Genomic DNA, 288,358 nt, shown 5'->3' with positions numbered 1-288,358 from the left:
TAAAAAAAAATGGTTCTGAAGAACCTAGGGGCAGGACAGGAATAAAGACACAGACGTAGAGAATGGACTTGAGGACACGGGGAGGGGGAAGGGTAAGCTGGGACAAAGAGTAGCATGGACGTATCTACACTACCAAATGTAAAATAGATAGCTAGTGGGAAGCAGCCGCATAGCACAGGGAGATCAGCTCGGTGCTTTGTGAACACCTAGAGGGCTGGGATAGGGAGTTTGGGAGGGAGACACAAGAGGGAGGATATATGGGGATATATGTATATGTATAGCTGATTCACTTTGTTATAAAGCAGAAACTAACACACCATTATAAAGCAATTATACTCCAATAAAGATATTAAAAAACAAACAAACAAAGTAAGGACACAAGTACTTGTACACCAATGTTCATTGCACCATTATTTACAACAGCCAAAAGGTGGAACAAACCCAAATGCCCATCAATGGATGAACGGGTAAACAAAAATGGTATATCCATACAATGGACTCTTATTCAGTTATGAAAAGGAATGAAGTACTGATATATGCTATAACTTGGATGACCTTTGAAGACATTATGCTGACTAAAAGAAGCCAGTCACAAAAGGTCATATATTATTTGATTCCATTTTAATAAAATGCCCAGAACCAGGGAAGTGAGTAGAGACTGAAAGTAAATTTTAATTTTTAATATGTTTTAGTCTTTAAATTTTATTCATTAAACTATAGTTGATTTACTATATTGTATTAGTTTCAGGTGTACAGCTTCAGATTCTTTTCCATTATAGGTTATTATAAGATATTGAATATAGTTCCCTGTGCTATACAGTAAATCCTTGTTGTTTATTTTTTAAATTAATTTATTTACTTTTGGCTGCGTTGGGTCTTCGTTGCTGCATGCAGGCTTTCTCTAGTTGCGGCAAGTGGGGGCTACTCTTTGTTGCAGTGCACGGGCTTCTCGTTGTGGTGGCTTCTCTTGTTGTGGAGCATGGGCTCTAGGCACACAAGCTTCAGTAGTTGTGGCACGTGGGCTCAAAAGTTGTGGCTCGTGGGCTCTAGAGCACAGGCTCAGTAGTTGTGGCTTTCGGGCTTAGTTGCTCCGCAGCATGTGGGATCTTCCCTGGCCAGGGCTCGAACCTGTGTCCTCTGCATTGGCAGGTGGACTCTTAACCACTGCGCCACCAGGGAAGCCCTATCTATGTTATATATAGTGCTGTGTATCTATTTATCCCATACTCCAAATTTTTTTGCGTGTCTGTGACGTCACGCAGCTTGCGGGAGCTTAGTTGCCTGACCAGGGATCGAACCCAGGCCCCAGCGGTGACAGCACCAAGTCCTAACCACTGGACAGCCAGGGAATTCCCACCGCATACTCCTAATTTATCCCTCTGCCCTTTCCCCTTTGGGAAGCATAAGTTTGTTTTGTATGTCTGTGAGTCTGTTTCTTTTTGTAAATAAGTTGATTTGCGGGCATTTTTCTGCTTTTTTGGCTGCGCCAAGCGTGACATGCGGGATTTCTTAGTTCCCCGACCAGGTAGCGAACCCACGCCCCCTGCATTGGAAGCACGGAGTCTCAACCACTAGACTACCAGGGAAGTCTCTGTATTGTTTTAGGTTCCACATATAAGTCATAGCATATGATATTTGTCTCTCTCTTTCCGACTTGGTTCACTTAGCATGATAATCTCTAGGTGTATCGATGTTGGTGTAAATGGCAATATTTCATTCTTTCTTATGGCTGAGTAATATTCTATTGTATATATATACCACATCTTCTTTATCCATTCATCTGTTGATGGACACTTAGGTTGCTTTCGGGTCTTGGTTATTGTACATAGTGCTGCTATGAACATTGGGGTGCATGTATCTTTTTGAATTAGAGTTTTCTCCAGATATAAGTCCAGGAGTGGGATTGTTGGATCATATGGTAGTTCTATTTTTAGTTGGTTTTTTTTTGTTTTATTGGCTGCGTTGGGTCTTCATTGCTGCGTGGGGGATTTCTCTCCAGTTGCGGCGAGCAGGGGCTACTCTTCGTTGCCGTGCGCAATACCTTTAGTTTTTTAAGGAACCTCCATACTGTTCTCCATAGTGGCTGCACCAATTTATGTTCCCACCAACAGTGTAGGAGGGTTCCCTTTTCTCCACACCCGCTCCAGCATGCATTATTTGTAGACTTTTTGATGATGGCCATTCTGACTGGTGTGAGGTGATACCTAATTGTGGTTTTGAGTTGCACTTATCTAATAATTAGCAATGTGGAGCATCTCTTCATGTGCCTGTTGGCCATCTATGAGACTGAAAGTAATTAGTATTTACTAATTAGGACTTGGGGGAGGATGGAGAGTGATAGCTAATAGGTATACGTTTCTTTTGGGGGGGATGTTGGAAATTTCATAAAATTAGATAGTGGTGATGGTGGCACAACTGTGAACATACTAGAAACTACTGAACTGCGTACCTTAAATGGGTAAAATTTATGATATGTGAAATGTATCTCAATAAAGCTGTAAAAAAACCCCAAAAACTCCAGTGGCTGTTTAGGGCCCCCTCGGTGGTACTGGATTGCTTCCAGTCTTTCTCAGGGCCCTCTGGAGAGGCTACATGGTGCTGTGGAAAGAGGGAGGGCGGAATGCAGTTAGAGCATCCACTCTGTCTGTACCTGTGCCAAGAGCTGCCACATTGCTCGTCTCATTTAAGCTGTGCTCTGGCTGTGCCCATTTACACGTGAGGGAATTCACAGCTAGGTAAGTGGTGGCGCCAGGATTTAAACAGAAGGTTTCCATCTCCAGTCTCACACGCGTCCCACTCTACCTGGCTACTCTAGGCGATCAGCATCACAAATAAAGACAGGCCACCTTGGCCAGTATCCCTTGTGCTTTGTGAGTCTAGGTCCCGTGCCATGTGAGCTGAGCAGTTTGAACTATGGCCATGGTTGCAAATTCCAGCGCCCACTGGGGCTCAGCAGACTACGTCAATGCGTGTAGGAGGCCAGGCAAGGGAATGAATGGCTGTGGTGAATTGAAGAATAGGTGACCCATTGAAGGAAGATGTGGGTATTGGCTCCAGCTCACTGTTGTCACGGAGTAACAAGGGGCTGCAGTGGCCCGATCCTGATTTTTCACAAGAAGCCAAAAATATGGATTTTAAATGCTGGCAACTAATTCAGAGTTTTAAAAAAAACATCTATCTGGGGCAAACAAAACATTTGCACGGTGATTCTACCTGAGGGGCCACCAGTTTGCAAATCTGAACTGGGTCATCTCTGATGTTCATCCTGCCTTCATATTCTCTGAATCTCTCTGCCACAGACCTGGTCCTGTCTGCCTCAGTGAGTGCAGGGTTCAAATGCGGGTTTTCTAGATACCCTTGGTGTTATCTCTGGAAAATCAGATTGCAGAGAACAGGCTCTGTAGGCCTTAGCTCTTAGTCTGCAAAGGCAACTTTCAAATATGGAATGGACTTTTCCTTCTTAAAGTGGGCATTGCTTTTCCTCCTGCTCTTCCTGGGCAAATTGGGCGGCTGAGTAAATATGTGGGTGAGCTGCGAACTGCGTGTATGGCAAGTGGTGACTCCAGGTTTTCAAAATAAGAGGCCTTGGTCGAATGCCTTTTACAAAGCCCCAGCCAGTACAGTAAGACAATGGGAAAACTGGACAGATACATGTAAAAGAATGAGGTTAGAACATTTCCTCACACCATATACAAAAATAAACTCAAAATAGATTAAAGACCTAACTGTAAGACCTGAAACCATAAAACTCCTAAAACAGAACATAGGCAGAACAGGGACTTCCCTGGTGGTCTAGTGGTTAAGAATCCATCTTGCAATGCAGGGGACACTGGTTCGATCCCTAGTCAGAGAACTAAGATCCCACAAGCCGGGGGGCAACTAAGCCCGCGTGCCACAACTACAGAGCCCATGTGCTCTGGAGCCTGCACGCCACAACGAAGAGTCCGTGTGACACAATGAAAGCTCCTGCATGCCTCAGTGAAGATCCCACGTGCCACAACTAAGACCCGACACAGCCAAAAAAATTTTCTTTAATTAAAGAACATAGGCAGAACATTCTTTGACATAAATAACAGCAATATATGTTTGGATCTGTCTCCTAAGGCAAAAGAAAGAAAAGCAAAATAAACAAATGGGGTCTAATTAAACTTAAAAGCTTTTCCATAGCAAAAGAAACCACTGACAAAAGGGAAAGACAACTTCAGAATGGGAGAAAATATTTGCAAATGATGTGACTGACAAGGGGTTAATATTCAAAATATATAAACAGCTCATATAACTCAATAACAAAAAAACAAACAACCCGATTAAAAAATGGGCAGAAGACCTGAACAGACACTTCTCTAAAGAAGACATACACATGGCCAACAGAGACATGAAAAGATGCTCCACAACGCTAATTATTAGAGAAATACAAATTAAAACTACAATGAGGTATCACCTCACACCTGTCAGAATGGCTATCATAAAAAGTCTACAAATAACAAATGCTGGAGTATGTGGAGAAAAGGGAACTCTAGTACACTGTCGGTAGGAATGTAAATTGGTACAGCCACTATGGAAAACACTATGGAGGGTTTCCAAAAAACTAAAAATAGAGTCACCATATGATCCAGAAATTCCATTCCTGGGTATATATCCGGAAACACTAATTTGAAAAGATACATGCACCTAAGGATCAAAGCAGCACTATTTACAGTACCCAAGATATGCAAGGAACACAAGTGTTCATCAACAGACAAATGGATAAAGAAGGCGTCTCACACACGCACACACAGAAATATTACTCAGCCATAAAAAGTGAAATTCATTTGCAACAACATGGATAGACCCAGAGAATATTATGCTTAGTGAAATAAGTCAGAGAAAGATAAATACTGTATGATATCACTTACTTATTTGAGGAACCTAAAAAATAAAACAAATGTATACAGCAAAACAGAAACAGACGCACAGATATAGAGAACTAGTGATTACCAGTGGGGAGGGGGAAGGGGGGAGGTGGAAGATAGGTGCATGGCATTGAGATACAAACTACTTACGTATAAAATAAATAAGCAACAAGGATATATTGTACAGCACAGGGAAATATAGCCATTATCTTGTAATAACATTTAACAGAGTATAATCTATGAAAATACTGAATCACTATGCTGTACATTTGAAACTAATATTGTAAATCAACTATACTTCAATTAAAAATTTTTTTTAATTAAAATATGATGGCATTCTGAAAACCCACTCTTCATTTTCTCCAGAGAGTAGGCTAAAGCCAGGTATGTGTAAAAGTAGCTCTTTGGGTTTTGTTTGTTTGTTTGTTAGATTTATTTATTTATTTGCCTGGGCCAGGTCTTAGTTGCCACATGCGGGCTCTTAGTTGCAGCATGCGGGATCCAGTTCCCTGACCAGGGATCGAACCCGGACCCCCTGCATTGGGAGCATGGAGTCTTAACCACTGGACCACCAGGGAAGTCCCTAAAAGTAGCTCTTTGAATTGCTAGGTTTTTGTCTTAGATGGTACCATGAGTGCATGTGATTTCGCCAAGGAATAGGTGCTATCTTGTCCTTCTGGTGCTTTTGAAATGATAATATTTTAAATGTGAAATTAATGTTTGACTTTTAAAAACATACATTCATGGCTACAAGAAGGCTAAAATTAAAGAAAACGTTGTTTTTGCAAACAATTTCTCCAGTGCAGTTACTGAAAGCACTGTAGCCCAAAAATGTAAAATGTTTCCACAGAAGGTTTGATACAGATTCCATCTTCTTTGCTACAAAGAGAGAAATCTTGCAGTAAAAACTAAAGGGTTGGAGTCCAAGAGAGCTCTGAATTTTCATCCCCCGCCTCACTGCAATTGACTGGCCTTGGAGAGGCTGAGTTAGAGACCTGGGCAAGCTTGGGGCCAGGGGCCAGGAGAGCGTTAGAAGGAATGGGTGGTGGGAATACTCACAGGACAGAAAGGAACGTGTGAGCAGGCCTTTCAGTGGCATGAATGGTCAACCCCTCCTGAGGTCAAAGGCAAGACAGAGATGTGGGGCACACCCTTCCATCTATGCAGGGAAGAAGTGGATTCTTGCCTGCCGGCTCTGTACACTCACATAGACGCATCAAGCCTGCTCCTAAGAGGCTGATTCTTCTCAGGGCCCTCCTCTGAGGCCCATGGAAGCATGTACTAGAAACAGGCACCATGCAGCCATGGGCATTTCCTCTTCCCCTGTCCCCCCCCCACCCAGAGCCCCATCCCCAACTCTTTGCAGAATTGTGCAGACCAAACCTGTTGGTCTTCACTCCTGACCTTCTGACCCTCAGAACTCCATTTAGCTCTGGACCCTAACTCCACACCCAGGCTTTGAGAACCTCTTTGGAATATGCTACTATGACAGCACCCGCTCACCCTCTCAGTGCCACCCTTTCTTGCCCTTAGGAGGTATGGTAGGATGAAATATGCCCCCTTGAAAGATATCCATATCCTAATCCCCTGAACCTGTGAATACTACCCTATATGGAAACAGAGTTTTGCAGATATAATTAAACTAAGGGTTTTATAGATCAGCAACAAGGATTTACTGTATAGCCCAGGGAACTATATTCAATATCTTATATTAACCTGTGATGGAAAGGAAACTGAAAAAAAATATATATAACTGAATCGCTTTGCTGTACACCTGAAACTAACACAATATTGTAAATCAACTATACTTCAATTAAAAAAATAATGGGGGCTTCCCTGGTGGCACAGTTGTTAAGAATCCGCCTGCCAGTGCAGGGGACACGGGTTTGATCCCTGGTCCAGGAAGATCCCACATGTCGCGGAGCAACTAAGCCCATGTGCCACAACTACTGAGCCTGTGCTCTAGAGCCCACGAGCCACAACTACTGAGCCCGCAAGCCACAACTACTGAAGCCCGAGTGCCTAGAGCCCATGCTCCACAACAAGAGAAGCCACCACAATGAGAAGCCCGTGCACCACAACGAAGAGTAGCCCCTGCTCTCCGCAACTAGAGAAAGCCCGCGGGCGGCAGCGAAGACCCAACGCAGGCAAAAATAATAAAATAAATAAATTTTAAAAAATAATAATATTTTTAAAAATAAAAATAATAGTGAAGTAAGGGTTCTAAAACAGGAAATTAGGGAATTCCCTGGTGGTCCAATGCCATGGCCTGGGTTCAATCCCTGGTTGGGGAACTAAGATCCCGCAAGTCGCGTGGCATGGCAAAAATTTTTTTTAATTTAAAAATAAAATAGGGAAATTATCTTGGATTATCTGAGTGGACTGTAAATGCAATTACAAGTGTCCTTAAATGAGGGAGGTAAATGAGATTTGACAGACAGAAGAGGAGGCAGTGTGACCTACCACAGAGGAAGATACTGGAGTGATGCAGCCACAAGCCAAGGAATGCTGGCAGCCACCAGAAAAAGGCTAGGAAGGGACACTTCCCTAGAGCCCCTAGAGGTAGTGCAGCCCTGCTGGCCCCTGAGTTTGGACTCCTGGCTTCCAGAACTGCAAAAGGAGAAATTTCTGTGGCTTTCAAGCCACCAAGTTCATGTTAATTTGCTGCAACACACACAGGAAACTAATACAGGAGGGATGCTCCTCAAGTTCAGGCAAGACTCCTTCCTGATTGAGGACTTCACTTGGCCCCTAAGGTAAAGTCTATTCCCTTTGTGTCAAACCAAGGAGGGGAGATCAACAGGGCCAACACAGGCCTCAGTTCCTTAGGGTGAGACTTTGGGGGCCAAGAATCCTGGGGAAGCCCAGGGAAGAAAGTGGATTACTTTATCTCAAGTCACAGAAATTTAGAACTTACAGAGAACACAAGAGTGGTGAAATGCTTTGTGACAGGACTGAGAACTCCAAGCAGACTCATTGGCAAGATCTAACCACAGGGCACTTGGTTCTGATGCTTCCAAAATCTTCCTGGCAGGTGGTTCAGAAAGTGCTAACCTGAAAGTATTTTGCAAAACTTATTTATTGAATACAAACTCTCCCTCTTGGCCTTGGTTTCATCCTGGTGTCGCCTGGGGAACTTTGAAAATTCCCAACACACGAGCCACAACCTAGACCAGTTAGATCAGAATCTCCGGGGATGGGACCCAGGTATCAGTATTATCAAAGCCCTCCAGATGGTACCAATGTGCAGCTAAGGTTGAGGACTGCTGCTTAGGTCATAACCCTCAGGGAACTTCCCTGGTTGCGCAGTGGTTAAGACTCCACGCTCCCAGTGCAGGGGGTCCTGGTTCAATCCCTGGTCAGGGAACTAGATCCCGCATGCATGGCACAACTAAGAGTTCGCATGCCATAACTAAGGAGCCCACGTGCTGCAACTAGGGAGCTGGCGAGCCGCAACTAAGGATCCCACGATCCACAACTAAGGAGCCCACCTGCCGCAAGTAAGGAGCCCACGTGCTCCAACTAAGGAGGTGGTGAGCCACAACTAAGACCCAGCACAACCAAATAAATAATTCTTTTGTTTTAAGTCATAACCCAGACTTCCCTGGTGGTGCAGTGGTTAAGAATCCGCCTGCTAATGCCGGAGACACAGGTTGAAGCCCGGGTCCAGAAAGATCCCACATGCCACGGAGCAGCTAAGCCCGCGAGCCACAACTACTGAGCCCGCGAGCCACAACTACTGAAGCCCGCGTGCCTAGAGCCCATGCTCTGCAACAAGAGAAGCCACCTCAGTGAGAAGCCCGTGCACTGCAACAAAGAGTAGCCCCCGCTCGCTGCAATTAGAGAAAGCCCGTGCACAGCAACGAAGACCCAACGCAGCCAAAAACAAATAAATAAAATTATTTAAAAAAAAAGTCATAACCCTCAGCCTATTCCACCACCTTGTATAATGCAACCCTGGGAGGTCAGGATTGAGGAAGACAAAGGAAAAGGCTCTTTCGAGATCTCACCTCCAATCTAGCCAGAAAGAGGGAAAGGGAGGCAAAAAGTAAGCGGAACCAAAAGCTCTTCTGAGGCTCCTCCGAAGACCTGTACATGAGAAGCCCAGGACTGGAGAGCCTCTCTCTCTGGGGGGCATTCCAGAAGCATCTATTGACAAGCTCATGGTTCCCTTGGATTGCAAGTGAACCTAGGGTCCTGGGACTGGCTTGGTTTAAAATGACACAAAACCTAGACCAGGCAAGGGCATCCCTGGACTCAAGTCATCCTGATAGAAAGCTGGTATGGGGTACTGTCAGAGCCACGACTGACCTCCTCCAGCAGAAAAGACGAAGGACAACAAACTCTCCTTCCTCCTCTGCTTCCAGAGTTTTCTTCTTAGAATAACTATGTTGACTGTATAGAAATCTGAGTAGTCACTGGCATTTCCATGAGCTATCTATCATTTACACTTGCTTATCAGAACCAAGTTTAAAAACTGTCACACGAGTCTGCTTGGGTTGTGAGATTTGATCAACACTAAACTCTGTTTAACAGTCTTCAATCGCTGTTCAGTCTCATAGTTCTGTCATCGGGCCACAATCTTCAAATGTTAGAGAGGGAAAATTTCTTCCTGGCTCTTGGCTTTCTTGAGTAATAGATGTTGTCCATTAAGTAACTGACGTTCAAAGCAGGGTTCCACGTCTGAGAAATTTGTGATGTTGAAAAATACCAGTCAAGCTTCAGAGGTGAGGAAAATGAGCCTTCGAGCAGACCTAGCCGAATAAAACATGATCAAATTTGCACCTTCCTTGCGTGTTTTTATAGCTACCTAGTTCACGGTGCCACTGGTGCTGTTTTATCGTGGAAAATATAAATGCAGTAGGGCAGCCGGGAGCCCGTATAATGAAAAGGTGGATTTGAGTTTTCTGTAGGCAGCCAAGAATAATGGAGCTGAAGCAGTCCTCGGAGAGAAAGGGGGCTCAGCCAGGAATGTGTGGGAAAACGAAACTCCTCTGTGTCTCTCCAACCCGAGTTGAGAGGGGAGAGAGTATCAGGAAAGACGAATTTCAAGACTCTCCCAGGGAGCTCATTGTGAGCCAATGGATCTGCTTGGAAGTCGTCGTTCAGGAGGGAACATCGGGGCTTTAAAGATGGAGAGAATTCATAGGATCTGGCCTGGCTCCATTCAGCTCCTGACTAGATGTGGCAAGGGGAGCCACCTTGGGCCACCGTTGTACCCTGGGAGAGATGGATGGGGAAAGGGATCATGCTTTGGGTTACAACTTACTGGCATTCCCTGCAGCTGAGGTAAGGGGCTTCCTGTTAGAAGCAGATGAACAGCTCCTGGCATGTTTATACAGCTAGTGATTTTGTTGTTGAAGAAAGTTTCTGTTAATCAAATAGAGTATATTTTGTTCAGAGTTTAGATCCTTTTGAAAATAAACATCTGATCTTATTTCACTAGAAATCCACCGTTGCTGTCTATGGGGAATCTCTTGGAGTTTTTCTCTCCTTAAATGCCACATCAAATAGATTTTATTTGGGGTTTTCAATCCTCTTCCCCCAAAAAACATTTCATTAAAAAAAAATCCAAAGTGCAGGCCCAAAACCATCACATGGAATGAAAATAACGGTTCATGTCTGGTGGTAGCTGGTGGGGTTCACTGGAGCTTCAGAGGCACATCATGGTCAATCACCACTATTTCTCCTCCTGAAACTTGAGGTTTGGGGAGCTTGACGTACCACATTTCCCTTGAAATTCAAGGGTGTACACGTTAACAATAAATCTTTCCTCGTGGACATAACCAATTTTAACTGATTTTTTTGTACTCACGAAAGAGAAATCAACTCAAAGTTCCCAGAGCCTAAATAAATAGAAGTTGAGTTGGTACATGCATTTTTTTAATGTTTCAAACATTTCAATAACTATGGAAATAACGATACAGTTCACAGTAACACTGAAGGAGAATATAATCTGAACGTGTTTTTGTGTTTTAACTAACAGAGCCCTAACAGCACCTGAGAATGGAGTAATGAAGTTAATTATTAATGAAGTTTACTAATTAGCAATTAATAAAGCTCTCACAATGTGACACCTGACATTTAGTTCCATGATTTCTTTTTTCTGGTTCCAGATGTTTTTTAATTATAAAAAGAGCACCAGCCCCATAAATGATTCTCCTATGTCTTTTTTTTTTTAATTTATTTTTGTGTGAGTTGGGTCTTCGTTGCTGTGTGTGGGCTTTCTCTAGTTGCGGCGAGCAGGGGCTACTTTCCGTTGCCGTGCGCGGGCTTCTCATTGGGGTGGCTTCTCTTGTTGTGCGTGGGCTTCAGTAGTTGTAGCACATGGGCTCAGTAGTTGTGGCTCGCAGGCCCTAGAGCACAGGCTCAGTAGTCGTGGCCCACGGACTTAGTTGCTCTGTGGCATGTGGGATCTTCCTGGACCAGGGCTCGAACCCGTGTCCCCTGCATTAGCAGGCGGATTCTTAACCACTGTGCCACTAGGGGAGTCCTCCTATGTCTTTTTAACAGTCATTGTTGATCCATGGGCATTTTTCCCACCCTGTGACTCACAGTAAATGTCATTTTTCTAACTCCTTTGATGTTTTCAGATACATTTACATTCAAACAAATCCACAAAATACCAGGGATGGCTACAGGAAGACACACTTCTTTGAAAATATTTTTCAGATGGGGATGTTTTCAAAAACGCTAATATACAAATCGGTCCAGCCTAATGTGGAGTTTCGTTCAGCCTCATCTCCAGTCTTAGACATAAACATCGGGGCAACAAAATGCCTGGCCTGACCGAAGCAATCAGAGCTCCCAAACACAACAAATTAGTTTCACACCAAGGGAAAGGTCATTGCTTTAATCCATGTCTTTGGGGAATGTACACAAATGTCATTCTTCCCAACCTACGTAATTAAACAGTTTAACTGGTGTGGCCATTCACTGTTTATTTTCCCATTGGGTAATGGAAGGAGTTAGCATCAGATGACAAGGAGGGAATACAGACAGTTGCGAATGTGTTGATGATCTCTCTCTCTCTCCCTCATTTTCTCTCTCTGTCTCTCTCTCAATCTCCCTCTCTATTCTCTCTCTGCTGAGTGGCTTTCCTTCTCTCTAAGGGATCCAGGAAACGCTTGCCTCAGGCCCCAGGGCAAGAGTCAAAACCACAGAGCCTCTTTGCCAGTGAGGATTGGCTGCTCCGGCTTTACTAACCCCCTACCGGTGTGGCCACTGGATTTAGTTCTGCGACAACTGTTAAATTCACAAAGGCAGCCTTCTGCCTAGGGTTCTATTCCGAGTTCAGCCGGGACGTACAGCACATATAAGGGTGGAGGAAGAAAACACAGGACTGGAAGCAAAATACACCAGGGTGACAGTCCTGGCTCTAGCATCATGTCATCTTGAACACATTTCCGCACCTTTCTGAAGTTCAATTTCTGCATCTCTAAAATGGGAGTAATACTACCTAATTCATAGGGTTGTTGTAAAGATTAAATGAGATATCACACATGAAGCATGCTTAGTACAGCTCTGGCAGGAGGTAAGTGCTCAATAAATGGGAACTCTGTCTCTATGTACAAGGGAAGATTCCAGTGGTTGCATTTTGGCCAAGGGAGGGGCTGTGATTGGCATGGGGCATGTGGAAGGACTTCTGGGGTGGCTGGCAAAGTTCTGTTTTGTGTCCTAGATGGTGGTGTCAAGGCTACTAATATTGTAGTAACTCACTGAGCCATACATTTGTTTTATGTGATTTTCTATATCTGAGTTTTATTTTGGAATAAAAAGATTTCGCTACCTAGGGCTTCCCTGGTGGCACAGTGGTTAAGAATCCACCTGCCAATGCAGGGGACACAGGTTCAATCCCTGGGTCAGGGAAGATCCCACATGCCGTGGACCAACTAAGCCGGCGCGCCACAACTACTGAACCTGCGCTCTAGAGCCAGTGAGCCACAACTACTGAGCCCGCGTGCCACAACTACTGAAGCCCTCGTGCCTAGAACCCATGCTCCACAATGAGAAGCCACTGCAATGAGAAGCCCACTCGCCGCAACTAGAGAAAGCCTGCGCACAGCAACGAAGACCCAACTCAGCCAAAAATAAATAAATTAATTTAATAAAAAGATTACGATAGATAAAGAGGAACAAATGTTTGTTTTTAGTAAGGAATGGAGAGAGGGAGGCGGGGAGGGAGGAAGGAAGGAAACCAGCATGGGGCAGACCCAAGGAGGGGGAGAAGAGGAGAGAATAGAGGAATGCAAAGGAGTCTCACCACCCCCAGTGTCCTGGGGTGAGGGTGAGGTCAAAGGGATGCACAGAGCCAGGCAGGTAGGCAGTATCAGAGTGGATCAGAGTGGTCCTGCTGGCTGGCTGCAGACACGTCCCACCCCCCGCCCTGCTGCCTGGGAGCCGGCGTCACTCAGAGCCCCCCCGCAAGCCGAGGGCTAGAGGCCAAGATGGCTAGAGCCTCTTCAACTCCCCTTGAATGAGGAGGGGAAGCGGGTTCCCTCGGCTGCCTCCTGCCTACCCTCTGACTCAAGAACACAGATGACTACCTGTGTCATCCCTGGAAAGGTCTCTTGCCACTCATCCGTCTCAGGTGGGTGCCTGCTGACCCTCCCTCCACGTTGCTCCTGTACCAGCCCCTCACACACCAGCGCTTCCCGGGGTATGGACCCAGGCCTCTTACCTCCTCTGCCCGCCTCCCTGGTGAGCTCATCCTGGCCCGCGTCTTCTGTTACCAGCTCTATGCCAGGGCTGCCAGGTCTCTACCTCCAGTTCTGGCGTCTTCCTCAGGCCTTAGACTCTATCGCTAACCGCTCAGTTTGGCCATCACCACTGGGTTGTCCAGAGGCACACAGGCTTAACATGTCCCTGTGCTCAGTCCCCCGCCTCAGGGGCTCCCGGCCTCACCTGACCCTGAACTTTTCAACCTGCGGACTGCACTCAGTCCACACCTAGATCTCCACCACTTCCTGTCCCTGCCCGAATTCCCAAATGGTCCCCACCTTCCTGAGCTCCTGTCTCTTATCCTGACTCAGACCTCACACCCACCCTGTAGAGTTCAAGGCAGATGTTGCTGTTTTGGTACCAGCCCCTGAAGTCCTTTGAGTGAGCCCTGTTCCCTGTTACACCTGATACCTCATTGGTCCCATCCAAACCAGGTTCTAACGCCAACTGATTCGCTTGGTGTTCTTTTTCTATTTGACTAGCCTTCTAGAGAAGGAACGGCACATCCATCCCACAGAGAGGTGATCTTCCAGAGGTCAGAGGCCCTGCTGAGTTGGGCCACCACTGCTGTCCTCCCAGAAAAGGTTACCGGGGGACACTCTTCAACGCCTTGACTACCTCTTAGTGCTGTACATCTGGCCGCCATAGTCATAGACTCTAGTCCAGATTATGTAGAAGGAGGAGAGATGGCTGCTCTGATGAGGACATACTGTCTACAGATACCAGCTGAAAGATGGTCACTCAGGAAGACTAATAGTGTTGGTGTTAAAGAAGACTCTACGTCGATCACTGAGCAACACCATGGCTTACTGGTTGAAACGTGATGAGAAAACCAACAAGTCCTAGATGCAGCCTTCTTTATCTGACCTACCCTGTGCTCTACAAAGAGCCAGAGACTGTTTTTAATGTCTGCGGAATGACCAGAGAACCAAATCTGTATGTGGACCCATGGGACAATGGACTCTGGTCCAAGAGGCCCCAGTGCAGTACCCATCCCAAGGCCCGTACTTCATGACTGTACAGCACCTGCTACATAACCTCACGTCCCTCCTCACCATTTCTGATTCCAACTGTTCCAAAGTAACACCACCCTAATCAGCCCTTCTCCCACTCCTATGCTCACCAGCCAGGCCCCTGCCAGGTTCTCCCTAGCACCTCAGACGAAAGAACTTACACTTATTTCTTTTTTCCTCTCCTTACTGATGTCTTCACTTAGGTCCAACAGGCACCTCAAACTTGACCTTTTGAGCGGATGGATTTATTTCCACTTTCCCCACCATCTGTTCTGCCCCACTAAATGGTATCCCATCCACTTACTCACATAAGCTAACCAAGGCATTATTCTTTTTCTAGTAACAGCTTCACTGAGGTGTAACTCGTATGGTATACAATTAAACCTTTTAAAGTATACAGTTCAGTGGTTTTTAGCGTATTACCCAAGTTGTGCAATAGTCATCATTATCTAATTCCAGAACATTTTCATCAACCCAGAAAGAAAGTATGTGCCTGTTAGTAGTCCCTCTTCATTGGCCCCTGTTTCCGTCACTTGGCAAACAGTAACCTGCTTTCTGTCTACAGATTTGCCTATTCTGGGTATTTCAGGTAAATGGAGTTATTACATGTGGACTTTTTTTTTTTTTTTTTTTTTTTTTTTTGCGGTACGCAGGCCTCCCACTGCTGTGGCCTCTCCCGTTGCGGAGCACAGGCTCCGGACGCGCAGGCTCAGTGGCCATGGCTCACGGGCCCAGCCACTCCGCAGCACGTGGGATCTTCCCAGACTGGGGCACAAACCCGTGTCCCCTGCATCGGCAGGCGGACTCTCAACCACTGCGCCACCAGGGAAGCCCTACATGTGGACTTTTAAGTCTGGCTTCCTTCACATAGCCATAATGTTTTCAAAGTTTATCCACGTGGTAGCATGTATCAGTATTTCATCCCCTTTAATGGCTGAATAATATTCCAAGGTATGGATGTCAATGTTGCTTTATCTATTCATCAGCTGATGGGCATTTCGCTTATTTCTACCTTTTGGCAATTGTGAACCTTCCTGCTATGAACGTTCATTGATGAGTTTTTGTTTGAATACCTGTTTTCAATTTTCTTGGGTGTATACCTAGAGGAGGAATTGCTAGGTCACATGGTAATTCTATGTTTAACTTACCGAGGAGCCACCAAACTGTTTTCCATAATGGCTGCACCATTTTACATCCCAAGCAATGTATGAGGGTTCCAATGTCTCCCCATCTTCACCAACACTTGTTATTTTCCTTTTTAAAAATTATAGCCATCCTAGTGGGTATGAAGTGGTACCTCACTGTGATTTTTGACTTGCATTTTCCTGATAATTAATGACGTTAAGCATCTTTTCATGTGCTTCTTGGCCATTTGTGGATCTTCTTTAGAGTAGACTTGTTTCTCCACGAATCTCCTCTTCCCTTGTTTTCTGTTTTTTCTCCTACCACTCTCTTGCTTCTTACCTTCCCTACTTCTTAGTCTCCCTCATGGGCTCCTTCTGTTCTGTCTGTCCAGCCCTAAATCTGATCTTCCCTAGGGTGCCATCCCAAGCGCTCTTTTTTCCCTCACTCCGCACACTGTGTTTGGGCGATCTCATCTACCCCATGGCTTCGCCTCTGTCTCCAAGTTGGCAACTCCCAGACCTTCGTCTACAGCCGAGATCTCTTTCCTCAGCTCCAGGACCATACTTCCAGCTGCCTCCCAGATGGCTCTCCTTGGGTGTCTCACAGCACCTCACACACTCAGGGTGCCCGGACAGCACTCCCCCGACCCCAGACCTCCAGTCCCTCCACTCAGTCACGCAGGCCCAAGACCCTGGAGTCTTCTCCGCCTCCTCATGCCAAATTTCTAGTCAGTCACAATAGCCTACAGATTCTGCTTTGTAGATGTTCCCAAATAGACCACAAGCCCAACAAAGTCTTAAAACACTGAATTATTTTCTGGCCTAGCACTCTAGGTAATAAAATACTCAAATAGAGCATGTTCAGAAAATATTTCCCCTTCAACTGAGTACTTGACTTGCCTGAAATCTACCCCCTAGATCAGGTATGAAATCTGGGTTCGATTTCACTTCTCTCCATGCTGGCGACCCCTTCCCTGGTCTGTGCCCTCACTGTCTCTCACCTAGACTATGGCGAGTCTCCTAACTGGTCCCCCTGCCTGCAGTCTCCCCTAGTCTTAAAATCTATTCTCTATACTGGCGACAGTGTAAACTTCCAGAAGCACTGCTCCAATTATGTTGCACCCATTTGAAAAACTCTTCAATGGTTCGCCTTCGACTACACATACAGGTTAAAATCTAAACTCATAGGCAAGCACTGAAGATGCGGAGTGATTTGGCCCATCCTGAGTCTTCCAGACTCATTTACTGTCCCTACAGCAGCGCCAAACTACCTGCCACGCCAAGAACACACTCTATGAGGCTCTGACCCTTTGTTCATGTTCTGTTCTGTCTAGGGCCGAGCCAGCCCTCCAGCTTCCCTTCCTGCCCCACTCCCACAACTACTGACAAACTTGGATTCTCCAAGATCCAGTATAAATATGATCTCCTCTGTGAGGCTTTACTGAATTTTCCAGGAGAGTTAGTCACTAAATTCCATTTCGTTCAGCTGACACACACTCAGCGCCCATTACATGTCATGCAGTGTTACGCACAAGGATACAAAAATGAGAAAGTCTACAAGTCCTGCCCTAAAGGAGCTCGGAGTATGGCTGGGGAGGCCAGGTTAAGAAAAACATTACAAGACAGCGCCGTAAATGCTGTGGGTAGGGGTCTGTACCAAGGGCAATGGAAACACCTAGGAGGCAGTCAGCAAACCCGCCCGGAGAGGTCAGCACGGGAGGAAACGTGAGCTGTGTCTCAAAAGAGACTGTGATAGAAGACTGAAGATGCAGAAGGAGTGAGAGAAATTCTGAGTTTGATGTAGGACATGTTGAGTTTGAGGGACCTGTGGGCCATCCAGGAGGAGATATCGAGTGGGCAGCTGGAAACACTAAGGGTCTGGAGCTCAGAGAAGAGATGTGAGGTGGTGATGGGGGTCCAGAAGATGCCAGCACTTAACGGAGGTGGAAGTCATGGGAGCGGGTGGGAGGTAAAGCCGAGAAGGAGGTTGATTGCGTAGATGGCCCCTTTCCCAAGAGCTGTTGCAGTCTAACCTCTCATCCACTTTTTTTGGTGGGGGAGGGGTGACATGCCACACTGCGCGGCTTACAGGATCCTAGTTCCCTGACCAGGGATCGAACCCGGGCCCTGGCAGTGAAAGGGCCGAGTCCTAACCACTGGACCACCAGGGAAGTCCCTCTCACCCCCTCTTTGTGTAGCTCAACTGCAAGGTCGAGTGCAACTCAAGAGCAGATATTGATGCTTGCTCATATCAGCACTGCTCCATCTCTGCCACACCTTATTTACTGGCTGGCATAGAGTAGGTGCCCAATACCTGTTTGTAGAACACTTGAATAATAGTCACTGAAATGAGGGGCAGGTGTCAAGTGACCACAGCCATGAGAGAGGACTAACAAAGGACTAACGAGACAATGACGTTAGTGGTTGTTTTCAGTGATGCTGTCAAGGATCCCAGAGCCTTTGGGTTGGAACACAGAATAGGTTTGAGAGAGAGGGCAGCAGAGAGAAGGCGGCATCAAGAAACAGACATTGAGGGCTTCCCTGGTGGCGCAGTGGTTGAGAGTCCGCCTGCCGATGTGGGGGACACGGGTTCGTGCCCCGGTCCGGGAAGATCCCATATGCCGCGGAGCGGCTGGGCCCATGAGCCATGGCCGCTGAGCCTGCGCGTCCGGAGCCTGTGCTCCGCAACGGGAGAGGCCACAACAGTCAGAGGCCCACGTACCGCAAGAAAAAAAAAAAGAAAAAGACGTTGAAGTTCCCCTCAAAAACTTGCAAACTATTAAGGTTAACACTGTCGCTTTGTCACCAGCCTCGTGTTAGAATCAGTTCTGGCATGATCAGATCAAGGCTAGAGTGGAGCATGTTTCCGGAAAAGGATAACAAAATAGGATTTGGTAAATAGCGTGTGTATTTTACTTGTAGCTATTACTGTGCTGAAGGCAGCCAGGTGGCAGGGAGTGAGCCCAGGGGAGCCAGGCCTCCAGTGCTTCTGTGGTTGGGCCTGAAGACTAAGGCGAAAATGCACCTGACCTTGCCCAAGCGTCTCTCAACTTGTATCTGATGCACTGGACCGCTAGCTTAGACAAACACTGACTCCGGGTAGCAAACAGGTGCTCTGCCAGCTGGGTGAGGGCTGACGAGGACCAAATGTCTTCTCGCTTGGTCTGGGGAACTCATCACTCAGTGCCTGAGTGGAATGTAAACGAGGAGAAGAAAAGGCAGTGCCTCGGATGTAAGCCTTAAACCCACCCAGGTGACAGCTTTGTTTTCAATTAGCGCTTTGCTATATTTGCTTTCTATCACATTTTATCCATTTACCCACCCCTCAATCCATCTTATCTTTTGGATTCATTTCAAAATAATCTGCAGACATGAGTACACTTTACTCCTAACCTCCTAGCATTCATATCATTAACTAAGGTGTGAAACATGTTTATTATTCTTTGAGGTAAAATTTACAGAGGAAATGCACAAATTTTAAACGTACCATTTGATGGGTTTTATTTTGATGAGTACACACCTGTGTATCACAAGCTCCTATCATAACGGAAAACTTGAGTTATTTCTGCTTCCTTTGACAGTCTCCTCTGCTGACTGTATTCTCAGGTCATCTGATTGAGGAGCTAATACATTTTTCGCGGATGCTAAAGTGACATATGTAAATGTAGCAGACACCGGAGTGGAAAGAGCTGGTGAGCTTTATGGAGCACAATGCCATTCTAAACGCTAAAGAGTGCACAGGGGGCTTCCCTGGTGGCGCAGTGGTTGGGAGTCCGCATGCCGATGCAGGGGACGCGGGTTCGTGCCCCGGTCCGCGAAGATCCCACATGCCGTGGAGCGGCTGCGCCCGTGAGCCATGGCCGCTGAGCCTGCGCGTCCGGAGCCTGTGCTCCGCAACGGGAGAGGCCACAGCAGTGAGAGGCCCGCGTACCGCAAAAAAAAAAGAGTGCGCAATTTCTTTTAGGGTAGAAGGAACACGCAGCTGCGGGAAACCTCAGAGGTTGGGGAATGGGAGTAGAGAAGAGGGTCTGGGAATAATCAGCTTGAAGGTGTACAAAGTCAAGCTTCATTCCCACGCCACTAAATCTAGAATTGCAATAGTTTTGATCGGCTGCATGAAGTTTGACCTTTGGATTCTCTAGGGGAAAAGTGGGGATGGGTCAGGAAGAGAATGGCTAGACTGTAGAGGTTCTCCAGAAGGCAGCTTTCCAACCTGGGGACACCCAGGATTTTGTGAAGCCCTTGGTCCCCACCCTCCCACTGCTGCTCACCCAGGATGTGCTCCTTGCTCCAAAGTCTAACCACTGACTTCTGCGATGCTCTTACTAATGAGGAGCTTTTAAAAAATATCTGAAATTTGGATTTTTCACAAAGTCCACGTACCCTTCCCTTCCAGTTTGTGTGATTCAGGAAGGTCTGGGCATTACAGAAGGAGTTCTGTCTTTGAGAAAACTGAAGGCTGAGGTTTGTTTTGTTTTCTTTTTTTTTTGCGGTACGCGGGCCTCTCACTGTCGTGGCCTCTCCCGTTGCAGAGCACAGGCTCCGGACGCGCAGGCTCAGCGGCCGTGGCTCACGGGCCCAGCCGCTCCACGGCATGTGGGATCTTCACGGACTGGGGCATGAACCCGTGTCCCCTGCATCGGAAGGCGGACTCTCAACCACTGCGCCACCAGGGAAGCCCAAGGCTGAGTTGTTTTTAAGATCAATTGTTTATATAGCAAGCAAGGTACTCCTCCTCTTCTCACAGGCTCATCAAGTCCCAGGCTCCACATGAGAGGCCCCCACCCAGGCCAACTCTCTTTAGCAATGCCCTGCTGACAGCTTGAGCTAACCAAGTGGGTCAGCTGCCACAGCCAAGGGCAGGAAACCTCTCTTCCACGGTGGCTACTGACCCACAAAACCAATATCGATTGTAGGTCACACATAATCATCAAAGGCGACTCCTGTTTGCAGTGACTGCTTCTTACGGAAGGCTAGGGTGCTGGGGCTCCGCTTTTACCTTCAAGCAACCCACACCAGGTAATTGAGAGAGTGGACCATAACACTTGATTCAACAATGCATTCTATTTCCCAAATATGCTTCCTTCCTTCTGGTGGCTATTTAAGAAAAAGAGGGAGAGCACGTAAGAGAATGGGAATAGGGGTACAGGAAGAAGACAGTTGGGAGGGATATGCAAGATAGAAGGCGATTTAAAAAAGATCAAAGGAAGAGAGTCAGGTGTTGGCAGCAGCAGGGGAGGGGTGCTGAGAAAAAGAAAAAAAATGGCAGATAGAAAGGTAAGTGGGTGTAGTACAGAAAAGGGATAGAACGATACAAAGAGTGAGAGAAAACGAAACAGAGAAAACCAGAGTACCAGCCAGGCCAGCTCCTTAATTTTACTGAGGGGAAAACTGACACCTAGGGAGGGCAAGTGATTTGGCCAAAGTTTTGCTGCTGGTTGATTCTTGAGCTGAGGCTAGAACCCCGGCCTCTAGACCCCCAGGTCAGGAGCATGGCAGCCTACATACCAGGCTTTCTGGGATAGCCCAGACATGGTTTATTCAGGCAAGAGGTTACATGATCTGAATCTAGGGAGGAAAACAGAAAACCTCAGATCCCACCCAGACCAAGTCCAGGCAACTGAGAGACACAGCCTCATGAGAACCGGAAGTCTCAGGTCCACAAGGTACTGAAGAGTCATGGGTGCCTAGAAGGGGCTTGCCGGAATCACTGGGCTGACTGAGGCAAGTGGATACAGCCCCCTGAAGTCGCCCGTGGATGGATTCCCTTGGCTACAAGGAGGAACCAGACCGCGGGCTGGATGTCTGTTCCTCCTGAGAGCACATCTACACGTCCACTACCAGTTCCAAGCACGGAGGCACAAATCAGAAAACGCCAGAGGTTCCTGGGAAATCAGAGGCAAGACGGGTTAAGTCTCCCCCAGTGCAAATTGACCCTTGGCTCACCCCGGGCCAGGCTTGCCCAATCCACTCTGCCAACTCCAGACTGAGAGAGATCCAGGCCAACTCCGGGTTTATCTTTCTGTTAGGGTCCCTCAAAGCTGATTGCTCCAGAAAGTACAATACTTCATGGTTGCCCCACAGTACTTGGCAATGCACTAGCAAACCCAATCTAACCTGTCCCCCTCCCACAGGTTCACAAACTTTTGTCTGAACTTTGCCAGGGCTGGATATAATTAGGCATGGAACCAGAGGTGCCCGAAGTCTGCCATACGCCTACATATATACCCATATACATGTGTAGAAAATGCTTTTGATCCACAAATCTTATATAGAAAAGCAGCTTATAGTGAAGTTTCTTAAAAACCCTCTTCTACGGAGCATTTATCTTCTTCAGGGATAAATCTGGATTTAATTCCCACTCAACCTCATCAAACCATAAGGCAAGTTTCCTCAGTCTTCTAGTGTTCCGGTCTAAAGACTCTATGGGTGTTCCTTTAGTTCAATCCCGGCACCTGGGCTTACAGCAGGATGATCTGGGGAGGCTGTGGTGAATGTGATAAAGAGGAAATGATGTGAATCAGTACTGAAATGTCTTAGGTGGCAGAAATAGCTGAATATACTGACACATAGTAGATGCTCAATAAATATTGCTGCCAGAGTCACTTGATACCAGCCCAACATCATTTTGCTAAAGCCCAGAGAGATGAAGTGACTTGTCCACGATGATACAGCTGGTCAGTGACAGATCCTCCACTAGGTCGTGGGTGATTCATATGAAAGAGGGATTTTTTTAAATATAGGAAACTTCTAATATATATACAATGGAATATTACTCAGCCATAACAAAGAATGAAAAAATGCCATTTGCAGCAACACGGATGGACCTAGAAGTTATCATACTAAGCAAAGCAAGTCAGAAAGAGAAAGACAAATACCATATGATATAACTTATACGTGGAATCTAAAATATGACACAGATGAACCCACCTACAAGACAGAAACAGACTCACAGACATAGAGAACAGACTTGTGGTTGGCAAGGGGGAATGGGGGTGGGGGAGGGATGGAGTGGGAGTTTGGGATTAGCAGCTGGAAACTATTATATATTGGATGGATAAACAACAAGGTCCTATGTACAGCACAGGGCACTATACTCAATGTCCTGTGATAAACCATAATGGAAAAGAATAGGAAAAAATATATACGTATAACTGAATCACTTTGCTGTAGAGCAGAAATTAAACACAACATTGTAAATCAACTATACTTCAATAAAATTTTAAAAATTTAAGAATTACTTATTCTTACCACTAAAAAAGAAAAGAAATTAGAACATGGGAATTCCCTGGCGGTCCAGTGGTTTGGGATTCCGCACTTTCACTGCCGAGGGCCGGGGTTCAGTCCCTGGTTGGGGAACTAAGATCCCACAAGCCGTGTGGCGCAGCCAAAAAAAACAAACGAAACAAGAAATTAGAAGGTTAAAAATATATATGTAGGAACCTTCTAGAATCACAGTCTCTTAGAATTGCCAGTGTGATCTCCCTGGACCCAGCACCCAATGATAAGCTGAAAGTGCTCAGAATTACCACCCAGTGGTTTTAGTCTCGGTACCACATGAGGCAGCCAAATCCTCCCACTTGATAAGGATTTGATGACAGTCAATGGAGCCTCTCCAAATCCCTGGTTCCTTCAACCATCCTCCATGTGATACCCCTTCCACTCACCATCTTCATAACCCTCCTGTGGATTCACCAAAATCCCTCTGACAGTGATGCCCAAAAGTGGGTGCATCCTCTGAAGGGCACTGGGCCAGGGCAGGGGCATAATGGGTTACTTTGCTCCTTCCTCTGGACGTTATGAGGTCAAGATCATGTTGCATCGTTTAGCAGTCATGTGGCACTGTTTGCCCTTCTTCAATTTGTAGTTAGCTCAAACCCCCAAGATCTTTTTCATATGATCTCATCAAACCGTGTCCCCCTTATCTGGAATTTGTACGACCATATATTTGTTTTTTTGTTAATTATTTATTTTTGGTTGTGTTGGGTCTTCGTTGCTGCGCGCGGGGTTTCTCTAGCTGCATCACGGGGGCTACTCTTCATTGCGGTGCGTGGGCTTCTCTCATTGCAGTGGCTTTTCTTTGTTGTGGAGCACAGGCTCTAGGTGCGCAGGCTTCTGTAGTTGTGGCATACTGGCTTAGCTGCTCCGCAGCATGTGGGATCTTCCCGGACCAGGGCTCAAACCCGTGTCCCCTCCATTGGCAGGTGGATTCTTAAACATTTCACCACCAGGGAAGTCCCTCGACCAGATATTTGTAAACTCTGTATAGCACTTTGTGTGGGTCCCACTTTTCAAGTTCTGATCACTGGAGGAAGATGCCATCAAATTCTTCTATGCCAGAAAACCTAAGTCTAAATACTGAACCTCGAGCGAACTGTTCTTCCACAACCTTAGTGGGTTTTTTTTCTACCTAACGTATTTTGAACTATACCACACTTAAACAGAGATCATTTCTACAAACTGCTGGAGCTTAATGGCTTAAAGATAGCATGTGTGTTGGGGAGAGTAGCTTTTATGCAGTCAGTATTATGCGCCAGGCATCGTTAAGGGCTTTCTATACTTTAGCTCATTCCCTCTGATCGACGTAGGATTGTTATCCTGAGTTTATAGACAAGGAAACTGAAGCTCAAGAGATTCCACTGTTATTAAGGGGAAGAGGCAAGATCTGAATCTAGTTCTGACTAATCCCAAAGGCCATATCCTTTTATTATGCCGGCGGCTCTTAACCTCCGCTGCACGTTAGAATCAGCTGGGGAGCTCTCAAGCCTCCCGACACCCAGACCCCACCCCAGGCCAATTAAAGCAGTTCCTGGAGGTGGGTTTAAAGGCTCCCCAGGTGATTCTAATATAGAGCAGTAAAACTGCTGCTTTATTCCATACTGTTTCCGAGGTATGTTAGGCAGGCATAGATGTGAATGCAACTATCAGTCTCTATATTTTTAGCACTGGTTGCTTCAAAAAGCAAGACTGAAGTTATTTAAGGCACTAACATCAAACGAATAGTGCTAGAGAGACTAACCCCGCAGCTCCCTGTACTGATGGAGGAAGTGAGGGCAGCCACCTAAACTCCCTTCTAACTTTGACCCCTTGAAGCTTCCGCAGCTCATTTTCTGAACCACAGTGCTTTCCCGCTATCTTTAGTTCTGAAAGGCAGGCCTGGCCTATCTACTGGGTGAACAGACTACAGGTGGGTCCTAAACATTCTTAGCTCTGGCAGGACATTTCTGTGTCTCTTTGACTTATCAGGACAAAAGTCTTGGTTTGGTTTGGTTGTGTTTTTTGTTTCTTCTTTCTGAGTAGTTTGTACAAGAGAGAGGTCTGAGAGGTTTGCCTGGGGAATCGAGACTCTGTGTAGGTTCCTTCCTGTATCCCTCTGGCAGCTCCTTATACGATGTTTGCAAAATTAGGAATGGACATGATGCAATGGGGAAAATCATTTGTACGTTGGTGGGAGGTGCAAATCCCCGAAGAGCCCATTGCCAAAATAAGAAAACTCCAAGTCACTGGGAAGTTGTAAAACCTAGCACTGCGAGAACAAAGGGCCCAGGCATATGGAATAGCTTATCAGAGGCAGGGCAATGGAGCCCGCGTAAGAATGGCTCAGGCTCCGGAGAGAGACATCTAGATCTGTTCAAGGAGAGGTCAAGAAGTGTTGGGGATGATGAGAGGGCTGAAAGATGTGATTAAAGTAAATCCTCCAAAGATGGGAAAACTGGGCTAAATGGCTCCTTCCTGTGCTTAATATGCTCTCATTTTCGTGGGGTGGGCGTGGGCACTAGGTGATTTGCTTCTTGCCCGTGGCTCCCTGTCCTGCCTCCAGTGTTGGAAGATTCTTTGTCTGCAAATCCTGGGTGTGTGTTTCCCCTTTTACAAGCAGTCAGGGCTCTGGGAAGAAAATGGCTCTCTCTTCGAAACCATAATATGATCGTAGAGGCAAAGAGGGCCTCTTCTCATAGCTTTCCCAGAGCCTCGACCGTAATAACCACTAAGTAGAAAGGGCTTCACTGGGGCTGTTTCCACACACGCAGGTTGATTGTTGAGGAGAATGAAAGCAGAGACCCAACTTAGGTGACATACACATGTTCCCATGGACTGTGAAGAAAAATGGGACCAAGTGGGTTTTTTTCTCTCTTTATCCCATCTTTTTTCCTTCCCCCCCCCCCCACCCGCCCCCGGCCTTGAAGGAGTCGGGTAATCTAATCTCCACAGACCTCCATTTCTCCTCAGTTTGCCTGGGCAAACACCACCAAAGAGAGTCTTGGAAGGACGTGTCAACACATCCAAAATGTTTCCCTCACGTGGTTCTCATCTCACACTTCTTTCTGGCATTGGAGGCATGCGACACTTCCACGCGAAGTAAGTCTCAAAATAGCAAGTAGTAAACAGAGCCAGGGAGGCTGATGTAGCTCTGCCCTGCGCCAGCCCTCAGCTCTGCTCCCCTCCAGAGGGAAGACAACTCCTTCCCTCCTCAGACAGCTAAGCCAGGCTACAGGGTCAGATAATCAATGGCAGGTGTCATGCACTATAATAAACCTGAAGGAAACAAAGAGAAGCACACAGAACCCTCCAGGCTTGACTGCTCCAGGAGCAGCGTTGGCTGGCATGTTACAAAGAAGCCCCGCGCATGAGACTGGACCCTTCAGTCCCAGATGCCCTTGGGTCAGCTAGGAAGGTGAGAGGCAGAACGGAAGGGGCCCCAGGAACTGCTCGATCGGGGGAGGCTCCAGCCAGCAGGGACTGGGCTGAGACAACAGCAATGTTTATTCAGCTTACAGCTTTCATTTTTTCCTAAGTCATTTCAATGAGTTAAAGGAAAGAAATCATTCTACTGGATTGAGTCCATCACTAAATATTTGGGACACACGCTGAAAGGTTAGAAGCAAACTCCTGCAAAGAAATGATTGCTGGAATGAGGGAGTTGGCTACCAGAGGAGGCCTGGGATGAAGGCCAACAGTGACCGGGGAGGGAATCAAGAGCAGTGAAATGAGCCATGAAGTTTCTTGGCATTTTCAAGCACTCCTGGAAAGAGAGTGGCTCATCAACTTCACTGAAGAATCTCCAAACAAATAGCTCAACTGTCTCCGTGTTTCCCAGCCTCAGAAATAGGCTGGGAAACTTGACTGAACGTTGTGAAATGAGCATTTCGAGTCTGGGGCTTTCTACCGCGGTTCGGGGGTGCTTCCAACAGTTTGCCCTGATCGTCAAGGTTACATGAGTGCCAGGCGGTGTCCCAGGAGTACAGTTTTTCTCAGCCCTACCTGGACCTACATTCTCTCGGCCTCCGTTGCTGTGTCGGAATGGATTTGAGTCAATGATCTCCTTGCCTCGAAAACAACAAAACAAAAAACCAAACCTACCAAACTACTCCAGCTAGGGGGTGACTGACTTTCCCACAGAAAATTCACAGGGAAAAGAGACGAGGGAAAAGAAGGGGAGGGACTAGCATGGTCAGTGACCCACTAGATTGAATCAACCCCAATGTTAGAAAAAGCGTCAAGAGCGAATTTCCTATTTTGGAGAGCTTGGGCCACACTATTTTGCTTCATTACCGGAAACCTAGTGCCAGCAGGAGTAAGAGGTGAGGACAGCCGCGGGAGCTCCCCGCCAGGAATCAGGGACCCAGGTACAGACCCAGAATCCAGTCCTGGGGTCCAAGACGAGGTCGGGTACACAGGGGCTGCTATAAAGAGGGGAACAAAGAAGTGGGCTCGGGAATGAGGACAGATCTGGATGGCCACAAGCCAGAGTAGAGGCCAGGAGGTCTGCGAGAAGCAAAGCTGGAGAGACTGCATAGACACTGCTCCCCCCAGGCACGGCTCTGCTTCCGAGGCCCCTGGCTCTCTGTGGAGAAAGGGTGCCGCGAAGGAAGGATGCACTCCTGGCTAAGACAGTAACGTCGCCAACACGTTATTACATATTGTATATACTCCCGCCCCCAGAAAGAGATCACAGTTTCATTTGAGGGAGCACAACCCCCAAAAGACTGGAAATGGAGGGGCAGGCACAAAGTCCTCTCACCGACATTCCCGAGAGCAAAGCAAAGCATTACCGCAGGGCTATTTTCAAGGCAAGAGGCTCATACATACCTTTAATCCTGAAGGAGCAAGATGAAATGCCCTTCAATCTCTGTTCCAAATCCATGCTTAAATTTTACTTTAAATGTTTTATGATAAGGGATACAAAGTCTTAATTTAGCGCCCTTTCTAAGGATTTCTTCTCCTGAAGCAATTTGTAAATGTCGCAGGGTGTCAGAAGTATAGGCTTTAGCGCAGAAAGGAAATTGGGTCTGAAATCCCAAGGAACACGGGGCTAGCAGGTGGCCCTGGAAACATCTGATGGGAAGAGAATGTTTCTCACTTCCCTCGAGTCTCACCAAGAGCTTATTATTTCAGACTGGGAAAGCTTGAGCAATAGGGCTTTGGGGTTTCATCTCAAAATCCTCTAGGGAGCAGATTGCTCACGTTGGGGTGCCGCTGTGCGTTAACAAGGGGTGGGTTAAAGCGTAAGCAGCTGACTCATGAGGCAGAGTGGGAGTTGGGTGGGTCCCAGCATCCTTAGAGGTAAGCTGAGAGCGCCAGAGCAAAGCTGGAGTTAGCAAACACTTTCTGGGAAGGACCAGCTAGTAGGTAACAGGAACTGTAGACTACATATGGTCCCTAGCATACTCTTCTTTCTTTTCAGTTTTTAAACAGCTTTATTGAGATATAATTTGCATATCATACAACTCATTCACTAAAAGTATATCATTTCGTGGTTTTTCTGTGCGGTGTTGTACAACCATCCCTATAATCAATTTTTAAAAAATGTTTATCACCACAAAATAAAACAAACCTGAACCCATTAGCCGTCATTCCCTTTTCCCCATCATCCCAGCTCTAGGCAACCACTAATCTACTTTCAATCTTGATGTTGGCCTATTCTGTTCATTTCATACAGATGGAATAAAATATGTGTTCTGCAAATGGCTTCTTTCACTTAGCGTAGTGTTTCCAGGTTCATGCACGAGGAGCACGTATCACTACTTCATTCCTTTTTTTGACCAAATAATACTCTATTGTATGGATATTCCATGCTTTGTAATTCTATCATCAATTGACGGTTGGGTTGTTCCCACCTGTGTGTTATTATGAATAATGCTGCTATGAACATTCCTGTACAAGTTTTGTATGGACCTCTGTATTCAATTCTTTGGGGTATATACCTAGGAGTGGAATTGCTAGGCCATATGGTAACCTCATGTTTAATCTTTCGAGGAACTTCCAAACTGTTTTACCAATTGATGGCACCATTTTCCCATCCCACTAGCAACGTATGAGAGTTCTAATTTCTCCATGGTTCTCACCAGCACTTGTTATTGTCTTTTTGATTATAGTCATCCTAGTGAGTGTGAAGTAGGATCTCACTGTGGGTTTTTTTTTTTTTTTTTCTTCAGTACGTGGGCCTCTCACTGCTGTGGCCTCTCCCGTTGCAGAGCACAGGCTCCGGACGCGCAGGCTCAGCGGCCATGGCTCACAGGCCTTGCCGCTCCGTAGCATGTGGGATCCTCCCGGACCGGGGCACGAACCCGTGTCCCCTACATCAGCAGGCGGACTCTCAACCACTGCGCCACCAGGGAAGCCCTCACTGTGGTTTTGATGTATATTTCTCTAATGACCCATGATGTAGAGCATCTTTTATTTACTTGTTTGTTTTTTATTTATTTATGGCTGCGTTGGGTCTTCGTTGCTATGCACGGGCTTTCTCTAGCTGCGGCAAGAAGGGGTTACTCTTCGTTGCGGTGCACGGGCTTCTCATTGCGGTGGCTTGTCTTGCTGCGGAGCACGGGCTCTAGGCACGCAGGCTTCAGTAGTTGTGGCACATGGGCTCAGTAGTTGTGGCTTGTGGGCTCTAGAGTGCAGGCTCAGTAGTTGTGGCATACGGGCTTAGTTGCTCCACGGCATGTGGGATCTTTCCAGACCAGGGCCTGAACCCGTGACCCATGTCCCCTGCATTGACAGGTGGATTCTTAACCACTGTAGCACCAGGGAAGCCCCTAGAGCACCTTTTCATGTGCTTATTGGCCACCTGCATACCTTCTTTGGAGAAATGTCTATTCACATCCTCTGCCCACTTTAAATTGGGTTATTTGTCTTTATTGTTGAACTGTAAGTATTCTTTATATATCCTGGATACAAATCCCTTCTCAGACATATAGTTTACATATAATTTATCCCATTCTTTGGGTTTTTTTAAAAATCCTTTAAAAATTAAAAGGCCTTACAAAAGCAGGCTACTTATAGGATTTGACCCTCAGGCTGTAGTTCAATGAGTCCTAGTCTAGATCGTGAGTTTTGAAAAAGTTTTTCCTGATTGTAGTGAACATCATTCCTAGGAACCCCTTTCTCTGGTAAGAAAATCTGGATTTTCTTTGGGAGAGCTCTTTCTCCCCCATTTCATTCTGTCTTGGGAATGTCAGCGAAGATTTCTTGCCTTCCTCTGGCTAAGGAGCAAACAGATGAACCAAGCTAAGCCAGTCTCTCCAGAGACTATAGATGTCGAGCAAAGTAAAGTAACCAAAGGGAGAAGACCAGTGGAAGCTGATTCATCCCAGTGGAAGCAGCCTGATGAAACTGTTCCTGAGTTCCCACAACTGAGGGCACCAGAGCTGCCCTGTTCCTATTCTTTTACTTCAACTACTCCCATTTCCTTCTAAAAAACTGTATCCCCCATTCCTTTTGTTATCCAGTCTCTCTTGCTTGTACCTAAATGATACTAGCAATCAATCCTTTCTCCAAGCAAGACGATACACTGAGCCCCAATATAAAATGGATAAAAGTTGGGCTGCTTTGGTTGCACCAGGGTGGGAGCCCAACTACCTTCCTGCTATGCCCCTCCCATTGTAGCCCCCGAGGCATCGCGATGTCATTGTGGAACAGTTTGAAAAACTCTGGATAGGTGCCACTAAGGTATTTTCCAACTCTGGTACATTAAGATTTGATGATTCTAAGAAGTGGGGGAGAGATGGTAAATTGTGGGGGGCAAAATAGGTCCTCCGATTAGTCAGGAGTAGTTGTCCCAATGGATCTCATAAGAGAGAATAAAATCAACAATGCAGAAAGAGACAGGCAGGGTTCAGAGGGCTTCCAAACCAAATGAAGCTGAAGGAAGAAACTACGAAGCAGGTAGAGAATTTTAATCCAAAAGTTAACTAGGTTAAGAGTATGAGCTAAAGCATTTCTCTTTAGAGGTGAATAAAGGAAAGGATAAGCAATCCAAAGAAGTAAGTCCTTGTTAATAGAAAAAAAACTACCAAACTATACTTTGAGTTTAGCTCTCTCTCTACTGACTGTCCTATAGCAGCAGCATCTTTGCCCAGAAATAAACCTTCACATCTATAGTCAATGGGTTTTTGATGAAGGTGCCAAGACCATTCAATGGAGAAAGAATAGTGTACTCAACAAATGGTGCTGAGAAAACTGGGTATCTACATGCAAAAGAATGAAGCTGGACCCTTACCTTACATCATATACAAAAAATTAAACAGACCAGATATGACAATTTAAGAGCGAAACTACAAAACTCTTAGAAGAAAACATAGAGAAAATCTGCATAACCTTGGATCTGGCAATGGATTCTTAAAAATGTCACCAAAATCACAGGCAACAAGAGAGAATATAGATAAATTTAACTGCATCAAAATTTAAAATTTTTTTGCGTCAACAGACACTATCAAGAGAGTGAAAAAATAACCCACAGATGGGAGAAAATATTTGTAAATCATATATTTGGTAAGAATTTGATATCCAGAAGAATATAAGAAACTCCTATAACTCAACAAAAAGACAAACATCCCAATTAAAATGGGCAAGGGACTGAAATACATATTTTTCCAAAGAAGATATACAAATGGCTTATGAGTGCATGAAAAGATGCTCATCAATAGTCATCAGGGAGGGGACTTCCCTGGTGGTGCAGTGGTTAAGAATCCGCCTGCCAATGCAGGGGACACAGGTTCGAGCCCTAGTCCGGGAAGATCCCACGTGCGGCAGAGCAACTAAGCCCGTGCACCACAACTACTGACTCTAGAGCCCACGAGCCACAACTGCTAAAGCCCACACGCCTTGAACCAGTGCTCTACAACGGGAGAGGCCACCGCAGTGGGAAGTCCGCACACCATGGCGAGGAGTGGCCCCTGCTCGCCGCAGCTGGAGGGGGCCCGCACGCAGCGGTGAAGACCCAATGCAGCCAGTAAGTAAATAAATAAATAAATTTATTAAAAACCGTCATCAGAGAAATGCAATTCAAAACCACAGAAGATACCACATCGTACCCAGTAGGATGGCTACAGTTTTAAAAATGGAAAATAATAAGTGTTGGCACAGATGTAGAGAAATTGGAACCCTCACACATTGCTGGTGGGAATGTAAAATTATGCAGCGTCTGTGGAAAACAGTTTGGTGGCTCCTGTAATGTTAAACATAGTATTACCATATGATCCAACAATTCTACTGCCAGGTATATACCCCCAGAGAATTGAAAACAGGGACTCAAACAGGTATTTGTACACCCACATTCATAGCAGCATTATTCACAATAGCCCAAAGGTAGAAACAACCCAAGTGTCCATCAATAGGTGAATAAATGAACAAAATCCATACAATGGAACACTGTTCAGCCTTAAAAAGAAATGAAGTTCTAATATCTGCTGCAACTTTGGATGAACTTTGAAAACATTATGATAAATTATATAAGCCAGTCACAAAAACTTATATGATTCCACTTATATGAAATATCTAGAATAGATAAATTCATAGAGACAGATTAGAGGTTACTAGGGACTGGAAGGAGCAGGGGATGGAGATTATTGCTTAATGGGTACAGAGTTTCTGTTTGGGGTGATGAAATATTTTGGAAATGATAGCGGTGATAGTTGTACAACATTGTGAATTTAATGCTACTGAATTGTACACTTAAAATGGCTAAAGTGGCAACAGTCTGTTTTTTTATCACAATAAAAAATAGTAAAAAGAAGTATTATCTTTAACCCATATGTAGTGAATATAATAGTAAAGAGGATTTGGGGGGCTAAGAAGCATGTCCCTGGGTTAATTGGATTAAGAATTTCTGAACAAAAAAAGGAGAGGAAAGTGACCCTAATTATGAGGCGTATTCATCAGGAAAACAAGAATTCCATCTGCAGAAGGAGAGAACAGAAGCCTCATGGTTTGTCTGGCAACCCCGCTAACCATCAGTCTGGAGGAGATACTTTAAGTACACCAAATACAGCAATGGGGTCTCTCAAGTTCACCCATTCCAGTCTCTGGGGACCTTGCCCTCAGTCCTTTTGACAGAGGGGCACTGAGAAACTTAAAAGTTAAAGCTACCATTAAGCGCAAACACAACTTGTGAGGTCAGACGAGTAAAAACTGGCCGAGAGCTACCAGTAATCATCTGGGGGGTGTCCTACCTGATCTCAGGAGCTGCACAAGAAAGCATTGGCAGGAAATACAGCGAGTCAGCAGAGCTTCAGAGGACACCAAATTCCATGACCACCGAAGAGGAATCCGAACCACTCAGGACCATGGGGGTTAGAGATCCAGATCTGAGACTGGGTGGGACTCAGCCATATGCCCGAACCCTGCATTGGGTCTATGTACTGGATGAGACAGCACTGTTGCCAGCGGGTGTTTTGTGAACAAGGTTGGCACCCAGTTACCACTCAGGTCCTGCATTATCCCATGGTCTACAGTGAGCTGGACAAACAAGAGTTCCTGTATTCATTTTCATCTCTATCTCAGATGAAACATGCACCTTTCCATTGGGCTCAAGAGACTAAGTGAATCAGAGTCTGTGTCCACTCTTCTCCCAGACCGCTCAGCTTCACTATCGGTCAGACTCCACCACTTAGCTACTCACACCCACCTCTTTGGGGCTGTCCACATCCTGGAACTGGTTCTTGCGGTACCAGTGAATGTAAAGCACTTTTGCACAAAACTGCTATTTGGTCTACATTCTCTAGGTCATCTTCTTCTTGGCCATGCCACACGGCTTGCAGGATCTTATTTCGCCAACCAGGGATTGAATCCAGGCCCTTGGCAGTGAAAGCGCGGAGTCCTAACCACTGGACTGCCAGGGAAATCCTAGGTCTCCCAATTTGAGTCTTGTGTTTGCTGAGCTGAATGGTTGCCTGGGTTCCTGACCTTCTCTCGTCTTACCTTGTGGTCCCCGTGGAACTACTTTCCATTTCGTTCTCCTTTTCAGTTTCGGGAAGGGTTCCCATATGCCCCCCTGCTCTGTCTCACTGCTTACCCTCAGCACCAGACTTGTGTGGACCCTGACCCGGGCGCTCTGGGCTTTGCCCCACTGCCTTATGTGTACATAATGCCCTGGGCATCTTTACTCTCTAGTCCACCCACCTGCTCCAGAAACCTAGCTCCAATTCAACTGAAAGTCTGATCTCTCCCAACCCATTTAATGATCAGTTGCCTATGGTCCTAGCTCTGATAGAAGGTATCTTCTTACTCTTCATGGCAATGAGACCAAGCTGTAAGCTCAGTCCTTTTAAACAGAAAATAGTTCTCTTAAAGGTTGTTCCAGGAGGCCTAAAATTATAAAGTGATGATGAACATCCCAAGAACATATTTTACCCCCAGTTACTTTTGGAGCTAAACATGGTCACAAAATATTCTCTGGCAACAGCAATGGTTTATCCAATAGACAAATTCAACCCATGCTTGGGACTCCTATGAAGCTAGGCACGCCAAAAACGTAGTTGAAAGCATTTGGGATTTCGTATTTCAGAAATGGAATTATATAATCATTATGGGAAAAACAGAACTTTGTTGGGCTTCCTGACACTTATTTCAGTTTAATATTGTTTTTGGTTGATTTACATATAATATCAGGAAACATCGTAATCTCCTCCGTACCTAGGGTCTCCAGAGGTTTTTATTAAACCCTGGATGGCCACTTTTTTATAGTGTTCAGTGGATTCCCCATATTCCCTTTGGGGGCTACCTAGGCAATGGGAACAAGGGAAAAAATGATTGAGTTCAGAAATGGGTGCGATCCAGTTTGGGACATTTGCTTCGGGCCTTCACTTGGGTGCAGAAGCTGAATAATTGAAATTCAAAGCTAAAGCAAGGCTAAGACTAGCAGACATCCAGATTCAGGTTTCAGCGAGTCACAGAAAGGCAACTTAAGTTCAAAGAACAGGCATTTGGCTCTATTTTTTCTTTTTATAAAGAACTCTCATGAAAAGAAAGTTAATTTCTGTGACTCATAAACAGACCTCCAAAACTCCATAAGGTTTCTATGCAGTTATGTCAGAAGAACTTGATGAGAAAATAAATAATTCCATGCTTCCTGCAAGTGTATCCATATACACAATGTGCAGTCCATAAGAGCAGGGTTAAGGAATAGTGTTAGTTATCAAGGAAAGAAGGGGATTCATTCTCGTTAATAACTAGAGCATCTCCATGTGTGCCAGGGCACCCAAACTTGATTTTGTCTGTGATTGGCTGCTTGGCCACAGGGCAAGGGCATCTGTGATATTGCCACACACCTGGGAAAAGGCAGCTCATTCTCTAACACACACGTACCAAATTGGGCACTGAGCAATTATAGAGGTAAGTCATCTGGAGGTTTCTGGGTGTGGAAAACCCAAGTGACCCTCTGCATCAGGAAGAGATGAGAATAGGTAGTACCCTCCAGGGACCTGACGGCACCAAGATAGAAAATGGAGAATCAGAAAGGAAGACTCAGGCAAATGTCCAAGAAAGACTCCAGTATTTACACACTATTGCACTTGACTTCTACTTGTTGCTACAGCAATCACAGGGGAAAAAATCCCTTCTGCAAACATGAGAAATGCGACCTCAAAGATGTTAATTGTACGTATCGGTTCAAAGAGCATACTAATTGCAGTATTCCTAGCACTTTATCCCTACAAGCTGTTTTTGAAATTGATGCCAATAGCCAGTGACCCTGAGGGAACTCCACGCTGACTGCAACCAACCACCCTCCACCCAGCTTTGGAGTCTAGCCTGTTCCTTCTCCCCCAGGGCTTCCTAAAGGAAAAGGACAGTGAGAGGGGCCTAGAGGTGGGGAACTCTGAGTGGCCAAAGTAGCACAGGGAGCCTAGGAGCTGAGGAAGATATACAGACTAAGACAGGCCAAGGGGACAGCAAAGGGAGGGGGAATCTCAGCTTCATCCACTAAAGATGGATCCTGTACCTGGGTCCAACTCCAGCCCTGAGAACAGCGTAAAGGAGAGGCCCAAGCTGTCTGGGCCGCTACCCTTGGCCAATCAAAGGTCAACTCAGGCCTCTCCCATAAATTTCAAGTGCATATATCCAACTGTCTACTCTACTTTTTCACTTAGATGTCGGAGAAGTTCCTCAAATTTAACGCGCCAAGACCTCAGCTCTTAAACTTTGTCTACCTCCTTCCCCAAACCCACCCACGACCTTCTCGATCTCTTTTAATGCAGCTCTATTCCTCCATTTGCATAGACCAAAGACCTGGGCATCATTTTTTTTTTTTTTTTTTTTTGGTGGTACGCGGGCCTCTCACTGTTGTGGCCTCTCCCGTTGCGGACCACAGGCTCCGGACGCGACGGCTCACGGGCCCAGCCGCTCCACGGCACATGGGATCTTCCCGGACCGGGGCACGAACCCGTGTCCCCTGCATCGGCAGGCGGACTCTCAACCACTGCGCCACCAGGGAAGCCCTGGGCATCATTTTTGATTCCTCCTTTTCCCTTAAACCCCAAATCCAATCCATCAGCAAATGCTATTGGCTCCACCTTCAAACTCTATCCGGAATCTGACCACTTCTCATCTCCTCCACCTCTATCTTCCTGGCCTGAGCCGCCATCACCTCTAGCCAGAAATATGTCAATAGCCCCTTCCATGCTTCTACCTATTTCTCCCACACTCTCGTCTAAACACAGCAGCCAATCATCAAAAAGTCTAAAAAGAATAAATGCTGGAGACGGTGTGGGGAAAAGGGAACCATCGTACACTGTTGGTGGGAATGTAAATTGATACAGCCACTATGGAGAACTGTATGGAGGCTCCTTAAAAAACTAAAAATAGAGCTACTACATGATCTAGCAATCCCACTCCTGGGCATATATCCAGAAAAGACGAAAACTCTAATTCAAAAAGATACCTGCACCCCTATGTTCATTGCAGCACTATTTACAATAGTCAAGACATGGAAGCAAACCAAGTGTCCATCAACAGACGACTGGCTTAAGATGATGTGGTGGATAGATACATGATAGATAGGTAGATAGATAGATAGATGTAGATATAGATATATAGATATATACATTCAATGGAATATTACTCAGCCATAGAAAAGATTGAAAAATTGCCATCTGCAACAACCTGGATGGACCTAGAGATGATCATACTTAGTGAAGTCAGAGAAAGACATACCAAATGATATCACTTATACGTGGAATCTAAAAAAGTGATACAGGGCTTCCCTGGTGGCGCAGTGGTTGAGAGTCTGCCTGCCGGTGCAGGGGACACGGGTTCGTGCCCCGGTCTGGGAGGATCCCACATGCCGCGGAGCGGCTGGGACCGTGAGCCATGGCCGCTGGGCCTGCGCGTCCGGAGCCTGTCCTCCGCAACGGGAGGGGCCACAGCAGTGAGAGGCCCGCGTAACGCATAAAAAAAAAAAAAAAAAAAAAAAAAAAAGTGATACAAATGAACTTATTTACAAAACAAATAGACTCACAGACATAGAAAACAAATTTATGGTTACCAAAGAGGAAGGGGGGATGGGTAAATTAGGGGTATGGGACTAACAGATACATACAACTACGTATAAAATAGATAAACAACAAGGATTTACTGTATAGCACAGGGAACTATACTCAATATCTTGTAATAACCTATAATGGAAAATAATCTGAAAAAGTATATATATATATGTATATAACTGAATCACTTTACTGTACACCTGAAACTAAAACAATATTGTAAATCAACTATACTTTAGGGACTCCCCTGATGGTCCAGTGGTTAAGAATCCATCTTGCAACGCAGGGGATGCCAGTTCCATCCCTGGTCGGGGAACTAAGATCCCACATGCCATGGGCAACTAAGCCCACGCGCCACAACTAGAGAGAAGCCTGCGGACTGCCTCTAAGACCCCGCACACCACAACTAAGACTGACGCAGCCAGTAAATAAATAAACTATAATTTTTTTAAAAAAAGGAAAACTAAAACACAGCAGCCAGACTGATACATTTCAATTCCAGGTCAGACCATGTCACTCCTGCTCAGCACCCTGCCACGGCTCTCCATCTCATTCTGAGTCAAAACCAAAGTCGTAACCATGGCCCACGAGGCCCCATGTGATCTGGCCTCCCATCGTGCCATCATATACTGCTCCCCGCCGCCGACACACATTCCACTCCAGCCATGACAACTTGCTGACTGTTCCTCGAAAATGCCAGGTACAGTTTTACTTTGGAGGCTTCACTCAGATTGTTCCCTCTTTCTGGAATTCTCTCCCCCAGCCCAGATCTACATAGCTAGCCCCCTCTCCTCCTTCAGTTCTCCACTAAAATGGTACCTCATTGAAATTACTCCCTGACTCCCCTCTGTAAATTTAGGGCCCTTCCCCTCCAACACTCCCCTTCTCTTTCTTCTGCTTGATTTTTCCCCCCTAGTGATTATCATTCATCATTTAGTTTAGCTTTTACTTCCCCTAGTGTATTTGGACTTTGAGATGGGAAAAGTTAGGCTTCCTACTCTGCGGAAGGCATTTCTGGCCACAGTAAACACGAAATGGGAGCAGGGAAACTGAGTTTTTCCCCCAGAAAGTCCTCAGTGTCAAGCGTCTCCTGTGCCTTCGTGCAGAGCCAGCCGTGTCAAGGACTTTGGGGTGGGATTGGCCCCGCTATTGAGGGCAAATCAGCACTGGGAAGGAGTGAGCTGAAGGACTTCTGGGCTCCCCTGCGGCGGGTTCGGCAGTTTGGGTAGACCAGCTCTGGTCTCCAACCCTCCGGGGCCAGCCCCAGCCCCAGATCTCCTTTGTCATCTATTACTGTGAGCCTGTAAATTCTGTTGGAGAAGGGTCCCTCTCTTATTCTGTTTGCTGCTGAATCACCAGCACCTAGATCAGGGCTTACGACATAGTAGATGCTCAATAAATATCTGTTAGATAAATGAAAGAATGAAGCAGTGAAATGACCGAGTATACCAGGAGAACTTGCTCCCTGCCTGCCTGCCTAATCGCAACTCTTTCTACACTTTTCTCCCCCATCCTGTTGGTTGTCCCTGGCTTGGCTCCCTCAGTTCCCTTCTGTCAGTCTTCTGCCTCGTGTACCCCAACTTTTCCACATGGCCTCCCTCTTCCCAGTCCCTAACCTAAGTCCTGCCTGGACTTGCAACACAGTCGGCAGAGGTGTTGACAACAGCTCCCATCTCCTGCTTGCTCAACGGCCTACCATGTGCATTATACACACTTCCTTCAATCCATAGGACAACACATGGATAGATCCTTCCAGACAAAGCCAGCTACCATCTACCTGCCCTCAGATCGAGCCTCCTCCCTCAGACCAAGGGAAGGGGTGTTTCTTGCCCTTTGCACGTTGCACGCTGAGCTGGCCCACTGTCCCCCGTCTTGGCCTTGCCTTCCACAGTTCTTCAGGAGAAACTTCCCAGCAACCGACTCACTCCACTCATTGTAAGGCCCCAGTTCTGACTTCCCAGAATGCCTCACACTAAGGACACCTCAGGGACGACCCACAGAAGGAACGGAGGCCTGGATTTCAGCTGCCAGTGGTAGCTAATTTTCCCAGAACCCAAACTCTCATCTTGTCCTCTGACAATCCAGCCCCAGGGATCCACATCACTGTATATAGTGCATTCTCTGTATAGTTGGTCTCTAACCAGAGATTGAAAAATCCTTGCCTGGGAATGGAGTGAAAAGCATTTTTGGAAATATTCAAAACATGCACCTCTGTTCGTCAATGAGAACCAAAGCTGAGGATGTGACGTTTATAGGACATGTCAGTGGAAAACATTACTTTTCTTAAAATACATTTGTTAAATGATAGGTAAAACAGCAAACGGATGGGAACCTACAACTGGGAGACATCACAGGAAGAGGGAAATATGATTTTTATTATAAACATATGCATTTTATTATTTCTCCCAGTGAGGATCACGACTGGGAATCTGCAGCTGTGAAAGGACAAGGAGACGGCAGTATTTTTAGACCTGTCACTTTAAAATATACCTTCTCCTGCTTTGCTACAATGTTTCTCTAAACAAGGCCCTCTCAGAGCCCGCCTGCAGGCGAAGATGAATATACATATGAAACAGATGACTAGAAGGCAGTTCCTGTTGCCCTCACTCAGGACCAGCTTAGTCCCCAGGCTCAGGCATCTGGGCCACTGTCCCCCCGGCCCCCATCTCCCCCAAGTCTCATCCTACCTGGTACCAAATCCTGCTGGTTCTTTCTCAAAAAGCCTCTTGCGATGAGTACAAGCATGAGAAGCCACTGCTTAACGGCCCTTGTGCTAGAAAGACATTTCCTTTCATCTATGCCACTTCCCCATGAGGCAAGCAAGAGGGTTCGTCCCAGTTTACAGAGAAGGGAACTGAGGCTCAGAGAGAGGTGAGGCTTCTTGGTCAAGGCTACACAGCTTGTTAAGTGGTGAATGGGGGGATTGGAACCCAGGTGTGTGGCTCCAGAGCCCCGGCCTGTGCCACAGCTGTGCCGTCTCTCCCTCTTCCCAGCCCCCAGCCTAGGCTAAGCGTTAACCACTGCATGGCTGCACTGCAGCCACGCCCCCTCCCCACAACTCCAGCTCATGCACACAGAGCCACAGGCATCTGCCACAAACGCTTCTCTCCTTAGAAAGCCCCCGTCTCCCTAGGGGCCTCTGTACTGCGAGGGGATCACATTCCAAAGTCCTCATCATGGCATTGAACCCTCCCTGAGCCCAACTCTATCTCCAACTTTTCTCCAACCGTTACCCTCCCCCACTTCATGCTCATCAACCCCGCACTGGCCGTGCTAACTCCTGCCTCAGCATCTTTGCTCATACTGTAGCCCTCCGCCCGGACCACCTTCTACCCTCTTCATCGCCTTCCCAAACCTTCACCGATGACTCCACAGAGATGTGAGCCCTCTCCCACCGTAAAATCCACTGCTCGAGCCTATGCCTGACACTTTCCGTGTTGTGTGTCTCTCTTCTCCCCACAAATGTACTACTTTTTCCCCTGGTGCCTGGCACCGTATTGGGTACAGAATAAGGGGCCAGTAGTTTCTGGCCTGTTTTGACTTGAGTCTGTTAAGTGCCATGCTAATGGGTTTTCCCCCAAAGAGGCAGGCTTATGGGAAGGGATGCTCAGAGAGCTGAAAACACTGGACCGGGCTTTTCAATCAATGATTTGGTCTGTTCATCCCCTTAAGTTAAGCAGTCCCTTCTTGTTTGCTGCCTCCAGTACCAAAGGCCTGACGCAAGTGGGAGTGACAGGCACTTTATCACTGACATGTCATCGCCTACACGGGACTGCTCTGCCAACAAGAAGGTGATTTCTCCAGCCACTTCGCAAATGACTGAATTATGGGTTTACTCAATCTTTCGTGCTGCCAGGCTCAACATTTTCGTTTACTCCTCTCGTTACCCTTGGCATGGTTTCCACACTGGGGAAGGCAGAGCTCTCCCAGGCTTACAGCTCCCTAGGGACTCTTAAAAAATACCGTCTTGGGCTTCCCTGGTGGCGCAGTGGTTAAGAATCCGCCTGCCAATGCAGGGGACATGGATTCGAGCCCTGGTCCAGGAAGATCCCACATGCCACGGAGCAACTAAGCCCGTGCGCCACGACCACTGAGACTGCACTTTAGAGCTCACGTGCCACAACTACTGAGCCTGCGTAGCACAACTACTGAGCCCACGCGCTGCATCTACTGAAGCCCACGCACTCTAGAGCCCGTGCTCGAAAACGAGAAGCCCACGCACCACAACGAAGAGTAGCCCCCGCTCGCCGCAACTAGAGAAAGCCTGTGCACAGCAACGAAGACCCAATACAGCCACAAATAATAAATAAATAAAATTTATTTTTAAAAAATACCCTGTCTTAAACTTAAGATCTTCCTTGGTTCACAGAAATCTCTCTCCCCCCCTGCCCAGGCCACTGCTGGGGTCTCGGGCCTGTGGAGAACACTGGAGACCATGTCCACATCTCGGCCCTTGTTTTCAAACCATTTCCTAGTGAAATATAGTCATTTTGGGAAACAAGTGTGTCAGGAAGTCATTTCAGGCAAAAATCAAATCCACGGCACTCCACACAAATAACAAACAGCCTGCAAAGCCCTTCTGTGGGACTCCAAGAACTGCCATTTGGAAGAGAGGTCAGGAAGTGGACCGTAAACATCTGGCGTTCCAAAGGGCTGGCCTGGGGGCTGCGTGCAGATGTGAGAAGCCATGGGCCCTGTGGCCCGGCCTCTGAGTACCTCCTCTTTTTTTTTTCAGAACCGACTTTTGGCCACCAGGGCACTGAGTCACGCAGACCTCAATTAACACTGGAAATGCTACTCAAACAGATTGACTATTTATCAAGGTGATGGGCCATTTTCACTGACTACTTCGAGTATTTATTTTTTAATTAGCCAAAGTGCTAATTTGCTTAGCATTTCTTGGCGTAATTGGTGCTGAGAGGTCTTTGAATCTTCAGAGGGTCCCTTTTGTCACTCACTTTCCAAGTCGCGGTGGCTCCTTGGGCATTTTGAAGAAATAGATTAACTTGGTCCAGTCCAACACCTTTCTGTCCTGAAACCAGTGTGAAAAGAGGCACTTTGCCTTGTGGAGTGTCTCAAGAAGAAGACGATGTTAACAATAGTAGACTCTTCTCAAACCACCTTTCGTTGAAAGAGTGCATGTTTCACAAATGTTTACTACTTAAATCACCCAACACACCTGCATCCTGAGTAAGAGCCATCCAGATAGCTCTCCCTGGATGAAATTTAGTCCCATCTGAGCCTGTGCTGGAGTTGCAAGCTGATGGACAGTTTTTGGTTAACATCCAACACCTTGCTAACGCTGTAATGGGATCTTCCTTGGCAGTCCCATTGGATCAAGAGCTCCCTTTTCTTCCCCCCATCTAGTTGGAAAGATGATGCTTCTAGGCCTGTGTTTCTCAAGTATAACCTAGGATCTGTAAGTTGCCTTCACTTTTGCACTAGCCGGTTTAAAATCCAAGAACAGGACGTACTGATGGCTGGGTGAGAATTCCAGCCAACACAAAAAGCAAATAGAAGGTGGAGGCAAAGGCTGACTGAATTCATTCTGACTTGATTGCCAAAAAATTCCCCAGGTGTCAACTAAGAAAATTGGGAGTTCTACTACATCACTGTTGCCACCAGCCTGGGCACACAGGGATGCAGCTAGGTCCCAAGACCTAAAGCAAGGTAAGGGAATCCAGCCACAGGTAAAAGAAAGAAGTGACCAGAACGGGGACAGATGAGAAACCTAGCCGAAGGACATCACACCTGACATGGCCTCATTTCCTCTTCCCATCACTCAATAACACATTGAGAATTCCCCCAGTCCACCTTACTCTCCACCTAAAGCCACTTTCCCTGACACGCCTTCAGCAAAATGGCAAGGCCCTGAAGCTCAGCAGGAAGTGGATTCCTAGGGCGTCGGCCCCAGGCGAGTTGCTTGTCTTACCAAGGCTCTCCCTGCATTAGGGAACCTTGACTTACTCGGTAGCCAACCTTGTAAAGCTTTCAAGGCTACTCTGCAATCTTATTGTTGCTGGGAGTCATCTGCACCTCCCATTCACCACAATGACTAATCCATGCCTTACCACTCTTCCCCCAGCCCCAGCTCTGCCGTCCTCGCTCTTAGCAGGATGTCTTGCAGATGTCCTCACCGAGATACATGCCATCAACTATGAACTTTGTATTCCTTCCCCTGTCTTCAAACTTATCTATACGTAGGTGTTTCCAAACCTACCCTTTCTTCATTCCCCCCCAGTATCAGCAAGGGGTGTCCCTCCTTATCTCCAGTATCTTGATGTCAATCCCTCCCCACTTCTGTGTCCTTGCTACCTGGCTCAACATGGCTACTTCCTACGTCTTCAACCTTTCCCTCTCTGCTTGCTTCCTGCCCCTAACCTATAGGTATGCATAAACCTCAATTTGGAGGAGGTCATCTTCTTCCATTTTCCCTTTAAATGTGGGATTCCACAGGGTTCTGTCCTAAGCTTGCTCACAATCTCCCTATTGATCTCATGCACTCCCACTGTTCAGATACTTCCAAAACACCAAATATCCCTCAAATAATATCCTCTGCTCTCTCCCCTCATTTTCTTATGAGCTCCAGGCCCCTGTTTCCAAATGCCTACTGATGAGAGCTCCACCTAGACAGCTCACAGGCCTTTCAAACTCAGCATGTCCAAAGTGAAGACATCTTTCCCACCTCCCACTCTCAAGCTCTTTCTTTACCTGGTTTCCTTCTCTTAATTGCTAACAGCATCCACTCAGACACCTGGATCCAAAACCTGGTAACTTTTCTGATTTTCCACATTACATGGGATGCCTCCTTGTCCATCCTACTTCCTTAATATCATAACACTGTCTGCTAATTCCATTCCCTCTCTCCATATCTTAGTAGTCATTTAGTCATGTCATGTCAATTCTACCGGCTTAACAATTCCAGTGGCTTTGTTTTTTATTCACCTCCCAGGTGTTCTATTTTAATAGTCACCTACTGGGTCTCCTTCCTTCCTCTAGGCCCCTCCAGTCTGTGCCCCAAACTGTGAACAGAGCCAACTACTCCTTCCTGTAGACTGAAAAAGCACATTATCTTCCCTCTACTCTAATACTTACAATAGCACATATTATGTGTTGTAATTATCTGTTTACATGTCAGTGAGTCTCCCACTGGATTTAGAGCTGCTTGAGGGCAGGCTCCCACTTTAACTTGACTCACCTTTAATTCAGAGTAAATGAATGCATGTGACGCTGTTTGGTCATCTCTAACGGAAGGACAGCGAAAGACACAGTCGCCATAACTACCAGAAAGGCTAAAATTTTAAAAGGCAGAAGGGAACTCACCTAGTGCACTGTGGTAACCTAAATGGGAGGGAAGTCCAAAAGGGAGGGGATATCTGTATGTGCATGGCCGATTCATTTTGTTGTGTGGTGGAGGGTAACACAACACTGTAAAGCAACTATACTCCAATAAAAATTAATTAAAGAAAACATTATGGAAAAAAAAAAGGCAGATAAGATAACCAACAAGGACCTACTGTATAGCACAGGGAGCTGTACTCAATATTTTGTAATAACCTGTAAAGGAAAAGAATCTGAAAAAGAATATATGGGGGGGAGAGGGATAAATTGGGAGATTGGGATCGACATATACACACTACTACATATAAAATAGATACCTAATAAGGACCTACTATATAGCACAGGGAACTCTACTCAATACTCTGTAATGACCAAATGGTAAAAGAATCTAAAAAAGAGTGGATAGGGAGTTCCCTGGTGGCCTAATGGTTAGGATTCTAGGCTTTCACTGCCGTGGCCTGGGTTCAGTCCCTGGTCGGGGAACTGAGATCCCACAGGCCACACGGTATGGCTGAAAAATAATAATAAAAAAATAAAAAAGAGTGGCTATTATGTATACCTGATTCATGTTGCTGTACACCTGAAATGGACACAACACTGTAAATCAACTATACTATGATAAAAATTTTAAGAATACATATTTATATATCTATATATAACTGAATCACTGTGCTGTACACCTGAAACTAACACATTGTAAATCAACTATACTTCAATAATAAATATTTTAAAGCATAAAGATAATTAGATATTTCAATTAAAAAAAATTTTTTTTTCAAAAAAAAGGCAGATAATACCAAGTGTTGGAACAACTGGAATCTTCTTACATTGCTAGGCAGAGTGTAAATTGGTACAAACACATTGGATAAGTACTTGGCAGTATCATAAATATAGATAGATATATGTCCTATGAAACAAGCAAAATTCACCCTAAATATATTCCCAACGTAAATGTATAGGGACAGGTACCAAAAAGACATATACAAGAACGTTCATATAGCACTATTTGTAATAGTTTCCAAGTAGAAACAACATAAATATCTATAAGCAATAGAATACTACACAGCATTGAGAAGCAAAGAACTATTTCTATTTAAAAAATGCATGGATAAATCTCACAAAAATAATGTTGTGTGAAAGAAGTCAGACAAGATAATATACCCTATAGAATTCCATTCATATGAAGTTAAAAGACAGATAAAATTAATCTATGGCATTAGTTGTCAGGTTAATGACTAACCTTGGAGGGGACTAAATGACTGGGAGGGGACTTTAAGGGGGCTTCTAGGGTGCTGGTAATACCCCGTTTCTTGATCTGGGTAATAGCTACAGAGGTGTGTTCATATTGTAAAAGTTCATTAAGCTGACACTTATGATTAGTGCACTTTTCATGTGTATACTATACTTCCTTTAAAAGTTTACTTTAAAAAAGTATATCTTGAACAACATTAACCATCTTCTCGACTTCTAAGATTTCTTCTGTGTTTGAAAATGTTTGCATATTCCATTTATGAGTTGCCTCTTGAAATCCTGTCCTCCATTTCGCAATTTGTGTTGTCATCCCTTGCGAGGTCTATTGCTGTTCTCCAAACTGACCTCTCTGCCTCGCATCTGTCTCTTTCCCCCGACACACAGTTCATTCTCTATGCTAAAGCCAGCTCATCACACCCTACCGTCTACTCAGAAGCCTTTGGTGGCTCCGCTTCATGGAATGAAAGTCATTAAGATGCAGCAACTGCTTGGAAGACGGAGGCCTGGGAGAAAGGGAGGACTCAGCAAAGATTCTTTACAACTGGGTTACCTAGGGGTGGTGTCCTGAACAAAACTAGGCAAGGCAAGAAGATGCGTGAGCTCCGGAGGGAAATGAGCTCAGATTAGAGCACAGTGAGTTTCAAGTCGGTGGCTAACAAGTTGAGTGGAGCTCTAATGAAAGATTAAACACAGTGGGAAAGATGGATAAGTAGTGAAGGGTAGTGAATACCTCAGGTCAAACCTATACAAAGGGGGAATGATTGTAAAGAACAAGGAGTAGATTCTCAACAGATAATTTGACTCTGAAGGAAGTTCGCCCCAGCTATAGTTGATAACACCTGAAAACTCAAATCAATGCAGCAAATGTTAGCTCTGCTCCACTAACTCAGAGCCCCACTCCTCCATGCGCAGTTAGTACTGGTCAGGACCTGCAGCTGGAGGGGCCACCCAGGAGCTGCAGTGACTCCCAGTGTCCTGCAGATCTATCTGTGTGGCCTGCCTAATCCAACGCAAACTCCAGGACTGGGACTTCCTCCCATCAGAGTCTCTAATAGCCAGAAGTCAGCAGAAGAAACCACGGCCCAATCCCAAATCCTCAGCTCCTCCCCAGGTATTTAGGACGGAGAAAAGACACTGTTCCCTCTTCTCTATTATGCCAGCAAGGACAGAGTCTTGAGATCCTTCTGTGGACCTCACCCTCAAAGGTACCTCTTAGCATCATGCCCTTTTAGATCAAAGTTCTCATTTTTCAATCTGTCTTCATCAGTAAGCTCGCCAACTCTTTATTCTTAAACCCAGAATACCTCTTTTTCAGTGTTTATTATATATTACTAAATTGGGTTGCAGGGAGAAGCAGGTTATATATAATATATCTACAGTATGTTCCTGTTTCAGTTATAAGAAATGTACATATTTCTATGCTTATATAAGCACATTTGAATATATATACACACATAAAAAAACTGGAAGGAAATATACCAAAATGTTAACAGTAATTATATTTTAGAAATGAGATTATGGGTAGGTTTATTTTCTTGTGTTTTTCTATGTCATGTCATTTTAAAATGTATATATTATTATTATTTTTTTTTTTTACTAGAGGTAAATCCTCCAATGTCCTTTTTTATTTAAAAATTGAAAAGAGTTTCCATTTCCAGTATGGTGGAAATAAGTCATTAACAGAACAACCTCCCTAAAACAGCAACTATAAACTGAGGAAAATGCCAAAAAAAAAAAAAAAAAAAAGAAAGAGAAAAAAAACAAAAACCTAGAGATTCTGGAGAGTGAAAAAAAAAGTAGCATATTTTGGATGGAAGCTGAAACTGTGAAGAAAGGCCTGGGGCATGGGGTGAGTTTCCATTTTTACAGCTTGACCCTGAGCACAGACTACTGTTGCAGCATGGCACAAGACAGCTAAAACTCCAATAGAAAACCTGCCCTCTTTCTGGCCTGAAGAATCAGATGTCAGAGCCCAGGGTAACTATCGACACCTGAAAACGCCAGGGGAATCCTGGAAATGAGAGAAGCAGAACAGGAAAGCCCCTTAGTCCGTGCATAAACTCAGCCAAGGTCTCTGTGGCTGATCCCTGGGCCCTTGAACCATGCATACCTGGGTCAGACTCAAGTCTTATTACAGCTAGGGTTAAAACATTTGAACTGATAACTGAGCTGATGTCCTCGATAGGTGAGACAGAGTTTGCAGTCTGAGGCTAACCAAGTTAATTGCTTACTAAAACAAAAAATCAACACTTTTTGGAGGAATATACTAGAATCCAGCCTCAACAATTACAATGCCTGGTATACAATCTGAAATTACCCTACATACAAAAAGAGAAAACAAACCAAAAAAAAAAACAGGAAAATGTTTTTTGACATTTCTCTTGACAACCCACCCATTGTCAAGAGAAAAGACAGTCAGTTGAGTTCAACACAGAGATGACCCAGATGTTGAAATTATCAGACAAGCATTTTAAAGTAGTTATTATAACTATAGTCAATGAGGTAAAGAAAAATATGCTTGTAATGAGCGAGAAAAAGAAGGAAATCAATGGAAATTCCCCGGCAGTCCAGTGGTTAGGGCTCCACACTTCCACTGCAGGGGGCACGGGTTCAATCCCTGGCTGGGGAACAAGGACCCTGCATGCTGTGTGGCACGGACAAAAAAAAAAAAGAGAGAGAGAGAACAAAGATCAAGAAATAAAATTAGCAGAGCCTCAGGGATCTGTGGGACATTATCAAAAGATCTAACATATAGGTAACTGTCCCAGGAGAGAAAAAACCAATTTTTAATTATAGCCAGAAACTTCCAAAATTTGGTGAGCCCCAAATAAGAGAAATATGAAGGAATATGAAGAAATATGAAGAAACCCATGCCTAATACAGCATGATCAGTTGGATGAAAGCCAAGGATAAAAAGTAAATCTTGTATGTAGCCAGAGAGAAACAAAATATTACACACGGGGGAATGATTATTCAGATGGACACCGTCTTCTTATCAGAAACCATGAAAGCCAGGAGACAGTGGCACAACATCTTTAAAGTGCTAAAAGAAACATTGTCAACCCAGAATTCTACAACCAGTGAACGGACCCTTCAAGAGTGAAGATGAAACAAAGACATCTTCAGAGAAAAGAAAACTAAGAGAACTCACTGGCAGTAGACCTGCACTATAAGAAATAAGTTCTTTAGAGGGGAAATAATGTCAGAGGGAAACTCAGATATTCAGGAAAGAATGAACATCCGCAATAGCACCTAAATAGCACTCACTAGTCAGAACGTGTTCATTTAGTCAGAGAGCTAGATACAAAATACTAACAGTGGTTTAAAGGGCTTAAAGAAGGTGTCAGAAGAATTTATTGAAAATACAGAGCTCACACAATCTCAGTAAGGCCATAAGCAGTTTCCTACTATTAAAGACATGGTTGGTCTCCCTTCTTCCTCACTGTAAATGTGTGGAGGCTTTAACGAGTGAGGGTGGTATCTCAGAGCTGGTCCAGAATGGATCACTTCCTACGTGCCACAGGGAGGTCTTGACTCGTGATGTCTTATCTGTACTGGGATGGTGCCTTCTCTCTTCAGGGCCATTTTTTCCTAAATATTAAATATTGCTTTTGCACTTGTCCATAGGGGATACACATGCACCCCTGGACACCTGTAAACTTCTAGATATAGCTAGATTTTAAAGTGTGAATTACATATAGAACTCAAATGTGTTCGTCAAATTTTATTGAAATGGAATGGACAAAATTAAAACTATGAGATAATATTTTAAAACAATTACAAAAATGATTTTAAAACAATACTGAAAAAAAAATACTGAAACAAAAAACCACAATACTGAGGGAATTGTGGTTAAAATGTTACCTCTATACAATGTTAATGCAAATTGGTTTAACCTTCTTGAGAAGCAACATGTTACCAAGAACTGAAAAAATGTTGATCTCACTCTTGGAAATTTCATTCACTGCAAAAACTAACAGGAAGCCCTGTGTATGAAGGTATTCAATTCAGTGTAATTGTGAACAGTGTGAGGCTGAAAGCAACCATTCCCATTAAGAGGGGAATGATTAGCAAATGACTGTCCATTAATGGAACAGAAAGAATATTAGGAAACTATTAAAGTATATTATGTGAAAAAGAAATAATAACATGTACAAATGTGTACTGTGATGATCAGTAAGAAAAGCAAATCATAAAATTACTTATCATGATGACTATGCACATACGTGTATTAATTCCTTCAAGAAAACTTATTGAACACTTACTATTTACCAGGTGTACTGCTATGTACAGGAAACACAGAGGTGAAAAGACATGATCCCCTGCTTTCAAGGAGGTTTGGTCTAAGTGGAAATTACACAAACAAACCGAAAGGTGTTGTAACTCACAAAATGCTTTTGGGAGGGGGAAGGAAGTTAAAGCCTGCTGGAGAAGTAAGGAAATACTTCACAAAAGGGCTAAGACATATGTAGACAATAACAAAAGAGAATATGAAAAAAAAATCAGTTGTATTAGGGCAGAAAGATTGGGAGTCATTTATCTTTGTACTTCCAAATTTCTTATACTGTGAAATGTTTAAATGTTTTTAGAAACAAAAAAATTGAAGATGTAAAAAATGAAAACTTCTATATTTGGCTGCTGCTGTGGGAAAGGTTTATGTGAAACAAACCACAAATATGTTGTAAAAATAAAGAAACAATCTTTAAAGAAAATAAAAAAGGCTCTCTGGACATTCTCCCCCATTCTCACTTCCCTTAGGGACAGGGCAGGAAGTTCCCCTGAGTGGGCAGCAGCATCTCCTGGCCCCCCAGCATGACACCACACTTAAAATATCCACCCCAGATGGTCGTTGACTTACCTCCTTGCACTGGGATTATTGTTAATAGTCTGGAGTCTTTGTGGGGTAATTTTTTTTTTAACCTGAAGTTAGGAAGTGGCCATGCCAGAACTCTTCAGATTCCCATGGCAGAATTCCACATTAGTGGGTTGAATGGTGGCCCCCCCAAATATATGTCATGTCTTAATATCCAGAAACTGTGGCTGTGACCTTATTTGGAAAAAGGGTCTTTGCAGATGTAATTAGACTAAGGATCTTGAGATGAATTCATCCTAAATTCAACGACAGGTGGCCTTACAAGAGAAAGGCAGAGGGAGATTTGGGACACATGGGGAGAAAGCCATGTGAAGCCACTTGTATATATAGTGTGTGTGATAATCCCAAGCTCCTAATTTATCTCTCCCCACCCATTTCCCTTTTGGTAATCATAAAGTTTGTTTTCAAAATCTGTGAGTCTGTTTTGTAAATAAATTCATTTATATCATTTTTTAAAATTAGATTCCATATGAGTGATAAAATATGTCTTTCTCTGACTTATTTTGCTTAGTATGATAATCTCTAGGTCCATCCATGTTGCTGCAAATGGCATTATTTTGTTCTTTTTATGGCTCAGTAATATTCCATTATATATATATGTACCACAGAAAAGGAATTAATATATGTATAAGTGAATCTCTATGCTGCACACCTGAAACTAACACAACATTGTAAACCAACTGTACTCCAATAAAATTTAAAAGAAAAGAACCTCACAACTTCTACGAAGCTATTTCCTCATCTAAGCAATGAGGATACCTCCTATCTTTCTGGGGTCCTATGAGGAATAGAGATAACACAGGTAAAGTGCCTGGCCCAGAGTAGTAATTATAAATTGTTTTTCTTCTTCTCCCACCACCCCTTCCCTCCTTCTCCTCTAATATGAAAGCTTTGCAGACAATACTTCTTCCAATCCCATCTGGCCTGACATCCCTTGACTCCAACCAAAATGCCCGAGACGGATTTTCGCAGCATGTGCCGTGAGCCCATTCCTGCCTCAGTGCTTTGCACCCCGTTGCCCCACCTATAAGAATCCTCTTCCTCTTCAAAGGCACAGCTCAAGCTCCCCTGCTCCAGGAACTTTTCTGTCAACACCCAGCCCAAGGTCCTCCGTCCTCCAAACTGCTACAACACACACTCTCAGAACAGTTCTTCTCACTCTCAGTGGGCTTCGGTTCCTATCTGTGCAGCCAGTTCCCACACGCGATCAGGCACCGTGGGAATTGGAAAGCATTTCCCATGGAAACAACTTTACGGATAGTAGCCAGACTAGCAAAAAGTGTGCTCAATACTCTATTGGGCTTTGCGCTTCTGGAAAGCAGGCCCCACATGCGTTCCAAATATTATAAGTATGACCCATTACGCATAAGGAGGAACAATATAGACGGCGCCCCGCTGTCCTGGCCACACCATCCCGCGTAGCTGCCTCCTGGGCTCGTATCCATCCATTCCGTCCCAGGAAGGCTGCCTGTTCCCCAGGGCCCTGGTCCGGGACCAGACCACCCAGACAGGTGGCTACAGGTGTCCAGAGAGAGGCCACCAGCCCAGCTGGGCACCTGGCACAGAGATGAACCAGCCTGACAGGCAGGAAGTGCTTGCCAGACCCACCAGGGAGGAGTGGGCCTCCTTGCCCTTGTTTGTGGCTAGTGGTAGTGGCTGCAGGGGGCAGAGGGACTGGAGGAAGGGCGGGCCTGGCCCACACTGAGGCCCCAGTGAGCCCGGGCGTCTTTCCTGGGACAGGGCTGCCTTTTCAGCCCCGCCCAAGCCTGGACAATCAATCACTTGCCTTTCAGCGGGGTGAGGCTCAGAGATGAGCAATCCCTCCGGCTGCAGTTCAGGTCTGGGGGCTCTTCCTCGGGCCCACAGGGAGGTAGAGGGCAGCTCAGCACTTTGCTTGGGGCTGGAAGGACAAAACAGGTTTGTGTCTGGGTTAGCTCTTTTAACTTCTTCGTGCCTTCTACCCAATCCTGAAACTAGCTTGATCAACATCACCTGGGTGCTTATTAGAAATGCAGACTCTCAGCCCCCACACCTACGCATTCAAAATCTGCATTTTAATAAGATCCCCAGGTGATTCGTATGCGCATTAAAGTTTGAAAAGCACTGCCTTAATTGTTCAAGGCGGAATGGAGTGAAACCTGGATTTGCAATTTGACATTGGAGACAGCAATGGTGGATTTCAGCCACTCTTCGAGCAGAAAAACTTCAGCAGCAAGGCTGGTGTGGATAAAAGCCAAATTCCCTACAGCCCAGCCCAGCCTTCCAAAACTCCAGAGGTGGAGAGTTTCCAGCTGAGATACATGAGGGTCTTCTGACTGTGATGAGTGTCCATAAACCGGGGACTGACTGTACTTGTATTTATGTGTGTTTGTTTTATCTTCTCAACTGGACTACAAAGTTTAAAACGTCAGGAATCATACTGTATATGTATCAGTTTATCTATTATAGGAGGAAAATGGTATATATTTAATGAGCACAAGCTCTAAAGTAGGCAGACATGCCTTGTAGGCTCAGAATTTCCAAACTTACAGTGTGGTCTTAGCCATGGCACAAGCTCTTTTGGAAACTTTCAGTGACTCCGTTTCCTCATCTGTAGTACTAGTACTAGCGAAAACCTACCTCCCAGGATTGTTGGAGGATGAAATGAGTAAACATCAGAAGTGTACCCGGTAAATAACCGGCCCTCGAGGAAACAGTCACGCCTTCCCCTTTGAATCTCCCTACTCCCAGTGCCTAGCTCCAGGCCAGCAGGTTTTAAATGCTAAATAAAAATATGATAGCTGATTGATCACCCTGATGGTTCTGAATAAAATACATTCTCAATAAATGACTTGCTGTTTCCTTGCTGCTGTTTTGCCAAATATCAAAGCAAATCACCCTTGTTATGGAAATTTGGGGGAAACACAGGAAGGTCTTAAAGAAAAGTCTAGCTCTTTTCCTACCACCCCCCACTCACCCGGAGGCGGAGGCTCAGGGCGAGTTCAAGATTCAGCTCCACTGGGAACCCAGGGCCATGGCCCAGGAAGGCATTGATGTTGGAGCAGCAGCGGGCTTTACAAGGGGTGCTGAAGACCATCCAGTCCGGGATGACCTAGCAAGTGGAATTCGAGAAGCTGCCAAAGCCTATCTTTGTGAACTTGCATCCAGCTGGGATGAGCCCGTGTATGATGAGTTGGAGGTCCTTTGTGCTGAACACCAAAGCAGCCTAATTAAGGCTGGTGAGGACTGGTAACTAGGGGATTGCATACACCTCTGTGAGATTGACAAGAGGCAACTCAACTGTTGCTTGCAGTTGTGTGGTAGTTAAGGACTATAGCAGAGTCTCAGGCCAAGGATGTCGTCAAGGGGGAGTACTTCAACTGCGAGAAACAAACAAATAAAAAACTTGGCTTTTGTTGCTCAAAAAAAAAATCTGACAATTTTTGCTCTAATACCACCATCCAGCAACAACATAACACGTTGATGCTAACATTTTGGAGTATTTCCTTTCAGATACAAAGATAGAGATAGAATGAATAGGAAGGTCATAATAATTATGTTATTTCTGTTGTTTTACACAAAAGTTTGTTGGTCTCTGAAGACAATGGACCCCTGGATTTCCTTCCTTGCTGAGTGCTGGGTGTGTGGGTTCTGGAAACCCAGGCCTTGGAACCAGCCCAACTAAGACATTTCCCTGGTTCCATGGCTCGCCTCAGTCACTCAGATCACCAAATGATGTGTGTTGCACAACCATACTTTCTCTTTTTGTTCGTTTCATTAAGTAGTACCTGGTTCTCAATGCTAACATATTTATTTATTTAGCATCTTTATCGGGCTATAATTGCTTCACAATGGTGTGTTAGTTTCTGCTTTATAACAAAGTGAGTCAGCTATACATATACATATGTTCCCATATCTCTTCCCTCTTGCATCTCCCTCCCTCCCATCCTCCCTATCCCACCCCTCTAGGTGGTCACAAAGCACCGAGCTGATCTCCCTGTGCTATGCGGCTGCTTCCCACTAGCTATCTATTTTACGTTTGGTAGTGGATATATGTCCATGCCACTCTCTCGCTTTGTCACAGCTTACCCTTCCCCCTCCCTGTGTCCTCAAGTCCATTCTCTACGTCTGTGTCTTTATTCCTGTCCTGCCCCTAGGTTCTTCGTGACCGTTTTCACAACCATACTTTCGAAGACTCTGTGCAGACTAGAAAGTCGTGAAATAAGAACACATTTGTATTGGTGAACATTCAAACCTAATCTATGTTTCCAACCCATTTTTTAGTGAAATCATGAGGGTTGAAATAAGGGGCTAGGGGACGAGTGCCTTGGAAAATTTCACTCTGGCTTTGTCTACCACAGACCCTCTAAGCCAGGCACAGTTTCCACTTTAATTGAGAGAGAGGGGAGGTAGTTGAAATTGAGCAGGAGACATTCTTTCATTAATCTAGGAGAGTGGACAGCCTGTTAGGCAAACAGGAATGCTTGCAATCTCACATTCGCTACTCTGGTCCCAAGAGGAGCTGGCATCCCGAATGAGGCAGTGGCTAGCTCTAAGGTACCTGGCCTTCAAATAGCTGAGGATTTAGAAATCAGAATTCGTGTTAGGCCTTGGTAAATGGCCATCAGGGCCAATCTATCCAGATACAGGCCTGGATTTTGAGGACCCTGAGCCCCTACTCCCCAAAGAATTTGAGGATGTGGGCCTGACCCCCAGGCTTTCATGATCTGGATAAATGCTGTTTCTCTTCCCTCCTTTGTCCGAATCTTATTCATGATCCTGAAGGTATTAAGTTTGAAGTAGAAAGGCATGGTTTCAAGTCCTTATTTCTGTCACTTGTAATATATGTGAGACCTTGGCCGCTGCACTGAACCCCTCAGATCTTCAGTTTCCACATCTGTAAAATGAGGCTGATGGTGTTACTTCTCTCCTTGGTTTAGTGTGAGGAGTCATTGAGATAGCCTCCAGAAAGTTCCCTGGGCTCCGGGAATGCGTTCAATCAATGAGAGTCAGAGTGGGGGATTCCCTCCCCGCTGTACTTGAGAGACTCTGTCATTTCTTTAATCCGAAATTCACTTCTCTTTCATCTCTTCCCAAATCCTTGATGCTGATTTCATGTCTGGAGTCCAGCCTCTTTTGCCTCCTATTGGTCCAGACAGCTGCTAATAAACACGGTACATCTTTCTCACACCTGCTGGCTCCACCGTTTAGCCTGACTCTCCCTGTCCCTTCCTCACCATGGAGAAAGAACTTTCATTCACTTCTTCCACTTTGCCATTTCTCCTTAAACATCATTACTGGGACAACCTCCCAGTTTTTTATTCACTAAGCCGTCTTTCTTCATTCAAATCCCACTCACTTCAAAAGCCTTGCTTAAAAAATAAAACCAGAAAAAAACTAGTAATCAAACTCAAGGTGTGGGGAGGAAAGTGTTCCTTTCACTGACAATCAAAGCATAGTTACCCTGAAAAAAACAATCAACATTTTTTTTTAAAAAGCTGATAGCCTGTGCTGGGAAGGGTGTGATGAAAAAACACTGTCACGTGGTCAGTGTATATTGGTTCAACCGTTTGGAAAGCATTTGGGCAAGATTTATGGAACCATAAACATGTTCATACTCATTAACGCCATATTTCAATTTCTAGAAGATGACTTTAAGGAAATAGTAAGAAATTCGGGTGAAAAGGCATTATACTAATATATATTCATTGTAGTGTTAGTTACAATAAACATTGGAAACCACCTAAAGGGCTAACAACAAGAAAACTAAAATAAGTGACACTGAATCCCCTAGGTGTAGTGCACAGTTATTGAAATAATAACTATGAAGTATCTGCCTAGAAAAGTTTTTAGTGTGAAATGCAAGGTACAACAAAGTGTGTGTGTGTGTATAGAAATAAATAGGGAAAGACTTTAAAATGTTTTTAAAAAACAGCAAAGTACTACCAGCGTCTGTGCTGAGGAGTTGTAATTATGAACAGGGAGGGATTTTCTTTTTCTCTACTTTTCAAAGGTTCTGTCATGTGGTTATATTACTGTTATAAATATATATAAATTATATGTTACTTTTATAAATATATATATCTGAAGCCTCCCTAGAATTAAGGAGTTCAGAACAAGAAGTTCCCTTCCCAAAGAAGGACCACCACAAACAGCCCTCTACCCTTGCCATGTTGGTGAAACCACCAAGAAACCAACCCCCCCAAGGGACCCTATTTTGGGATCCACTAATCCCAAAGCTAAAGCCTGGATGATGAGCCAGGTCTGTGCCCTTCCTCCATGGGAAACACTTGCTAAATCTTGGGCTTGCAGTGAAACACCTGGAGGATCCGGAATGGGAGGCCGAGAGGAGCTCTGCTCTGGGCCTGTCCCTTCCCCGCCCCCCTCCCCATGCCTGGGGGAAGGGAATTCTAAGGGGAATCTGGGAAGAAAAAACTCTGACTCCAGGCTCTTAAGAGACGGTGAATTGGGGCAAATACTTCCCAGGAAGAGAGTTTTAGTGGCCATTTGGAAAACTGAAAGAAGCAATTCAGGTGTGTGTGCTCCCGCAGTGATTGGGAATTAGGGCTTTCTCCAAGGCATGGACTGGATTTCGGAGACAAAGGAACAGGATTGGAGCCAGAGTGTTTTAGGGTTGGAAGGGACTTAAAGAGGAAGCCGGAAAGGAACTCAAGTTTCCTGAGTGCTGGCTACTATGTGCCAGACACTTTAAAAACAGCATCCCTTTAATCCTCAGGATAGCTCAGTCAGGAAGGTATTATGGTCCTTGACTTTCCAGGGGAGGAAACTGAGGCTCAGAGAATATCTGTCCAAGGTTACACACCGGCCAGTGGCCAAGCCAGGAGGCAGACCTCCAGCTGTCTGACTCCAGAGCCGTGCCCTTTCCTCTAGGTCTAGGTCAACCCCTTTCTTTTGAAGATGAGAAACCTCAAAGTCTGGGAGGGGAAGTGATTATACCTTGTTGCAGAGCTCTTCAGAAAGAGGACAGGACTTGAAGCCCAGTCCTGTGATCCTCAGCCCAGCGCTCTTTCCACTTCCCCGCAGGGCTGTCGCCCACCTTTGCCCGGAGGCTTCTGCCCAATCTGTCACAGGAAGGGGACCCCTTCCAGGGCCCAGGAGTGGGCTCTTGTCTAACACTCGGAAATGAATTGTCCGAGGAGACTCACGTGCTGACAAAGCAGGAGCCTTGATTGGGAAGGGGCGTCCGGGGGAGAGCAGCAGGGTGAGGGAACCCAGGAGAACTGCTCTGCCGTGTGGATCGCAGTCTCGGGTGTTATGGTGATGGTATTCGTTTCCGGGTTGTCTCTGGCCAATCATTCTGGCTCAGGGTCCTTTCTGGTGGCGCGTGCAGCCGCTCAGCCAAGATGGATTCCAGCAAGGAGGATTCTGGGAGGTTGGTAGGACATGTGGACTGGCGTCTCCTCTCTCCTTTTGACCTTTCCGGTATTCTTCTGGTTGGTGGCGGCTTGTTAGTTCCCTGTTCCTTACCAGGACCTCCTGTCGTAAAATAACTCATGCAAATTGTTACTGTCCTTGCCTGGCCAGGGCTGTCGGTTTCAGTCAGTGTTTCCCCTAACAACCCTGCTGCTTCTATCAAGTTCCCCTTTCTGGGGCAACTCCTGCTTGAGTGGGAAGCCCAGGTTGATGTCTCTCTGGGTTCTTTGCAATTTGGGGCTTATTGTTATTAACATCACTATTATTTTTATTTCATTTGATCGTTCGCTTCTGTATTTCCTCCTGGGCTGCGAGTATTTGTGGCAAAACATCTGTGAAGTAAGGAACATGTAACTGAATACAGAAAAGCTGTTCACCCTGGGGCTTTATGTTTGAAACCGAAGTCAGCAGGACCATTGAGTGTATTATCTGGATGATATCTAATACCACGGCTTTAGAGTGTGAGAGTGAACTCTTTTCTTAAAAGAAAAAAAATCAGGGCTTCCCTGGTGGCGCAGTGGTTGGGAGTCCGCCTGCCGATGCGGGGGACACGGGTTCGTGCCCCGGTCCGGGAGGATCCCACATGCCGCGGAGCGGCTGGGCCGTACACAGACCCTGCGCGTCCGGAGGCTGTGCTCCGCGGCGGGAGGGGCCACAGCAGTGAGAGGCCTGCGTACGGCAAAAAAAAAAAAAAAAAAAAAAAAAAAAATCAGAAAAGAATATTGACCTTCCTAATGTTTCCCAGCACAAAGAAATCCATCTACTGTAGATTCCAAGACAGACCAGACCAATATGTTGACATGCTGGGCTCAGATTTCATTCCTGAAAATCTGGAACCTTATGCTGTATAAATAACATGATCTTTTCCTTCGTTCGAATCACAGGGGAAAACAACTGCTGGCAGATCTCAGAGTTTGCCCTCCCCGCTAACTGTCCCCACAAATCCTAACTTGCTACCCACAAGTCATGATTCGCATATTTTCAATAGAAGAGTTTTGAAACATTCTGGAAATCGTAGGGGGAAAGAGAATCAAATCCTCCTGAGACATACAGTAAGGGGAAAAAAATTTTTTTAAGACAAAAAAACATAAAAAGAAATGTCTTGCATATATATGTGTATATTGAAATAGTTCATGGGACCTCATAGTACATTTTCTAGCATTGTCTTGTCAGATACAGAAGCACTGTTAGATCTGTCCTCATTTTCCAGAAGAACAAACTGGTGTGCAGAGAAGGCATATGCCCAAAGCCATGTAAGGAACTGGTTAACTTGGACTTCTGGTAACATTCTCACTTCTCTGGGCCGATCAGAAGAGCTAAATACAACATTTTAGTCTTGGTAGAATAACTTTCTGCCTAAACCCCTATCATTTCCTGGTAAAAGCTTTGATATTACCAAAGTGATTATTAGAAGTCGTTATCACTGTAAACATGTTTACATGTCTTAGAGTAGTGTTACGTTTGCTACTGTTTAAATTACAGCCAAACCCTCTGATAGAATTCTACATTATTCAAATAGCAGAAGAGTTGAGGGCAGTGGCCATTCCTTATTCTTCTCTATATTCCCAGAGTGCTTAGCACTGTGCCTTGCACCTTGGGTCATTCATATAAACCAGCTGAATGAATGGAAATTAGCCTATGGCCCATTCCTAGGCTGTTGCCTGTGGTACATTTTCAGAGATGATGGAATGTACTGTACAGATAGAACTTGGTTGGAAGCTGAGTGACCTTGAGCGAGTGATTTCAATAAATATCTTGGGAGTAGAAGCAGGGTCTCTGACACGCTACTGTTTTTTTCCATGCAGACCTACCCCCCTCTAGTCCATTCTCACCAATATGCCTTCCAGTGTGTTCCCATTGTCATCAAGTCCAAACTCCTCATAGGGTCTTCTATGGCCTACCATGCCAACTCCAACACCCAGGTGTCCCCATCTCCTCCCCACCTCTGCCCTGGGCTGGAGCCAAATGCTGTTAGTCTCTGCTCCCCTGCCAGCCAAGGCCAGACTCTTAGATGCCTCAATGCTTCTCCCTTGAACACCCAACTCTCCCCTGTTCTTGGCGAGTGAACTTCTTCTCATCCTTCGTTTAGTTCTCGCATCATCTCCAGGAATCTTCCCCTATTTCTGCATTCAGAGTGCAGCATTCCCTTTCCTGCACTCACACAGCACCCTGTATGTCTGTATGTAGCACATGCAACACTGCGTTGAAACACATTGCTTAGATGTCTGTGTCCCCTGCAAAAGTGTGACTTTTTTGAGGGCGGGGACCGGATCTTGCTCATTTCTGAGTCCATGGTGCCTAGCACAGAGCCTGGTCAGAGTAGCTTGGCCCATTTAATGATGTCTAAACTGCCCTGAGGAGTTTTAGTGAGTGAGACCACAGCAAGAGTGCAGTAAGGGTGTTCTCTCTTAGTTGGGGGAGGAGTCAGAGGGAAAGTCTAGCATTTCTGGGGCCTCCCAATCTCCTTATAAGGAGTTTTACTTCCTGGAGCATTAGGATAATAGTCAAACGTCACTGTTGCCTGCTTCACCCCACTTCCCAGCCCTCCACTCTATTTACACTCTGCCACACAACGCCACTCCCCACTATAAAGTTTGGTTTTCTTTTTTCCTGAACCCAGGCCGTGGCAGTGAAATCCCGGAATCCTAACCACTAGACCACCAGGAAACTCCCTAAGGCCTGGTTTTCTGTGAGTAAGATGCAGGGGCAATCACTAACTTAAAAAAAATCCGATCAGATATTTCAAGATCTACCAGGAGACCTCACCCATCCTGCCAAACAGCAGCCTCTCAGATGGACTGGTTGTCTTATAGAATGATGGGGGAAACTGGGTCTTTCCATGAGTCAAGGTCAGTTAATACCTTAAAAGTGGTAAGATCATGCTTTCAGGAAATAGGGTTTTATTACTTTCCATCATGTAATAACAGTAAGAAAGTGTTGCCCAAAGAGATTGGGTTCACCTCTTTGAATGAATAGAAGGAAATAAAGTGAAACAATCAGGTTACCATGAGCAAAGGATTCCAAGTGGGTGCTCTAAAGACATTTGGTCTCTTTAGTAGGGCTAGTGTATGATTAACACACATTTGATATGATTTTGACTTGCAAATCTCTTTTCATAGGTGTTCCAAAGCAGCAGCATCCAGTAGAACATTCTGAGATGATGGATATATTCTATATTTGCATTGTCCAATGTGATAGTCACTGGCACAAGTGGCTGCTAGGGACTTGAATTGTAGCTAGTGAAACTGAACTGAATTTAAAATTTTTCTTTATATGTATAACTGATTCACTTTGCTGTACAGCAGAAACTAACACAACATTGTAAATCAACTATGCGCCAATAAAAATTTTTTTAATAAAAACTAATTTTCTTAATTCCAATGAATTTCTTTTTAAATAGCTATGGTTATCTAGCGCTTAGCGTTAGCGTATTGGACAGTACAATTCCAAAGTAAATCTAGGCCCAATGAAGGTCCCAATCACCTTGCCACCTATAGATCAAGATCAGTTTGTCTCTGGCAAACTTTCTTTTAACAAAGCAGTTATTCTTATTATTATTTTTGGCCACGCCACACAGCTTATGGGATCTTAGTTCCCTGACCAGGGATTGAACCCGGGCCCCAGCAGTGAAAGCGCTGAGTCCTAACCACAGGACCACCAGGGAATTCCTGCAACAAAGCAATTTTTAGAAAAATTACTATAAACACTTTCCTGAAAAGGGAAAAAAATTCATTATTCCTGACCTTAGGGTTGTTACAACTACTGATACATTTTGGTACATATTTTTCCCACTTTGCCCAGCTTGCTCATTAGGACCTTGGGCCATCTGGCAGTCAGAAGGCCTTTGCAGGGCAGCAATAGCCATGGGCTCTTCAGTGGACCCCAGGGACCCCGGGGTCAGCCATGGCTGGTTATCCATAGCCTCACATGAGTGCTTCCGGAGGGGTGAGCAGAGGGGCCGAGGCTGTTCACTGTGGAAGCAGCAACCATCATGGCATCCCAGTTTTTTGTTTGTTTGTTTGTTTGTTTTGCGGTACGCGGGCCTCTCACTGTCGTGGCCTCTCCCGTTGCGGAGCACAGGCTCCGGACACGCAGGCCCAGCGGCCATGGCTCATAGGCCCAGCCACCCCGCGGCATGTGGGATCTTCCCGGACCGGGGCACGAACCTGCGTCCCCTGCGTCAGCAGGCGGACTCTCAACCGCTGCGCCACCAGGGAAGCCCCGGTATCCCAGTTTTGACTCCCCAGGTGGCAAGGTCTCCTCTGTGTTCCAGACTCATGTTCTGTCCTGCCTTTTAACTTCTAGAAACTCTCCTCCAGAGGTAAATTCTGGAATACTGGAGCTGGAAAGATCCCTAGCAACGAGCTAGTCCAAGCTGCTTAGAATGTAGATGAAGAGAGACACAGGGCCAGAGACTGAAGGAGATTGGATCCCGGACTCTTGACTCTCAGTCTTTTCAGCAGCTTCCCAAGTCCAGTGACCAGGGCTTCTTCCTCCTCCTGGTACTGTCATACCACAGCTGCTGAGAGGGACCGAGGCAGGAGAGGGACCAAATGTGATGCACTTCTCCTCTCCCAGATCTTCTCCTCTGTTTCATTTGCTCAGCAAAGTAGGAGCAAGTGCCCATTACTACATCTGGCCTCTGTCCTTTGGGAAGCCCCAGCCAGATAGCGAGGCCACCATTGCCTCTCCTCCATGCCTGCCACCATTGTGAAATAAGGTCCTGGTCGCCTGTTCCCACCGTCCCCTTCCCTCCGGGCCTTCTCCGAATGGCCTGGTTGAAACCTGAGCCCAGTTCTTTCCCACACAGGAAAGAAAGGTTCCCACAATGGAAGCCACCTCTTTAAAGGCTCCCATGGCACACGGGAGGAAGGACTACATTCCTCTAAGGAGGCAGTCCTGGCCCCAGGTTGGGTAATTTGCCCACATGTTCCTGCCTCTTAGGGGGAAGCCCTCCAGCTAGGGTACACATTCACGACTCACTCTATGCCCTCTTAGTTTCTCTAAGAGCCCTGGCCATCACGGGGTCTCCATAACTTGGAAGTCGGGACCCTATTGCTACTTTCCAAATCCCCTAGCCCCATTTGCTCCCAGGAAATTTAAACAACTGCATGAGTGCGTCTAAACTCCCCTTTGTGCTATAATTAGGCTGGAACAAGGCTCACCCCAGGACAGAAATACAGTATGCAGCGGGTTATAGACTGCTGCTGGTCTCCACAGTAGGGAAGGAGCGACCTTTTGAATAGGAGGATTAACACATTAGCACATAGATTCCTGCTTCCGGGGAGGGTTGAATTCTAGGATAAGAGCTCCAGCTTGTAGAAAGGGGGGAGGGGAAGGGGGAAGCCGGCACACTAAAGACTGTGTGTTCCCGGGGTACCTGGGGAGTCGACACAGGAAGAGGCCCACAGGCACCAATCAGAGGAGCAGAGCCACTCCAGACCTTCCCCGGTTCAGGGTTGTGCCGGGAAACTGCAGAAACCCAGGAAGGAAAAGCCTCTCCTGCCATCGCCTCTTTATTCTTCCCTGTCAGGTAGTGTTGGCGCAGCTGGCAGGCTGCAGCAAAGCCCAGGAAACAGGAGCACTGAAGCCAGCCTCACAGGAGTACCCGGAGAGGCAGCTGCGTGGCCTTGGGCAGGTGCCGGCACTTCTCCGCCGGCCTCTGTTTCTTCATACACACAATAGGGGATATTAACATTCATCTCAGGAGGTTGTTAGGAAGATTACATGAGATAACATAAGAAAGCACCTAGAAATGAATAAGTAACACCTAGCAGGCCCTCAACAAATGATAAGGCCTCACGCTCCAACATCCTCTCTGCCACCCACGTTGGCAAGAATTTCCTCAGCAGATTCCCCACTGATTCTTGTCTTTGACTCTGTCTCCAGCTACGCCCCAAGACAGTTGTCCCATGGCTGTCCCCTCTCCTTGCCCATTTAGTATAGGGGGCAGAGTAGGAGTGATTGTGGCCACCCTCCTACTTCTCCTTCAAAGGGCTCGGCCCTGGAACACGGTGGGCCCAAGTTGGTGATCGGCTCCGCCCTGCTACTCTTCACAGGAACTCATGGAAAAGAAGCTCTTGATCTCCTCAAGGGCCAGAAGGGAGGTGATGGTGGCTGGGAGGGGACCCTTAGGGTCTCTGTACCCACTCATGAAAATGCATTGAAGTGGGCTCCGAGACAGCAACAGAGGAAGTCAACAATCAAGGGGCTAGGTGACAGGTTCATTTAAAAGAGAGCAAGAGAAGTTGGGACGTTACCAGCTTTCGACCCTGCCCCCCACTTAAGAAAGATGAAAAAGAAGAGAAAAAAACTTCAAAAAAAAACAACCTGAAAAACTTTTAAAGACCAAAAGAACCTAACAATAATAAACTCTCAAATCTAACAAAAACAGCCAAGAAACTCAGGGAAATGTCTGGGTTGTTGAGTCCCTAAAATAATGAAAAGCTTTTCCTTTACCTCTAGGGTAAGATTGGAAGGGGGCAGGGAGGGAGAAGCAGGAGGGAAGAGAAATGGGAACATGTGTATATGTATAACTGATTCACTTTGTTATAAAGCAGAAACTAACACACCATTGTAAAGCAATTATACTCCAATAAAGATGTTAAAAAGAAAAAAGATTTGAAGGGGGCAAAAGATGTTTCACACCCCAAACCTGCTGGACAACCACAACTCTGCAGCTTAGATACGAGGCAGGGTGCAAAGCAATATGAAGGATGGCAGCGAAGCACCCCTTGCCCTGCAACAGATTTGCCTTTCCCAGAACAGCACAGGGCCAGTTCATTTTCATGGCTTCTGCTTGCCCTGTTTAGTTGAAGATTGACAGATAAGGCCAGAAGACAACTCACTGAACGTCTATAAGTCTCAGTTTCCTCATCTGTAAACTGCGGGTGGGTGACAATACCTGACCTGCCTTCACCCCAGTGGGACCCTGGCAACTGAGTTTTCATTTGAGATCTTAACATTCATTGAGCGCATATGTCCCTGGGGTGTGCTGAGTCTTTGCTCCTTTGAGTCCAAGAAATGAAATCCTTTGTAAATTATAAATCAATACCCACTCCCCAAATTATTATTATTGAAAGTAGCACTCCAAAATCTTGAATGCTTTCTTTAAAATGAATGTTCATCTAAGGGCTGAATACACTTAAAACTTAGATGGAATTCAAGATACAGGCTCTAGGACTTCCCTGGTGGCGCAATGGTTAAGAATCTGCCTGCCAATTCAGGGGACACCGGTTCGAGCCCTGGTCCGGGAAGATTACACATGCCGCGGACCAACTAAGCCGGTGCGCCACAACTACTGAGCCTGCACTCTAGAGCCCGTGAGCCACAACTACTGAGCCCGCGTGCCACAACTACGGAAGCCCAAGTGCCTAGAGTCCCTGCTCTGCAGCAAGAGAAGCCACCGCAATGAGAAGGCCATGCACCGCAAGGAAGAGTAGCCCCCACTTGCTGCAATTAGAGAAAGCCCAGGCGCAGCAACAAAGACCCAACACAGCCAAAAAATTAATTAGTTAATTTTTAAAAAATAAAAAGAAGGCTACACAGATCCTAAAGGGTGTCTTATGGCCTGATTGTCATCTTGTTCTGTCTAGCAGAGCTAATATTAAAAAAAAAAAAGATATAGGCTCTAAATCTGCCTCTCCAAGTGCACATCTCCAGGTTGAGTCTATCAGGCCTGAATGGCTGAATTCTGCTTTGTGAACAGCCACTCTTTCAGAGAATGATGATTTGTGTAGGGTCAAAGGTCAAGAATGCTAATTTCATGTTTTTACTCTTAGAGTACCTTTAGGGGACTGGCAAACTACTGAAAAATGGTTTGGAGTTTGTAAACGTCTTGTATTTACTTGCCAAGTTTGCTTGGTGGCAGCTCTTCGTTGGAGCAGAAGAATGTACTTGCCTTGGAGAGTGACTAAACAGGTGGGATGCTACAGCCAGAGGGCCTGCCTGGCACCCGGGAAGCCCAATAACAGAAGGAAGGCCCAACACCTGGAGTGCCCAACTCCCTGAGGGTCAAAGCGGGAGCATCTCAACTCACCCCAGGAAGTACTTGGTCTGGAGCCACGTCCCCTCCAGGAGACAGGCTTGGGGGACCCTACTTAGATTTCTAAGGGAAGAAATCCCCATTGTACAAGCTGGCACTGGCACTGGCCCTGGACCTAACAGCCACTGAGGTCAGGATGCCAGGATCTCGTGTTTAGTCATTTTGAATTATGGGCGGTTAGGGCTTTGGTTTTGCAAATTTAGGCAGAGAAGCGGGATTCCTGGTTAGGAGGACTAAATCAGAAACTTAAACACTTACCCACATGGAGAACTCATTACCTTAGCAGGCAACCCATCTAGGTTTTAACAGCTCTAGTGTGTTAGAAATCTCTTCCTTATTTAGCATTGAAATCTTTATCCTTGTAATTTCCACCCTTTGTTCCCAGTTTCTCCCTCAGAAACCACATGGATTAAACCTGCTCTCTTCCCACCAAGAGGCCTTAGGAACATTGTTCCTTGACTCTCAGATTTGGCTGGGCATTGGCTATAGTGATATGCAGTTGGTTAGATAGATGCCTTTCCATCCTTATGATTCTTTGTGGGAAGGAAATTGCTCCTAAAGGGAGACATGACAGTTCCTAAGTCACATAGTATCTCAGTGGTTCCACTAGGAATCCTTCCTGACTCCAGGTATGCTCTCCTTTGCCCCCTCCCCCAAGAACAAAAAGGCTCCCCTGAATTTCTGTTATCAACCAGAATGTTGTGCTTTGGCTAATATGATCAATAACTCCTTAGCCAACAGAAGCAAACATCACACAAAACCCTTTACTGTGGTGGGAGTAGTAGCAACCAGAAATGTTTACAGTATTAAACATACCTTAAAAGGTCAGGCTTGGGGCTTCCCTGGTGGCGCAGTGGTTGAGAGTCCGCCTGCCGATGCAGGGGACGCGGGTTCGTGCCCCGGTCCGGGGAGATCCCACATGCCGCGGAATGGCTGGGCCCGTGAGCCATGGCCGCTGAGCCTGCGCATCCAGAGCCTGTGCTCTGCAACAGGAGAGGCCACAACAGTGAGAGGCCCGCGTACCGCAAAAAAAAACAAGAAACAAACAAACAAAAAGGTCAGGCTTTTCAAAATAGACACCCCCACCTCCCGTTCCCCACTCCCTCTGGCTTCTAGCACTTTTAATAGGCAATTTAGGGGGACTTCCTAGGTAGCCCAGTGGTTAAGAATCCGCCTGCCAATGCAGGGGGCCACGGGTTCGAGCCCTGGTCCGGGAAGATCCCACATGCCGCGGAGCAACTAAGCCTGTGCGCCACAACTACTGAGCCTGCGCTCTAGAGCCTGCGTGCCACAACTACTGAAGCCCGCATGCCTGGAGCCCGTGCTCTGCAACAAGAGAAGCCAGCGCAATGAGAAGCCCGCACATGGCACTGAAGAGTAGCCCCTGCTTACAGCAACTAGCGAAAGCCCGCGCGCAGCAACGAAGACCCAACGCAGCCAAAAATAAATAAATAATTTTTTTTAAAAAATAGGCAATTTGAGGACTTCCCTGGTGGTCCAGTGGTTAAGACTCTGCACTTCCACTGTAGGGGGTGCAGGTTCGACCCCCGGTTGGGGAACTAAGATTCTGCATGACGTGCGGTGCAGCCAAAAATAAATAAAATTTAATTAAAACAAAATAGGCAGTTTGCTGTCAGAGACTCAATTCCACAGAAGGTAATCTGGGCCTACGTTGGAGAGGTAATTATATCCAATCTCCTGAAGGAGATGACTGAGCCACCGCCCTGTGCCACCTTCCCACACCCCCATCTGCTCACAGGCAGGCTTTCTGGACCGAACTGCCCTTGACATGTTTGCATTTTGTGGTTCCTTTTGCACTGTCTGAGCCAGCCAGCCAGCCGGCCGGGGTCACCAGTTAATGCCACTTAACGCTACTTAAGCTGGGCTTCTAACTAGCCTGTTGACCAAGTCCCCAAGGTCAGACAGTCAGCAACTTCTATTGAGCCTCTCTGCCCTTTGCTGAGTACTGTTCTAGTCGCCTAGTGAGGGAGAGGGAAACAAAAGCCAGGGCCCTTGTCTTCGATGGGTTTACAGGCCCAATTAGCAACTCTCTTGAGAAAAGACTTAAGGACACTTACAAAACAACACACATGTGGGTATAATAGGGAGGGGAGTGAGCCAAGGGGAGATTCTAAGTTCCTTGAGGGAAGGGCTCTGCCTTTGTGTCCCCCCAGGAAGGACCTCTCCACTTCCTCATTAACCTTTTGTTTGGAGCAATTAAACAGACCTTGAGGCTGGCCGGCCTCCTCTTTCTCTCTGGTCTCAGGCTCAATGATCAAGTTGACAACTCTGGGGACTTCATTGACTTCAGATGGGGGTATTTCAATATCTTGCTGAGATGGCTGAATAGGCCTTTGATGTCATGTATATCCATTCGGATCTCAGCATTCCATCAAGGGGAGGAATGATAAAGCTTTCCTCTGGAGTGTCTTCCCCTAAGGCCTCCTGCTGTATAATAATAATAGCAGCTGCTGATAACTGAATACCTACCCTATGCCAGACACTTTACATATGTTATTTCATTTAATACAATAGGAAGGATTATTATTAAGTTAAATGAAAACAGTACTATCAGTATTTTATTTGTTCAGAAACATTAATCTGCAAAAAAAAAAAAAAAAAGAAGGCCTGGGTCCAACCTGGAGTTCTTCTGCAGGATGGTGAAAAATAAATCTGAAGAGGACACAGAAGAAAAACACCAAAGGAATAAAAAGTTCTGAACATACAGATGAGATCCAACTATAAAACATGCCATCACAGCCACATCTCCCCACAGCAAAATGCTGGCGAAAACTCTAGGCAGTGTTACATTGATTAAAGTAATATTTAGATCAACAGAAATTGACATAGATCATGTTTTTCGAAATGGATTAAAAAAATCGATATGGCACATTGACGTAAAAAATGAAGGGAGCTAATATTTGTCATCAGTATATTGTGTTCAAGCTTCACAACCACTCTTTGAGGAATGCCGTATTCTTATTCCCATTTTTCAGATGAGGAAACTGAAGACTAGAAAGGTTAAATATCTTTCCTGAGATCACATATGAGCAAAATGGCAGAGCAAGGCTTCAGACACAAGTTTACCTAATTCCAAATCTAGGATTCTTCCTTCTACATCATGTTGCCCTCTATCAATGAATGAGTTAACCCAGACAATGAGACAACAGAGGAAAAAACTCAATTGCATCCATCCAGCCCCAGGCAAAGTGCTGAGCAGCCCTCTACCTCCCTGTGGGCCCGAGGAAGAGCCCCCAGCCCTGAACTGCAGCCAGAGGGATTGCCCATCTCTGAGCCTCACCCCGCTGAAAGGCAAGTGATTGATTGTCCAGGCTTGGGCGGGGCTGAAAAGGCAGCCCTGTCCCAGGAAAGACGCCCGGGCTCACTGGGGCCTCAGTGTGGGCCAGGCCCGCCCTTCCTCCAGTCTCTCTGCCCCCTGCAGCCACCACCACTAGCCACAAACAAGGGCAAGGAGGCCCACTCCTCCCTGGTGGGTATGGCAAACACTTCCTGCCTGTCAGGCTGGTTCATCTCTGTGCCAGGTGCCCAGCTGGGCTGGTGGCCTCTCTCTGGACACCTGTAGCCACCTGTCTGGGTGGTCTGGTCCCGGACCAGGGCCCTGGGGAACAGGCAGCCTTCCTGGGACGGAATGGATGGATACGAGCCCAGGAGGCAGCTACGCAGGATGGTGTGGCCAGGACAGCGGGGCACCGTCTATACTGTTCCTCCTTATGCGTAATGGGTCATAATTATAATACTTGGAACGCATGTGGGGCCTGCTTTTCAGAAGCGCAAAGCCCAATAGAGTACTTCAGTTTCCCAGTCAGTCTCTCACACACAGAGGCACGCACACACACTTTAAAGAGCAGGCCAGAAAGTGTTATAAATAAAATTCTAGAACATGAGTGGGAGGAATAAACAGGAAAATTTCACTGTAAGCGATGAAAATGCACCAGCTCCTTGTAGGATGGCTTTGCTCCAGCAGCCCACAATTGTGCTGTTAATCAGAAAGCAGGCGAGATCTATATTGTTGCTTTGCTCAGGCTTTTTCTCCTTCTCCTTGTCAATACACGTTAGAGACGGTGTAAATACCATTGGTTTTCAGGGCAAAGCTAGCAGTAAGAGAAAGAAGACAGTCCTCATTGGTACAGTGACAGCATAACCTGATGGGTTGCACTGACATTGCAGAGCATCCTTTCCTCCCAGCCACTCCGGGCTCCAGGCTGCCAGCCCCATGGGTTTAGCTCACTTGCCCCACCCTCCCCCCAGGCTCCAACATCCTCCACACTCCTCTCTCTGCTCATCCCCAGAGGTTCCTCATCCTCTAGGCCTTTGTTCAAAGTATTCTGTTCATCTGACACACCCTCCGCCTTCCTCCTACCTCTTTGGAGTCTCTCTGGTGTGGATAACACCCCTTGCCTGGACCCAGCCCCAGAAGGCCCAGCCATCTGACCCCTCCTCTGACCATGAGGACCACCGGCTATCTGGATCTAACACATGCTGCCTGCTTTGTGAGTTAACAGTTCAGTCCCCACTAAAACAGTTCAGGAGCAGCAGCAGCTGAAGATGCTCCCGGAGGCCAGGCTGGGGCTGGGGCTTATGCCCTCTTCATAATATGTACTTGATACGTGACTTTTTTCAAAACTTGAAAAGCAAAGGAGTTGTCCAGGGCATGGTCCCTATTTTGATGGCTTTCATCAAAGTGTAATTACCCAGTGGCTGCGTACATGACTCATAACTCTTGTGACAATTCCTCTATCACTTCATTCTTCTCTTATTTGCACAACCTCTCCTCTCCCCCACCCCGGCCTTTGGCTCAGTGTTTGTGATGGGCCAATAATTCATATTTTTCAGGCCAAGGTAGTATTTTCAAAAATAACACAGGAGCCAACTCCATAGCGCTAGAACTTCTTTCAGTTCTTATATTGTACAAGACCGGGAAATACACATGGAGGTTGCTAGGAAGTGGAGAGATTTTTTTTCTTTGGGCCTCCACAAATTAGAAATAAAAGAACCCATGGGAAAAGACGGGTTCTGGAAGGCTCAGAAGAGCTCTTCGAGAATCTGCTAAATAATATTTTTGTCTGCTGTTTGTAAATGTGACTCACTTTGAAACCATCTGTCATGCAGTCCTTTGGAGAGAGCCGAGAAGTATTTAAATCTGTGAAAATGAGTATATTTTGGTATATACCAAAGCAGTGGTTTGTGGTTTTTTTTTGCGGTACGCGGGCCTCTCAGCATTGTGGCCTCTCCCGTTGCGGAGCACAGGCTCCGGACGCCCAGGCTTAGAGGCCATGGCTCACGGGCCCAGCCGCTCCGCGGCATGTGGGATCCTCCCGGACCGGGACAGGAACCCGCGTCCCCTGCATCGGCAGGTGGACTCTCAACCACTGCGCCACCAGGGAAGCCCCCAAAGCAGTGTTTTAATGGGCCCCTGCTGCACGTTGTCCAGTGCATTCTTTGAAATGTGAATTTATCCAATTGTCAAGTAACATTTAACATGGAGTTGAAAGAAGTGACAGGGCAAGGAATGGCGAGGCCACGGTGCAGTCTGTAGCTGTGTTTCTTCTCGGAGTGGGCAGAGAGGCTGCAATGCAGGTGGGAGAGCCATGTTTCCTCAGGGGTCTGGGGTGGAGTTAGAGATTTTGCTGCTTTTCCTGCCGTTTAGGGAAGCAGCCTTCCCCGGGTTGGGGGAGGACTCTGGCCAGCTGCTCCTCATTTCCTAGTAAAGGGCTAGCTTTGTGCAGGCAGAATTGGGCATGATGACAGCTTAGCACTTCAACCTTTATAACATTTCTGTTTTCACTGCTGTTTAAATTACTGGCAGGAGCAGCAGCAGCTGAAGTAAAAAATTTGAAAATCATCAAAAAGGGCTTCTTCATGTGGAGTGGAGAAGGTAGATGCAGATGTTTCTCCCAACACCCAAAAGACTAATTCCTGGTGTTTCACATGTGCGGTGGTGGGTCACCAGTTGTCTCTGGGGGACATGCCTTGTTTGCCAAGTAAAATTGTCAATTTCTTGAGGGTCAGGATCTTGTCTGGGGCAAAAATCAAGCGTCAGACCTGGAAGGAACTCCAGAGCCCAAATATCAGAGATGAGAAAATTGAAGTCAAGAAAAGTGGGAAGTGGCAAAGTTAGGACTCATCAGAGGCCTCCAGATTCATGGCCCAATGGCTTCTTACTATACCGTTCTCCAAAATCTGCCAAATACAGACGACTCAACTACTGTGCCACAAAGGACAGCAGGCTAGAAACTTCTCTTATAATACCTGGACACAATCCATGATAAAGAAAGTATGTCAATACCCAAAAGAATTGGAAACTGGTACTCAAATACATGTACATGCATGTTCATAGCAGAGGATGAATGGATTAACAAATTGCAGTATATATACACAATGAATATACTTATAACGATTTCTTTATGCATCTCCTTGGTTATTTCCTTAGGATAAATTCCTGGCCATGCAAAAAATGGAAACCACCCAAGTGTCCACTGACAAATGGATAAACAAAATGTGTATACTGTATATAATGGAATATTATTCGGCCATAAAAAGGAATGAAGTACTGATACATGCTATAGTATGCATGAACCTCAAAAAAAATTATGCCAAGTGAAATGAGCCAGACAAAAGGACCAATATTGTATGATACCCCTTATATGAAATGTCCAGAATAGGAAGATTAATAGAGAGAGGAAGGAGGAAAGGAGGAGTTATTACTTAATGGGTATAGAGTTTCTTTTTGGGGTGGTGAAAAGGTTTGGACATAACTAGAGGTGGTCGTTGTACAACCCTGTGAATGCACTAAATGCCATGCAATTGTTCACTTTAAGATGGTTAATTTTATGTTATGTGAATTCCAAGTCAATTAAAAAAAAAAGAAGGAAAAAAAGCATGTCAGCATCTTAGCTCATAGGTCTAGGCCGTATCTGACTGCTGGCTGCCCCAGCATCCCACGTGGTCTCACTGGGACACAAAGAGTGTTATAAGACCAGCCTGGCAGTCAAGAGCAGGGCTTTAGTATTAGAATCAGGCACAGTTCTCAGCTCTGCTACTGGTCATCTGGGTGCCCTCAGGCAAGTGATTTAATCTCCCTGAGCCTCAGTTTCCTCAGTTTCCTGTAAAATGGGGATTCAGACCCTACCTCATGGAGTTGCCACAAAGATTAAATAACATATAGCAGGTGCTCAAAAGGTGGTAAATAATATTTTGAGGGAAGGTGTATAGATGAGAAGAAATCAATAAATAGTAGCTGTTATCAAGGGTAGGGCAGCAACCTCTTCCACCAGCCTGAAAGAAACAACAAAGGAGCCAAATGAGTATTGGACCTTAAAAGTGCAACATCTAACAGTATTCAGCTCAGGGGATGTGACTGTCGCACCCTATTACCTTGAAGCAGTTGGACAGCCAGGACCTCAGGTTCCCCTGACTATTAAAGATAGACTATGCTCCTCGATAGAATTTGTAGCTTGTACTCTTTATTTTATTTTATTTTATTTTGGCTGCGTTGGGCCTTAGTTGCGGCACGCGGGATCTTTCGTTGCGGCTCGCAGGCTTCTATCTAGTTGTGGCGTGAGGGTTTTCTCTTCTCTAGTTGTGACATGCGGGTTTTCTCTTCTCTAGCTGTGGCGCACAGGCTCCAGGGTGCGTGGGCTTCGTAGTTGTCGTGTGTGGGCTCTGAAGTTGTGGTGCGTGGGTTCCAGAGTTAGTCCCTGACTAGGGATCCAACCCGCATCCCCTGCATTGGAATGCGGATTCTTTACCACCGGACCACCAGGGAAGTCTCCCTGTAGCTTGTACTGTTGACTTTCTCCCTAGTTTCCAACCAAGTTCTCACTTATGCAGTTTCTACCTGGTTTTCCACTTTCAGCGCTATAGTTGGTAATGCCACCATTTCAGCCCTGGGATGCTTGTGTCTATAACAGTCACTTATTCTTCATCCTCAGATCTCCCTCCAGGACTTGGTTCATTCATTTTTCCAGCTTGTCAGCTTTTGAGCATCCTGGGCAGGCTTTGCCTAGATAACTCAGCATTGCATTCTAATCATCACCCACACACATGCCCACCTGAGAGCCCTGAGGTGTGAGATTTCCAGAGTAGCTGCTTGGTAAATGCTTGAGAATAATGCAAGAAGAAAGAAGACTTTTGTTTAAGTGAGCCGAGGTATAATGTAACTAACAGACTGGGAGCATTAGAGAGGAAAGAAAAAAGCAAGTAAGGAAAATGAGAGCTTCTCTTCACCAGGACAGTGATGCTCATTTTAAAAATATATGTTTATTCAGGGCTTCCCTGGTGGTGCAGTGGTTGAGAGTCCGCCTGCCGATGCAGGGGACACGGGTTCGTGCCCTGGTCCGGGAAGATCCCATATGCCGCGGAGCGGCTGGGCCCGTGAGCCATGGCCACTGAGCCTGCGCATCTGGAGCCTGTGATCCGCAACGGGAGAGGCCACAACAGCGAGAGGCCTGCGTACCGCAAAAAAAAAAAAAAAAATTTATATATGTTTATTCAAACTTACCAAACAGGAAAGGGGGGGAAGGGATAAATTAGGAGTTTGGGATTAGCAGATACAAGCTACTATATATAAAATAGATAACCAGCAAGGACCTACTGTATAGCACAGGGAACTATATTCAATATCCTGTAATAAACTGTAATGGAAAAGAATCTGATAAAGAATATATATATATATATATATATATATACACACACACACACATATATATATGTATAACTGAATCACTTTGCTGTACACCTGAAACTAACACATTGTGAATTAACTACACTTCAATAAATATATATATGTTTATTGTTTTCGAGACTGTAAAAATCCCACGTTTTTACTGTAAAATACAGAAAAGTTTCCAAATTTTGTGTGTAGACACACACACACCCCTCAACCCTTCTACTGAAAAAAATTATAGTTGTGGTTTCTTGTATCCCCTTCTTTTGTATAGCATACATAAAGTGCATGAATCTGCAACGTATAGACTGATGAATTTTTACATATGTACACACTCATGTAATCACCACGAGGTGGTAACAAGATATAGAACATTCTAACACCCCAGAAGGTTTTCTTGAATTCCTTTTTTCATAAATATTGCCTAACACCAGCAAAATTTAAAAATCATATCATTTGTACATATTTATTAAAGGTGGACAACCTGACACGAATCTATACTTCAAAAGAAATAAAGTTAGGTGTCAGAGACATGAGAGCATTTAAATCGGAAATTTGACTTATGAAAACAAATTTCTCTTGATGCATTTTGTGGCTGCCTCCTTACCTTGCCCCTGAGAAGTCAGGGCAGAGCAGTCAGGGTTCTCTTAGAGGTGGTGGAAGTGGAAGAGTGGGGAAGGCACTCATTTCTGCCAACTCGTGTGCATCCTCCCCCTTCCCCCCAAGCCACGTGCATGCTGTGTACTCGGAAAATTAAGAAAGTGGCAGTTTGAATTCTGGAAAGTCAGTCTGGGTAAGGGAAACTCGTGTATGTCAGCAGAGAGGGACATGGGCAAGGCCAAACCCCTGTGCTGCGTGTGGAGCCTGGATTCCGCGAGAGGCCCGGAATGTGTGTCCAGGTTTAATGGTTTCCTTGCTCATTTGAATGTGTTATTGTTCGAGGGGCAGCAAGAGCAGCCGTTCTGTAGACATTACCCATCACTGGTTAGAAAATGACAATGTCAAACCATGTCTGACCCTGACTCTCTTCAGTTCTTTTTATCTGTGGTATCTCTTTGGAATAAAAAGGCCTGCTCCCTGCTGGGTCTTCTTAAAAATGCACATTGTCTCTTCACATAAAAGCAGGGATGATGGAGCTAGGGAAAAAGAAGAAAAAGAAGAGGAGGAGAAGACGGGGGGGGGGGGGGGGGGGGGGTGGGGGGGGGGGGGTGGGGAATAAATAAATAAAAGAAAAGGCATTCATTCAGACTTCTTAGGTTTGAAGTGCAAGTCCAAAAACCTGTTGGGCTAAATTGGCACTTCATTAAGAACGTCCTTTAAAACATTCTGGTGCTTTCTAAAGGGGGCTTGGTTGTGTGGTAGCTCAGTATCCTGGTGCTCACAGAGGAACTGGGTTCAAAATGTTCAGGGCCAGTGTTGGCGAGGGTGCCCTTCAGCTTCTTGGAGCCCTGCAAGTGTGAAGCTGCCACCAGACGGCTTGTCTGTTTATCTAAACAAAGCAGAGAATAAACATAAAATGCACTAGGCAGTGCCATGTGTCCCTGGGTGTCCTTCGCCACCTTGAGCCACAGTGTGCCCGATACCTAGGAGCCTGTGTTCTCAGGTAAAATCCTGAGTAGAAGCAGCCAGGTTAAACAAACACCATTAATATGGCCACTGTTCTAGTCAGAACCCATGTTTTGCCTCTGACAGTCTTTCCCTGGCTTGAAATTTCAAACAAAAAAGGAAAGGTCAGGTTTCAGGTGGACTGACTAGACAAATGCTAAGGTCCCTTCCAGATCGCACATTCTAGTAGCCTCTACTCAGACCATGCTGGGTTTTCTGCCTCCATGCTACCTTTTTGCCTGTGCGATTTTCTCATCAGCTAGGCGAGATGTGGAAGAGTCACATAAACAATTTTGAGAAATGAATGTTCCAGAAGCGCCTTCACAATCTAAATGCCAAACACTTAGTACTTTTATTTAATCAGAAGGATATGAAGGAATAATTTTCTTTCCATCAATGAACCATTTATGTCCACTGGGTAAATTACAGAAGGAACTCTCTCCCAATTATATTGAAATACACATTTTATATCTAAAGCTGTAGGGCAAATTACAGCCAACAGCTAGAGTTTTGCCATCACATGGAAGTGTACCCACTGAAAAGTGGTTTGTTTTTCCCATTAATTAGAAATAAGAGCTTAGGTGTACAGAAGACCAAGACCAGAGACAAAAGATCTCTTCCCATACCACCTTTGGTTTTTGTTCTACAAGCATGAGACATGAGTCGGAATTTTTACAAACTACATACTTCATGAAACTTTTGCCCCAGTAATAAAGTATGAGAAAATATCAATACCAGTAGATATGTGATTATTGCATAAAAATGTCCACATTACTCTCTGGGCCTCAGTTATCTCATCAGGAAAATGGGGATAATAAGAAACACCTTCCCTGTAGTGACAGAGCCGTACTGTATGAAAGTAACTCAGATCCCTCTCTGCTCTACAACTTGTATAATTCAATGCTAATTATGGACCAATACAGAGGTAATTCATGTATCTCAATACAAAATTATCAGACCAATTTATTATCCCGCTAAATAGCATTCAATGCTGACAGGGCTGGATCTGCACAAACTGTGAAGTAGATGGAATTTATAATAACCATAATAACAATAGTATTGGCTCATACTGATTGAGCCCCAAATTTTAGGCTCCGTGAGAGAAGAGACATTGTTTTATTCATGAATATATTCCCAAAGCCTGAAAGAGTATTGATCTTCTAAATATGTGAATGAAGGAATGAGTGAATGGATAAATAAATGGATACTTTGTACCAGGCTGTATGGTAAGTGCTTTCCGATTATTTCAATGAATAGATATTTTCTCCTCCATGCTTGGTGCTGAGGGCACATAAAGGAATTTGACATGCTCCAGGCCAAGAGGAATGCTTTTCATATGTTTTCTCTTGTAATCTTCACAGGGTAGGCATGACACATGAGAAAAGAGAGGCTCAGGGAGGGTAAGTTACTTATCTAGGGACACACAGACAGGAAGTAGCAGAACCAGGATTCAGTTCTTGGTCTGCCTGACCCTATAGCCTCGCCTCTTTCACTGGGCAACACTACCTTTCTTCTGTCTGTCTTGTATTTATTTTCTTTTTCTTTTTTTTTTTTTTCTGGTACGCGGGCCTCTCACCATTGTGGCCTCTCCCGTTGCGGAGCACAGCCTCCGGACACGCAGGCTCAGCGGCCATGGCTCATGGGCCCAGCCGCTCCGCGGCATGTGGGATCTTCCCGGACTGGGGCACGAACCCGCGTCCCCTGTATCGACAGGCGGACTCTCAACCACTGCGCCACCAGGGAAGCCCATGTCTTGTATTTATTTTCTGCTCTTCATAAAGAATCCCCGGATAAGGAATCGTTGGGACTTTATCACTTGGCTGAGAAGACTGCCATGGCCTAACTTGCCTCTTTTCAGTCCGTCCTATGCCTCCTCACTTCATTCTTTCGAACGCACTACTTGTATCTTTTCACTCTCTGCTTCTAAATCTTCAGTGTTGATAGGATCAAGATGGCACCGTCCTCCCAGGGTAATGTGTCCCCCTTATCTGGCACCGTATTTCATGAGTCACCCGGATGAACCTGTACTTGGTCAAGATGGTGCCTTCACTGGCCTCATAATCCCCAATCCTCACTGCCTAGTGATTCTTCCCCATCCTTCATGGTCCAAAAGGAGACCTACCTTCTCCACTCCTTTACACATCAGCCTTGCACTGTCCTCGAAGTTTTCCTGGGCATATTCTGGGCTTGGAACATAGTGAGAAGTGACTACATCATTGAACTTGGACTCAGAGGACCTCAATTTAAGACTCCGAGCCAGTTTCCTCACCCGTAAGTTATGGAAAATAATACATGCTTCACAGATAATACATGTGGAAGCAATACCTAATCTCTGCCGCACTAAACAAATGTGTTATTATTGTGAGATTGTCTTCCTATGGAATTCTTTTTTCACCAAAGAGTGTGACACTTGGAAATCATGCTATAGGAAGATTGATTCTGTGACAGCCCCTGGGTGGATGGATGGAGGGAGAAGTTGGAGATCTGTTAGGTGTTGGCTCTACAGTCCAGACAAAAGGTAATAGAACTTGGACAAAGGTTGATGGCTGTTGAGTGGAAAGGAAGACTCAGTCCAAGTTTTTAATACAGAGAGAGGGAGTGTGGCACCTATGGCCTGGGGAAAACTGGGGACAACCCTGACACAAACAGGAAAGTATGGTGGCTAGGTACCTGGAGTTGGTGACTAAAGCTGTAAACACAGATGAGCTCTCTGAGAGAGAAGGAAAAGTAAGGCAAGCTTCAGGCACTAGAGAAAGAATACTGAAGGGAGGTCAGGAGTAGGGAGACAGGAACAGACCACACACATCAACTTCTTCAAAGTGGCTGATCCTTCAATTACTGGTACTTCTGTAAATTTCCAGAGGGACCAAGAGGAGAGGGGCCATCATGAAACAAACAGCAAATTGGGATGAGTGTCCCGAGGGACGTGCATTGCCTTCTGCTTTCTTCCCCAGTGTCTTTCTCCATTTAGATATGGATCTTACCTCCCCAGGCAAGATGCCAGCTCCTCAAAGGCCTCTGGTCTTTCAAGTTTCTAGGGCCTTCGCAGAACCAACTTTTGTTCACAGGAAGTGGTCAGAAGACACTACTTGCTTGGTTGCTTGAAAAGGAGAGGTGTGGAGCGAGGGAGGAAAGTTACTTGGTGAGATCTAGGCTGAAGACAGGCTGAGTTTGTCCAGGAAGCTTTTAAGAGTTCTGAAGTAGTAACTAATTTAAAAATCAGGAGATTTCAGGGAGTTCCCTGGTGGTCTAGCGGTTAGGATTTGGTGCTTTCACTGCAGTGGCTCGGGTTCAATCCCTGGTTGGGGAACTGAGATCCCGCAAGCTGTGCTGCTTGGCCAAAAAAAAACCCCCAAAATCAGGAGATTTCAGATACAATTCTAGGTCTTTGTTTTCCCCGGGATACTGCCCATCAGGTGAACCTGTACCCTTGCAGGCAACAGGCATTTACACAAAAAGCCTAAAAAGCCTTTTGGAGGCTGGGGGTCGAGGAATTCTCAGAGAAATCAGGACCTCTGCTAAGGCACAAATGTGGTAGTCATTTTATAAAGACAGTGCTCTGGAGGCCTAGAAGCAGGAGCCATTAGCTCTGCTTGGGGGGATCTATGAAGGTTTTCCAAGAAGAGGTACTATCTCAGCTGAGTTTTGATGGATGAGTATGAAGGACTTGTCCAAAGAATGGAGGGGAATGAAAAGGTATTCCCAGCAGGGGCAGGGTGAGGATGCAGGCATGGTGGAGAATGATACAGGGTTGGGGAGGCCCAGTGAGAAACTTGGTAATGTAGACTATGGCCCAATAGCAAAGATCCAGAGCTGCTGAATGACTTGGCAATTGACCTGGAAAGCAATAGGGTACCATGGGGGAGAGGGGCAGGGTTAAGCAGGGGAGGGACATCGTTCAAGTGATGTCAAAGGCTCACTCTGATGGCTGTGGGAGGGTTGGGTATGATAGGGGGAGAGACTAGAGGCCCACAAGACCTATCCTAAGGGAGGAAGCCACATCCTACTCTTTGTCCGCCTATTTGGCAACCAAAGCAGCTTCCCAGCAGGCCAAGAGAAGGGCCCCCAAAGCTGAGAGAATGGACCTAACTCAACTAATTCTTAAGGACAGCAGCAGTGAGTACATACTTTGTTCCTTCTGCCCACCAGCGAACATACCCCAGTGCTGCATCAGGAGAAATGCCTCACCTGGGAAGACCAACTGTGCCACAAATACAGTAAACCGTGAACTCCCTTCGGCTTGTATATCTCCCCTCTCTCTAGGGCTGGGCAGCATCTGGCACATAGTAGGTGCTCAATAAACATTTATTCATCCGAAATAGGGACACTCATATGGGATTCAGTCAAAGGCCTTACATTTTTTTCAGTCTTGGTTCAGCCACTCAAGAGCTCTGTGGCTGTGGACAAGCCACATAACTTCAGCGAGACTCAGTTTGTTGATTTATTATTATTATTAATTTTTGGCCATGCCGCATGTCATGTGGGATCCTAGTTCCCTGACCAGGGATCGAACCCGCACCCCCTGCATCGGAAACACGGAGTCTTAACCACTGGACCACCAGGGAAGTCCCTGCTGATCTATTTTAAAAATCAGTATGGGAGTGTGCCTGGAAGCGCTTTGCAAACTCTAAAGTACTATATGACCAAAAGTGGTGTGTCCATAAAATGGAATACTATTCAGCCATAAAAAGGAAGTGCTGACACATGCCACCACATGGATAGGTCTTAAAAACATGATGCTAAATGAAGGAAGCGAGATGCAAAAGGCCACATGTGACATGATTCCTTTTATATGAAATGTCCAGAATTGGCAAATCTATAGAGACAGAAAGCAGATTAGTGGTTGCCAGGGGTTGGGGAGAGAAGGGAATGGACTTAATGTGTTTTCTTTTGAGATGCTGCAAATATTCTGGAACTAGATAGCGGTGATGGTTGTACACCATGGTGAATGTACTAAATGCCACCAAATTGTACTTTTTTTTTTTTTTTGACCGCACTGGGCAGCTTGCGAGATCCTATTTCCCTGACCAGGGATCGAACCCAGACCCTGGGAGTGAAAGCGCGAGTGCTAACCACTGGACCACCAGGGAATTCCCTGTTACTGTATTTTATCACAGTTTTTAAAAAGCCCCCCAAAAGGGCTATATGAAGGTTAATCATCCTGAGAAGTTGTTGATTCTTGCACTCTACCTGCAGACCCCAATCCATTTTTTGGCATTCAGAGAACTTACAGAGTAGATACACCTCTACTAAGGAGCACAAGAAAACTGGAATGGGAGTGGGGGGAGGGAAGGAGGAGCTTCGGGCCATCAGAAAAGGGAAGCTGGATGGTATTTGTTTCGTAGATTGCCAGTTGTTCACCCTGTTTGTATTTACATGAAAGGAGGCTTTGAAGTGGGAGCCGCCTCTGAGCAGGGCTTGGGGTTCCTGGCTTGCGTGGTAAAGTTCAGACTTGTCCAGATTCGTTTCTAGCCAGAGGTTAACGTTTCTGGTGGAAAAGGCTTAAGTTTTGGTTAATAATACACGAACAGGAAGAGCCGAGTAAACTGGGGGGCAAGGAATGAGTTCCCCCTGGACTTGGTATGAAAGGAAGCTTTCTCTGATTTGGGCTTCATAGTTTGGGAGTATCTTTTTCTCACTTACAGTGGCTCGGTTTCATTTTATTATTAATGTTGGTTGCATCTCAGATCGTATTCTTTTTGGTAAAGAACATCTTTGAGTAAATGCATCAATCAATGAAAGTTAAAAGTGCTCTGGGCTAAGCCCTAGCAATGCCTTGAGGACCTGACGGTTATCCGTTTAAGGAAAACCTGGACCATTTGAAAGTCCCTCGAAAATGGCAGGAAATTCATCTGTAGCTGAGTTTGCTTATTTAGAAAGACTCCTCTCCTAGTTGCAGAGTTAAATGTTATGCCAACCCACCGAAACTGGAAATTTAAGTTCCACTTATAGATGGGTCACAATCTGTCTGTTTCTGCTGATGATCTCCAAGAGTTAATAAAATGTAGAAGAGTCTGCAGTGGGCTTTCAAAACAACAGCTAGCTACTTTCTACAGCTCCTCACAGCCAACCATGTCAACGAGGTTCGCAAACAACAGTGGAGGAAGTCTCAACAAACCCCATGAGGGTGATAATTGTAATGATGGTTCATATCTTCACCCTATGTAGTTTTATGGGAATTGAGAGTCTAGCCAAATAATAAGTTCCAGCCCCTTTTATCTGCCCAGTTCCCAGCACACTCCCGAGGTGTCTGAGGCGCTTCTCACCCTAACCTCTTACAGCAGATTGTAACAATAACAACCGTAATGACAAGTTCTCAATCTGCACAGTTCCCTTCATTAAAGGAGCCCTAGAAGCTTCAAAAACACTCATTAATGGAATGTGACAAAGCTTAGAAGGTGGGAAGACTCACCCATTTCCAGTTTTCAGGTGGCTAAGTGGAGACAGGGACCCAGAGAGGTGTGAGACTCTGTTAAGAGGCTTAAGGGCAGAGGGGAAGGGGGTTCCTGGGCTACCTTTATTCCATGTGACCTGGGAGTGAAGTCCCGGGTTCTGGACACCCCCCGCTCCCCGCGCCAGCTACATGCTATCAGCAAGTCGCTTCTCTTCTCTGGGCCCCAGTTTCCCTTCGTGAAGAAGGAGGGTTTGGGCCAGAAGGTTTCCAAGGTCAACCCTGAATTTGCTCTGCGGTTGGCAGGGCAGCGGTTCTCCCGCTTCAGGGTTTGATTAGACCTGTAGCAGAACCAGACTGGGGGCTGGGGGGGCTGGGAATGCCTGCCAGGTTTCCGAACAGGTCGGTGCTCCATGAGCACCGTCTGACGGAAAGCAGGTCTGAGGAGGCCAGGTGAGGCTCTAGGGCCAGCTCGGAGTCCCAAGTCCCTCTGGTGCCCGCATCAAACAATGAGATTAATGCCAGCGCTTTCCACTCCTCGCCCAGGAGCTGGGCGGTTACGGGCGTCCTCCAGGCTGCGAGGCTGTAGCAGCGGCGGAGGGGTGCTGGTGGTTAGATATGGAGGCCGGAGGGCTCCGTCCGGCTTTGGCCCGCGGGCAGCGGGTCAGGTGGCCGCGCGCAGACGGCCTAGGACTCGGACGTGGGTTTCAAGTCCCCAGCCTCTCGGTCCCCTGGGACTTGGGCCCTTCACCCCGGAGAAGTCAGCCCGTCCTCCCCGGGTGGGGGGCGGCGGGCAGGCTCCCCGCCTCCCGGGAGGAGGGAAGGAGGGAGGAGTCCCGCGGGGCGTGTCGCGCGAGGGCGTGTCGCGCGAGGGCGCGTTGCGCGCCCGGTGCGGGCCCCCTAGGAAGTGGATTTGGACGCTCCGGATCCAACCCCGTTTCCAGGTTTTCTCCCGTCCCGGCCCTGCTTGCTCCCGCCCGTCTCCGGCCCCCCCGCCGCCCGCCCCCTCCCCCTGAGTGCCGCCCGCTGGGCCAAGTTTGTCGAGCGCCGCCGCGCACGCCGGCCAGTCAATCAGCGGCAGAGCTGAAGAGGGCACAGCCGTGCGGCCGAGGGCAGAGCGAGCCGAGCCGAGCCGAGCTAGCAGGGCGGACCAGCGCCGGGCAGCCCGAGCCGCGCGCCGCGAGCGCCCGCCGCCGCCCCTCAAGCCCTCCTCGGCCCCCGCAGCGCCTGCCACCTTCCCCTCCTTCCCCGCGCCCCTGTCCCGCCTCCGGCCAGCCCGCCCCGATCGCTGCCCCCGCGGAGCCGGGAGGTCACCGGCCCGCGCCTCCGCTCCCCTGGGCCGCGCACCGCCTCCACGCCCTCCTCCTCCTCCTCGCCGGGTTGGGCGCCTGGCACCGGGGACCGTTGCCTGACGCGCGAGGCCCAGCTCCACTTTTCGCCCCGCGTCTCCTCCTCCTGCTCTCCTCCTCCTCCTCCAACTCCTCCAACTCCCCTCGCTCTCAGACTCCGCTCGCGAGCCCCCGACTCCGCGCCCGCCCGCCACTTTCCGTCCCGCCCCGAAGGTGGGAGCGCGTCCGCCTCGGCCGGCACCATGGCACGGTTCGTCTTGCCCGCGCTGCTCTGCACCCTGGCCGCGCTCAGCGCCGCGCTGCTGGCTGCCGAGCTCAAGTCGAAAAGTTGTTCGGAAGTGCGACGTCTCTACGTGTCCAAAGGCTTCGACAAGAACGATGCCCCCACGCACGAGATCAACGGTAGGTGGGAGCCCCCGGGAGGCGAGCGCAGAGACGGGAGAAGGGGCCGCAGAAGCCCCCTCGCCCCGCCGCCCCTCGCGCCGGGCGCAGGTAGCCGAGACGGAGAAATGGGCAGGCGCGCCGGAGCGAGCCCCGACGCAGAGCGTTCGCTGCGGACGCCGGGGCCCCGGGTGCGCAGCAGGCGGAGGGGCGCCCCCGAGTTACCCGGCGGCACTCCCGCGCTCTGCTTCCTTCCCCCACCCCTCCTCCCGCGGTCTCCCTGGTCCCAGGAAGCCCCAGAGGACTCTGGCCCGCAAAGTGCGTGTCACCGGCTCCCTCGCCTTTTCCGGGTTGAACTCCTTACTGGGCTCCCCGCTTTGTTGTGTGGGTGACGAGAGGTCGGGTAGGGTGGAGGTTGCCAGGTTCCGGGGGGCGCAAAACGTGGAACTTGATGTTTCATTGATGTTCTTTAAAAACCCACTCCCCGCCTCTCTTCCACCGCTGACACGGATTAGGAGTTTTAGTAGCTGCAGCGGCTTTAGAAGTGGCCTTTAAAAAGCAAACGACTCTCCACTCCTCCTCCAAACCCTGACTTTTGGGGACTCTCCTGCTTTCCGGGACGTGTTGGACGAGAAGGGTATTTTCCCCCCTTTTATTTCTCACCTCATTTTAAGGGTTAATTGCACTTTAAATTACAAATCTTTGAAAGGACTGATTACTGGAAGCCTGAATCTCAGTTGGGAGATGGTTATGCAAATAGAGACCGCTTAGCCTGTGAAAAAGTTCATCGGGTTTCGGCGCTGGGGGTGCGTGGGGTGTTTGTGAAAGCCCTTCTTGCAGCGCTGGGGAGGCAGCTTTGCGGCGGGTGCCCTTCGCCCCTCCTCGCCAGGCTGGCGGCGGTGGCCGGGCCGATCCCCTCTGGGTGGCACTCATTCGCAGAGGCCAACTGTTGCGCGCAGTCCCGCGGGCCGCGCTGGGGCCAGCGGCCGCGCAGGTAGCCTCTTCGCCCCGAGGGTTCGGAAAGAACCACGAATCTAGCTGGCTGATGGCCAGCTTAACCTAACGGAGAAGTGAGCGATTCGAGCCCCGGGGGCCAAGCCTCCATTCCAAACCTTTCATGGAAGTGAGCAGAGCGCGCCTTTGCCTCGCGGTGTTGGTCACCCGGGTGGGGCGGGCAGGGGGCCGGCAGCCAGCAAAGGAAATACTGTAATTTCAACCAGGCGCTTCCAAAGGCTTAGGAAGACTTGGGGGTCATTTTTTGGGAAGGGCTATTAATAACCTTGGAGATTAAGTGCAGTCATCAATTACATAAAAATTACAAAGGTAGTTGAGGGAAGTTGCTGGGCACTTTTCTTGTGTGACCGGCATCTATCTAGAAATAGAACCTAAGAAATGGTTGGAGCAGCCTAGGACCCCACGCACCTTGGGAGTTATCAAGTAACTCGCACGTTACTGATTAGAGACTGTTTGCCCTTGAGCTGCTTGTTTTTTGGGGAGCTCACGTCTGTCTTCACAGCGGCACGATTTTATTGGTTGTAGAGCCCTAAGAAGCCCTCTTTCTTTCCCCTCTCCCTTCCGCCCCGCTCGAAAAAGTAAAGTTGAGCCAGTAGCCACTGAAGCTTGGGGGCTCCACAGGGCAGACCTGGGGTCTTTGTGCCCTGCACGGTTCGGGCCCGGGGCCCAGTGGAGATGATTGGCGTGAAGGTTACAGTTGTCATTCCCACATTTAGAAGGGATAGATGCAGTGATGCACTTAATGGGAACGTGACAAGTTTTCATCTTCTGCTCATGCAAAACAATATGTGCCTTTGAGGTGGACTGGAGGCGTTCGGGGAGTGGGCTGTGAAATTGTCCTCCCCACTTTCTCCAACTGTGTTCTGTGCAGGCTTGCAAGGGCAGGACATCTTCCCCCGCCAGCAACTCAGGAAAAATGAAGCTTGAAGGGTGCCCAAGGACAGTGCTAGATGTTCCCTTTGACTGTCATGGTCCCCAGAAAACACCTGAGGAATGTTTTTGCATAAATATTTCTCTGGACATATTCCCCCTAAAGATAAGAGCGTTATTAGTGACCAGCAGCAGGAAATGGAAGCTAATGTGCTCACACCCAAAACATTTTATTCTTTTTGTCTTGTCCTTCATCTCCCTCCCAGGGCTGCTGCTTTTATTTCCCCTTTTGAATGACCTACTGGACTGCATTCTCCCGAGGAACAAAGGAAGTGCCTTTTTAGCTGGAATCCTTGGAAGACCACCAAGGACTTTAGCTCATGCAGTGCAATTTCGCACCACTTTCAACAATAACAAAAATGCATGACTGAATGGCTCAAAAATGTGGAGTGTTAGAGGCATTCATTTGAGTCTAGGACACTGTCACAACACAGACAGACCCAAGTAAATACCTTTAGACGGCCAGTATAGAAACGGGGTAATCTTTACCATCACCCTGGCCTCTCCAGCTGCATACATTGTCGTTGTCTCCCCTGGGCTCCACTCAGATAATTTTGGTCATTTGGGAGAGCATAGTCAACGTAGCGACTTGAATGAATTAGTTGCCAGGCACTTTCCTTGGTTGGGGGTGTGTGCGTATGTTTTCTTAAGTGCAAGAAGTCCAGGATTGTTTTCCAGGCAAAGGGTCACAGTGTCTGGGTGCCTAGCCCCAAGTTTAAGGTTTGATTCTTGATGGCCTTGCACTTGCCTTCTAGAGGTTTGAAGAGGTTTTGAGAATACTCCACGATCTTAAGGAACGTTTCAGTCTTTTTAGATTATAATTAAGATAATTTGATGTGCTCACAAGGGTGTCGGGGAGTACAGCATGCTAACAGGGCTCCGACCTAGGTCCTGCATTGCCTATCCACTTGACCCCTGAACTTAACCAAATAATGTGTAGCCTAGATGCCATGATCAAAAGGGATCTTTAACACAAAGGATGGGTTTTTGTTCAGCTTCAATGGGCATATCTTTTGGAGCACCTACTGTGTGCGATATTCTGTGCTTAGCATCATGGGGTCAGCAGGAAGGACGGGAGGGCCTCTGCCACCAGGACCTTCCCAGGTAATAGGGAGATAAGTCTTGCACACACACGATTGGAATACAACATGGTGTGTGATAAGGACCATATGAGTGGTACAGATGAGGAGAAAGGAGTACCTGGGGAGTTCAAGGGAGAAGGGATTTGGGACTAGGATATTAACTTACTAATGGTAGTTCAATAGTAAAAAAAAAAAAATAGTATTTATAACAAGGAATTGTAAAATCTTACCATTCTCATTGCACCTCCCTCCGTAAGGACAGGATATGCAACAATTGGCATTTATTACTAACCTAATCTTTGCTTGTAATTGTCTTGAAGAGTGAGGCAGTTGGTTAAACCTACTTCACCTTGCCAAAGGTCCCTTCCACAGTGACATCGAACGATACCAAGGAGAACTTTGCATCACAGGTGTGATTTGGGAGTTTTTATTTTCCTGTTCCCATTTACGCTCATGACCAGTGCACCTGTGAGTGTGCGTGCATGCTCATATGTGTACCTCTGAGGGAATCACATAAGCTATGTTAGGATTACATGGGAAAACGTGTGCTGGAGAAGTAGGAATACTTTTTTTTTTTTTTTTTTTTGCGGGGCCTCTCACTGCTGTGGCCTCCCTCGTTGCGGAGCACAGGCTCCGGACGCACAGGTTCAGCGGCCATGGCTCACGGGCCCAGCCGCTCCGCGGCATGCGGGATCCTCCCGGACCGGGGCACGAACCCGCGTCCCCTGCATCGGCAGGCGGACTCTCAACCACTGCGCCACCAGGGAAGCCCCAGGAATACTTTCTGATACTGCGTTGACTATCCCATGTAAGACACACAGCATATGTCTTCAAGAATTGTATTCCCTCTTACCTACTTTAAGTAGATGGGTTGGATTTTGCAGAGAACTTGTGATTTTTCTCACCTGTCAGTATAGAAATTGTCCCGAGTAGTACAGGGACTATCTCCTGGACATGCTCAAAAAAGAACTTGGTAAAAGTTCTGGCTTATGCAGCTCAATCTCTAGTTAGAACATACAAATATAAAATGTTTGATTCAGCATAATTACTATTTTCCTTTTTTGTTTGACTCACACTGGGTTGCACGCAATTTCAGGATTAGCTGGAGAGTAGACTGAGGAATGAAAAAGGAAGGTTTTTTGTTGTCTCAACAAGGGAGACATCAGTGTTTATCTAAGTCAGTTGGGAAGGGGTCTGTGGCTCCCCAATAACATCTGTTTTAGCCCTGAGGTGGTTGCCATATATGTTCACCAAAAATGCATTTTGGCTTCAATGAAAAGATGAAAAGAGCTAGTGGCTATTAAGTGCTTTCCCTGGGCCTGGTCCCAAACAAGATTGTCTCATTTAAAGTCCACAGCAACCATATAAAATCAGAATGATGATTATATTCATCATCCCCATTTTACAGACAAACAGATTCAGAGGGATTTAGAAATCTATTCGCAGTCTTACAGCTAGTTAATGTTGGAGGTGGGATTTGAACCCTAGGTCTTATCTGACCCAAAGTATAGTCTATGCTGTGTTGTACAGATAATAAGAAAGTACCTTCCTGACTCCCATAGGGGGCTGGTCTTAGAAACAAGCTATGAGAGGACCAGCAACTAACTGGTAAAAGACCATCATCACAGCGCTATGCTGATGCTCTAGTAGAGAGATCCAGTCACGTCCTTTGCAGGCAAAGTGTTGTACCCGGACAGAGACAATCTAATGTTAACAGTAGAAGGACTGTAAATTGTATTTCCTGGGTCATGGGGAGCCCACGATAGCTTCTGAGGAGGGGAATTTCGTTAGTCAGGCTGTTCCAGGAAGATAACTGGTGGCACTGCAGAGTTCAGGGTTGGTGAGGCAAGGGGAAGGCAGGGAGAGCTGTTGGGAGGCTGTTTTAAATAGTTCTTAACTGCCTCTTGTCTGTTACATCGGATCCATGGTCTTTGCACACAGCTGTCTTGTTTCCTAGTTCATCGTGTGTGCAGGCACATGTGTGTCTTCTTGCCTCAACCGTAAGTAACCTGAGGACAGATGGCAGCTCCTGGCATTTTGTGTGCCCAGTGGTACCAGGTGCGCGAGTGCGGTGCAGTATTTGTTAAACAGGTAGGGGGATGACAGATAATTCTATCGCCTTGTCTGGCAGGACACCGGTGCTATCACGGGATTATACTGCCTTGGTGATAGATCATCATCCCATGGTCTCTTGCTCTCCTGGGAAGCTTTTGGGTCTAAACATTCTGAAGTGAAATAAATTTAGAGTAAGTCTCCTAGAAATGTTGTTATAACTTGGAGAATGTTTTTATTCTTTCGGGAGTGTACTCATCTTCACCACTTCATTAATAACCGAGTGTCATAGGCATTTTTCAGAAGCATTCGGAATTCTGTTTTTCTTTCCGCCTTGAGATACACTTCTTTAAGAAACAAACAGTCGAGACTTGTGATTAGGCAATTTAGAACAAATGGAGAAGAGTAATTTAACACCTTAGATTCAGCATATAGAGCTGTCTGATGCACGTCAATTACCTTTAAAAAAAAATAAAATCTTGGGCTTCCCTGGTGGCGCAGTGGTTGAGAGTCCGCCTGCCGATGCAGGGGACAAGGGTTCGTGCCCCAGTCCGGGAGGATCCCACATGCCGCGGAGCGGCTGGGCCCGTGAGCTGTGGCCGCCGAGCCTGCGCGTCTGGAGCCTGTGCTCCGCAACGGGAGAGGCCACAACAGTGAGATGCCCGCATACCACACACACACAAAAAAAAAATTCTTAAATTTGTTGTCTTTACCAAGGTGAAGTACACAGGCTTAAGGATATCAATATTTTTATATAAGCGGGGAATTCCCTGGCGTTCCAATAGTTAGGGCTCCGCGCTTTCACCTCCTACGCCCTGGTCGGGGAACTAAGAACCCACAAGCCGTGTGGTGTGGCCAAAAAAAAAAAAAAAGCAGACACTAAAATACGAACAGTTAAAAACTAGCATTTTCAATTCCACTTGGCTAAACATCTGTTGCTTACTATAGAGAACATGAAAGTGCAGAAAATTCATGAAGCGATTCCATCTTGGAGGTAATTTGAAATACATTTAAGTTCTGATGCATTTAATTCAGCAATCTGGTGGGAGAGAAAAATCAAAGAGATCCATCAACCAGGTATTCAACCTTTGAAAAAGAAACTCTAACAAATGTTAGAAATTAGGAAAAAAATTGAATGGAAGAGTTAAAAAAAAAAAGGCAATAACCTCCAGGAAGCCTGGAAACTATGTAAAAACATCTTATTGGAAGCCCAGATAAATGTGTGCCAGACATCAAAAAGACCAGCTGCTTGGGGGAAGAAAAAAAGAACCCGGCATGACTAACTGGCAGAGTGAAAGAGGTGCTTCAGGGAAAAAGGCATCTTTCACAAAATGGAAAGTTTAAGCCAGCAGAAGGAAGTCCACGAGGTATGGCAGGGCAGGTACAAACTAGAAATTAAGTGAGCTGAAAGAATCAGAGGTGAGCCTTGCCAGGGATTTGAAAAAGGGCCCATGTGATGATAATGGTGAAAAGGGTGGGCTGAGTCCAGCCTCTTAGAGGAAAAGCAATATGGCTTCTTTAAGGGGCAGCCATGCCTGATTAACCTCCCAGAGATCTTTGAAAGAAGCAAGTGGGTGGATACAGGGAAACAGACCTAGTTTAGATTGTCAAGAATTATGCAATGGGATTCCAAGATGGAGTATATTCAGAAAATGCATTTACTTTGGGATAGGTGAGGACATTGGGTTATTGAAAAGAGGAAATAATGGAGGAAGGGCGGGGCAAGAGGGAAGAAACCCCACTGTCCTAGGTGGAGTAGTTTACATGGAAAGGCCATGGTTTCTTGAAAAGAGCAGTTCTAGCCTAGCTCTGTGACAAATCAGTTGTCTGATACCTTTGGTGAGGTTCTTTCTCCTCGATTTGAAAAATGGGAGTGGGGTTGTTAGAATACTGGATTACATCAGTGATTCCCAACCCTGGCAACGCTTTAAAGCACCTGGAGAGCTTTTTTTTTTTTTTTTTTTTTTAAATTATTTATTTATTTATTTTTGGCTGTGTTGGGTCTTCGTTGCTGTGTGCGGGCTTAGTTGAGATGAGCCGGTGCTATTCTTTTTTTTTTTTTTTTTTTTCCGGTGCTATTCTTCATTGCGGTGCACGGGCTTCTCATTGCGGTGGCTTCTCTTGTTGCGGAGCACGGGCTCTAGGCACATGGGCTTCAGTAGTTGTGGCGCATGGGCTTAGTTGCTCTGCGGCACGTGGGATCTTCCCGGACCAGGGATCAAACCCGTGTCCCCTGCATTGGCAGGTGGATTCTTAACCACTGCGCCACCAGGGAAGCCCTTGGAGAGCTTTTAAAATCCACTAGTGCCTGGGCATCACCCCAGACCAATTAAATCATACTTTCTGGCAGTGGGGCTAGGTCTTGGTAACTTTTTAAAAGCTCCTCAGTGGCTCTAATGAGCGGCCATGGTTGAGAACCAGTGCCCTAGATGATCTGTGAGTTCCCTTCCATCTCTGAGATTCTGTGATTCTGAATTTTCCAATGAAATTCATCACAAAGTGTTATCTCAGAAGAGAGCTTTGATTTAGACCCAGTGCATGCTTGTTTCAATTTTGGCTAACTTGGATTTAAGAGGAACCTCTGGTTTGTTTATTTATTTATTTAAAAATTTATTTGTTTTATTTTTGGCTGTGTTAGGTCTTCGTTGCTGCACGCGGGCTTTCTCTAGTTGCGGCGAGCGGAGACTACTCTTCAGTTGCGGGGCACGGTCTTCTCATTGCAGTGGCTTCTCTTGTTGCGGAGCACGGTCTCTAGGCACGCGGGCTTCGTGGGCTCTAGAGCGCAGGCTCAGTAGTTGTGGCGTGGCGCATGGGCTTAATTGGTCCGCAGCATGTGGTATCTTCCCGGACCAGGGCTCAAACCCGTATCCCCTGCATTGGCAGGAGGATTCTTAACCACTGCGCCACCAGGGAAGTCCAGGAACATCTGTTAAACTTGGGAAAAAATATTTTTTAATCAAGACGCAAGTATATGCCATAACCAGTGATGCTTTGCTGAGGGTGGAGAAATAAGACTAGGACATTGAGAGTACTTTGGAGAGAATTAGACAGGAATCCAGCCTTGCTGTTGTTTATTGATTGTCAGTGTGCTAGGTGATACTTCTTCCCCTCTCTTTATTGGTAAAATAAAAGAAATCTCTTTATCCCTTACTTTAATGTCCTCTTTGCCATGTGTTTATTCTCTTCAAGTACCTTATCAAGAAATAGAAGTACAGTAAATCCCTGGGCTTCTGGCCGGCACAGCCATCCAGAACACAGCTGGGAATGTGGAAGTAAGCAGAAAAGCTAAATGATGGAAACAGCTGTCATAAAGCCCATGCATTCTACTTGGAGAAAAGGCCTTCAGAAATTTGTCATCCGCAATCATTGATTTTTTTTTTTTTTTTTTTTTTTTGGGTATGTGGGCCTCTCACTGTTGCGGTCTCTCCAGTTGCGGAGCACAGGCTCCGGACGCGCAGGCTCAGTGGCCATGGCTTACAGGCCCAGCCGCTCCACGGCATGTGGGATCCTCCCAGACCGGGGCACGAACCCGTGTCCCCTGCATCGGCAGGCGGACCCCCAACCACTGCGCCACCAGGGAAGCCCCGCAATCATTGATTGAATAGCTCTTCTATCAAGAGCAGAATGCTAGGTGCTGGGGATTCAAAGAGTTCCTTTAAAACCAGAATCAAGCTTTTTTGAGGCACTTACATTCAAATTAGGTAGATAGGGTTTAAATGTGGGAAGATAAAAAGTTTAGGTTACCTGGCTTCCCAGCACTACTTGCTACTCCTTACCTGATTAGGAGTAGCAAGTAGTGCTGGTTGTGGACCCATCAGAGGGGTTTGGAGGCAGGCAACCACTGGACCGCCAGGGAAGTCCCTCAGGGCAGTATTAAATAATTGTATATTCTGATTTAAAAGTTCCGAAGGTTTTTTTTTTTTCTTTTTCTGCACCATGTAGCTTGTGGGATCTTAGTTCCCCCACCAGGGATTGAACCTGGGCCCTCAACAGTGAAAGCGCAGAGTCTTAACCACTGGACCGCCAGGGAATTCCCAGAAAGTATATTTTAGAAAGAGTGGACATCTCCTAAATACAAAAAATTGCTCTTGAAAGCACATTACCTTTTTAGAGCACCTAGTTTCCCAACAGTGCTGGGTCAATAAGGAGTAAATTCTGTGTGTCACTTTGTCCTTTTCTGGAAAAAAAAAAGTATATTAATATTAATACCACTGAGTATTACTAATTCAGTGGTTTACTCACTTCAGAGCTTTTGGTTGGTGATTTTGTTCCTCTGCACCTTGTCTTCTAATCCCCATAGAATGTCAGATACTGCTGTTACCACCTGCTGTGCTCAGCTTGGGAAACTGACATGCTGACCTGAAGCCACTAAAGGCAAGAGTTGGTTTTGAGTTAGAGGTGACAGGTTTAAATATGTGAATATTGGTTTCCCTTTTATACATTTACCAAACTAAGTAAATGGATAATCATATTTAAAGAAACACTAGAAGTTAAGGACGGGAGTACAGTATTAAGAATGAGGACACATTTGAGGGTCCTTGTCTCTGATGAGGTGGCTGTTGGAACCTTTAAAGGAAAAGAATCTGTTGCTGCCCGATCACGGCCATGTAGCTCCAGCTTTTATCACACTGCCCGGCACATGGTAGGTGTTAGAGAAATGTTTGTGGTTCACAAAGAAGTTCAAGCATGATTTGTGACTTTTGTATTCATTCTGGGAATGAATATTTCTATTCATCCATCCCTTTTAATTCAATTAACTTGATTTTAGCTATTTATTTTAAAATTTGTAATACGTTTAGTCCTAGATGCCTAAGTGAGAAAGAGAATCTTTTTTTTTTTTCTTAGAATGTAGTGTTATTTCTCAGCTTGCTCAGAGGTGGGAGCTAAGTATTTCATGTGGTTTGTTTTAATCCTGGTAGACAAATGGTTGATGCTTCTTACATTGTCTGTTCCAGACATTAACAGGAACTCCGCTGTACCTGCAGAGGTGCTTCTAGAAAAAATAGCCTTTGCTCCTGTTCCTTGCTTTAGACTCTCAGCCAGGTGTTCGCGTCCCTCCCCTTCCCCAGGCAGTTCAGGTTGGGCCCCAGACAGGGTTGCCCTCTTTGTCTAGTCTAGCTCAAGGTCACCTGGTCCCCACTTCATCCCAGCCATCTTTTCATGCCAGTCCTTTCTCCTCCCAGCTACTTTGTCCGTTGGCTTTCGCAAGCCTCTCTAAGCCTGGCTTCTTTCTTGATGTTGGGCTTCTGTCTACAGGAGCAGACTGGGAAGTGGTTTCTTTTGGACTGCAGAGGTTTCCTTAGTTCTCCAAACCCTTGACGTCGGCATCCCAGCAAGCATCAAGCCGCAGAAAAAAAATTTTCCCTTCAGTTATTGTTTCTGTTCCACCACCCGGGTTTGTCTCCATTGAGTTTTCAGTCTGGTGTTTGGTTAGAGATGAAAACGAAGAACTGTGTCCTTGCAAACTGCAGTGTGAAACATGTGGTTAACAGTTACTACTTGCAATGGTCCAGCCTGAGTGGGAGTATCATTTTTCTTGGCAGTCACTTCACAGAAAGTCCTGCTTCTTTGGTGCCAGAATAAGCAGTCATTGCATTCCTTACAATTTATAGTCAAATTATTATCTACTATTGTTAAAATTGCCTTAATTATGGAATATTTCCCCATGCTAAGATTTTAAAAAGCAACGCAAGACAACTTTTCACTGGTGTACTTCAGAAATAGTCCTTAAAAATCACTCTCTGACTAGGATGTCAGAGGCTATGACGAGGAATAGTTTTTTGTTTTTATGGGGAGAATTTTTTTTTTTAAGGGGAGGAGTGCAGTGGGTTCACTTTAAACCGAATCCTAACTAACTGCCCCCAGCTGGCTGGTTGGTTAATATTCTGCCTTGTTTATCCCCAGTTTGGAAGTAACTTTCTTTTTCCCCTGCCTCTTCGGGTCCTGCAAGCCTGGATTCATTCTGGGAAGAAGGCTTTACTGGTGGGAGGTGGGTTGATCATTAAGCAGTGTGGCGATGGGAGAAGATGGTCTTGTGTCTTTCAGGTTGGAGGGCAAATGAAGAAATCAGAACCTTCCAAGATAAGAGACTGTTTGTTTTCTTAGGATCAGAACAAAGGTTTAGGTGACTGGGTGGGAAATGTTTCTGTTTAGATGCTCTCTCGGAATCTCTGCCTTTGAGCTCTGCTTTCAATATGGATCCAAGAATCTGTCCTCTTCTCTACCACCTCGGTAACTACTGTCCTGGTCTCATCTCCCATCACCTCTTCCCTGGATTATCACAGTTGCCTCTGATGAGTCTCTCTGCTCTGGCTCTTGCTCCAGCCTCTTCCCCACCAGTGTGTTCCCAGCACATTAGCCAGTGTGATCCTATTCTGTTAAACCTCACTCTGACCTTATCACTTGTGCTCAAAGTGCTCCAGTGACTCCCATTGCCACCCAGACCAAAAGCCAGAAGCTTAGGAGGCCTTGCAGGGTCTGCCTCTGGCCCCCTCCCATGCCAGACTGTGCTTTTTATCATTTTCCCCCATACACTGGTCTGTCTTCCTCAGCAGGGCTGGCTCCCTCACAGGGTTCTGGGCTTTGCTTACCTATCCCCTTCATGGAGGCGCCTTTCCTGACCTCTGTGTAAGCTAGAATGCCTCCCACAGACACTTTGTCCCTCTCCCCCACTGCTTTGTTCAGTTCTCACAATCTGACCTAAGGGCAGGGACTTTGCCTCTTTTACTCACTGCCCTACACCTAGTGTCTAGTGCGTTGCTTGGCACTCGGATGTTTCTTGAATGAATGCATGAGTGATTCCTCCTGGCAAGTAGCGTGCTCTTAACCGTCCAAAAGCTTTTTCCTAAGAGCATCCTACTTGTGAGTGTGAGGCTACACATCTGACCCTCCATCTGTAGAAAGAGGGTGCCTAGGCCGAAGGTTCATTCAGCAACTACTTTCGAGTACCTCTGAATTGATGGGCATGGTGCCCCATGGGCACTGAGGGTGAGGCAGCGACCAAAGAGGACACAGGCTTCGCATGCATGGCGTCACAGTCTAAACGGCGAGACACATATTGACTTGGTAATCCTCCAAATCAGTATTTAGTGACGGTTCTGATAACTACTTTGAAGGAGAAGTAGTCTTGAGTGCATACTGCACGTGACCGGAGTGGAGCACAGTGTGTTGGAACTTTAGACCCCCCATTTAGGCCCATGGGGCTTTTCTCACTTCCTAGGAGATGTGCGTTTTACACCATCACAACCACCGCTTCTGCAACTTGAATGGCAGGGTCTGTTACTGCCAGTGGGTCCTGAGGCGAAGGCCGGAGTACTTGGAACAGCACAGGGGAGATGGGCCTAAGTTAGCGAGGCTTACCCGGAGCACTCTTCTCTGGTTTTCTCTCTTGGCCATCATTTTAGAGACAGGGTTACGTGGGCACCAGAAAGTGCACGGTGAACTCTTGTGTCACTTTGCACGGTTGTCTTCTGTTGTCGGGGTGCTCTGCAGAGGAACCACCAGGTACCATGAGTACTGAAGCCGCCAGGTTTCTGTGAAAGGTCAGCGTCCACTCTTAGCCCCACAGAGACCACAGAAATGCTAGTTTTTAGAAAATATTTTATTGAAGTATCGTTGATTTACAATGTTGTGTTTAATTTCTGCCTGGCAGCAGAGTGACTCAGTTATACATATATATCCTTTTTCATATTCTTTTCCATTATGGTTTATCACAGGATACTGAATATAGTGCCCTGTGCTGTACAGTAGGACCTTGTTGTTTATCTATCCTGTATATAATAGTTTGCATCTGCCAATCCCAAACTCCCAATCCTTCCCTCCCCCACCCCTCCCCCTTGGCAACCACAAGTCTGTTCTCTATATCTGTGAGACTGTTTTTGATTCGTAGGTATGTTCATTTGTGTCGTATTTTAGATCCCACATGTAAGTGATATCGTGTGGTATTTGTCTTTCTCTGTCTACTTACTTAGTGTGATAATCTCTAGGTCCACCCATGTTTGCTGCAAATGGCATTATTTCATTCTTTTTAATGGTTGACTAATATTCTGTGTATATACATATGTATATGTATATATACATATGTGTATGTATATATACACATGTGTATGTGTATATATACATATATGTATGTATATACGCCACGTCTTCTTTATCCATTCATTTGTCGAGGGACATTTAGGTTGTTTCCATGTCTTGGCTATTGTAAATGGTGCTGCTATGAACATTTATATAGCGTGTATCTTTTCAAATTATACTTTTGTCTGGGTATATGCCCAGGAGTGGGATTGCAGGATCATATGGTAACTCTGTTTTTAGTTTAAGGAACCTCCATACTGTTTTCCATAGTGGCTGCACTAATTTACATTCCCACCAACAGTGCAAGAGGGTTCCCTTTTCTCCACATCCTCTCCAGCATTTATTATTTGTAGACTTTTAAATGATGGCCATTCTGACTGGTGTGCAGTGGTACCTCATTGTTGTTTTTGATTTGCATTTCTCTAATAATTGAAATGCTAGTTTTTTTGACCAGTGAGTGGCTCAGCATGAAGCCCTCCGGCCCCTCAGTGACTATTCGAGTAGAATTTTGGGTCAGCAGAAATGGGCCAGATGCTCTTGCCAGTTGGTAGCAGGATTCCTTCCCTCTCCAAGCCTTTATGAATGGCAACCAGGTGTGCAGGTCTCCAAGACAGGGGGACCCTGACTGTGCGGATGAGTGCAGAGGCTGGCCAGGGAGATAGGATTGTAAGGAAATGCAGCCCAAGTGATAAGTGTTCTAGCAGTTATCATCGGAACAGGATGGGAAGGAGCATTCCCTGCCGTACATTGAGCCCCTCAGAACAGGGTTGTCCCCATTTCAAGAAGGAGTGTATTTCAGAATTTTATTATATATATATTTTTAAATTGAAATAGGATTGATGGTTTTCAGCATTTTAGATGAGTACTCTGGATAAAAATAGGGCCTTATTTTTGTTAGTATGTTCGGAAATTCCAACCTCTAATGAGGAACCCTGAGGCTGGATTATGTATAGGCACCACCTTGCGTGCTTGACAGTTTTACCTACCAGTGCACAAGGAGTCATGAGATCCCAGTATTCCCAGTGTTTCCCGGTTACAAACCAGTGGTTTTCACCATCTTCTAATCCAGACCCCCTCCTTTTACAGCAAGGACAGTCTGTATTGCAGTGATGAAGGCTGAAGCCCCAAGTTCTTGATTTAACGTAGTGAACTGGCTGTATCTGTAGTAAATGGGTGCGTATGTTTGTATGCAAGGGCCAAGTCTTGCGTAGATATGCAGATTAAGGTGTTCCCTATTTTATATATGGATTTAAATATGAAGATTTTGGCATATGCCCTATTTTAAATACAATAGGCTGGCACTATCAATATATAAGGATAAGTTGCCTGATTAAAAATAGAAATAAGCATTTTGTTTCTTGTCCAATCAAGCAAATGGTCCATATGCTATGAAGTACTCATGGTTTGGACTAAGATGTGTGGGTTCATGCTGGGGCAAACCAGTCCTTGGCTATCTAAACATAGCTTTAAGTTTAGGGAGAAGTGATTAATTGTCTCTGGTTTTATTTTTAAAACAGACACAGCATGGACCATTTTTTCCAATAACCTCTTAGTGTTTCTCTTAGAGCTCAGAGATTTTCTTCGTTGCTCCTAAGCTCAAGAATGAAGTAAAATACAGTGAGATTCTGGGATAATGGAGGCTGAGGCTAAGCTTGTTTATCTCTGCTGGATCTGTAATAAAAGGGTTTCCTAGGCAAATGAATGGTGTAAATAAGATCTTGGGAGATGTTTGACACCTGCATAGGGGAAGTGAGGATCTCCAAACACCTCAGGAACAGCCATTTTAATTGAAACCATTGTGTTAATTACAAGTATCTCTCTGTTTATTGAAGTAGGGTCTCTAAGTTACTTTAAAACTTCGGATGGTGGGAGAGTGGGGAGAAGTCACTTTGGGTTTAAAAGTGATAAATCTGTGTTTCTTTAAAATATTGTATAATTCAACTCATATTCCCTCCAATTAATCAAATTTATAGAAGGCATTTCTGTAATTGACCATAGCAACTAATGGCAGTTCTGCTGTTAGGGCAGGATATGTTTTCCTTCTTGAAGTCCCAGCAGCTGTTGTATCCTCAGAGTTTTCAGAAGGGAAAAACAACCCGAAAAATTGAGATGTGTTTTTCATGCGAGAGGAATGCAAGCTGATCACTAAGAATAAAGGGAAATGACTGCATTGGCGCAGTTATTAATTTCAGAAATGTCTTTGAATCTGTGCTATATGCCGGAGTGTTATGCCAATGCTTTGTGGCTTCCTGGGGTGACACTTAAGAAATGTAAGATTTAGATCCTGTATTTTGCCAAATATGAATTGCCTCAGTATTAAGTGTTTTTCTTAAAAAATTGGTTGTAAAGGAATTTTTCACCATTTTCAAGTTACTTGATGTGTGATCAAACCTTAAATTTTCATAATAGTGTATATTTAGTAGTGTACGCTCTTGTGGAAGAAAGCAGAACCCCAACTGCAGACAGCTTCCAAGGGACCATTAAAATGTCCTTAAAGTATTTCACTTGTATAGTCATTCTTGGAAATGAAGGACAATTTTGATCCTTAATTTAAAAAAGGAAGAATAGGGCTTCCCTGGTGGCGCAGTGGTTGAGAATCCGCTGCTAATGCAGGGGACACGGGTTTGATCCCTGGTCCGGGAAGATCCCACATGCTGCGGAGCAACTAAGCCCATGCACCACAACTACTGAGCCCGCGTGCCACAACTACTGAAGCCTGCGCGCCTAGAGCCTGTGCTTTGCAACAAGCCCGCGCGCCTAGCGCCCGTATGTTGCCACTGCAATGAGTAGCCCCCGCTTACCACAACCAGAGAAAGCCCACACACAGCAACGAAGACCCAATGCAGCCAAAAATGAATGAATGAATGAATTTATGTTAAAAAAAAGGAGTTACTCCCTCTTAATTGGAGGGAATATTAAAAAGAAAAAAAAGGGAAGAATAGGCACTTCCTTGGCCATCCAGTGGTTAGGACTCCAAGCTTCCACTGCAGGGGGCACGGGTTCGATTCCTGGTGGGGGAACAGATCCCACATGCTGTGTGGCACAGCCAAAATAAAAAAACAAAACAAAACCCCAGGAAGAATAGCAGGACATTTTACTCCAGCTAAATGTAAAATGTTGGAGATTTCTTCAAATACCACATCACTTCAGTACGTTTCTTGGTTGTATTGAATTCTGTCCACTGAAGTAGTTGACTTTTGTGCTTTTGTTCTTTTCTAAACAATTTATTGTAACCTTGACCAGGCCTTTCTCATCTCCTTTCTCTTCTCTTCCTTTCCTAATATTTGTTTTGTTTAATCAGTCAATATTGATACATTTTTTCCATTTAAAAAAAAAACAACCAAGAGGGACTTCCCTGGTGGTCCAGTGGCTGGGCCTTCAGCGCTCCCAATGCAGGGGGCCCAGGTCCAATACATGGTCAGGGAACTAGTTCCCGCATGCCATAACCAAAGATCCCGCATGCCGCAACCAAGACTCAGGCGCAGCCATATAAATAAATATTTAAAAAAAAACAACAAGAAGAGGCTAACGTGATTTCATTAGCCCTCTAATTGCGTTATTAATGGAAACCTGTTGGTCCGTTCAAGAGCAAGGGTGCTGGTGACCGGTTCTTCAACCATATGTCTTTAATTTTTAAAGATCTGGCAGGGCCTGAAACTTTGAGAAGTCATGTCATTTTCTTCCAAGGTTTTAAAAATTTAACTGTAATATAAACCCTACCTACTTAAGATTATTTAATCCATATTCAGTAAGATTCCTACAATCATAGTGATCATCATTGTTTTAGTTACAATAGATAGTATGTACTGAGCACTCATTATGGGTCTTTTTAGAAAGCATTATGTAGAGTAACCCATTTTATATAAACAGAAAATAAAAAGACACGATGGAAGGAGAAGGGAATGAGGAATTCTAAAAGCAAGGCTTATGCCAGTGAATGGGCTATGCCAGTAGGCTTTCCAGGTAGCATTTATCTGAGAAAAAGAAACCTGACAGTTCTTCAGGCAGGACACTTTCTTGTTGTTACTAAACCTGGAACGAATTTATTATATAGGTTTTTACGTAAAAGACATCAAACAGTGTAGTAATCAGTGTCATCAATATGATGTCATTTATTGTACTGATCTCCCATAAAAACCCCAAGAAACAACATTTGAGAAATTCAGTCTGGCTTTCAGATCCATGGTATTATCTTCAGTCTAAAGAATTCACCTCTTCTACCTTTCTGGGTAGCTGCTTCCTTTTTGTGTATGAATTCATATCTCTTGGTCTCTGAGTCAGAGCTCTCCTGTAACAACCCCATGATATCAGCAAGTACAGCCACCTGCAATGTCCAGAAAACCAGAAAGAGTTACATACCAGGGGAAGTGAGAGCCTGTGGGCTGAAGCCACTTTAGATCTAGGGATTGAAACCATTTTGGGGAGCTGGACAGCATCTTTGATTCTTCAGCCATTTTTCTTCTCCCTGTCCTGACTCTGCTCTCAGGACTTTGTACCTGGCACTGAGAATTGTCAGAGTGTCATTTGGCCTCCAGAGATTGCTGTTTATGGTAGGTTACATATTTTCCAATTGAAAAGATGATATAACAGTAATAATAATGAGTAACTTTTATATCCTTTGCACATCACAGCCCAGTCCCTATTCACATGTACACGTTTCTGTGTGGCTTAAATTATAGTACTTGGTGTATCTGCTATTTTTCCAGTTTGATTGAGATATTGTTGGCATACAGCATAATGATGTGATTTACATATACCATGAAGTGATTGTCACAAGTTTAGTTGAACATTCATCGTCTTGTATAGATAGAAAATTTAAAAAATAGAAAAAAAATTTTTTCTTGTGATGAGAACTCTTAGGATTTCCTCTCTCAACAGCTTTCATATATAACATACAGCAGTGTTAACTCTATTGATCGTGCTGTACATTACATCCCTAGTACTTATTTATCTTATAACTGGACATTTGTACCTTTTGACCACCTTCATCCAATTTCTCCTTTATCTGCTATTTTTAACATAACATGAAAAATGCTTCTGTAGTTCTATAGAATTCAAATTTTCTAATAACTGTATGGTAGTCCCGGAAGTTGATGTACCAGAATCTGTTTTACGTACCCCATACGGCTGTTTAGTTATTTCTGGTGGTTTGTAGATGTGTGTGTTGGGTTTTACATTGAGCACAACGATGATCATCTTCATCCCTATGTGTTTGGCTTCTGTTGAAGAACTTCCTTAAGTTAAATTTTATGTAAATCTCTGTTGCTTTTTTTTAATTTCAGAAAGCTTAAAAAAAAAAAAGGAAACGTTCCCCTGGTGTCTCAAGCGTGCTGGCGGCACACTCCAGCCTCCTCTGTTCAGGTGTGCAGGGAAGAGAGAGGAGAGGAAATCCGAGGTTTAACCCAGGGACTTGGTCAGCTCTAAGAGTTCAGTTGTTTTTTTCCAGCATTTCCCAGATGCACCCTCTCTCAGCTCTTGCCAGGAACCTACATGTACTTTGGTCCCTAAAAACCTAGTTCAGCAATAATCCCAGAAACAACTCAAATGTTGGTTGGTGGGAGGGGGGATTAAACCTGAAGGCGAGTATGAATGAGCTGCTTGCAGGGCAATGCCTTTTTCTCTGGTTCTTCTGCCCTTTGATTGGAGGAGGGTTTCCCACATGTCTGTGTGTCCCACTTAAAACAAAACAAAGGGGAAAACCCCAAACAAAACCCTTCCTAAAAACATTTGTCATCTAAACAGAACTTCCTAGAAAGCAGTGTCATTTTTTCTCAATGGAGGGGCTTGTAATAACCCTCCTTCTCACTCCTCTCCCAGTTTTTGACAATGAGAAGATTTTATGACTATTAGTGAAATGGCTTAATTCAGCTTCTTATTCTCTATGGAAAATAACTTTGCTATGCCTAGTGTCTGTCTCTGGTCAAAGGGCGTTTCCTCTGTCATTGACTTCCACGGTTTGTCTGCTTTCAGCTTTGTGATCGGGAGGGTACAGTCTCGCCTTTTAAATTGTCCGCTTCATCTTTTATCTTTCAACAGGTCCTGGAAAGAAATCGTCCAACGGCTTCTTTCCAGTGTCAGTTTTTGAAAGATCCGTGGCTTGCTTTATTTTGACAGGTGGCTGGTGAAAGAGGTGCTTACAGGGTGGGGTAAAGGAGGAGGGGCATCTCAGTGCAGAGAGAGGAGAGAGGTTAGCTGCTGCTTCTGGGGCTTTCTGACACAGGGCGAGTGATTATTGTGCTCTTTCTCCTCAACGGGGCCTTGAGAGAGGAGTTTGCCGACAAGGCCTCCAGTTGGAAGACAGCTGTGCCCTTTTTAGGACCGTTTCGGGGTCTTTGCCTTTTACTGGGAGCAGAATTAGAATCTGGAGAGGATGCAACTGTGTAGATTAATTTCCGGTGATGGTGAACAGTAGTGATAAGTCATTCAAAAGCTAGGTGTCTTTATTTGGGGGAGCTGTAGCTTTGGATCAGCCCCAGAGGCCAGGCCAGCATGGTATCTCCGATGGTCTCAGCGACCCTGGTGTTCAGGGATATCTTCCAATAGTCCTGAGTTGCTTTTAGCCATGCTTGCGTTAGTTTATACCACTCCTGGGGATGGCAAATTGACTGTCGACTGCCTGCTGGATAAGTTAGTGCTTCTTTGTTATAACTGAAGCAACTCTCCAGGTCTTTTAACCTTTGGTTATTGGTAGCTTCCTGAGATTGTCACTTCTAGGGTTAATGGGCCTTTATGATGTCCTAAGAGTTAGAATACATATGTATCCCTTTACATCTTCTCTCCGGTACCAGACTGCCCTCTCTCCCCATCCCATTCTACTGCTGACTTTTTTTCATCATTCCAGTTTCTGTCTCCCGAGCCTTCAATTCAGTTTACGGCTTGTTTCATTTGCACAACCCAGCATCATACAAGAATATTCCAGGTGGTTGGAAGAGAGGTAGGAGAGTGTTTTCTGATTCCCATCCCCTCCCTAGGTTCGGGGACAATTTTTTTTGGTGTTGTCGACTACAGTACATTTAACAGATTAAGCCCTGTTAATAATTAAGAATAAGATGTAAGGTTTAAACCGGTCTAAAGAATTAACCAGTAAAACAAGTGAAGCTAAGACAATACATAACTGAAAGGATTGGGGATCCAGGAGGCTCTTTTCCAGACCCTCTTTTCTTGCTCAAGCCCAATCCTGGCTTCCAAGTGGCCTCTTGGGGAGGAAACTGAGTGATCAGTAACGGTGAAAGCAGGGAGCAGAAATCGGTCCACATTGTCTTTTTGTACTAGAACACTGTGGTAACAAAGGCCTCTTGGAAAGAGGGCCATCTGCTGAGGCAGGGAAAGCTTTCTGTCTGCCATGAAGGGGGATGCTTCTTGCATGGGGTTTTAGGAAATTCACTGTAAATTAGAGAGCCTTGATATTAAAGAAAGTGGCTCAGTGTCCTAAGTGAAGGCAGATGCTAGCAGTAACAGCAAATAATAATTAAAGTTTTCTTTAGGGAGGGGTTTCGAGAAACTTGACAATACGCATAGCTCTTAATTCCTTTTGCTGACCTTTTCAGAAGTTCTAAGCTACTTCACTATGCCATTTGATTAGAATATTTACATTCGACTTTAAGCTGATTTGTTTGGTTTGGTTCGGTTTGGTTTTTCTCGTAAGCAGACACAAGCTGTAACATAAGCACGGAAACATATCACTGGCAGGCAGGAGAGAGCCTTCCTTGGATGGCCTGCGAGTCAGGAAGCCTGGGTTCTGCTCCCTGCTCGGCCCCTGACCAGCGGGGGTGATGGGCATTCAGTAAGTCATCATATCAGGGCCTGGTTCCTGGTGTTCATTAAAGGAGGGCGTTGCACTAGATCATCACTAAGATCCTTTCCAGCTCTGATATTCTGTATTTCACCGCAAATGTGTTGAGAGCTGATGAGATGATCTGGAAAGATGAGAGGAATATAAGGAAAGCCCTTTCCTCATTGCATATGTATTCTCGAGTACAATAAAACCTTGAAATGAGCAGTTCTGGGTAACTGAGCTTTCTGAATGGTTTTTGTCTCCTTCCTCGCTGTCAGCTGTCATTCTGTATCGCTGTCAGCATGCCGGCTTTTAGCAACTCCTGTCCCCCCTTCTTGGCTGCTTCCCTTGTGTTCTTAGAAACCGTAGCATTAGGCTCACCAGAACTCTGTGCCAAGTAAGTGGAGAGAAGCTGTTGGGAGGGCCTCGCCTATGACCCCAGCCCGTGGACTTTGGTTGATCAGAGCTTTTTGGGGCTTATTTTTAGGTTCCAGATAGGCCATGTGTCACTCTATCCCTGTTTGTCTCAGGCTAGACATTAGTGTAGTTAATAAGCACATTTCTTCTCTAAGCTAATTAGTCACAGTAGGTGGATGAGAGGAGGTGCGGAGGCACTGAGCCCGGGAAGGGGCCGGGGACTCGGTGTGTATCCCAAGGTGTGTAGCCGGATGGCTAGACATGCATCAGAAGATGCCTCGTTTTGTAAAGGATCAGAAAAGTGGTTGGGAGTGAAGAGCTAGGCTAAGGAGCTGTGGCTTGGATTCTAAAGAGAAACCCGGCCCAGGCGGGCCTCTCTGCTTGAAGTAGGGTGCTGCCCGGGCCAGTGTGTGTATGTTTAGGATTCGCTTGTCTGCCTGGTGCCCGGAATGTTGCACTCGAGCTTCTGAAAAGCTACAGACACGCTGCTTGCTCCCTGTGACTCAGGACGTAGTCCCAGAGTCCCAGAGTGGACGTAGTCAATCAAGCCAACCCTCCAGAAAGTTCATCGGCAAGGCATTAACATCCCGATATGCTGCCTTTTTCTGAATTTTCTTTCAGTGGCTCCTGCATGAGACAGAAGTGAAATGATTCATCATTACGTTCAGAATAGTCTCTCTGGCCATGAGGCCAATAGCAGTACATAACCCACAATCCAGACGGATAAACCTTGCCAAGTAAAAGAAGCCAGACTACTCATTCGCCAAGAACAGCAGGACTGTCAGGTCCCCTCCCCACCAACCGTGGCACACGTGTTCTTCCTTCTGCCTAAACTTGCCCCTACCTACTTCTGCCCATTGAATATTCTGCGTCTCTCACAAACCTTTGCATTCATTTTCTCTGATACCCATGGTTGAACATCTCCCCTTCTTGCCCCTAGCATTTTGCTAGGAAGGAATAGATGGACGAATGAATGGACATTAGAATTAGAATGAACTATTCATTCACTTATTCTGTAAGCATTTATATAACATCTCCTATGTGCCCAACTAAGTGGCAGTTACTAGGGATATAAAAAGACAGATTGTGTCTCAAGGAAACAATCCTCATCTCCTATTAAAATTGGCTATTGGTTTTATTACCTCTCCAGGTTTGGAAGCTCCTCGAAGTCAGGCATCCTGATGTCTTGCTCAGCTCTATAATCCCCCATCACGCCTCGCAACACAGTACAGGAGCTCCATAAGTGTTTATTAGCTTGATTTGAAAAACACCCAGCTTTTGCCCATGAAAAAAAAAAAGGGCATACATTCCCCAAAGCCCTTTCCAAAGTGTCGTCGTTGGCGTGGTGCTTTGATCTAACAACAGCAGGCGTGTTAGTCTTTGAAGCACACACTTCCCTCAACATCAAGTGGACTAAAAACACAGAGGGTTAAGACCAGTCGCTGCCAGCCAGGTACATACAGGAAGGGTCTTCTTTTTACTGTGAAGCCTCCAAAATAAGGACTTCTGCCCATTTGTACTTCTGGATGAGTGCACGTTCCAGCCTGCCACCTATCTTGTTATGCCCAGAGTTGATAGAGTGCTTTAGCTACAAATATGTGCATCTATTGAAAAGATTTGATGCCGTCTACTCAGCTGTAGAAAAGCCTAGCAGAAGAATTGTTTCAGGAAAAATAAGGCTTTTAGACCACACAGTGGTGTTGGAGAAAACAACTTCTAATTATCTAGTTCTTGAGTCTAGTGTGAAAATAATATAGCTAGGGATAATTTATTATGCTGAGTGTAAATGGGTGTTCAGAGTTAGAAACTGAAGAACTTACTGGGGGAATTCAAGTATTTAAGCCCTTTGATTCAACCATCAGCACTGCACTGAGAGGAAAATGAAGGGCTGCAACCTCACAGGTCCTACATATCATGTGATTAATTATCAACAGACCTTTCTGAGTATGATGATAAAATTCAATCCAGCCCTCATTTACAGGAAACCCTGCCTCTAGGACAAATTATAGACTTACTAGGTTTATCTAGCAAGGCCTGTCCTTTAAGTGCTATATAATTATTCCTAAACCTTTCAGGAAAGAATTTGAGAAATAATATTTTAAACCCATAAGCTATAGTTCACTAACAAGTTGGAAATCTCATTTAGTCTTCTGTGCTTGCTTGCTGGCCTATTTATTTATTTAATGTTCAAAAATTAACCTTTACTCCTCAGAAATGCTTCCAATTCTCTGCTGTTTCTACTCTGGCAGACAACTATAAATAACAAGGAATTAATATCACTACAAAATGCTTCGGGACAGTTATTCGCAGCATGTAACTGAAACCCACTGCTGTTTTCATGCCGCGTGACTACAATAACAGAAAATACTGGGAGACCAAAGGAGAGACTCTCAGCTCACCCCAAGGATAACCGGACGCCTTCTCCCATAAAGCCACTTTGCCCTTGTGAACTGAGGCCGGTGTGTTATGGCCAAGTAAGATTTAGTGGACATCTGTGAAAACAGGCTCCTGTCAGGACACAGCTGATCAGCAGTCACAGTGAAGATTTGAACGGCCCATTGGCCCGTAGCACAGGTATCCTTCTTCATGGGCTGCAGATCCCAACATCTGCTACCTCCAATGGGCTGGGTTGCATGATGGACCCCTCAGAGGGAGGGACTGAAGGCTTCTGGCTGCTGTCCCCCTCAAGTCTTCCCACAGAATCTGGTCTCTAATGGCCATAATTAGCTTGGGGTCCAGAAGCGCTGGGTGTGAGTTTTTTTCTAAAATGAAATTCTAAAATCAAATTCTGCATAAAAGGAGCTCTCATCTCAAAAACATAAACTAAACGGACTAGAAACTGGAGGCGGGGGGTGGGGGGGAGTCCTTTGTACTCAGAGAATAGGTACTTTAAGTGTGCCAGAGTGAATTAGGACTATTAATGCTTTCACAACTCTGCTAGTTATTGAGCCGGTCCTTAAAACAAGGGAGGCAAGGGGGGATCTGAATAGACAGATCCCTGACTTAACAGCCACTTCTCAGGTTGTTCTTTAGGCTCTGAGCATGGGCACCTGCCTCTCATTTCCATTCACGTCATTAAGAGCTGCATATCATGTGTAATACAGGACCATCAGCGTTCTTTATTGCTGTTCTTTGAAAGGGAATAAAATCACGTCCCTTTCATTCTCCCTGAAACACGACGTGTTAGAATTAAGGGCCCTGGTACTTTGCCCAATTACTTTTCCAGACAAAGTTTCTTGATTAATGTGCCTAGAAGTAATTTTAATTTAAACAAGCAAATATGTATTCTTTGTTTAAACGTTTTCCAATTCCATCTGTGTCCCTGGTAGAGTCCTCTGAAGGAACTGCTTAGATTTAAAAACAAAACTAAACCAAACCAAACCAAACAAAAAAAAAACCCAAAGAACAAAAATACCTCCCCAAACCAAATAAAATGGACGCCGGTGCCCTTAATGCTATTTCACAGCCACGAGGCCCCTGTATCAAAAAGCTGCTGCATAAAGAACCAGCATCAGTACCCTTGGCAAAGCTGAAACCCCAGTCCTATCCCTCTGCCAAACTACTATTATCAGTAGTTTAGGAATGTCCCTTAATTTCAGCATTAGCTTAACAGCACATACACATAGATAAGCCATCCACAAATCAAACATGAGTTTTGGCTCCCTTGCTTTTTGGGATGTAGGTGGGCACAGCAAAAGGAGCTCAGCAGTTAGATGACCTGTATTGTAACTAGTACAGAGGGCCTATTCTGGGATAAGCTCCTGAAGGGCAGTGCCTCCCAGCAGGGTGTTACAGACTAGAGAGGGCAGGCCTTAGTTTTCAATCTGGGTCCAGATACTCTTCCTGTTCTGTGGGGAGTGGGCGGCAGGTCAGAAAGGGGAATGCTGGCTAGTAAGAGATTTGCTGGGGGGGGGGGGGCGGGGGTCAGGGCTGTATGCATGTGCCTGAGATGTGACATCTGTGCTGGTAGCTTCTTAGGGTTCCTGGTTACTCTGAAGGTCTTTGCTGACACCCTTGGGGAGTGATGTCTGACCTGGGACCTTTCGAGGTTCCTGCTTGTACATGTAGCCCAACGTCTGAAGCCTTCCGGAAACGCTTTACATGTGCCAAAGACAAGGCCCCGAGTCTGCTTTTGGCCTGGGCTCTCCCTCCTACTCAGGTAATTGTGCATCCTTATGTAACCTTTCAAACTGAAGACTGAGACATTTATAGCAACCCTAAAGTTCCTCTCATCTCTTCTCACTTTCCCCTTTCGAAGTTTGAGCTTTGAGGTCCGGGGTGTGTGTGTGTGTGTGGGGGTTTTTAAGAAATGGGTTTAATTCACTGCAGATTTAACAACATGGTATGTATGGCCCTGCTCCCAGCTTCAGCTGAAGGACGTGGCTTTGTTTGACAGAGATCCTTGAGACTTATTAACTTTTAAAAAACAGATAGCACTATTCCTTCCAGGAAAAAAGAAAAAGATTGTATGGCTCCTTTTCATAAAGGAGTCAAAGTTGTCACAATTAGTTAGGGCTTTTTTATTTTGTGCATGGCCATTTGCTCTGGGTAGTGGGTTCCTATGGACACATTAAAGTGCAATTCTTTGTGCATTTTTAGTTCTCTGAAGAAACTTTTCACATTGCATTATCACAATAATAAGCATAAATGGTTTTGAAAGGGCTTTTTAACTCTAAGAGCAACTCTTAATATTTTCTAACGGACTTTATTTTTTAGAGCACTTTTAGGTTCACAGCAAATTTGAGCAGAAAGTACAAAGAGTTCCCATGTACCCTGCACCTCCTCACATGCACAGCCTCCCCTGCTATAAACATCCTGCACCAGAGTGGTGCATCTGTTACAGTCTGAGCCTACAGAGTTACATCAGTGACCCTACGTTATCACCCAGAGTCCACCCTTTACATTAGGATTCTCTCTTAGTGTGACACATTCTGTGGGTTTTTGACAAATGTATAATGACATGGATCCACCATTACAGTGTCACACAGAATAGTGTCACTGCCCGAAAAATCCTCTGTGCTCTGCCTATTCATCCTTCCCTCTCCCCCTGCCCCCAACCCCTGGCCACCACTGATCTTTCTCCTGTTTCCGTAGTTTTGCCTTTTCCAGAATGTCCTATAGTTGGCATCAGACAGTATGTAGTCTTTTCAGATTGGCTTCTTTCAGTTAGTAACATGCATTTAAGTTTCCTTCATGTCTGTTCATGGCTTGATAGCTCATTTCTTTTTAGCACTGAGTAATGTTTCATTGTCTGGATGTATCACAGTTTATTTATCCATTCACCTACTGAAGGATATATTGGCTGCTTCCAGATTTTGGTAATTATGAATAAATCTGTAAACATCTGTGTGCAGGTTTTTGCGTGGATATACTTTTCAGCTCCTTTGAATAAATGAGTATGTTTAGTTTTGTAAGGAACTTCCAAACTGCCTTCCAGAGTGGCTGTACCATTTTGCATTCCCCCCAGCAATGAATGAGAGTTCCTGTTGTTCCACAGCCTCACCAGCATTTGGCGTTGTCAGTGTTTTGGATTTTAGCCATTCTAATAGGTGTGTAGTGGTATCTCATTATTGTTTTAATTTGCAATTCTCTAGTGATGATGTGGAACATTTTTTCAAATGCTTTTTTTGCCCTCTGTGTATCTTTGGTGAGAGGTCTCTCAGGTCTTTGCCTCATGTTTTAAATCAGGTTGTTCATTTTCTTATTAATATTTTTTCATCCTATGACAGATGTTCATTTGTTCTCTTCTAACTGGCAGCTAGACAGTTTAATTTTGGTTACATATCTCACCTAAGATACGTAGGGTTTAAGGCAGATCATGCTTGGTATATGTTCCCCCGGGCTTGCTGAACGATTCACTTTTATTAACATGACTGGTGAAAGGGCAGGTAAAAGTTAGTGATCAATTAAGTGTGCAGCTGCCAATTAACCTATTGAATGTATAAACCATGTCAGAAAATCCAGTTAGTTCTGCTATAACATAACATATTCATTCCTAAAAGTCACTCTGCTATGTAAAATCATGCAGTAAAACCACAGGGCTTATTGGGAATATTGGGGTTAGGGTCCAACAATTTAAAAAAAAAAACGAAAAACTTCACCAGTGGCACATTTTAAAAGCAGGAAACCTAAGAAAAACAATAGCCTACTTTTGCACATGCTAAAATGGTTAAGAAATATATAAAAACTACAATAAATACGACACTTTACCTTAAAGAACACCTGAAGTTTGCTTGTGGTCACGGGGGTGGGGGGTGGTCAGAAGGGTTGCAGACTGTGGGTCCTGGTGAAGTGGTAGAAGGATGTTATCTGAAGTCAGATGGGAAATTAATAAATGTGAACGGGTGTGACTCAACGCAGTGAACTGACAGAGCTGGTGGATGTTTGTGTGTTTATGTGTGGATTCCTACTTGGTTTGTTTCAGCTGGTTGGAGTCCTCTGCTTTTACCTAGTGTTTCTTGAAGATGAAATCACCAGTGAGGGAACCACAAGTGAGCTGTGAAATTCACAATTATGCCCAAATTGCTTCCTAATTTATCAATGGCGTTGGAAGAAATTTACATTTTCAAAATAAGCATTGTAGCGAAGTGGACTATAGTTAATATCCTTTGTTGATTTCTTGAGTGGCGGTGGGTAGTAGCTGCTCACATGTGACCTCCTTTGTATGTGCTGCCCAGAAGTGCTCCTCTTGAGGGTCCACTGACCAGGGCTCTCATTACCAGTCAGTCCCTCCACAAGGGGCCTCTTGTGCTGCCTGGGAGGGCCGGTTAGCATGCGAAGAGTGACTTCTGGTTTTATATTGATGGGAGAATGCCGTGTTAAGACCTCTGGCTTACTCATTATTGCTGGTGTGGATGAGGAATTGGCCAGCAATGAGTAGCAAGAAGGCTTCCCTGGAGCTGGTCTAACTAAGGCTGGCTGTATATTTGAGCCCTCAAATGGACTGTCGTCCTAGAGTAATTAAAAGCATATTAGACTCTGGTCTTCTTTCAAGTCTCTGGCATGGATCGTAAGAGGACTGGATTCAGTTGTGTCTCTTTTCTGTGCACTTTTCCCCTGATGGATTAAAGAAACCATCTTTTACTAGGGAAACTTTCAATCATGTCAAAACCTCGTTTTCAAAGGGAAAACACCACCTTAGAGAGGAGCTTATTTTCAAATATGGACATTCACATTGCATATAAGTATATAGACAAGTGCTCTAACAACAGCAGCAAGGTGCTGCCCTTCTGTTCTGGGGAACAAATACATTATTTTCACTTTGGAGGGAGGGATTCTCCACAAAATACAGATACAGCTCTGCTCTATGTGTATTATTTCCTATAATTCCCCTCACTAAACATGCTTTGGCTCTATTATTCTTGGGAACCTTTGGGTTTTTCTGTAGATTGGCTGAGACAGATAGATCCTTAGCCTGAAAACCTCTTGCTATCTGGGAGCTACATCAAATTTATGGGGCTGCTGTGCTTGATTGGGAATGGGTCCTTGGAATTAGGAGCTGACATTGTAAAAAGGTTAAGGTTTTGTGAAGAAAACTCGGAACTGTCCCATCTCCGGGTCAAAGCCATCTAGTTTTCCTGGAGCCCCATATTTCTCTGTTACTATTTCCTATTTAGGACCACTCTCTTATCTATGGAAACTCCACTGTTTCAGCACTGATTTTCGTGTGTCACCTCCTTTCATTCTTGCAAAACATTGTAAAATTACTCCCCCTCCCCCATTTTCCACTTAAGGGAACTGAGACTTATCTAAGTCTCTTGCAGGGGATCAAGCAGCATGCAATTTGAACCCAAGACTTTCTTTTTTTAACTCTTATTTTTTTTCATTGTGGTAGATTTCACATAGAAAATCTACCATTTTAACCCTTTTCTTTATTTTTTTTTTTGGCTGTTCCGCGTGGCTTGTGGGACCTTAGTTCGCCAAGCTCGGATCAAACCCGTGCCCTCAGCAGTGAAAGTGCGGAGTTCTAACCACTGGACCTCCAGGGAATTCCCTATTTTAACCATTTTAAAGTGTACAGTTCAGTGGCATTTAGTACATTCCATAATATTGTGTAACAGTCAGCACTCTAATTCTAGAATATTTTCATGTCAAAAGTAAAATCCTGTACCTGTTAAGCCACCATTCTTCATCTGCTGCGCCCCCCACACCTCCCCGGCAATCATTAATTTGCTTTCTGTCTGTAAGCATCTTGCCTACTCTGGTATTTCATATAAATGGAATTATACAGTATTGGATCTATTGTGCCTGGCTTCTTTTACTTAGCACGGTTTATCCCCATGGTTGCATCTATTGGCATTTTATTCTTTTTATGGCCGAATAATAGTCCATTGTATGGACATACCACATTTTAGTCCATTCCTCATTTGATGGATGGCCTGTGGGTTGTTTCTACCTTTTGGCTATTTCAGTAGTGCTACTATGAACATTCATGTACACGTTTTTGCCTGCAACACCTGTTTCAGTTTTCTTGAGTATATGCCTAGGAGTGGAGTTGCTGGGACATATGGTAATTCTGTGTTTCTTTTTTTTCCTTTTTCCTTTTTTTTTTTTTTTTTTTTTTGCGGTACGCGGGCCGCTCACTGCTGTGGCCTCTCCCATTGCGGAGCGCAGGCTCAGTGGCCATGGCTCACAGGCCCAGCCGCTCCGCGGCATGTGGGATCTTCCCAGACCAGGGCACGAACCTGTGTCCCCTGCATCGGCAGGCGGACTCTCAACCTCTGCGCCACCAGGGAAGCCCTGTGTTTTATCTTTTGAGGAGGTGCCAAACTGTTTTCCACGGTGGCTGCACTATTTCACACCGCCATCAGCAGGTGTGAGGTGAACGCAGGTCTTTCTGACACCAGAGGCTGTGCTCATTTTCTTAGGCCATACCGTCTCCTAATAACTCCGCAAAGGCTCCAGCAGCCCCCTGCCAAGTCTCTCCTCCAGCCAACAACCGAAGCACGTTTCAGCATGTCTCGTGTTCCGAGGGGAGTTGGTGGTAATATGACTTCGGCTTGGGGGAAAGGACAGGTGTTTGCAATTTGTCAGTGGCCATCTCCTCTTCCTCAGTGTCAGGTAGTGGTGAAGAGGGTAGGTTCTAGAACCAAATACTGTATGATTCCAATTCTAAGAAATATCCAGAATGGGCAAATCCATAGATTGTCGGGTCAGTGACTGCCTAGGACTTAGGCAGTGATAGCTATGGTATGGAGTTTCTTTTTAGGGGTCATGAAAATGTTCTAATATTGGCTGTGGTGATGGTGCACTAAATATACTAAGAACTGTCGTGTGGTATACAGTTCTTTTTTTTTTTTTTCCTTTTGGCCACACCGTGCGGCTTGTAGGATCTTAGTTCCCCAACCAGGGATTGAACCCAGGCCCCTGGCAGTGAGAGTGCAGAGTCCTAACCACTGGACCGCTGGGGAAGTCCCTGTGTGGCGTACTTTAAATGGGTGAATATTGTATGTCACTAAAGCGTTAAAAATCAATGTCGGCTCTAGAGTCTTACTGCCGCTTATTAGCTCTGACCTTGGACAAATTCCTTAGTGACTTCTGCTCCAGGGTTCATATGTGTAAAAGACGGTAAAATAATAGGTTATACCTACCTCATAGAGTTGTGGAGATCAAAGGGGCTAATATAGATAATACAGTGCTTGGCATGGTGTCTGACACATAACCAGTGGTCATTGCATGCTGGTAACTATTAATATTAGCATCATAAAATAGGTTTTGAAGATCCAACTGATAGATGGTGTTCACGATGGGACAGTGAAGACAGGAAGTAGGTGGAATTCCTCTTACAATTTGAATTCTTAGTTCAAGCCTGCTGCCGAGGGCAGTGAGCAATACAGGGCAACATAACGAGGCAATAATTCGGATAGTAATGGGAGATGAGGTCATGTGGCAGGGGGCGTTGGGTAGAGACCTAAGGGCTAGAAAAAGAATATTGGTGCTGATGTGGGAGAGGAAATTGTATTAAAAAGGCTGCTCTGCCCTTCACTGACAACAGATGTTGGGAGGTCTTGGGCTCTGGGCTCCAGGGTCTCTGACCCCCTTGAAATTCTCTCCGGTTTCTTTGGAGGTCATGATCCCACAGTTGGAGGAGTCCTGGTGTAGATTAGCTCCCTTGGATATGTTTTCCTCTCTCTGCCTAATGCCTCCCATACCCAGGAACTTGGAGGTAGGTGCTCATGCCAGCAAAGGAACCAGCAGCTTTTCTAGAGCAACGGAGGAAAAAGCTGGGATGGGATGGAAGGCAGGAGCCTAAAAGACAGGGATCTGTGAGTGAAAAGAAAGCAGAACAAAACGCCGAGCTGCTGCGCTGGTCCAGTTGCTCTCAGGCTGAAGGCCCTCCAGAGGGAGTCAAGCCCTTGTCTGTGTTCCAACTTGCAGGCTCCAGGCATGGGACGATGTCCCACTTGGGGGGCACACAAGAGCAAAGACAGCCTCCCTCCCCCCAGTATTTGAGGAGACAGACTCAAAGCAAACACATAAAGGGACTGAGGATCATGTCCAGAGAACATGCTCTCGAGTCCAATGGGCAGGCTGTAAACCGAGTGTGTAAAGTGCCTAGCGAGGAAATATGGTTAAAGGTTTCAGATCACAGAGTGCTTTCCTGCCGTCTCTGCACCTCCTTTCCATAAGCCGGTGTCCTGCGTGGACTGATCGTGTTTTACGGCCGGGAACACCCTGGGCTATCGACCCACTGAGTGATTTGTCACTGAGAGACTGTTCAGCGCTGGTGTCTGCTTCTGTGAGGGTATCTGTGCTGGATTCCATCATGGGGGTAGGGATGCCTCTGCCAGCCGAAGCCGCACACGCACGCTCTGTGGCCGAGCGCATGCCTGGGCCATCGTGGCAGATATGGGGATATCCTTGCCAGGAGGCTGGCAAGTGTGAAATGCCATCCATTGGCAAGGACCGGGGCCCGGAGCGTGCAGCCCTGTTGCCTGGGGCAGGGGAGGGGGTGGTCGTGGGCAGCAGGAAAGGGCCTGGGCTCTGATGTGCAGCTTCTCCCTGCCTGCTCACCCACCCCTCTCCAGCCTGCTGTCTGCCCATCAGCTGTGGGACTGCCAGCCTGAGCACGTGGGCTGCTCCTTGGCTTCGAGCCAGTGGCGAGCTGGGAACCTGTGACTTTGAGACTTGGCCCTTTTCAGTTCTCTTTGTTCAGAAAAAAGTTTCATCCTGGCTCTCTTCAGTGGCTGCCGAGGATTAGGAGAACCCCGGGGAGACTTGGCTATAGGACAGCTCTCAAAGCTGTGCTGGGAAATTTGAAGAGGGGCCATTTCTCTCTGTCTTATTTCAAGTGACATTCTTCTCTCCTTTCCTAAACGGGTTTTTACTGTTGCAAACCCTACAGCGTAATCCCCTCGTGTACTTTTGTGATTCCGCAGCTATGGAGAGGATTAGACCAGTATCTGGGCCAATAAAATATGGTAAGGACCGTTGAAATGGACAATAAGAAGGAAAGTTCAAATCTAGGCGCTTGTTTTTAATGGTTGGACCAGTTAGAGCCTGTACTTGTTTTCCTGGGTTAGCATTTCTCATTCTTTAAAAAAAAAAAAAAAAAAAAAGTCTGCTTTTCACTGCCTTGGAGGGAAAAAGAAAGAAGGGAGGCTTTGCTCTCCTGAACAGAACTTGAGAACAGGACTGCTAAACGGCCAAAGGCTATGGTATTCCCAAGTACAAGTGGGCCATTTTCCAGAATGTGTAACTGCTTGTACTTTCCCCAGTTTAATATTGTTAAGTAATGGAAATTGCCTCGGTTGTAAAGTGGTTTCATATTAAACTTTCTTTTATTAGTGTCAATGGCTTTTAGCTTTTAAAAAATGCTATTTATTCCATGACTATGAATAAATTGTTTTTTGAGAATCTGATTATTAAAAGAGACAGATTTTTTCCATTTTCTGTACACTGCCCTTTGGTATATAGGATAAGTGCCTCTATCTGTCTTGTTACCATGTTTCTTTTGGTATCTTGGGGAGAACTTAACTGTGAGCTGCTTCCATTAGAATTATTTCCTGGAGGACACATTAACAAATCAAAAATCTGTAGATGACTACATATACACATACGGGGGTGCTTGGTTCGGTTTCTGTAATCCCACAATATACAAATGTTGGCAGAATTTCCATGATTGTATTAATCCTGTGAGCTACTTTGTCATGCATGCTAGCTGATATTTACAAATGGAGGTCTGAAATGGTCTGAAACTTTGAAGTTGCTTTATTATGCAGTATGTGAAGGTGGAAGTGTTTATATTTCTTGTTTTAGACTATACTGGCCAACTGGGCAGCAAAAAAATACACAGTCTCCTAATAGGCTGCAACAATCTCGTAACAAACCTGAAGGTTCCTGGGGAGTTTTCACAGCCTAAACCAACAAGGTTTTGTCAAAGGTTTTGCCAGGGTCTTAAACGCTATGGATGGGTTTTCAATACCTGCTGTGAAATGTTGGTCCATTTCTATGTCATCCACATACCTGCTGAATGACTTTCTTAGTCAGTTTCTGTATTGTGAGCTCAGATGGAATAGGATAGCCCTGCTACAAGGAGCTCCTGGTTCTTTAAGGGCTCTGCTTGATTAATGGGAGAGGATTTGAGCATAATTAGGAATCACATTGCGTTTGAAGACTGGAAGTGGAAGCCCAAGAAGGGTCACTGATTTGTTCTCAAGGTCATAGAGTCAGACCTAGTCAGCCTCGCTTCCTCTCAACCTGTGTAACAGACTGGATATAGGTTGCTTTTGCCCTTTCCCCCACTCTCCCTATTGGATACATTTTAAAGGTTTCTATAATCAAAGAAGGTCTCGGCTCACCCTGGCCATGCTCTTCGTGACTTTGCACATCTCTCTTTTCTTTCCTCCACCCACCTTCCACTGTGTCTGTTTCTCCCACTGGCCTTCTCCCTTCCTGGCCCTTTCATTTTATTGTTATTGTTGCCCTTCTGCGGAAAGTCTCTTGGTAGTGTTCATGTGTTTTAGAATAGCAGACGTTATTCCAGGCACAAGTGAGTTACCCTTTGGTTTGTATAAAGCGTAGGCCTTTGTTTTTCCTTTGGTTGCTGTGGGGGGAGTGCTGGTTTTGGTCTCTCATGGACTGGAGTATTTCCCCCCTCCCCCAGCTCTATAAGGCATGCTATGAAACTGACCGTGTTAAAGTGTACAATTCAGTGGTTTGTAATATAGTCAGAGTTGTGCAACCATCACTTAACAGTCTATTTTAGAACATTTTTGTCTCCCTCCCACAAAGAAACCCCTCTAGCAGTCAGTCTCCCCCTATCCCCCCCCCACCCCGCCTCAGTCCTAGGCAACCACAAATCTCTTTTCTGTGTACAGAGTGACATCCTGAGGGCCCAGTGTATGGTCCCTTCCCTGTGATAAGAGGAGCCGTGTGGCTACTCACTTCCCCACCTTGACAGTGGCCTTCCTGATGTTTGCCCATTTTTCCTCACTAGCTTGACATATCACTAACTTCTTTAGAGTCCAGTAAGCTTGGAGATGAGTGTGCCCTGCACTCCAATTCCTATGCTACAGGTTCCGGGATAGGACCTTGGAGAGCCTCTGTGTTGAACTCCCTTTCTGATGTCTGACTTCCTGCAGCCTCGTTGTTTGTCGGATGCCCCTTGAACCCTGGTGATAGAAAAGCCCAAGACTGGAAGCCTGCTCAAGGCAGGGACTGTGAAACCCCAGCTCTGAGCCCAGTGCCTGCCTGTGGCATAGGAGATGCTCAGTATTCACTGAATGAGTGAGCTTACGCACTGATATTAATGAAGATTAAGTTACCCTAGCATTTTGAGACATACCTGTCACTGTTAACTGAGTTCATTTATGCTGTTGTATACGTGTGTGATTTCTTTAAATAACCCAACTATGGAAGCATTTTAAAAATAGCATGTAAAGCTGTTGTCAGAACAAATTCGGGATGTATCTCATTTTGTGTATTAACGAGACGTATGCTTTCCTCTCAACCTTTTGTTTCTTGTCTTGTGAGTTTGGTCCCTATCGAGGAGAAAACAACATGATGCTCTGTTTATTTTAAGGGGAAAAAAGGAGCCGGTTTAGAGGATGTAGTAGGACTAATGCTATAGACATCAGTACTCCAGGTAGCTGCTTTGGTTCTTTTTAGCGTTTTTCTCATTTATATGAAGATGAGCATCTGGTAAGGAATGCTTTTACTTGCCATTGAGGACATGCCTGTCGTGCAGTCAGAAAACAAGTGGGAGTGAGACATTCTATCTGAGATATCTCTGATTGCCGGAACAGCGGGCTTGGTGTCAAAGTTGAGAAAGTGTCAATAAAATGTTAATGGGGAGACTCCAGGAGTTCAGGGCATTTTGAAGCTCAGCACGTATTCACATCCCTCTGGTATCAGTGAAGATTCCAAAGTGAAACCTGTGGGGTCATTTGGTTTTAATGTTGTCCCACAATAGGATATTAAAAGCCACACACTAAGGAGCGCAATATAGAAAATTGCTTTGAACTTGCAAAGCTTGCTATCTCAACTGTCCCAGCAACTTTCAAAATGTGATAAGCAGGAATGCAGCAGTTCCAAAGACATGTGCTTGCTCTTAAGCAAACGCCTCAAATGCTCTTAATTTGTACCAGAGACCTTATCAAAGGCCTTGGCAAAACTTCCCGTTTGGCAGTTACGAGAATTAGTTGAGCTTAACCTCTGAGGCGTGGGGTAGGGGTTGGGGAATGAGCATTTCATGCCCTTTCTCGTTGTCAAGGCAGGTGGACCATGGACGAGTGGAAAAGGAATTGGGAAGCAAAGGGGAGGGAATTTGAGACGATCCTCTTTTCCGAGCTGCCACAACCTTCCCTCCAAGACCACTGTCCCCACCGGGCACAGTAACCTATTAGTAGCAACGTTAACCCCATCAGTGAAAACTTGGCTTTGTGTTAAGCTTTGGATCGTTGGCGCTCCCACCCTCAGGCCCCATTTAGCCATGATACTGCTAGGAATAAAGCCTTTTTAAAGAGATTGTTTGTTCATTCTTATTAAAGACTTTTGAACAGTCCAGAAGACAAATTCCGCGTTAGGAAAATAAGTGATGCCTATCTGGCTGGCTGTGACCTTGAAGTAATGACTGGCTTTCCTAGAATTAGGATCTGTATTGCTTGAGAAGCTTTTATTATTTTATTTTTAATAGATCTTTATTGGAGTATAATTGCTTTACAATGTTGCGTTAGTTGCTGCTGTATAACAAAGTGAATCAGTTATACATATACATATGTCCCCCCATATGTCCTCCCTCTTGCGTCTCCCTTCCACCCTCCCTATCCCACCCCTCTAGGTGGCCACAGAGCACTGAGCTGATCTCCCTGTGCTATGTGGCTGCTTCCCACTAGCTATCTGTTTTACATTTGGTAGTGTATATATGTCCATGCCACTCTCTCACTTGGTCCTAGCTTACCCTTCCCCCTCCCTGTGTCCTCAAGTCAATTGTGAAGCTTCTAAGTAGATGGTAGAAGAGTGGGTCAGAAAAATATTTTCAGAGATGCAAAGTATCTACAACTTTGTAGATACAATCGTCAGCAACCAGAATTTTGAAATAATTCCATCTTCCTCAGGAAAGATGAAGGGATAGTGTTTATCAGTAAATGGAGACCACAGCTGTTTTTCTCTAACATATGGCAGGGGGATAAAAATCTTTTACCATATATTGGCATTTAGGAAAATGTTATAATTTGGTTTTTTTGGAGTGGGGTGTGTGTGTGTGTGTGTGTGTGTGTGTGTGTGTGTGTGTGTGTGTGACACATTCCGCTTTATGCCATGTGTCTCGATTTTTAATCATTTCCAGAAAATGTAAGAAACGGAAAGAATTCTGAAGGAACTAGTAAGTAGGTGTTCATATTGAACCAGAAACTGCATTTAATGGTGTTTTCTCCGCGAACATCTAAGAGTTGTTGTCAGTAGTCCTGAAGCTCACTGGCTGGGGGGGATCTTTACAAGTAGGGTTAGATGACTCTGGAGAGAGGGGTCCGAGGGTTAAGCTTGGGAGTGGGTCAGGAGATTTCATTCTAGAAAATGAACACCCGCATGTTATGATTACCCTTAATTTATACCCTTGGGGCCTCCTTACAAAACAAAAAAAAATTCTGGAGTTGAAAAGCAAAATTTGGGCTTCATGGAGCCTCCTTCGAGCTGTTGAGCCAGGGTCTGGGTGGAGCGGCTTGGTGTTGGGATAGGGGGCCACACTCATTGCTATGAAATTACCTGCAGCCCTTTGGGCTCAGTTTTAGAATGACTTTTAGAATGTCCTGGAAAGTAAATTACTTACCTTGGCCTCGGTTTCTGTGAATTGCCTCTTTCTGTGAGAAACCTTGTAACTCATATAATGGCCTAAGGTTTGTTAGATTTATATTGATCAGTTTGGAAAAAGAGAAATCAACTCAAGCATGTTTTTTTTTTTCCTGTGAAAGAAATCCTATGTCCATTAAGGACAAGCTTCGTGTATAAAGATAGCTTTATTTATATTTAGAAATGATAGCTGCAGCCTTTTAAAAACATTAATTAATTAATTTGTTTTTATTTTTGACTGTGTTGGGTCTTCGTTGCTGCACGCAGGCTTTCTCTAGTTGTGGAGAGCGGGGGCTACTCTTCGTTTCAGTGCGCGGGCTTCTCATTGTCGTGGCTTCACTTGTTGCGGAACACGGGCTCTAGGCGCGAGGGCTTCAGTAGCTGTGGCTCACGGGCTCTAGAGCGCAGGCTCAGTAGTTGTGGCACACAGGCTTAGTTGTTCCGCGGCACGTGGGATCTTCCTGGACCAGGGCTCGAACCCCTGTCCCCTGCATTGGCAGGCGGATTCTCAACCACTGCACCACCAGGGAAGCCCTAGCTGCAGGCTTTTCTTTGATGAGTTTGTTTAGATTCCAAAACCTGAGCATGTTTCAGCATTGGGGAAGGGAGGCTACTGACACTTCCCCCAAAAGACAAAGTGATTTGAGGAAAGCAAAAGAGTTGGTAGTAATATGTACACACATATTGTGTGTATGTGAGTTTCTAGTCCTGAAACTAAAAGCAATTTAAAATAACAAACACCATGTTTCAACGGACTGTGTGTTTGCCTTAAAAATATCACTATCACTGAGTATGAGTTGCTTCTTAGCGATTTGTAGTTCTGCCCTGTCTTTTTTTTTTTTTTTTTGCCCTGTCTTATTTAGGCCTAGAAGTCAAGAAAAAAGTAGACTTTTAATTAATAGTTTTAAAATTTGCTATAGTTTCCAATTATGTTTATATTTGAACAGGAAGAAGGCTTAGGACTTTAAGAAAAGTGATGCTCATAAAACACACTGAAGGGGAACTTACTTAAAGACTGGTTTCATATATGTGTACACACACACACACACACACACACACACACACACAGCAGTAAATTGGGATGCCACAGCTTGATGAATTTTTCAAATATTTTAGGAAAGGTTTCAGAGCACTCATGAAACAAAAGCATTAAGGACTGCTTGTCATAGCTAATAAAGTTTGCTTGGATCTCACTTGATTTTTCTGCTTCACTTCACAAGGTAATTGAAACTTCCTTTTTACTTCGAGCTCCCCCCACCCCCCCAAGAGCTACAGTCTTAAAAGAACATCTCTTTTGGTTAGCAATTCTATGGAATTTTTCTGAATGTAGGACTAGGTCTTAAATAGTTATAGAGCTAGTGGTCATTCAGTCCTTGGCAGGGAAATTAGTAAAATCTCTAAGTGGCTTCTGGCGGCTGAATAACATCCAAAGAGGAAAAAATGGCTTATTACAACTGGAGCATTTAAAGCATCTCTTGGGTAAGACTGGAAATTTGATCCAGGTCGAAAAGTAGCGATGATGGAACTGTCCCCCTGGAACAACGAAGGTATGAAAATAGGAATCTCCAGTCTCCAAAAAAAACTGAAGAACTTAGGTATAGGAACTATGAATTGATGCAGATGAGTCCAAATGATGAGGTTTCCCAATGATCCACGTCTGCTTGTTTGCCTCTTTATGTCAAGTGGTTCTCTAGAAAAATGCTTTTCTCCATCAAATAAACCAACCTGGAAGTCTTAACCAGCTCTTGCAAAATAGCTTCTTCCTCCCTCCCTTCCACCCATGGTTGGTTTTGGGTTGACAGTAAAAGACAAAACAGATTGTTGACTTTACCAGAAAATTTGGGGGACAGATTTTGCTGCTGTGGCTGCCGCTGAGGTGAACAAAAACCTCAGATTGCATGTCCCGTATTCTCAGGGCAAAAGCACTTATTTTGGGAGCGATGTGGGTGGGTTTTGAGGCGCTCTTCTGTTTTTGTTTTAAAGCGTTTGGTAAGAAGACACTTAACTTTGAAATTTTATTTTCATATGTACTGGCTTGAGAGCCCTGACCTCCCACCTCTGCTCAATCCACCTTGTCAGCTTTCATTTTTAACTAAGTAATCAACTAGTTGACATAACTTGCTTATTTTAAAAGCAATCATATGGGAGTAATTTGGCCTCTTTTTTTTTTATCAAGTCGAGTGTTAATTATTTTGATCTGCCTCTTGAATGGTGGGTTGTTAATAGTAATATTAGTCACAGCTGGGCTGTGAGTGCTTGAGTCCAGATTCCTTGGTTGAATGTTTCATAGGTCACTAAACAATTTTCTGATGAAAATGATTTATTTAAAGCCTAATTCTTGACCTCTGTCTTCCCCCAGTGCCTTAGGATAATTAAATGCTCAGTACTGTACCTCTAACTAGTTACTTGCCATTGAAGAATTCCTCATTTCAATGTTCATATCATATTCAGAAAGAATTATGTGTCCTGGAAGGAAAGCTTTGTAAATACTGGGGTGTTTAATTCAATTTAAATTCATTTTGAAGAGACTAGTACCATGGATTGAGTGACTGCATTATAACTCACTGTGCAAACGAAGGATTTGAAAAATATTTTGACGTTCTTGACTAGGTTTCATGTCATTCTTTATCAAGTGCATCATAATATATTAGGTTTCTTTGCTTAGCTCACATTGTCTGATGTGTACAAGTTTAATATCATTTAAGACAGACTCTGGTTATCTCATATAAGTGACAATGGTTCTGTGAGAACTACAGCTTCACAGAAATAAAAGAAAAACAGGAACTAGGGTCAGAGGCCTGCCAGGGTATGAAAGGATCATAACCTTCCTCAGAGAAGGCAAACTTGACTGATATGCTAGTTTTTATAGAGCACTTTATTACATGAAGGAATGTGGTAACAGGACTGAAAGCAAACATAGCAGTAATAAAGATTAAATCAATTGTATGTCCTGCTTTGGGGGGAGATAAAAGGGTGTGGTTTTATATAAAACTACTTAATTATAAGTAGGATAAAAATGTCCTGGTTTTGCATATCAAAAAGGTACAGCTCTTCCTCAACTTAAAATAAGTCAAAAATGCATTTAATGCACCTAACCTACAGAGCATCATAGCTTAGCCTAGCCTACCTTAAACTTGCTCCGAACACTTACATTAGCTTACAGCTGGGCAAAGTCATCTAACACAAAGCCTATCTTATGATAAAGTGTTAAAAATCTCATGTAATTTATTTATTTATTTTGCGGTATGCGGGCCTCTCACCGTTGCGGCCTCTCCCGCTGCGGAGCACAGGCTCCGGACGCGCAGGCTCAGCGGCCATGGCTCACCGGCCCAGCCGCTCCGCGGCATGTGGGATCTTCCCGGACCGGGGCAGGAACCCGTGTCCCCTGCATCTGCAGGCGGACTCTCAACCACTGCGCCACCAGGGAAGCCCTCGTGTAATTTATTGAATACTGTCCTGAAGGTGGAAAACAGAACGGTCGTTTGGGTACAGAATGATTATAAATTTATCGATGGTTTTTCCTCGTGAATGCGCGGCTGTCGCTGCCCCAGCATCACCAGACTCTCCTACCACATACCCCTAGCCCAGGAAAAGATTGACATTCAAAATTCGAAGTGCAGTTTCTATTGAGTGTGAGTCACTTTCGCACTTTCCTAAAGTCGAAAAATCATAAGTTGAACCTTTGTTAAGTCAGGGACCGTCTGTACTGTATTTTATGACGTGTTGCATGTATACGTTTATGTATAAGTAGGATTTACACTTGGATATATGAACACAATCAAGAAGCCAGGTCAAAGTCTAAAGATGTGTCATCCTTGTATCCCTTTATATTGAAGTAATGTCAGTATTTTCTTAGGTGATAAACTTACCACGCTCTTAAAAATATTGGGCGTGAAGCTCTAAGGGAATCCACAGTCTTTCAGATGGTAAGTCATGAGAGTACAAAAGACGTCGAAAGGTGATTAATTTTATTAACAGAGCTTTTGTGAAATGAAAACATCCCCTTAGACCTTGGTGTGGAGGAGGGAAAGAAGGCGGTGTTTTCAGCTTGGACATTGGGAGTTCTGTAAAATATGCTCCCTCGCCGGCCCCGGGGTGTCTTGTTCAGGGAGGCCTGCACCGTTATCGAAGGGCCTAGATTGGCCGTGCAGATAATTGGGATTAAATTAAGACTTCATACGCTGCCAGGAAAAATAATAGCATATCCATTTCATCTCCAGTACGGTTTCAAGATGATTCACAGTTGGAAGATAGATGGCATGGAGTTGAACCACTATGCATTTTATTTTACCCTTTTATTTGAAAATCTCATCAAATAGATACTTTACTTGAAATATTATAGGTGAGGGAGGGGCTCATTGTTCCAGTTTGCCCAGCACAGTCCAGTTTCTCACCTGTTGTCCCAGCATAATTGTTAATACCGCCTCCTTTCACTCTCAAACGTGTCCTGGGGTGGACTATAATTTACGGTCACCCTAAGGACAGGAATCGGTATATTCACAAAAAGAACTCGATAATTAAATATGACTTAAAAGAGTCTTGCTCCCAAAACTGGGTACGTGAACTTGCAAATATTTGCTAGATGTGAGTTAGCCTAAGTTAGCAGCAGGTTGATGTCCTGGAGGAGCAGGTTCTGTGTATGTTGGAAGAGCACTTTTCAAAGACGCAAGAAAGCCATCTAGACGATGTCTAAAAAGAATCACTTAGAATAGAATTGAGGCCTATTCTGATGGCACTCCAGGGCCCCCATTATGAACAGCACCTTTCCTGACCCTGGCTGCGCACGCAGGCACAGTAAGAGTGGGGGCCCACGACTCACACGCGCTGGGAGGAGTTTTGTGGGCTCTCAAGTATCCGCTTCCCTCCACAGGCTTCTGCCTGAGAGTTGGATGCAGTATATGCAACTGCCTTCCTCCAGGGCCTGCCAGTGTTTTTGTTTTTGAAATCACCGATAAAGACAATCTTTTCTCTTGTGAACCTCTTTCCAGGGAACAACAAAGAGCAGCCAAGAAGCGCGCTTTACTGTTTTATTTGTGCATTTTTTAAAACTGCTTACAGTGCTATAGGGTGAAACTATGAATTATGGTTTTGTGCCTGGTGATCAAATCTCCTCAGCCTAGGGAACACCATAATACCCAAGTTGGATAGAAATGTCCAAATAGTGCAGAAGAGGTGTTTTCGAATCAGATTTATGTGTTTACTATTATGACGTGGTTTAGTGGACTTGGAGCAGGGTGATTGATTCCCAGGCTATATGGGATGACCTTGGATAAGTCACTTAATCCCTCTGTGCTTTAGGTCCCCTTTTCTACTTTTCCAGGCTTAACAAAGCTACGGAAATACTCTTCTGGGGTTAAAGGAGTGAATTGCTTGCTTACAGGAGACACGTTCACTCACTCACCCTTGTGTCTCGCTTGCTAAAACAGGAGAGGTCACGGAGGGCTTTACAAGCGCCTTCAGCTCTAACCCTTGCCCCGAGCAGGATGAGATTCAGAATGCATAGAGTTCCCGGACAGGAATGTGCAACCTAAGTGTAGCAGGAGGTAAGAAGGCCTGGAACTGGCCCGCCCACAGGCCTGCAGGACTATTTTTAGTTCTGGGGCACTAGGGTGGGTCAACTCCTTTTCCAGGGCAGTGTTTTAAACTGGAGCCATGAGTGGCAGGCCCCTCTGGGGAAGCTTTAAATTGGGCCAGGATGGGGTCCCAGTCCATCCCTGGCTGATGATAAGAAAACTGAGTTATTTGGGCAGCAGTGGATAGGGCAGTTACAAGTTACTTACCAGGAGAATATCTCAGTTGAGAAAACTGGATTACCTTGGAGCAGTTGGGAAGTGCTTCTTTTCGCCATCTGGTTCAGAGAGACCATGACAGAGGGAATAGGGCAAAGTAGCAAGGATAGAACACACGGCTCCCCATGTTTTGAAAGTACCTTAGCTCATAAGGCCAGACTCGGACCACCTCCGCCTGCTTTCCGTGGAGCCCTGTGCCCTTGGAGTTCATTGTCAGAGAGCTTCACGTGTGCACCTTTATGGTCATGGGAACAAGTTATGTTAATCTTGCTGACTTTCAGTTTCAGTGGTGATTAGAACACTTATTTCTTAGGATTTTCTTACCTTAATCAACTGCAAGTGATTTTTCCTGGATTCTTTTAAATGAAGAATTAAATAGAGAAAGACCATATAGTACATTAGACTTGGGGCTAGCGTACAGGGGAAACTGAGACCCCCAAAGGTTAAGTACTTTGCTTGGATACAATTTATGAAGTTGGTCCTAGGGACTTACCTCTGTCGTGCTAGGCTGGCACTGGGAGTAGGTTAGGCTGGCAGTGGCCATGGGAAGAATGTTTTGCTTTAGTTTATTACCATTTAATTCATTGCTGCTTTTCAGTCCTTTACCCTTTGATAGAATCAGAATCATATTCTGTTTGTCGGTGGTATAAGTTTAAAATTGGTTTCCAAAGGGTAAGTCTGCAAAGTCCGTTTATTTCTGTAGAAATGTCCCCCCATTAGCCTTGGCAGGCCTCCAGCCTTGCAGACGTAATGGACCGAAAACTCTGCTGGTTGCCAGCTTTTGGCATTCATACACTGGAACGTACCAACTGGACCATCCCACAGAGGTAGACGTAACTGTAGTCTCATACATAACTTATAAAAATACAGCTACTCTATTTGGCCTGCTACTAAATGTAGAATGTAGAAGTTGCCGTTGAACACAGAGAGGCAGGGTTGGGGAAGAGAAGGTACACTGCAGAAGGAATCCGAAATGATCCGATCTTCCTAAGAACCTCTAAGGACCTCCGTTGACTAAGAAATGAGAGGTTTGGTCTGAAGGCCCTTTCCAGCCCTTCTATTCATCCAAGTATTTACTGAGAACAACTCAACCAGGTACTGCAGCTCTGAGGACGCTCAGGTGAATAAAAGAAACCATTGGCTGCTAGAGGAGCACCCAGTCTAGGAGCTCATTCGGGGGCCAGTGCTCCTTAGCTCTGTCCTCCACAGGAGGTCCCTGGGTGCCCCTGAGGAACAGAATCATGGGAGCATGGTAAGATCTTAGAGCTCCTATGAATGTTGGAGCCAGAGCGGGCGTCAGAAGTCATTTAACAGATGAGGTCACTGACACCCAGAGAGGTGTCACATCACCTGTCATACTTGACCCACATCACCCAGCTGCCTTGTGGCACAGTCAGTTTGAGGACCAAGGCTTCTTATCTTCTTCATCATTGCTCTTTTTTAAAATCAATCAACCTATCTATCTATCCATCTATCTATCTATGGCTGCATTGGGTCTTCGTTGCTGCATCCAGCCTTCCTCTAGTTGCAGCGAGCAGGGGCTACTCTTCGTTGCAGTGTGTGGGCTTCTCATTGCGTGGCTTCTCTTGTTGTGGAGCACGGGCTCTAGGTGCGCGGGCTTTAGTAGTTGTGGCACTCAGGCTCAGTAGTTGTGGCTCGCGGGCTCTAGAGCGCAGGTTCAGTAGTTGTGGCGCATGGGCTTAGTTGCTCCGCGGCATGTGGGATCTTCCTGGACCAGGGCTCAAACCCGTGTCCCCTGCATTGGCAGGCGGGTTCTTAACCACTGCGCCACCAGGGAAGTCCTTCATCGTTGCTCTTTAAATGATAACTGTGGTACTCTCTCTCTCTCTCTCTTTGGGCTTAACAGAATATTGGTTTGGTGTCATCCATGGTGACCAGTTTTTGCTGAGTACAGAGTGAGAATGGTTCACCATCGTTTCCTAAATCATTTTGATCATTTGTCTCTGGTGCACCAGCTCACTGGCTGCGTTCTCTGAGGGATGCGCAGTAGTGCTCAGGGTAGGCTGCAGTGGATCCCAACCTTCTGTAGTCTGAGAAAACCATAGTGTGTTCTGTAAGTGGGGCAGTATTCAGTGTGCAGAAAGTACTTGGCAGACCTGTAAATCCATAGATGTTTGGCAATATCGCTAAGACCCACAGGTTGAGAACCACTGAACTGAACCATTGAAAACGTGTGTGTGCCTTAATGTAATGATAACATTTGGAGCTTTGGTCTTGGAACTTGATGTTATGATCTGAAATGCTTTTAAACTTGAGTCATCTCAGTGCATACCTGATCTATGCCTTCATTACATTCTTTTGACCTGAAATGCGTGAAGCTGATCAGGACTTGAGAAGGCCGTTCTGATGGCATGTAAACACTTGGACTGATAAATGTCCTGCTATAGTATTATATCCTTGCTGTCCAGCTCTTGAGGGATTGCTTATTAACATTTTATCAGCCAATCATTTGCCATTTCTGATCTTACTGTCTAAAACATGTACCCTCTAACCTAACATCTAGTACAGGATGTTGCTCCATCTTTCTGCAGAGAAAAGCATGTGAAACAGCTGCAACTATTTAGGAAAGATGAGTAATGCAGAAAATAGTGCATATTTGCAGGTTTTAACAGGGTTGTTTCCTTTTCTAACAAAAAATAACAAAATCACAGCCTGTAGGTTTGGAAGACCTCAGACAATAAAATCATTCTGACTTTCGTTTATTAAGTGGGGCTGGAAATTCTTCAGACTTTCTTGTTCTTGAAGAGATTTCCCTGTCAATGTTGGTATTCAGCGTCAGAATAAAAATTGAATAATTTGAGTATGGTAGAGCAGTAAGTCAGAGGGTCTTCTGGGAACAGATCTCAAATTCAGCAGGCTCTCAAATAGATAGTTTGACATGGAAGCTTGGTAGGGTATTGTCATAACTGGGATGGAATGGAAATGTATAGGGGTGGGTTGGTGGAATAATCCATACTAGACCCCGAGCTCCTTTAGGGCAGAGAGTGTGATCATTTTTTATCCTCATCATCTGGCACAATACTTGAGTGACTAGAGACAGAAAACTGGTGGAGATATAGGTAGAGCAAGCATGGTAGTGGTGAAAGACTAATGAAATTGGGATTAAAAAGCACAAGTTTTAAAAATTAGGTGGAAACCACAGGGTGTGTCTACAGGCAGCCACCAAAACTGTAGTTGAAATAGAATGAAACATTAAAAACAAATTGGGGGAGGTTGTAAAAAATTACGTATTTGGCTTTGGGGCTAAAATTCTGCAGCTGTCATCAGGGAGAATGCTCTGCCCGGCAGCCTGAGTAATGAGTAAAAAGAATTTTCAGAAGAAAAAAAATCAACAAGGTCTGTGACTGTCCAACTGCGGCCTCCCACCATCTTTGACAAGAATGACATTTTATCCACCCAAGCCATTCTCCTAAAATGAATTGATAATGTTTGCATTAGTAGGATCTCTTGTTAGAGAATGAGACTGTCTTAAATTTCTTACTGAGTTTTCAGCTGTGTTAGTTAGAAACAGTGGCTATTCTTAGATTTTCAACAGCATTCATATCTGGATATCTTTGGGATAATTTGTTGTGTTCTGACCTGGAAAGTTGATTATGTTTTCCTTTTACTATTTCTGAAAGATGTAATTCACATGAGAGTTATTAAAGTTATCTGATTCTTATTTACTATTTCATTCCAGTTTTACAGTTGCGTGTGTGTATTTGAAGTTCTGAGTGCCCTGGCTAAATTTTAGGATGAAAACAGGAAGTAGTGACTATATTTAAGTGTTTTTTCTTAGTTGAGGGATTAAAACCCATGTTTTCGAGTTTGTTTTGTTTTGGTCATCACTCCCAATTTAAATGGCATTGTTGTTTTCTGGTGGCCAGAGGAGCTTGTGGAGACCAATAACTTGTGTTAAGCTTGTATGCGAGGTCATTTCAGATGAGATTCTTAACTGTAAAATGTCTGTGGATGGCATTCAACATACTTTTTGGCCTGACTGAGTAATTCCACTCCTAGGTACATACCTAAGAGAATTGAAACCCTTTGGGCAGAAAAAAGAAAAACAAAACTGTAAATTTGGGGATTACTGAGATTTTAGTGCTGTAAAACTGGTTTCCTATTAATGTTTGTATCCAGTATCAAAATACAAATCTGATACTATAATAAATAATGTGAGTATGTTTGTCACAACATTATCCACAGTTGTCACAAGGTGGAAACAACCTAAGTGTCCATCAACAGATGAATGGATAAACAAAGTACAGGCCTACATCGTTTATTGCACTTCACAGATATTGCGTGGTTTTGTTTTGTTTTGTTAAACAAATTGAAGGTTTGTGGCAATCCTGCATGTTCATGTCTCAGTCACATTTTGGTAATTCTCACTATATTTCAGACTTTCATTATATTTGTTATGGTGATCTGTGATCAGTGGTCTTTGGCGTTACTGTCGTAATTGTTTTGGCATTTTTAATAATAAAGTATTTTAAAATTAATGTCCGTACTAAAGAAGGCATGTAAAATTCAGGCATAGTATAGTGTAAACATAACATTTGTATGCATCAGGAAACCAAAAAATTCATGTGACTTGCTTTGTTGTGATATTCACTTCATTGTGGTGGTCTGGAACCAAACCTGCAATATTTCTGAGGTATACCCCTAAGGTATAGCCATACAACGAAATATTATACAGCCACAAAGAAGAATGAAGCACTGATACATGCTACAACACAGATGAACCTTGAAAACTTTATGGTTTGTGAGAAAAGCCAGTACAGAGAGACTATATATTGTATGATTCCTTTTATATGAAATGTCCAGAAGAGACAAATCCATAGAACCAGACAGTAGATTACTGGTTGCCTTGGGCTGATGTATGTGTGCAGTTGGAGGGGAGAGAATGATGGTGACTACTAATATGTATGAAATTTCTTTTGGGGGTGAGGAAAATGTTTTGGAATTAGATAGTGGTGATGGTTGCAAAACTCTAAAACATACGAAAACCCACTGTATTGTACACTTTAAGTGGGCAAAGTGTATGGTACGTGAATGATATTAGGATTTTTAGAAGTTGCAGGGTGGGAGTGGAAAGCAGCATGTTAGCATCGTTTCCGATGTCCAGTTCTCAAATGGCTAATGTCGGCGTTCACCTGACTGATGGGATGGAAGAATTACAAGCTGGACCACAGGAGACCAGGGTTCTAGCCCTAACCAAATAAGTTGATACTGTCCCACCTTGGACAAGTTCATCCACATTTGCAGGGAACTTCATTTCCCATTCTATAGACTGAGGAAATGTGATCTCAAGATCATAAGTCCCTTCCAGTTCTTAGTAGTTGGAAACTTTGATGGCATTTACTTACATGCAACCTTATTTCACTGTTCTCCATCACCAGAGAATGAAGGGTGATGTTGGGAGTTGAGCCGTGGGAAAAATAGCGTATCCTTTTCATAATAAAAGGATTGAGGGTATCTGGGGAAGGGGGGAAGAAAAGGAGCTTGGCTTAGTCACTTTGGGCTGCTATAACAAAAATATCATAGATTGGGTGACTTAACAGAAATTTATTTCTAACAGTTCTGGAGGCTGTGAAGTCCAAGATCAAGGTGCCAGCAGAGTCAGTGTCTGGTGGGAGCCTCTGGGGTATCTTTTGTAAGGTCCCTAATCCCATTCACGAGGGCTCCACCCTCATGACCAAAGGCTCCACTTCCGGATACCATGACAATGGGGATTAGGTTTCAACATATGAGTTTGGGGGGTGGAGGTATACATTCAGTATAACATTCAGTCTATAGCAGAGCTATATGTTTAAAAAACAAATCTGATTTCTCAGACTATTGGGTGAGGGAATGCATGTGGGGTTAATTCCTATTACTGATCCAGGCCGGGCATTGACAATGATTTACCCAGGCACCCTTTGGCCTCTCTGCCATGGAAATCCCAGCTCTCCTCATGCCTCAGCTTTCTGTCAGAACCGAAATCCATCACCACCATTTGTTTTACCAAAAGGAACATCGTCTCTGCCCTGCCCTCCCCTTCTGCCCTTAGCCTGGCTCACCTGACCTGACTTACCTGTTCTTTGTGGTGGGAGACAGCTGTGCAATGGGTGGGAGGTGGAGGGGGTCCAGATCCACAGCAGCACCCATTCATCATCGCTCTGAGAGGAAACAAGGAGTTTACAAGCTTTTACTGAAAAGTCATCGTTGTGTAGGTTTTCCGGAAATAAAGATTGTGTGAGCCATCACAGAGGGCTGTTTTCAGGACATCCCTCACAGAGGATGTTTGTTCGTTCCCCCCAGAAATGCTGGCAGTGTGTAAGCTTTTCATCCCTTCTTTAGCAAGGCATCAGTCTGGTGCTTTTAGTGTCTGATCCTGCTAAAGAAGTAGGAAATGTTAAGAGGGCCTTGTTCTAAAGAAATGATCTCCGAATATCAGTGCTAAGCACCATCTATGACCACACACATGTCCATTTATAAAATGCCCTATGTCACTGGGAGCCATGATGGTTTTATGTCAAAGTTCAGTCTCCAAATCAGGGCCATTTAAAATTGTAAAACCGTTCTGAACTTGTATTGTGTTTATGTTACACATAGGGTACAGATGTGGCAGGTAACATTTGGTACACTGGCACTTTTAGAATGAGAAATAGTGAGCTACTGTTGTCTCCTGCTTCTTCTCTTCTCTGTCTTTTTCCTTCAAGGTTTTTGTTTCCATTATCATATGTAATTTGTTTGGGGGGGGTCTTTTCCTTACTGAGCGTCCTGCCTTGTCACTTGTTCTCTTTTGTGAGAGATGAGCAATTTTTGCATTGGGGTACTCTAAAATGAATGAATGATAGAATTTATGCAATTTGGTGTTCCAGAAACTTTGGTTATTTTGGCCTTTGATATTACCCAGGTTTTCTAACATTTTATTTCCCTGGAGCACTTCAGACAGCTATGGTGTTCTTCTGGTGTGTGCAGTGGCTTATTCTAAGGCATATGGTTTGAGAAATGGCTCTCCTTAAGCATCTTATTTTTGCTTTCTTCTTGGATGTTTCAGATGTGTTTCCTTCACTAAGACCTAGTTGTCTTGAGAGAAATTAAGGATGGTCTGAAGTGCAGACAGCAGTCTCTCTTCCCAAGTAGGAAAGTATGTGTTTGTAGAAATAAACAAGCCCATTCTGAGAAGTAAATTTATTTTCATGTTTACTTAACTTTTTTCTTTTAAATCTTTTAGGATTAACATTTTTGGTAATATGAATCAGCTGTTTGAAGCCCTTTGAAAGAAAAAACAGCATTATGACCTGGGTCAGCTCTCTGGTCAGTTGTGTCTCTGGCAAGGACACCACACTCAGGTGGAAGGACAAAGAATGTTCTTTTTTGGAACAAAATCTAAGGATCTAAATGTATACAAAACAAACCAGTTTTCGTTAATAAATCACTCCATTGATCTCTCTCTGAATACATCTAGAACTTTTGTGAAGCTCTTGAGTTGTAACCTCGGACAACTGTTGACCTTACACTTGTGGCAGTCAAATATTATGTGTTAGTTGTCTTGCTTCATCTGACAAGGAAATATTTGGAGTAAAAGATTTTTCTAGATAACTGTTCTTTTACACATCAAACAAACTTTTAAAGATGTTCTAAACATCTCAGTGAAAATATTTCCGAAATATTTATTCTCCTGCCTAATTAAACAGAACGATGAAAACCATAACTAATTAAAGAAGACCCAGGGTCATCAGGGAAATCATATAATAAATGATACTCTAGTGCAGTAATGTCCTTAGGGGTTTTTGAAGTATGAGGAGCTATTTGCCCCTAAGCTAAGCGGCCCTAGAAGGTTCTGCCTGTGTTGCTTCTGCCTCCGTTTTCAGCTGTCACTTGAGCTGTCCTTGATTTGGGTTCACTCTTTGTCGTTTTTCACCCAGGGCAGAACTGAAGGTCTAGAAATCAGACAACAGAGTTGGTTAAATATGCAACTGGAATATTTGTGTGCAAAATAAAGGCTGCGTCCCGGAGGGTGGCTCCAATATTCTACAGTAAATTTCACAGACTTTGACTGTTTCTGTTTTCCTCTTCTTGCTGTTGTTAAACCTCAGCTTCCCTTGCTCATTGGGTTGTCTCAAAGGTTGAGGCAATGTGTGAGCGATTGCTATGCTTCTAGGGTTGTTTACTGGATGAGTGTAATATATCGGTAGTCCATAAAAAATACTTTTAAAGCCTCTCCATACGTGTAATTAAAAAAAGCAATATTCCCATCTTTCCACACCAAACCGTAATTTATTTTCCTTCGTCTCCTCCAGCTCCCTTAACTTCTTTTTATCTAACTTCGGAATTTTACTTATCTCCTTTGTATCTTTTAAGGTTCAGTGGCAGTACACAGGAGCACAGGTGCATGGTAATGCTTTCTGTTATGTTTTTAGCACCCTCCGTAACTTGTATATTCAGGGTCCCCTTTATTCAAATGCATATTCTCCTTGCCTCACCAACCCCACAAGCTCTAGTTTATTAGGTGAACAGGATTTTTCTCCTTTGCCAAAATATTTGGTGTTCTCTCTCCTCCCAGGCTTTATTTTTGTAAATATGCACTGATTTCACCTTTATTGTAAAGTTGGCCGGCCTACTTGATATGGAAATGAGTCTTACTGGTTTCTACTTCCCAGGGTCCCCTCTGGAACCCTTCTTATGAATAGGAATCGCGTTGACAAGCACCAATCTCTTGGGCACAGTGGCTGTTTGTAATGACGGCCGACACATGTTGGCCAAAACAATTTCACCCTTGAGTGACTTCAGAACTGGCTGGTGGATACCATCTGGTCCCAGTGATTTATCTACTCCTGGTTTGTGATTAGATGCAGAGCATCGTGTTTACCACTATTTGATCTAGTACCTCTGACCTGCTGAGTTCAGTGTTCTTGTTTGGGAATGCGAATCTCTTTCCAAGACAAAGAGTTCATTCAGTCTCTTGAGCATCTCCTTTTTAGCCTGTGACTGTGATTAAGTGGGTCCTCGGATGCTCTAAATGGCTTCCTCTCTTACTCTGTTGGCTTTGCAATCTCTTGCAAGTGGCTCCTGCCTAATTTTTATTTTGTGTCTAACCTTCTATGCCTTTGGGGCTTTTCTCCGTACCCAGTCTGGGACTAGCTTTTTATTTCATCGATGATACCTTTACTTCTTTTTACTCTGGCCTTTTAGCCATGATGAAGGTTCTCTTCTCTCTCTCTCTCCAGCCCTCTCCTCAAAATCTAAGTGCTTGGGAGCACTTACTCTGAAGTAACAATAAGGAAAGGTCCCCCCCCCAACCCTGTATTTTCAAACCAGTCTCCAGGCATCTTGCTTGTTGTTTACTTTTTGAACCCTTTTTTTTCTCTCCCTCAGTAATGCCTGGTTTTGTCATAGCTTCTTACTCTAAAATGGGCCATGTAGTTTTGAACTTTTCTTTACCTCTCCCATGGCGTTGTTGAATTTCATAGTGCTGGGATCCCCACTACACACTGTTTATCCAGCTCCTTGGTGCCTAACTAACTTCTATATACTACTCAGGACCAAGGCCAGGGTATCTCAGGCCCCCGTCCTCCCTTCCCTCCCTGCACACCTCCACCCTATGGAAACATTTGTTCAGGAAGCATTTTTCATCTTTCCAAACCTTGCCTTCACATCCTGGCAGGTGAGTATTATGTTGATGAGTTTTCCTTTTCTCACTCATGTCTGTAAATTATATGCACCATTGTGAAGGGGAAATGCAGGGAAATCTATGGCCCCAGTCTAAAACCTAGTAGAGAAAGGCCTATTTGACAGAAATATTAAAGAAATAAAGAGAGTAAAAGGAGGTGATCAGATGATAAACTGACAGACGCTCCGAGGTCGATATACTCTCATCAGCAACATCAAAAAATCAGCACTTAAATGCATCACAATTGTGCAGGGCAGCTGTCATTTCCATCTTTGTTCTCCCTTTCTTTGATGTGATAGGGAACAAACTCCCTTCATCTGGGGGTCAGTGTTTTTGTTTGTTTTTATTTGATACGCATTTATCCTTAGATACTCTAAATTTTTGAATCATCCACCTTTATTTTATAGAGCAGAGTGTTCTTTCAACAAAGTGATTGGCTATTAAGAACTGATCATTTGTCAGGATAGTGCAGTTAACATAGTATGTACTCCAGGCACATGTATTTTTTTTAAAAAGTAAGATGCATATTTAAGTAAGTAAATAGGAGTGTCTTATTTCAGTCTTTTGTATTCATGAGTGCAGGAGTTCTAGAATGCAAATGATTCATAGTTTATTTGTAGAAATACTTGGATGTTGATGCAAAGTTGATTCCTCAAAATATTAGGCTGGGCTATGTGAAATCGTTGATATTTCACCCTTTTGACCTGAAATAATGGCAACTTCATATGAATCAACCTTTATTATTTTGTTTTTTTATTCATCTCCAACTTTATAACAGAGCCATTTCAAAACTAAAGAAAAGATCCTCTAGTCTGTAATCCCAAAGTGATATTGCTATAGCCTGAAGTTTTACCAAGGGACAGTTTGTCTTTGGGCTAAATAAAGCTAAATTGCTGGTTATTTCTGTAATTTTGAGAAGCAATGCTTCTTAAGACTACTACTAATAGTAGTAATAATCACAACAGGAAAACAACACTCTTCCCTTGATTAAATGTAGCTGAACCCTGAAGCATAGAAAGGACCTCCCTTCTGAGGAATATACAGCCATTCCTCGGGATTGGGGTGGGGGGTTGGTTCCAGGACCCCGGCCCCCCCCCCCCCCCAGGATACCAAAATCCATAGATGCTCAAGTCCCTTATATGACCTAGTACATCGTTCCATATGCTTTAAATCATCTCTAGATTACTTATAATACCTCATACAATGTAAATGTTATGTAAATGGTTGCTGGTACATGACAAATTCAAGTTTTGCCTTTTGGGACTTTTCTGGAATTTTATTTTATTTATTTTTTAAAATACTTACTTACCTAATTTATTTATTTGGCTGTGCTGGGTCTTAGTTGCGGCATGCGGGATCTTTTCTTTAGTTGCGGCATGTGGGATCTAGTTCCCTGACCGGGGATTGAACCCGGGCCCCCTGCATTGGGAGCACAGAGTCTTCACTACTGGACCACCAGGGAAGTCCCTAGAATTAAAAAAAAATACATATTTTCTATTCACGGTTGGTCGAATCCACAGATGTGGAACCTGTGGATACAGAGAGATGACTGTATAGCATCTTTTGATGTCAGTATTTATAATAATAGCTACTATTGAGTGAGGCCCTATATAGTTTAATGCTTATATTGTATATATATTATATATAGTTTGACACTTATATAGTTTAATGCTTTCAACGATAACGCTTTCAACAAATCTATGAAGTAGGTTCTGTTTTTGTCCCTGTTCTACAAAAGAAGTAGTCTAGAAGTAAAGAGATCAACCCAAAGTTGCACAATTAGTAAGCAGCAGAATTCAGTGCAAACTCAGGTCTATGTAACTCCAAAGCCTTGATTCCTTCCGTATAACATGGTGCCTTCCTGCCTCAAAGACTCAGAACAAGTACTGTGTGTAGGAAGCTTTTCAGTTTTCTTTGTTTGAGTTTCCTGCTTGTAGTGACTTTATTCATTTGTTTTGTAATGAACTGGTCTGACTGAGGAACCTTGGTGATGCTGAATAAAATAAGCTGAAGCTCTAGGTTCATTGAGAGCCTGATCCTTCCTGTTCCAAGTTGCTGTTCACTGGTGAGATGAAAAGAAGTTTGAGTTCTGTATGCTATTCCTGGGCTACCACATTTGTCAACACTATTATAAGAGTTTTAGCCAATAAGGCATCATGATTTTTTTTAAACATAGGCTCATTATTTTTTTTCCATAGGCTCATTTTGTAATAATCCCTTAGATAATTTCTGTTTACATTTGTGGCCACAGATCATGGTAGCACAGAGGTTCATCTCACAAGCACAGAGGTTCATCTCACAATAATGGAACAATGCCTTTTTATAAGAGGATACCCACCATTTACCCATACCCACTCAGTCATCAGGCCAAATGGAAACCCAGAAAGTCGGACTTGTGTCACTGAGCACCTCTTGGCGTGTATGTTTATGAAACTTGAGATTGAGCTGTGGTCCTTTTCCAAGCTTACTTAATTATGGTCTCAGAATGATATTCTATGATTGAACTTATCATACCATAGTAGGGTTAAACTTCGATATGATTAGTTGGTCTTTTTGTATTGGGCTGTGTCCATTGTAATATATTCAACATAGAAACGCCCATGGGCAAAAACATAAGTATTTTTTTCAGATCACCCGGTCGAACTCATTCTAACTTAAGCAGTTCATTTGCAAAAACCAGGGCTTATAATGCTGGACATTCAGCTTTTGGAATGGCCTTTCCCTACTACATTGAAACTGATTCCAGAATGTGATTGAAAATCTTTCAGCATGGTAATGCATATGCTCCTGTAACATTGGCTCTTATTTGGGATCATGCCACCTTGGCTCAGAGTTAACACATAAGATTAGGTAGGTGTTTTTTAAAAATGTGACCTTGCACGGTTTATGATCCTATGAAAGGCAAAGAGGACAAAGTAAGCTATTCTCCGTTCTTTCATATTTCTAGTTACCAATGCTCATTTAAGTACAATAAAATGTTTACTAATTCAAACAGGTAAGCACAACACCGCCCAGTGTTATTTTTAAAACAAGACAGACATTTAGTGTCGCTTGTTTGTTCTCATCCTCCAAGACAGTTTAAAAAATTGCCTCTCCTGGGTTGCTGTGGGATCTGGAAAAACTAGGAGCTTGTGCAAAATATAGGTGTGTGTGTCTGCAAGGAGAAAGTTACTTTAGTTTTTACTTTCCTTTGAAGTACCTTTAAGTATATTCTTAAAATACATCCTAAACCACATACCATTATTCATTTTTCACATAGGATAAAACATCTTCAAGGAGAGGAGCCGAAAACAAGTATATTAAAGTGACTTATTCTTTTCTGGCAAAAAGTCCTGGTATGAAATTGGGTCTTTGAATTTTCCAAAGGAGGCTGTATTTACTGCCCTTCTTTTCTAAGAAGGGCCATTTTAATAATTTTTGCTCTCACATCAAAGACTTTTCACAATAATTATAGTCAATAATTGCAGTAGTAATGCTGTGTGCCATCTGCAGGCTCTGTGTAGTGGAAACTGGATAGAGAAACGTGTCCCTCTGCTTGATGGGAGTTACCGTGAACTTGAGGCCCTGGTGCCAGATTGCCACTAGCATCAGCTTTAGGTGGCCCTGCCACTACTTGGCCCTGGGTCTCATACCAGCTTCCTTTTCTTTCCCATTCCCTGGGCCCATTTCCCTTCAGTTCTTTCTCTCTCCCTCCCCTACCCCTGCAGCCTGAACCTCCCCATCCCCCATGGTTGTTGCTCATCCTAAATTAGCTGATGGGTCTTGATGCAGAGTCACATTCCCAGACTGGAGGAGTAATTGGAACTTCTTTGGGATCAGATATTTGACCAAATCAGTTGCTTTACGAGTAGTTGGCCCATGACCCAAAAGATTTATGGAAAGCAATTGGATATTGAAATAATGAAACAGGTACTTACTCTCCCATTGCTCCAGGCCTTTGAAAGCTGTCTGATGTTTGGAATTTGTGAACATGAGGCCTCCAGACTATCTCCTGGCCAGACTCTGATGCTCTGGTACTTCTCTTAGGTCCTGTGACAGACACCATTCTATAGTGATTCCAGTGTCAGCCCTATGGCGGCAACCTTCCTGTCTTCTTCGAGGCTCAAAGCAGAATGGCCTCTCTCCTTTCATCCCCACCCAAAGCAAAACACGGGAACACGCAACCCCTTTATTCTTAGTTTTCTGACAGTTCTGCAGGAAACAGGGCCAGGGTACCTCTGATGCACTAGTTGCTTTCTGGAACATTCATATCTATCTCTGTGGCTCTGGGGTGACTAAGAGGACGCTGATCTGGCCAGCCTATATCTGAGGATGGTCAGGAATTGAATAGGCCAGTGGGGGCTTGAATGCAGAGCGAACGACTGGTTTCTCTCTTTTCCTCGTCAGTTGTTGGCAAGGTCAATCACTTCCATCTTCTTCTGTAACGAAGTAAATTTTTTTGTGTGTCATAAATAAGTAATCACATTAATCTGTTTAGTGCCCAAGATCTGCCCTTATTTTTCCCTTCTCTGTGATACTTAAACCAGAGGAAAATGGTAGATGGCTGGCATGACGGCCCAGCCGAAGAATTTCCTAATTGATACCTTACATTTAACTTTAAGTACCTTTTTTTTTTTTTTTTTTTTTTTTTTTTTTGTGGTACGCGGGCCTCTCACTGTTGTGGCCTCTCCCGTGTCAGAGCACAGGCTCCGGACGCGCAGGCTCAGCGGCCATGGCTCACGGGCCCAGCCGCTCCGTGGCACGTGGGATCCTCCCGGACCGGGGCACGAACCCGTGTCCCCTGCATCGGCAGGCGGACTCTCAACCGCTGCGCCACCAGGGGAGCCCTAAGTACCTTTTTATCAGTTTCAGAGCCCAGAACAAACAGGGATTATTCCTAGCATGGTAGAGAGGAATTATGAAGTCTCTCAATTCCTTTGCTGTTTGGTTTGTCAGTCACTTGAGGGCATAGAAGCTCCTGTCCTCTGACCTCAGCTGCAGGAGTTGGATGGGGTGTCACGCCAGTGATTTATTGACTATTGGAATATAAGGTTCGGGAAGCTCATCATCAAGGGACCAGATTTAGATCTAGAGACGTTTCAAAAATTGAAGCATGAACATCGTCTGAGAGATGGCATTTTTAAATTAATTTGCGTGTTCAGTGACCTGATTTGTCAAGCCAAATAAGTAAAGCATTTGTGTGAAGTTTTTCCTTTGTGGATTTTGCTTTATTGACCAAGAAAGGCAGCGGAACTAGATGCCCAAGGAATTTGCTCATTGCAAGATTTTGCTTTGAGTCCAAGCTAGTACCTTCTGTTAGTTTTGGATGACTCAAAAAATGGCCACAGCATATCTGGCAACGTATAGATTATATTTGAGTAGATGAATCTCTCCCAGTTTGTCCAAAGGCACCTCCTAAGGCACATCTGTTGATGCCCCCAGTGTAAGAAGCATGGGCTGGGTGGATTTGCCTGGGATAGTGTCCCCTCTCCTGTCTTTTGAACTTCAGTTGTTTCTGGATGAGATGAGAAGACCTCAGAGATCTTTGGTCAGGGGAGGGGGGAGGAGTGGCGTGATTCAGAATATACATTAAGAGGGAGAGAGAAGAAGCCTATAGAGCAACAAAAATCCACTTCTGTTCATCTTGTAATTTTCAAGAGGGTGGAGACCAAGCCTTTTGCCTTTTTTGCACCGAGGAATGGCATGTAGCACGTAAGAGGCACTGGGTAAATACCGCATTAAACACCAACAATTTTTTGTGTGTTGTCAAATTGGGCCAAAGGTTAGTTTGGGAGAAGTGAACGAATACTTTGATATAGAGCTGGAGAAAATTTTAGGACAGAGTTCCATTTCCAGATAATCTCTTGAGGTGGAATGGTTGAAGTAGTAAATGTACTCAATTTTTTAATCCTCACGAACAAATCAAATGTAATTAATCAACAGGTCTGATCCTAAAGGAGAGATTCTGAAAGGTGGGATTGGGGAATTGAATGGCGCCAAGGAGACGGTCATTAGAATAAATAGGGAGATGGCCATTAAAATAAATGCCAATCAGACCTGGGATGCCTCACTTATAAAGGCAAGCAGGTAGAATGTATAATAGAGAATGGGAACACTGGAAAGTTAAGCAAACTTAATCTTCTAGGAAGGGCAACATCATTTCTATAAGTGGAATCTGTGCTTGATTAATGACCTTGTGTTTTTCAAGGGACTAAAGCATATGTGGACAGAGGGAAACCAGTGAATGTGATCTATCTGGGCTTTCAAAAAGCTCTTCGTGGGATTGCACAGCAAGCCAAGGAAACTTAAAATAACTGGCATCACCACAGAATTGTGGGGCTGTTCCATCAACTACTATGATTGGCTTTGAGGCAGGAAGCAAAGGGTTAGCGATAAATAAGTCAAGCCTCTGTATAGCCACAGTAACGGTGGCATCCTCTCCAAAATTAGGATGGAGACAAATTTTGCTTGAAACTCTAGTAAATAGCCTAAAAGAGGAAATGTACGTTGAAAACTTTACTTTTGGCAACAAAAATGGGGCTGAATTCTAGGGTGTCTGCCCCAAGGGTGGCAGGCCCAAGTGTTAGGATACTAGATAATGGTGAAGAGGAGCTTTTTTGAGGGTTGAGGAAACTCAGCCTTGCAAAATGAGGTCTCTGCCTTTCCTCCATCTGCCTGCGCTAAGGTTGCATAACACTTTTATCTCATGCTATAAAAATTAACCCCTGTTCAACTGTGGCCCATGTCCATGGGAAGGGAGACTAATTAAATTAAGAGTCCTTAAATGCAAATCTGTATTAGAGTCAGCTGTAACTTACTGTGACCTTTAACAAGAATTTTGTGCAAGTGGGTTTTAATTAAGTACAGACTTTGAAAAAGTAACTTTTCTTTCCCCTTCGCCATTTCATTGATACCTGGCTAGAATTTTAAAGAATGGTTCATGTGGCTTGAAATCTGTTGTTAGAGAATCATTTTTCTTTACGTGAGGCAGTGAACTTTGTTATCACTCATGGTAAAGGCATTCTAAGTAGCCATTTGGAAAAATATCTGTGGGAGAATTCCTAATGAATGACTGTGTTGTTATTTAGGTATATTTTTCCTAGAAAGTAGATTTACTAAAAACCTATTCTCACACTGTATTCTGGAGGGAGGAATTTTAGGTATGTCATGAAAGGGGGAGTAAAGAGAAGTTAAGGAGGGTTTTTATTTCTCTAGTTACCCAAGCTGAAAAAAGGCATAAAAAAAGAGAAAACAATGTTAAAAATGTTCATGACCCACACGACCCGTGACACGCATATAAAACGAAAGGCATTAATTAATGTTTGTATTAGCGCCTCCCCACCCAACTACTGCATTTTCTCCTACACTTGGAATAAACTTGGTACCCAGCTGTTGACCCTTTCCAATCTTGCTGTGAAACCTAAATGGCTGTGGCAGGCTTATCTTAGAATGGGGCTCCTCGGGGTTTCTTTAGAGATGATTAGGAGATAATCAGGAAAATCGCTCCCTGTTGGAAGTCTGGTGTTCGGTCAGACCCCTGGGAGAGGGGGACAGGAGTGTCTCCAGTGTTTTTCTGAGGATGCCTTCCTCCTCCACTTTCTCTGAGGTCTGATGCGGTTGCCCGCAGGAGACTGCTCGCGGGGATCATTGTAAGAGTGTACGCTAGGGGTGCAGAGAAAGGACAAGATGCTGGGGGCCAGCATCCCTCCCATCCCAGGAATCCCCGTGACCCTCTGAGCCTGGTCTCTTCACTGTCTTAGAGATGGCCCTCACGAGGCCTCGCTCTACCAGTAATTAGGACGCTTGGCTTGGGTACATAGGTTCCAGAAAGAAGTACTGTTGGGCACCAAAGAAAAAAAATGTCCTAGCCAGTGGTGTTTCCTCTCTAGGCTACATTTTATTTGTAGCTGAATTTGAAACAGGCATATTTGGACTCGGGCGTTCTGTTAAATGTCGAGCTCAATGGAGATCGTAAACTAGTGTTCGAGAGAAGCTCTCAAATGATGCTACTCCAGGTATGTGCACCTGAATCACTGACAGGAAAGATCTTCATTATTTGTAAAACAAGTAACAGAGCTCCTTCTTTTCCTGCTTGCCCCTGTCGGGGGCCCCCGCCCCCAAGTCACCAACACATTTCCGGGAGCCTTTTATTAGCTTAGGTAGTATTTACTGGATCCTCAGAATCGTTGAAGAGATTTGGGTTGATTGCCAGTACTATTATTCCTGTTGAGTCCTGGACCTGGACTAAGTGGTTGGAAATGTGCAGAATAGATGCAGTTGCTCTACGTGCTCTAAAGTGATGGTAACATAAGGTCAGAGTATGCATTTCAGGTCATTCACTCAGTTTGGTTGATGTGCCTTTCTTCAGTGAACCTTTGGTACAGTTAAAATGGAGCTTGAAGATTGTCAGATAAAAACTTTGGTTCATCATTTGCTTATCAGTATAAAGCAATAAAAAGCCCTGCTTGATTTCTATCTGAGGTGGATTTTAAAGCTGTTGCAAGCTCACTGAAATGAAGTGTGGGGTTTGAAAGTAGCAGCCCTAATTCTTCCAACTACACTTAAACGAAGTATTCTTAGAAAAATATAATAGAACTGACTTTTGAAATGTATGTGTTTCTGATTGGCCTTCTAGCCTACCTTGCAGGATTAGTGGACCTAAAAATAATCGGTAGCAAAGCCCTCCAGAGCTGTATTTCGGAAAGGTTTTGCAAAATGCTAACTGGCTGCATTTCTCCTACTGATTGGTAGGTGATCTCAAATCATACGTCTCCATAATGACTGTAATTTATGTGCTTTATTATTACGGTTTAGGTCAAATGGCTTCAGGCTTTGGATGTGCATAGCACATTACATGCAGTCATTTCCCTGCTGTTTTGCAAGGGAGGAAGGATGGATTAATGTATACATTCCCTCATCCCCCTGGGATTATTAAAAACCTTTAGAGATTTTCTTTCTTTGTTCCCATGAAGCAGAGCATTGTATATTCCTCCTGGGGTTCTTAGATAGCTTGGAGGGGATGGAGTTATACAGCAACCTGCATTTTGGCTCATTTTGTGGCTACATGAATTTAGATCTAGAAAGTGAACAGAAACTATTTTGGTAACTCTTTAGACCAACGGCAAGGAATTGTTTTACCTTCAGAACAAATAAAAATTAGGAAAAGAGTAAAGTAGCAATCGAGGGATTAGGAAAATTACTGCAGCAAGTAATAGTTTGATGTTGCTCCCCAATATTAGAATTACATCAAGTGTTTGATGTAATACTGATGAAAGCCCCCCCCCACGTATTGATCCTTTTTACTTTGAAAACTGAAGCTTGCTTTTTTTTTTTAAAGTTAAAATTTTTAAAAAAAAAAAATTTTTTTTTTTGGCTGCGTTGGTTCTTCGTTGCTGCGTGGGCTTTCTCTAGTTGCGGCCAGCAGGGGCTTCTCGTTGTGGTGGCTTCTCGTTGCAGAGTACGGGCTCTAGGCACTTGGACTCAGAAGTTGTGGCTCGTGGGCTCTAGAGCGCAGGCTCAGTAGTTGTGGCACACGGGCTTAGTTGCTCCGCGGCATGTGGGATCTTCCCGGACCAGGGCTTGAACCCATGTCTCCTGCATTGGCAGGCGGATTCTTAACCACTGCGCCACCAGGGAAATCCAAAGCTTGCTTTTTAAAAAAAAGAAAAAATAAAATTTATCTTAGAAGGGTTAGATTTACAGAATTTGCGAGGATAGCCCAGAGCTTTCCTATACCCCAAACCCTGTTTCCCCTATTATTAACACCTTACATTTCTGTGGTACATTGTCATAATTGATAAACCAATATTGATGCATTATTGTTAACTAAAGTCTATATCTTATTCCGATTTCCTTAGCTTTTTTTTTTTACTAACAGTTTCATTGAGGTATGATTCATATCCCAAACAATTCACCCATTTAAAGTATACAGTGGCTTTTAATATACTCACAAAATTGTGCATTTATCACCAAAATCAATTTTAGAACAGTTTCATTATCCCAGAAAGAAAGCTCATACCTTTTAGCTGTAACCCCTCCCTTACTTCCCATCCCCCTGCCCACCACCCTCCCCTCTCAGCCGCAGGCTACCACTAATCCACCTTCTGTCTCTATAGATTGACCAAGGCTGGACATTTCATGTAAATGGTATCATACAATATGTGGACTTTTGTGAGTGGCTCCTTACTTAACATAGTATTTTCCAGATTTCACCATGTTGGAACACGTTTCAGAAGTTCATTCCTTCTTATGGCTGAATAACATTTCATTATTCAGATACACCTCATTTTGTTTATCCATCCATTGTTGGACATTTGGCTATTTTGCATAATGCTGCTGTGAACATTTGCATGTAAGTTTTTGTGTGATTTCCTTCATTTTCCCCTAATGTCTTTTTCTGTTCCAGGATCCCAGCCAGGGTACCACATTATGTCTCGTCATCATGTCTCCTTAGGCTCCCAAGGCTTTTCTTTTGAAGGCCCTTTAAATAAATGTCTGTACTTACTTGCCATCAGTTCCCCATCACTTATGCATGCCACTGAACTCCTAATTGATAATGCTGTCTTTTCTGGCTATCTCTATTCTCCTAAATTCTGCCTCCAATAAGAAATTTCCCTGAAGTAGCTGGAAGAAAGAAGGTGCTGCTCTCCTGGCCCCTCTGCCTCTCCTAGTACAAGTCATCAGAAAAGTCTCTTTCTGGAGAACTTCATTCAGTAGCTTACCAGTATAATAGATGTTCTTCATCGTTGTCTTGGTTTTGTAACTGCACTGTATTCATAATGCTTCCTTCTTTACAAAGGGCTTCTTCAAGAGCCTACAGTGAATCACGTAGAGCTGGGACTCAAACCCATATTTCTTGCTCCCCAGATCAGTCGTCTTCTCCCCAGACTACCATTAGGCCTACAGAATAAAAGACACAGATAGTATCAAGCATTTGGAAGCTTTTTAAATTCACTTCTTTAAAACCCCTTGTCAAGAGCTAAGTATCCATAAACTTCACCAAGGAGGTAAAAGAACTACAAAACATTAATAAACGCATTGAAGATGATTCGAAGAAATAGAAAGGTATCCCATGCTCTTGGATTGGAAGAATTATATTGTTAAAATGGCCATACTATCCAAAGCAATCTACAGATTTAATGCAATCTCTATCAAATTACCCATGACATTTTCCATAGAACTAGAACAAATAATCCTAAAATTTATATGGAACCATAAAAGACCCAGAATTGCCAAAGCAATCCTGAGGAAAAAGAACAAAGCTGGAGGCATAACCCTACCAGACTTTAAACAATACTACAATGCTACAGTAATCAAAACAGCATGGTGTTGGCACAAAAACAGACATGCAGATCAATGGAACAGAATAGAGAGCCCAGAGATAAACCCACACACCTATGGACAATTAATCTTCGACAAAGGAAGCAAGAATACACAATGGGGAAAAGACATTCTCTTCAGCAAGTGGTGTTGGGAAAGTTGGACAACCACATGCAAATCAAAGCTAGAACACAGCCTCACACCATACACAAAAATAAACTCAAAATGATGAGACACCATAAAACTCCTAGAAGAGAACAGCAAAACATTGTCTGACATAAATCGTACCAATGTTTTCTTAGGTCAGTCTCCCACGGCAACAGAAATAAAAGCAAAAATAAACAAATGGGGCCTAATGACACTTAAAAGCTTTTGCACAGCAAAGGAAACCATAAACAGAATGAAAAGACTGGGAGATAACATTTGCAAATGATGCAACCAACAAAGGCTTAATTTTTAAAATATAAAAACAGGTCCTACAATTTAATAACAAAAAACCAAACAATCCAATTAAAAATAGGCAGAAGACCTAAATAGACATTTTTCCAAAGAAGACATACAGATGGCCAGCAGGCACATGAAAAGCTGCTCATCATATCTAATTATTAGAGAAATGCAAATGAAAACTACAACGAGGTACCACCTCATACCAGTCAGAATGGCCATCATTAAAAAGTCTACAAATCATAAATGCTGGAGATGGTGTGGAGAAAAGGAAACTCTCCTGCACTATTGGTGGGAATGTAAATTGGTGCAGCCACTATGGCAAACAGTATGGAGGTGCCTCAAAGAACTAAAAATAGAGTTTCCATGTGGTCCAGCAATCCCACACCTGGGCATATATCCAGAAAAAGACGAAAACTCTAATTCAAAAAGATACCTGCACCCCAGCGTTCATTGCAGCACTATTTACAATAGACAAGACATGGAAGAAATTCAAGTGTCCATCAACAGACGACTGGCTTAAGAAGATGTGGTGGATATAGATAATGGACTGTTACTCAGCCATTAAAAAGAATGAAATAATGCCATTTGCAGCAAACATGGATGGGCCTAGAGATTATCATACTAAGCGAAGTAAAGTAAGAATGAGAAGGATAAATACCATTTGATATCACTTATGTAGACTCTAAAAGATGACACAAATGAACCTATTTGTGAAACAAAAACAGACTCACAGATGTGGAGAACAAACTTGTGGTTGCCAAGGGGGAAGGAAGGATTGGGCGTTTGGGATTAGCAGATGCAAACTATTATATATATAGAATGGATAAACAACAAGGTCCTACTCTATAGCACAGGGAACTATATATTCAATATCCTGTGATAAACCATAATGGAAAAGAATATGAAAAAATATATATGTGTGTGTGTGTGTGTGTGTGTGTGTGTGTATATATATATATATATATATATATATATAAACTGAGTCACTGCTGTACAGCAGAAACTAAACACAACATTGTAAATCAACTGTACTTCAAGAAAATAAAATTTTCAAAAACACAAAAAAGGAGCTAAGTTTTCTCCAAATCCCTTTCTGCATGAAAGGCCACTGCAAAATCGAATCTCTTACATTGGCAGTTTTCCTAAGCGCTTTCCAGTCCGTTATTCTCAAATGTCCCTCACTGCAGCCCCCACCCTTAGGGTGCAGTTTGTGTGTCTCTTCTTTACCAAAGGCATTTGGTTGCATTTTTGGTAAAATGAGTTGGGCTACGGAGAATGTTTGCTGTCCAAATCGTGCTGGTGCAGGCATGCCTGGGTTTTCTGCATTGTCGCATAAAAATTTCTGGCTGCTGTTTCCTCCATTTAGGACTCTGGAGGAGTAATCCTGAAGACATTTACTTTATCTCCTACAGGTATAGAAAGCTGACATCCTAGTGGTAACTACAAGTATTCCTCTATCATCATCTCCCCAAAAATGTGTGAGAATCTGAGAGACATTTTCTTGGCTTCTACTTGGACTTCAAAATGAAGTTACAGATAAATTGGGAGATTGGGATTGATATATATACACTAATATGTATAAAACGGATAATTAATAAGAACCTGCTGTATAAAAAAACAAAGTACATGTATGCTTTAATAGACGTAAAATGTGGAACTATTACTGAAAAATTAAATTGGGGGTATAGTGGTGTATCAGGAAGCATCACGTTAATAATGTCCCTTTACTCATCTCTTACATGACACTGACAGAAAATGTCCTTTTATGTAAAAAAGACATGAATCTGGATGTTATTTTAAATGCATCTTCAGAAAATATGAAACTAAGCTGAAAAAAAATGAAGTTACAGTTAGAAGTAGTTACGTTGATAGTAAATCGGCTGGGAGCTGGCCTGAGAATGTAACCACCATTTATAACATTTTCTATGGGCCAGGTGGGTTATGAGTAACTGGAAATAAATGGACATTATCTGCACCCCATCTGTACATCACAGCCAGCCTTTGGTGAGAGGAAGAAATGAAATAAAATGAGAAAGCACAGTTCTACAGATTGCCCGCCGCAGAGCCCTGTTAAAGGATGGACTAGATTCCTCATAGTCAATGCCTGCTTCTTTAACTATTGAGTGGAAATGCTTCAAAAAAAAAAAAAAGGAACCAATCCACACACTCAGCAGGATCGAGTAGTAATTTATTGTGATTGTCTTTGTTCAGCTTTGAAAAACGAAGGCATTGATATTAAGACTGAAGGGAAATTACACAGAGCTGGTGTGACTGAAAAAAGTTTGGCTCTTTCGAGTGATTTTTTTGTTTTTAATGCCACAGAGTTAAGCTTTAAAAGCACGCTTCATTGACTCTCATCCAAGCCTCCGAGGACAAGGCTAAGGGACCTTTTTTCTTTTGAGGGCCACTGACCCACAAAGAAAAACCCTAATCGAGGGCCATGTACAAAAAGCAACTTAATTTAGGTGCTTTCTTAGAAATCCATAAAGCCTTCAATTCACCTGCTTTAAAAATTAAGAACAGGGCTTCCCTGGTGGCGCAGTGGTTGGGAGTCCGCCTGCCGATGCAGGGGGCGCGGGTTCGTGCCCCGGTGTGGGGGGATCCCGCATGCCGCGGAGCGGCTGGGCCCGTGGGCCATGGCCGCTGGGCCTGCGCGTCCGGAGCCTGTTGCTCCGCAACGGGAGAGGCCGCAGCGGTGAGAGGCCCGCGTACCGCAAAAAAAAAAAAAAAAAAAAAAAATTAAGAACAGGGAACTCTCAACAAGTATAACAAACAAAAAAGTCCTTCGGTTTCACATTATGTGCAGTTAGAAGAGGTGGAGTGTGGTGAGGGAGAACAGGATGAGCAGAGTGAAAAGAGAGTGGAAAGCAGACAGAAGAGGGCCATGGAGAAGAACACAGAAGGTCCCGGAAGCAGGAGGCTGAGTTAGCGAAATAGAGGAGGCAAATGATGGTTGTAGATCATAACCCACTGTTGACTCAAACCATTGGATGAACTTCGATTCCCGGTTCTTCTGTGGCTCTAATGCTTCAGCCTTTCAAACTAGAATTCTTTAGGAAGGGTATGGATCAGAATCCTCTAGGGCCACCCCGCCCCCCTTTTTTAAATGCATGAGCTCACCGCTTCCCCTGCAGTGGCTGTGATCTTCCTGTCCCACACTGGATCCTGTCGTCCCTGTGCTCAACGCTTTCAGCCTAAAGAACAAATTGTGACATCCTTCTTAAATAAGAAGTATACAGGATAACCAGGTTGAGAGGTGATCTCCAGAGAAAGAAAGCATGTCTCATTCAGACACAGCATTTTAGAAGCAGTCTCCAACAGGCAAAATGGAATGTCTTTCCATTGATACGTATGCCCTGGCTTTTACTCATAGAAATCATTTTTGGTGTTACAGTAGAAATGTTCAGGTTTTAAAAATCAAATGAGTTGCTCCAGTTCTTAGTACAGTGCAGAGCTATAGTTTCATTTTCAGATGCGCCAAGACTTGTCCCCTTTTCCTTCCTAGTAACTTCTCATCAGCGGAAACTGGTTATGGCACTGAATCCCCACTGGCCCATGTGTGGCTTGGGATTTAATTCATAAGTGTGTCTTGGACAGGGCCTTTGGCAAGAATGCCAGATTACATTTTCAAGGAATGCTTTTTAGAAACACAGACAGAATACGTGGTGTATGCAAGGCTCAAACGGGCAAAAGTGGCCTGTTGGTGTGGCTTCTTTGCACTCGGGGGAAGATGACTTTGCCAGCAGAAACATTACCCGGGTATCTACCCCGTTGTCGCCCTTTCCACAAGGCAAGCCTTTACCATTAGACAGAGTCTTCCTGTAAAGATCTTATCTGTAACATGGAAGTGGACTCTTTTTCCTTAGTTTTTGCCAAAACAAATAAATGTGCTTCAGTGTTCAGATATCAGCAGGTCTCCCGAAGGTCCTGCTGAGGGCCCCTGGTGGGTAGGTGGTGGGTGGAGTGCTCGGGCCTTTTGTTTAGCTGCTGGCTAGTTCAGTCGGTCACCAGTAAAACTTTAATTGCTGTGACCCATTTTTGAAGGGTGTTTGTTCAGTGCCCAAAATTTAAGACTCTCAACATCTAGCACCTTCTTATATGTAGAAAAGTATTGTTTCCTTTTGTCTCTTCGAATTTTCTGGCTTTATGTTCTGTGTGTGTGTCTGTGCGTACGTGCATTGGAGGTGCAAAGAAGGGTGCTTTTTCCCTTGGTCATAGATGCCTATTTTGATAAGATCCAATGAATGACCCTTTCATTTATTGTATGTGTGAACCATGTTAAGATTAGGTGAATATAGATTCGCTCCCAGACTCTGAACTGTTTTGCCTTGGAAATTCAGTGCATTACCACAATCGAATCTTTGCAGGGGCTTGAAAACCAGCCTGTGATTAATTTTAGCCTGTGAAGATCTTAAAAAAGTAGCTGCTCTCTTATTATAATTCATGTACCTAGTTCTGTATGTCCTAAGTTCTCATTGTGAGCATTTCAGTTAATTTTCTTCGTGGTGTGTGAGAGTGATATGGATTCTTTAATACAGCTACATCAAGTACTGTACTAGTTGGGGGTCCTTTGTATTACTTTATGTATTAAGATTGTGTTTGGGGAGATCCTCAACCCTGAAACCAGGAGACAACTGGATATCTCTTTGTTAATTAGGTGTCCCAGTACCAAAGGCCTGTTGTGAACTTGTTAATCCAGTCAAGAGGCAGTTTTGGTTTTGGTTGTAACAAGGTGTTTCCAGAAAACTAAGCTTCTTCCACTAATGAGATCTAAGACTGTTCGGCAACCTCACAGCTCTAGACTCCTTCACATTCTTCCCTATGCCTCCCCCCACCCCCGCCGCCTTTGTTAGAATTATCGGTTGACCAAGGGTTTCAAAAATGCCAAATGAAGCATTGAGCAGTTTCTGGATGAGGAAGTTATTTGAAGAATGTTTCCCTTCTCCCCTTCTTTAAAAGTCCTTTAATGCTGCATATCCATTTTTGTCTGGCAATAACACTCTCCCTACTTTTGAATTGCCAGGAAGGAAGAACGATCAGGAATATATCTGATTATGTAATTATTTGCATCTGCGCAGTTGACGGTACTAGTGTCCGTCAAATAAATTGCCAACACCGTGTTATTTGAAATCCACCCCCTCGGCAAAACTACTTTGGTATCTGTCCGAAGTGAAGGCTTATTTCCTCTGAAGCACCCACAGCCAAGAAGCAGCAATGGCCGTCGGCGCCTGGTCCAGTTCATGTCCGTGATTAGTGTTGTTAAAAAGATTTTGCTCTTCATCCCTCCTCCCTTGATTTATTATACACACTTACCATTGTTAGGTTCATATGTCTTCAGTATACGCCTTCCTGAGTTCCTGAGACCTTAGGTCTTTTGAGACCCCTTTTGTCTGTCATGGAACATGAACTGCAATAATAGAAGGAACAGTGAAGGTGAATTGGTATTGTATTGGTGTGACTAACGTGGTAGTACCTGGTGGGGTTAGTTTTGAGTGGCGCCATATCTCTTGGTCATTATGAGGGAGAGGTGTGGTCTGTTCAAAGCACAGTTTTTGGTCTTGGACAGAGGAGGAACAGGGCAGAAGCTCTCCAAACTCTCAGGTCCAAACCACAAACAGAATGCCGTTGGTGTAGGGGAGGCAGATGGTCTGCATGTCTTTGACATTTTCTTGGCCCTTAGGGCTACCTAAAGGCGACATTTACTGGAAGCCATTCATCTGTATTTGGACAAGTGGCTACACCGCACACGATCATAAGAAGATGCTGGACAAGGAAATCTTAAAACCGAGAATCATTTAACGTCCCCCTTTGTGACTTACCATAGACTCAAATCCCAGCGTGGACTCCATTCTTTCCTCTTGGTTGACAGCTCCTTGAAATGCACTTATCCCTTTGCTTTGTTTGCCACATCAATTGCTTATATATTTGCTCAGCTTTTGGTTGTTGTCACATATTTTACAAATCATTCTTCATTAACGGTACCCTCTCTTGCAGTGTAAACTCTCAAAGCTAGAAAAACTATGTCTCATTTGCATGACTTGCACAGTATGTAGCGTAAAATCTCGAAGAATTTATGCGAGCCTTCCGTTCATATTGAATGATACTCTCTTTACTGGCCACACCGATTTTTCCTGTATGATAACAGCCTTCCTGATTGGAAAGTTCTTTCGCCTTTTGGAGATGGCTTCATTATCTTACTTTTCCGAGAAGGAAATCAATATTTTCAGTATAATGAAACTTTTTAGATAACGCATAATGCCTGGGCCTTTGCAGGAACATCACGGAGAGAAATGAAGCCAAGCGTGTGCACCTAAATCGAACTCTTCCGTTTTGGACTTGATGAATGATGATGGAGATTGATTGTCCTACATTTTATCTTCCAGGTGATCATTTGAAGATTTGTCCCCAGGGTTATACCTGCTGCTCCCAAGAGATGGAGGAGAAGTACAGCCTGCAAAGTAAGGATGATTTCAAAAGTGCGGTCAGTGAGCAGTGCAATCATTTGCAAGCTGTCTTTGCGTCCCGTTACAAGAAGTTTGATGGTATGTATTGGAACTTTGGTCTACGTAAGTGTAGATATTTGCTTTGTTCTTGAATTCTTTTTTTTTTCTTTTTGCCGTGCGGCTAGCGGGATCTTAGTTCCCTGACCAGAGATTGAACCTGGGCCACAGCAGTGAAAGCGCTGAGTCCTAACCACTGGACAGCCAGGGAACTCCCTTGAATTCATCTTATACCTTTTAGTCAAGTCAGATCTACGAGCTGCCAGTGAAGTTCGTGCAGTTGCTTTTCCCAAGTGCCTTTCTTCTCTCAGCGTTCAAGTTTTCTCCCAAGAGGCTCTCCTGGCTGGACCCCAGGGGCAAGTTAGCTTTACAGCTTTATTGTAGAATCCTTCCAGATACACTAGAATCTGTACGGTATGGTAGCCATTATGGAAATATGGTCACAAGGAGCCAAAAAAGAGATTAAAGTAGTTTAATTTAAATGCTTTCATTTATTTTCTTGGGTGAACACACAATAGTGTTGTTGACACAAGTCACTAAAGAAAAATCTTCCTAATAAAAAGCAGGCATCTGAAAACTTAGTCAAAATAACCACAGAGATTCTGCAGATGCTGGACTTCAAATTAAATTTCAAAATGGATCCCTCAAAGCCAACTAGAATTCCTAGAAGCCCTGTAGAACACAGGATTAATGCTCATGCAGCAGTGACCACGCGGCAGTGACCCAGAGGTAGCTCCTGGGCTCCAGTCTTCATTAAGTTCAGCACCATCCCTGGCCTCATTTTAGCTGAAGCTTTGGTCAATCCACGTTAGAGCCACAAGAAAACAGTCCCCTGTGCCAAACACAGATTTTCGCATGCACACTTTCTTTTCAGAGTGAGGAAATAGACAATCTGAGCCAGAAGAGAGGCACTTCAATTGTATCTGAAGCAATGTAATAGATAACAGACTTTCAAAATGAAAGTATGGGGCCCAAACACCTCAGGATCCCTTTCTCTGGTGCTGTTCACTCAGTTTGCAGGTCGTTATGAAGTAGATTTAATTTTAATAGGAATGATTTCCTTTGTACCTGTTGTAAAGGCCATTCTAATTACATAGTACCTTTGAAGCACGCTTTTCCTGACATTCTGTGGTGAAGAAGTACAAGGCAAATTTTTGAGACGTGAAATGTCTTTGAGCATTTCTGCAAAGGGCTCATTACCATGGTGAGAAGTGGGATTAAATTAGATTTGATCTAGCTGATAAGGCAGCTCCCAGCTAAAGAACAGGTTGTATTTCAAATGTTGCCTTTGAGATTCTTTATTTAAAACCGATAACTGATTTAATAAGTGTTAGTCGGTTCCCAGGCTAGACGACAAAAGCATATTTTTATATATATGTTTTTTATAAATTTATTTATTTTTATTTTATTTTTGGCTGCGTTGGGTCTTCGTTGCTGCGCGCGGGCTTTTCTCTGCTCGCGGCGAGAGGAGGCTACCTCCTCTTTGTTGCGGTGCTCGGGCTTCTTGCGGTGGCTTCTCTTGTTGTGGAGCACGGGCTCTAGGCTCACAGGCTTCAGTAGTTGTGGCACGTGAGCTCAGTAGTTGTGGCTCGCGGGCTCTAGAGTGCAGGCTCAGTAGTTGTGGCACGCGGGCTTAGTTGCTCCGCGGCATGTGGGATCTTCCCGGACCAGGGATCGAACCCGTGTCCCCTGCATTGGCAGGCGGATTCTTAACCACTGTGCCACCAGGGAACCCCCAACAAAAGCATATTTAATTTGTAATGTAGTTGAACTAAAATTTTCCAGGTAGTGTACCATTTATTGTGCCCATTTCCCCCAATGCTTTGTATGTGGAGTTGTGTTTAGTCTTTGTCTCCTTTCCCTGGATGGATGGAAATAATTTATGTATCCATATATCCTGTTTATTATTCTATAATCCCCAATGCACAGGCTGTTAAGTATGTTAACACCACGTGAAGATGAGTGTTATTGGCAAAAGACATCTTAGACCACCTCTGTCTCTTGGTCACTAAGTTATCAGTATGATTATTGAAAAGAATGGTATTCTCTTGACTATGGCGTTTCTCATTCAAGACAGTAACTGAAGCAGTTCCTTTTCCTTTGAGGAGAAAACTTAGAGAGATAATCAGACAGTCATCTTTGAAAACTTGAGATGCTGATATTTAAAAATTACCACTTGGGGGTTTAATAATGGGACTTAGAAGGGAAAATTCCTGCTCTTTAGAAATGGCTAGCGTGTCAGTAGCAAGATACAGTGGAGATGAGGCAGTTTCCAACTTCTAAGGTCACTGCCTCCAAATCACCCCATTTCTTCTTAGACGTGTCTCCTCCAGGTGTGGACTGCACAGACATTTAGTGATTTCTCTTCCCAGTGGGCCTAGTAGTTTCACTATTCTTTCCCCTTCTCACTCCCCATGGTTTTATAGCATTACTCATGTGATTCCAGTGTGTACTTTTTAAAAAGCCACACAGAGAAATTTTATCAGTAAGTATTAACATATGTTTTTTTAAAAAAGGACAGAAAGGGGCCTCCCTGTTGTTGCAGTGCTTAAGAACCTGCCTGCCAATGCAGGGGACATGGGTTCGAGCCCTGGTCCGGGAAGATCACACATGCTGCGGAGCAACTGAGCCCGTGCGCCGCATCTACTGAAGCCCGTGCGCCTAGAGCCCGTGCTCCGCTGCAAGAGAAGCCACTGCAATGAGAAGCCTGCACACCACAACAAAGAGTAGCCCCCAATCGCCACTAGAGAAAGCCCGCGTGCAGCAAAGAAGACCCAGTGCAGCCAAAAAATAAAATGAAAAAGGAGGGGGGGGCTTCCCTGGTGTCGCAGTGGTTGAGAGTCCGCCTGCCGATGCAGGGGACACGGGTTCGTGCCCCGGTCCAGGAGGATCCCACATGCCGTGGAGCGGCTGGGCCCGTGAGCCATGGCCGCTGAGCCTGCGCATCCGGAGCCTGTGCTCCGCAACGGGAGAGGCCACGACAGTGAGAGGCCCGCGTACCGAGAGAGAGAGGAAAAAAAAAAAAAAAAAAAAAAAAGGACAGAAAAAGTTTCTCTTGCCCTTCCCTACCAGCCTTCACCTCCAATAAATGTGTTTAACGCTGTTTCTTTATCAGTTTCAAAACTGCCCATGAAAAATGATGATGAAACCCCAGTTTGTTTCTTCTGACTTCAAATTAGACTATGGCACAGACAATAAAGGTAGGGAGCATAGATTTAAATTTTTTTGAAGGAGTTGTAGCCTCAGTGTGTTTGGCCTGGAGATCAGAACAGAGCTGGGATACTTTGCATATTTCCTCCAAGCTAGGCTTTCTGAGACAATTAACTGCTTTTTTATGGTGAAATCTCAGTTGATTGGTATCCAACAAACCGTAATCCTCAAGTGGGTGCTGCATTTATTGATTGATTTTTTTTACATCTTTATTGGAGTATAATCGCTTCACAATGGTGTGTTAGTTTCTGCTTTACAACAAAGCGAATCAGTTATACATATACATATGTTCCTGTATCTCTTCCCTCCTGTGTCTCCCTCCCTCCCACCCTCCCTATCCCACCCCTCCGGGCGGTCACAAAGTACCGAGCTGATCTCCCTGTGCTATGCGGCTGCTTCCCACTAGCTATTTACCTTTCGTTTGGTAGTGTATATATGTCCATGCCTCTCTCGCTTTGTCACAGCTTACCCTTCCCCCTCCCCATATCCTCAAGTACATTTTTAAGGTTGGCAATTATGACCTGCCAATACTCCACAAGACCTAAAGATTATGTTGAGTGAAATTGTGTAGGGGCTATGGTGACTCTTAGAAATTCAAGAGTAGAGTGCTTTGGTCAAAGAATTGTCTAAGCTTTTATAAAAGTCAAACCCTGGGTTATTGATGTGAATGGAAGGGAGGAAGTTTGGCAGAGTAACAAGATGGCGACTGGAGAACCAAAATGGGGCAGCAAGGTGGCATAAGGAAGGCTGGGGATAAGTACTGAGGAAATAGCAAAGGACACGTGGGATCATAGGAGGTCAAAGTACTTCAGAGGAGCATCTTTTGCCATCTCCAAGCTTACAGTATAACTTTTTTTTTTTTTTTTTTTTTTTTTTGCGGTACGCGGGCCTCTCACCACTGTGGCCTCTCCCGTTGCGGAGCACAGGCTCCGGACGCGCAGGCTCAGCGGCCATGGCTCACGGGCCCAGCCGCTCCGCGGCACGTGGGATCTTCCCGGACCGGGGCACGAACCCGCGTCCCCTGCATCGGCATCAACCCACTGCGCCACCAGGGAGGCACTACAGTATAACGTTGAAGTGGTGATCCTGAGCTCAGGCAACTTCATCTGTCATCAAAACTTCAGTCATGTTTATGAGATACCACTTCTTTCTAAGGCAGGAACAGGTTTTTTTTTTTTTTTTTAGATAAACTTTCAAATAAAAAATAAGGTTTCGAGGCTTTTAGGGAATTAGCCTTCTTTTACCAGAAAGCATCCCATTATCATTCTGCCTCCATGAGCTCTGGTCAGTCTGAGCGCTAGCGTGGGCATTTTGGAGTCAGTCCACTTATCTCTAAGGTCTTTTTTTGTTCTACACATGTAATTTTCTATTGTTCGTACCTCTAAAGAGACTATGCAGTGTATAAACCAGTTTTTAAGTTGTAAACTGTGCAGGTGTGTGTGTTTTCAGACCTGGCTGAAGTACAGAAGAACTTCCTTAGGCAGCACCTCCCCCCTCCCAGTTCTCAGATTTCCCATATTTTAAACCTGCGCCTCTGAGTTTAAGGACTCACCTCTTTATTTACTCACACGTTAATCTTCTTCATCTAATCTTTGACTTAGAATATTCAATACCAGAAATCGACTATCCTGGGCTAGAGACATAGTCAGAAAACTTTAATGACAGAGCTAGCTGCTCCCCCTGTTGGCCAGTTTTGGGAATTTTTCTTTTTTTTGAAGTAGAACTGCTAATTAACATAGCTGAATCGGTTGTCTCATGAATATGCTAATCAGATACTCCGTTCAGGGGGCTTTGAAAGAATTGCTTGGCAAAAGGAATAGAAATAATAGAAGTGCGGCATAATCCGTGTTTGGGGACCGCAACATAAAAACCCGCCCCCAAATGTCGCATTTTGTGAGAGACTAGTTGTTTTTCAAAGAATCAGAGCGAAATCAAACAACCCAAATAGATTAAGATTAGAGCTGCCATGTTAAATATATTTCAGAATTACATAATAAAAATGATGTTAACAACTACAGAGATAGATTATTGCTTGCAAACTCCCCGAATCAAATTATTTGCTAGGTGTTTTTGCATGGTGTAAAAGAAATTTTAAGAAAATAGTGACGTTGTCTGATGCTAGCCCACTGGGAATACTACTTTCATTTGCCATTGTAGGAGCAAATGTAGCAACTTTGCCCAGGAGGCAGAGCCCTCCCGGTTGTCAGCCTGTTTCTGCTGTGAACCCACTGTGACCTGGGGCAATTAACTGGTCTCAGTTTTCCCATCCATAAAATCAAGGGGTTGAGCTGGATGCTCTCTAAAGACCCTTTCAATTCTACAAATTCTGTGAATCTTCTCAACATGTGACTAGACCAGCTGCTTCAGTGAAAGGTCTTACAAGATGTTAATTAGGCGTCTGCATGGTCCCCTCTATTTTCCTCCTATCATTTCTTAACCCTCCGCTACTTTCACTGGGTCTTTGAAAACCCTCCCATGAGCCTGAAGCTTGTTAACTCGAATAATAGTAGAAATGTTCTGAATTAGCTTAAAACCCACATAAAAGAAATAATTGTCCCATCTATCTGAAGAGTGCTTCATGTCCTGCCTTTGTGAAATGATAGAAAACAAGGGGGCTGGAGAGCTTAGGGGAAAGGGTGGCCACTCTTCATATTGAGCCAAATTTCTGTTTTAATCAGTGACAAAGTTTTCCATGGTTCATCCTGGCCATTACCTCATTAGGCCAGTAGGCTCAGCAGTGTCGGAGATGCAGCAAGTTGAAGGCATTTGAATTCCCATGCCCGTGAAAGACAAATATAGCCAACTAAGCTTCATGGCTTTTGGCTAAGCTGAAGTTTTTGGAATTTTCCTGACCCCTGACTGCAAGTATTTTTCAACTGCACGGTTTTCTTATTGTCCTTTGCACGGCCATACTGACTTCGTACAGACCTCCCGGGTCTTTAGTTTAAGTCTTCGACATCCTCAAGATAAATGTGTCATAGAAATGTGTGACGTACATACAACATACGGTTGTTTTTTAATCCTTACCTCAGATTTCATTCATTAAGATGTCTTTTTAAAATTTGTTGCTTTTTTAAACCTCTGCTACAGTGCGGCAATCAGGATGCGTAGCCACGAAAGTACAGAAAAAGACATGAGGCCTCTGACCTTCCTGCAAATGCAGTGTTCCCTCCAGATCATACTATGGGTGTTTGATTTGGTTGGAAAGCACTGCTACTCTGTGCTTTACAATTCTATTTTCCTTCTTTTTTTTTTCTCTTTCCATGCAAAAGAGACTAAAACACTGGGTAATTTTGCTAATTCTTTGATAATCTCTGTGAAACGCGATGAGAAGGAGCCACTGCCAGCTTACTGGAATCAAATCAAGAGCTCAGATAAAACACACACTTTTCTGTATTGACAAAGGTTTTCTGCCTTTTGAGTTGTTATCTCAGGTGTGGCCAGTTGTGGCTCTAGCATTGGCCGTCTCATTGAAGATGCTTGTGCAGCTTCCAGGGAGCTCTGAGCACACTCTCTTTGGGCCTCTTCTATTAGCTGTGGCTTCTTAAAGAAGGCGTGGTGTCAGCAAGAAGCAGCCGATCTGTTTGGAGGCGAGTAAATAAATACACAGAAGAGCTTCAGCCGAATTGCTTTTATCTATTTTTTGGTTCATTGTACTTTGAGCCTGGGAGTTGAGAGCCTTGTTGATCATCTCTGCTCACCCTTTTTCCATGCGTCTGTCTGTCCCAGCAAAGAAAAGGGCTTATTTGATCTAGCAGTGACTCTGACTGAGAGAATTCCCAAGCCAGTCAGGCCTTTCTTGTTCATTGTCCTGGCCCATCTCTATTGCGCGCAAAGCACGTGGTCTCTCTGTCTCTTTCTCTCCCTCCCCTCCCCCTCCCCCTCCCCCCATTCCCTCAAGAATCTGAAGCTCTTCACAATAGAGAAGACTGGAGCAGGGAATGCTACTTGGGCATACCTTTTCTTGAGGTCAGTTTGGCAGTGTATCAGAGGTTTCAAATAGCTTCATTCATACCCTTTGACTCAGTAACTGTACTTCTAGGTTTTGATCTCAAGGAAAGAAAGATCTGCGTACAGATTTATGTACAAGAATGTTCATCACAGTATTACTTGTAATAATGAAAAATAGGAAATTATCCTAAATGTCCCTTAATGATTACATTATGATCTGTTCGTATGGTGTCATAGTATGCAGTTGTTAACACTGATGTTTCTGAAGGCTTTTTAATCACATCGGAACTGCTAACCATAGTGTTACATGAGAACAGGGTATAAATACAATGTGACAATACATACCTTCATAGAAAAAGCAGGAAAGAAATTCAATAAACCATTGTTGTTCTCTTAATGGTGGGATTACGCGAATTTTTGTTTTCTTCATACCTTGCCATATTTTTCAAATTGCTGCAATTTGAAAGGAATACTTTATAGGAAAAAAGGTATTTTTAAACGAAAAATGTAAACTGCATTGGTGGTGTTTTGCCATGTTTGGTTTTTTTTTTTTTTCCCAGTATTATAGTGCTCACTGTAGACAGTTTGGAAGAAGTAGAAAAAAATGCGTCGAAGCCTCCAGCATTTAAGTCGGATGAATAGAATAAAGGGAAATAAGTCATTTTTGAAAGCATGAGATAGATTACTTTTCCTATTGTGTCGCTGCAAAATTGGGGTGAACTAAATTGAGAAACATTGAAAAAAATCACGCCGATTCCCTAACACCCATCCAACACCACTGTACGCACCTCGTGTTTCTTTGGTCAGGTAGACAACGTATATACATACATACAAATCAGAATCATAGCCGATTGTGCTATTTTGCGTCCTGAGTTTTCTCTTGATATTAGATCATGAGCGGATAGACTGTATTGTGAGGTTTGTGTATGAGGTCATATAATAGGTCCACGTGGAGGTTAGTATATGGAGCACTTGGAACACTGCTTCAGCCTTGGAGCATTGTTTTCTTCTTCTTCTGTTTTTTTGGCTGACAGCACAGCATATGGGATCTTAGTTTCCAGATCAGGGATAGAACCCATGCCCCCTGAGGTGGAAGCGTGGAGTCTGAACCACTGGACCACCAGGAAAGTCCCCTCAGAGCTTTCTTAAACATGCCCTCATGGGCCATTCTCAGTGAGAAGGAATCCGGCTGTGCTAAAGTGACTTGGCTAGCTGGTGCTGGGAGTACCATTGCTAGAAATGGAATGTGGTCCAGGGGAAGGGACCTTACCGTACTGACTGTGTGTCCCTGGCCAAGTTAGCCCGGAGAGAGAATTAGCATTCAAAATGCATTAACTACTAAAAGTAACCTTGGGAAGAAAGGGCTGCTCCTGCAGTGGCAGGGTCCCCCAGCCCCCTTTCATATGCTAACAGCCCCTAATAAGGGCCTCAGCTGGCAATGGCCTTCTCCTGCTAGGAGAAGACCTTTGTTGGGCTACAGCTGTTCATTGTTAGTCAAGTACCCGTGCTTTTAGTACACCGTGTCCTCCCTAGCAGGCACTCCTGAGGAAAGTGCCTGTTAGAAACTTAACACAGACTTGACCAAAAAAGCAAGACAGAGGAGGAGATAGTCTTTGGTTTCAGTCAGTAAAATACTTGCTTAATTTCCTTCTTTTCCCCCCTTCCACTTGTAGGTGCTTATGTTAGCTGTTCTTCATCAAGTACTTGATCTTGGGTGAAAGAATGGATGGCTATAACTCTGAGTTTTCTTAACAGTGTGAGAAGTATGATCTGTAGCATGTACCAGGACACTTCTTTCTTAGGAATTTTGTGGATGTGGTAACTTACTGTTTGCACGCCACACCAGGGCTGTGAAATACAGCCTTTACATTAAAGAGGAAATAAATCCTTATATGTAAAAGGCAGCTTCCTAATGATATAAATACAAGGGGGTAATTTATAGCACCAAGCAAATGGATTGAATAGAAAGGGCTTCCATCCAGTCTCTTCAGATCACAGGTTAATTCTAGAATGCATTCTAGCACATTAATCAATAGCCAGTCGATTGTTTATAAAGTAGTAGCTAATGGCATTTAATAGCAGAACTGAGGGTCTTTTGACCTGTTTCAAGAATTTTGAATGTTTATTTGATGCAAGACAAGTGGCGGGGGGATAGAAGCTCCAGAAGTACATGATGTTCTTCTTTTTGTAAAAGACAGGATATTTACATAGAAAACTTTTATACGGAAAGGTTTTGCCTTTTCTCTCTAGTAGTTTTTCCCATGTTAAATTGGTACTACTGACATTAAGAATAATCAGATGTTAGAGCCGGAAAACACTCCCAATCTCCAAGTCTCCTAGCTCAACCCTTGCATTGAGGTGCTTCTGGTAGGATGCAGATGAAATATACATGGGGAGGGTGGGGCATTGACCTGCCGCTTAATTCTCAGTTTTCCTTTCCCTGATTCTTTGCCTCGATATTTTTGTATATACGCACAGTTGTAATATCATGTAAAATCTCTTCCCTGGATTTCTTCATCCCTTGTTTTTCACTCAGGAGTTGCTCCACCCTCGTAGATGTCTGGGATGTTTCACAGGATTGGAAGCTAGAGCCATTAAGCATTTCCTTTGGCTGAATTGTTCCCAGTTTTATAAGGCCTTGGGTCTTCTTAACCATTCTCCAGCAGCTTTGGCTTAATTTATATTCCCCCCAGATGGCTAATATTTGACTCTGCCAATAAAGATAAAAACCAGCCTTGAAAGGTTTTTTTTTCTTTTTCAATAATTGTAGATATAAAGAAACTCTGAAGGTGACAGTAACATTATTTCACATATTATGAATAGTGTCCACTCACTGAGCAGCTATTGTGTGCTAGCCATTATCCATATGAGGTGAGCAGTAATAGCCCCATTTTATGGAAGAAGAAGCAACAGAGGCTCAGAGCGTTTAGATCTTCTGTCCCGTCAAGGTCACACAGCTCGTAAATGAGAGGGCCCATGCTTTTCCTACTGTGTCATACTGCTTTAGATCCTAGCACATTAAAGTGTTTATTTCCATTCCTATGTTGTGGTCATTCATGAGCCCTAGGCGTAGCAGTTGCTTCATCCTTGGAACATAAATCCTTAAGCCCCCAAACTGAAAATTGAAGGAGAAATAAACCCTGCTCACAGACACCATATTTAAAATGCTTATAAACTGTCTCCTCTCTCACTCTTCTTTTAGACTCTCTGAGCCGCATTTTTCATGAATACAAGCAGTTGCTGCAAGGGAGATCTGAATTCCAGTTAAGTCAGCTTCTGATCCTGGTGGAACTCTGGTTTACACTGGTCCTGGCTGGTTCTCTCTTAGCCCCCAAGTGTCTTATAATTGGCTTCAGGCATAATGTTTACAATGGGATGATGGCTCGTTGTCTCAGACCTGCACAGTTTTTCTTCAGCAGTTAAGATCTGATTCTGAGTTCTAAATAATGGGGGGGGGGAAGTGGAGATGAGCTTTGTAGCGATGAATGAAGTTGCTGTTGGTGGCTGGGGACCAGGTCCTGAATGTCTAATTTGTGTTCTGTCCCCCATTGTAGAAGGAAACGTGGGAAGAAAGGTGGGGAGGTGGGGAGGTTAAGGAATCTACAAGAACATATGAGAGCGGCTAGTTTGATAGGAGAAATGGATGTAAAAGTTTTTTCCCCCCTTTTTTCTTAGAGCGAATTATTATGCTTTGATTGATATTGTACCTAATTGGTATGCATTTTAGAATTTAAATTATGTCTGCCATCCTTAAAAGATCTCTTTGAGGCAAAAAGCATAGGTAGAATAGTCCCATTTACCACGACCAGTAAGAACACGTCTAAGGAGAAATGAGTTTGGGTCTTTTGGTTCGCTTGACTTTTGTTCTGTTGACTTTGCAGGTGAAATAGATGAATATTAAAAAAAAACATGCTGTATGAAATGAAAGATTAAGGATTTTATAGATAGTTGAAAAGTCCCTGGTGCCTCCATAAAACCATGCGTGGAACGTGGCGGGTATAGTAAAGGTGAATTGGATGGAGAAAATTCATCTTTCTAGAAATTTTCATTACAGTCTCTTTGGGCAGGAAGGTTAAGATGCATGGCAAAGCTGTGTGCTTTGATTTGAGCCCATACCAACCACTTAGTACATAGTTGTCAAATTGCATAGCTATTTGAAGAGATCAAATTAGCAGATTTTAACTCCTTATATCAGTTTTGTAGAATTTCTATATATAATCCACTCAGTGGAATTATATCTGCAACTTATACAGCCACACTAAAGAATCTTTTAAAATGTGAAGGAAAGGAAATCAATTTTCTGAATGATTAAATGAATTAGAGTTTAATATGTATACAGCACCAAACTAAACTCTGAAAATATAAGCTAACATCACACACACACACACACACACACACACACACACACACACACACAAAACCTTCCTAGCAGAATTTGAGTCCCAGGAAATAAAGTAATGTCCATTGTGGTATTGGACAGAGGGCATGCTGGGTTAGAATCAGTCCTGTTCTTCGTTGGATCATTGCTCTTGTACTTTGAAGTAGCTGTATTATATATGACTATACTGACCCATAGGCTGTTGACCTGAATGAGGATCTCTAAGAATGTTTTATTTTTTCCATAAAATGTTCAGTGTCTTAGCGTGTCTTTGACCTGGATTAAGCCTAAAAAAATAGTGACATTTCATAGTGTTTTTCAGTTAAAACTGAGCTCGACATGCCACTGTGCCCCAACCCTTAAAACCAGCATTCATTAGAAATGCAAGTGAGTATTCAGAATTACTTATTTAATGAGTCATGAAAGCACAAGTCAAATAATTCTCAACATCCTGTTTCTACACTAAATGATGTGTGCCAATTTTATGAGCAATATAGTAAAAATCCAATCTAAGGAAGGACCTATGGTTGCCTTTGGAATGTGCTCTTTTGGATGGTGAAATATTAGTGGCACTGGATTGACACAAGGCTTCCATACTGATCTCAATAACCAGGCTTTATTTTTCCAGTATGTGAAAGCCAGCACCACTTGGCAAGGACGCTAGTGATTCAAGGACGGTACGGGAAGTGGACCAGATGACATTTAAGGTCTTTTCTCGCCCTAAGATTCCACAACTCTGAAGTCTAGAAAAGTGCTGCCTACATCTCGACTCTTAGTTGAGAGATACTTCCACACAAGAAAATTCATCCCCGAAACCTCTTTAAGAAATGACACCCAAGAATGCAACAAATAATTTTAAACCCAATTTATTGGAAATATATTTTCCTCTAATTAAAACGTTACCCTTACCCTGAATGCTTCACGTTCAGCACAGTTGCCAGGTTGGTGCTGATTGCTAGTGAGAGGCAAAATGGGAGAAGTTTCATTGGCTAGAGTCTTGCTTCTCAAACTTTGGGGTATAGCAGAGTGCCAGATGGCTGGGTCCCACCCTCCAGAGTTTCTGATCCAGTAGGTTTAAGGTGGGGTCCAAGAACTTGTGTCCCAGTGGTGATGGTGTGTGCCCATGGAAGCACAGTCGAGAACCACTTGGGGTTTAGAGAGAATCAGAGGCCTTCCCAGCTACCTGATTTGAGTAACTCTTTTCATTATCATTCCCCTAGCTCCTTATGTACTTTCTGGCCTCCTTCCAGGGAGAGAACTTTGGTAAAAATGCCAGGCTGTGCAGTTGTAATGGGGATTTCCCTTTCTCTCGCTGAAGAAAACCCAGGAAATAAAAGGCAAACGGTAGAGAATGGTTTTGTAGCGCTATTGCATTTTGAGAAGATCACTTAATGTTCTTCTGGCTTTGAAGGAGTTGTCTTATTTTCCTTTCTGTTCCATGTTCACTTGGAGGCAGCTTCTTTCTTGATGTGGTCCTTATATTTTGCTTTGGTATTCATTACATTTCCTGCTTATAAACTTGATACCATGAGGTGTTTATTTTTATACCAGACATAGAGTCTTTAAGAATGATCAATGTTGCAGATAGACTGTTAGCTCCTCTCTTCAGGGAGCTCCCTGAGAAAAGCTTCAGGAGAAATTAATTTGACATTTGTATTTAAGAGATTAAAGTCTTTAACATTTAGGCTGTGTGGGTATGCGGTGCCCAAAAAGTAAATCTGAAAAAAACCCAAAAAACACAGGTATTCTTTTTTTTCCCACTTATTTTTCCATGTTATCTTAATCTCATGGTTTTACTGTATGAATCCTTTAGCAACCCGAGGTCACCTTGGATATCCCAGTTTATACTAATGACACAGGGAACACCTGAGAAGTTCTTTTCCTGCTTATGTGTGGTGTTTCATTCTGTTTCTTGGCCTCAAGCATTTCCCAGGCAGTTTTCTTATATGTCATATAGATGTAAGGAGGAGAAAAGGAAAAAATAATCATGTCTAAGTAAACAGCATGTCTTGAAAACACCTGTCCTGGTGTCATGTTACAATGAGGAGGCATTATCCACTTTGGTTTAGATTCTTTTTTTTTTTTTTTGCGGTACGCGGGCCTCTCACTGTTGCGGCCTCTCCCGCTGTGGAGCACAGGCTCCGGACGCGCAGGCTCAGCGGCCACGGCTCACGGACCCAGCCGCTCCGCGGCATGTGGGATCTTCCCGGACCGGGGCACGAACCCGTGTCCCCTGCATCGGCAGGCGGACTCTCAACCACTGCGCCACCAGGGAAGCCCTGGTTTAGATTCTTATAGTAAAAAGTTCTGGCAAACCTCATGTTTTAGACTTTATGTATCCATTTTTATCCAGTTCTTTATTTACCTTGTGACTAAATAAGAAAAAGGAGGGAGGGAGGGAGTCCTGAGAAGTTGTCCGTTTAAAGTTTCATTTTTTTCCCTCTTAGACATAGACACGTGACTTTGTGACATAGGTTTCCTTTCATTGATAAACGATCAGAGATGCCAGATCCCCCCAAAGAAATCCACCTTATATACAAGCATGATTTCCAATTTAATTTCAGGATTTTTTTTTCCAGTTTTCAGATTTACCTGAAAAGCAAGCACTCTGTTGTTGAATTACTGAGAACTCTTTCTTTTTTCCTTTCTTTTTTGGTTTTGTTTTTAGAATTCTTCAAAGAACTACTTGAAAATGCGGAGAAATCCCTGAATGACATGTTTGTGAAGACATATGGTCACTTGTACATGCAAAATTCCGAGCTATTTAAAGATCTCTTCGAAGAGTTGAAGCGCTACTATGTGGCAGGAAATGTGAACCTGGAAGAAATGCTGAATGACTTCTGGGCCCGCCTCCTGGAGCGGATGTTCCGCCTAGTGAACTCCCAGTACCACTTCACAGACGACTATCTGGAGTGCGTGAGCAAGTACACGGAGCAGCTGAAGCCCTTTGGAGATGTCCCTCGGAAACTGAAGCTCCAGGTCACTCGTGCATTTGTAGCAGCCCGCACTTTTGCTCAGGGCTTAGCAGTTGCAAGAGATGTAGTGAGCAAAGTCTCGGTGGTAAGCGCTGTTTGCATTCTATGTTATTGTTTTCTTTTGTTTCACATTAAAAGAAAGTTTGGGAGATGTGGAAAGATAGGTCAGTAGAATTCCATCGTCTCAATAGCAATCGTCTTTTTCTTCTGTTCTTTTCTCATCTTTCTCTCCCCTCTTCTCTCCTACACTTCCTCCTGATACATGTGCATCATGTGGCTATAAACAATACAGCGATGAACATCTTCACGTATCAACATCATTCTTTCCTGTGGTTTCTTTGGTAACTATTCTTAGAAGCAGGATATGTGTTCACTTTGGAACCTTAATTTTAAAAATGGATTTAGGGACTACCCTGGCCATCCAGTGGTTAAGACTCCATGCTTCCACTGCAGGGGGTAAGGGTTTGATTCCTGGTCCTGGAACTAAGATCCCACATGCTGTGAAGCCAAAAAAACTTTCAAAAAATGGATTTAATACCTCCATATTCTTTTCAGCTCTTATTCTGCTTCTCCTTCAGAGAAAGAAACATATACAGATAGACTCCACATTTGGTTGTTTTGAGTGACTATGTTTGAGCCTGCTAGTTACAGTCTAGAAAAGAATTTCACATCCATTACTATATGTTTCCTTGTTATAAGGTATACTCAGAGCCCTTTAGAAGACAGACCTTTCTATGACAATTAATATGGACCACCTGCTCTTGACTTAATGGCTTTGTTTATAGAATTACCAGAAAATAGAATGGAATTGTACTAGCAGGAAAAAGCAAATGAAATAAGCCACATTTTCCTCATTTGTAAATTAGAGGAATTGGACCAGACCAGTATTTTTCAGACTGTTCTTTGGAGCCAGCTAAGGAGGTACCTCAGGGGCCTCCTTGAGGAGAGATAAGGGAGACACAGGGTTCTTCTAGTGGACGAGACCCTGCCTCTGTGCCTTTATCTCCTGGCTGCACCAGGGAAGCTTTGCTTTCCTCAGTTGTATGTAGTAGGGTTTTGAACATGATTTCAAGGGGGAAAAGATTCTATGGCCCCTTCACTCCCCCCACCCCCCAAAAAAGATGAAATTTGAAAACCTTTTGAAGGCCTTTCCACCTCTACCCTCTGTGACTCAACGCCAGTGAAGAAATAGAATAGTCTGGAGCAGAGTTATCTTTGCAGGACTGATCTTAGTGCTGTTACCTTTAGGCCCTCAAAGGAAAAGCCAAATTTTAGCCCATTTGGTTGTTTTGAGGACTGGAGGACTGGTCAAAATACAAACTAGACAGTGATACTAACAGTAAAATATAAATCCAGTGGCTTCTTAGAGAGTTCATTCAGATTTAGGGTAGCCATATAATTTATTGTCCAAACCAGGAGGTGCTTAAAAACAATTATACCCAGATAACATGGGCAGACCAGGATACATGGTCCTCCTAGCGAGGAATCTTACATTTACCAGAGTGAAGATAAAGAATTGTGTATTTTAAAAATTAGGTGCTTATTGGCTGTCTCATGTTAGCACTGGGAGATGTTAGTATTAGTTTGTTGGTTGCATTCCATTATTACAATTGTGTGTGTGTGTTCCCATTTCCCAGCCATAAGCCATCAGGAAACAATTCATTACAGTACGTTTTTGTTCACTCCTTTTCCTCCTGATATTTTCGTCATAAATTGCAAAAAAATAAAACAAAAAAAATCGTTGGGGCATATGAGGGGTGGGTGGGAGCAAGTAGGGAGATAATGGGTATAATTAAAGGAATAGTCTGAATCCTGAACTGCTGCCCCCACCTCTGCAACCATTATTAATCTTGGAGATGCTCCTGTCAGAGAGTCCCTAAACAATGCACAGTTAATCCAGATCAAAGTTAATTACATTGTAGTTCCCCTAACTCATCTGCCCTCCTTCAGCAATTCCTCGCATTTATCCTAAGCTGAATAGGCAGAAAGGTACTGCTGTGGTTTTCTTTTTCTTTTTTTGTTGGCGGGGGCGGGGGAGCTGCATTGGGTCTTCGCTGCTGCGCGAGGGCTTTCTCTAGTTGCGGCGAGCGGGGTCTACTCTTCGTTGCAGTGCACGGCCTTCTCATTGCGGTGGCTTCTTTGTTGCGGAGCGCATGCTCTAGGTGCACAGGCTTCAGTAGTTGCGGCGCACTGGTTCAGCAGTTGTGGCTCGCAGGCTGTAGAGCGCAGGCTCAGTAGTTGTGGTGCACGGGCTTCGTTGCTCCGCGGCATGTGGGATCTTCCCAGACCGGGGATCGAACCCACGTCCCCTGCATTGGCAGGCGGATTCTTAACTGCTGCGCCACCAGGGGAGTCCATGCGTGCCATGTGCTTTTGAACGTCTATGTGCGTGTGCATGTGTGTGCCAAAGAGAAAAGCAAGGACTAGAACACCCTTTGCAAGTGTCTGAAAGTGGTTTCTTTACATTAACCATCCCCCCTCTGAGTTGATTCCTGGGAAAAAGGACCAGGCTGACACAAGCCTGCCACGGTGTTAGCCTCCCTTAGCCCCGTTGGGGCCCCTTTAGAGAACTGAGATTCCAGAACCCCTAACTTGAGGGGGAAGGTGGTGGTCGAACCAAGGAAGCAGGTTAAAAGATTGAGGGCTAGAAGTCTAGTCCACGTTATGCCACCTCCCAGGGTAGATAAACACTCGAGGCTTCCCAGTATCGCATTCTTCTTGACATGGTTCCCAGAATTAACTGAGAACCAATAAGATTGGTGGGAAATCAACAAGATTGACTGTTCACCCTTACTTACCTGTGCAATAAAGAGTATGTGACCCAGAAGGAAATAATCACAATTTCCAATGTTGCTTTTGGTATGATTTTTTTTTTTTTTTTTTTTTGAGGTACGCGGGCCTCTCACTGTTGTGGCCTCTCCCGTTGCGGAGCACAGGCTCCGGACGTGCAGGCTCAGCGGCCATGGCTCACGGGCCCAGCCGCTCCGCGGCATGTGGGATCTTCCCGGACCCGGGCAGGAACCCGTGTCCCCTGCATCGGCAGGCGGACTCTCAACCACTGCGTCACCAGGGAAGCCCTGGTATGAATTTTTTTAAAGCAAGAAAGAAATTTCTGTGTACCTTAGTTTTTTCAAGTTGTTTGAGAAAGTTAATTTCCAAATATGACCCTAAATTTTTGGAGAATTGATCCCTATTCTATATTCATTGTATTCTCATGTCTGCCTAAGAGTTGTTTGCATTGTTATACGAGAATACAATGAATACAAGCTATAGGGCTCAATTTACTTTCAGTAAAACATTACTTGCCAATTGTTTAGTGGAAAATACTGTTATGACTTAAATCTTTTTTATTATAGCTGATTTACAATGTTGTGTTAGTTTCTCGTGTACAGTTTCTTGTTACACACACCCACACACACTTTTTCATATTCTTTTCCATTATGGTTTATCACAGGATTTGAATATAGTTCCCTGTGCTGTACAGTAGGACCTTGTTATTTATCTATATTACATATAGTAGTGTGTATCTTTTAATCCCAAACCCCTAATTTATCCCTCCCCCACCCCGTTCCCCTTTGGTAACCATAATTTTGTTTTCTATGTCTGTGAGTCTGTTTCTGCTTTGTAAATAAGTTCATTTGTGGCATCTTTTAGATTACATATAAAAGTGCTATCATATGGTATTTGTCTTTCTCTGTCTGACATACTTGACTTAATATGATAATCTCTAGGTCCATCCATGTTGCTCTAAATGGCATTATTTCATTCTCTTTTTATGGCTGAGTAGTATTCCATTGTATATACGTACCACATGTTCTTAAGCCATTTGTGTGTTGATGGACATTTAGGTTGCTTCCATGTCCCAGCTATTATAAATAGTGCTGCTATGAACATTGGGTTGCCTGTATCTTTTTGAATTAGAGTGTTTTTCTGGATATATGCCCAGGAGTGGGATTTTTGGATCATATGGTAACTATTTTTAGGTTTTTTTTTTTTTTTTTTTTTTTTTGACGAACCTCCATACTGTTTTCCATAGTGGCTGCACTAATTTACATTCCCACCGACAGTGTAAGAGGGTTCCCTTTTCTCCACACCCCCTCCAGCATTTTTTATTTGTAGACTTTCTAATGATGGCCATTCTGGCTTGTGTGAGGTGATACCTCATTGTAGTTTTGATTTGCATTCCTCTAATAATTAGTGATGTCGAGCAGCTTTTCATGTGCCTATTGGCCATCTGTATATCTTTTTTTGAGAAATATGACTATTTTAAATGTTGTGTTTGTAATTGATAACTTTAAAAAAATAACGTTTTGCTTTACCACTGAGCATCTTCTTGACTTACGGACTGACTTGAAATCAAACCCTTCCACTAGGTTGAGTTATATCTAAATTACATAATAATAAGACACTCAAGCATCAAATCAGTTTCTAAAGATGCCAAAGCACAAATTATGTAAAAATCTATCATCAGTGTAATGTTTCTTTTTAGAAGGCTGGAAAGGAATACTTGCACATTTGAAAAAATATTCATTACATTCGTTTTTGGAGTATGAGTATCAGCTCAACAGAGGTTTTAATTTAAGGTGTAGTGGTATGGGGAAGACAGTAAATGATCTGGCTATGAAAATCATATTTCAAATTGAACATGTTGAAAATAATCTACATTTGATTGAGAAAAATTAGTAAGCTCTAACAGTGTGGGGACCCAAGCAATGTTTTTTCATGTAGGAACTGTTGTCCAAATGTAGTTGACGGGTGGAACTGGAGCAACCCAAGAAATACATTCCATCTTTTGGTGTCCAGTAGAATTAATTACCTTGGGCCTGAAAAAGACCCTTCAGGGTGGAGAACCTCACCCACTTCATCTACAAAGAAGCCTTTAAAGTCAACTATGAAAACCATTGTGGTCTTGGGACTAGTTATGCATACTTAACTCAGAGATGCTCACACTTTCTTTTCATGAGCAGATGCTCTGCTTCTCCAGTTTACTTTTGCAACAAAAGGGTTGCTGTTATTTGCTGAGCAATGATTTGATTATCACTAAACCTTTTAAAGGCTATTAGCACCAGCAAGCTTAACTGACTTCAGGAGAAACTCGCTTCTTACTTGAAGTATGCTTGCCTTGCTTCAGTTTTTCTGGGCGCAGACATCCAGTGATTTCAGCTTGCTCCATTGAGCTTTGCAATTCAAACTTCAGAAAAGTCCCTTTAATTAGGAACAGATGGTTCACGAATACCCTGGTGCTACACATCTTTGTATTACTTATTCCATCTTTACTTGTCATGGTTCATGATACATTTCTCATTTACCTGCTAGCAGCAGCAGTTTTGCCTGGAAGGGTGAAGTCTGTTGTGGTCTTTCAAAAATGCACAAGTGGTTACATGCACCGTGAAAATTAATAGCTCCTATGCCAAAGAGAGTTGCATTCTCATGGTTTCAATTAACACTGACATAATGGGGCTGTGTCTATACCCCAACCCCAAACTCCGGGGACTGTAATTAGAAATCCTGCCTTGAAAACGATTTCCATTGATCCCCCTTTGTTGTTGTCTATTCGCAATGCCCGGACACCTACAAGAGTACTACACCATTTCCCCAAATCATTATGTCTATTTTTAAAAATGAGCAATACAAAAAGCTTTTAAGTGTAGATATGTATTCAACATTTAATATTTTTCACACACAACCTTAAAGACTAGAATTGCAAAGAGGAAGGTGGGATATATATATATATATATTCTATACACTGTAATACATACAGGGGTGGAGACATGGGGAAGGTAGGGGCGTGGGAAGTGTCAAGGACTGAATACTCTCAAAACAATAATAGAGCCCTCTACAAGGGGGCGGATACAATGATGCTTCAAGTTATCATAACTGAGTCTAATTTAAAACACAAGACTTATTTTCAAGCATTTATGCAGTTTCAGCTACAGTGTGGCTCCAAATATTCCTGAATGAATCCTAGCTTATTTTATATCTTTTGTTATGTGTTTAAAATCCTATTATCAGGGACTTAGGAGAATCTCCACCTTCTTTCTTAGCACGTTTGTGTATTGAAATCAAACTGAATTGGGAAGTTGTTGAATAAACCCTTCACATCTCACAGCGTGTTTGGGTTCCCTATCTTTTTCTTTTTTTTTTCTTTTTAAAATTTTCTTTATTTCTGGCTGTGTTGCGTCTTCATTGCTGTGTGCAGGCTTTCTCTGGTTTCGGTGAGCGGTGGCCTCTCTTGTTGAAGAGCACGGGCTCTAGGCGCATGGGTTTCAGTAGTTGTGGCACACAGGCTCAGTAGTTGTGGCTCACAGGCTCTAGAGCACAGCCTCAGTAGTTGTGGTGCACGGGCTTAGTTGCTCTGCGGCATGTGGGATCTTCCCAGACCAGGGATCGAACCTGTGTCCCCTGAATTGGCAGGCGGATTCTTAACCACTGCACCACCAGGGAAGTCCTCTATCTCTTTCTTTGATAGTCCCCCTATCTCTTTCTTTGACCATAATTTGGGGAACGATTTCCTGTTATTTTTGTTGGGTGCTTATGTTACCAAGAACAGATAAAAATCTAGACCCTTTCTGTTTGTTTGGTACTATTGGCAGTGCAGGGGAAAAATGTTGCAGTGAATGTGTGTTAGGAACTGGAAGAAACTAGAAGGAAATGTGTTTCTAACTTGAGTGCCGCATGTTGACTGCCATCACTGTGTAATGTGGCTGAAGGCTCATTCTGAATTACTGAAATGAGATCCAGGCTGTGTGAAGAGTTCTGTTCCAGGATTTCTCTTTTTTCAGGCGGCTTGCAGTAGTTTTTAATGTGGTGTTTGGAAAATGCAGGTTATTTGGTAGAAAGTCTCAATCTATATTAAGAGAGTCTTTGCAGAGAAAAGGACTTTTCTGCAGAGGCATTTTATAGCAGAAATGGAGTGCAGATGTCACGTTAAATGTATACCCTGAGGAATGCAGGAATGAGTATTTTTAAGAGTCTTAATAAGTTAAAAAGGAAATGAGGACCCCTCCCCCTCCACTGACTTTTACCATGAAACATAGACTAGCTCCTAAGATCTAAATTCTTTGTTACCTTACCATTTAGAAACACCTTAGTCAGTCTTGAAGGATTTTATAAGGCTTGGAAGTTGACTATTAATGTATTGTCATTATGCTCAATAACTCAGATTGATTTTGATTTGAGTTAATAAAGGAATATTGAGTCCAGACGATGTTCCCTTTCTATCATACTGGTCCCCCAAAGTAAACAAATCAAGCCATCTCATTCTTCTGTAATTAATGTCAAAACCTTTTCCTTATATAAATAATATGCCACGTTCTAGTAGAAATTGATCATCTCTGCTACATTTAGCTGCAAGTTTTTCAAACTGTTAAAACTTTGGCAAAATATATAGTTTCCTGTTTTGTTCCAGTAACCTCTTTTCTCTTCGTGTCCAGCAGTGTTTACTTGAGCTTTTGAGTTCTTTGTGTCTACCTCTGGTGAATATTTTTTTTTCTCATCCCTGTAGCATGGGTTTCAGTAGTTGTGGCACACAGGCTCAGTAGTTGTGGCTACTGAGTGCATTGAGTGCATAAGTCATTATTTAAAATTATTATTAAAATTATTTAAAAATCTGTCATCTCATCCATAGTTGTCCAGTCAGATATCGTTCCATGTGGAACAGTTGCATCCTAACTTGCCCATCAACATAAAAACTGATTCATTTGGTCAGTAAATTTGAAACCTGCAAATTCTCACTAGAAAATATCCAACCCCAGAGCTGAGGTATTCACTGTGTGTGGATACCCTATGTTAGATCTGCGAGCTATGCAGGAGGACCAGCCCCATGTGCTGCCCTTAAGGTTCCGATAGTCTGGCACTCAAAAGATATACATCAAGGAAATTGAGTGTACCTGCTCTAGGACAAAACTGCCCCATTTCAAATCTTGGCCATCTACTGGAAGATGTGTTTGTCTCTTAATCTCTTTAGGCTTCTGTTTCCTTATCTGTGAAACAAAATAATAATACTCATCTCCTATGATTATTTTGAAGCTTAAATGGTTTAATACATATAAAGTACTTAGAACAGAGCCTGGCACATAGTAAGTACTCTATATCATATAAAGCAATAAAGTCCAATAAAAGCTATCAGTAGAAAATTAATTGACATCGAACAGAATATTTTTCTCTTCAGTATTAACATCATGACCTTCATGATCATGAAACCATAGAAACTGAATAAGCATTTTCTGTCTGAGACCATCAACCCATTCTTTATGTCAGTGGTTCAAAGGAGGAAGGGAAGTGTGTACAGTTTTCCTTTTCCTGTTTTTTCTAAATATCATTTTGAGAAATAACTTTTGAATTGCTAAGTGAGGTCCGAAAATCTGACTTTTATAAAAGCAACCATAATTAACCCCTACCCGACTCCTCCCCCAGCCCCAAGGATTCTGGAAGTCACATCTGGGCTCAACAGACCCTTCTGAATAAAAGGAAAACATATCAAACATTAGTCAAGACCTGTGACCCAAAGGAATAATCAGATTGATCATTTTAAGTGGCACGGCAGGCCATAGAGAATCAGTACGTAAGTGAGGATTAAAGCAAGATCTTAGAGTTTGGTTACCCATTTTGTTAATCCCCATGTGGCATGATCTACCACTGAGTCTTGGGTCTTCTGGTATAAATTATTTCAGTAACTGAGTTATTTGGGGACTTGAGAGAAGTGGTTGATTTTGAGTGTTACAAGGGAGTAGAATGTGAGTGAAGTTGAATTTATATTCAAAATTATTAAATCCCCAGAACACGGTATGACTTCGTCTACTATTATATCTGCTTTCGGGTGAAAGGTTTGCCCCTGGCATGGTGGAGAGACCGCTGAGAGCTTGTAATGGAGTACCCTTGAGGGCCTGGTATATCATGACATGACAGCGAGAGCCATCACTGGATCAAGGAGATGCTAGATTTTACCAGAAACTCCACAGGAGAATTTAAATTGAAGTACTATATACTATTAGGCTCTTTCTTCCCAGTGCAATAGTATTCCTTTGGCTTGTTGACCAACCTACATTGCTCTTTACCGAGAAGCCACAGACGATTCCAAAAGAGAGACAGCCATTTTGTTTGTCCACTGGGGTAGTCCAGAGTCAGAAAGGAGAGCTGGGCCTTAGTACTCTGTGTTCACCATCCTGAACTTGGTCAGGTCAGTGAGAATGGGGACCCAAGACCTGGGGGGTAGTCTCATCACTTCTTCTGGGGGAGTGAGCATAGCAGGGGACCACTATTTCTTTAGTTCTCATGACTGTTTTAAAAGCCTTTGTCTTCCTACTTTATCCCACACAAGGGGTTTATTTCCCAGGTTCTGAATTCCCTTCATGTAAAAAACACTGCGTGGTAGTCTGATCAGTGGTTGTGAGACGAAAGGCAGATTTTCTCTAACTTTGGTATTTCATATGTCCTTTCTCATCCCAGTTTTCTTATAACTTCCCCAGTTCTGGTATTATTTAGTGTTTCCATAGCATGTTATTGCTGAGTTCCTTGTGATCATTTTTAGTAGTTACACAACAAGTCATGTGCAGAACATGAGCCCGTACTTAGCCAAAGAATGAAATGGAAAAACTCCGCCAAACCCAGCTTCATAATCTTCCTTTAATAAAACTCTACTGTGTCATTTGGTTTGGTCTCTCTTTTAAAACTTGAGGCTCCATCAGCCTATTTTAGGATACTCCTGTAAGGCCTACGGCATAAATGATTTGACTTACAGTTGAACCAAGGATGTAGTGAACCCCATCGTAGAGTTCAAAAAGAGAGAGAAAGGGAAAGGACTTCTTTGGCCAAAAGCGTTTCTCGAGCACAATTGTGGAGTTTAAAATTTTTGCTTATTTCCAAAAGGTCTACACCATTTGGAAATTTCTTTGTGTTTTCTAGGACAGGTCCCGTAGTCTAGAAATTCCTACTTGCCTTGCTACCTAATCACAAATGCATTCCAGAATAATCCCTGGCACATAGTAGGTGCTCAGTAACTGCTTGTTGACATGTTAACTTTTTACATTGTTTTCTCGCACAAGTCCATTGTTTCCTGATAAGCATCATAATAAAAAAATGCCACGCACTAACCTGGTTTTCACAGGCATTTTCATAATAACTCTTTACCTCTCCAGAATCCAGCCATTTTGGCAATCTCACCAATGTGGAACCTAATTTAAGATAAAGCAGAAAACTACCGATGCTTAAGATTCGAGTTTCATATATTCAGTTTAAAGAGGCAGGGACACATGATATATGTGGGAAATCGTTTCAGTGTTTCCTAAGGTGCAGTGCTAGAGTCATATGCGGTGAGGTGGCTGCCCACAAGTCAATTATTCTCTTTGGCTTTGGTTTTCTCATCCCTCAAATGTGAGAGCTGTACTCAGTGATCTCTAGGGCCCCTTCCAACTTCTGTGAATGTCTGGCCACCTCCTCTCTCCAGGCCTGTTTGTTCCTCTGTCCAGTGAGGGGGTGGGAAAGTATCAAAGTCCTAACTCTCTGTGACTTTAAAGGCATGCTCTTGTTGCTGTCCAGGAAACCTAGCTATCCAGATTGGCTATTCCTCCAGGGCATTGTTTAGCCAAGATTTTACTGTACGTTAATACATAGTTAAAAGGGCTAATTTACTGCCTAGGAAAACATTTGGCACTGGTTAAAACTGTGGAAAAGTCCTAATTGTTCGCAGGGAACCCTGACTTCGGTGTATACAACTACCGTCCTGTTGGATGTACCTCCCCCTTTTAGGCTAGAGTTCTGTTTGAGATAAGAGGGTGTGTGTGTGTACATCAGATAGGAGCCTAACAGTGTGAAGTTTTTCTTCTGGTGGTGCTAATCTCCCGTTCCTGTCCCTAAGGCTACTGTTGATAAGTGGTATCCAAAGTTACGCTCCGGAGCAGGTGAAGTGCACTGCTGGACTGCCCTGCATCCCAGCATCTGTTCCCTGCGGTGGTATCTGCTTTCAGAAGTCTCTGTTTGCAGAGCTGGTTGGTACTGATAGAGAGGAATGCACTAATCCTCTGATATTGACTCCAAAAGGGGAGGGTGGCGCAGAGAGAATGACAACACAGGAACTCTTGGGGAGCTGCCAGCTTGTGATCCTGGCCATGATCCTTTCTAAGCATTGATGGAAATGAGTGACAGGATGGGATCGGCTCTTCTATGCCCAAGACAATTGCACCCTATAGAAGTGCAATTGAAAGGCCAAACAATTGAAGAAAGATGAAACCAAGTCTCATTTCTCTACAGAGGACGCCTAGGCCAATCCGTCTTCGGTGCCACCTTCATCCTTGCCTCTTCCTTTGCTCATGAACTTTCAGTAGCTCCCTGTGTCCTCCCATATGGTGTCTTGATTTCTGCCTGGTTTTCAATCCCCTTTACTGTCCAGTCACATACACAGCCCTTCCTGTACTCAGCCAACCTTATTTCCCATAATTCCTCAACCCCGTTCTAAGATTCCTCGGTCTGCTCAGTACCACGTATGCTTTTGTTCATTTCATTCTTCCTAACTGCGATGTTCTCCCTTCATTTGATCATTGAAATCCAACCCCTTCTGATTAGCGGATGCAAACTATTATATGTAGGATGGATAAACAATAGGATCCTACTGTACAGCACAGGGAACTATATTCAATGTCCTGTGATAAATCATAATGGAAAAGAATAGGAAAAATAATATAAATATGAGTCACTTTGCTGTACAGCAGAAATTAAACACAACATTGTAAACCAACTCTACTTCAATAAAAATTTTAAAAATAAATAAATAAATCCAACCCCCTCTTCAGAATTTAACTGAAGTCCCACCTCTTCATCAAGTGTTCCCTGAGCACTCTATGCTATACTGCTCCCAAGCCTTGGACGGCCTTCACAGAACCCCAGGTTCAAATTTATTCACATTCTTCCCTGTAGGATACATTAATTTTGTCTTCTGTGCAGCTATTGGCACAGAAGGGAGTACACACGAGGTACCCTTCTAAACGACTGGGGGCTTACGTGTGAAAGGGCAGTCTTGTAGTCAATGTGTCTGAAGAGAAGATGTGCTTGAGTTCCAGTCTGGCAAGGCAAACACGGTGATGGGAGAGGCCACAGCTGGCCATGGATGGCAGGCAGGTAAAGACCACCTCTACTACTGCATCTTACGGCGATCCTGGAAATTTATTCGTAAAAGGACTTTGAAATCGTTGAGCCGTTTAAAATGAGTGCGAGTAGTTGAGTCTGCGTGTGATATGCAACTTTGTTGTTTAAGGTAATTCAGTGTTCATCCCTACCTCCACCTTCTTCCCAGCATACCCCTTTTCTTTATCTAATTTTGCTCTTCAGGAAGCAAGCCAGGCCTGCTAAGTGTGACCCATCACGACTCATTCTTAAGGGAAGTTCACGGCCAAGCCTTCAAAGTCAACTTGATAGACTTGCAATTGCTATGTCTATCTTTGCCCCACCGTTGTCTTTTTCTTCTCCCAATTAGGTAAATCCCACAGCCCAGTGTACCCATGCCCTGTTGAAGATGATCTACTGCTCCCACTGCCAAGGTCTCGTGACTGTGAAACCCTGTTACAACTACTGCTCCAACATCATGAGAGGTTGTTTGGCCAACCAAGGGGATCTTGATTTCGAGTGGAACAATTTCATAGGTGAGCAGGCGATTAATGTATTTCTGTTGCTATTGATTGCTAAGCTTCTGCCACAAGGAATGTTTTATTTATTTTTTAATTTTAATTTTTTTTTTTTGGCCATGCCACACGGCTTGCGGAATCTTAGTTCCCCGACCAGGGATTGAACTCAGGCCCTGGCAATGAAAGCGCAGAGTCCTAACCACCAGACTGCCAGGGAATTCCCCAAGGAATGTTTTAATTATCAGCGATGAAATTTCTGTTCGTTATGTAGTGTTTGCCAGAGTTCTGACTGTACTGAAAGTTCACACCACTCTACAGGTAAATGTTCCCTTGAACTAATGGTGGCACTTCTGAAGACATTAGACAGACGTTAGACGCAGCGAATACCAAGTTTTAATAACAAGAAAGTGATTTTTTGACATTTTCCCCCTAAAGGTCAGTTTTAGTTCTGCATCATAGGCTGGTATCCATGTAAATGCTGGAGTACAGCCATCACTGAGATGTGAAAGCGGCTTTTCAAATGTTATATCTGTTACATTGCAACCAAATCTTCTGCAAACGGCCAGATACCCATTGGGTATTTGGATCAGGTGCAATCTGATTGTGGAAATGTAAGGGTTATGTTTCTGTAGAGATTTAACAATCACAGACTGCTCTGGTGAGAATGGAAGGACTTTTGTCCTGATAATTTTAGAGGTCAGTGTTCTCGTCTACACCTAAAACTTAGAAAACCATTACTGGGAACCCAGACACCAATGGAAGTAAAGTGGCCTGTTTCTAAGAATGTTAATTATGTGGGAAGGGACAAATTATGGATGATTGAAATATCCAGTCATCGACTCCCTCGATGCTTGCTTAATGCATATGGGAATCCCGGGATGTTAGTCGCAGTTGTTGAAGCTGCTAGTGGTGGTGGGTCTTCACCCACATACTATCAGCACCCCAAAACAAACTCAGGTTTTCCTCCCATACCCAGTCACATTTACATAATTGTAGAATTTGAGTGTCTTTGTAAGCACCTATTTTTCACTTATTTGTCCACATCATGGGAACATGTACGCAATTTGCTGAGGGTTTTTTCGGGGAGGGGAATGCGGGGATCGGAGCCGGGGAATGCTGTTTAGTCTGCATGAGAGCTGATTACCATATTAACTCTGAAAGTGCATCAATAAATTGGCTCCAACAGATTCTTGAGAACACTGACACAAGGGGGGAAAAGAAGATGTGAATACCAAACGCTTCAGCACAATTGTAGCCTAAATAGCTCAAAGCTAGAAGACCTGAAAAAATCTTCCACACACAGAAAAGCAGAATCCCATGAAAGGGAAGGCATAAGACCAGTCAACACACACACGCACAAATGGCCCATCACGCCCAGAAAGAAGCCATGGGAGAAATTGTTGCTGGAAAATATTTCCCATGGAAATAAAAGCCCGTGGCATTTCTAGATCTAAAGTTGAAAGTTTTTTCTTTCTCTCTTTTTTAATCCGACTCTCACCCCCACCCCAAATGTCAAGTTTGCAGCTCACTTTTGCTAAATTCATTTTTAAAAAACAAGATGGTTTGCCTTTTCGCTTTCCCCTGTAACATCTAATGCACTAGTTCTCTGGACAGAGCTGTAGCATTTGCTATACAGTAGCAAAAATGTCTGGTGACAATGATCTAGTTTGGGTAACTTTTCTACAGGCACATCAGGAATGAGGTACACTATTCTGTTCTTCTAATGTGTCTGACAGAAACCATAACTCAGAAACTTGTCTTAAAATACAAATTCTTCTACATATTTTTTCCAAGAGTCTGCAGGTCCATATTAAAACCATACTCTGGCTTGCTTAATTAACGTCTTCAACCAGGTACTCTGAATCAAGGAGGACTTCCTTTGCTGTCACTATTCTCGCTGTGTGTTTTACAAATTACATTTGTTATCTTTGATGAAACAAAAATTCAACCCAAGTGGAAATTGGTAGGATTTCAGAATCAATTTTCTTCGGTTATTTTAAGTGATACTTTCTGGAGGGAGGAGGAATATAATTATATCTAAACTTCATTTTTAATGGGTGTTTTATTATTTATTTCTAATAAGCTGATATAAAAGGTCAGGAGTAATAGACATTGTTAATCTCCAGTGCTTTTTCGTGGATTTTCACAAGGGTTTAATTTGCTCTGTGGTTATAGAATTCAGTCCCAATTTACATACCTTTACCATAAGTTCTTTTTTTTTTTTTCTTTGCAAGGAATTTTCCCCCTCTTAAAATGACTGCAGTTAATGAATGGGCAAGGGCTTTTTTCCCCACTTCTTTAAATCAGATGTTGGGGTTAAGTCGGGAAACTGCCTTTTGTTCATCCAGTCGGGTCGCGAGGCTGAAGATTGGGTTTCTGATTATCGGCGGCACAGTGCAAGAGGAATCGCTTTCCCTAGTGAGAAGGGGCTGCTTTGTTGCCCGGGTGGCGGGGGGAGTGTCCTGAGCACTAAACTCCTGCAGTTGGACTAGACCCTTTGAAGAGACTAAGGATGAGTTTTCCAACTCTGCCTCCTTGCTGCCGAGCCCTCGTGTCCCTCTCTTGAACTGTACCTATTAAACTGCCGTCCAGCTTTATCAAGGTGGATCCGAATAGTCAAAACACCTTGGACTTGGCTTCGTAAGAGGTTGGTTACAGGAAACCTTCTTTTTGAAAAGTACTCCCACCGCCACCACGACCACGAAAGTCAGTTTCTGGGAAATCATAAATTACGGGTAGGTGCAACTTGCTCTCCGTCGCATACTGCCGTCGTGGTAACATTCATTTGGCTCCTAGCCACCCTTATGAACGTCCCATGTCTGCTGCCACTGGGAATTTAGTATGAGGGGGTCGGGATTGCCGGCTGGGACGTCAGCCAGTTCCTGGCAAGAGGCAGGAGCCGGTCAGATACCCCGCAAAGGGAGGCCTGCAGCCTAGATCCATCAGAAGCAACAACACCGGACCAGCCATCGTGGGACTCCTCTTGGGGCTTCTCATCAGGGCCATTCGCTTCTATGGAGGCGCCCAGTGGATAGCCAGGCAGGACTTGCCCTGGGGCTGAGGGGCGGCTTTGGCTCCCGGGTTGCAGCCTCCAGGCGGACCACAGCCTCACTCACATTCTTCAGTCGCGGGACACGCAACGCCATGGCAGCGGCGCGACAAGGGCCCGGCCCCTCTCTCTTCCCAGGGCCTTGTGCACAGCCAGCAGGCCTGGAGTTGACAAAGACACCAAACAGCCAGAAGAATTGGGGTTTATGTTCCCTTTCACAAACACACGAACACGTTCACGATCTGGCCTTTCCTTGCCACTAGGGGAATAAGTAGTGACGAGGTGCGCCGTTTCCTTCCTGTTGAAACCTCTGTGTTTGAGATGTTTATGGTCTGTCCCTTCATAATATTTTTCTCTGGAGCCAGCAACTCCTTCTCGGCTCCGAAGGCATGTGCTCTCTGGACGTGGCAGCCCTGATGCTTCGACAATGATGAACACGTTCAGGTTGTGCTCCACTTGTTTACAAAAGTCCCCTTTTGCTAGCACATCAAACGCATTTTTCCTCTCCTCGAGCACAATGGTATATTCACTCTGGCAGCCTTTCCTTAGAGGTTGGAAGTGTCGGTTTATTGGCGCTTACCACAATGCAACCTGAAACTTCATTTGTTAAGACTTTTAAAAATATTGCATTGCACGGACATCTATTCGTGGTTTGTGACATCGGAACTGTAGTTGAAAGAAATGAGCCCGTGCTTTAAAATGTTGGGTTGCATTTGTTCTCAGGGGAAGGTGAAAGGTCGCTGACCAGATTTGGGTTCACTGATCTGCTGATGCCAGAACTCCTTTCCATCAGCGAGCTTGGGTAGAAGTTCAGCTGTGGCCTGCTCTTTGAGAGAGACACACCATCTTCTAGAAACTCACCCTTCTTTCTGGCAGCTGTCCTTGAACTACCTGAAGGCTGTGGAGAATGTGAGCCTAACTCTCCTTTAAGGGGAAAGAACAAGTTTAAAAGTTCACTGCGTGTCATGAATGAGGCATCCTTTTTCTCATTTGGAGATTACCTTTCCAATTTCTTCCAATTTTACACAATAAGTATCAGGGAAAAATACTAAATCGCATAATCCCAAGAACCATGGATGACAAGAAAACCCATACAGTGCTTTTCATTTAAGAGATTCAATGTGTCCTAAAAAATTCTAGACTCCTCCAAAGTGAAAAAGTGATTTCCAGAGTAATTAGTGAAGACTCATATTGTGAACGCATGGATTTTGTGCCCTGTCTTGGGTTGTCTTTTCATTTGAATAAAAAGAGGTACAGGGCTTCCCTGGTGGCGCAGTGGTTGAGAGTCCACCTGCCGATGCAGGGGACACGGGTTCGTGCCCCGGTCCGGGAGGATCCCACATGCCGCGGAGCGGCTGGGCCCGTGAGCCATGGCCGCTGAGCCTGCGCGTCCGGAGCCTGCGCTCCGCAACGGGAGAGGCCACAACAGTGAGAGGCCTGCGTACCGCAAAAAAAAAAAAAAAAAAAGAGGTACATGTTTTTGCTTTAAAATAACTCAAGGCCCTTGTATTTGAAATGGGAAGTTTATCTTAATAAAAAAATTGCATTTCTCAAAATGTCATTATTTGAAAGGTCATTAGAGTTCCTAGGAGCACTTTCATTTGTATTTTCTAACTGCGCACTCAAGGATCTGAAAGGGTTTCATTTAAAAAATGAAAGAAAAGAATTGGTATGCCAGGATTCGAACTGATTTATGTTTTTGACTCTTGTAAATGGAACATGAAATGAGAAGATCTGTGGAGGTCTCTGGGAGAACTGGAATGTTATTCTGCTTCCAGCCTTAGGTTTGTCAGCTGGGAGCTAGCTCAGAGCCGTACAACGACAGCCACTGACACATGGAGGGATGAATAATCAGTGTGTTAGAAGGTTCCCGATTGGGTTTCCTTGCTGTGGAATAAAGCCTTCATCTGGTCACTTCACACTCTAGAGAGCTAGTGTGGTACATACTGACTGAATGAAGTTCTGTGTCATAGAAATAGATCTAAAAGCATGAATTAATGATGATCATGCCTCCCCCTCCCCCCCAGCACCCCCCCACCCCACCCAAGGGAATCAAAGACAGTAAAGTAATCAGACTGATCACTCAAGGCCAAGCTAATGATTTCCTTTGTATGCTGTATTGTTCTGCCCCGAACCTCATGTTAGATGCTATGCTGATGGTGGCCGAGAGGTTAGAGGGTCCTTTCAACATTGAATCGGTCATGGATCCCATCGATGTGAAGATTTCAGATGCTATTATGAACATGCAGGAGAACAGCGTGCAGGTGTCTCAGAAGGTAAGGATGGCCGGGTCCTGGAAAGGAGAGGACGGGGCCCGCTCCAGCCTGCAATGTCACTTCCATCACGTGACCACACTTATGCCAATACAGGTTTTCCAGGGATGTGGACCCCCTAAGCCTCTCCCAGCTGGTCGGATTTCCCGTTCCATCTCTGAAAGTGCCTTCAGTGCCCGCTTCAGACCCTTTCACCCCGAGGAGCGCCCCACCACAGCAGCTGGCACTAGTTTGGACCGACTGGTGAGCACTTTGGCAGGAATGGCCGTGTTTAATGACAAAGAACTGAAAACATTTGCTCCAAATGCATCTTTATTTGGGACGCTTCCAACTGTTGGGTCTTTTCAAGTGAAAGTTTTCCAGCAACTTTGCATAGGGATGGCAGTGAATCTGCCTCTTTGATTCCCTAGCTCAGAAATTCCATCCGTAGGCTAACAAATGGGGTGTGCTGAGGCATATCTGAACACCTGCCTTTTGTTTCACAGTGTGGGTAACACATAGGTTGGATCCTGAGTTATAAAAGCCCGCGAGAAGAGACTGTGTCGTATCAGTGTATCTCCGGGGTATGAGACCCGGTGGGCCTCAGATGGCGGTTCTAATGGAGAGTGAGAATGGACGGTGGATCTAGGCACTAGGCAACATTGTTTTCACAGAGCTTCTATTTCACCTGTTAATTCTTTGGGTGATTTTATACATTTTACATATCAGTGTGATCTGCATTTTTCTCTTCTGACTACGGAGAGACTCTGGAGATACTTTACAGTGATGAAAAGGGCACATGTGTAGGTGGTTTTGGGGTTTTACAGAGGTCTCTTTTTCTCTCTTTCTTAATGAGGTTACTGATGTCAAGGAGAAACTGAAGCAGGCCAAGAAGTTCTGGTCCTCTCTTCCTAGTAACGTCTGCAACGATGAGAGGATGGCTGCAGGAAACGGCAATGAGGATGACTGCTGGAATGGAAAAGGCAAAAGCAGGTTAGCCTCCATCGAACGGGTGTGCAATCTCTCCCTTCCTAGATGCCCGGAGACCTTTCAGAGAAGGTTTGCTCAGTTGTTTAGTCGAGGCAGCAGGAAGCATTTCACAAGTAGGTGGCAACAACATGGAAGGCTTCTAGACATTCTTAGGAATTGGTTCTGCTGTAGAAGTGTCAGGAAGGCCCCTAGCTACTTGCAAAGAGTTCTGGGTCAAAGGTTTGTGACAGTGGTTATAAGCTGGTGTTACAGCTGCAATGAGGGATTGAGCGGTTTTAATAGTGTCATTATTTTTAATGTTTTATACCTGTGGTCCTGTGCTCGATGGCCTGGCCTCATAAAGTACCAGTTCTCCAAAGGTCTCATTCTCTTACTTGACGATGCTCTGTGTCCCTCCCCTACATACTCAGGAAGTTAGACAAGTACCCACTTCACTCTGACCCACCAACCTCCCCGAAATGGGTAGTTTTCAGAAAGGTCACAGTCAGATTGGAGAAACATAATGTATGCCCAGGAAAAGGAGAGATTCAAGTTATTCGAAAGGCAAGCACTTGCATTTCATTGCACTCCGTGGAAAATGCTAGAACCTAGGTAGGAATCTTTGACTGTCTTCTGTAACTTTTTGTTTTACTGATCATGTGAATGGGGTCATTCCTCATTGCAGGTACCTGTTTGCAGTGACAGGAAACGGATTAGCCAACCAGGGCAATAATCCGGAGGTCCAGGTTGACACCAGCAAACCGGACATACTGATCCTTCGTCAAATCATGGCTCTTCGAGTTATGACCAGTAAAATGAAGAATGCTTATAATGGGAACGATGTGGACTTCTTTGATATCAGTAAGCATTTGTGCTTCTAAAGGACAAATTGTTATATACCTTGTGATGAGAAGCAGCAGAGTGAAATCTCTATTCCATTGTTTTTTTGTTTTTTTTTTTTCAAAAATAGGTGATGAGAGCAGTGGAGAAGGAAGTGGAAGCGGATGTGAGTATCAGCAGTGCCCTTCGGAGTTTGAGTATAACGCAACTGACCACTCTGGGAAGAGCGTCAGCGATAAAGCCAGCAGCGCTGGGGTCCCCGCTGGGGCCCGGCCCTACCTCCTCACTGTCTTCTGCATCTTGTCCCTGGTTATGCAGGGAGAATGGAGATAATTCTCAACCTTAGAGAAGAAGTGTTCATCATCAAAAAGGCACCGGTTATCACTTTTATACCATCCTAGTGACTTTGCTTTTTAAATGAATGGACAACAATGTACAGTTTTTACTATGTGGCCACTGGTTTAAAAGATGCTGACTTTGTTTTTTCATTCAGTTTTGCGGGAAAAGGGGACTTGTACGTAAGGTTGGTCCTGCTTCCTCAGAATCATGTTAAATGTGGCTAACAGTGTAGGTACAGAACTGTAGTTAGTTGTGCATTTGTGATTTTTATCACTCTGTTTGTTTGTTTTTTTTTGTTTTTGTTCTGTTTGTTTGTGGGTTTTTTTTTTTCTTCTTCAATACGGTCTCACCTTGTTTCTTACAAGAAAACCAGGGTCCTTTCTTGGCATGTAACATGTACGTATCTCTGAAATATTAAATAGCTGTACAGAAGCAGGTTTTATTTATCATGTTACCTTATTAAAAGAAAAAGCCCAACAAGCAGTAAAATTGCCATTTATCCCTGTTGTTTTTAGTTGCCTTATCTGGAGAGAAGAGGAGGTCATTTTAAAAATGTTTATTAAGTTAGGACAGAATGTGAAGGCGCAAGGGGGCTTCTGAGTCACTTGTCAGGTTGTATTCAAACATCAATACAAGAAGAAGGTTATACTTCATTTATAGCTGGTGACTGGAAGAGACTGCAGACTACCCATTTTGGTTGAGTTGGATTGTATAAACTAAGATCACAGGTCCATTTCTTGAAGCCGCTTATACTTAAAGTGTAGTCCATCTAGAAGATTCCTGTTGCATTCTCCCTCGAAAGATATAAGGCATGCAGGATATCGTAGTTATCACCTGTTTACACTTAGTTTGGGGGTGGGTTTGGTTTGGTTCTTTTAATCCAGGCAAGTGAGCACGCCCACCGTTTGCTGGTCTTCGTGTCCACACTTGACCCTCCTTGAATTGATATCCCAACAATCTCATTTGGTCCTTCTTGTTGCAGATTTCAACCCCGGTCATACAGAGGGAGCTGTCTGGGGGCTAGCCAGAACTGGGGTACAGCCTGGGCTCAGGGAGTAACTATGAACACTCAAGCAAAGTTTTCGTCCGAGCAGGTGTATTTGTGTTTGTTTTTGGATCCCAGGGTTTTTTTTTTTTTATAAAAGAGATTTAAGGTGTCTTATTTGAGTCTTTTTCTCTCCCAGCCCCGTCTGATCGGAAAGGCAAGGGTCTTGCCATGCATGGTTCACAGCTGTGTGCTACCCTATCAGCCAAGCAGCCCACTTGGGGAGATCTGAGTGTCCAGATTGTTTTTCATGTGTTGTCAGGATTTGGCGGGGGGCGGGGAAAGGAGTCGGAGTAGGTAGAGCTGAGAAGACCACATCTTAGTGATGACCTTTAGCCACTCGGGTGAACGGGCAAAGGCCATTATCTCTTGTCCCAGGCCAAAGAGTAAGTAAGCACTGCCTTGGCCCCTTTGGAGCCCTTTCTTTCCTTGAGTCCTTACCAAATGACAGCCCATAAAACTATGAGAATGTAACAAAACCACGTTAAAAAGAGTTCCCAGAAGTCTTCAGAAAGAATCACGCTCTGCAAGTCTCTTCCTGCTTTAGACAGCCATTAAGATCCCAACCAATTCCACGGAAGCTGAAACCCACAGAGAGGTTGTTTGTGTTATTGTTTAATCTTCAGTTGTAAGAGTAATTCTCTATTTTTATATTGAAACATAATTACTTGATAGCTCAGGGTCTACATTTCCTTCAACTTTTTACACCAAATTCTGTAGAATGGACAAAATGGAATATTGGGGGCTGTTGTCAACAGAGGCTTAATTTTATTAGAAGTAGCCAGTTATTTATTAAAGCATGATGTTAATAAAATAGGCATATTCTGGCTGGTGTGTATAAGTGTTTTGTTCTTTTATTTTTTAAACAAATCGCAGAAGACATAAAATTGAAAAGGCGCTCCATTTATGTATGAGGAAAAATTGATTGTAAATAGCTAAGCTGCCTTGTGAGAACTTGGAAAATGTGCTGATACTTAGTAACTACCTCAGTTGTGAGGAATTTCCTTTTTAGCTTAGACTGCTATTATTTTTACTTGGTAGAAATGAATCTGGTCTCCAAAATGTGGCTCAAAGAGTTATCCCCATAGACTTTGTTAGATTGTTTTTTAATTTAAAACCTTGAACTCTGCCCAGCTGTTTTCTTTCAGTCAAGTTCTCGAAACCAATAACATTTTCCGAATTAAATATTCTTGAAGGTTCTTCTGGAGTCTAACTGATTTGTTTTCTTTCTTTGCATTGTTTTCCCTGTTACTCTGTTATTATTTAAATTGTCTCTTGCTTTTGAACTTGAATATGAAATAAACAAATCCTAGACTTTTCCACTCAGATCTGACTGGATAACTCTTGGCTTCTAACCAGCTGGCAGGCTCACACCCCCACACCCTCCCCAAAACAGGAATAAAGGCAAGTTGAATATTTTAAAACCTAAGAGTTTAGCATATGAGGTAGAAGAAAAGCTTTGTGAGGAGACCTTACTTTTCCAAAGCCTCAGTTAATAGCACGTGAAGGGTTCGTGCTTTACAAAGTCGTTTCTCATCTGTACCTTAAGAAACAACATTTTACGACACTTAGATTTGTACTTTATTTTAAAAAGTCAGTAATTAGCACCTATGATTTTGATAAAAGCATACAAACAATTGACTTAAATCTTTGAACTTTAGTTCCTGAGTGTTAGAAACCTAACAGTTTGCAGGTAATTTTTTACGAAAATTAACAGTTAAATTTTTGAAGTAAAATGTATCATATGTGATGACAGAACCAGAATAAAAATAGGTATAGATGGTGCTACACAAAATTCTGCTTGCCCTTTTGTGTTGGCAGACTATGTCCATTTGCATAGCTAAAAGGTAGTATGTTAGTAACTACTACAGGAAGCCTCTGTGTGTGTGTGCGTGCGCGTGCGTGCGTGCGAGCATGTGTATGTGCGCGTGTGTATGTGTGTGCACTCACTCTCAAGCAAATACCAGACTACCAAATACAACTTTCTTTTTTGAAATAAAAAAGCACTGAGAAGTTTCTTCCAACTTAAAGCTTAGTGGGAAAAATATAATTTGGCATTCCGTGATACATTATACTTTAAAAGTTCAGTTTCCACTTTTAAACTCCTAATTATTTTCTTGTAAAAATCCTTTTTATATGTGTGAAAAATACCTGAAAGATAACCTGGTAATATAGGAGTTTTGAGTCCATCAGTAAAGCAAATGCCATATAATATTTGTCTAATTTAGTTTTTACGTAGGTAATATATAGACAGGGTTTAAAAACCAAAACATGTACTATAAAGGTGCAAAGTGCAAGTTTCTGTCCTGTTCCTGCATCCATCTGCCCAGTTACCTCCCACACGTTAGATAAACTTATTAGTTCTTTAGTATATCTTCTCTCAAAGTTCCTTTATACAAATAGAAGCAAATATGAATAGATTTTTCTTTTTTGCCTCTTTACATGAAAGGTAGCATATTATACCCAATCATCTCATATTTTTTAGATTAACTTTAAAAAGTATTGAGAGGAGGAAGGGGGGGTCCCTAAAGATAATGGATTCCTGTTCTAAAGGCATGGCTTCTCCATGCTACCACAGTTTGGATTTTTACTGCATTTTGGCCCAGATTAATCTAGGTAATTTTTCATGAAACAAACACGGACTTGACGAGGAGCGTTTGGGCGTTGTAGTGCTGTCATCCTGGAGTGCACAATTAGGATGCTGCCTGTGGTTCATTAAGCTTCATTTGGGGCACTTTATTTCCATAGCATCACCAGTGAAGAAGACATTGGCAAAAGCGATTGGGAAGATCCTCTTAGAACACAGCACATTAATACCACTCTTAATGCTTGGAAATGGTTCAGAAATGAAATGTGCTCTGGAATCGACTCATATTTAATAGAATGAAGTACTCTTAATGTTTCCTCACGCCCAAATGCCTGGAAGCACCATCAGCTGCCACACAGGATGGAGGTGAGAGTGTTAGGAAAATGTGTAACTAGATCATCTGGGTTACTGCGTGATTTGTCTGTCCAGCGGTAGAGGAATCATTAGGATATGCAAATGTCCACATTCAGTTTTCATGTAAGATTAAAGTTTTCCTCATCAATGTTTGAAGTGATTTCTAAATTCAGAATTAATCAGTAAAAACTACAGAAATCCATTTCTCAGCATGAGTGTCCATGTGCGGAATTAAATGCCCATTTTACTCTACTTTTGACATTTAAATGTTAGGAATTCTGAGAAAATAATACAGGATCATTGTAAAGAATAAGGTTTTCATGTGTCAATCCTGTCAGGTTAAAGCTGATGAAAGGTGACAGGTGTGGTTAAAGAATTGAAAAAACAGCACATGTGTGTTGACCCAACATGCTTTTGTAAAGGTCTTATGGACTTTGATCAAAGTTCTCTGCACTTGTGTTTCTTAGCAGACAGAGTTGGAAGTCCTGTGTGTTTGTGTGTGTATACACACAATCATATCTACACACAGAGGTGTATTTGTGTATTTTCAAACACTTAATCCCAGTTAGACTCTACCCAGTTAGACTATCCCAGTCACTTATGGGCTGCCCTGCTGGTAGTGGTGTGTGTTTGGGAAATGCACGCTATTTTAATAATAGCCTAAGGGAAACATAATTTGGAAGGTAAGTCTCCTGCCAAGAAAAAAATATATACACACATGCACATATAAAATGCATTCCAGATAGAACTTCTTAGATTTACCACTGCCTGGGATTTGCTTTTCTGCATCACCATCGACAGCCTCAAGCTGCCTGTAACCCACTGTTCTTGGTGGCTCACGGCATGGGCAGTTGGTGCCAGGTTGGCCAGAAAGAAATAATCACGGTCAGTGGGTGATTTTTTTGAACATGCAGTAGGATCTCAATCCTCTTTCACTACATTTGCCTTTCAAGGTCTTTAGTGCCCCTGCTCTCTTGTCTCTCAGGTGTAAGGAAAAATTGTTGTTATTCTGTTGGAGTTCTGAGTACTTTGGAACGAGCCCTGGCAGCAGCAAGGAACGGTTATTTGGGCACGTTTACTGTAAAAGGGAAAGTAGTTCCTTGCCGTTAATTCACCTGTAACCTCTCGACTGAGCAGCGAGGTGGGATGAACCTGTGTGCCTGGCACAAAAGCTGGGCCACGGCAGTGATCTCACACGATCCGGCAGAGTAGAAATCCCTCCATTTTGCAGATGTGTCAAATGACTGGAAGAAGCTGGGTAACTTGTCCAAGGGGCGACAGGTAAGAAACGCAAGAACCAGGTCTGGAACCGAGGTTGGTCTCCCACAAAAGCCTGTTTATCTCAAGTGGTATTTTTCCTCTGATTACCCTTTTCCTCTTATTCCACCTCCCTGAATCATCAGGAAGGGGGACGGGGCTTGTCAGGCTTGCTGCACGTAGAGCTGTCCTGGTCCTGTGGAAGGGCCAGGGTAAGGGTCATGGCAGACGCTGGTTGACTTGGCTGACCCGAGTTCAGGGCAAGGAGTCCAGGACCACCTGGAGACAAATCTTGATGATGCCGAGGTTTTCTAACCGCAGTGGCAGTGGCTCTTTGCTCAGCCCGATTTCAAAACAGAAAGAGCTCGGATGATAGTGCAAGGGACCATGAGGTCTCTACTTGCTGGTTCTTGAAGAAGTGGGATTAAGTCAAGTGAACCTGTCGGTCCTCTGCAGGACAGCCTCACGTGACCCTGTGTGAATGGGCTCTGGGGGTGCCCGGACAGCTGCCTTGATGTGGTTTACGTTGGGAACATTCACACCTGCTTAATCAGCCGGAGCTTTGTGAGGACAGATGGGATAAATGGGGCCCAGTGAATAGTATCTGGGCTTCTTAAAGAGCCCTTGACAAGATTCCACCTTGAAAGTTACACCTGGGTCAGAGATTGGACACAAAGATCCGAGATAACAGGGGCTGCTCTAGCCTGGGGAGTGTAACAATAGGTTCCTCCTGCTGCGCTGGTCTCAGTTCATCTTAGAAAGGACAACATCTGAAGACAAAATGTGTGCTTTAGGGTCAAGAGAGTTTGACTTGCCATTTCCTGCCTCGGACAAGGGGGCGGAGGGGAGAGAACCCTGGAGCTTTTGTTGGTTGTTTCCTGAACATATGTCCTAGCATGCCCATCAGACAGTATGTGCTAGAAAAATTTGCAAGGTCCTTGACTAGAGGTATTCAGACCTCGTTACAAGGTCCAGAGAGACGTAATTTAAGATCGGCAGGGACTGAGGACTCTGCCTCCAAATGAAAGGCAAGTGATGGCCTCACTAGTCTGAGGAGAGACGCTGAGAGGCAATGTGAATCACACCTCTAGAATCGAGAGTTGTGGGAAGGGTGAATTTCTAGAACTAAAGTTTAGCCAACTGCCTTCTTAGAATGTGTAAATGGTCCATTTTGAACAAAGAGGGTTTCTTCCCTTACTCAATGAGTAGTGAGTCATGTAACTGGATAAACCAAAGATGCTGTACGCTGATGATGAAAGAAATCCCTGGATCCAAGAGGTGGATCAGAGTGGTATGGGGGAGGGAGGCAGCGTCCGAGGTGGCTGTGAGAGACTGGTGTTCTGCAATTTGCCCCTTGGGCCACTGGCCTCCACACAAGTCAGGCCTGGCTGGATCCTTTTGTGCCTCACATTGTGTGATTTGTCTGCTAAGTTCCCTTTTGGAGAAATGTACAAGCAAACAAATTTGCACGTCCTTGTCATATTGAAACAGACTCCAAAGATGAACTACCTAGAGAGGCCAGCTATTGGTGAGCAGAGGTCTCTAATGGCTCTGGATATGTGGGCCTCCAACATCACATGGGATTTGGGGCAGTAATCTGATCTATGACACGTCTGGCCTTGGTTTCTGCACGGGAGGACGAGGGATGATGGGAGGACGAGGGAGGATGGGAGGACGAGGGAGGATGGGAGGACGAGGGAGGATGGGAGGACGAGGGAGGATGGAAGTCAGATGGGGTCCTTATCGTCAGGAAGCCACTGGGGAGAAACGGGGATGTGGGACTAACTGGTCTGGGGATGGTAGTGTGATAGGTATGCGTAGTGAGGCGGCAGAAAGGAAATGTGTGTAAAACGCAGAGGCGATGCGTTTGCTAGTATGGGACTAGGGAAGCAGTGGGGTGGGGTGGGGTCAATACAAAGCTCTCAAAAGCCAGGCAAGGCAATTGAAAATTCAAGGGGGGCACAAGCTAACGCAAATAATTGAATAGGATTTGACCCGATGCCCAGGGTGTATAAAGAAGATGAACTAAGTATGGGGTCGTCCTTGGGCTTGACAACGTGCTCAACACTACCCTACAGCCTAAAGCGCTCAGCTCCCTTCATAACCCCGTACACTCTAGCCTCTCCCAGGCGGTCTTGACTTGGAACTTACTGGTGAAGACAACCCAGTTCCACCCAAGGAGTACTTTTTGGACGTCCAGACTCAGAATGCAGTCAGACACATTAAAAGCGCTCCTCCCGGCCTCCCAGCCCATCACACCCTTGCATGCCAGCCATGCACATGCACACATCTTCTCCATTTCTTTGGGCACTGCTTCCAGCTCACCTGCATGCCTCTGCCCACACAGGCCCTCCAGAGCTCCAAGGCATCTTAGGCCACACCATTCTGCTCTGGCCTCCTGGCTCTGCAGAGGAACACAGAGAAGGATCCTTGGAGCCTGGTTCCCCAGACACCGTCCTGCAGGGACCTTGGGATTGCAAGGGAGTGGGGAAACCTGCAAGCATTAGACGGCCAGCTTGAGGGATGAACGGGCCAAATAACCATCAGGTTAAGGAGAATCCCTGCCTGCTTGCCTCCTGCTATCCCAGGTGGCTTTTGTCATTTTGCCCCTTGGGTGATCACAGTTAAAAAACTGCAAAGCTTGACTTCTTGCTGGGCTTTTCTCTTTTAGACTTCAGGAGCTGGGAAACAGGTTGGGGCCTGGACAGGAAGGAGCTGCAGCTGCAGGGACTCTAAGATCGTGGTCCCATCTGCCCTCTTGGCGCCCTCTCTGTGGGCTGGGAACTGTCCACATTTAGAATGGAGCTAGCCTGGACACCGACTATTGCCGAGTGATAGCAGGAAAGCTGCATTTACATCGAAGAGTGAGGTTTTCTAGAAAATGAGCAGATGGGAGTGTGAAACCTGCTTCTTGCTGGCAAGAAAATATTCTAACTCTCTAATGATGACATATTCTGATTTGAGTGTTCAAAACAGGAGAAGCTCCAAAGGGTCCCTTTACCCCTCCACCCTGACCTTTCACTGTTCTCCATCCCTACAATACACCTCTTTCTACTCTTCTCTACCAGAACCCCTAGAGGAGAATTCCACACACTAAGCCTTTTACCCAGGAGGCAGGCAAGCAGGACACTCAGGCGAGCACCTCTTCAGCCTCTTGACCACCCATCCCCACCCCACCTCTCTCCACCATTCTCCCCCATTTCCCGCCAGACTCTGAGTTCCTGGGGAGTTGCCATTTGCTTTGTAAAGAAAGGTTTTTCTCTCCGGGTCACATAAGGAAGCTGTACCAGCTCCTCTGATTCCAGAGTTGACAGGGAGAAAGGAGAAAGCTATGCAGAAGTGTTTCTCAGGATCTAATTCCCATCTGTATCTCCCCAAAGAATGCAAAGTGGTCTTGGAAGACCATTATTGGAGTGAACGGGTGATTCTGAGTAATCCCCTTGTCTTGTCTTTCCTGTAATCTTCTGGCCCAGACCACATGGATTAAAAGAGTGGTTTCACCACATCTCTATAAGACATTGAGAGGACGAGATCCGATCGAAGATTGTGGTATTAGTTAAGACGCTCGTGGCTACAAGTAAGGATAAATCCAACTCAAAATGATTTAAACAACAAGGGATTTATCATCTCACATAACAAGACGCCGCGATGTAGGGAAGCTCCAGGGATGGTTGCGTCTCAACGTCATTATGAAGGATCCAGAGCCTTTCCATCTTTCAACTTTGCCAACTTCAGCATGTTGGATAGCTTTGCTCATGGTTGAAAGATGGTTGTAAAACTTCAATAAAGCTGAAAAAAAAGATGGCTGTCACAGTTGTAGTAATAATACATCTTCACACGCAACTTCCTGCTGGTAGCAATGAGACTCTTTTTTTATTCTCAAGTCTCCTTTGAAGAGCTAATACCCTCGTCCAGCAGACATCCCCTCACCTCTCATTGCCTAGAATCAGCTCACATGCCCTGAGCTGTTGAGTATGAAGGCTAACCGAGATTCATGCCCTGGTCGGAGGCCAGTTTTACCTGAAAGACGTGGCTACAGGGAGGGGGATGAACGCTACCCTGAACAAATTAGGGGATGATCGGCAAGGAAGAAGGGAGGAACATCTATTGGGTAGGTGAACAACTGGGTTGACTACACCTGTGCACTACCAGAGGGCAACACCAGCAGGCCCATAGGGCACTCTTGCTGCATCTGGGGTGGGGAAGCGCATTAGGCATCAGCAACTTTGGCAGGGATAGACAACTTCATTGAGCTTCAGGGATTCCAGAATGTAGAGCTACAAAGAAAGAAATTCATCACCTTCTAGACTTACCAGCTCAACTCAATTCCCACGGTCTCTTCAAGGACATCCAGGTCAATCTTGAATCTTTAGTGATTGGTTGTCCTCTACAGTAGTCCTGCCAAGTGGTTGCCCAAACACTGCTTGAACACCTCCAGTGGCAGGGATCTCACCACTTAACAAGCCATGTTATCTCTAGGGAGCTCTAAATATTAGAAAGCGTTTTCTGCCGACTCCAAAGTGTCCACACATGTACTGTTTGCTCAGTGATTAGGTGGCAGAGCCTTTGAAGTTGCTTGCTGTCAGTGTTTACTGGAAATGGAAGTTTTCAGATGTTTCTAACTAAAATTTCCTTGCAACTTCATATGTGTTGCCAAGAGATACTTAAAAAAATAAACAACCAAATAACTCTGGGAAATTTTTGGCTTGTCTTCATTAAGATCTGTAAATATTTTTCATAATTCAAACCCATTTTGGGTTTGACTGGTTTAAATTTTAACAAGAGATTAGACCATAGCATATCCTAATAACTAACATTTTGGGGGGAAATGTTTTAAGGAAATGCATTGCAGTATTAGCTTTGAAAGTAGCCATTGTATGTGAGTCCCACATTGCTCCTTCCCAGGTTAGATTGGAGAAGCCTAGCTGAACTGGTTGTCCCTGTGGGAAGAGGAGATCATTTCCCTTGGTGCTACCTTCACGTAGTGTAGGATGGTGTATTTGCTGTGTTCACATGAATCCAGATGAATGGGGAATAACAATGGCTCCCGCCTTGGCCATGACTGTTCAAGGGCTTGGTAGCATTGATTGCTGGGCTGCAGTGGGTAGGGGTTGGGGACAATGTCCCAGGGAGAGTCTAGGGTAGAGATTAAGGGACCTTTTTTCCCCCAGTGACTGTTCTTCTCTGACTACATGGATCACCACTGCCTAAGCAGACCAAAAGTAGTTGTCCAGGCTCACCAGAATAATGGGTTCTAGTCAATTGTTCTCAAATCTCAGTATGATGCTATGGAAAGATTTTCTCTATGTCCAGCTGGGAAGACTGCCCATAAATATGCTTGCATTGTCAGAGACATGATATCACATTTTTTTGAACTGAAGTATAGTTGACGTACTGTGTTATAGGTGTACAATATAGTGGTTTGCAATTTTTTAAAGTTATGCTCCATTTATAGTTATTATAAAATATTGGCTATATTCCCCATGTTGTTCAATATATCCTTGTAGCTTGTTTTATACCTAATAGCTTGTACGTCTTTATCCCCTACCTGTTTTTTGCCCCTCCCCCCTTCCTCACCCCACTGGTCACCACTAGTGTGTTCTCTATATCTGTGAGTCTTCTTCTTTTTTTATTATATTCACTAGTTTGTAGTGTTTTTCAGATCTCACATATAAGTGACATCATACAGTATTTGTCTTTCTCTGTCTGACTTATTTCACTTAGCATAATGCCCGCCCAGTCTATCCATGTTGTTGCAAATGGCAAAATTCCATTATTTTTCATGGCTTAGTAGTATTCCACTGTGTGTGTGTGTGTGTGTGTGTGTGTGTGTGTGTGTGTGTGTGTGTGTACCACATCTTTATCCAGTCATCTGTTGATGGACACTTAGGTTGTTTCCATGTCTTGGCTATTGTAAATAATGCTGCTATGAACATTGGGTTGCATGTATCTTTTCAAATTAGAGTTGATTCCATCTATAATGTTACCCCCTCTTTTCACCATCCTCCTGATTCATGTTCCTTCCCTCCACCACCAACTCTGAAGCCACTATCCTTGCAGCAGCCCTACTCCTCCCTTTTGGATTTGGTTTTGGCTTTGTGGAAATATGGTTAAGGCAGATTCATTCTTCTCTAACACTGGCCAAGAGTCTGACATAGCCTGTGGAACCAACCTTCAGAAAATTGTTCCCAATTCCCAATAGTCATACTTGGCCATTCTTCTCCTTTAACAGATGTGCCCTCATTTTTCCAGTGGTGTCTCTTTAGGCTGTTCCCTCAAGAGGTTAGCTACTCACTGCTCCTGTTACTCATTAGGGAGTGTTGTCCCAGCCTGTGGCACACTTGGAGTCCCCCCCACTTTGGGGCACATCTCCTGACTCTGAAGATGGATATAATTTTTTGAATAGACAGAAGTTAGTAAAGGCCAAGTCTGATACACTGGACACAGCGTTCTGTCACTAACCAGATCCTTCTGCATATTATATAGATGCCAAGGAAGCCAGGTTCTCATGGGGTGCCCTCAGTCTCAAGGTAAGTAATTTTGCTCGAAAACGAGATGTGATTATGAAAGAAGGAGAGAGATTTTCTCGCTCGACTCAGAAGTGGGTTCCGAAGGCAGGTCACGTGAACAGTGCTTCACATCTGTACTTGCGAGGAGGAAGCAGCATGCTTGGAACTGCAAGTCCTGCTCTGTCGTTAAAAGTCACCAATTTCATGACTGCATGGACTCATGGTGGGCTGGTGTGAGGCTGCATCAAGAGGTCCTATCAGCTTGGTGGTCTTATCCAGCTTCCTTCAACATTGGCCTTTGTCATCTTGTCACCCATGACCTGCTTCTCCAGCAGTCATCGCTGGCGTGATCAGTGCTCAGACCCATCGGAGCCTCAATCTCTCACAGACAAATTCTGAAACTGGAAAAAAAAACTAAGGAAGGCCAGGTTTGTCCCAGGCCCCGTCAGCCTCCCAGGTAGCAGTCTCTTCCTACCCTAGAGGCTCGGATGGTGTGCTTTCCCTCCTGGAGCATCTGCAGTTTGACAGGGAGCAACGTCTTCAGCCGAAGCAATGACATCATCATTGAGGGATTTGAGGAGAGGGCGGTGCGGAAGGGCAGGGCGTGGGAGGCTGCTTCCAAGTTTCCCAAATCACTCATTAGCTCGGAAAAACACCAGCCACTGGACTGTTTCACATCCTCCAGAGAACGTGCCACCAAGATGGTCTCCAGAACCTTGTCATGACTGGCCAAGAGGAAGATGGTTTCCATTTAGTCTATACTTTCGGCTGCTTCCCCGAGGGAAGGCCGGGCCCATCCTACTCACTGTTTTTATAACAGGCAGGAGCCTGTCTGGCGATGCGGCCAGACTTGTCGGGTGGCTACGTGGATTGCAGATAAGCTGAGTGACGACTCAGGGTGGAAGGCACCATGAGTGGATGCCAGCCAGACCACCATGGCGCAGGCAAGCTGATTATACAGGAGGATCCCTACTCTGGAGAGGGCTGGGCTGTTGGGGAACTGGAGGCTGGTTCAGCAGTCCACCTAATTTGAGACCTAAGTAAAAATGTGTGTTTGGTAATGGAGGCGCTCATATTGAAAACAGGTGGTGTTGGGTTTTTGCCTACTCTCGAAAATGGATTGTCTGAGGCCCACAGTGCTTTTCTGGCTCCAAAGTCTCAGCCCGTTGTGGGTTTGGAGCTCCACTAAGGATGAGGCCTGCTGGAGCCTCTGTTCTGAAGGGGGCTCCTTGAAGGTCAACAAGGATATGGCGTTGTCGTTGAGTTGCAGACCTTGCCTCACAATGAAGAGCAGGGGAAAAAATGAAGGCTGCTGATCCAAGGCATCATGTAAGCACATGGGAGAGAGAAAGCTGCAGCTGACATGCTAGTACAAGGCATAACATACACAGAAAATGACAAAAGTAGAAGGTAACGCAACTGCCAACCAAGCAGTACGGACTAGGGTTTTCCAGACTGTTCTCTCAAAGCTTACTATAGTGCATTGGAGGTATTTCATAAGTAGGGTTGATTCGTTGGTGCATTCCTTGATGCGTTTATTTATTCATTCCATAAACTTCTTCCATGGAGAGAGGGGTCAGTGTGTGTGTGTGTGTGTGTGTGTGTGTGTGCGTGTGTGTGTGTGTGTGTGAGTGAGGGCTCCTGGTTATTATTTAAATAATGCATTTCCTTTCTTTGCTCTCCGCAAATCATACCCTCATCTTCATCCTGTAGTGTGCTTATTTACAAGTGCAGTCAAGAATAAGTCAGAAAGTGATCTGTCCAAGTGTTGCTACCTAGAAACAGAAAGTTGATTCCATCTGTATGCCCAGTCATCCATAATAGCCTCTACTGCATGTCATCTCTCTCTTTTTTTTTTTTTTTTTTTTTTTTTTGCGGTACGCGGGCCTCTCACTGCTGTGGCCTCTCCCGTTGCGGAGCACAGGCTCCGGACGCACAGGCTCAGCGGCCATGGCTCATGAGCCCAGCCTCTCCGCGGCATGTGGGATCCTCCCGGACCGGGGCACGAACCCGTGTCCCCTGCATCGGCAGGCGGACTCTCAACCACTGTGCCGCCAGGGAAGCCCTATCACCAGGGAAGCCCTATCATTTTTATAAAGAGAAACAACACCCACCATTGTATATTGGTTACAACCGGTCAATGTAGGGCTTAATTGGAGTTTTTGTGGGTTGGCGCAGTTGGTGTGCTGGTCCTATGTATGTGGACATAGAGCTCAGACAGGTTGAAGGGGGCCATAGTGGGATGCCCGCCACCACCAACCCACTCTGCAAACTGTCTTTGGATCAGAAGAACCGCTATGTGTAGGTAATGCTTCAGTGTTTGAATGGGACTTATAAAGTTTCGACCTGCTCTACAGGTCAGTGTTTTAAAGACAACCCAATGGATTACATTAGTTCTACACAGTTGGGAAAGGGTAGCCAAGGGCTTGAGCGTGGCCCTTATTGTTAACATCACTTTTGATTGTGGCTTATATTAAAAGACTACGAATACCCCAAAAAAAATGAAAAGAAAAAAAACTACAAATACAATGAATAAATGTACTGTGAGATTTTCAATATGTTGGGCCACATTTGGCCATCTGTGGAATTACTGGGAAAATTACCTGCAAGATTTTACGTAGTTACTGGTCTCAAATACTTACTGGAATGCAACAAATACAGAATCATCGACATATGCAAATCCTGATGAATTTGCAGGTGGGTATCTGCAGGGTGTTCAGCAGCGAGCTAGGTGATTCTCTGAATTCAGTTCCCGAACTAGGAAGTTCAACCTTAGTACTTTGTTTCATGTGAAAATATGGGCAAACTTGGTCTGGCTTTCTGGTTCCCATAGAAATGCCTTGGATAACACTCTTGCACTGTTGGTGGGAATGTAAATTGATACAGCCACTATGGAGAACAGTATGGAGGTTCCTTAAAAAACTACAAACAGAACTACCATACGACCCAGCAATCCCACTACTGGGCATATACCCTGAGAAAACCATAATTCAAAAAGAGTCATTTACCAAAATGTTCATTGCAGCTCTATTTACAATAGCCAGGACATGGAAGCAACCTAAGTGTCCATCAACAGATGAATGGATAAAGAAGATGTGGCACATATATACAATGGAATATTAGCCATAAAAAGACACGAAATTGAGCTATTTGTAGTGAGGTGGATGGACCTAGAGTCTGTCATACAGAGTGAAGTAAGTCAGAAAGAGAAAGGCAAATACCGTATGCTAACACATATGTATGGAATCTAAAAAAAAATGGTTCTGAAGAACCTAGGGTCAGGATAGGAATAAAGACACAGACATAGAGAATGGGCTTGAGGACACGGGAAGGGGGAAGGGTAAGCTGGGACGAAGTGAGAGAGTGGCATGGACATATATACACTACAAAACATAAAATAGATAGCTAGTGGGAAGCAGCCGCATAGCCCAGGGAGATCAGCTGGGTGCTTTGTGACCACCTAGAGGGGTGGGATAGGGAGGGTGGGAGGGAGGGAGACGCAAGAGGGAAGAGATATGGGAACATACGTATATGTATAGCTGACTCACTTTGTTATAAAGCAGAAGCTAACACACCATTGTAAAGCAATTATACTCCAATAAAGATGTTAAAAAATAAAAAAAAGAAAAAAAAAAGAAATGCCCTGGAGCCTTTCCGCCTCTGCAGTCTGTGGGTCTGAGCCTCAAGTTGGACAGCATGGCAGTGTAGCCAAAGGGGATCTGAGATTGGAGGCCATTTGGTTTATGCCCATTTGGGGGTCTTAAACCCTCATGAAACTGAATGGGTCTTTTTAATTTTGTTGCTGAGTTAGTGGGGTAATTGCTTCAAATTCCATTTTGTTCTGGCTGGGGCCTCATGCTCTTGTTTTTGTCTCTTGAGGACTGTACTTGATTTTCTCACTTGAATACTGTAACTGTGCTGTCCGCAGTGTCCCTAGGGGGCGCACTCTTTGGCCATGTTCTCTGATAACTGGTGAACGATGAAGAGGTCCTGCTCGTTTTCAGTGACTAAATGGAACGGGAGTGTAGAGTTTTGATCCCGGTCATGAATCTTTCAGTGAACTCTCCTGTGAAGCACCCCCAGACTGTTCCTGGAGGACACCTCCTTGTTAAGGAGACACCACAGATCTGAAGGTAGTCTGCCCTGGATGTGACCAGAGGGAGGAAAAATGGCGTGGGAGGTGCTTCATATACCCTTTGGGGAGATTTCTCTCTGCATATATGTGTGTGTAAAAATATACATTGTAATTTTGCTTTCTCTAGCATGAACTCACCAAAGTTAACCTAATTAATGAACTTAGAGACCATTCGAAACCTTTTCTGGTTTCTTTATGCTATGCTGAAATCCACATATAATTAGCCATTCATGTTTAAATCCAGGAGAAATTAGTCATATTTGTAGGTGAAAATGTTGAGAAATAAAGAGGGAAGGGAGAGGTAGAAAAAGATCATGTACAGGCACAGTACATGTGTTTCAAATTTTTTTTTCCCTGAGACTCTGAAAAGAGAAATGAAGTTTTCCATTTACCAAGTCTATTAGGTTTTCTGATTTCAGAACATTCCTTCCCAGTTGTAAGCTAGAACTGAAATTCAGGCCAACTTCGTCTTATTGGACTTAGAAAGTATTTTCCAGGCAGAGTATATTAAGGCACAGCTTTTCTCGTAACTGATCAGTATATACAAAAACGTTTGAACAAATGCCTTCTTCATTCCATGGAAAATAAGGTTCTGATAAGATACAGGAATAAAAATATAACCACCTGTTCAATAAAGAGTTCCACTGGGGAGAGAGAGGCAAGGAGAATCTGTGTGTTCCTGTGTCCTCAGCCCAAGGACTTTCCTAGTCCGAATGACCTAAGTTACTAAAAGAAAAGTGGGTGAGTCCCAACCAATATATTCATAAAGTTTGCTGCTTTCTTAGAAGTTGCAACCGAGCGTCGGGCAATGCTCCTTGGGCATTTTTCATGGGCTAGTTTGCGAAAGTCAAGTGAAGGAATTGTTTGAATCTTCTTTGACAAGTGCTGTGTGGGCCAAAGCTTCAAGGAGATTTATCAAAGTCATTGAAGCAGCTCCTACAACAGAGGAGGAATGTAATATCTAAGTTGTGTAAACCTAGGCCATTCGGGCTGGGAGGCAGCTGAAGGTGAGGCTGTTTTAGCTGAGCCAGCATTTCGAATTCACTCTTCCTTTATCCTCCTTGGCCTACCTTCTCAGTAATGGATTTGTCAACGGCAGGATTGACCTAACCAATTTCCTAACAGCAACGCCTTGTTGTCGAGCAAACAATTAGAGTAAGAATGTTGAGATTTGTGCTCAAATTGTATTTTGTTACACTGACTTCCTTCAGACCTCAAGTGAGTATGGTATGGAGAGCTTTAACATGAAATGATCTCTATGAAGAATTTCATTTTCCCAGGATCTTTGAATGAAATGGATACTGATCCGCTATTGTTTTCTCCCAGGGCTTACCTGGAGGGAGAACAGAGGGGCTATAGAAGTGTGTGCTCCTCTCTTTCTTTGGGGGAGAGATCAAGCAGATAAGAGTGAGGGATCTTCAACCAGCAGGGACTCCCCTTCAGAGCAGGAATGTGAACAGGTCAATTCTTCCAGCTCTTGATGGGTTTGGGTTAGGAGTTTGTGTGTATTTACATGTATAGAATTGGACACGCTAGCCCTGTCAGCTTGGGCTCATAAACAAATATGATCAAGGGACTCTCTTTACTTGATCTTTCTTTGACAAAGAATGTACATCCGCACAGGGCTGGAGAGTCCCACTCTTCCCTGCAGCCCGATGCCGCCATCAATCGATTCCCTGCGTAGCGGTAATGTACCAGGTGCAAACCTCCTTAAATGTTATCATCCAGCCCACATTTCACCATTTTGTTGATGAGACTATCACGGAAGACAATACATTTTAGAACACACAGAGGATCAGCAGAGCTTAGAACGTGCAGGTAAGGAAGAATACTTATTGGACCAGAAAGTCTGGAGCAGGGGCTTCACTGTTTTGTAAGTGAGGAAGGAATTAAAAGTCAGCATTAGGTGCTGGCTTCCAATATACTAAAATTGGAACGATATAGAGAAGATTAGCATGGCCCCTGTGCAAGGATGACACCCAAATTCGTGAAGCGTTCCATATTTTTGAATGGACTTGAGGACACGGGGAGGGGGAAGGGTAAGCTGGGACGAAGTGAGAGAGTGGCATGGACATATCTACACTACCAAAGGTAGGGTGGGTAGCTAGTGGGAAGCAGCCGCATGGCACAGGGAGATCAGCTCGGTGCTTTGTGACCAAATAGAAGGGGGGGATAGGGAGGGTGGGAGGGAGACGCAAGAGGGAGGGGATATGGGGATACATGTATACGTATAGCTGATTCACTTTGTTATAAAGCAGAAACTAACACACCATTGTAAAGCAATTATACTCCAATAAAGATGTTAAAAAACCCAAAAAGTCAGCATCAGAAACCCACTCTAAGCTATTCTAGGTTGTTGGTTTTATTTTTGTTTGAGAACACTATTGCAAAATATGACCCATGCTGTAGGTTAAGTCATTCTCAGTACTTTCCACGATCTTCGTGATGTCCTGTATTTAACACCTCCTGCAGGTGTTGTTATAGAAGAAGCACTGTGGCCTTCCTGCTTCCCGTCATCAAACATCGCTCTTTGACTGGAGCTGCTCAGAGGTTTCCCCTTTAACATTTTCAAGCCCAATAGTGTGTGGGTTCCACATTCTTTTCTAAATATGCAAAAGCCACCTGTTTGAAAATGTGGTCCAGAATATTGCTGGGGCTCAGTGTCAGGCTCACTGCTTTGCAGTTTCCGGAATCCACCCATATGTGTGTCTATATTTAGCTGCCACCATCAACATTTTCCATCTCTTACATGTTTAGCCAACTTTTGTGTGGGCTGTTGCTTTGACCTTGCAGCGAAATTCTAAGCGTGTATGGGACCAAAATAAATAATTAAAAGATCATCTGTTCACCGCAGCCAGGCATACTAGAGAGACGAACAGCTCCTCTCAATGGCTTTGGGTGGTTGAGCGTCTTGTACCGGCAACTTGGGTTTTTGCCCCTCGGCAGAGATGCTCCCTCACAGATGCACGGCAGGGCCCCATCCGCTCTGGGAGGGGTGCAGGCGATGTAATGGGGACTGGTCATAGATGCCTGGACCACAGCATTCTAGAAAAAGCCCAACCTTCCACCTGCTTGAGTGGGACAGAGACTGGCAACAGAGGCTATTTCTGGGAGATCCAGAAGGGGAAGGAAATCACATGGCGTAGATTGTTCTTGTTTAATAATTTCCTCCATAAAACTTGCTTCAAATGAACAGCCAGGACAGATTAGCGAGGAGATGTGACAAAAGTTGAGCCTTTGAGGGCAGGGATTATGCTGAGAAGGGACTGAGGAAAACCCCATGACGACGCAATTCTCAGCTCATTTCCTTTGCTCTGCACAGGGATGGTCATATGTCAGCATCCGGAGCAATATCCCCTGTTAAAGGAGCAGAGTGGGAAGGCGTGTCATAGAACAAGCCCTGGATGGTCAACTCCACGAGGGAGGGGCCCAGCTGTCTTGTTCAGGCACTTATTCGAGAACAATGCCTAGAACAATGCCTGGAACAATGCCTGACGTGGAGTAGGAGATCAAGAATTTTTCGTTTAAATCCATGACAATACATAGTATCATAATGTAGTTTAAAGAACGAAACAAGAAAAAAAATTAATGTGTGCTTCCTGATGACCCACACGCCACCATTTATGAAGGAATAGGCCAAAAGAATAGAATCTGAACCTGGTCAAGCTTCTAATTCTAACTTCCAATTGACAGGAAATCTAGGGAACAAAGCAGTATGTTGCCATGAGTAAAATCCAGACTGTGGGAAACTGGAAAAGACAAACGCTAAAGGAAAAAAGGAGAGAAAGAGAGAGAGGAAAGGGGGACCTGAGAGATTTTCAAAGGCTTAAGAAATGTACTGATTAATTGTAATGAATGAACTGATCCTGATTTGAACAAATAAATTGTTTTAAAATGTTTTTAAGGGAATTCCCTGGCAGTTCAGTGGTTAGGACTTGGTGCTTTCACTGCTGAGGGCTTGGGTTCGATCCCTGGTCGGGGAGCTAAGATCCTACAAGCCGGCTAGCACGGCCAGAAAGGAAGAAAGAAAGAAAAAGAAAAGAAAATATAAATCAAATGTTTCTTAAAAGAGAGAAATATTTGTTGATGGATGAACGGTGGCAAGTTGAAGGGGAAGGCTGCAGCTTGACAAGCTCGTCTGTGCTCAGGTACTAGCCCAAGCCACGGGGTAGCGGGACTAATTTTAGTTCCCACCTGCTGGTGGAAACAGGGCTCTGAAGATTCTGCCAGGCTTGATTGGAATTATGCTCCATTTCAAAGCTGTAAAAAGTAGATGCGAAGCTTCGAGCGAGCAGAGACCACATCTACCTTATTCAGTGTCTTCCAAGTGCCTAGGAGCCATGCAAGGCACACAGTAAGTGCTCTGATGTGTTTGCTGAGCTCGGAGGGCTGAATTCACATCCCACCTGTGTCACTAACTTGCTGTGAGATAGCTAGGCAAGTTATTGCTCCTTCTCTGAGCTTCCGTTTCTTCACACCTACAAAGAAGGAACTGGGCCTATTGCTAGCGAAAACCCCTTCCACTTCACATATTCTGTGATTACAGAAGAAGCACTTCATTTCCCAGAAATGTGACTGAGCTTAGCCCTAGATCAATCTGTGGGAATTATTTCAGTGCCACGAACTCCATGACACTTCCTGCATTACAGCAGCAAACGTCCTCCTTGACCACAGGAGAAAGACCACTGCTTTTGTCCAGTGGTTGTGCACTCATGGGACTTGAGTTTTCTTGTGAGTTTTCAGTTTGCTTTATGTTCACGGGAAAGGGGCCATATTGACCCAGAAGGATTTCAGTTTGTCTCCCCACAGGGAGCCAGCTGAGTGAAGGTCAAAGGCCCACCTGCTCGGGTGGTGTGAGCTGTCTAGAGCTCATTAAACCAAAGGGTGGCCCTTCAGAGTTTCCAGAACTGCTGAACAGCTGAGCAGGTTCTTTCTGACCCACGGAGCATGCTCACAAAAGTCTCCTTGTGTGAGCCTGAAGGTTAAGTCCGACTCTGTACCCAGAAGCAGCTCTCTGGGTCTCCAAGCAAAGGAACTCCCAAGGAAGAGTGAGGACCACAAAGGCCTGAATGGAGGGCTGGAAACAACTTCAATTCCTCCCCCACCTCACCCTGCAACCAGGCCCCAGCTCCCAGCTCCTGTTTATTCATGGCTTGAGAGCTGGGGGGAGGGCCAGTGATCTGAGCAGTCTCCTCTAGGGAATAAAGCCACCCTTCAGTGATGGTGGTTTAACTGCAGCCCACGCGGAGGCTTATTCAAGGCCATTTATCAAATCAACCAGATACAAATGTTTGTAACTTCCAAGGGTTCTGTCCCAGGATGTGTTGTGTTGTGGGATCCCTCTGCACCGAGGCTTGCAAAGGCTGCAGACTGGTGAGTGGCTCAGAGCTGGACACTGTTGGAAGTTAGAATTGTTAGTCTAAAAGGGAATATTAAGGTGGAAAAAGGTGTCAACAAGAGGCAGCCAATACTAGACAATGGACTTGAGGATACAGGGACGGGGAAGGGTGAGCTGGGACGAAGTGAGAGAGTGGCATGGACATATATACACTACCAAACGTAAGGTAGATAGCTAGTGGGAAGCAGCCGCATAGCACAGGGAGATCAGCTCTGTGCTTTGTGACCATCTAGAGGGGTGGGATAGGGAGGGTGGGAGGGAGGGAGACGCAAGAGGGAAGCGACATGGGGATATATGTATATGTATAACTGATTCACTTTGTTATAAAGCAGAAACTAACACAGCATTGTAAAGCAACTATACTCCAATAAAGATGTTAAAAGAAAAAAAGAGGCAGCCAAGTTCATTGGAGACCTCATCCAGGGTGAGGAGAGAGAAAATGTGAAATTTGCTCATAAGCGATCCATCCCGACTTACTCCACTGATGGAGGTGTAATTTCGATAAGGGTTACCATCTAGTTTGGTGATGGCGCATCCCATGATTTTCTGAACTGTGCTGGTTCCAGATTGATTTCTTACCTCACTTGCTTATTTATCATTTGGTTTCTACCCCCATCCACTTCCCTTGAAGGATTGGAGGCGGCTTTCTTCCCTAGTGAATTTTCAAAGCAGGACCATTTTGAAAGACCTTTTTACACAGCTAGCTGCGGCAGGCTGCCGGGCTGCAGGGGGCAGGCCGGCCCCCAGTTCTGGTTACTGAACCATTCAATACGCCAAGTATTTATGGGGCACCTGTGTGCATAGTTCTCTGGGGCTACAAAAGAGAAAGAAAGGCTGTTTCTGTCCTTTCTACTTGGCCCAATCCACTCCCAGGGCCTCGGGAACTCTAAGGGGTGGGGAGCAAAGGTGAGAACCTCAGAACAAAAGGGCCATGTGGCAATTAGGAACTCAGGAGCCTCCTATAGAAACCGAAAGATGGCCGGGCCCTTTTAGACATCACCACTCATGCTTCCCAAACTGAGGTCCGCAGACCCCTAGGGCTCCAGGGCAGTGTGCTGTCGATGGCGTGGGACTTGAAACCGCCGGAGAAAACGTATGTCTTCTTACTTAAGATAGCGATTAGAAAGTGGAGGCAGGGAGAGAATTCTTTTTTCCTTTTAGACCTGTTATCTTTATATTCAAACAAGCACATAAGCATTCATAAACTGAAAACACGAGATTTCAAAGAAACCCCCTGCTTATGGCAGCCTGCTTCAGATTATGCTCTGAAGCAGCCTGCCCCCCGCCCCCCGCTTCGGTGGGACTTGAATTGAGTGATATTTCTGTGGGACATTTTAAGGGGCTCTAAGACTTATGACTGTGCAAGCTGGTAGAATATGCGCCACATGGGTAATTTCAAACTTCTAGTAGCCACGTTCAAAAGAAAAAAGGAGCAGGTGAACTTGATTCTGGCAATAGAGTTGCTTTAACCTGATATACCCCAAATATTATCATCTCAACCTGTAATCAATATTTTAAAAATTAGCGAGATAGTTTACATCCTTGTTTTTCATACTAAGTCTCCGAAACCTGGTGTGTGTTTTCCACTAACCACACAACTCAGTAAAGACCAGCCACCTCCCCAGTGTTCAATAGCCACGCGTCACCAGTGGCAACTTTACTGGACTGTGCAGGCCTCACCTGCTCATTTTATAAATGACGAAATAGGGCCAGGCCTGGAAGTTACACTTTCTGGTCTCTGCTTCCTAAACTTCCCGCAAAACTTTGTATTCTTATCCCAGATGTTTACTCTTCTCTTCCTTTAGGGTGTGACTGTCCTCTTACTTGGGGAGGCAGCAGACAGACAGACGGACGCGCACACACACACACACAGACATACACACACACAGACACACACAAAGTATTTGCCCACATGCTTTGCATTTTGCTTTCCACACTGCCTTCCTAGCCCCACACAAACGAAAATGTTCTCTCCTGTGGCCGGCTGCCCCCGGGTCCAGGCTTCCAGACTAGCAAGGGGGATGCTCCACCCCCAGGTCAGAAGTTCATGGGTGCCAATGGGTTCACGTGCGAAACCTCCATCCCCACCCTGGCTCACTCCACACATACTCCCGTATTTTCAAAGAGGCCTTCTGGACATCGGCTCCTTAACCTCACTTTGACTGTGGGAAATTTTACACACTAGGGCTGCAGTCTTTCAGGGTGGAGTGGGTCAACGCTTTTCCAGGAGACTGCATAGTCATTGTTCCAATAAATGAAAAAATCCAGTGACGGTAAAGAGCAGAAGGAAACTCCCCCACGATCCCTCTCCCCAAACATAAGCACTGCTCGTAGTATTTCCTTCCTGCATGGGGCCTTTTGATGGACCTGGGACACTTATTAGGAGGGCCAGCTGGGACTGGGACCACGGTGGCCTTAACCTTCTCTCAGTGTGTTTCCCACAGCTCGGGCCGCTTGCAAGGGCTTCCTAAGGAAGGGGAGCCCTCCCAGCCCCTTCCCACACGCATCCCCTCCTGACAGACAGGAACTAGCAATGAGACTGACCCTCTCCGTCCCCAGCGCAGCCTCAAGCTGTCAGTCGTGCACACAGGAGCCCAAGCAGCCTGTGGAGGTTCCTTGACCCCATTGGCCCCGGGCTGACCTCCTGCCAGAGCGGAGGAGCCCGACTGCCAAGAATGCAGTGGAATCCCGCTGAGGCTGGAGCCGAGGCCCGCGAAAATGCGCGGAATGCCATTTGTTCAGACACACTGGCCTTTGCACAGAAAAGCTCTTTGGGCTTCAACAAAGGTAGGACACATTGTTTCAAGACTAAGGGTCTTATCCAAGTTCACTTCACTCGTCTCAAAAGGAGGACGCCAGCTCATTAAAAACAGAGCAAAGCAGCGGTGCTGCAGAGATGACTTGAACTTGACAAAGTTCCCACCCTGTCTCAATCTTGAGACTGATGTCAGACCTCACGTTAAAAAGAAAAACCAAAAAGAAAAAAAAGGCCCTTGGGCTGTTCACAGAATGGGTATTCTTATAAGGATAATTCCACTGTGATTTACAGTGTAAGGAAAAGATTTAGAAATTACTATTATTTAGAAAATGATTTTTTTTAATTTAAAAATTTTCATTAGGATTAATTTTCATTAACTTGAGGGGATTCCATTTTGGTGGCAGGGCGGGTGTGTGCTGGTGAGAGGCACGTGGTAAAGTAACATCAGAACTAGACGGGGGCTGCCTAACCTTTTCCTAATACTTTCCAGTTGACACACCTTTTTTTAAAAAAAGTCATTTTCCCACATAATTAAATAAAGTGTGACCTTCAAGGTAACCAAACAGGTATGGGCTTTTATCATGGTGAGATGAAGAAACTGAGGCAGGCCACCAGGAGGTGAAGGGACTAGCTCATGCTGAAAGGCTAATCCAGTAAAAATACCGTTAATAATATAATCATCAAATATCATATGATATTGCTTATATGTGAAATCTAAAAAAAGGGGTACAAATGAACTTATTTACAAAACAGAAGTAGAGTCACGGATGTAGAAAGCAAACTTATGGTTACCGGGGGATATGGGGCGGGGAGCGATAAATTGGGAGATTGGGGTTGACATATACACGCTACTATATATAAAATAGGTAACTAATAGGAACCTACTGTATAGCACAGGGAACTCTACTCAGTACTCTGTAATGGCCTATATGGGGAAAGGATCTAAAAGAAAAAGAGTGGATGTATGTATATGTATAACTGATTCACTTTGCTGTACACCTGAAACTAACACAACATTGTAAATCAACTATGCTCCAATAAAATTTTTTTAAAAATACAATCATCATCAATCATCCTGCCAATAACATCTGACATATATACTGCTTCCTTCATGCCAGTTACTGTCGTAAGGGTTTTGAATGTATTTCCTCTTTACACTAAACATAGTCCTATGGAAGAAGGTACATATCATTGTTATTCTTCCCAGTTTATAAATGAGGAAACTGCAGCACAGGGATATTCAGTACCTAGCCTACAGTCACACAGCTAGTATGTGTCACAGCCCATATTTGAACCCAGAACTCTCCAGCCCCTAATCCTGGCTCCTATCACCTTTTCTCCTTCGCAGACTGGAAAGAGCATTTGATAAATACGGAAACTGGTTCATTGCAGCTCTGTCATGTTTGACCCCAATACACACGTCCTTCTTTCAGCAGTTATTGAGTGACCACTATACGTATGGTTCTGTGTGTGTGGTATAGGGGACATGGTTGGGGGGCAGAGGTGAGAGAGAAGAGATCTTCAAGAAATTTACTTATTTACTTATTATAAATTTATTTATTCGTTGTTCCTGTCCTCACTGTGTTTATGCTCCCGGGTGGCAGACAAATGTGTAAACATCTAGTGAGGTGGAATGCAAAGGGGTTCAAGGGGGGTGCTGGTAATCTATAGGGGGACCCAATGCCTCAGCAACAAGGCAGGGACGTGGGACAATGTGACTAGAGCAAGGCCAGGGGAGAGCAGGAATCTCCATGTGACTGGAACCTAGGATGTGGGGAGGCTTGAAACACTGAAAGGTGAGTCCAGAAAGGCAATTTAGGGCCAGATGCTTGAATGGAATGCTGAAGAGTTGAACTTTTATCCCTTGGGTGATGGGGAACCACTGAATGATTTTGAAGAGGAGGATCAGAGAAGGATATGACTTGCTATGCTTTTTGGCCTCACAGCTTGCAGGATCTTACTTCACTGATCAGGGATCAAACCCACACACCCTGCAGTGGAATCACGGAGTCTCAACCACTGGACCTCCAGAGAAGTGGCTGACTTGCTATGCTTTTTGAGGAAGAGTACACGAGAGGCTGGGGGAAAGCACCTTCACTGGGAATGCTGAAAGAAGATCCTGAGTTCCAAGTGGAACGAGAGACATCAGATGATACTTCCTATCAATACAGCATGCACCTCTGTCCACCACCTCTGAGATTCCTGTTTAGAGGAGTAAAATCATGGCAATGATCTATTAACTTACTTCTTAGAAAGAAACGAACAGGACCTGTTGGAGGGCATTCCAGCCTACTCATGAGAGATACCTACTTTATCAATTTCCTAATGTTACTGTTAACAGCTTACCACAAAGGCAGTGGCTTGAAACAACACAGATTTATGATCCTAAGGCTCTGGAGGACAGAATTCCTAAAATCAAGGAATCGGCAAGTCTGTGTTCCTTTGGGAGACTTTACCAGAAAATCGGTTTCCTTCCCTTTTCCAGCTTCTAGAGGCTGCCGGCATGTCTTAGTGGATGATGCCTTCCTCCACCTTCAAAGCCAAAATCCCAGCATTTTCAAATCTCTCTGACCTCTGCTTCCATTGTCATATCTTCTTCTCTGACTCTGAGCCTCCTGCCTCTCTTTCGCAATGTCTTTGTAATGACGATGGGTCTACCTGGATGATCTAGAATCATCTCTCCAACTCAGTTGTGATCCTTAACTTCATTACATCTGCAAAGTCCCTTTTGCCATGTAGGATAACAGGCTCTGGGGGTTAGGCTGTGGGCATCTTTGGAGTGGGCATGATGTAGCCTGCCATGCCTAAACTCCTTTAAATAATCTATTTCTTAAGCACCTTAGAGAAAAATGGATGTGCATCAACTGTACTTATGTTTTCTTCCTGGTACTTGAGGAAACTCTGGTGGAGACACCATATAGGTCAGTAGTGGTACGCTCCATGGCTGTCCCCTACCACTCACAGAGGACCCTGACAACAAGACATGGTCACTGACCTCAGAAATGAGCCACTTGGGCATGGACATATATACACTACCAAATGTAAAACAGATAGCTAGTGGGAAGCAGCTGCATAGCACAGGGAGATCAGCTCGGTGCTTTGTGACCCCCTAGAGGGGTGGGATAGGGAGAGTGGGAGGGAGGGAGATGCAAGAGGGAAGAGATATGGGGATATATGTATATGTATAGCTGATTCACTTTGTTATACAGCAGAAACTAACACACCATTGTAAAGCAATTATACTCCAATAAAGATGTTAAAAATAAATAAATTCAATAAGAAACATAAAAAAAAAATCTCAGGAATTCTGAGCTACCTCTGAAGGCTGAGGAAGAAATTGGTATCAGGGTGGGCAACTAGCTGAGTCTGCCACAGTTTAAAACAAAATGAAGAAAGAGCAGTAGAAGCGTATTATGAGATAGAGAAGCAGACAGATGAAACGGCTAAGGACGTAAAATGGTGGTTTCTGGGAAGTGGGAATTGGGATGGGGAAAAGCAGTTTGGGGTTTTGCTCTCCTGAAAGCCTTGCGTCATTTGACCTTTAAAATTAGGTATATACATCACTTAGATTTTCTTTTAAAGCTGCTTTTGAAACGGATATGGGGGGAAAGGCATGCAAATACTGCAGATGGCAATATAAACTTGTACAAGCTTGCCGAATGGCAGCTGGGTAATACGGATCAAAATTTTTCATGTGTGGAACATTCAGTCCAGCATTTCCACTCCTGGAATTTATTCTAAGGAAGTAATTGGACAGCCACTGCTTTGATTATAAAATAGAAAAATTGGAAACTATCTACATGCCTTGATTTGAACAAGTGATGGCTCATCCACACAGTGCAATTCTATGCCGATGCTTTTAAACGACGGATTTCATTCCTACCAGATGGTCAAAACTTGTGAAAGCCTGAGGGACTCCCTGGTGGCGCAGTGCTTAAGAATCCACCTGCCAATGCAAGGGACACAGGTTCGTGCCTTGGTCTGGGAAGATCCCACATGCCCTGGAGCAACTAAGCTTGTGCACCACAACTCCTGAGCCTGCGCTCTAGAGCCCGCGAGCCACCACTATTGAAGCCCATGCGCCTAGAGCCCCAGCTCTGCAACAAGAGAAGCCACCAGAATGAGAACCGAGAGCCCCAGCTCCGCAACAAGAGAAGCCACCAAAAGTAGAAGACCGCGCACTGCAACGAAGACCCAATGCAGCCGGAAATAAATAAATTTAATTTTTTTAAAAAATTGTAAAAGCCTGAAAACAGCAGGACTTGCTCAGCATGTGAAAAACAACGTAATGTTGATATAGTGCTGGCGCGTGTACCCTGCTACAACCTTTTTGGACGAAAAAGCAAAAATTGGCATTAGAAAAATGAAAAGTGAAATAATACACACTTTGATCAGTTTCTCTCATAGGAAGTCTAAAATGGTATGACTACTTAGGAAGAAAATCACCACTACTTAGTAAAATGGAAGCTAAATCGAAGGCCATGTCCCTCGTAGCACTAGGTGGGACGTGCAAGAACATCTCTCATAGTGTTCAGAGGGCCTGAGGCTGCACTCAAGCTGAACGTCTATCAACAGAAAACGGAAATACAGCAGTCCGTGATGAGGCGAGAGGCCCACCGAACAGCAGCACCCACAGTATCGCGAGAACATCTGCGGGGTCCGCAAACATTACATTCTGCGGAAGACAACAGAAAACCAAAGAACGAATTCACCTATCTACATAACCTTCCACGTGAAGAAAACGACTTTACACGGAGAATCAGACTCGGGAGATTTAAAACCATGAAAACCAGTACTAACACCGCGAAAAGTGCACCTCCCGGAGCCTAGCTGAACCCCGCGGCGCTTCCAGCACAAACGCGTCATTGAAACGCCTGAGTCGCTGACAACTTTTCTTGAGGCTTGTTACTTAATCCCAGGTTCACCGGGTCACGGTTGCGGTTCGCGGAGTGCGTCCGGGTGGCCAACCAGTCTTTTGTTTTGCGGGCAGTAGACCCACGCATAAATACCTCCGTAAAAAAGACAAAGGAAACCAGAATGAACCCCGAGTCTATGCACCGGAAGTAGCAAGACTGACAAGTTGACAGAACAACAAGCTTTCTCGTTAGATCTATTTTTTTTACACACACATTGGCCCTGCTTGTTTCTGCAAAGCCTCCAAACATTAGGAGCTCAGACTTACTCTACTCCTCAACAGACGAATCTTCCGAAAACCACAGAAGACTCACGCATGCTGAGGAGAAGGAACCTATCCTGGACGCTCTCGGAAGACAATACCAGGGAGATTGACCTCCTTGTACAGTGAGGGTGAACATAAGCTCGGGTCAAGAGCTTGCAACACTTCTTTCCAGGGAAGTGACTGAAGTCTCATTCTTTGAAATAATAGCTTTAAAGGAAAACTATAGCTTTCACTTGAACATATATCGCATTTCATTCTGGTTATGCAAATGAAGGCTGAGTCCCCGCCCCCGAGATTCACGCCCAACGTGGGCCGAAGCCCGCTTCCGGTGGCGTTTACCCGGGACCCTGACTGCACGTCTTCTGCTCCTCGAGGCTCTGAGTGTGATTTCTTTGGGGTAAAGGTTTTTCTTGACTGCTTAAGAAAACGTCGGAGCTCTGCATTTGACACGAGAGACGGTTCACAACAGAATGTCAAATGAAAGGTAAAAAACAACTACGAAACTATATTTAATATTAGACTTTTTCTTCCAAAAAGATATGTCTGTGTGTGCGTTGGGCATGTGTATGCACAGAAGAGTGCTTACACCAAAATTACGCTTACACTAAAATATTACTGGCCGTTATGCCTTTTGTTAACTCTTTATTTTTGTCTATGTTTTCAGAAATTTCTGTGCTTGACGTATGGAGAAAAAATAAGGAAATCAACAAAAAGATTTCATAATAAGCAAAGATAAATGAATTACAAGGAAAGAATAATAAGCACAGTAGAAATGAAGACAAAGAATCAAGGAAGCCAAAATGAGTTTTAAACCATTTCTATTGGACTATAGTTGATGTACAATATTGTGTTAGTTTCAGGGGTACAGCAAAGTGAGTCAGTTATACATATATATATATATATATATATATATATATATATATATATCCACTCTTCTTTAGATTCTTTTCCCATATAGGCCATGACAGAGTATGGAGTAGAGGGCCCTGTGCTATACATTAGGTCTTTATTAGTTACCTGTTTTATATATAGAAGTGTGTATATGTCCATCGCAATCTGCCAATTCAGCCCCCGCAAATGATTTATTATTTTTTTTTAAAGATTTCATCAAGGAAAAGAAGAAGGCGCGAATAACACTAGGAATGAGATATGGGATATAAACAAAGATACAAAAGTGCGGCCCGCCAGGCTGGCTCCATATCCAGTATCATTTCTCTCCTTCCTCCCTACTGAGTGTCTGCATTATAAGGGGCAGCAACGTGAGGTCATAGGTCAAAACTTCCTTACAAGTATTGGAAGATACTGTCGAGACCATCTTCTAGAAAATACAGCCAAACAGGAGGTAGAAAGATGGGAGCGAAAAGACAAAAACTAGGGGTTCGTTCCAGGATGTACTACATCTAACTAAAGGAAGTCCAGAAAGCGAAAACAAAATGGAACGGAGAAAATTAAGAAAGAATTAGGGTGCAAAATAGAGAGCTAGTGGGAAGCAGCCGCATAGCCCAGGGAGATCAGCTTGGTGCTTTGTGTCCATCTAGAGGGGTGGGATAGGGAGGGTGGGAGGGAGATGCAAGAGGGAGGGGATATGGGTATATATGTATACATATAGCTGATTCACTTTGTTATACAACAGAAACTAACACACCATTATAAAGCCATTATACTCCAATAAAGATGTTAAAAAAAAAAAAGAAATGAGCCACTTGGGGCCCATGAGCTCAAAATTATGAATGTAAGAATTAAGGGTGGGGACTTCCCTGGCGGTCCAGTGGTTAAGACTCCACACTCCCAATGCAGGGGGCATGGGTTCGATCCCTGGTCGGGGAACTAGGATCCCACATACCGCACAGCACAGCCAAAAAAAAAAAGAAAAGTGAAATCACTTAGAAAAAAAAAAAGAATAAAGGGAACCACAAAAGAGCTTAATTCAAAGACTTTCCCTGAGCTGCTTTTTTTTGGCCAGGAACTGTGCTAGGTGCTCAGGATGTAATCATGAATAAGGCTTGGCCCTGCCCTCCAGATGCTCACACTCTCGTGGGGAAGGCAGACAGTTTAACAATGCAGTATCATGTGACAGATGTCCCCATGGCTGCATGGCCTCCAGAAGGCTGAAGCATCCGTGAAACCCTTGGGGGGGCCTGGAGGTGCTGAGCTGACCCAATAAAAGGAGGAACTAATAAAGAGCTACATACATTGAGACTTTTCAAATTCACCTAAGCACTTTACATATGTGAACTTATTTCATCCTCATCAATATCATTATGCCCATACTACAGATGAGAAAACCGAGGCACAGAGAAGTTAAGTGACTTGTCCAAGCTCACAGACCTGGCAAGTGGCAGAGCTGGAATCCAGCCAGACTGGCATCAAAGAACATGATTTTAACCACAGTGTTATAATGGCTTCCTACGTGAAGATGCTATGCTTGGGTTGGTTCCCAGAAGGCTGGGATTACTGAGGTAAATCTCCAGACCAAAGTAGAGCTGCCCCCTGACCTCAGAGTCCCTGGAAAATTTGTTCTCAAAAACCACATTGCATGGTAGCCTGGGAGATGGTATTCCCCCATCAGCCCTGGAGGTGTCAGAGGCAGCAAGGTGTTCGCAGGGTTCCTGTGAGCAATTCAGCTGCATTGTAGCCCACTGGGAATGTTAGGTCTTGGAACTTGGCTGGCTTTGTCATCTAGCCCCTCGGAAACTCTGGGACTGCAAACTGGTTTTCTTGTTTCTTCTAACAAAGACCAAATAGAAAAGGTAAATGAGATGGTGAACAGAAAAATTCACTGTATCTCTGTTTTTAGCACTCTGTGTGAACACTTCCCCTCTTGTTAGGGGGGTTAATTAAGAGTTGACTAGATACATATCTTGACTATATGCTGGAGTCTCTAATTGAAACCCCATCCATTTGAATTTCACACAATGGTTGAGTTAAAGCTTCTTTTGCCCTGGCTATGAATAAATGGTTTTCTGAGCAAATTCATGGTGTGAACTCGAATGCCTGGATGAATTAAAGAGAATAAATGTCTCAACCCCCCTCAAACACTGCAGGTGTGTACACTGACAAAAAAATAATATGCTGATTAAAAATCATTCTTACTCATTCAGTGGATCCTCCAAGGAGTTCCATGTAATTGTTTTGTTAGGCTGAACCTAATAACTGTTTGAAAATAATGTTGGAACCAGCTTGTGGGGTCTGGCACACCCCATCTCTGCTTTGGATCACTTTGTGTACGCATAGAGTAAGTTATAGGGCTTCAGCATTCCTTGACATTTAATTTAGTTATTTCATCAACTGTTTTCAAAGGGACCTTTAAAAGACTTCTTCCCCCACCCCCACCCATTTCATGGCATTATTTGAGCTAAGTGTGTTTTTTAAAATAAATTTATTTATTTATTATTTTTGGCTGCGTTGGATCTTCGTTGCTGTGCACAGGCTTTTCTCTAGTTGTGGCGAGTGGGGTCTACTCTTCGTTGCGGTGCGTGGGCTTCTCATTGAGGTGGCTTCTCTTTGTTGCTGAGCATGGGCTCTAGGCGCGTGGGCTCAGTAGTTGTGGCGTGCTGGCTCTAGAGTGCAGGCTCGGTAGTTGTGGTGCACGGGCTTAGTTGCTCTGCGGCATGTAGGATCTTACCAGACCAGGGCTCGAACCCATGTCCCCGGCATTGGCAGGAGGATTCTTAACCACTGCGCCACCAGGGAGGTCCAAGTATGTTTTGAATATATTACAGCCAAGCCTCTGGAAATAAAGTGAAAGGTTTTGAATGATGTGGTCTCTGGGGCCTAGACTGGCCTTCCCCCAGACAAATACCTACTGGTGTTTGGAGTCAGCGGCCCAATGGCCACTCCTTCTCTGATTGCCCAGGAGGAATGGGCCGCCGCTCTGCCCCTCCCGTGTGACTTCTCCCACAGCCCCACCGCCCAGCACATGCTTTGTGTACCTCTCTGTCTCCATCAGACTCTTTTTTTTTTTGACATCTTTATTGGAGTATAATTGCTTTACAATGGTGTGTTAGTTTCTGCTTTATAACAAAGTGAATCAGTTATACATATACATATGTTCCCATATCTCTTCCCTCCTGCGTCTCCCTCCCCCCCACCCTCCCTATCCCACCCCTCTAGGTGGTCACAAAGTACCGAGCTGATCTCCCTGTGCTATGCGGCTGCTTCTAACTAGCTATCTATTTTACGTTTGGTAGTGTATATATGTCCATGCCACTCTCTTACTTTGTCACAGCTTACCTTTCCCCCTCCCCATATCCTCAGGTCCATTCTCTAGTAGGTCTGTGTCTTTATTCCTGTCGTACCCCTCGGTTCTTCATGACATTTTTTTTCTTAGATTACATATATATGTGTTAGCATACGGTATTTGTTTTTCTCTTTCTGACTTACTTCACTCTGTATGACAGACTCTAGGTCCATCCACCTCACTACAAATAACTCAATTTCGTTTCTTTTTATGGCTGAGTAATATTCCATGGTATATATGTGCCACATCTTCTTTATCCATTCATTCGATGATGGACACTTAGGTTGCTTCCATCTCCTGGCTATTGTAAACAGAGCTGCAATGAACATTTTGGTACATGACTCTATTTGAATTATGGTTTTCTCAGGGTATATGCCCAGTAGTGGGATTCCTGGGTCATATTGTAGTTCTATGTGTAGTTTTTTAAGGAGCCTCCATACTGTTCTCCATAGTGGCTGTACCAATTCACATTCCCACCAGCAGTGCTAGAGTGTTCCCTTTTCTCCACACCCTCTCCAGCATTTATTGTTTCTAGATTTTTTGGTGATGGCCATTCTGACTGGTGTGAGATGATATCTCATTGTAGTTTTGATTTGCATTTCTCTAATGATTAATGATGTTGAGCATCCTTTCATGTGTTTGTTGGCAGTCTGTATATCTTTGGAGAAATGTCTATGTAGGTCTTCTGCCCATTTTTGGATTGGGTTGTTTGTTTTTTTGATATTGAGCTGCATGAGCTGCTTGCAAATTTTGGAGATTAATCCTTTGTCAGTTGCTTTGCAAATATTTTCTCCCATTCTGAGGGTTGTCTTTTGGTCTTGTTTATGGTTTACTTTGCTGTGCAAAAGCTTTGAAGTTTCATTAGGTCCCATTTGTTTATTTTTGTTTTTATTTCCATTTCCTAGGAGGTGGGTCAAAAAGGGTCTTGCTGTGATTTATGTCATACAGTGTTCTGCCTATGTTATCCTCTAAGAGTTTTATAGTGCCTGGCCTTACATTTAGGTCGTTAATCCATTTTGAGCTTCTTTTTGTGTATGGTGTTTGTGATTTGCGTATATTGAAGAATCCTTGCATTCCTGGAATAAACCCCACTCGATCATGGTGTATGATCCTTTTAATGTGCTGTTGGATTCTGTTTGCTAGTATTTTGTTGAGGATTTTTGCATCTATGTTCATCAGTGATATTGGCCTGTAGTTTTCTTTCTTTATGACATCCTTGTCTGGTTTTTGTATCAGGGTGATGGTAGCCTCGTAGAATGAGTTTGGGAGTGTTCCCCCCACTGCTATATTTTGGAAGAGTTTGGGAAGGATAGGTGTTAGCTCTTCTCTAAATGTTTGATAGAATTCGCCTGTGAAGCCATCTGGTCCTGCGCTTTTGTTTGTTGGAAGTTTTTTTTTTTTTTTTTAAGACAGCATTTAAAAAAATTAATTAATTAATTTATTTTTGGGTGCGTTGGGTCTTCGTTTCTGTGTGAGGGCTTTCTCCAGGTGTTAACCTTATGGGGATTCCCTTGTGTGTTATTTGTTGTTTTTCCCTTGCTGCTTTTAATATGTTTTCTTTGTATTTAATTTTTGATTAGAGATAGTAACCCAAACTGTAAGATAATTTCTGATTACGGTAAATGCTATGAAAGAAATAGAAGGATCATGTGATGACATAGCCTAGAGGTTGGAGGGTTCTTGAATTGGTCATGGAAGGTTTCAAGGAGCCATTCATGTGGTGTGTAAATGTTTGTTGAATGAATAAGTAAATGAAATAATGACAGATGAACAAATAGAAGTAAGTTGGTTTCTGGTATGAATATATGTTTATCATTCCATAGTGTATGTAGCTCTGTATAGCTATAGTTGTCTATAGAGACTTGTCTCCTAAGGGTAGATCATGGGCTGGGTAAGACCAGAAGTCCCCAGGTTAGATGCCACTCTAACTCAAGAAGGAGCCTAGGAGAATCAACTGTGAAGACCAGGATTTTTGCTCTTGGGTGACTTGAAGCTTTGAAGCTCATAGGCTGATGCCCTTTTCCTTAGGGGAGGGTTTGAGAGATGAGGTACCACGAGCTTAGTCTGTATAAAGTCACCTGCCCACCACCACCTGGCACAGGCAATTACAGGATGTGTACCTGCAGGGAAGGTTGAACTGGGAAAGAAGGGTGAGTTGAAGGGTACACGAGCAGCTGGGGTGGCATCAGACCTTCTCAGAACTGGGCCACCACTGGAGATCATGGTCTCACCTCCTTCTCTATCTAAGGCTCACAAAGAGCAAGAAAGCCCCTAGTAAACCTCAATTCCCTCCCTCACTGGGAGGGAGACAGATAGAAACAGCTCTGTCAGGAAGGTGGGGAACTGGGGGAGCCATTGGAGGCAGAGCTGATGTCAGAGCCAGAGACACTGTCCTCAGTGGCACCGTTGCCTTTTTTTTTTAATAACAAAGGATGTTGTCTTTTATTTTTTTTAAAGATTTAATTTTATTTGTTTTGGGCTGTGGCTTCTCTTGTTGCGGAGCACGGGCTCTAGGTGCGTAGGTTTCAGTAGTTGTGGCTCGCGGGCTCAGTAGTTGTGGCTCGCGGGCTCAGTAGTTGTGGCTCGCGGGCTTTAGAGTGCAGGCTCAGTAGTTGTGGCGCACGGGCTTAGTTGCTCCGCAGTATGTGGGATCTTCCTGGACCAGGGCTCGAACCCGTGTCCCCTGCATTGGCAGGCGGATTCTTAACCACTGCGCCACCAGGGAAGTCCCCACCATTGCGTTTTTAGTGCTGTGCTCATAGGAGTGGCTACAGACTTTGGGTGGCCAAGCCAGAGAATATCCTGGGGCTTTACCCCTAGGAAGAGTGACAGTAGGAACTTTTGGCCAGAGATGAGACTCACGTGTTAAGATTTTGTGTAACAGCACTCATGGGGATTTGGCCGGGTTTTCATGAATCGCTAACCTGACAGGGAATTCCTATATTTCTCTTTGGATTCTAAATGGAAGTTCCATGTCCATGGAAATAGATATATATATTCTCTGAAAGTTCATTGCACGAGGATGGCCCTTTACATGTACTTCCCAATAATCAGGCATGGATTCAAACCACTTGAAGGATGATGCCATTAAAAAACCAGGATTGGGAATTACAAGTCCTGGGTCTCAGCCTGTGACATGTCATATGCCTCCCAACCTCCCTGGACAGCAGTTGCGTCATCTAGAAAAGGATTAGATGATTTCAGCTGCTCCTTTCAGCATGGAATTTAATGATGCTATAACTCTTGCAACTGTAGATAGTCCTCTGGGACCCATGGTGATTTTGTGCAAACCACAGAGGTCAAACGGGCCCAGGCCTCTTGGGTTTGGAGAAGGAAATATAGTATGCTGTTTACAAGATTCCCTAGATTCTGAAGTAGTTGAGTTTGTCAAATATGCAATGAAGAAGGAAATTCGAAACACCAGATTAAACACGAAGGGACGAGAAGGAAAGATCAAAGCCTTGGAGCTTTATTCCCCAGTTGCAAAGTGCAGCTGTTGGGGACGTCCCCCCTACCCTCCTCATCCCCCAACTCCCTGTATTCCCGCCCCCTCACCCAGCTGGAGACTGTCCTGAAGGGGGCTGCTGAACATTCAGTGGCACTTCCCTACCCTTTAGAGACTGTGCGAGCATAGTCAGCTGGATCCTTGGGCCCAAACAAGGCTCTCATCTAATTGCCCCCTTTCTTGATTCTGGAGCACCAGGCTTCACTCCAGACTCCCACAGAATAAGTCAGTGACTCTGGTGGTCAAAGTTTGGACTATTTCGAATTTTTCCAGTTTGGACTCATGTGATCCTGATGGTGTGAAAATCTACTTTCAATGAATCTTTCCCCTGAATGTTCTGTAGTAATAAGAGATGGCTACAGAGTTAGATCTGGTTCTCTTCACTCCAGGTGCCTCTATGGTAACATTTAATGAAACCATTTTTTCAACACAATGGAGCAGAAAAACCAGAAGGTTCTCTATCCTCCACCCCTGCCACAGAAGGTAAGCACAGGGAATGGACGTTTCAGAAAGTTTCTCAGAGGTTTTTCATCTTTGCTATATATATATATATATATATATATATATATATATATATATATATATATATTTTTTTTTTTTTTTTGCAGTACGTGGGTGTCTCACTGTTGTGGCCTCTCCCATTGTGGAGCACAGGCTCCAGACGCACAGGCTCAGCGGCCATGGCTCACGGACCCAGCCGCTCCGCGGCATGTGGGATCTTCCTGGACCGGGGCACAAACCCATGTCCCCTGCATCGGCAGGCGGACTCTCAACCACTGCGCCACCAGGGAAGCCCAGCAATATATTTTTTTAAACAGTTGGGAATGTTCTGCTTGTTATTTTGATGTCACTTAGGCTACAGTAGGCAGCCCATGGCAGGGCCCCTCAGCAGGACCCGCACTCCACGTAGGCCACGGCACCTACACTGTGAAATTTCGGAGGGGGAGCCAAAAGCCCTGGGCTGTGGAGCTGCAAACCTTGGCCCTACCCAAGTGGGAGGCCCGAACCCCCCAGACGACAGTGAGACTCAGAAGACTGAGTCCTGCCGCAGCCACCTATACGCAGCAGGTCAAGCTCTCTTCAGGGGAGGCCTTGCTGCCCAGGGCGTGGGGGTCACAGGACAGGTAGGGCCAAGGGAAGGAAGTGTGTCCTGTTTCCAGCAGCAGCTGTGAGGTCAGGGGTCCTGGCACACCTGATCCCGGGGAAATAAGGAAGTGGCTGCTGGAAACTCTGTGGATCAGGAAGTACTGGGGGGAACTGCCAGGTGGGGAAGAAAGAAAGGAAGAGATGCATGGCGTAGGGGGGAGAATGCTAATGAGATGAGAGCGCAGAAAGAAGGGCAGCAAAGAGATTCTCAAGGAGAGAAAGAGAGAGCGTGAGACAGCAGGTGGTGATGATGGAGCTCAAAGAAATTAAAGTAGGAGCAGACTCATTTATCTTTCTTTTTTTTTTTTTTTTTTTTTTTTTTTTCGGTACGCGGGCCTCTCACTGCTGTGGCCTCTCCCATTGCGGAGCAGAGGCTCCGGAAGCACAGGCTCAGCGGCCATGGCTCACGGGCCCAGCCGCCCCACGGCATGTGGGATCTTCCCGGACCGGGGCACGAACCCGTGTCCCCCGCATCGGCAGGCGGACTCTCAACCACTGCGCCACCAGGGAAGCCCTAGCTTTGTTTTTTAATTTTTATTTTATATTGGAGCATAGTTGATTAACAATGTTGTGTTAGTTTCAGGTGTACAGCAAAGTGATTCAGTTATACACATATTGGGTTGGCCAAAATGTTTGTTTGGGTTTTTCTGTAACATCTTAACGGGAAACGCCCAAACGAACTTTTTGGCCAACCCAATACACGTATCTATTCTTTTTCAAATTCTGTTCCCGTTTAGTTTATTACGGATCATTGAGCAGCGTTCCCTGTGCTAAAACAGACTCATTTATCTTTTTCCTTCAATTGGGCTGGAGAGGCTTGGTGGGTGTGGCTTCAAGGCCTGGGAGGCCTGGCCGACACTGGCCTCCTTCCCCACCTTGCCTGCACCCGCCCTGACCCTGAGGCTTTGGTTGGAAGGTTCCCTCAGTGCTGACCTCTTGCTCTGGTGCCCTGTGTGCCCTTCCTCTGAGCCCTTCCACTTCCAGCTATTTCTGCCCTTCCTCCTCTTCTCCTTTCTCCTTCTTTGGCTTTCCCCCCACTTTGCCAGCACTATCTCCCCTCGAGCTGACCTTCGGTCCCCCATTTGCAGGGCCTCGAACCAAACTGAGGCCTCCATGTTATGGTGACAAAGTTCCAGTTAAGGACATGGACGATGTTGCGTGGTCAGCAGGAATGTTGGCCTTTCTTTGCAGAGCTGACAGAACCTCTAGTGCCTGTGGAGTTTGTCACTACCCTCTCATCTCCTGGTGAGATCCTCTGGGTCTCGTGGGGAGACACTTCTGACCGTTGGCTCCCTGGCTCCCAGCAGATGGGTTTGGATAAGGTCATGCTAATGGTATTTTGTTTGTTGCAGTAAGATTTGTAGACTGCCCGGATTGGCAAATGAGGGGGACAAAAACCCCCAAAACAAATTACCATCCACTTCATGTTTACTAGCCCAAAGTGAATGTGCTTTATAGACTCCAAATGTCTAGTTCAACGTTGCCAACTCTTTGTGCCTCTCCAGCTGACTTCCCAGGCCCCGACCCTCTCAGCAACCTGTGGCCCTTCAGACCCTGACAACTGTGAGGAAATTTGCCAAAGGGTGGCAGAAACAGGACCATTTATGAGACCTCAGCCCTAAAGAGAGGGTGAGCATATTTCCAAGCACTCCTCTCAAAAAAAAAAAAAAATCAGGACACACAGTGTGACCAAGGCCAAGTGTGCTTACATCAATGACCAGGCGAAATATCTGAAATAGGAGCTGTTGTATAAAATATAGGACATGTGTTTGCTAGAATTATGACAACCACTACTTTCCGTAAACCCAGACCAGGGCCTCCGCAGGGTTGCCAGGGTCCCTTTGGAAACCTGGTCTGAGTTCCTCTGGCTCTGTTCCTCAACCCCACCCCGTCCCGTCCTCACTCAGCTTCTGGTAGCATTTTGAAGGCCTTGGTAATCACCAAAGGCAAATGATAGAACACAGATTTTCAAAAAGGACAACCTTGTTGTTGCCAGCATCATAGATGTTGTTTGTTAGAGTTTGTTTTTTTGGACGGGGATAGGAAAGGAGGAGGAATTCAATCGAGCCCTTCCAGCTAGAACTCTGTGAGCCACAAGACCTGGATCCTGCTGCTGGGCCAGCAGCTTCCAGAGCTAGAGCAGGCCCTGTCTCAGGCCCTCTCTGCCCACTGTTCCTGGGGCATGCTGCCGCCACACACAGGCAAACACAGGGGTTCGGGACGGCTTTCAGTCCCCTCCTGGCTTTCTTGCCACATAGTTTAGATACTTTAAAAGAAAAAAATAAAGAGCAGAGTTGAAGTCCCAGAGAAGTTCCTGTGAAACACTGCACCGTAGACAAGGGTTTCCTGGTACAGCAGTGGATCAGGTGTAGACGAAAGTTCTAGAAAGTCTTCCACCATGACCATTCTAGGAACCTTTGATGTCAGTGTATCCTATAGAAGCGAAAAGCCGATGTTTTGCTCAGGAAGAAGAGTTTAGTCAGTTGTATCGATGTTTACTTGTGAAATGATGAAGATTATTGCAATCTTTTCATCCACTTTTGATATCACACATAGCATGTCTGCGTATACAGGTGTAACCGAGTGACAACCTGAACTTGAAGTCCTGCACAGGACTGGGGGTATGTCCTAAGAATCTGGTATTTCTTCAGAGAAACACTAGGTGGCATGGAGAACTTAATAAATAGAAAGCACTAATATCACACATTGGAAAATAGAAGACGACCTTCTCCTTCAATTTGCAGTAATTATAAAACCTTCCTGTCAAAGTTCAACAGAAAAACATCAGCAATACAGCTAAAGAGAACTGGGCTGAAGGAATTCCTTCCACAAATCTCCTGTTATAATCTTTTCTTGAGTATCGTTTTATAAACATGATGATAAATTCAAAAATATAATTGTTACCATGACCAGATTTAATAGAAAGCAGTCTATTTCTGTCAGTGTGGACGTGTTTGTTTGTCATTTGAGAAATCCTGACAGATTTTCTCCTTCCTCTTTTCCTTTATGAAATCAGCCAAGGGGATTGCGGGGTAGAGGCAGTGGGGGAAACAAAGCCGACTCTCATCACTTTTCTCCAAACATCCCTTTGGATAAATAGGCAGGATTTTCCCTGCCATTTGGACATTCACAATATGTTTGTTTCCCTGTGTTCAGGGCTAGAAAGAGGAGTATCTTTCCTATGATGCCGAGTATAAAAACATAGGGAACAGGTGTCCTAGTTCAATAACTAGATCACTTCTGACAGTACCACATCCTTTCCTTTGCTTAGCAAATCCTATAAGGAAAAGCAAAGCTCCATCCCACGAAGACATTCTCAGTGCACCAGGTACTGATTATCAGAGCCTGGCCTCTTTAAAAAGGGCATCTTCTGGCCTTCTAGTAGTTGAAAGTCCTAGAACACACACAGTTCCCAGCCGTTTAGCAGTACCATGGTCTTGCCTCTGCCAGACAGGCAACAGGCTAGTAAAGGCAGAGGTCAAGGTTCTTACTACTTAGAGCAATGGAGAGTGGCGCTTTCCAGGATTAATTTAGTACAAGAATAAGAGTCAGGCAGAAAAGTGAATACCCCCAAAGGCTTCAGCTCTGTGAAGGAGAGCTGTCTTGTCATAGCTGGCACCAGTGGTGGAATAGCTGGACGTCTCATGCTTAGTCAGAGGACCCGCAGGAAGTAATCAAGACACCCTGGTCCAGGCTCCATAGAGACAGCGGTCCGGTGCCAGGCGATGTGAGTTTGTGGCTCCACTCTCCCCTTGACTGGCTGTGTGACCTCTCTGACTCTGAGCCTCTACCTCCTCATCTGTGAAATGGGCTGTATGGAGAGGGGCAAATCCAATGGGATGGCCCGTGGGGGGGTCTGTCATACCGCAGTGTCATTATTCCAAGCAGCAGGGGGAGAACCCAGATGGCACTGCTCTTGTCTTCTGAGTTCGTGCAGAAGCAGCAAGAATAAGACAGTTCACTTATACAGATGGATCCCAGCAGAGTGAAGCTACACTCAGAAGGTGTCTCCTCACCTAATTTTTTTGCATTTTTAAGTCTCTCGCTCTTGTCCCCCCAGGAAGGAAATTCTGCTCACAAGATCTCTTTTCAACCCACTTTAATGTGCAGATTTGTATTTTTGTTAAATAAATCATGCTAATTTCCACAGAAGAGCATGTGAGACACACACACGCACACACACACACACACACACACACAGGCGCGTGCGCGCAGAATTTAACAGGCATTTAAAGCAGAAGGGGGACTTCCCTGGCAGTCCAGTGGTTAAGACTCCACGCTTCCACTGCAGGGGGCGCGGGTTCTATCCCTGGTCTGGGAATTAAGATCCCACATGCCGCATGGTGTGGTCAAAAAAGAAGAAAAAAAGAAAGCAGAAGGAATATTTTCTTTCTTGAGGGTTTTTGGGACATTGTATTAAAAACTATTATAACCTCATTGCATTTTCTCCGAAATTTTGGACATCTCTGTATTTCGCATTCCCTCTTTCCCTGGGAATGAAGAGTCTGCTAATACAATCTCACCAAGGGTTACAGCCACTTCGTTATTGTTCTGCACTCCTCAGAAGGGATGGAGCTGTTTAAAAATGAATCAGGTAAACCCTTTTCCATAAAAATTACCATGGCCTAGATGATCAGTTTTGCAAATGTGGATTTTTTTTCCTGAGGAAGATTATCATTCCCCCCCCAGTGGTCTATTATGAAAAATTTGAAACACACAGCAAACTTGAGCTATTTTTACAGTGAACATCCTTATCCCTGTGGCCTAGATTTTACCACCAATGTTTGACTCATTTGTTTTATCACTAAATACGGACCCATCCATCCCCCTACCATCCACTCATCCATCTTATTTTCTTGATGCACAAATGTGGATTTTGGCCTAATCCAAAATTTGAATTTGCTCAAAGTGCTATCCATCTGTTGGGACTCTTGCAAAGCTTGCACTCTTTTCCCACTTAAAAATAAACATCGATGTTGGCCTGAAGATTTCATTTTCCCTGGTGAGCTGGCTCTGCATAGACACATTGTGCCCTTGTGCTGCCTCAATTAAAGCATGCTGCGCAGCTCTGCTGATGGACTGTGAACCACGGCTCACTGAGCTGAAGGTCAAACTTCCCCCATTCTGTGCTGTGCCTACGGCTCAGACTAAATGAAGGGTCTTCCGGGGTCCTAATGGCTTGGATTACCATGAGTGCCTGCGTACCAGCATGTGCATACTTCCTCTGCTTCCACTCCATCCTCTTTGAAGTCAATTAACTTTCAGTCCCGCCATCCTTTCTGTAGGTTAGGCATGGGCAACCCACAGTTTGCCCACCAAAAGTGTCAGGCTTTTATTCTTTTCACCAGCCTGTAAGGATAGCTGACACCTCTCCTGGGTCTCTGAGTTCCCTTCATCCTCCATTTTTATACCTTGATCTTGCTTCCTGGTGGCCCTTCTTTATATTACCCACAGAAAACGTGTGATGCCCCCTCTGACAATCTACTCAGACCTACAGCTTCCCCCAAGCTCTAAAAGTACTCCTCAATAAAATTTTTCATTGTCACATTGTTACAGATCTCAGATAAGAGAATATTACTGAGTACTAACTAAAGACATTTATACTAAGGTGTGAGTGGCTGATGGACTCTTATCCTCCTAGAGATTAACTGCATTTTAAAAGAAAGAGGTACTTACTAGCTCAAATGGATCTTGGAATGGTGGTGTATGTGGGAAATCATCAGGAGGCCCGTCAAAGTGACCCTTGTCTACTTCTGGACCTGTGCTCCCCTGGTTCCCTTCACCCCTGTGTATACAGAACAAGAATTTATGTCTGACTCTTTTCAGAGAAGTTGCCAGCCCTTGCTCTAGACCTTCAGCTCAAAAGGCATACTTTTCCCTTTGAGTTGAGCTTGTGTTCCTGTGCCATTGCCTTGAGGAAATAACACCTTAAAGTATCTTAGGTAGTTTCTGGAAAGTTTAGGAGTTTTCCAAACGTGGAACAGATACACAGAACATCTGGGTGGTAGGCTCTTGGCAATGCTTCAAGGGGCCCATTGTCACTGACAGCTGGGGCCCATCTGCCAGGGTGGGCATTTGGAAGTTCCTAAAGTAAGAAAGTCTCTTTTTTATTGGTTTATCTCAAATGAACTTTTGGGAGCATAGATCCCCATATAGTGTTCAAAGTTTCTGCCCAAATTCCCAGATCTTCACCATGTACCAAATGCTTGTTTTTTAAAGACATATGATTTCTGTATTCGAAATTTTTATTCAGGTTTCACTGACAGCAAAACCGTAACATATCCTACAAAACCAAAGTGATTATAATAAACTCTTGTACTTGTTACGGTATGTGGTTTTTGAGGTACTCATGTATATGATCTTATTTGATACAGCAGTACCTATGGATAGGCAGGGCAGATATATAGATATTCACTTCATAGATGAGAAAATGGAGGCGCAGAAGATTGAAATAACTTGCTCAGAATCACACAGCTAATGAGGGTCAGAACTCGATTTCAGATCTTCTAACTCCTACTAGATTATAGGACCACACCGATTGGATTGACAGGGAAAGCCAACTTTTGAGAGTATTGCTTGTGTGAAATGGAAAGATTTGGGTTGTGGGCTGTTGGTATATGGTCTCTAAGATTGAGCTTTGGATGGTGGCACTTCCATTCTTCCTCAAGAACTGAGCTTAATAATTTTCAAACTCAGTAGAATGCTCTGTGGCTGAGAATTATTACAGAAAGAGAGAGCATGTTGAGCTCCAGGGCCAGCACATTATATGAGATCTGGGTGGAATCTCTGTGTTGTCCCTCCTACAAAACAGGATTAATCATGTTCCAGCCGATGACTCACTACCACACATCTGAAGACAGCAAGGATTAATAGCAGTCCAAGCCACTTGGCCAAAGTAATCCTCAACTTGGGTCACCTTGTGAATCTCAGACCAATCCGTCCACCCTTCTGGGCAGGCCCGAGGGTTCACATTCTTTCTACCTTCTCTGCGAAGAAGTGCCAGCTCTGATTAGTGATGAAAGTTGGATGCTGAGAGCAAACTGGGGAAGTGCCAATTTCCAAAGTCTTGTCTGAAGACCCTGTTGCATCCTGCCTTCCCAAGAGCCTCTCACCTTTATCCAAGCCAAACATTTTGGACAGGGTCTAGAGCAACACTGCCTTTCCTGTGGTTTCAAAGAGAACTTTAAAGCCAAACCCAATCTCTTATAGATGACCTTTGAACCATTCTCTTGTTGGGTCGTTGAAGTGAGCCAAATACAGGAATTATTGCTTATCTTCAGACTGGATCTACTTGTCATCAAAATAATGCGTTGATACCAAATGTAAAATAGATAGCCAGTGGGAAGCAGCCGCATAGCACAGGGAGATCAGCTCGGTGCTTGGTGACCACCTAGAGGGGTGGGGTGGGGGGGTGGGAGGAAGATGCAAGAGGGAGGAGATATAGGGATAGATGTATATGTAAAGCTGATTCACTTTGTTATACAGCAGAAACTAATACACCATTGTAAAGCAATTATACTCCAATTAAGATGTTAAAAAAATAATGGGTTGAAAATAAAAAAGGCAGCTAAAGTTTTTTTGGTTTTGTTTTGGTTTTTTGGTGTCATCTAGCCAAAAGTTCACTGAAACAGTCAGTACCTTCACAAAGAATCAGGAAACTGGTTTGTAGCCAAAGATGCAGCCTAATTTTAGAATGTGTAGAGTCCATCAAACAGGATGTTTAAAAGAAAGTTACTTCTTTAGGGGTGGGTAAGGCAAATGATAGATAACACCAGAGAGGAGGACTTCTTTTGAAAGGGATGGAGTTATCAAAGCTAATCGAAAGAAGAGGTTTAAGCATCCTGTACAACACTGAAAACCGACTCCTGCCACTGAGCATCAGGATCTGTCTTTGATGCTGAAAATCTACGTGATCAGATTTGATCTGTGTCTCAGCATTTAGTGGCAACCATCGAGTCAACCAGTGATCCGAATCATTCAGATACTGTGCAAGAAACCAGTCACGGAAAGCTATTTTTTTTTCTTTCATCAAAAAATATCTCAGCCTCATTTGGACAGAAATGGAAGATGACATTTCAAACTTTAATCCCTTAGTATGTAGTCTGGTTCTTTCCAAAGGTCGCAAGATTTCCAAGTTCTGCAATCCATAGCTAACCATATGGAAACAGAATGTTCTACATATCTTGGCTTCCCAAATATTGTCAGAGCATGAGTGACTCTCATTGACACTGGGCAGGACCATGTGTGCAGTCATCCCTCTTCAGCTGCACTCTTTGCCAGGGCAGACCCTTTCCTCTCATGAGACTAGTGTCCTTACTGGGCCAAGCCCATTGGATGTTCAATTCCCCCCCGCCCCAAGACTTTGCCCTTGCCACTCCCCCTAACCCCCATCCCAGAAAGAGTGCCTTCCTTGCTTATCTTTCCAGATCCATCTCTGATTCCACCTTCCCCTGAAGCTTTCTTTGATTACTCCAGCCAACAGGGAACTCTCCAGTTTCTCCCAGCTCGTGGGATTTATTATCTGTATCACACACGTTGAGACTCATGTGTCCATTTTCCAACCATAACACACAGCCACAGCTCAACTCCCAAACTAGCCTCTCCGAGGACAAGCGCAGGCTTGAGAGTCAGATGGATGTATATCTTCCACTGGGGCCCCTCCACTTTCTAGCTGCCAGGCTCCCTCAGTTTCCTCCTCTAACAGGAATCGTGGTATCTATTTGAAAGGCTTGGGAGAGAACATTTGCAATGTGCTGATAGCACGATGCTTGGCACAGAATAAGCAGGTAATAAATGATAGATATGTATGTACTTCATAAAATCTATTTCACGCAAGGCACACAATGGGTAATGGATCATGATTTGATGACTTCATACGTTTTTAATGCAGTATCAGTGAGAATTAGATAATAAAATAATAATAATTCTAGAGTTATGAGGCTGGGAAAGGTCATAAGAAGTCATCTTATTATGATGCATTTATTGATATGGAAATATGTTTACTATCTATTATTAAGCCAAAAAAGGCAGTTTCTTAAATAGGATGTTTGGGGTCTGTATGCATTTGTGTGTGTGTGTACATATATGCACATACATATACGTGTGTGTGTGTAGTTTTTAAATTGGACTGTATCCACCAAAATACTAACAGTGGTTATCTCTGATTGGTAGGATTATAGACAGTCTTAATTGTCTTTTTGCCTATCAATTTGTGCATTATGAATATGTACTACTTGTATAAATAAGACATAATAAGTGATTTTTAAAATATATGTGTATGTAATTAAAGTATGAATATAGATTGGGTCTGGGAGGTAGGGAAAATGCAAAAACTGAAAAAAATGGGGGTCGTGGGATATGGTTGCCGTCTCTCCCCCAAATCTGTTATTTCTTATTGTTATTGTTCCACTATCTTTACAATAAGGTTTTTAGTTTATAGAAATCATTATCTGAATCATTCCTATACTTTTATGCTCATCAAATTAATTTCTAGTCAATAAATAATTGGCTGTTCTCAACAGGCAGTATTCTGAGACGCGCTCAGAAATATTTTGGTTCTGGTGCTCTGTGTCATGTGGATCCCTCCCAAGACTTTCTGAATTGTTCTGTGGCTCTGGGAATTAAGAAGCTCTTGTCCTGGTGGCCCGGTTGGGGGCATAAGCTGTCTGCTTGTGTGCATCAGCCCATTTGGGTTGCCTTTCCATGTGGCTAGAAACACAGTGCCTACTAGTGAATACCCCCGGGACGCAGACTGTCCTCTTTATCCAAATCTGATCTCCTGTCCTAGACAGTGCGTCCCTCCCCACGCCACCTCGTCATGGTAGCCAGCTCAGGACTGGGATATGGGCTCTGGCTCTCATCCCATATGCTCACACAACCTGGATTTGTAGCAGAGGTAGACAAGTAAGTGGAGCCGAGACCAGGAGACTCAGGGTAGGGTTGGAGGGGTCTTATTCCTTTCCCTGTTGGCTGTAGGAGCAGCTGAGCATGTACTTAAAACCATCACCTGGATTTTAAAGTCAGATTGCTTTCCAGTTAACAACAATAACAGAAGATATTTACTGAGTGCTTACTGTGTGTCAGACACTCACCTATGCAATGGAGCTAACTAGTGAAAAAAACAGACAAAACCTCCTTCCCTCATGTACTTTATATACTCGTTGTGGAGACTCTCTCCAACCTGATGATGCCTTTCCAATTCCAATCAAAAAAGAAAATAGGGCTTCCCTGGTGGCGCAGTGGTTGAGAGTCCGCCTGCCGATGCAGGGGACACAGGTTTGTGCCCCGGTCCGGGAAGATCCCACATGCCGCAGAGCGGCTGGGCCCGTGAGCCATGGCCGCTGAGCCTGTGCGTCCGGAGCCTGTGCTCCGCAATGGGAGAGGCCACAGCAGTGAGAGGCCCACGTACCGCAAAAAAAAGAAAAAGAAAAAGATAGGTCTTATTTCTCCAAAGAAGATATACAGATTGCTAACAAACACATGAAAGAATGCTCAACATCATTAATCATTAGAGAAATGCAAATCAAAATTACAATGAGATATCATCTCACACAGGTCAGAATGGCCATCATCAAAAAATCTACAAACAATAAATGCTGGAGAGGGTGTGGAGAAAACGGAACCCTCTTGCACTGTTGGTGGGAACGTAAATTGATACAGCCACTATGGAGAACAGTATGGAGGTTCCTTAAAAAACTAAAAATAGAACTACCATATGACCCAGCAATCCTACTACTGGGCATATACCCTGAGAAAACCATAATTCAAAAAGAGTCATGTACCAAAATGTTCATTGCAGCTCTATTTACAATAGCCAGGACATGGAAGCAACCTAAGTGTCCATCAACAGATGAATGGATAAAGAAGATGTGGCACATATATACAATGGAATATTACTCAGCCATAAAAAGAAATGAAATTGAGTTATTTGTAGTGAGGTGGATGGACCTAGAGTCTGTCATACAGAGTGAAGTAAGTCAGAAAGAGAAAAACAAATACTGTGTGCTAACACATATATATGGAATCTAAAAAAAAAAAATGTCATGAAGTACCTAGGGGTAAGATGGGAATAAAGACGCAGACGTACTAGAGAATGGACTTGAGGATATGGGGAGGGGGAAGGGGAAGCTGTGACAAAGTGTGAGAGTGGCATGGACATACGTGCAATACCAAACGTAAAATAGATAACTAGTGGGAAGCAGCCGCATAGCACAGGGAGATCAGCTCGGAGCTTTGTGACCACCTAGAGGGGTGGGATAGGGAGGGTGGGAGGGAGGGAGACGCAAGAGGGAAGAGATATGTGTATATGTGTATATGTACAACTGATTCACTTTGTTATAAAGCAGAAACTAACACCCATTGTAAAGCAATTATACCCCAATAAAGATGTTAAAAAAAAATAAGAGAGGTCCTGATTTGCATTTCTCTAATGATTAGTGATATTGAGCATTCTTTCATGTGTTTGGGGGCAATCTGTATATCTTCTTTGGAGAAATGTCTGTTTAGGTCTTCTGCCCATTTTTGGATTGGGTTGTTTGTTTTTTTGGTATTGAGCTGCATGAGCTGCTTGTAAATTTTGGAGATTAATCCTTTGTTAGTTGCTTCATTTGCAAAAAAACAAATACTGTATGCTAACACATGTATATGGAATCTAAAAAAAAATGGTCACGAGGAACCTAGGGGCAGGACGGGAATAAAGACGCAGACCTACTAGAGAATGGACTTGAGGACACGGGGAGGGGGAAGGGTAAGCTGGGACAAAGTGGGAGAGTGGCATGGACATATCTACACTACCAAATGTAAAATCGATAGCTAGTGGGAAGCAGCCGCATAGCACAGGGAGATCAGCTCGGAGCTTTGTGACCACCTAGAGGGGTGGGATAGGGAGGGTGGGAGGGAGGGAGACGCAAGAGGGAAGAGATATGTGTATATGTGTATATGTACAACTGATTCACTTTGTTATAAAGCAGAAACTAACACCCATTGTAAAGCAATTATACCCCAATAAAGATGTTAAAAAAAAATAAGAGAGGTCCTGATTTGCATTTCTCTAATGATTAGTGATATTGAGCATTCTTTCATGTGTTTGGGGGCAATCTGTATATCTTCTTTGGAGAAATGTCTGTTTAGGTCTTCTGCCCATTTTTGGATTGGGTTGTTTGTTTTTTTGGTATTGAGCTGCATGAGCTGCTTGTAAATTTTGGAGATTAATCCTTTGTTAGTTGCTTCATTTGCAAAAAAACAAATACTGTATGCTAACACATGTATATGGAATCTAAAAAAAAATGGTCACGAGGAACCTAGGGGCAGGACGGGAATAAAGACGCAGACCTACTAGAGAATGGACTTGAGGACACGGGGAGGGGGAAGGGTAAGCTGGGACAAAGTGGGAGAGTGGCATGGACATATCTACACTACCAAATGTAAAATCGATAGCTAGTGGGAAGCAGCCGCATAGCACAGGGAGATCAGCTCGGTGCTTGGTGACCACCTAGAGGGGTGGGATAGGGAGGGTGGGAGGGAGGGAGACGCAAGAGGGAAGAGATATGTGTATATGTACAATTGATTCACTTTGTTATAAAGCAGAAACTAACACCCATTGTAAAGCAATTATACCCCAATAAAGATGTTAAAAAAAAATAAGAGAGGTCCTGATTTGCATTTCTCTAATGATTAGTGATATTGAGCATTCTTTCATGTGTTTGGGGGCAATCTGTATATCTTCTTTGGAGAAATGTCTGTTTAGGTCTTCTGCCCATTTTTGGATTGGGTTGTTTGTTTTTTTGGTATTGAGCTGCATGAGCTGCTTGTAAATTTTGGAGATTAATCCTTTGTTAGTTGCTTCATTTGCAAAAAAACAAATACTGTATGCTAACACATGTATATGGAATCTAAAAAAAAATGGTCACGAGGAACCTAGGGGCAGGACGGGAATAAAGACGCAGACCTACTAGAGAATGGACTTGAGGACACGGGGAGGGGGAAGGGTAAGCTGGGACAAAGTGGGAGAGTGGCATGGACATATCTACACTACCAAATGTAAAATCGATAGCTAGTGGGAAGCAGCCGCATAGCACAGGGAGATCAGCTCGGTGCTTGGTGACCACCTAGAGGGGTGGGATAGGGAGGGTGGGAGGGAGGGAGACGCAAGAGGGAAGAGATATGTGTATATGTACAATTGATTCACTTTGTTATAAAGCAGAAACTAACACCCATTGTAAAGCAATTATACCCCAATAAAGATGTTAAAAAAAAATAAGAGAGGTCCTGATTTGCATTTCTCTAATGATTAGTGATATTGAGCATTCTTTCATGTGTTTGGGGGCAATCTGTATATCTTCTTTGGAGAAATGTCTGTTTAGGTCTTCTGCCCATTTTTGGATTGGGTTGTTTGTTTTTTTGGTATTGAGCTGCATGAGCTGCTTGTAAATTTTGGAGATTAATCCTTTGTTAGTTGCTTCATTTGCAAAAAAACAAATACTGTATGCTAACACATGTATATGGAATCTAAAAAAAATGGTCACGAGGAACCTAGGGGCAGGACGGGAATAAAGACGCAGACCTACTAGAGAATGGACTTGAGGACACGGGGAGGGGGAAGGGTAAGCTGGGACAAAGTGGGAGAGTGGCATGGACATATCTACACTACCAAATGTAAAATCGATAGCTAGTGGGAAGCAGCCGCATAGCACAGGGAGATCAGCTCGGTGCTTGGTGACCACCTAGAGGGGTGGGATAGGGAGGGTGGGAGAGAGGGAGATGCAAGAGGGAAGAGATATGGGGATATATGTATAAGTATAGCTGATTCACTTTGTTATAAAGCAGAAACTAACACACCATTGTAAAGCAATTATACTGCAATAAAGATGTTAAAAAAAAAAAAGATAGGTACAGCCATGGTTCAGTTTCCTTTGGTGAGGGTGCGTGTGCGTGTGTGTGTGTGTGTGTGTGTGTGTGTGTGTGTGTGTGTGTGAGAGAGAGAGAGAGAGAGAGAGAGAGGAGATATAACTAAGGATATGGAGAGTCGTTTTGTTTAGAGAATGTGGCCTGAAGTTATAACAATGCCTTAACAAATCTCCTGGCACTAGAATCCAAGCATTGATTTTCATTAAACTTTGGAGCTTTTGCAGTTCTCAGCAAGCTGAGGTCCGAGCTGGCAGCGCACGGCCCCGCTGGGTGCCCCATAACCACAGCCCCTGAGTCCGTATATGGTCTTAATGGCCAGGGGAGCCTCCTCCTCTTTGTCCCCACCGTGATTGTCATTGCTTCAGAAATGCCCCAAAATGACACTAAATGATGTGCAAACACACCAGATGGATTGCTAATCTCTTTTCGAGGCTTCCTTAATGGTGCATTCATACCCCTTGGAGCAAACTCAATTTCTCTCTGTGCACACTATTTCCACTTCTACAATTCTAGAAGAAATCATTTTGGCAAACCTATTTTTTGACTTGGATGAGAGGTAATTTATACAATTGCTTACCTACTATGACAACAGGCAGCAACTCCAGTCACAGGACGATGGATGGCTATTCATCCTTCACAGCTGCGACACATAAATGGACCTGGAGCCTTTTACGAGGCTTGAAGCAGTGAACTTGGGGGCTACTCCAGGCAAATCTTGTTTCTTTGGGGGTGGCAGGCAGTAGAAAAACAAAAGTCAGCTCTTTGGATATTTACCTTTACACTGATCACCACATCTTAAGAGAGCCTCAAAGGAGCCCAACAGAGAGGATAAAGCTTGAATGGTACAAATGTCAAATGCCACAGTGATGAAGGTGGGCGCTGCCAGGTCATCCATGCCGGGGATGTAGCTGTCGTCCTGATCTTGGAGGGTAATTAGGCAACTGAGTGATGAGACATGATTATTTTCCCCAATGGACCAGTCAGCCCACTCCTTCTCTCTCCTGAGGGAGCCTATGATCACCTCCAACAGAATCCCAAATCTGCTCAGAAAACGTTACTTTATACTTCAGGCTCAGTAGGGAATTAACAAATATACATATATATACATACACATATGTACACACACACACACACACACACACCCTTGAGTGCAGGATGAGCTCTTTTCTAGGTGGGTTTGTTCTAAGCCATTGGTTTACAGCAACAGCTGCCCATTAGCATCCCCTGAGAAGCTTTTAAAATTCCCAAATGTCCAGGCCCACCCCAGACCAACTGGCTCACAAATGCTAGGAATGGGACCCACGAGCCAGTACTTTTCTGAGATCCCCAGATGTGCAGCCAAAGTTGAGAGTCAATGCTTTAAGCGGTTAAGGCTGATCAAGGCAATGGGTCTCTAACTTTAGTGCATCTTGGAATCATTTGGGGAGCTGGTTAAAATGCAGATTCATGAGTCTGGGTTTGTGGCCTGAGATTCTGTACTTTTTAAAAGCTCTTGGGGACTTCTCTGGTGGCTCCACGCTTCCAATGCAGAGGGCGCAAGTTCAATCCCTGGTTGGGGAACTAAGATCCCGCATGCCACGCGGCGTGTCAGAAAAAAAATGATAAATGATGTGGTTTACAATAAAAATAAAATAAAAGCCCTCTAGGTGATTGTGAGACTGGAGGTCCAGGGAACACATGTTGAGAACCCTAGCTAGAGAATTCTACCCCGGAGCTTGCCTGTTTCCCATGCCTCTTTTATTGTTTAATTTCATATTGGTCCTCTCCCCTCATACAGATCCCCCTTTGCCAGTACATATGTGGGAGGTTATGGTCCTTGAGGGTAAAATCAGGCTGATAAATGTAGACACTTCACCTTGTCACTTTCAGAAGTACCAAGTCAATCGATCAAAGGGGTGCTTGAGGCCTGTGGTCGAGGGTGGAAGTGGGCAGAGCAGAAAGACAGGAACAAGTCTGGCTTTAGTCTAGTAGGTGCTGGAGAGGGAATCCAGATTCGGAGTTGAGAAGTCGGTCTCTTAGTCATAGTTGGAAAGGTCAGCCTTGAAGCACCCCCCGCCATCCCCGCTATAGGTAGGATCTACTCAACCTGGGCCTACACAAAGACATCCGGATCGGGGGGGCTGACTGTGCCTCCTGAGTTGGTCCAAGCTGTATCTGGCTCTGCCCCAAGCCCCTCCTCCCTGCAGCCCCTACCAGGGCAGTACTGCTTCCTTGCCCAGACTATGTTTTGCTGACCTCCAGAGAAAAGTCTGAGTATGGCTGCTGCTGAATTTCTATAAGATAAGGGGAAAGGGATGGAGAGGGAGGAAGCATAGCCACAAGAAAGAGATCCAAAGTGAATCTCCTAGTTGACTATGCTTGGTTAGATAGTTGTCTATTCTGTGTACTTTACTGACAGCCTTGGATGTCAGGTACTAAGCACATTGTTACATGGGAAAGAGCATGGATTTTGCAGTTAGACTAGGGCTCCAATCCCATCTCTGCCTCTTAAGTTCTCACTTCATTCATTCATTCTACAAATATTTATTGACCCCTATAACATGCCAGGGAGAATGTTAACTGCTGGGAACATGACAAAGTAACCATCCGCCCACATGGAGCTTACATTCTAAAAGAGAATAAATGTACATTAAGTCAAGTGGAACAAGTTCTTTTTTTGTTTTATTTTGTTTTGCGGTACGCAGGCCTCTCACTGCTGTGGCCTCTCCCGTTGCGGAGCACAGGCTCCGGACACGCAGGCTCAGCGGCCATGGCTCTCGGGCCCAGCCGCTCCGCGGCATATGGGATCTTCCCGGACCGGGGCACGAACCCGTGTCCCCTGCATCGGCAGGTGGACTCTCAACTACTGCGCCACCAGGGAAACCCCTGGAAAAAGTTCTAAGGAAAAACTCAAGCAGGGTGGGTGGATGGGGAATTTGCGGGCTGGGGCATTGAGTAGTCAGGGGAAGCCTGACATAGAAAGTGTCATCTTAGCAGAGACCTGAAAGCTTGAGAGAGTGAAAATGAGTCATGGGGATATTTGAGCTTTCCAGGCAGAGAGAAGGGCAAGTGCAAAGACCCTGAGGCTGGAGAGTGCCTAATGCGTTTGAGGAACAGGAAGGAGGCTTTACTACTTTCGTAAACCCAGGTGTTTGTTTAAAGGGACACGTGGCTGTCAATAACTGTAGGTTTATTTGAAAGTCCTGAAGACTGAAGGTCATGGAGAAGAAAGCTAACTGTGAGGTTTGATGATTCTTTTAAGTTTATTTTATTCAAGTATAGTCAATTTACACTGTTGTGTTCATTTCTGCTGTACAGCAAAGTGATTCAGTTATACATATATATACATTCTCTTTATATTCTTCTCCATTATGGTTTATCACAGGATATTGAATATAGTTCCCTGTGCTCTACAGTAGCACCTTGTTGGTTTGAAGTCTGATGATTCTTTGCGGATCCTCCAATCCCTGTCATACTGCTCCTTTCTTGTGCCATGGACTTTTAGGTCATGCCTGCTTTTGCTGTACGCATTTAGCCTGGAGTACCCAGGGAAGGTGGCAGGGCAGGGGGTGGTGGAGAGCCTTCCCTCGGCTCTCACTGTGAGGCTAAGGACCCAAATGAATGTACTGGATTTCTATGGATCAGTGAAGTTCTCTTCTTCATCCTGCCAACTCAGTAAGCATTCATAACTTCCTTTCTTTAGGTATAACTGTACTAAATTCTGAGAAAGCTATAAATAATTCTAAGACAGTAGGCCCATCCACCTTGAAGCCTTTTTGGAAATATTTGGGATAAATCATAATTTTTTAGACCTATACAATCCCAATCTTTAAGGACTAAATGGCATGAGAAGACACATATATATGAACAGCTAATGAAGTAGCGATTAGTGTTAATATCAGCCCTAGACAATTGTGGTAGAAACAGCACAATGCAGTGCATGATGATGTGCTAGATACGTCGTTCAGCTGATGAAAACTATAGCAGTTGGTAAGGGGAAGCTTCCTGGAAGTAGAGAGGGTCAGACTGAGCCTTGAAATATATGCAAGGGCAGAGAGGAAGAAGGAAGGAACAAGAGAGCAAACTGTTAACCTTTTGGAAATGATCACTCCTGGAAAAATGTAGGCTAAGTCAGTCATGCTGGCCAGCCCCACCGTCTCTGCCGTTATGATGCATGGTCTAGAGCTGTCATAACTTTTGTAATACTTCCGCTCTCTAAAATCTTAAGTGTTTTTGCATTCCATGTAATAAGTGAGCTCTAATCCTCAAAATAATAGTATCTGCAATTTCCTGAGAAGCTGGGCCTAAGGTAACATTGGTCTCAGTCCTAATTTGCTCCTAGTTTATGCAAAGGATTCCAACTTGCCATAGGAAGATGGATGGCCTTTTCCAACTTGGCTTTGAAGGTGTAGGTGACTTAAAGCATCGTTTTCAAGTTTGAGCAGAAACATATCTACAAAGCCCCAGACACCTAGGCCAGATGGCTTTGGTTGGCTTGATGAAGTTGTTTCTCTTGTGGACTTCCAAGCTGAGTGGGTGCAGTGGCTGTACCGGTGAGCTCAGCCCTGGCTGCTTTGCCACAGGGAAAACTGCAATCCAGTCTCTTGGACGAGGCTGGATCTTTGCTTTTAATTACAACAACACACTGAGAATCGACAGGATTCTTACATTCTTATGTTAACCCATCCCATTCCTTTCATTTCCTTCCTAGTTCTTTTCCCTAGAAGATACTTTTAGAAATCCAAGTTCTTGGGATGGTACCTAGGATAATGAAGTCCACAGAGTAGCGATGGCTCATCTGTATTAGTACTGTTACTATTTGTGCCCTTTGGGTTTTTTTTTTTTTAAAGAAGATGTTGGGGGTAGGAGTTTATTAATTTATTTATTTTTGCTGTGTTGTGTCTTTGTTTCTGTGCGAGGGCTTTCTCTAGTTGTGGCAAGCGGGGGCCACTCTTCATCGCGGTGCGCGGGCCTCTCACTGTCGCGGCCTCTCTTGTTGCGGAGCACAGGCTCCAGACACGCAGTCTCAGTAGTTGTGGCGCACGGGCCTAGTTGCTCCGCGGCATGTGGGATCCTCCCAGACCAGGGCTCGAACCCGTGTCCCCTGCATTAGCAGGCAGATTCTCAACCACTGCGCCACCAGGGAAGCCCCCTTTGGGTTTTTTTAATTTTTATTGAAGTATAGTTGATTTACAGTGTTGTGTTACTTTCAGGTGTACGGCAAAGTGATTCAGTTATACATACATCTATATCTATTTTTTTCAGATCCTTTTCCCTTATAGGTTATTACAAAATATTGAGTAGAGTTAGTTCCCTGTGCTATACAGTAGGTCCTCGTTGGTTATCTATTTTATATATAGTGGTGTGTGTGTGCACTTTTGGTTCTGACCTACCTAATCTGGGCGAGGAAGCCAGGGCCTATTGATGACTCCCAAAGGTGGAAGTCATAAGGCCCAGCGGTGGGGAGTTTAGTCATGTTAATGACACTAAGGATAGTTACCGTTTACTGAATGCTTACATGATGCCAGGCTATCTGCTAATCTGATCTTTCCAGCAACTCTGTGAAGTAGGTACCATTATCATCCCCTTTTTATAAATGGGGAGACTGAAGGTCAGGGAGGCTAGGTGACTTGCCCAAGTTCATATAGCTAGTGAGCCACAGTGCTTCTGGAGGTTGGTCAGGTTTGGGATCTGAGTCCTAGCTTGGTCTTTCTAATTTACATAACAGCTTCATCCCCTTTTCTGCAAAATCATATGATAAAGCCCCTACCTCACAAAGTGGCTGTGAGGATGGAATTAGAGAACATCCACGCAGTGTCTCATGGGGCCTGGCAGATAGTAAGTGCTTAGTAAATGGTAGCTGCTATTATTAGGAACCTGATCCCCAGGTTTGGAGACTGAGCGCTACAATCGTCTCGATGCTGAATCCCGTGCAGGTGTCACCTAGCTGCCAGAATGCACATCTGTTTACATCTCCCTCATCTGATCAAGCACTGTGCATGCTCCAGTGCTAACGCCGGAATGTCTGCCAATTCTATTAGCTTGTGTAAATAGGGTGGGGAGCTCTGAACAATTTAAGGCATTCGTGTAATATTCCTATCAGAATTTGTTGTGTATTTGCAAACTGGCCCTATGGGAACATCGTTTCTTCAGAAATCCAGTGGTTAATGCAAAAGACACTGGGCTCTAAAGTGCATTTGGTGATTCATATTGCAGGCGAGAAAATGTCCCCTGCAATGAGACATAAACACCTTTCCATATGAGTTTGGTTACTTTGAAGGGCAGCTCCTGGCCCCCAGAATATTAAGGCCTCTGTCTCACTCCATCAGGAGAAGAGCGTTCTGTGGCACGTTTGCCCAGTGTGAAGGGGGAGTGTGTTCCTGGTATGTAAAGAATAGGGTGTGGAACCCGGTGGGCAGTGGGCAGCCCCAAGGCTAGAGGAGGAGACCTGGGCTGCATCTTGAGGATTAAGTTCCTCCTTGGTCTATTAGAGAGCGATTATGCAAAGTATCCAAAGAATGACTTTGATTAAGGGTAAATAAAACAGAAGAAAAGGCTGTTCTAGTCTGTTAGCTAATGGCAGGTAATCTCTTAAGGGTGTTATGGACTGAATGTCTGTGTCCTCTCAAAATTCATGCGCTGAAGCCCTCACCCCCACTGTAACATTCCTACTGGAATTTGGAGGTGGGGCCTTTGGGGCTAATTAGATGGCACTTGTTTCCAGATCCATGCGCTACAACGGAGAGTAATGCAAAGTCTAGTACCTGGAAAATTGAATGAAGACTCACGATCATAGTTTCTCCTCCAGCATTGAGATTTCACCTGACAAAAAAACATGGGAGAAATGCATGACACTAGGCCAAGCAGACTGAATCAGTAAAACCTTCCATTATTGACCTCCCCTTCCTTCTTGCTTTCTCCTCTCAACGGGTCGGATACATCTTCCTAGAACACTTCATTTACCAAATCACTCATCTGTTCGAGAGCTTTCAGTGGCTCCCTGTGGCCTCTAGTGCCAAGTCCAAACACTTCAGCCTGTCTTGCTTTTACAGCTGCACTCCCCACCTCACCAACGAACTGCAATTCAGTCATTTTTTCATCCCGTACATCTTTATTGGGTACCTCCTCCTGTGTGTCAGGCACTGGGCGCGTTGCTGAGGACAGGCCTGTGAAGCAGTCAGGTGCCCTCCCAGATCTGCTGCTTTAGTCAAGCTCTTCTGCTTCCTGTCCTTCACTCATCCTGCCGCTGCCTCTGTCCACACTCCTGCTCCACTGTGGAGACCTCTTCCCTTCTCCTCTCTGCCAGTGTACGCTTCTTACCACCTCTAAAACCTCTACTAAAATGCAAACTTCAGAGCTTCCCTGATGGCGCAGTGGTTGAGTATCCGCCTGCCGATGCAGGGGACGCGGGTTCGTGCCCCGGTCCGGGAAGATCCCACATGCCGCGGAGCGGCTGGGCCCGTGAGCCATGGCTGCTGAACCTGCGTGTCCGGAGCCTGTGCTCCGCAACGGGAGAGGCCACAACAGTGAGAGGCCCGCATACCGCAAAAAGAAAAAAAAAAAAAAGCAAACTTCCCACACGTGCCCCACACGTAGAAGTGGCAAGCAGGAGCCCAGGAGGGTCTGCCTTGCACAGAAGGCTGGAAAATCTGTAGTCAGACACCATCTGTCTAGAGCCTTTGTATGCGAGCAAAAGAAAAACTTCCAAAGAATTCACATGCGCTGATTGATTTCGTAAAGGGTCACACAGTAGGGACGAGAATTCCAGTTGCAGGCTAGAACAAGCCCTGAAGGTGATACACAGAAAATACAGTAAAACTTTTGTTATCATGAATTTTGTGTGTGTCTTGGCAAGGGGGCAGGAGAGTAGGGATATTCAGGTTACATTGATTAATCTAAACTTTAGCTGTCTTCGCTATGCCCTATTAGTGACATGAATTACTTTGGAATAAGTGGGTAGGTCCTATTAATATAATCACATTTAGACTCAGTGATAGAAATGTAAATCTGAAATGAAAACAGCAGCCCATGATATCCATTCAGCTAATTATGTACTGAGCAGCTACTGTATGCCAGCCAAGCCTGTCCCTAACATACACGGGGCCCAGGGCAAAGGTACAAAGGGAGTCCCACATACCATATGGCTAAAGATTTCCAAGTTATAAATTAAGCTAACACTGTTTCATAAAATGTGTTGTGTCCTCCTACCTTGACAAATGAAGCAGATCTTCATAACGATCTGGAAGCTCAGGTTCAAGTTTAAGATTCTTGGATGCTTCAGCGTTTCATGCCAAACGTGATGGCCCAAAAAGGTCAGTTGCAGGTCCCCAGTCCCCAGCCTGGCCCCCTGGTCCCCTTCCCCCCACTGCATCTCTGTCCTGTACCATGAGGGCCTCACACATGCGGGTGGATGCCCTGGTCCTCCTGTCCAAGGATGTTACACACTGGTGGGGTGTTCTACTTCTAGGAGGACGGACTGGGAACAGTGGCCTGCACAGGCCCTGGGAGCAAGCACAAGGCTGTTCAGGCAGGAAATTCCCGGGGCCTGGGTATCCACAGTATGGACTAGAAGGGAAGGGCATGGACTCTGGCTGGGCATATTTCTTTGGCCCAGTGGATTCCTGTTCCTGGGAGAACAGCCAGAAGAGGGCCAGAGTAAGGTTTCTAAAGTATGGGGCCAGGTATCTGCCATGTACTGGGGATAAGATGATTAAAATATGCTCCCTCCCCTCCAAGAACTTATAACCTGGTGAAACAGACATACAGGTACATAGCCCACTCTAATGTAGTGGGATAAATAAACGCTCTCTTTGCTGAAATCCAGAGCACAGAATGATGGATCTGAGAAATGGCAAATAGACAAAGATATTTACTCTTTGAATTAAAAGATACAGTCATACTTCAGATTTCCATTTTATCAGTGCCTTTTTCAATCTGTGGTCCATAATTTCCTATTGCTTGTTTTTCAGAAACAGCTATAACTCCTTACATTTGTAATCACACTTTCCTATTGAAACTCCTTTCATTCCGCCCAGATTCCTGAAGCCAGTCTGCTTTCTGCTCCTTTGCTGTGTGAGAGAAAATATCTGATTTCTCCCAAGCCTGCTTCTGCTCCGCTGGGGCTATCAGAGGAAGCCTGGATTTAGGGCTTCACGATCCTCTGTCCAAGTGAGCTGACAGCAGGACTGACAGTCTGACTCTAAGACCTACAGCTTGTGCTTGGTAAAGGGCTGTGTTTCTAAACATCCATTGATGAGTGATTCACCAACACACACATACACACATGCGCGTGTGCGTGCGCGTAGGTACACACGCTCAGGGAGACAGAACCTGAGCTTATGAGGCCTCCAGGGCACATCTTTGCTTCAGGTAGCTGAATGACCCACCGAAGCTTAATCAGAAAACTCAATGAGTGGCAAGCCATTTAACCGAGGGCTTTCCATCTATACGTTTTGCATACTTCCCACACTTGCCCTTCCCACCGCAATCCTATATCGTAATACTCAGTGTGCACCATGGAAGTTTGCTCCATTTCCCAGAAGACAATGGGGCTCACAGTAAACACTTTGGCCCACTGACGGTCCTCATAGCTGCATGTCACCAGAACAGGGTTAACCCATAGGATACTTTCTTCTTCGGGATCACATGACTATCTCGCTGAAACCTACTCATTTCTGGCCTGTTTCTCATTAACTGGCACCCACCACAGGTGCTGAAAACACAACTGGCCCTCACTACACACTTCTTGCTTCATGAAGGCAAGATATCTAGACGAACAAGAACACAGAATAGACTGTCAGTCCTTTGGAAATCCCTTCTACCCCATCATTCTAAGATCCTCTCGTGGTCTGCAAATCCAGCAGCATCCCCAGCTTTTTTGTACATTTACTCCATATGTTCCTGATGCATGTATGTTTAAATTACTAAAAGGTGAATTTAGAAAAGCAACTCATTGTCAAACATCCCTCAGGATCCATCTTATTTAACTACCAACCAGATGTCTCATTTTCCCCGGTAGGAAATAGACTTTGAACTTGGAAAGTTCATATTCTGTTTTCTACTCATCTGCACACAGGGAGAGGATTTTCAAATTGGTCAAGTGAGCCTCTTCTATCCCAGGGCAATGGAGCATGGTTTGCATTGCGTAGGCTGTCAGTGGAGTTGGGCTGTGAGTCAGAAACCTGTGGTCTGCTTCAAGTTTCCCTACACATTCAGGATGACCTCTGGGAAGTCACATTGTTTGGAGGCCTTTGTTTGACCATCAGTAGAGAATCACGCCTTGACTGCAACATCAGATGATAGAAAAGAGATGTGCAGAATGTCCTGAACTGGCTGAGGGAAAGATAATCACGTACTCCCAAAGTGGCGTGCAATCAGAGTAATTAGAGTTTTTAATTCCATAAAGTGAGTTAGGCCCTATGAGATTGAGCCTTAAATTTGATTGTGTCCCATGTGTTCATATAGACTCCTATGGTATTAGAAGAATCTTTAGAGGGACCATCTGTCCCGACTGCTTATGTGGCCTATAAACTTTTTGGTAGCATCCTAACAGATTGACACAGGTCTGGCCTTGAACACTATCTGCCCAGGTAGTTTACTACTGGCTGACCAGCCCTTTTCTTTGTTGAACCACTTTGGCCATTAGCAATGTCTTTCTTAAATTAAGCTAGAATCCATGTGTGTGTAATTTCTGCCTGTTGCTCTGGAGTCACAAAGATCAAGTCTTTGCTTTCTTCTGCAAGATGGCTCTTCTGATACTGAAGACAGCTTTCATCATGTCTCCCCTGCGCTAGAGAAAAGTTATTTTCCTCAGCATCAAATTCTACCCCCATCCCAGAACCTCTTACTGAGATGATAACGGTAAGACTCCAGAGACCTTGGCCATGTTCCCTGATCTCCCCCAGGAGGACCTGTGGAATCTCATCCAAGCAATTCCACACATACAGTCCTGAGCCAAGGGGACGGGAAGGTGAGATACCCAACAGACCCTCCTTCAGCTCTCCCTCAAGTACCCTGAAAAGCCAGGAGGATTTTGTTTTGACAACTTGCATTCTGTTTGAACCCTGTGGATTCTTGGGAGGTCTTGAAATTCTTCTGAGGGGAAATTGATAATGGCCGATATTAAACAAAACCAAAGCTAAATTAATAACCAGTTGATGGCCGATCTCTTTTATGCAAATGAAGGGGTAGATATTTATTGAGCACCTGCAAGCCTCAACATTTTGTTAGTGAAGACACCGAGGCACAGAGAGGTTAAGTGACTTTCCCAAAGTCACACAGCAAGAACTTGGAATCTGTCTACTTGCCAGGCCCCCCCGTCTGTTCTGCTAGGCCAAGCTGCCTCCCCGTTTATGTGGCTCAAATGTATGTGACACCTCTTCTGTGAGAGGTCAGGAAGTCTCTCCCTAACTCTGTCCTCCTCCTCTCTCTCAGTGATCCGAGGTTACTTTCCTCTGTAGAAGCACTGAATTCACCGTCCCTTTCCTGAGCCCTGGGGCAAACTCCTGGATCCCCAGTAACCTGCACCCGCATCCCTGCCGGCCCCCACCATGATGGTTCTGCTGAGATCTCAGATGTCAGCAAGGGCTGGAAAGCTTCCCTTACATCCTGACCAAAGCAAACAAATTCATGGGGGCCCAAATCTCCTGGGAGGGCATGGATATCAACCAAAACTTTAGAAGGTCCAGGGCTCAGAAGGGCCCAGCACTAGTTTTAATTCTCCACTCTATTTTAAAATTCTTTAAAAATTTTTGAATAAGGGACTCCACATTTTTATTTTGCATAAGCCCCGCAAGTCATGCAGCCAGTTCTGATAAGGCCAGTACTGCACTTACATCTGGTCATGAAGGGCCTCTGCCCCAGGTCTTATAGTGTAAAAGGTCCCACCTAGCCAATGGTATACAGGTAAATGCTTAATAAATGGCTCTCTGGGGGCTGTGGGGGGAGTGGGTGCTGGAAAGCTTTGGTTTGTAGCATTTGTTGATTTCCATGGTGTAAGGAGTCCCGCCACCGCTGACTTCAAACTACCCATGTGATGTCACCAAACCCACAGCTGGGAAGAGATGCCCCCGATTGGTTCTCACAAGCCTACATGAGCCAGTTCTAATACACCACTGTGACATAGCTCAAATGCCAAGTGAATCAATGAGTGAATGAATGATCATATACAAGAACACATGGGTGCCTCTGTAACTTGGGACCCATTATTCTAAACATCTATTCAACAAAACCAAAGCTAAATTGATAACCAGTTGATAGCCAATCTCTTTTATGCAAATGAAGGGGTAACTCTTCATAACCCCTTCATGAATAACTCTAGTCATATTCCAAGGAAACGCTTCTTCATATCTCCTGGCCTATTTCGTGCTCCAACGACAAGAGCAAAACATGTCTGCATAGTGTGGAGGCTTCCGGATTGTGCTGCCAATGTTAAAGATGGACGCTGTTTTAGAGTCCAGAAAGGATTTGAGTGTTAAGGTTAAAAACAAAAACGACAACTTAATTTATCAAATCCTTATTTTCTGATAACATAAAGGCAATAGATTCTTGCTTAACAAGTTGTTTCCCAGTAGTCCATTTCCTGGCTTTCTGCAGATCTTTGCAAATTAGCGTTAAATTCACAACAATTGAATTGGCGGCTAAGGAACATGTTGCAATATTAAACAATTCACATCACTCTTAAATTTGTGACTGTGTAGGTCTAGGTGCAATGTGTGTAGCATGATTCCAATGAACACTGAATGCTAGAATTGCAAATAGTTTTATTTTTATAAACATATGTAACAAGATTGAATCAAATGACAACTCAGCTCTAGTAAAATAATTTTAATTTTAAAATTTGATAATTATATTTATCAGTTCTGTTTTGCCTTTTTGTTTTGTATTTTGACTGTTTAAGAAAAAGTGACTTCTGGAAAACACGACAAAATTTTAATTAAAGAATTTTTACACTTATTTTATGGGTTTTTTGATGAAAATATGTTCAAATTTTATACATTTAATACAATTACATTTTATTTTTTAATCCTTTACCAGTGTTGGCAAACTATGGCCCACACGTGAGCTGTCTGTTTTTGTAAATAAAGTGTGATTGAGACACAGCCGCACCCCCCCTTTTTTTTTAACATATTGTCTATCAGCGCTTTGGGCTACAGTGGAAGTTGAGTAGTTAAGACACAGACCTGATGGTCTGCAAAGCCTTGAATTTTTACTATCTGACCCTTAAGAGAAAAACTTTGCTGACCTCTGCTTTAGATCATAACTGACAATTCCGAAAGTTGCATGAAAAAATCTTGACCATAACAACATGTAATACAAACAGTGATTTTGCTGAAATGAAGGCAAAAAGTACAAGTTAATTCTCCAATTATATATGCCCTTAAGTTATTACTCATCCAAACATTGTTGACCCATCAGAAGAACATCCAGATATGCACAGTCATAAATTCAGTCCTCTTTGATATTGTGCTGACTTTCAAAGTATAAAAACAGTCACTTGACACGTATTCATTGCTTTGGTTATTATAAATTACAGTTGTCAAAGTAAGAGATAGAACATATTTTAACAGTTTGTTGCCTTGACTTATAATTTAAAATTTTTAGACATATGATACGTGGCCTCTGTTTGTATTCTTGCTCTGGGCCCCTCAAATGTTGGGGGAGCATGGAGAGGCTTGGTAAGTATGTCAACAGTTATGTGTCAGGAGCCATTGTTTAGTCTACTGGGGCCTTGTGCTCTGAGCAAAGTCTCCGAGAGGTTCCACCCGTGCCTTATGAATACGGCCAAAGCCACCCGTCTGCGCCCTTCACAAGGCACTGAGAGAGAACCCAGTAGAGCACGCTTCCAAGGTTCATCCACACTTTAGCATCTATCAGTACTTCATTCCTTTTTAAGGCAGAATAATATTCCATGGTATGGATAGACCGCATTTTGTTTATCCATTCACCTGTTGATGGATATGAGTTCCTTCCGCCCTTTGGCTATTGTGAATAATGCTGTGATGAGCACGGAAGTACAAGTTTCTGGTCAAGGTTCTGCTTTCAGTTCTCTTGGGTGTATACCTCGGGGTGGAATTCCTGGCTCACATAGTAGCACTATGTTAAACCTTTTGAAAAAGCGCCATGCTGTTTCCCACAGAGGTTGCACCATTTTACATTCTCACCAGGGGTTAAGGAGATGGCTTTGACTAGTCCTGGAAGGAGAGGACACTACCAAAGTCACCTGTGTATAGAAAAGGTACTGGCTGGTACTGATTTTTTTTGCGGTACGCGGGCCTCTCACTGTTGCGGAGCACAGGCTCCGGACGCTCAGGCTCAGCCGCTCCGCGGCATGTGGGATCTTCCCAGACCGGGGCACGAACCCATGTCCCCTGCATCGGCAGGCAGGCTCCCAACCACTGCGCCACCGGGGAAGACCTGGTACTGATTTTTGAGCCAGTTCTCCTTGTGTCCTGTTTTTATGCTCTTTTTGAATCTTGCTGATAACCAAATGCCCCCAACGTTTTAAAAGCCAGTCTTAGCATGGCAGCCTTACCTTAGAAGTCTTGCAATCCCTAAAAGACTTCTGGGCAACCCCATGTCACTGAGAAAGGGGCTCCATGCCTCCAGGGGCCATGCCGCCTAACTCCACTTGCCCTGCTCGTTATACTTGGACTCAAGGAAAGGGCGGGCACTGACCTTTTGCCGGGCTCCCCTTTGGCACTGGCACCAGCAGCATCTGAATGAGCCATCTCCCAGGGCCTGGAGCAAAGCCTTCCCAGCCAAGTGCGGCCAGGCAGCCTGAGACAACACCTCCTCCGGCCTTCTGGCCTCCTAATATGCTTTGCATTAAAATACCCATTTTGGCTTTGCCTTTGAGTCAGCTCTCTGGGGGAGCAATAAAAGATGAGTGATTAACATGTGGCCCATGGAGATGTAGTGGATTGAGAAATGACTACAATTCATTCAATTCCAGCCCTTTCTGCATTTTTCCCACACACCAGCGTCGCCTGCAGTGATGTGTGTCCTGGTTCGAGCTCTGCCACTAACTGGAGGTGCGATGTCAGCGAATGCCTTCCCCTCTCTGGGTCTCAGTTTCCCTATCTACTAAACGAAGCGGGGAATCTCCAAGGAGCACTTCCAACTCTAAACATTCGATGATTAATATTCAGACAGAGCCTGGCTCTAATGCTCACACTGGCCATCCACTCTGTGCAACAGAACGGTGGGCAATCCTTTGGAAGATATTTTCTTTCCCCGGGGGCGAAATGGTATGAAAAAAACTTCTTTCATAAAGATACCTGTCTCACCCCCTCCAAAACAGAGCTACACCCTTAGATATGTTGTAGGTTAAGGTTTGCTTTGCAGAATCTTAGTGTGACCTTTTCTGAGGCAGAACATCGTTTTGGGGTTCGGGGGAGAGTGGGAAAATGGGGGTGGGAAGTGCTGGATTGTGGCTAACCAGATAATGAACCCCGTCTGCTTTTAATCAGCCCCTTCCTGTTCTCCCAGACCTCTAAACTTTTAATATTAATGGAAACAGATTTGAATTCTGGAAAGAGCTATTCTGGAAAATAATTGGATATTTACTAGGTGAAAAGTGAAATTGCACAGGCATTTCATAGGCTTTGGTATTTGACAGGTGCCATTTTTCTTTCTAATGTGTTCCATACCTCTGTTTTATGAACCAATATGGATAGTGGCATAAAAAGATTACAGGTTTACATGGTGGCGAGACATGGGAATATGTTCAGGGTCGGGGCTGGGTGGGCAGGGAGAGAGAACTTCAGGTGAGGCGAAGGCTGAAATGCTTGAATTAATAGGACAGAATTATTTGAAGGCAAAGCATGATATGTCTTTAAAAGAACCAGAGCCATGTTCAGAAATGGAAGTTGCACCCAGAGAAAGAGAGAGATGTTACTTATGGAACTTGCTCATAGAAGCCTGACTCCATCCAGGAAGGTAATGCCTCCCTCCGCTTCAAAAAGGACTTTGTAGTTAGAGCAGGTAGGAAAGCAAAGGAAGGGAGTGGGGAGCTTTTCTTAAAGCCACAGGGCCCTCCAGAGTTGCAGGCAAGCAGAACAAGCTGTAGGCAGATCTGCTGGGAAGGAAGGGAGGACTGCCCCAGTGGGCGCCTCAGTCCTCTTGGGCTCTTTGCCTTGAGGGCCTGTCACTTCAACTGTTGCTGCTGTGAGCACCACAAACCCCAGCCTGTTCCTCCTTTAATGGTTTGGCCCTCATGTGGACAGAGACTTCTTCAGGGGAATTCCTCTAGATAGAGTTGAATCAGGCAAATGCTTTTGAGAATTATTTTTCTCTACAGGAGGGAAAGAAGCAAAAGGAAACACTTTACGAAGAATGCAAGCAGGGCTTCCCTGGTGGCGCAGTGGTTGGGAGTCTGCCTGCCGATGCAGTGGACACGGGTTCGTGCCCCGGTCCGGGAAGATCCCACATGCCGCGGAGCGGCTAGGCCTGTGAGAGGCCGCAACGGTGAGAGGCCTGCGTACCGCAAAAAAAAAAAAAAAAAAAAAATAGAATGCAAGCAGCACTCAAAACAGGCTTCCCGGGTAGACATTTTCCTGAGGCTTCCATCATTTGCTTGTAGTCCCAGATAACGAGTCTAGTTTTAGCACAATCTTGGCTGCTTTGGGGCCCTATCAGCTCTCTGTTAGTCTCCACACGGTGGTCGCTATCTTATTTCCACCGGGGAAGTGTGGGCACCCAGTTGTCTTTTCTGTTCTAGTCAAAAAGCAGAAAGGCTCGTTTTCACAATCCTTTTTTTTTTTTTTTTCTCCCTGAAGTCGCTGGTTCTGGTCTGCAAGCTGAAGGATGCACCTTGTTTACCATCAATTGGCAAGATGAGATGTGTCTTTGATCTGGGAGTGCAATGTTGGTCACAGGGGAGGCTGGCAGGAAAGTCTGGACTGCTCAATGCAAATTGAACGATGAAGCTCCACACCTGGTGATGAAGTAGCGTTATTCAGGTTTCAAAGGACAGGCAGAATGACTTTGCAGGACTTTATTCATGTCCTTTAGGGAAGGCACTCTAGGAGCATCAAGGAATTATCACAATCATATAAAACGTTTTCTTCTGTGAAGGAGTCTTGGATGGCCATATGTGCCATTCGGCCTTTCAAATTTAGGTGATGGCTTGGAGCAAAATATTAAATGTTTTAGCTTCTGCACATTCATGAAGAATATGGTACACTTTCAGCTTATCATGAAAACAAGGCCTTTTAGACCAATATTCTTGCGGATGAGGAAACTGAGGCCAATATAGGAGAAAGAACTTGCCAAAGTTACCCCGTAAATCACTAACAGAGCCAGGGCTAGCCTGAGTGCCAGGGCAGTGCACTGCCAGGGAAAGAACTTTGGGGAACCAAATTAAGGCAATAGAATTAAGCTATAGAATTGGCTCACACAGAGATCCAACACAGGACCAAGGACATCTCAATATTGCCTTCTAATCCAAGGTTCTAAAGGGACCCAACTGGTACAGGAACCCCAAGCTAGAAAAGGTCCCTTCATTCCCACCAGGTTCAGTTCCATCACCTGGTCTCCCTGGTTGTAGCTAAAAGCTAATCTGTGGTGGAAAATTCCTGTTACTTGCCCTCCCAATTATGGCTTCCACTCTGCTAAACTTATACCAGACACTGTTTGTTCCATAAAATTCACAGAAGGTATGTCTGGAGTGAACTGGGTGATGGAAGAAAAGGAGAGAGGAAGAGGGAGAGGATGGACTTCCTTGAATCCATGGGCCAAGCTCTGCTCAACCATATACAATACCTTGGGCTATATGTCCTGGGGGCTGCTCATCTTCAACAGATTATCCAGAGAGACTTGCTGTTGACCAGACACCTTCCAAGGACCACCTCCCCTAGTCTGCAACTTTCTTGCTCTGCAGAAATGCAGCTGAAGAAACCACTGCCCATTTTATACAGTTTATCTGTGTGCCAGGGTTCACTTTGTGGAACACCTATGGCAATTATTTTTATTGCGGTGAAATTCACATAACATAAAATTAACCATTTTAAAGTGAACAATTCAGTGGCATTAGTACGTTCATGACCTTGTGTAACCACTACCTCTGTCTAGTTACAAAATATTTTCATCACCCCAAAAGAAAACACCATACCCATTAAGCAATAACTCCTCCTTCCCCTCTTCCCTCAGCCCCTGGAAAACACCAATGTTCAATTCTTTCTCTATTGATTTACCCATTCTGGAGATTTCATATAAATGGAATCATACAATATGTGATCTTTGGTGTCTGGTTTCTTTCACGTAACATAACGTCTTCAAGGTTCATCAAAGTTGTAGCAAGGGGCTTCCCTGGTGGTGTGGTGGTTGAGAGTCCGCCTGCCGATGCAGAGGACACGGGTTCATGCCCCAGTCCGGGAAGATCCTGCGTGCCGCGGAGCGGCTGGGCCCGTGAGCCATGGCCGCTGAGCCTGCGCATCCAGAGCCTGTGCTCTGCAACGGGAGAGGCCACAACAGTGAGAGGCCCGCGTACCACTAAAAAAAAAAAAAAAAAAAAGTTGTAGCAAGTGTCACTACTTCATTCCTTTTCATGGCTGAATAATATTTCATTGTCTGGGTATACCACAAATTGTTTATCCAGTCATCCATTGATGGGCCTTTGGGCTATTTCCACCTTTTGGTTAATGTAAACAGTGCTGTTTATGAATATATGTGTGTACATGTATTTGTTTAGGTAGCTGTTTTCAGTTTTGGAGGGTATATATCTAAGAGTGGAATTGCTTGGTCATATGGTAATTCTATGTTTAACTTTTTGAGGTACTGTATGGCAAATTTTTAATATCATTCTGGCTTCTCCTGACCACTTCCTGGGCTCCATGACCATATTCTCCCACCCCACAGCTGGTAGATGTCAGGGGATAGTAACTGGTTTTTAAACCTAATCTATTTAGTAAAAAATTAGCCAATGTAATTTTCAAGTAAGTTTTACTGCAAATTCATCATAAAACGCCTTCAAAATCAAACAGGAAATGCTTTTTAGATTATAGACCAGCACTACCTACTAGAACTTTTCTCATTGTCCAGGATGGTAGCCATTAGGCACATGTGACTATTGAGCACTTGACATGCAACTAGTGAGCCTGAGGAAATGAATTTTAAATTTAATCTATTTTTTAATTAAAATTTTAAATTAAAAAAATTTAATTTAAATAGCCACATGTGCCTAGTGGCTACCACAGTTATGAGCTGCATTCCCAATCTTTTGCAGCAGAGCAAAAACTGAAACTTATCCCGAAGTAGTACTTTTTAAAATTTTATTTTATATTACAGTATAGTTGATTTACAATGTTGTGTTACTTTCAGGTGCACAGCAAAGTGATTCATTTATACATATACATATATTCATTCTTTTTCAGATTCTTTTACCATATAGGTTATTAAAGAATATTTAGTAGAGTTCCCTATGCCCTACAGTAGGTCCTTGTTGATTATCTATTTTATACATAGCAGTGTGTATTTGTTAATCCCAAACTCTTAATTTATCCCTCGCCTCCATGTTTCCCCTTTGGTAACCATAAGTTTGTTTTCAAAGTCTGTGAGTCTGTTTCTGTTTTGTAAATAAGTTCATTTGATTCCTTTTTTTGAGATTCCACATGTAAGTGATATCATATGATATTTGTCTTTCTCTGTCTGACTTCATTTAGTATGATAATCTCTAGGTCCATCCATGTTGCTGCAAATAGCATTATTTCATTCTTCTTTGTAGCTAAGTAATATTTCACTGTATATATGTACCACATCTTCTTTATCCATTCCTCTGTCGATGGACATCTAGGTTGCTTTCATGTCTTGGCTACCCAAGTAGTGTTTATTTTTCACATTAGTGAAGGGAGATAGCCTTGGATATGCTGAAAAATAAGTTTATTTTTCTTTATAGATATCAAGACTAAGTACTCAATGCTGGTAAGGTTAGTACAAAAGTGGTATTTTCAAACAGTGCTGGTGGCAGTGTAAATTTCTTTCAACTAAAATTCATTCATTCATATGTTCATTCATTTATCCATATTATTCAATAAATATTTTGGTTGGATGCTTTTACGTGCCAGGCACTGTGCTATGTGCTGGGGACACAGAGATGACCAAGACATAATCCCTCCCCTCAAAAGCTCACAATCAGAAGATATACAGATTGCCAACAAACACATGAAAGAATGCTCAACATCATTAATCATTAGAGAAATGCAAATCAGAACTACAATGAGATATCATCTCACACTGGTCAGAATGGCCATCATCAAAAAATCTACAAGCAATAAATGCTGGAGAGGGTGTGGAGAAAAGGGAACCCTCTTGCACTGTTGGTGGGAATGTAAAGTGATACAGCCACTATGGAGAACAGTAGGGAGGTTCCTTAAAAAACTAAAAATAGAGCTACCATATGACCCAGCAATCCCACTATTGGGCATATACCCTGAGAAAACCATAATTCAAAAAGAGTCATGTACCGCAATGTTCATTGCAGCTCTATTTACAATAGCCAGGACATGGAAGCAACCTAAGTGTCCATCAACAGATGAATGGATAAAGAAGTTGTGGCACATATATACAATGGAATATTACTCAGCCATAAAAAGAAACGAAATTGAGTTATTTGTAGTGAGGTGGATGGACCTAGAGTCTGTCATACAGAGTGGAGTAAGTCAGAAAGAGAAAAACAAATACCGTATGCTAACACATATATATGGAATCTAAAAAAAAAAAAAATGGTCATGAATAGCCTAGGGGCAAGACGGGAATAAAGACGCAGACGTACTAGAGAATGGACTTGAGGATATGGGGAGGGGGAAGGGGAAGCTGTGACAAAGTGAGAGAGTGGCATGGACATATATACACTACCCAACGTAAAATAGATAGCTAGTGGGAAGCAGCTGCATAGCGCAGGGAGATCAGCTGGGTGCTTTGTGACCACCTAGAGGGGTGGGATAGGGAAGGTAGGAGGGAGGGAAACACAAGAGGGAAGAGATATGTGTATATGTGTATATGTACAACTGATTCACTTTGTTATAAAGCAGAAACTAACACACCATTGTAAAGCAATTATACTCCAATAAAGATGTTAAAATAAAAAACAAAAAAGCTCACAGTCAAGTAGCCAGGTAAACACAAAATTGGAATAACATGTGATGAAGGACTTTATATACATTATTTCATTTAATCCTTGCAATAGCCCTCATAGTTAGGTATGATTTTCCCCATTTTGTGGAAAAGGAAGCTGTGGCTTCGAGAAGTTAAATAAATTGACAAATGTTGCACCATAAATGCTGTAATTGAGGTATGTACAGGGTACAGTTCCTGTACAAATAAGGGAGTAATTCACCATGCTTGGAGTGCAGGTAGGAGTGGAAGGAGGGAAAATTTGAGCTAAATTTTGAAGGATGAGCAAGAGATATGTCCTACAACAATCCATCTGGTTCTATAGCTCTAAGTTTTTTTCCACATAATTTGACCCAGTAACTCCATTGAAGGGAATTCATCTCAAGGAAATATCCAAAAGTAAGGGAAAAAACCCTACATGAATGAGGGTGTTCATGTCTCTATTATTTATAATACTGAACAACTGGAATCCACCTAAATGTTTAACAATGGGAGATGGTGGGACTTCCCTGGTGGCGCAGTGGTTAAGAATCCACCTGCCAATGCAGGGGTCACGGGTTCAAGCCCTGGTCTGGAAAGGTCCCACATGCCGTGGAGCAACTAAGCCTGTGCACCACAACTACTGAGCCTGAGCTCTAGAGCCCGTGAGCCACAACTACGGAGCCCGTGTGTCACAACTACTGAAGCCTGCGCACCCAGAGACCATGCTCTGCAACAAGAGAAACCGCCGCAGTGATAAGCCCATGTACCGCAACAAAGAGTAGCCCCCGCTTTCCACAACTAGAGAAAGCCCGTGTGCAGCAACAAAGACCCAATGCAGCTAAAAATAAATAAGTAAATAAATTTATTAAGAAAAAACCAATGGGAGATGGTTAAATAAATTATGGTCGCTCTACTTTATGTAATATTGATGCCACCAGTGAAAACAATTTAAATGGTAATTAAGAAGACTATGTAGCAACATCAAAAATACTTACGGTATGATGTCAAGAGATAAAAACAAGGGACTTTCCTGGCGGTCCAGTGGTTAAGACTCTGCGCTCCCACCGCAGGGGGCACGGGTTTGATCCCTGGTCGGGGAACCGAGATCCCGCATTCCGCATGGTGTGGCCAAAAACAAAAACAAAAACAAAAACACCATATTGTATATTCACTATGAATGCAATTATGGAGATCGTGATTACGTACGGACAGGGCTACAAGGGACACACACACACACACGCACACACACATATACAGTTGCTATCAGGCTGTGGGATCAGGGGTAAGGGTTTATTTTTCTTTTTCTGAAAATGTTATTTAATATTATTTAATCTTTCACTATAAAATAAGGGGATGTTTTAAAAGAGACATCAAGCCTGGTTTTAATGTGACTTTTACTTGTTCCAAATAGTCATTTTCACTGGAAAATTTGAGATTCCTTTTAAAATAAATCAAATATGGAAAATATTGTGTGGTCCATTCTGTCTTAGCCAATTCAGACTCAGTCTCCGGGCAATGAAAGTAAGTTGAGAACTGTTTTCTTTGCACATGTTTTAGCGGTCTTGATTTCATAGTGATGCACAGCACAAATCACATTGCTGTCAAATATTTGCTGATGTTTATGAGGCCATGGATTTGGAATAAGAGAACTAATGAGTGACAGTCACTCCATTTTCAAAATGCCTCTCTCCTGGGACTGAAGTTGGGTTCTATTTCTTTTTATTTTATGTGATGACATTAATATACATCCAAGCCTTGATTTGGTAATGGGCTGCTGCTGATAGACAAATGTAGAAGAGAGAAGGAGGTCTTCGTTGTTCTTAAGTTGTTGGGATGAGATAGCTGTACAAATGTAACCTCAAGACTGCTGTCACCTTGTAAGCCCTTGAGGCACAATCCCTGTTTACTAATGGGTCTGTCTCAAGTCTGAGATAAGCGATACAGAGGTACTATTTTTGTTCAGGGTTTATTTCTCATCCAACAAATAAGGTCGACTATTAGACCCAGCATGACACAGTGGCTAAGAGTTACACAGACCAAGACTCAAATCTTGGCAGCCCCATTTGCTAGCTGTGTGACATATGCCTCAGTCTTCTCATCTGTAAACAGAGAACAGTAATAGAGCCTACCTCATCGGGTTGTTTTGAGTATTATCTGAGACAATACCTAGTGCTTAGCCTAGAATCTGACACACACTAAAAGCTTAAAAAATGGTAACTGCTATTGTTAGCATACATACGATACCGTGCTAAGTAATAGGTTGTTGACTTGTCTTTTTCCTTATTACATTATAAATTACTTGAGGGCAGGGGCTATGTGTGACTTGTTCATTATCGTCGCCCCAGTCCCTAGCACATGGTTTGGGACACCGTAGTTGCTCGAGAAATATTTGTGAATGTTTCGTATTCTTTTATGAGATGGTTGGTCAGATGCGGCCGCAAGAGAAGAGACTCAGGGAAACAACGTTTATTGTACTCACAGGTGCTAGAGACGGGAGGCCTGGCACGCACCCCACAGGGCAGAAGACAGCAGGGAGGGGAAGGTTGAGGCCTTTGCCTTCATTGGGGTTTCTGTGGGAAAGGCAAGGCAGTGCAGTGGAGTTTCACATGGGCTACTTTGAAGAACTTCCGTGGGCTTTGGGCTATAGGGGCGGTCCCTACGTCTGGCACCTGGCCCGGGGTGATTAAGGCAGAGGAATATTGCTTCCTAGGGCATAAGGGCCAGAGATATCACTTTGGATTGGTTAGTGTGCAGGTCAAAGACACGCTCCCAGCTAGGTTCTTTCTCTAAGAACTGGCCAGTCCCCGGAGGGGCAGTCTCTCCCCAGCCAGAAAGGTGTTTTAAGATGTCAAAACACTGTAGTAGGGCTTCCCTGGTGGCGCAGTGGTTGAGAGTCCGCCTGCCGACGCAGGGGACACGGGTTCATGCCCCGGTCCGGGAAGATCCCACATGCCGCGGAGCGGCTGGGCTGATGAGCCATGGCCGCTGAGCCTGCGCGTCCAGAGCCTGTGCTCCGCAACGGGAGAGGCCACAACAGTGAGAGGCCCGCGTACCGCAAAAAAAAAAAAAAAAAAAAGAAATCATTGGAGTATACAAAAAATTTTAAATATTTACAATACAGTGGAATTAAACTTAGTGACTGCCTAGTGATTTTTGGAAATACCAGGAGGCATGAGATGTAGCCCCTGCTCTTCAGGGTGCAGGGAGATGCGGACAGGCAGCTGGGGGTTTGAGGGAACAGGTACTCATCTTAAAACCAGAAAAACAGGTTTTGAATACTAGTTCTGCTTACTAGCTATGTGGCCTTTGGAATGTCAGTTAACATTTCTGAGCCTCAGTTTCCTCAAACTTAAAATGGGAGTAATAATAAACTGCTCAAAGTGAATTTATGTGATATGAACTTATGTGATAAGTGTATATGAATGTGCTTTGTGAACTGAAAAACAGTATATAGAACTAAAGAGGCCTTATTGTTCTAAGTATATGCTATGCTGGGAATGATAATTTCAGATGCGTGGACCTTATTCTCTATAAGAGCTATAGAAGCCCCAAAAAAAGAAAGACGTCAGAATAAGTATTAATTAGATGATGTAGGGGAGGAAAACTTTTCCCTTCTTCCTTTCTAGGTCCTTTGGCTGGTCTAATAATTAAATTGACCTAAGACAGGTTAACAGGAAAAAAATAAATTTAATGTGGTATGTATAAGAGCCCCAAAGATAAAAAGCAGGTTTTATACGTTTTAGACAAAGAAACAATAAATTTGTGAAGAACTGACAAAACAAAGGGGTTTGGGCTTGGGGAAGCTAGTCAGTGAAGAAGTTTAAAAGTTTGTACAACTTTCTTGGTCCTGAATTCCCTATCTCAGGTGTTAAGGATATCTCTCTACCTCCCGGCACAGAGAGGGTACCTTTTACGTGGGAGATTTATTTCTTGCTTTCAGGGAGACAAAGGAGGGCCAGAGTATACTTCTTGCACTGTCTGTTTCTCAAACAACTCTAATTCAAAGTAATCAATATGCCAAAGTGGCATATTTTGAGGTGACACATTTGCTCCTCCTCAATTACTATTATTATGCTGGCTTGTCAGTTAAAAAATTATATTCATTATTTTTCACCCTTTAGAGATGGAGGATAAGACCTAGGAAATGATCTGCATTTAATCATGTCTAATCTTTGGTTAAATTGTTTCTAAGATTGAGGAAATTGATTGGAAACTCTTGAGGTGGCCAAGTTTTCCTTCTGCTGCAATAATGGATGATATCAAAACCAATCTGGAAGTGCGGTAGTGAAATTAAAGTTTGGAGTTCCTTACTATCTCCACTTTCAAGTCCCTCTCTTTGTCCTCACCTTCCCAAATGATTTTTCAAGTTGTTTCAGCCCCTCAGCTGTGGTAGAAATACCAAACTGATTTACCTGGAGAATGAGAGAGGCAAGTGGATGCATAGATAGGCACAGAAGGAAAAGCACAAAGCATGTGTGTGTGTGTGTGTGTGTGTGTGTGGGGGGGGTGTGTGTGTGTGGGTGTGGGTGTAGATAGATAGGTAAATATGATTCTTCCTTAAGTAGAAGTGTTAGGAGAAACACTGACTGAAACTGCCTGCCCTGGCCAGGCAAAGACAGTAACAATTTGCATGAGTTATTTTACGACAGGAGGTCCTGGTAAGGAACAGGGAACTAACAAGCCACCACCAACCAGAAGAATACGGGAAAGGTCAAAAAGAGAGAGGAGACGCCAGTCCACATGTCCTACCAACCTCCCAGAATCCTCCTTGCTGGAACCCATCTTGGCTGAGCGGCTGCACGCGCCACCAGAAAGGACCCTGAGCCAGAATGATTGGCCAGAGACAACCCGGAAACGAATACCATCACCATAACACCCGAGACTGCGATCCACACGGCAGAGCAGTTCTCCTGGGTTCCCTCACCCTGCTGCTCTCCCCCGGGCGCCCCTTCCCAATCAAGGCTCCTGCTTTGTCAGCACGTGAGTCTCCTCGGACAATTCATTTCCGAATGTTAGACAAGAGCCCACTCCTGGGCCCTGGAAGGGGTCCCCTTCCTGCGACAGAAGCTTCAGATCTTTGAACCCACTTAGTGATCTGCCATTGCTGTTGGGATCACTAGCTTGGCACCTTGGGTTTGGCACCAAGAGGAGCACATCTAATGGATCCTCAGTTCGTGGCACCATAGGATACTAAGCAGTGGCAGAAACCAGTTTTCTGGTATGTTCAGAAAAGAACAAAATATAATTGCAATTGCAGATCAGTCTCTGCTTTGAGCATAACAATGTAAAATGCTTGATTCTGTGAGGGAGGAAAAATGATTTTCCCTTTTACCCTTCTGGGTTCTTGGCTGGGACCCCCCTAATAAAAGATGGATTAATAGGAGAAAAATAAACGGAAGTTTAATAACATCTACAACCTTTGTCTACGTGGGAGAGAGCCAGGAAATCTGAATAACTCCACGAGAAGGACTCAGCTACCACCTTAAAAAATCGTCTCCAGCTAAGGACAAAAGAAGGTTTGGGTGTGGGGGAGGCCAGTTATGGGAGGTGACCAGGAAAAACACAGTAAACAGGGTATGATTATTATGCAGGTTTAAGCCCTTGCTTTCTCCATTAACAAGAGTTTCTAGAGATTTAGAGTCATTTTTCCCTTCCTGGTACAGAGAGGGACCCACTCTTAAAAATGGAGATTTCTCTCATAAATGGAAATGTGTCTTACAAAAAGTTAACTTCTACTTGGTTTTCAGAGCTTTTCCTGTGTCTGCTGTTTCTTAAAAATAATCAGCTCAAAATAATCCTTATGCCAGAGACGTATTTTAGGGTGTGAAACTATGCTCGCCTTCGATTTGGTTACTATTAATTTTCCTTCTTCCTTTGATTAATTGGGGCTGCGAGACTCTTGTGCAGTAAGACAAGCACAGATTTTGGGGTCAGACAGCTTGGGGTTTAAATCTCAGCTCTGCCCCTTATTAGCTGGGGAATGCTGGGGAAGGTCCTTACTGTTCTCCAAGCCCTAGTTTCCATCTGAAAAACAAGACAAGTTTTTGTGAGGATTTAATGTGATACTGTATATAAAGCAACTGACACCTAATAAATGTTCCAAAAATAGTAGGTGAGGAAAGAAGAAGTATGTTTTGGTTGTCTCTTCAAAAGAAAAAAAGTCACTGGAAAGAGAGGTAGTCTCTCTGGCTCCTATAACATTGACTCATGGGGCCTTTATTAGGTCTTTGATGGCAGCATTTTTCATATATGTTAATCAACAAACACATTTCCACTATGAGGAGAGTACAGGTATCTTCACTGGTCTGGTTGGGGTCAATTGTATTCCTCCACATTATAAGCTAGCTCATATTTTTTGTAGAAATAAGTTTTTTTCAATTTATTTTTTATTGAAGTATAGTTGAATTACAACATTGTGTTAATTACTGCTGTACAGCAAAATGACTCAGTTATACATATATATGCATTCTTTTTCATATATGCTTTTCTATTATGGTTTAATCACAGGATATTGAATATAGTGCCCTATGCTATACAGTAGGACCTTGTTGTTTAACCATTATATATACACAAGTTTGCATCTGCTAATCCCAAACTCCCACTCCTACCCTCCCCCAACCCCTCCCACTTGGCAACCACCAGTCTATTCTCTGTGTCCCTGATTCATTTTCTGTTTCATACATAGGTTCATTTGTGTCATATTTTAGATTCTACATATAAGTGATATCATATGGGATTTGTCTTTCCCTTCCTGACTTACTTCACTTGGTATGATAATCTCTAGGTCCATCCATGTTGCTGCAAATGGCATTATTTCATTCTTTTTTATGGCTGAGTAATATTCCATTGTATATATGTACCACATCTTCTTTATCCATTCATCTGTCAGTGGACACTTAGGTTGCTTCCATGTCTTGGCTATTGTGACTAGTGATGCTATGAACATAGGGGTGCATGTATCTTTTTGAATTATACTTTTGTCTGGATAATATAATTAATTTTTATATAACTTAATAAAACACTTTTTCTCTCCTTCTTCTGCCCAGGTTGGTTCTTCGATCAATTCTAAACAACTCCAGCAGATTAATTGTCCTGAAACACCAAGCTGGGAGTAGTATTTCCCCACTCAGTAGAGTCCAGTGCCCTCCCCACTGCTAACCAAATTCAGAACGTCCCAGCCTGGCAGTCAAGGCCACATCTGGGACCTTTATAGTTTTATTCTCTGTTGCTCTAAACTAAGGGATCAGTAAATGGCTAGCAGTCAATTTCTGTTGACCTGAAACAAATAGATTGCCATGTATTTCTCCAGCAAAGATGGGTTTATTCAGGATCAGCAGAGAGTTGCAATTTGGGGTCTGCAACCACAGTGAGTCACATGCAAGTCCAAGGGAAGGAGACCGAGGGGAAAGGGAAATTGGGAGGGCTGTAGTAAACAAAGAGGCCATGGCTTTTCATTGGTGGAATCCTCGCCTGGACAGAAGAGGAGTCTTTCTTCTTCCTGTTGGGCACTGCTATCATCACAGGGCATGAGAGCTACCCCTTCTGGTCTCCCAACTCTATTTAATTGAGGTTTCTGTTTATTAATGTTTAATATTTCCTGTATACAACATGTGCTTTCTTGGAAAGTGCTTTGGAAGAGAAGGAGAGAAGGTAGGAAAGAAAAAGTGGAGAATTACTACAGGGATTTCAACACATGTGCATGGGTATGTACATGTACACACACTTGTGTGTGTGTGTGTGTGTGTGTGTGTGTGTATGTGTATAAGCCAGCCAACTTTTCTCATGCTCTAAGAGGACTACTTCACCTGTGAAAAGACAACTGGAAAGAGTTACTTCTCTAGTCTATGCAGCCACTAACTGAACTACCGTTATTCCTTCAACTTGCTTCAATTGGTCTTGTCTCCACCCTTTGGCTCACAATATCTGCTCTGTCTAGGATGTTCTACTTTCTCCCCTGCACCCATCCCCATCTTCACCTGTGAAAATCCTACCCTGCCATCAAGGTCAGGTTCAATTTCTACTTCCACTTCACGTTCCTTCCCTCTCTTCTGAGTTCTTTATGTACTGCATATGCAGTGTCAATCTCTTCTAACCTTGCATGTTAGTGTTTCATGTTTCTTCCCTGATAGCAGGGCTGCCAAACACAGTTGTTTGGGTTGTGAATAAAGGTGCCTGGCTGAGGGGGGCAAATAGGGACTGAAATCCATCTGCCAAGCCGGATTGGGAGCACTTGATGGGAGCACTTTTTCTAATTAACACAGATACACAGTGTGTGCTATCAGCTGTTATATTAACAGCTCCTTGAGGAAGAGACTAGATCATGAGCATCTTTGTGCCTCCCCAGCACTTTGACCAGTGCTTGCTGGAGGCCTCCTTGTAGGCATCAAACACCATGACTCCTCTCTCTCTCCTTCTGATGGTTAATTTTTTGTGTCATCTTGACTGAGCTAAGGGATGCCCAGACAGCTGGTAAAACCTTATTTCTGGTTGTATCTGTGAGAGTGTTTCCAGAAGAGATTAGCATTTGAATCAGTAGAAGAATCAAGAAGGTCTACCTTCATCAGTGTGGACGGGCATCACCTAATCCACTGAGGGTCCCAATAGCACAAAAAGGCAGATGAAGGGCAAACGCTCTTTCTGTCTTCTTGAGCTGGGACAGCCATCTTCTCCTGCCTGCAGACACTGGTGCTTATAGTTTTCGGGCTGGCAATCTTGTACTAAATTATACCACCCGTTTCCCTGGTTCTGCAGCTTGCAGATGACAGCATATTGCGGCATTTCTCGGCCTCCATAATCATGTGAGCCAAGTCTTATAATAAATCCCCTCGTACATATCTCTAGGTAATCTATTGGTTCTGTTTCTCTGGAGAATGTTAATATACTTTCTCACCCACCGTATCCAGTTAATCACCCTGTCTTGTTGATTCTACCTCTTAGATAACCTCTCTAATCTACTACTCGCTTCTATTTCCCCTGCTGCCCCACCCCAAGGTATTATCACCTTGCTTAGAATTCAATAGAAATCCATTAGAAAAAGTTTCTCAGCCTCCTGTCTTGCTCCCTTCCTACATCTTCTCATCACAGCTGCCAGATCATCTAAAAGAGAAAACTGACCATGTCATGCCCCATTGCCATGCCTTCATAATCTTTCTGCTCCAGCTTTTCTCTCTCCATCCCTGTTAACAGCCCCTTCCCTATCCTGGGTTGCCTAATTTTACCATTCCTCAAAGACCTTATAGTCTCTCCTTTGTCCATCCTTTTCTTTCTGCCTAGATTTTCTTCCTGCCAGCTCAAGCCTTTAACTGGATAACTCCTATTCATTTTTCAGGTCCTAGTTTGGACGTCACATTCTTCAGTATCCTAAATCAACCCCAAGTTCAGGCTGGACACTTTGCCTAGATGTTCATACACACACACACACACACACACACACACACACACACACACACACACACCTGTCCTTTCCCTGCTACACCGTATTGCAATTGTCCATTGATGTTTCTGTCTCCTCTATCAGACTGTGAGCTCGCAGAGGGAATGTAGCATGCCTATCTTTTTCGTGGTGATTTCCCTCTCCCATCTCTTCCCACAGTTCCTGATACACAGGAAGAGTCCAGTAGTTGTTTGTTGAGTGAATACTTGAACTTCAGAGGCTCATTAGTTCTTATTCAAGGATAGATTTTTTTTACACACCACTTCAGATGGTGCCAGTGGTAAATTTAACTTTATAATAAGGAAGACATTTTTAAAAAGGATTGACTATCTTTCACCAGCAGTGAGTATAATGATATACATCTAGCTACACTAATTCAAATATACAGGTCAGAATGAAAAGTGTATATTTCAGGGAAAAATTCCTGTATTGTTTGAATTTAGACAGAGCATCTAGGAAAAGCGCCCCCGCACCCATTTCAGCATTCCTTTCACTGTTATTTACTCGGTGACTATGGTTTCCTTTGTCATTTAGTGGTGGGTTTTCCCCCCATGGTTTAAAATGTCTTCAGCCCAAAGTAGCATTTACCAAATCCCCCAACCAGATGTGTCCTCTCCATAACCTGAACTCTTCCATAAGAACCTTACATGGTTCTCTCATGATACCTAGTGTTGCAATTATGAGGTTACATGTCTTACCACCCATCCTACTTTGTCAGCTTCTTGAGAACAGGGACTATCTTCTTTCATTTTTGTAACCCAAGTTCCTAGCAAAATGCTTAATATGTAGTGGTATCCAAGGCATATTTGTTGAATGAATGGATGCTCTAGGCTAAAGGATTCATCTTGAGAGCAAGAAGTCTTATTTGTGGCTAAGGCATAAGCCAGGAGTAAACATCCTCTAATGCAATATATGGAATGCAGTCTCTAGTTTGCTGTTCTCCGGTCCACCAGTCATCATTCCTTTCTAAATGGTTTGCATAGCCCATATTTATTTAATTGGAACTTAACTGCACCAAAAGAAATTAATGTAGATAAAGTGGACTTCATTAAAATTAAGAACTTGTGTGCTGCAAAGGATACAATCAAGGAAGTGAGATGGCAACACACAGAATGGGAGAAAATATTTGTAAGTCACTTATCTGATAAGGATTGAACATCCAGAGTATATAAAGAACTCTTACAATGCAACAATAAAAGGACAACCACCCAATTAATACATGAGCAAAGGCTCTGAATAGACATTTCCCCAAAGAAGATATACATATGGCCAACAGGCACCTGGAAAGATGCTCAACATCAGTAGCCATTAGGGAAATGCAAGTCAAAACCACAATGAGATGCCACTTCACACGTACTAGGATGACTATAACAATAAAAATAGTAATAATAACAATAAAGATAATAAAAGTTGGTGAGGATGTAGAGCAACTGGAAGCCTCCTACATTGCTGGTGGGAGTGTAAAATGCAGCCATTTTGGAAAACAGTGTTGCTCAAACAATTGAACGGAGAGTTATCATATGACCCAGCAATTCCATTCCTGGATATGTACCTAAGAGGAATGAAAACAAATATTCAACACAAAAACTCATATGTGAATGTCCATAGAAACATTATTTACAGTATCTAAAAAGTGGAAATAATCAACAATATATAAGGAACTCATGCAACTCAATAACAGCAACAACAAAAAAACTCAATTAAAAATTGGGCAAGGCATGGACATATATACACTACCAAACGTAAGGTAGATAGCTAGTGGGAAGCAGCTGCATAGCCTAGGGAGATCAGCTCGGTGCTTTGTGACCACCTAGAGGGGTGGGATAGGGAGGGTGGGAGGGAGGGAGACGCAAGAGGGAAGAGATATGGGAACATATGTATATGTACAACTGATTCACTTTGTTATAAAGCACAAACTAACACCATTGTAAAGCAATTATACCCCAATAAAGATGTTAAAAAAATAATCATAGCTAAAAAAAAAATTGGGCAAGGATCTGAACAGACGTTTCTCAGAAGAAGATATACAAATTGCCAACAGGTACATGAAAAGATGCTCAACTTTCCTAATCATCAGGGAAATGCAAATCAAAACCACAATAAGATTTCATCTCACACCTGTTAGAATTGCTATTATCAGAAAAAAAGGAAACTTTGTGCACTGTTGGTAGGAATGTAAATTGATGCAGCCACTGTGGAAAGCAGTAAGGAGGTTCCTCAGGAAATTGAAAATAGGGACTTCCCTGGTGGTCCAGTGGTTAGGACTCAGCGCTTTCATTTCCGGGGCCCGGGTTAGATTCCTGGTTGGGGAACTAAGGTCCCGCAAGTGTTGCAGCATGGCCGAAAAAAAGGAAATTAAAATAGATCCACCTTATGATCCAGCAATTCTACTTCTGGGTGTATAACCAAAGGAAATGAAATCAGTATCTTGAAGAGATGTCTGCACTCTCACTTTCATTACAGCATTATTCAGTCTTAGAAGGAAATCCTGCCATTTGTGACAACAGGATGAACCTGGGGGACATTATGCTACACGAAAAAAGTCAGATGCAGAAAGACAAATACTGGATGATGTCTAAATCTAAAATATCATGTTCATAGAAACAGAGTAGGATGGAGGGTTATTAGGGGATGGGAGGAAAAGGACATGGGGAGATGTTGGTCAAGGGGTACAAAGTTTCAGTTATGCAAGATGAATAAGTTCTGGAGATAATGTACAGCCACCTGACTATATTTAGCAATATTGTACTGTATACTTGGAATTTGTTAAGAAGGTAGATCTGAAGTGTTCTCACCACTCACAAAAAAATGATAACCATGTGAGGTGATGAATATGTTACTTAGCTTGATTATGATGAATATTTAACAATTTATACTATGTCAAATCATGTTGTACATCTTAAGTTCATACAATTTTAATTGTCAACTATCACAATAAAGTTGGAAAAAGTTTAAAGATATATATATATATAAATTAAACTACAAAAATAGTGGAAGCAATCCAAATGTCCATCAACAAGTGACTCGAAACAAGATGTCATTCCTTCCTTAAATGCTGAAGACAATTTTAAATGTTTAAGAGAAATTAAAATTAAATAGAAATGTTTAATACAATTTACTGGTGAAGCCATCTGGGCTTGGCGGTTTTTTTGTAGGAAGGATTTTATTTATTTATTTTTGGCTGCATTGGGTTTTCGTCGCTGCACGCAGGCTTCCTCTAGTTGCGGAAAGCAGGGGCTACTCTTTGCGACACACAGGCTTCTCATTGCGGTGGCTTCTTATTGGACAGTGTGGGCTCTAGGTGTGCAGGCTCAGTTGCTCCGTGGCATGTGAGATCTTCCCGGACCAGGGCTCGAACCTGTGTCCCGTGCATTGGCAGGCAGATTCTTAACCACTGCACCACCAGGGAAGTTCCTACTGTAGGAAGGTTTTTAATTACAAATTCAATTTCTTTTATAGATATAGGGCTATTGAGGTTAATTACTTCTTTACTAAGGTTTGACTGTGTCTGTCAAGAAATCTTTCTATTCATCTAAGTTGTTTAATGTATTGGATTAAAGTTTCTATGATATAAAACAAAACAAAATGTGGTATATCTTCACAATGGAATATTATTCAGCCATTAAAAATGAAGTACTCATACATGTTACAACATGGGTGAACCTTGAACACATATTAAGTGAAAGAAGGCTGTTAGAAAAGACCTTGTAATGTATTATTCCATTTATACAAAATGTCCAGAACAGGCATATCCACAGATGCAGAAAGTAGACTTGTAGTTGTCAGGGTCTGGGCAGAAACAGGAATGAGGAGTGAGTGCTTAATGAGTAAGTGTTTCTTTCCGGAGTGATGAAACTCTTCTAAAATGAGATGGTGATGGGAATTCCCTGGCAGTCCAGTGGTTAGGACTTGTCACTTTCATTGCCGTGGCCCCAAGTTCGATCCCTGGTCAGGGAACTAAGATCCCTCAAGTTGCATGGTGTGGCCAATAAATAAATTAACTAATTAAATTAAATGAGATGGGGACAATGGTTATACTACCCTGTGAATATACTGAAAGCAACTGAATTGTATACTTTAGAAGGATGAACTTTATGATGTGTGAATTGTATCTCAATAAAGCTGTTATTTAAAAAAAGAAATGAACGTAAGTGTCTTATCACCCCAATTCACTTCCAGTACCTGTCAGTTCTTACATATATATTCATTTTTATATTTGTAATCAGTGAGTGTCCAATATTTTGTGTGATACTTTCTCATTTACAGTAGTCTGCTCTTATCTGCAGGGGATATGTTCCAAGACCCCCAGTGGATACCTGAAACCAAACCTTACATATACCACTTTTCCTATACATACATACCTATGATAAAGTTTAATTTATAAATTAGACACAGTAATAGATTAACAACAATGATAATAAAATAGAACAATTATAACAATATACTGTAATAAAAGTCATGTGAATGTGGTCTCTCTTTCTCTCTCTCAAAGTATCTTATTGTATTGTACTCACCCTTCTTGTGCTGATGTGACGTGACAAGATGCCTACGTGATGAGATGAAGTGAGGTAGATGATGGAGGCATTGTGATGTAGCCTTAGGCTACAATTGACCTTCTGACAATACCTCAAAAGGAGGATCATTTGCTTCCGGTGGTCTTGGATCATTGAGCCACGGCAATGTCGATGGTTGGATGTCAGGAGCAGATGATGTCATGGCTGGGGATCCTGGGTGGCATGAAGCAGGATGGCACGAAATTTCATCACCTTACTCAGACCAGCTGCACTTTAAAACTTATAAATTGTTGATTTCTGGATTTTTCCATTTAATATTTTCTGAGCACAGTTGACTGCAGTAACCTCAGAAAGCAAAACCAGGGATAAAGAGGGAGCACTGTAACATCGTTTCACGTACATCTCAATGTGCTCTGTTAACCTAGTTTATATGTTTGCAATTTTTAAAATAAAATTTTATCGAAGTACAGCATATATAATATATAGAAAAGTGCACAAATTATATGAGTACAACTTGGTGGATTTTCCCAAAGTGAGTACACTCAACTGTTTGTAATGTTGCATAGCAAAAATAAAGTGCATCATGATGCCATGCCATAGTTTGCTTGACTATTTATTTCCTTATTTGGGGTGCGGGAGCTTTTGAGTTGTTTTTATAAATAACAATGCTATAATCATCTTTGTATATACTACCACTGTGCCATGTTATTTCTTTCTTTCTTTTTTTTAATTTGGCTGCATCAGGTCTTAGCTGCTGCACGTGGGACCTTTTGTCCTTCATTGAGCCTCACGGGCTTCTCTCTAGTTGTGGCGAGTGGGCTCAGTATTTGCAGTGCGCGGGCTCTCTAGTTGTGGCACGAGGCTCTAGAGCGCATGGGCTTAGTTGCCCCATGGCATGTGGGATCTTAGTTCCCCGACCAGGGATTGAACCCTCATCCCCTGCATTGGAAGGCAGATTCCTAACCACTGGATCACCAGGGAAGTCCCCATGTTATTTCTGTAGAGTATATTTTCCAAAGCAAGATTAATGCATCAAAAAGTATGTCAACTACCAGTAGACTACTTTTTCTGAAAACACAAATTAATTTCTAGTTCCACCAGCAATGTGTAACTGTACCTAATTCACCACAGCTTCACAAACATTAGGTTTTATCATTTTAACCTTTACTCCCCTAGTTTATAAGGTGTACAATAACACTTTACATCGGTTTTAATTTCTCCTCTGTCATGGCTAGGGTGACTGTTCATTTTTCTATAGGGTAGTTTGTTGTCTGTAGTCCTCAACTATAAGCTGCCTAGCTCCTTTGATCACTTTTCTAGTGGTACCTGAATGCTGATTTCATATCTTTTTTTCAATTCTAAATACATTCCAATAGTACAATCTCATCGATTATGTTTCCACCTTTGTGTTTACATCATGCAAGCTTTAAAAAGATTTGTTTGATTTTATGTCATTTCAAAAATATCTACTAAAACGTGATAACTGATAGCCTCCATTTATTTGATAGCAAATGATTCCCCTCTTCTGTAGCTGGGGTAAAAATGTTAGCGCATTTTCTTCTTGAGGTTTTATTTTATTTAAGACTTTGAATCATCTAGAATTTATTTTATTCTGTGATTTAAGCTATCGATCTAAGTTGCTTTTCCCCACACTGAAATCCGTTAATTAAGTAGTGATTTCTTCTTCTACTACTCTGTTTTTTCTGGCTTGTTGTATGTTGAGTTATTAATCAACTCTATTCTGGAATATTAATATTTTCTTCAGCATTTAAAAATTGTATATCATATAGTTTTTTTTAACATCTTTATTGGAGTATAATTGCTTTACAATGGTGTGTTAGTTTCTGCTTTATAACAAAGTGAATCAGCTATACATATACATATGTTCCCATATCTCTTCCCTCTTGCGTCTCCCTCCCTCCCACTCTCCCTATCCCACCCCTCCAGGCGGTCACAAAGCACCGAGCTGATCTCCCTGTGCTATAATTTGTTTAAAAACCTTAAAGAACGAGCCTACAATAATTGTATTCTTCAGACCAATTATTCTAACAAGTTTGTCAAAGTCTAAAACCTCTCTCAGTGGCTTTCATTTGCATTAAATTTATATGTAGACAAGCTATCTTTATATTTGACCTCTCAAGTATTACTTCTTCTCAGTAAATAGCATCATTATTCATGTCTTCCTTTATTTCTCCCATTGGTATTTTATAATTTTCTTTCAGCGTATCTTTATTCTCTCAAATTAAGTGAATAACCCAGTATTTAATATTTTGTCATTATTGTGAATCTCCTTTTTCATTATATTGTCTAGCTTTGTGTCACTCTTACTAGGAATGCAACTGACTTTTGTCAGTTATCTTATATATGTTGCTGAACATATTTATTATTTTTAATGAATTTTATGTTGATGCCTTGGACTTCTTTATGTAATCCTGTCATTTGAAAGGAGTGATATTTTTATTTCTTCATTCCACATATTTATAACTCATTTATTTTTCTTCTTCAATCACATTTTATTACAAAGTTAATTAAGACTGATGAGAGAGACATCCTTGTCATATTCATGTTTTTATGGAGTGTCTCCAGTGCCTCTGGCTCTTGATTTTATTTTTATCATTATTATTTTTTTACTGAACAAATCATTTTAATATTGTAATATCAGTACATCAACAAACAAACATTTCTAGTTGTCTGCATAGAGAACTTTCTAATGATGGTAAGAATTCACAGTCAACTATTTTATGGTTTTAGAAAGGTCTTAGGCTCTTGATTTTAGATATGTGTTTAATGATCCTGTTAAGAAAGAAAATCTTCCATACCTTTTTATTTTGTTTAGCCAGTGGAAGTTATGAATTTTAAGAAATGTCTTCTCACCATGTTTTGAAATATCAGGCCTGAGCTCAAACAGCTCCAGAGAGGCCTTCCTTGATAACTTAATCTAATGTGACCACTCACCTGTGGTCACATTCTATCATATCACTCTCTCTCCTTTCGGCAGAATGCTTGTCACCATGTGAAACTGTTCTAGTTAGTTATTGCCTTACTTGTCTCTCACTGCCATGAGAATGGACGCTTCAAGAGAGCAGGGCTTTTTGACTGTTCACTGCTGCATCCCCAGTGCCTAGAACAGTGCCTGATACATGCTAGGCACTCAATACATATTTTTGAAGGCACAAATGAATATAATTTTTAGACTTAATCCATTTATTTTGGCCATGCCACACGACTTGAGGGATCTTAGTTCCCCGACCAGGGATTGAACCTGGGCCCTCGGCAGTGAAAGCTCAGAGTCCTAACCACTGGACAGCCAGGGAATTCCCTAGACTTTATCCATTAATGTGGTATCTTATATTAAACTGTTTCTAAGTTTATAACACTTTTGTACCTAGCTCACAGCAGTTTTGTGTATTCTTTTTGTGATGATATTGCTTAGAATGTTTGTGTCTATATTCATAAAACCAACCTATCGTTTTCTTTCTTGATATTGTTGTTTTTGAGCATTTAAATAAAAACCATATCAAGAATGTAAATTGGTGCAGCCACTATGGAAAACAGTGTGGAGGTCTCTCAAAAAATTAAGACTAGAACTACCATATGATGCAGCTATTCCACTTCTGGGTATTTATTCAAAGAAAACAAAAACACTAATTAGAAAAGATATATGCACCCCTATGTTCATTGCAACATTATTTACAATAGTTAAGATATGGAAACAACCTAATTGCCCATCAACAGATGAATGAAAAAGCTGTGGTATATATACACAATGGAATGCTACTCAGCCACAAAAAAGAATGAAAATTTGCCATTTGTGACAAAATGGATGGACCTTGATGGTATTATGCTTGGTGAAATAAGTCAGACAGGAAAAGACAAATACTGTGTAATTTCACTCATATATGGAATATAAAAAAGCAAAATAAACAAAACAAATCAACAAACTAAACAAAAGCAAACACTTAGATACAGAGAATAGAGGAGCAGTTACCAGAAGGGAAAGGGGATAGGGGAGGGTGAAATGAGTAAAGGGGTTCAACAGTATGGTGACAGATGGAAACTAAACTTGTGGTGGTGAGTACGCTGTAGGGTACGCAGAAGTCGAGGTATAATGTTGTGTACATGAAACTTAGATAATGTCACAGACCACTGTCACCTCAACTAAAAATAAATAAAAACCATATTTGCTTCACAAAACAAGTTTGCTAGCATACTCTTTTCTGGTTTTTTTTTGGACAGATTGTTTAATAGAAGGATTGTTTCTTGGAAAAATTCTCCAGTGAATCAATCAAAGCCAGGTGCCTGATTCTATATTATTTTATTTTTACTTATTTTAATTTCAGCTTTATTGATGCATAATTGACAATATATTCTCTTTTCTATTGTTTCATTTATAAATAGTCTACTCATGCTGATTCTCTGTGTCATAGTTGGCATTGCATATGTTTACATAAGTCCTCATTCATAGCCACTCAGTTATCGCTTTCAATAGCATGTAGCTGGGAATGATAACTCACTCAATCCAATCATTCACTCATTCAACAGACACTTTTTGAATCAGTGCCCCTAGGTGCTGGTGGCACAAAAATGAATAAGACACAGTCGCTGTTCTCATGGACTCCATGGTCCGATTGTGGAGTGTGCTGGTTAGTCTGTTTGTGGCTCCCTTATCCCTGTCCCAATCCATTCTCCGCCCTTCTCTGCCTTGCTCTGTGCCCTGGGAGGCTGACCCCTATGGAAGCAGTCATCACAAATGCTCTCTGGGCTTCTGGTTTCAGGTAGGAATCTGCCTTTTGGAGGAATGACAGGAAGTGAGAGGTCATAAGGTAGGAGAGGATTTCTTCCCCTGGCTTCCAGCTTCCAGGCTATGTTTTGGTGGTCGCTGTATTCTTCTACCTATTTCCACAGCTCCTGCTGAGCAGCCCCCTCTGTCGCATTTCCCCAACACCCTTCCTGCTTCCTGGTTAATACAAGGAGACAGACAAATAAATATATAATTAAAGTATCACACAATAAATGTTTTAATAGAGATATACGCAGGGTGCTATGGAAACATAGAAAAGGGGCACATAATGCCAAGTGGTTTGAATTTCTCTGCTATTTGTTGCTAAATCACATTTTTCGTCTCTGATTGATGATGTTGTTTTTTTTCTTTTTTGTGAATCATTTGCCCCCAAATTTGCTAAATTTTCAAAGAAACAATGATTGGTTCATTTACCAAATGGTTCTCTTTATCTTTTCGATTTTGCTGATTTTTATTTGGCGTTTCTATTTCTCTATTTAGGGTGGTTACTTTATTCTTTTTATCCTGTGCTCCGCAACGGGAGAGGCCACAATGGTGAGAGGCCTGCGTACCTCAAAAAAAAAAAGGGGGGGTCTCCTGCAGCATACCCTCCTTTTTGTTTTGTTTTGTTTTTTGCGGTACCCGGGGCTTCGGACGCGCAGGCCCAGCGGCCATGGCTTACGGGCCCAGCCGCTCAGCGGCATGTGGGATTCTCCCGGACCGGGGCACAAGCCCGCGACTCCCGCATCGGCAGGCGGACTCCCAACCACTGCGCCACCAGGGAAGCCCCTACCCTCCTTTTTTTAAACCAAGATCTGAACAACTAATTGGACTCAAACCTCAAAGTTTGTCCTGATTTTTTTCTTTTGGCGAGGGTGAGGTTGCTTCTCTGTACTCCTGTAGCCACTGACTTTGTTATTCATTTTCTATTATGCCTTTGGCCCTTTGGAATTAATGAATGAATGCTACTTTCTTCTGTCTGACAACTTTAGCTGCTCTGATGGTTACTGAACTCAGGTTAGGCTGCTTGCCACTCAAAAGCCAATAATTCCAGAGGCAAGTGTCAGTTGAAAGGAAACGTGCTGTAATCAGAAAAGCCAGCAATTTGGGGAGAAGGTCAACTTACGTCCAGAGACCAACAACTCCAGAGATTCTGCTCGGCCATGACAGTTTTTAACGGGAAAAAAGGGGGGAAGAATCTCAGTGAATCATCGAAGCAGGAGATTGGGTTCTGCATCATTCTCCATCGAGTGCACACTGACTGACTCTCTTCAGATGTTGTTTTGATCCCTGTGATCTGCCTAGGCTTGCTAAGGGGGCTGTCGGGGGGTAGAGAGCTAGTCATTTTTAACTGCTTAATTCTTCATTCTTACTTCTTTTTATCTAGGAAAAGAATCAACAGGTTAGACAAGGCAAGGTGGGCATTCTGGAGAGCATTTAAGTCAGGAGTTACATTGCCTAGTGATCTCATTCCTATAATTAGGTTCTTTTAAGGTTAGAGGGGAACAGAAATGGGCAAACAGGAAAGGTGCAAAAGAGCTGCTTTCACGATAACTCTACTTTGACTTTAGGCCACTTCAGGTAATGCGTCTCCTAGTTGCATCTGCCCTTCAGCCTTGCAATGAACTCATGGACAAATGCTACCTTATTTTCTATGTTTGACTTTGTTTCATTGTTTGGTCTTTGCCCCTCTGCCGCAAAAGTGGCTAACTGGTCCATTGAAAATAACCCTGCTCCCTCTTGCATTGTATGGAATTGCTCCTGGCAGGTAGCTGCAAAACCAGGCACTAAGTTTCCCAGTCCCCTTTGCATCTAGGCGTGGTCGTGTTCTCTGGAATGCAATGGAATGAGCTGACATGGTCTGTGTCAGCTCCAGGCTGGGGCCACTGAGAAGTTGTGGGGTTTTTCCACTCTCTCTTTGCTCTTCTGATGGCCAGGAACGGAGGACTCCGGGGTCCTAGGAGAATGGTGGAAACACAGAACGGAAGCAACTTGGCCTATTAATTATTACAAGAAAGAAAGCTGCCCACCAATCAGGAACATCTACATTCTACTATTCAGTCAGTGAGAAACTTCTAAGGTGTTAAGCCATTGAATGTTGGGATTTATTTGGTTTATAAAAGCTAGCATCACTCTAATTAATATGCTCTTTGAACTGTCCTATCTCACATATTAAGATCTCTAATTAAATTTAATGTGATTCTTTCTTCTGACATTTCTTCCAGTTTTATTTTATTTTTTTGTAGGGAGGTTATGCAACTTTAAAAAAAAATATTTATTTATTTATTTATGTCTGCATTGGGTCTTCATTGCTGGTGTGGGCTTTCTTTAGTTGAGGAAAGAGGGGTTACTCTTCGTTGTGGTGTGCAGGCTTCTTATTGTGGTGCCTTCTCTTGTTGTGGAGCATGGGCTCTAGGCGCGTGTGCTTCAGTGGTTGTGGTGCATGGGCTCAGTAGTTGTGGCTCATGGGCTCTAGTGCGCAGGCTCAGTAGTTGTGGCACACAGGCTTAGTTGCTCTGTGGCATGTGGGATCTTCCCAGACCGGGGATCGAACCTGTGTCCCCTGCACTGGCAGGTGCATTCTTAACCACTGCGCCACCAGGGAAGTCCCAGGTTATGTAACTTTTATTGAGATCAATTAATTGGAAATATTCTTGATGTATTCTTAAAATAATCCAGGAATGACTTTTCCGTGTTGTATTATTATATAGTGATTTGTTTATGTTGTGTATCTACTAAAGTCTTTATGTCCCTAATTTAGCAGGTATATACCACTTTACATGCAAAATTAAAAAGTAACCCAACTTCATTCCCATCCATTAAAAAAGTAAATCCTTGAGTAATTTTTAAATGTCTCGAAATTCTTATTCGGACCCTCATTGAAGCCATAGTTTAGTAAGGCAAGCATTGAAGAATTTTAATAAAATGTGATAAACCCTATCATAGGGTAAGAATAGTGGTAAGGATGTGTGTGACCCATCAAGGTCTTTCAGAGGGACATTTTAAAAAACCTGGAGACTCACAGGTGTGGGGCTGGTGGGTGATATGAGAGGAAGAATGAAGTAGATGGGGACTCCTTTTAAAGCACAGCTAATGGGTATGTCTGTATATGTTCTGTGTATGTTAAGAGCAAAAGGAAGCCTCCTGAAGCTACAGCAGGAGTGACCAAGATGCCAATGGCCTAAAACAAGGTATCTGGCATTTGTAATAGGTGTAAGAGACTAGAAGTAAGAAGACAGGAATTTCAGTATTCCCTGAAAGATGTTGGTGTGGATGAGGTTGATGATTGAACAAGTAGATATTTCTGAGAATTAGTTGGAAAGACTTAAGGACACGATACATGAAAGCCCCAAACAAGTCACTAGCTTTGGTGCCAAATTCATTGACCACCACTGTAGTTTCTGGACCCACTGGCTGTGTGACTTTGGGCAAATAACAGCATGTCCTTTGCTGAGCTGTTGAGCAGATTAGAGCTATGTAGAACGAATTTAGCAGTTCCGGAACATGGTGGACATGCAGTAAATGTTGGCAATATTCCCCAGTGCCACACATCCTATAGTATACTTATATGACTATCCAGGTTGTTTTACTTTGTGTGAATTCCTAGGCACTGACCTACCTTTCTGTGCCCTCTTGGGGCCTGCAGAATTTATCCCTCTGGGGTTTTGTTGTCCTGACCAAAATCTGAGCTGTGATCCAAAATTTTGATGCAAAAGTCCATTGACAGTAGTTTCGTTCAACCATTATTTATCTTGGTGTCACACGGGGCTGACAGACATCTGAGGTCCTGATGGAGTCAGGCTTCTCACTTAGGCGAAGGCATCTGAAAATTCCAGACACAGACTGTTCACCTGCCACTAATTCCCTCTTTTCAGGAGGGCCCAGGATGCCCAACTTTCAAGGGGCTGCATCTGCCCAAAGTCCACAGCAGGCTCCTCTGTATGTGTCAGGATGTATTCTTAAAATAATCTAGGAATGACTTTTCCATGTTGTATTATTAGATAATGGTTTGTTTATGTTGTGTAGCTACTAAAGTCTTTATGTCTCTAATTTAGCAGTTATATACCATTTTATGTGCAAAACTAAAAAGGGAACCCAACTTCTTTCCCATCCACTAAAAAAGTAAATCCTTGAGGAATTTTTTAATGTCTTGAAATTCTTATTTGGGCCCTCACTGAACCCTCATTGAGCTCGGAGGGGACACACCATCCTGGGCAAGAAAGGGGAAAGCTTGTCCATTTTATTTTCAAATGTAAGTTGTTGCATTGTAGTTTGGGACATAAAAATTCATGATATTAGATTTTGTTAACTTTTTATAATCGTTTCCTTGTTTAACCTCTTATTCTTTGGCTGTGATATGTGTTTTGTCTTATATAATCAGGAATCACTGTTTTACTGACACTTACATCTTTTTCTTATTGAAGTATAGTTGCCGTACAATATTATATAAGTTACAGGTGTACAATATAGTGATTCACAATTTTTAAAGGTCATACACCAGTTAGCATTATTATAGAATATTGGCTATATTCCCTGTGTTGTACAATATATCATTGTGGCTTATTTTATACCTAATAATTTGTGCCTCTTAATCCTCTACCCCTATCTTGCCCCTCCCCCATTCCCTCTCCCCACTGGTAACCACTAGGTTGTTCTCTATATCTGGAAGTCTGCTTCTTTTTTGTTATATTCACTAGTTTGTTGTATTTTTTAGATTCCACATATAAATGATGTCATACAGTATTTGTCTTTCTCTGTCTGACTTATTTCACTAAGCACAATGCCCTCCAAGTCCATTCATGTTGCTTCAAATGGCAACATTTCATTGGGATTACATTTTAATATTAATAGATCTTAAACTAGCTCTTAACTTTGAATCAATTTATGTCTTTTTATTTAAAATAAGTTTTTTTGTGGGTGATAAGTTGTATTTTTAAAAAGTCATTCTATCACTCTTCTTTTTAGGAGAGAATTCAACAAATATATACTGTTCCTATAACGGATATCCTGCCAGTGTGATTCACTGAGAGGAACACTGCATTTGGAGTACAGATCGATCCAAGTCCCAGCTCCCCCATTCTCTAGATGTGTGACTTTGGCCAAGTCCTCTACTCCTTCTGAACCTTAATTTTCTTATCTATTAAATATGAACCAAATATTACAGGAATGCTGCGAGTATTCAATGAAATAAAAATGTGAAACGTCCCTGTTGGACTCTGTTGACAGTTTGCTTCAGTTTTTCTAGAACTAAAATATATTGCTTTCCATAGGACCTTCAGGATGGCAGAAGAGTAAGACGTGGAGATCACCTTCCTCACGACAAATACATCAGAAATACATCTACACGTGGGACAACTCCTACAGAACACCTACTGACAGAGAAATAGGGAGCAGATGAAGGAGCAAGGTAAAACCTCACCAGAGCAAACAAATGAAGAGGAAATAGGCAGTCTACCTGAAAAAGAATTCACAGTAATGATACTAAAGATGATCCAAAATCTTGGAAATAGAATGGAGAAAATAAAAGAAACATTGAACAAGGGCCTAGAAGAACTAAAGAGCAAACAAACAATGATGAACACAATAAATGAAATAAAAAATTCTCTAGAAGGAATCAATATCAGAATGAGGCAGAAGAATGGCTAAGTGACCTGGAAGATAAAATACTGGAAATAACGACTGCAGAGCAGAATAAAGAGAAAAGAATGAAAAGAACTGAGGAAAGTCTCAGAGACCTCTGGGACAACATTAAATGCACGATTATTCGAATTAAAGGGGTCCCAGAAGAAGAGAAAAAGAAA

General features: G+C 43.9%; 1 protein-coding gene and 1 non-coding gene across 2 annotated transcripts; both read left to right on the top strand.

The window, feature by feature from the left end:
- The first annotated feature begins 84,173 nt into the window (after nt 1-84,173).
- Nucleotides 84,174-193,111, top strand: GPC4 (glypican 4). Its single transcript, XM_032620055.1, has 9 exons — nt 84,174-84,860; nt 156,047-156,205; nt 170,371-170,762; nt 183,144-183,309; nt 188,486-188,616; nt 188,710-188,856; nt 189,449-189,585; nt 190,247-190,422; nt 190,532-193,111. Exons 1-9 carry the CDS (start codon nt 84,701-84,703, stop codon nt 190,732-190,734), a joined length of 1,671 nt encoding a protein of 556 aa, XP_032475946.1. The 5' UTR covers nt 84,174-84,700; the 3' UTR covers nt 190,735-193,111.
- A 15,420-nt stretch (nt 193,112-208,531) lies between these two features.
- LOC116748224 lies at nt 208,532-208,634 on the top strand. Its single transcript, XR_004348235.1, has one exon. It is a non-coding gene; the product is annotated as a U6 spliceosomal RNA (small nuclear RNA).
- The last annotated feature ends 79,724 nt before the right edge of the window (nt 208,635-288,358 follow it).

Source organism: Phocoena sinus, chromosome X, assembly GCF_008692025.1.
Source record: "Phocoena sinus isolate mPhoSin1 chromosome X, mPhoSin1.pri, whole genome shotgun sequence".
NCBI lineage: Eukaryota > Metazoa > Chordata > Mammalia > Artiodactyla > Phocoenidae > Phocoena > Phocoena sinus.
The sequence above is the reverse complement of the archived record's forward strand: the minus strand, read 5'-3'. Positions and strand labels throughout refer to the sequence as shown.

Bases quoted from the DNA above. Each gene is read 5' to 3' on its own strand.
- GPC4 (XM_032620055.1), top strand. From the start codon at position 84,701: ATGGCACGGTTCGTCTTGCCCGCGCTGCTCTGCACCCTGGCCGCGCTC. The intron at 188,857-189,448 runs GTGAGCACTTTG...TTTCTTAATGAG, and splicing joins GCACTAGTTTGGACCGACTG to GTTACTGATGTCAAGGAGAA. The intron at 189,586-190,246 runs GTTAGCCTCCAT...TCCTCATTGCAG, and splicing joins AATGGAAAAGGCAAAAGCAG to GTACCTGTTTGCAGTGACAG.